Source organism: Polistes fuscatus, unplaced genomic scaffold (genome assembly GCF_010416935.1).
Source record: "Polistes fuscatus isolate 324 unplaced genomic scaffold, CU_Pfus_HIC Scaffold15, whole genome shotgun sequence".
In the NCBI taxonomy this organism is placed as follows: domain Eukaryota; kingdom Metazoa; phylum Arthropoda; class Insecta; order Hymenoptera; family Vespidae; genus Polistes; species Polistes fuscatus.
The window spans coordinates 801592-1025349 of record NW_025113053.1 but is presented as its reverse complement, the minus strand read 5'-3'; the positions used below and the strand labels follow the sequence as shown (position 1 = coordinate 1025349).

The 223758-nt window shown below is 31.2% G+C and overlaps 27 protein-coding genes and 2 long non-coding RNA genes across 61 annotated transcripts; 11 read left to right on the top strand and 18 right to left on the bottom strand.

The window, feature by feature from the left end:
• The first annotated feature begins 10121 nt into the window (after positions 1-10121).
• Positions 10122-10833, top strand: LOC122514460. Its single transcript, XR_006303057.1, has 2 exons — positions 10122-10268; positions 10497-10833. It is a non-coding gene; the product is annotated as an uncharacterized LOC122514460 (long non-coding RNA).
• A 3176-nt stretch (positions 10834-14009) lies between these two features.
• Positions 14010-17805, top strand: LOC122514498 (fatty acid synthase-like). The gene is made up of 6 exons (XM_043631374.1): positions 14010-14059; positions 14187-15192; positions 16012-16195; positions 16282-16484; positions 16578-17235; positions 17315-17805. The coding sequence occupies exons 3-5, from the start codon at positions 16048-16050 to the stop codon at positions 16704-16706; spliced, it is 480 nt and encodes a 159-aa protein (XP_043487309.1). The 5' UTR covers positions 14010-14059; positions 14187-15192; positions 16012-16047; the 3' UTR covers positions 16707-17235; positions 17315-17805.
• An 18523-nt stretch (positions 17806-36328) lies between these two features.
• Positions 36329-40589, bottom strand: LOC122514646 (putative gustatory receptor 2a). Its single transcript, XM_043631581.1, has 6 exons — positions 40459-40589; positions 40222-40338; positions 37661-37825; positions 36853-37099; positions 36509-36598; positions 36329-36418 (listed from the first exon to the last, which is right to left on the bottom strand). Exons 1-6 carry the CDS (start codon positions 40587-40589, stop codon positions 36329-36331), a joined length of 840 nt encoding a protein of 279 aa, XP_043487516.1.
• A 7729-nt stretch (positions 40590-48318) lies between these two features.
• Positions 48319-55502, bottom strand: LOC122514645 (gustatory and pheromone receptor 32a-like). Its single transcript, XM_043631580.1, has 5 exons — positions 55372-55502; positions 49236-49424; positions 48870-49116; positions 48507-48596; positions 48319-48429 (listed from the first exon to the last, which is right to left on the bottom strand). The coding sequence occupies exons 1-5, from the start codon at positions 55500-55502 to the stop codon at positions 48319-48321; spliced, it is 768 nt and encodes a 255-aa protein (XP_043487515.1).
• Positions 55503-59900: 4398 nt separating this feature from the next.
• Positions 59901-69916, bottom strand: LOC122514634. Its single transcript, XM_043631569.1, has 6 exons — positions 69734-69916; positions 61344-61534; positions 60831-61007; positions 60461-60707; positions 60099-60188; positions 59901-60002 (listed from the first exon to the last, which is right to left on the bottom strand). Exons 1-6 carry the CDS (start codon positions 69914-69916, stop codon positions 59901-59903), a joined length of 990 nt encoding a protein of 329 aa, XP_043487504.1.
• Positions 69917-82415: 12499 nt separating this feature from the next.
• On the bottom strand, positions 82416-82798 carry LOC122514668. The gene is made up of 3 exons (XR_006303100.1): positions 82732-82798; positions 82581-82670; positions 82416-82500 (listed from the first exon to the last, which is right to left on the bottom strand). It is a non-coding gene; the product is annotated as an uncharacterized LOC122514668 (long non-coding RNA).
• Positions 82799-100593: 17795 nt separating this feature from the next.
• On the bottom strand, positions 100594-103156 carry LOC122514442 (pro-resilin). Its single transcript, XM_043631283.1, has 4 exons — positions 102982-103156; positions 101817-102734; positions 101360-101690; positions 100594-100941 (listed from the first exon to the last, which is right to left on the bottom strand). Exons 1-4 carry the CDS (start codon positions 102988-102990, stop codon positions 100751-100753), a joined length of 1449 nt encoding a protein of 482 aa, XP_043487218.1. The 5' UTR covers positions 102991-103156; the 3' UTR covers positions 100594-100750.
• A 2382-nt stretch (positions 103157-105538) lies between these two features.
• Positions 105539-114343, bottom strand: LOC122514687 (general transcription factor 3C polypeptide 1). Of its 4 annotated transcripts, none has more exons than XM_043631643.1 (12): positions 114058-114343; positions 113779-113982; positions 113509-113702; positions 112808-113437; positions 111416-112534; positions 110931-111290; positions 110574-110814; positions 107207-110478; positions 106599-107122; positions 106299-106491; positions 106090-106177; positions 105539-106005 (listed from the first exon to the last, which is right to left on the bottom strand). In XM_043631643.1, the coding sequence occupies exons 2-12, from the start codon at positions 113855-113857 to the stop codon at positions 105887-105889; spliced, it is 6819 nt and encodes a 2272-aa protein (XP_043487578.1). In that variant the 5' UTR covers positions 113858-113982; positions 114058-114343; the 3' UTR covers positions 105539-105886. The 4 variants fall into 4 exon arrangements, with proteins under 4 accessions (XP_043487578.1, XP_043487577.1, XP_043487579.1 ...); XM_043631642.1 differs by having other exon boundaries at positions 113779-113958; XM_043631644.1 differs by having other exon boundaries at positions 113779-113958; positions 114184-114343.
• Positions 114344-114429: 86 nt separating this feature from the next.
• Positions 114430-120981, top strand: LOC122514633. Its single transcript, XM_043631568.1, has 13 exons — positions 114430-114776; positions 114917-115256; positions 115360-116202; positions 116305-116855; positions 116953-117345; positions 117418-117558; positions 117704-117746; positions 118111-118254; positions 118370-119117; positions 119229-119569; positions 119653-120045; positions 120132-120481; positions 120567-120981. Exons 1-13 carry the CDS (start codon positions 114736-114738, stop codon positions 120958-120960), a joined length of 4722 nt encoding a protein of 1573 aa, XP_043487503.1. The 5' UTR covers positions 114430-114735; the 3' UTR covers positions 120961-120981.
• A 1031-nt stretch (positions 120982-122012) lies between these two features.
• On the bottom strand, positions 122013-132433 carry LOC122514691 (protein singed). 5 transcript variants are annotated; one of them, XM_043631657.1, is made up of 12 exons: positions 130827-132433; positions 130254-130694; positions 130027-130186; positions 129802-129950; positions 129015-129472; positions 125293-125472; positions 124940-125183; positions 124720-124853; positions 124343-124641; positions 124076-124236; positions 123387-123854; positions 122013-123301 (listed from the first exon to the last, which is right to left on the bottom strand). In XM_043631657.1, exons 6-12 carry the CDS (start codon positions 125353-125355, stop codon positions 123096-123098), a joined length of 1575 nt encoding a protein of 524 aa, XP_043487592.1. In that variant the 5' UTR covers positions 125356-125472; positions 129015-129472; positions 129802-129950; positions 130027-130186; positions 130254-130694; positions 130827-132433; the 3' UTR covers positions 122013-123095. The 5 variants fall into 5 exon arrangements, with proteins under 5 accessions (XP_043487592.1, XP_043487590.1, XP_043487591.1 ...); XM_043631655.1 differs by having other exon boundaries at positions 129802-130186; positions 130827-130954; positions 131027-132433; XM_043631656.1 differs by lacking the exon at positions 129015-129472 and having other exon boundaries at positions 129802-130186.
• Positions 132434-133983: 1550 nt separating this feature from the next.
• LOC122514694 (rho GDP-dissociation inhibitor 2) lies at positions 133984-135556 on the bottom strand. Of its 3 annotated transcripts, none has more exons than XM_043631661.1 (5): positions 135412-135556; positions 134714-134899; positions 134412-134636; positions 134303-134311; positions 133984-134220 (listed from the first exon to the last, which is right to left on the bottom strand). In XM_043631661.1, the coding sequence occupies exons 2-5, from the start codon at positions 134895-134897 to the stop codon at positions 134021-134023; spliced, it is 618 nt and encodes a 205-aa protein (XP_043487596.1). In that variant the 5' UTR covers positions 134898-134899; positions 135412-135556; the 3' UTR covers positions 133984-134020. The 3 variants fall into 3 exon arrangements, with proteins under 3 accessions (XP_043487596.1, XP_043487597.1, XP_043487598.1); XM_043631662.1 differs by lacking the exon at positions 135412-135556 and adding an exon at positions 135184-135270; XM_043631663.1 differs by lacking the exon at positions 134303-134311.
• Positions 135557-135872: 316 nt separating this feature from the next.
• On the bottom strand, positions 135873-139155 carry LOC122514689 (dynein axonemal assembly factor 5). Its single transcript, XM_043631652.1, has 6 exons — positions 138192-139155; positions 137865-138104; positions 137596-137791; positions 137219-137525; positions 136134-137136; positions 135873-136056 (listed from the first exon to the last, which is right to left on the bottom strand). Exons 1-6 carry the CDS (start codon positions 138910-138912, stop codon positions 135920-135922), a joined length of 2604 nt encoding a protein of 867 aa, XP_043487587.1. The 5' UTR covers positions 138913-139155; the 3' UTR covers positions 135873-135919.
• A 337-nt stretch (positions 139156-139492) lies between these two features.
• On the bottom strand, positions 139493-141915 carry LOC122514692 (phosphoribosyl pyrophosphate synthase-associated protein 2). Of its 2 annotated transcripts, none has more exons than XM_043631660.1 (6): positions 141805-141915; positions 141386-141588; positions 140742-141150; positions 140350-140622; positions 140111-140257; positions 139493-140008 (listed from the first exon to the last, which is right to left on the bottom strand). In XM_043631660.1, exons 2-6 carry the CDS (start codon positions 141460-141462, stop codon positions 139850-139852), a joined length of 1065 nt encoding a protein of 354 aa, XP_043487595.1. In that variant the 5' UTR covers positions 141463-141588; positions 141805-141915; the 3' UTR covers positions 139493-139849. The 2 variants fall into 2 exon arrangements, with proteins under 2 accessions (XP_043487595.1, XP_043487594.1); XM_043631659.1 differs by having other exon boundaries at positions 141386-141585; positions 141805-141901.
• Positions 141916-142240: 325 nt separating this feature from the next.
• LOC122514697 (cytochrome c oxidase subunit 5B, mitochondrial-like) lies at positions 142241-143076 on the top strand. The gene is made up of 3 exons (XM_043631667.1): positions 142241-142413; positions 142564-142637; positions 142817-143076. The coding sequence occupies exons 1-3, from the start codon at positions 142332-142334 to the stop codon at positions 143021-143023; spliced, it is 363 nt and encodes a 120-aa protein (XP_043487602.1). The 5' UTR covers positions 142241-142331; the 3' UTR covers positions 143024-143076.
• Positions 143077-143347: 271 nt separating this feature from the next.
• Positions 143348-144258, bottom strand: LOC122514698 (cyclin-dependent kinases regulatory subunit 1-like). Of its 2 annotated transcripts, none has more exons than XM_043631668.1 (4): positions 144194-144258; positions 143995-144082; positions 143783-143910; positions 143348-143685 (listed from the first exon to the last, which is right to left on the bottom strand). In XM_043631668.1, the coding sequence occupies exons 2-4, from the start codon at positions 144060-144062 to the stop codon at positions 143627-143629; spliced, it is 255 nt and encodes an 84-aa protein (XP_043487603.1). In that variant the 5' UTR covers positions 144063-144082; positions 144194-144258; the 3' UTR covers positions 143348-143626. The 2 variants fall into 2 exon arrangements, with proteins under 2 accessions (XP_043487603.1, XP_043487604.1); XM_043631669.1 differs by having other exon boundaries at positions 144001-144082.
• Positions 144259-145659: 1401 nt separating this feature from the next.
• Positions 145660-149442, bottom strand: LOC122514690 (P protein). Its single transcript, XM_043631653.1, has 15 exons — positions 149218-149442; positions 148996-149149; positions 148844-148915; positions 148634-148766; positions 148481-148553; positions 148188-148378; positions 147837-148100; positions 147655-147726; positions 147447-147578; positions 147101-147355; positions 146894-147028; positions 146622-146816; positions 146305-146538; positions 145959-146217; positions 145660-145873 (listed from the first exon to the last, which is right to left on the bottom strand). Exons 1-15 carry the CDS (start codon positions 149306-149308, stop codon positions 145776-145778), a joined length of 2358 nt encoding a protein of 785 aa, XP_043487588.1. The 5' UTR covers positions 149309-149442; the 3' UTR covers positions 145660-145775.
• A 60-nt stretch (positions 149443-149502) lies between these two features.
• LOC122514696 (cytochrome c oxidase assembly protein COX20, mitochondrial) lies at positions 149503-150678 on the bottom strand. Of its 2 annotated transcripts, none has more exons than XM_043631666.1 (2): positions 150522-150613; positions 149503-150416 (listed from the first exon to the last, which is right to left on the bottom strand). In XM_043631666.1, exon 2 carries the CDS (start codon positions 150279-150281, stop codon positions 149898-149900), a length of 384 nt encoding a protein of 127 aa, XP_043487601.1. In that variant the 5' UTR covers positions 150282-150416; positions 150522-150613; the 3' UTR covers positions 149503-149897. The 2 variants fall into 2 exon arrangements, 1 of the variants encoding a protein (XP_043487601.1); XR_006303103.1 differs by having other exon boundaries at positions 150335-150416; positions 150495-150678.
• A 146-nt stretch (positions 150679-150824) lies between these two features.
• On the top strand, positions 150825-172793 carry LOC122514688 (serine-rich adhesin for platelets). 7 transcript variants are annotated; one of them, XM_043631646.1, is made up of 14 exons: positions 150825-151094; positions 152594-152728; positions 156785-157252; positions 157331-158696; positions 158773-158941; positions 159043-159252; positions 167056-167173; positions 167273-167404; positions 167782-167817; positions 168116-168280; positions 168365-168484; positions 168556-168629; positions 169921-169929; positions 170047-172793. In XM_043631646.1, the coding sequence occupies exons 2-14, from the start codon at positions 152624-152626 to the stop codon at positions 170231-170233; spliced, it is 3159 nt and encodes a 1052-aa protein (XP_043487581.1). In that variant the 5' UTR covers positions 150825-151094; positions 152594-152623; the 3' UTR covers positions 170234-172793. The 7 variants fall into 7 exon arrangements, 6 of the variants coding, with proteins under 6 accessions (XP_043487581.1, XP_043487585.1, XP_043487580.1 ...); XM_043631645.1 differs by lacking the exon at positions 150825-151094 and adding an exon at positions 155092-155966 and having other exon boundaries at positions 152714-152728; XM_043631649.1 differs by lacking the exons at positions 150825-151094; positions 152594-152728 and adding exons at positions 155097-155966; positions 169357-169372 and having other exon boundaries at positions 170047-170221.
• A 20-nt stretch (positions 172794-172813) lies between these two features.
• On the top strand, positions 172814-173598 carry LOC122514695 (COMM domain-containing protein 3-like). Its single transcript, XM_043631665.1, has 3 exons — positions 172814-172957; positions 173035-173312; positions 173377-173598. Exons 1-3 carry the CDS (start codon positions 172828-172830, stop codon positions 173545-173547), a joined length of 579 nt encoding a protein of 192 aa, XP_043487600.1. The 5' UTR covers positions 172814-172827; the 3' UTR covers positions 173548-173598.
• Positions 173599-176750: 3152 nt separating this feature from the next.
• Positions 176751-183415, bottom strand: LOC122514684 (flocculation protein FLO11-like). Its single transcript, XM_043631634.1, has 5 exons — positions 183114-183415; positions 182327-182448; positions 182087-182239; positions 181623-181993; positions 176751-181517 (listed from the first exon to the last, which is right to left on the bottom strand). The coding sequence occupies exons 1-5, from the start codon at positions 183134-183136 to the stop codon at positions 177723-177725; spliced, it is 4464 nt and encodes a 1487-aa protein (XP_043487569.1). The 5' UTR covers positions 183137-183415; the 3' UTR covers positions 176751-177722.
• On the top strand, positions 183155-186200 carry LOC122514685 (charged multivesicular body protein 2a). Of its 5 annotated transcripts, XM_043631635.1 has the most exons (7): positions 183795-183941; positions 184016-184066; positions 184672-184766; positions 184852-185021; positions 185105-185280; positions 185370-185504; positions 185642-186200. In XM_043631635.1, the coding sequence occupies exons 4-7, from the start codon at positions 184854-184856 to the stop codon at positions 185841-185843; spliced, it is 681 nt and encodes a 226-aa protein (XP_043487570.1). In that variant the 5' UTR covers positions 183795-183941; positions 184016-184066; positions 184672-184766; positions 184852-184853; the 3' UTR covers positions 185844-186200. The 5 variants fall into 5 exon arrangements, with proteins under 5 accessions (XP_043487574.1, XP_043487570.1, XP_043487572.1 ...); XM_043631639.1 differs by lacking the exons at positions 183795-183941; positions 184016-184066 and adding an exon at positions 183155-183224; XM_043631637.1 differs by lacking the exon at positions 184016-184066.
• Positions 186201-188632: 2432 nt separating this feature from the next.
• LOC122514683 (transcriptional repressor CTCFL-like) lies at positions 188633-194490 on the bottom strand. Of its 9 annotated transcripts, none has more exons than XM_043631625.1 (14): positions 193420-193539; positions 192464-192548; positions 192109-192281; positions 191793-192016; positions 191341-191705; positions 191069-191238; positions 190843-190979; positions 190598-190748; positions 190320-190461; positions 189968-190240; positions 189733-189869; positions 189284-189426; positions 188975-189217; positions 188633-188858 (listed from the first exon to the last, which is right to left on the bottom strand). In XM_043631625.1, exons 3-14 carry the CDS (start codon positions 192242-192244, stop codon positions 188799-188801), a joined length of 2181 nt encoding a protein of 726 aa, XP_043487560.1. In that variant the 5' UTR covers positions 192245-192281; positions 192464-192548; positions 193420-193539; the 3' UTR covers positions 188633-188798. The 9 variants fall into 9 exon arrangements, with proteins under 9 accessions (XP_043487560.1, XP_043487563.1, XP_043487566.1 ...); XM_043631628.1 differs by lacking the exon at positions 193420-193539 and adding an exon at positions 193014-193203; XM_043631631.1 differs by lacking the exons at positions 192464-192548; positions 193420-193539 and adding an exon at positions 193782-194490 and having other exon boundaries at positions 188975-189214.
• A 296-nt stretch (positions 194491-194786) lies between these two features.
• On the bottom strand, positions 194787-197969 carry LOC122514676 (motile sperm domain-containing protein 2-like). Of its 2 annotated transcripts, XM_043631618.1 has the most exons (10): positions 197035-197121; positions 196889-196959; positions 196618-196764; positions 196361-196538; positions 195927-196296; positions 195763-195838; positions 195581-195687; positions 195311-195511; positions 195084-195221; positions 194787-195005 (listed from the first exon to the last, which is right to left on the bottom strand). In XM_043631618.1, exons 3-10 carry the CDS (start codon positions 196661-196663, stop codon positions 194838-194840), a joined length of 1284 nt encoding a protein of 427 aa, XP_043487553.1. In that variant the 5' UTR covers positions 196664-196764; positions 196889-196959; positions 197035-197121; the 3' UTR covers positions 194787-194837. The 2 variants fall into 2 exon arrangements, with proteins under 2 accessions (XP_043487553.1, XP_043487552.1); XM_043631617.1 differs by lacking the exon at positions 196889-196959 and having other exon boundaries at positions 197035-197969.
• A 105-nt stretch (positions 197970-198074) lies between these two features.
• LOC122514674 (histone-lysine N-methyltransferase SETD1) lies at positions 198075-205753 on the bottom strand. The gene is made up of 9 exons (XM_043631612.1): positions 205537-205753; positions 201937-203711; positions 201587-201862; positions 201208-201522; positions 200864-201127; positions 199500-200783; positions 199171-199392; positions 198831-199088; positions 198075-198733 (listed from the first exon to the last, which is right to left on the bottom strand). Exons 2-9 carry the CDS (start codon positions 203677-203679, stop codon positions 198560-198562), a joined length of 4536 nt encoding a protein of 1511 aa, XP_043487547.1. The 5' UTR covers positions 203680-203711; positions 205537-205753; the 3' UTR covers positions 198075-198559.
• A 482-nt stretch (positions 205754-206235) lies between these two features.
• LOC122514682 (cytochrome b-c1 complex subunit 6, mitochondrial-like) lies at positions 206236-207059 on the top strand. The gene is made up of 2 exons (XM_043631623.1): positions 206236-206447; positions 206770-207059. The coding sequence occupies exons 1-2, from the start codon at positions 206352-206354 to the stop codon at positions 206938-206940; spliced, it is 267 nt and encodes an 88-aa protein (XP_043487558.1). The 5' UTR covers positions 206236-206351; the 3' UTR covers positions 206941-207059.
• Positions 207060-207579: 520 nt separating this feature from the next.
• LOC122514675 (rabankyrin-5) lies at positions 207580-214767 on the bottom strand. 2 transcript variants are annotated; one of them, XM_043631616.1, is made up of 14 exons: positions 214718-214767; positions 213996-214081; positions 213726-213915; positions 213510-213619; positions 213189-213448; positions 212957-213106; positions 210440-210843; positions 209623-210336; positions 209283-209555; positions 208747-209188; positions 208480-208677; positions 208152-208392; positions 207824-208079; positions 207580-207744 (listed from the first exon to the last, which is right to left on the bottom strand). In XM_043631616.1, the coding sequence occupies exons 2-14, from the start codon at positions 213997-213999 to the stop codon at positions 207615-207617; spliced, it is 3372 nt and encodes a 1123-aa protein (XP_043487551.1). In that variant the 5' UTR covers positions 214000-214081; positions 214718-214767; the 3' UTR covers positions 207580-207614. The 2 variants fall into 2 exon arrangements, with proteins under 2 accessions (XP_043487551.1, XP_043487550.1); XM_043631615.1 differs by lacking the exon at positions 214718-214767 and adding an exon at positions 214195-214290.
• On the top strand, positions 211150-212955 carry LOC122514680. The gene is made up of 3 exons (XM_043631622.1): positions 211150-211804; positions 211908-212081; positions 212161-212955. Exons 1-3 carry the CDS (start codon positions 211759-211761, stop codon positions 212445-212447), a joined length of 507 nt encoding a protein of 168 aa, XP_043487557.1. The 5' UTR covers positions 211150-211758; the 3' UTR covers positions 212448-212955.
• On the top strand, positions 214663-215996 carry LOC122514678 (UMP-CMP kinase 2). The gene is made up of 2 exons (XM_043631620.1): positions 214663-215111; positions 215203-215996. The coding sequence occupies exons 1-2, from the start codon at positions 214752-214754 to the stop codon at positions 215479-215481; spliced, it is 639 nt and encodes a 212-aa protein (XP_043487555.1). The 5' UTR covers positions 214663-214751; the 3' UTR covers positions 215482-215996.
• Positions 215997-217444: 1448 nt separating this feature from the next.
• LOC122514632 (nose resistant to fluoxetine protein 6-like) lies at positions 217445-222783 on the top strand. Its single transcript, XM_043631567.1, has 11 exons — positions 217445-217688; positions 219065-219276; positions 219657-219877; positions 219969-220060; positions 220160-220353; positions 220419-220585; positions 220666-220834; positions 220913-221245; positions 221330-221519; positions 221610-221752; positions 221917-222783. The coding sequence occupies exons 1-11, from the start codon at positions 217445-217447 to the stop codon at positions 222379-222381; spliced, it is 2430 nt and encodes an 809-aa protein (XP_043487502.1). The 3' UTR covers positions 222382-222783.
• Positions 222784-223758: the final 975 nt, after the last annotated feature.

Below are 223758 nucleotides of genomic sequence, written 5' to 3'. Positions count from 1 at the left end.
AAGCTCGTTAAGATCTGTAGGGGTCACAGTGTAAGGTCCCCTTGTAAATGTAACTTGACGACGCTGGAATCGAATAGTGCTAATTTTTTTGCGATAAAGTATCTGTTTTTTTTAGAAGAAGGGTAAAAAAAGGGTATAATGGCCTTATCTTAGAATTTAGGCATTTAATCGATAAAATTTCAAACAAAAATTATAGAAGATTGAAAATATATAAAAAATGTTCTAAGGTTTAATCTTCGTATTTGCAAAGTAAGCGAGAAGAGTGGTAAAAGTATTGTAAGAGGGGGAAGCAAGTCCCGCCTTCAGTCGGCTTTTACACACGAGCGGGATGGTGTGCGTGCGAGCGTCCGTGTTACTTATCTCTAAACGAAGGATCTTGGGCAATCTTCGGACTCTCGGTCTTGAATGAAAGTGCGAGTGAGAGAACAAACCAATATTCTCTCTTTTTATTTATCATGCGATACGAGTATTATTGTCCTTGGCCATCGATTGTTGAGCGTTCTGATATTTCTCTTTTTATATTTTTTCTTTCGTGTAGCAAGAATTTTACGTCTTGGCCATCGAGCGAGCGTTTTGTATACGAGTGCGAGTGAGAAAGAAAACCGATATTTCTCTTTTTCTATTTTTTCATTTGGTAGCAAGCATTTTTCGTTTTAGCCATCGAGTTTCGAGCGTTCTGTATATCTATATATATCGGCGTATAAGCGCATCGATCTTAAATCGAATCTTAATGCGTATGGCACGCCGTTTTTTTATTTATTGTCAAAAATAGTGAACCATGAATAAAAGGAAAACAATAATTTATTTTAACAGAAACTATTATTATTTAGTCGAAAGTAAAAATAATGAATTATTTTATGTCTCGACACATAAAATTAATTAGTATATTTAATTGATATAAATTTTTTGCCTTCACAAGATTTTATTTGTATATCATATTGAATACGTATTCTTTTTAAGACGAAACTTAAAATTTAAATATTTTTCCTAATAAATTATTTATTTTATAAAATTTTAAATTACTGGTCTTTTGTTTTGTAAAAATTTATTTGTGTATTAAATTGAATACATAGTGTAGTAGTGTAATGGCTACAGTGACTACAGTGTGTGTGTGTGTTTTTCACATCGTCGATACCTATATCTTATCTTGACAGCGCTAACAGGTATTTTTAACTTTCTTTCTTTCTTTTTCTCTTCGTTCTTTTTCTTTGCTTTCTTTTTCTCTTCGTTTTTTTTCTTTGCTTTCTTATTTCCTTTTTTGTTATTGTGAAGTAATCTTAATTAATTTTTTTTTCTATTTTTTCAATAGTATTTTATAATCATTTTATAGGAAATATAATTTTAAAAAAATGCATTTGTATTATAGGAAGTATTATAGGAAGGAAATTTATTTTTGGCTAACGATATAAATTTTATTAAAAAAAATTTAGAATATTATATAAATATTAAGAAAAAAAACACATCCAAGAAAAAGACTCCACTACAGCATCGGATCTATGCATATAAATTTCATTTTCAATGGTTAACGATATAAAGATTTCTTTCAACTAATGTCTCCTCTGTAAAGAGTCTATGTGAATTATTATACGAATAAAATGCAACTGCAGTTACAAGGAACAAGCAAGACATGTGTCTGTAAAAAGGTAAAAATAAAAATTTTTCTTTAGAAAAAAACAAATATTATAATTTTCTTGAAAAATATTTATTTATAGCAATAATAAACTTATTCTTTCTTCATAGGTTTTCAATTAATTTACTGGAAAAGAGAGTATATAACTTTCCACAATGATAAGAAAAAGCTGACAACACTGCAATCATGATAGATTTTGGAAGATACCGCCTTCTTTTTACGTATAATAGTAGAAAATCAAATTTATTAATATTCTACCAAAGGAAGTGAAGAAAGAATGCATCTTAGTTATTATAAATTTGAAAAACTAATAGCAAATACAATATATTAAGAAAATTATTTATATAATCATGATAACCGAGACGTAAAGGCGACAATTAACGGTGAGAGATATTATTTCTATTTCTTTCAACTGGATTGCCCATCCGGGTTAATCGTGACGAGAATTAGATCATGGACACGGTCCGTGATCCATCGTCGTCCATTGTATTTGATACCAACCAGGGTATTTATGCCGCAAGGCTTTTCCCTCACGAGCCAATAAAGCATTGCACTTATTGGCTCAACCAAGTGTTTTATTTATTTTAATTCACCTTTTCACCCTCCTCATAATTAGCTTAATCCAATCGCCGGAGGACTCCGAGTTGGAGGAATTTTGGCATATACATTTTGGTGCCTTCTGTGAGAAGTGAATTTCTGATTTCTGGTTTGAGTGAAGCTGCGTATTCGGAATCGTCACTGAGAAAGTCTAGTTCCTGAACATAGACGCTGCCACGGCGAGCTAGTCATCACAAAGGATTCAGATAGGAGATAAGTAGATTGCATCATTTGTGTGTACGATTATGCGTATCCATTTTTAAATATTATTAAATATTCTATAGGAAATTGCGTCTTCGAACTCCGTAGAAGTTCGCAATTTCTAATATAACTTTCATTCTTTTCTCTCATCTTTCTTACTAAATTGTTGTATTAAAATCGGAAACGACTTTTCGATTCCATTTCAAAATTTAACCAAAGTAGCGTATATTAGTAGAATTTGAAAACCGCTTTGTTCTCGGACAAAGGGCGATAACAGTTTCGACGGTTACATCGCTTAGCAACGATACATTCCTTCAAATATAAGACTAGGCAACAAAGAAATCGTGACGTCAGTAGGGCCGATAGATAAGGGACCCCACGTTCGGTAAACAGTATAACCCCCTTTACCAATTCACAGCTCAGGACCGTAACCGCGTGATGGGAAACCCGACGCATTATAATAAAAATTATTCATATATTGAAATCTTCACATTCAACATAATTTAAATTAATCCGCTTACGAAGAGTAAGATAATTAAAACCGGTAGACGATGGAACCAAAAGAACGTTTGAATCGGTTACAAAAGACATTAAAAATGCAACTGTCAATTCTTGAACAAGTGCTTGCCAGGGACAAATTAGATGAAACAACATTAGTAGGTCGATTTAAGAAAATCACGAATCACTTAGCAGCATACGAACAGGCACAACTAGAGTGTGATGATGAGGATTTAGGGGAAGAAGTACAAGAAGTAACGCTAATATTAGACCGGTACCATGCAATAGAAACGAGAATTGAACCAAATCCAACACCCGCGGCTAACATCACGAACGATAGCAGCATAACTTCAAACCAGACTAGTACGACCGAACGGCAGATTAAATTAAAACGTATCGAGACACCTAGATTCGATGGAAAGCTAGAAGAATGGTTGGAATTTAAGAAAGGTTTTTTTAACTCTGATAGACGCGCGGACCGACATATCCGATTTAGAAAAACACGCGTACCTTCGAGATGCATTGTATGGCCATGCGCTCGAAGTGATTAAACTATATTCCGTGGACAGGTCGAATTACAAACTCGCGTGGGAAACATTACTAGAAAAATATGATAAAAAACGCGTACCTCTGGCAAGACTTCTCGACGCGATTCTGGATTTAAAACGTTCCGAGGACAATTCGGCAAGAGGGATTCAGAAACTCATAAGAGATACGGAGGCATATCTCAATATGATTGATTCATTTAACGAGCCTCATGTCCCACAAGTGTGCATCATCGAGCGCCTTTTACCTCATAACGTTCGGGAAGAATGGGATCAACAACTCAATTCGGACGATTACCCTACCCGTAAGGAACTTTACAAATTTTTAAAAGAAATAGACCACCGATACAGTGCATCAGAGAAGCTGACTACGGATATTAAGGACGAACCCCGCGAAAAACGTAAACATATCCAAACGAACACATTACAATCGCGAAAACGGCAGGACACTTATCTTACGCATTCGGTTCCCATTAATACATCGCCTAACTGCGTCCTTTGCGAACGAATCGAACACCCGTTGTACCGCTGTCCTAAATATAACGACATGACGATAGTCAGCAAATGGGAGGTAATTCGAAATTATAAAATATGTCAAAACTGTTTGCGAAAGCATCAAGGTGCATGCAGATCATCGAATTGTCGAATATGCCATCAACCACATCACACATCCTTATACTGAACCGATAATGAGAACGTACCTTCGACGCGCGATCTCACATCTCCAAAACGGGAAACACTCGCGTCAACATTCCAACAAACCTCGAATCCACATAACTAACTCCTATATTCTGTCTCTCTCTCCACGTCGTCACGCTAAATACACCGAATCAACTACTTATAATCGCGACGTACCGCATTAGAAGAGGTGATAGAACTTTGAGACAATAGATATAAACGGAATCTTTCTTAATAGTACATTACTAGTCGGGTACACGATACAGGATACATTGGTACAGCATTTATTACGACCTCATAATGGACGGATTCATACATTGAACTCAACTTGGTCACATTCGGTATAGTATCAGTATCTTTTATCACCATCCGGAACTTAAAACAGCTCGCGAAAGACGAAAGCGCCAATCACCCGTTCTGAGCCGAAATTCTAACTAGAGATTTGTACATAAATAACTTTATCACGAACATCTAACCTATTCAATCGTGCCGATATATTTTCGCGAAAGAGTTACGAAACATCATATTCTATCGGAAATCGCGAGGTAGAGTCGGAGAGCGTATTTCTGCAGTTATTAACTATACGCGACTATTGAAAACTATAACACGGTGCAGAGGATGGATTGACCCTTTGAGTACAGAATACTTTCTCGCGCAGTATGGATCTTGTCTGCGGTGAATAACACATTATAATATAGAATACCATCTAGTTAATATTTCTTTGTCTATTCTACATTGAATGAAACATTTTTTATTTTCAATATATACTTCTTCTTCTTCTTCTTTCTTTAGTTTAGGCAAATTGCCTGTTCCTTAACGACGTTTTTCTGCCTATTGCACTGTTAAATTGTCGCACCATCGTTTTCGTGGGCGTCCCGTGCTTCTGCGGCCTGCCGGTGACTTATCCCGTGCAATTCTGACAATTCTTCTGTTGTCCATTCTACTGATGTGCTCGTTCCATTCTTTTTTCCTTTTTAGTATCCATTCGTTGATATTTTCCACTTTGCATGTTCTTCTTATATCTTCGCTTCTCTCTCGATCCAGCAGTGTTTTTCCAACTATTCTGCGAAGCACTCTCATTTCGGTTGTCTCTAGTAACTGTTTCGTTTTCGCCGTGTCTGGTCGAGTTTCTGCGGTATATGACATAATAGGTCTTACCATTGCCTTGTAAATTCTTGCTTTGGTCTCTATGTCAATGTTTTTGTTTCGCCATATTGTGTCATTCAAACAACCCGCTATTCTGGATGCCTTCGTTGTCTGTTCTCTTACCTCTGCTTCGACATCACCATATCCTGAGATTTCTATTCCTAGGTATTTAAATCTCATTTCCTGCTGAATAACCTTCCCTTCAATTTCCAGTTTGCATCTTAACGGTGTCTTTGATGTTGTCATGCATTTTGTTTTCTGGGCCGATATTTTCATGTTGAATGATTTGGCTATGCAGTTAAATCGGTGTAGTAAACGTTGTAGATCATCCTCATTTTCGGCCACTAATACAGCGTCATCAGCATAGCATAGGATGGTTATTTCTTCGCTGCCCATTTTATATCCTTTTAGCAGTCTTACGTTTCTTATTATTTCGTCCATGATGATGTTAAAAAGCAGGGGACTTAGGGAATCCCCTTGTCGGATACCACGACCTGCATCAATCGGTTCAGTCAAGGCACCATTTATCCTTGCTTGGATCTTGTTGTTTCTATAGATGTTCTCTATGGTCTTAATAAGATTATTCGGAATTTGTCGGTTATAAAGGAGGTGAATAACATCCTTTAATTGCACCCGGTCAAATGCTTTTTCCAGATCAATGAAACACATATATGCTGGTCTGTTGTATTCAATTGATTTTTCTGTTATCTGTCTTATGATGAAAACCGCGTCTGTGCATGATCTACCTGATCTGAATCCCTGTTGTTCGTCTTCTAGATTCGTTAAGCTGTTAATTTTATTCGTTATGACTTTTGTTGTTAGTTTCAATGAAGTATTTAAAAGATTTATTCCCCTGTAATTTGTAGGTAGTTTTTTGTCTCCTTTTTTAAACATAACTATAGTTGTGCTGGTTCGCCATTCATCAGGTATTTTGTGTTGGCATAGTATTTTTTGGATTAGGAATGTTAACTGTTGTGTGAGACGTTGGCCACCATATTTTAGTAATTCGTTTGGGATGCCATCTTGCCCTGAGCTCTTCCTATTCTTTAGTTTTCGAATAGCTGTTTCTACATCACTGGACTCAATTTGTATGTCGTTTTTAGTTACTATTTCTGGCGTATTTAGTTCCACTTGAGGTTCTTCTGATTTATAGAGTTCTGTTAAGTAACTAATCCAGGTTTCTCTTGTGATCTGATTTGTTTCGATCATTTCGTTGACCTCCTTTCTTTGATTTCTAATAAATCGCCAGATTTGTTTTTGTAGTCCATAGAAGTCACTCTCCATTCTCTTCGAAAAAATCTCCCAATGATGTTGTTTTGTTTGCCTTACTAATGTCGCTGCTTGATTCCGGATTCGTCTATACATTTCGTATGATTCAGGTGTTCGTAATGTCCTATAGTTAAGGTATGCCATTTTCTTTTTTTTGCATATTTCCTTAATCTCTGGGCGGAACCAAGGAGTCTTGATCATTCTAGCCCGGTTTTTTACAGTTCGTGTTCCCAGGGCTTCGTATGCAGCTTCTAAAATGTTGGTTCTTAGTTTCTTCCAGGCTATGTTTATGTTATCTTCTTCTTTTATTGGGTCTTTTTCGATTTTTTCTTTCAACCTGTTCTCGTATAGTTGTTTGGTTGGTAAGTTCCATAGTGACTCGATGTTTATTTTCGATTCTTGAGTTGCTCGTGCAAGATTCCTTTGGGGTTTAAACTTCATTCTTATTTTTGCTAATAGCAGGCTATGATCGCTTCCTACATTCGCGGAGTTTAATGTCCTAACATCTAGTATTTGGTTTGGTTGGACGTATCTGTTAGTAACAATGTAATCAATTGTAGACCTGAAGCCTCTGGTGTTGCTGTATGTAAATTTATATTGTTCCTTATGATTGTAAAATGTGTTATTAATCCTTAGCTCGTTAAATGTGCATAGTTGTGTCATTAGTTCTCCATTGTCATTTAACACGTTTTCGTTGAACCTTTGTTTTATTCCAGGTATTATTTCATTTCCGATGCGAGCGTTGAAATCTCCAAGGATTATCATTTGTTGGTTACTTGGTAATGATCCGACTAAATTTTGTAGTTGGTCGTAGAAGGCTTCTCTTTCTTCTTTTGGTTTGTTATCTTCAGGTGCATATATTGACACTACATTTAGTTTTTGGCTTTCCGCCTCCATTTTTATTAACAAGATTCGTGAAGATATGTATATGCATTCTTTTATGTTGTTTTGATACTTTTTTGATATTGCGATGGCTACCCCTTCTTTTGCCCTGGTTTGTTTTTCGACTCCACTATATATCACCAGGTAGTCGTCATATTGTATTTGCCCTTTGCCTTTCTTTTTTGTTTCTTGTAAGGCGCAAATATCAATATTGTTGTCTTTTAGTTCCTTCAGGGTCTCCTGGTCTTTGTTGTTCAATGATTTTATATTCCAGGTAGCCAAGCGCAATATATGTTTTTTCTTCCATTCTTTATTCCTTTTACTTGCATGGGTCGTCATCGTTAAATCCGTCCTTTTTCGAGGCATAATTTTGTCCTTTTGAGCAGATTTCCTTTTTTACGTTGGGTAGGGAGCTAGCCTGACCCAACAACCTTCCTCCTTTTCCCGGGCTTAGGACCGGCAACATGATCGCTGATTTCGATGTTCCATCGATCATGCAGGCAGAGTTCAATATATACTTGTAGGAAATTAATATTTAACACATTGATATTTAAGAAAACAATAGTAAAACTAATAACTCATTTGCGTACGATAAATCTCAAACAAATATTAACACACAATCCGATATCATATTTTTTACGTTCATATGGTGCATCATTCCTTCTTTGCCGTCTTCTACAGACAACACAATAGAAATAATTGTCGAAGATATACGTTCGACTATAGCACTCAAAGGGTTAAGACGCATTTGTATCGAAGAGAAAGTTTGACCGTGGAAATAATAGACACGGAACGACGTGTATTAAAATTAGTCCAAGAAGAACAACTTCGCGCCGAAAGGGAAAGATTAACCGATTCGGGGGGAGCAGTTATCGATGAAGTAGACTTGATTCGAGTTGGGGACCGATTAAGAAACGCGAAATTAACTTTCCAGAAGAAATGTCTGACATATTTACCATTTCGCAACCTCATCACCAATCTCATCATTCAAAATACCCACACAGATATTCGGATCACTATTTATACCATATGATAACGATATCAATTTCGTTGGAACAAGCTATATAATAAAGGATTTGTAGACTTTGATCAACTCTGTTGAATGCAAACGAAAATATACAACTTCATAATAGGTAGGAGATATACCTGACATATCAATCTTCCGTTTTCCTCCCAGCTAGGATGGTTGCGGGAACCATCGTTCATATATCAAACTCCATCCCAAATAAGTCGCATAAGAACTTTGTTCACTCATAAAGAATTAATTACACGAACGATTGAAATCAAGACAATATCAAACTTACAACCTCCACGATTCCATAACACTAACTCAAACTTATTTTTTAGTGGCAAACCATTTTCGATGATACTTAAAGTGAGACGACAGTGGGAATGTATCCTGGATACACACCCTACCACCGATAAGGAAGTTCGAATCGAAACGGTAAAAGCCGTCCGAGAAAAATAATCAAGCGCAGCGATTGTTTATACTTTATCCAATAATTTTAAATGTACTACATTATATATGCTAACTGCGAAACATCGACACGTCAGATAAACTCATAACTATCATTCTTGTAGTCCAGTCAACGCGGGCCGTTTCCTTCATATCTCAGGAAAGAAGGTGGAAACTTGATATAAGGGTAAATAGACGACGCTGAATCGAATGGTGCTAATTTTTTTGAGGTGGAAAGTGCTGTTTTTGAGAAAAAGGGTAAAAAAGGGTCAAAAATACCTTTATCTTAGAATCTAGGCATTAAATCGAAAAAAGTTTCAAACAAAAGTTGTAGAGAATTGAAAAATACTAAAAAAATGTTCTATGAGTTATCTTCGTATTTTCAAAAATAAGCGAATAAAATTGGATTGAAGATGGGAAAAAAATTGTAAGAGTGGGAGAAAGCAAGCTTATCCCTCCGTCGCGTTTTACACGCGAGCGAGCTAGTGTGCGTGCGAGCGTCCGTGTGCACTAAAACACAAACGAAGGATCTTCGGCAATCTTCGGGACTCTCGGTTTTGAATGAAAGTGCGAGTGAGAGAACAAACCAATATTTCTCTCTTTTTATTTATCATGCGATAACGAGTATTATTGTCCTCGGCCATCAATTGTTGAGCGTTCTGATATTTCTCTTTTTATATTTTTTCTTTCGGTAGCAAGAATTTGACGTCTTGGCCATCGAGCGTCGAGCGTTTTGCATACGATTGCGAGTGAGAAAGAAAACCGATATTTCTCTCTTTCTATTTTAGAAAACTTATAAAAAAATTTTTTAGAAAAACTTATAAAAAAAATAATTCCCCCGCGAAGAATCGAACGTTAATAAACCAGCGCGAGAAGCGAAGACGTTACTACTTACGCTAACGCACCAATTGGATAATTGCTCAATATTTTTCGTACAATTCTTAAGACTTCGAAGATGAATCGGAATGCATTACTGTTTTCTTATAACATAATAAAAATGAATTAAAATTATGTATAGACAAAAAATAAATTCCACGTTTTTAGAATATCCTTTCATATTGTTCGGCGATATTTACGTTGTTAGAATAATTTATATTGCGCGCGGAATAGGATAGGCGGCGTATGCGTTAATTAAGTTGCGAGGGCGCGCAAGGGCTGTCGAGATGCGTGCGGACACGCCTTACCATGCAAGAAGCAGGGGAGAGCGTCTTGAGGTGTGCGGGGGGAATAGGATGCGTGGGGCCGTGTGCACGCACGAGTCTCATTCTGTTGTTCACTCTGGTTTGAGCTACCAACAGTGTTTGTTCTCATCTGGAGCTTTTCATTATCTTGGCCTTTTGTTCTAGGCAACGTGAATAGAGCGTGTGTGAGTGAGTGAGGAGTGTGTGGAGTTTTTTGGTTTTTGTTCCCAACAGGCTCTCCACGTGGGCTTCTAGTCGGGCAGTTGTTACGGATAGCTACAACCTGTCTCCAGGCTCCCCACGTGGGCGTCTAGCTGGCCAGGTGTAGCGATTTGCCTGCAACCTGCCGTCCGGCTCCTCACGTGGGCTTCTAGTCGGAGCGTTGTACCGTTTTATCCACAACTTGTCTCCAGGCTCCCCACGTGGGCTTGTGGCGGATTGTCTGCAACCGGTCACCAGGCTACCAACGCGAGATAAGGTTCTGGCCAGACAGGCCATCGTTAAGTACGATAAGAAACCGCGTGCGTTCGATTGTCGTCTTGCGTCGGAAGCGAACGGTAAGAGAGCTCTCTAGCGTGCGACCAAAAGGTACCTCGCGTCGTTTATTCTATTAATTTATTTTCTTTCAGCGTTTTGTTTGTAATTGTATGCTTCATCAGCTTATTGAATAAATTGTTCTCTTGCCCCGGCTTTTCTCTCAATTCCGTGAGAGTTTTTATGCCGAGGCAAGTAGCTTTGTGCCGTGTAAAAGTGTTTTGCTCATTTATCTATCCCGTCCTATCTCACTCATTCCAGCGTTAAACTGTTTAATAGAACTCATTGGGAGGGATTCGACCATTTTCTGGTCACATATATAATTGCTAGAAACACATATATATCTTGAATTAATTTTATGTGTGGATATAAAATTCTTCTTTTTCAAATATGTATTTAATTTGATACACTAATAAATTTTTACGAGACAAAAAGTCAGTAATTTAAAATTTTATAAAATACATAATTTAATAGGAAAAATATTTAAATTTTAAATTTCGTCTTAAAGAGAATACGTATTCAATTTGATATACAAATAAATTTTTGTGAGGCAAAGAATTTATATCAATTAATTATTCTAATTAATTTTATGGCGAGACACAACATTAATTTATTATTTTTACTCTCAACTAAATAATAATAGTTTCTGTTAAAATTAATTATTTTTTTTTTACTCAAGGTTCATTATTTTTGACAATAAATAAAGAAACGGCGTGCCATAAGCATCAAGATTCGATTTAAAAGTGCCGCGCTTATACGCCGATATATATAGATATATAGAACGCTCGACGCACGATGGCCAAAACGAAAAATTCTCGCTACCGAAAGAAAAAATAGAAAGAGAGAAATATCAGAACGCTCAACAATCGATGGCCAAGGACAATAATACTCGTTATCGCATGATAAATAAAAAGAGAGAAGTATTGGTTTGTTCTCTCACTCGCACTTTCATTCAAGACCGAGAGTCCCGAAGATTGCCGAAGATCCTTCGTTTGTGTATTAGTGCACACGGACGCTCGCACGCACACTAGCTCGCTCGCGTGTAAAACACGACGGAGGGATAAGCTTGCTTTCTCCCACTCTTACAATTTTTTTCCCATCTTCAATCCAATTTTATTCGCTTATTTTTGAAAATACGAAGATAACTCATAGAACATTTTTTATGTATATTTTAATTCTCTACAACTTTTGTTTGAAACTTTTTTCGATTAAATGCCTAGATTCTAAGATAAAGATATTTTTGACCCTTTTTTACCCTTTTTCTCAAAAACGGCACTTTTCACCTCAAAAAAATTAGCACCATTCGATTCAGCGTCGTCTATTTACCCTTATATCAAGTTTCCACCTTCTTTCCTGAGATATGAAGGAAACGGCCCGCGTTGACTGGACTATTGTACGTACAAGACGAATAAATCGCCTGGCCAGCGATATGCAATTATATCAAACAATCTACGACCAAACTTTGTAAACTTTAGCGTAAGACATCACGATACACTTACCCCGAAAGAGAATGTTATTGATCGGTACCCTCTCAACGGGGGGAGTATGTACGATCGGAATTAATCGTAACCAAAATCGATATTCATAATACGCGCCCTAGTCGATAGAGAGTTACTAGACACTAGCGTCCATATCCCCACCACTCGACCCTCGAGTGCGTGCACACTGCAGGGCCATTACCAAAGACATTCGGGCTATTCTATCGCTGGACGCCTACGAGGATAATTGGAGATAACGAGCGAGAGCATTATTAGAAGGGCAAAGAATTCACATACTAGACAGAGGCGATAATTAACGGTGAGAGATATTATTTCTATTTCTTTCAACTGGATTGCCCATCCGGGTTAATCGTGACGAGAATTAAATCACGGACGTAGTCCGTGATCCATCGTCGTCCATTGTATTTGATACCAACCAGAGATTTTATGCCGCAAGGCTTTTCCCTGACGAGCCAATAAAGCATTGCACTTATTGGCTCAATCAAGTGTTTTATTTATTTTAATTCACCTTTTCACCCTCCTCATAATTAGCTTAATCCAATCGCCAGAGGACTCCATGTTAGAGGAATTTTGACATAAACAAATTGAGTTGTCTCGATTTTTAAGAAATTTTTAATTTTTTTTTTAATTTATGATTTTTGAAGTTATACTTTTTTTAATTTTTGATTTCTTAATAATTAAATCGTCTTTCATAGATATTTCGTGTACAAAATAGTTTCGTTGTCTCACGTTTGCCAGGCGTCCCGCGACGGCCTTAGCGTTTTTTTATTTTTCATACATAGACTATTTTCTTAAATAATTTTAGATAAGTATGCAGTTCTACACTTTTTATTCCATATACAAAAACTGTAAAACATCCAAGAAAAAGACTCCACTACAGCATCGGATTTATGCATATAAATTTCATTTTCAATGGTTCACGATATAAAGATTTCTTTCAACTAATGTTTCCTCCGTAAAGAGTCTATGTGAATTATTATGCGAATAAAAAATGTAGCTGCAGTTACAAGGAATAATCAATACCAGAATCTGTTAAAAAAGGTAAACATTATATAATTCTCCTAAAAAATAATTATTTATAGCATTATTAAATTTATTCTTTCTTCATATGTTTTCAATTATTTTACTGGAAGAGAAAGCGTATAACTTTCAACAACAATGAGAAGAAGCTAACAACACTGCAATCATGATAGATTTTGGAAGATACCGCCTTCTTTTTATGTATAATGGGAGAAAATCAAATCTATTAATATTCTATCAAAGGAAGTGAAGAAAGAATGCATCTTAGTTATTATAAATTTGAAAAACTAATAGCAAATACAATATATTAAGAAAATCTATACTTGTGCGTAATGTTTCTCCAAGCGTCATACCAGGTATTGAAAGAGATATTATTGCTTATTAACTTGCAAGAAAATATTGTAGACTTGCATCAACTAATGTCTTCTTCATAGAGATTCCATTTAAATTTTTATGCCAATAGAATGCAGCTGCAGTTACAAGGAACAAGCAAGACATGTGTCTGTTAAAAGGTAAAAATAAAAATTTTGCTTCTGAAAAAAACAAATATTATAATTTTCTTGAAAAATATTTATTTATAGCAATAATAAACTTATTCTTTCTTCATAGGTTTTCAATTATTTTACTGGAAAAGAGAGCATATAACTTTCCACAACGATAAGAAAAAGCTGACAACACTGCAATCATGAAAGATTTTGGAAGACACCATCTTCTTTTTACCACACTGCAAAGAAACCATGTGCATTTATTTTCTATTGAAAAAATTGAAGAAGGAATGCATCCTAGTTATTACAAATTTAAAATATAAATAGGAAATATTTTATTGGAAGATTCTTTAATTCGCAGAGGTTTCATGTGAATTATTATGTGTATAGAATGCATCTACAGCGACAAAAATAATTTTAACAAGAATCTATTAATAGGTAAAAATAGAAATATTGTTTAAGAAAAGAGAGAGAGAGAAACAAATATTATAATAATGTTAAAAATTATTTATTTAAAACATTGTAAAATTTATTTTTATTGCATTAACTTTCATTCTTTTTACAGGAAGAGATTGCGTAATCTTTATTTTATTATCGACAAGTCGCGATACCACATCTCTGCGGATCCAGCTGATACCAATGGAGAATGTTGTTAGGCGGATAGGCTGCGAAAAAAAATGATAGCACAAGTATACCAATTGACTGCGAATGAAATTTTATGTACTCCATCAACTTCGAATTTACTAATGACTTCTGCACCATCGCCTCAGCCTGTGATTATTGGTACAAAAATTGTTATGAATTTAGCGGATAGCAACTATCATCAATTTGATACTTTCCATTATCAAAGTCAGTGGGCTCACTCCGATGAACTGCTGATTGATTCAATTATACAAAAATCTCAAATTTTAATGTTGAGGAAAATTTAGTTATATGATTATGAGTCCTTTAATATACCAAATTGCAATTGTTTAATTCAATACAAATGATTAAATGTTTGAGCTGGAGGTATTGCTATCTATCACAATGCGAATGATATAACTAACATTGTGACCACTACCATTGACATGACTGTGAGGGTTCTGTAACATTTCAACCAACGACGTTTCAACCGCGACTGTTAAACCGCGACATTTCAACTGACGACTTTTCAACCGGATGATAATTAATGTGATTATATTGTATTTTACCATTAAGATTTTCAGTATCAATATGTACTATTGCAGGACAAAGTAGCGTTGAGTGATATGAAACACACCATCATGTAATATTGTCTTTGTTTATAGTTTTCTTGTTATATAAATAACCTTTATTTCCATGCACAACATTTAATTCCATGGCATTACTTTCATGTACAACAATTGGAGGGGCATATATAAGTATAGGGGAGGGAGGAAAGTTACTAAGGATTTTAAGTGAAAATTTTAATGTTATTTTCAACTCAGAAAATTCTGATGTACTCATCAACTTTTAACGTGAAGACTTAAATCTTTCAATAAATAATGACTAAGCAGTTTTTACAACATAATATGGTGGTCCTACAACTAATGCTGTATTTATACGACATTTAGGTAATGTTTCTACTAGACAATTTGTATCATATTTTAGCTACATTAAGCCTCTTGCAACTCACATGCCTATTGTATCACAACCGAATTTCAAAGATTCAGCATCCATGCTTTCAATTTTATATAAACTAGTTAATATTTTCCCTCTTTCGTTATCTAATAAGTGTCCTGGATATTTCTAATGCAACATTTTTCTTACCAACTAATTTAATTTTTATTAAAGTTACGTATGCGTGTAATATTAACAACCAGAAATATTTTTCCATATATCGCTATTTCGTGATATTAATAGTTCGTATAACGCTTTCAAAAGAATTTTAATTAAAATGTTAAATAAAAAAATTTTACTTTTTATTGAAGTCCTAATTATATTATCTATTGATAGTTTTCCGTAACATTTAAGTACTTTGATCCAGCATTAGGAGTGTTCAAAAAGTATTTCCAAAAAACTATGTTATATTTGAAGTATATTGCTATTTACGTCTGTTCGACGGATTTATTATTTTTGGATAACATTTTCATATCAAGCTAGTATTAAATGTTTTTGAATTTAATAGAATTAAGTTTTTCGAATCGTTTACCCTATAGATCATACATAAATATCTTTTTTCTATAAAAAGAATTAGAAATCAAAAGTCATTGGTAGTCCAGGGAAAGATTTCTTTTATACAATCATGCATTGACAACGCAGCATAATCCATAGTAAACACATTTAAATTGCAAAACTATTAGGCATAATTAACAATTTAAATTGGACTTATTCGATGGGCTATATAAACAGCGATTTCAATGAATAGCTTTATTTGTCATACGAATTTGTAGCTGATAGTTCGTCGCGTGTTGCTACATTTAGCAAATATGGAAGTAGAAGGCTTAGATGAAAATGCAGTGGTTATCTCTGGAATATTGGGAAAATTTCCAAAGAGTGATAATATCAATGATTTAATGGCAAATCTATTAAATGGAGAAGATTGCGTATCTGAGGATAATACAAGTTGGAAATTAGGTAAGAATATGTTCAATTTATTTTTATATAAAAATTAAGTGGAATAATGTGCGTTATTTTTGTTTCATTAAATTATTATTTTTTAGGTCATTCGTCTAAAATATCATCGCGTTTAGGACGCATTTCTAATTTAACGAAATTCGATAACTTTTTTTTTGGAATTAGTGCAATTCAGGCAAAATTTCTATCGCCAGAAATAAGAATGGCAATGGAAGTTACGTTTGAAGCGATCATTGATGCCGGAATAAATCCTGTAGAGTTACGGAACAAGAAAACCAATGTTTACGGGGTATTGAGTTTATATGAGTCAGATAGTTATCTACTGAAAGATAAAACTCAAGTAAGTAAATAGAATGATCTAATGGATTTCTTGATCTTCCAGATTTTACTTGGATTATTCCAGACAGTTAGAGCTTCGAAGATGCTTCAACAATTCCCCAAACCTATTTGGCAGCTTTCTGCATTTTGCATTCGGATACTTGGAGGTTTAAACGAATTAAAACTGTATTAGTACATTATGGTGCTAGCGACGTAGGACAGGCTCTCATAAATTTATCCTTATCTTATAATTTTGATGTTTACACTACTTACGAAACGGAAGCAGAAAAACGAGTGATCGAGTCGATGCGACCACGTTTACCACAGTCTAATATTATCAAAGTTAAAGACTATAGAATTAATATTATGAATATTACGAAAGGCAAAGGTTTTGATTTTGTAGTTGCAAACTATTCCATCTTAGACGATATGGAAGATTGTTTGGACATTGTTAAAAATTTAAAACATTTGGTAATAATTTACGATTCTAAAGGGCCTAATTATAATCCATTACCACTATCTAATTTTATGCGGCTCATAAGTGTATATAGCTACTGTTTACAAGACCTTATTAAGTTACCACAAAAAAAAAGAGGAAATCAGCGGAATTGATGAGAAAAGCTCTACAGGCGGGTATAATAAAACCAATTATATCACGAAGAATTACAATTCAGGGAGCAATAGAAGAAAGAAAAATTGAGGCTTGTGAACGTTTCGGAAAGGTAATAAATTATATATAAAGTTTATGGAATAATACGTTCGATTTGTTGAAAATTATTATACGAGTGTATTTTTTTACAGGTTTTGGTCAACTTGCAAGAAGAAAAAATATTCTCTAACTTAATTCCTCAACTTTTCTTTCATAGCGATAAATGCTACCTCGTTATTGGCGGTTTAATATCTTTGGAAAAGTACTGATCGAATGGATGATCGAACAAGGAGCTAGAAAATTTATCATTGTTTCTAATATGTCAAATCGAGGTAGCGAAAACTTGGTCCTTAAATGGCGCGAATATGGAGCAACGATCATTGTTCGACAAGAGGTTGACTTGAGCAAAGCCACAAGCTTTGACAAAATATTTAAAGAAGCTTTAACTATAGCTCAACTCGATGGTATATTCGATTTACAGAGAACGAAGATAGATTCATCAATTTCTTCGTTAAAGTATTTTAAAGTTATTGAAATACTCGATAAATATAGCAGAAAGCACTGTCCATCACACGTAAAATTCTTCATTTTCTCCTCGCTCAACTTGGACGAAGATAGCTTAGGAGACACTAATGTGGAAAAATTATGCAAAAAAAGAAAAGAATCTTCCCTTCATGGGTTATTTATATTATTGCCTAATTTTGTGGGAAATACACTAACTGAGACTAAATTTCAAAATTTATGTAACACGAAAATGTCATGGTTCCTAAAACGACTAAATGCTATACTTTGCGCAGACTCTTCAGTAATCGCTGTTCGTCAAATATTAACAGATAATTCCCCAAATGACGACGAGAAAAATATCTTCGTTGGGGAGACCGACGATGAGGTAATTCATTTTATTTTTATGTCAATAATGACATTATCTATTTTTTGTTTCGATTAACTCTTTTACGATAGTATTATTATTATAATTATTATAATTATTACTGCGTTATTATAATTATATATTACTATTATTATTATATGTAAGATTTATATCTCATTAATTTTGACTGTGTTTAAAATTATTTAGCAACGAATTGATGAAGGGAATCCACAAGACGAGGAAATACGGCAGTTCGAACAATATCTCTATAACTATGATTAAAAAATTATGTAAAATTATACAAGAATTATGTAAGTTTCGTCAAGTATACGTTTACCTACTTTTAATCAGTCTTCTCGTTGTTTTCTCTTTATATACGCAAATTTTGTAACTTATTTTAGAAAAAGATAATAATGATATCGTATATGAAACGAAATATGAAATGAAATGTATTGAAATATAAAAAGTTAAAAGTGTACTTTAAAGATTAAACGAGTAAAATTACATTGTTTCTCGACGTTTATTGCTCTTTTCGCCTCTTTTTGACTTAAGTTATTCACTTGTTTCACGAAACACATTTTCCACTAACGTATACGTATATACACATAGTTTTGTCCAAAAACACATGAGTTTTCAGCGACTGATTACTCTCGAAATGCAGAAGGGACAATTCAGTCATGCGTCATAATGCTATGAAGGGATTTCCTTAAAAATTAATCTAAAACTATAGTTTATTATATCTATAATGTAATATATATATTATATATTATTATATCTAAACTATAGGTTATTTGATCTTCTCAAGCTTTCTTGAAACTCTAATATTGTTTCGTCTAAAGACATTTTTTTTATTCGCTACACTTAATATTTTCCTCATCAAATAGTCACGTAATCAAGGTAAGGTTCATTATTAACACAGAAAAACCAAAAAAGAAACACGGATATGTGTATTTATGTACGCGCGGAAGAAGTTATACTCCTATGGTGTAACAAAACATAATAACAAATAATTATATTTAAAAAATTTAAGAAATACTCAGTATTCAATGTGAATATAAATAGTATAGAAAATTAAAGGTTTTATTTAAGCAGATAGCAGACATATTTAAAATGAAAAATATTCATATTAAAAACATAATTTTATAAATCGTTGAAACACGCACGTGTTTGAAATTCTCCTATCTAAATACGAGCCTGATTTAAATTAAATTTTTTGTTAGGTTATTAAAATTTTTCATAGGTTTGGAAATCCGCCTAGTTTATACCTAGCTGGTCAAAAGCCCAGACTATATATATATATATAAGGAGGAGGATCCGAGCGTGAGGCTAGAAACCTACCCTCGGTAAAAAAAAACAAAACGCTCTTAAAAGAATTAAAATTGTAGCCTCGTATAGGACGGAAAATAATGATGACGATATAGCAAGGAAAAAAAGGAATACGCAAGAAATGTTAAATAAAAAAGTTTAAAATAGGATACTGGAATGTAACTTCCATAGACAATAAACACCAGGAAGTACTAGGGGAAATAGAAAAACACAGACTAGATATCTGTGCTCCTCCCAAAACCAAAAAAAACATCAAATATGGAAAGTAGATCCTGTTCAATAGCAAAAAAAACAGAAATGAAAGAGCCACCTCAGGAGTGGGTCTACTGGTACACGAGAGATACGAAAATAACGTATTAGAGACCAAATATATCAGCGGCAGGATACTACAGGTAACGCTACAGCTCAAAAAGAAGACACGGATACACATAACTAGTGTATATGCTCCAGATGTTACCAAACCACAATAAGAGAAAGAGGACCATATGAACTGATGCAAGCGCACCTAGACAACATACCTAGGCAAGATGTGACTGTAATACTCGGAGACTTCAATGCAAGGATCCGTAATAAGATAGTTAATGGGATAAAAAACTGTTTTAATGAGGATACCACTAATGACAATGGGGACAGGCTAATTAACTTCTGTGCCATGAACAAACTACGCATTAACAACACATTCTACTCCCATAAACCGCAACACAAATTAACCTACGAAAACACGAGAGGATAGAAATCGATAATAGACTACATATTATCGTGCGTAATAAAAATATCTGCAGTGAATAGGATTTATAAAATATGATCCAGTATATACTTCCCTACAGAACACCAGCTTCAATGTTAAATGCGTTTGAATAAGAGTCTGGGACTTTTACAAAAAATGATCTTTCTTCCAAATAAGATTGAAATAGTTGGTACTAAGATAGAAAAAAATATTGTTCAATTTTAGATAGGAGGTCTTCGTGGCACACTTTGTCAAATGCTTTCTGTGTGTCTAGTGCAGTGCAGTATTCCTTACTCTAGATAGCCGATGTTTTTGTGTTAGTCATTTTCATTAGAATTTGTTCGATCGTAGCAAATTTGCTTCTAAAGCCAAATTGTTAAAGAGGTATTACCTTATTTTCGTTGATTATTAATTTTATTTCGGGTAAGTTTATCTTTTCTAAAAGTTTCGACATTAGAGGAAGAAGTGAAATGGGCCTATATGTAAGATTTTTATTTCTTTATTTAAGAAAGAAGTTTGATTTATTTATTTAATAACGTTTAACAGTAATTATTAAACGATTTAAGAATATAATGATATCTCATTATATCTCATATATCAGCGGTAAGCATCTATAATCTAAATTCATAATTAGGGAAGGACACGCCGTACTCGACTCATCGTCGCCTATCGTCGTCTTTCGTGTCCCTTCGCCGTCCACCGTTGTCTTCCATCTTCCTCGTTTTCTTTCACACCCAGCACTCATCGTATTAGGCCAGTCAAAAAGGGCCAAACTTCCTTAATTTTAGCTAAAGACCTGATTCTTTGATCTAAGGGTAAGTCGACGTAGCTGAATCGAATAGTGCTACTTTTATTAATATCTGATACTGGATTTTTGAGAAAAAAGGTAAAAAAGGGTAAAAAAGGGTAAAATATGGCCTTATCTTAAAATCTAGGCATTTAATCGAAAAAAGTTTCAAACAAAAGTTTTGGAGAATTGAAAAATACATAAAAAATAATCTAAGGTTTATCTTCGTATCTGCAAAAATAAGCGAGAAGAAATATTGAAAAAAAATAATTGTAGAGTGGGCCGCAAAGTCCCGCCTATCCGTCGACTTTTACACGCGAGCGGGCTAGTGTGCGTGCGAGCGTCCGTGTGTACTAATTACACAACGAAGGATCTTCGGCAATCTTCGGGACTCTCGGTCTTGAATGCAAGTGCGAGTGAGAGAAGAAACCGATATTTCTCTCTTTCTATTTTTTCATGCGATAGCGAGTATTTTTGCTTGGCGATCCATTGTTGAGCGTTCCGTATACGAGTGCGAGTGAGACAAGAAACCGATATTTCTCTCTTTCTATTTTTTCATTCTCGGTAGCGAGCATTTTACGTTTTGGCCATCAAGTTCGAGCGTTCTATATAAATATATATATCGGCGTATAAGAGTGGCGTTTTTAAATCGAATCTTGATGCTTATGGCACGCCGTTTTTTTATTTATTGTCAAAAATAGTGAACCATGAATAAAAGAAAAACAATAATTCATTTTAACAGAAACAATTATTATTTAGTCGAGGGTAAAAATAATAAATTAATTTTGTGTCTCGACATAAAATTAATTAGAATAATTATTAGGAAGCGAACTACCACAATGATGATTCCTGTCATGAATACTAAGAGTTCAGCGCCTGACAATTTGTTGTTCCATTGTTCGTATGCAAGTTTCCAATTGCACGATGAAATGTTTTATTTTCTATACGAAAGATAACGCAACGCACATGTAAAATAACTTTTTTTAATACAATTTTTATTGATGAAATAAATAAACAAAAAAAAAGAAAAGAAGAAACTAAACGAAGAGAAAAAAGATTTGTACCTTTCTTCTGAGAATTCCAGCGAGAATGGTGACAATTTGAAATATGTAATAGCTATAAACGTATAACTTATATTTTAATTGTATTATAAACGATTGATTAACTTGAAGTTTTTTCGATGGAAATGAAATAACGTTAGCCGTAATAACGTAAATGATAGTAGAAATGAAACCATAGATCATTCCTATAGCGTTTATTTTATTATTGGTAAAATATTCTATAAGACCGGTAGCCAAAATCAAATTAATTATTATCAAAGGTTTGATACTTCGACGAAATTCAATTGACAATGACATATTTCTCGTCAAATTCGAAATATATTACTTGAGAAAATAATTTTATTTTGTTTCTTTTTTTTTTATATCTAATTTTATTTCACATGAATTATTTCAACGTTACGTACGTACGTACGTACGTACCCCCCCCCCCACACACACACACACACACACACACACGCACGCACGCACGCACGCACGCACGCACGCACACACACACACACACGCACGCACGCACGCACGCACGCTCGTAATATTTTAATATTATATATTAAAAAAAAAATGTGTTAGTAAAAACTAATCGAATTATAGAACATTCTTTGTGAACGTTTGCTATGAAACTAAGACGATAATTCACAATTTTCATTGCTTGCATTATTATCCTATATATTACATTTGTATTGGTTATCAACAAATTGACCTACGTTCGTGTTAAAAGGAATGAAAATTTACTTTTCTTTTTACTTGGTATTACGATCGTTAGATGCAATTGACTTTAGGTACAGGTATTACTTCGTTAAATTAATATGAAATTATTTATTGTGTACTGATATTATCTTTTCTCGTTATTATTATCTATTATCATTCTGTGTTTATCTTTATTTTTGTCTATTTTTTCTTTTATTAAGAAAGAAAAGGTCGGATAGGTGTAATAAAGAACGTCGTTAGATAAATTAATTTAATAAATTATTATTAGTATTGTTGAATAATTGATTAGGTTTATCTCCAACTTGAATAAGTATAACGAGATAGGTTGTAATCGAACCGATCGTCTAAAATAAATTATTACATTTATTGAAATTTAATAAACTAATTTAATTAATTAAGCCAATTATTCATTTATTATCATAAGTGTTGCGAAATAAAAATCAATAAGATATTATTTTGTAAGATAAACATTGTTATATTTGCCATTGTCATTTTTATATTACACAAAAGAATTCTTATATGAAAATTTGTAATGATGTTATTTAATTAGTTACATCGTTTGTTTTTATTATACATTTGACAAGAAAAAAAAGAAAATATTATCATCTCATTTTTGATTCTGACTTTACCGAATTACTTACTTGAATTAGAATAACCATGTACGTTGCTATGATACCTATACACTAAAAACAAAAAGAATAAAAATAAAATAAAAATTGTTGACACTTTTAATTCGTATTTTTATCATAACGTAATTAATACCATAATTGTACCAACCGAATAAATGTACTTGCAATTAAGATTGTATAAACCTAATGGGGAATATTTGGTACGACATTGCATCATTTGCAAAGAAAATATTTCCACCTGTAAATAAAAAACCATAGATTTTATTAATAAGAAATATTGGAATATTTCGTAAAAAAATACTAAAAAAAAAAAGAAAAAAACAAAAACCTCTTCCTGTATATTTAAATCCATATTCTGTCCGTAAAACGTGTGAAGAATTTCTCCGGTACGTTCGGCCTAATGGAAACACCATGAAATCGTTAAAATACAAAAAATAAAATATAAAAAAATAAGAAAAAACGATCGAATATGACTTTGTCGTACCTCTTTCGTTGTTTTGTCGCATACGTAATTAATGAAAAATATCTTTAATAAATATTGTAAAATAAACATGCTCATTAAAACGAACGGAAAAATCAATTTGTTAATGTTGCCAACTACTTCTTGATATTTTGAATAAAATATATAGGAAACGTATGTGTTAAACATAATGCACATTGCCATTTCTAAGGAAATTTGTGTGCCGTACGTGTTTCCAAAACTTTTCGATATTCTGTATAATTCCAAATGAATCTGTCTGAAAGGATACAATTTTGTGACTTTATTTGATAATATTAATAATAATTATTTATATTATATAAATAATAATATAAATTATATTATATTATATAAATTATAATATGTAATAAATATATTATATATAAAATATATTTATAATTATTGTTGTGTTCCAGTCTTACCTGATTGTTCGTAACAATTTTTTACTTCTATTTATTTTCTGATTTGCAATTTGTAGTCGCGACTGCGTTCGGGATATAAATAATTTTTTTGAATTAACGGGAAGATATCGTTCGATAGATAACGAACCATCACTTTCTTTATATTTAATTAATTCCGAAGCCATAGAAGAAATTGGTAAAACGTTTAAGTCGCTGAGTAATTCGTTAACTTGAAGAAATTCCGATTTTATTCATCTAACATAATTATTATATATATTATAACATATAAAAATTTATGTGTTATATTTTTATAATATATAATATAAATGAATATCTCCATATAAACTTTGACATACCTCACAATTGTTAAAAATTCGATCACCATAATAAATTTAACCATGAAACTATATAAATAGCATGGATACAATATGTAAATTATTAAAAAAGATTGATCAGTCTCTTGTTTTTCGTAAAAATGTCTCAATGTTGATATTATTGTGAAAATTGTCCAATAAAAAATACCAAATATTATGTATCTTATTGTTGTTTTGTAAATATTGTTAAAATATGTCGCCTGTCTTAACGTTTGAAGGGTCTTGTCAATTTCGTTCATCTTTTTAGCATGTAATTTCTTTGCCTGGGTATTCGACAATTATTTATTCATTTATCATTCAAAATTGTTAATATTAAAAAGTATTTATTTTGTTAAACTCACCTCAGTTTGATATAATCCTGTTATAACTAAAATAAATATCAGTATGTGATTAATTAAATATGTTATGTTGTATAAACTTTCGTTTAATTTAAACATTTTAGATTTGAAAAATCCTGATTCACAGTAATACCATCCGAGATTGTACAAAGTATTAATTATCATCGAATAAATGAAACTTATTAATGGTCTTGTATGGCCTTGAGGAAATTCAATAACACGTGATCCAAAGATCATGCTTATAATATTGATCGGACGTAAAATATTATTTATATTTTTCAATGGTATTTCGTTAATATTATAGATAAATTTTTTTTTATCTTTTTTCGAGAATTTCTTTTTCACATTTTCCATTGCTATTATATTAGCATAAATGTTTTTTTACCTAATTCGAAACGAATCAAAAATCACGTTTATATATATTTATATTAAATTACTATATTTATAATACTATTTATATAATTACTCTATATATATTATTTATATTTATGAATAAATTAATAAGAAAAAATATTTTTATTTTGATATAAATATATTATATATTTCACAAGATATTCATTGCAGTTCTCTTTATATTCTCAAACGCGAACGAAGTACGACTAAATACTGTCGATGGGATAATTATGGTAAAACACGTGAGTTTGTTTAACGTGACCTTGTGAAGTTTATCAAGTTGATAAGACATTTTATTTAATATTTATTTTATTTTCTAAGAAATATATACATTTATATGAAAAAGAACTTTCCTATTCCCTTTTATCGTTCATTTTTCACTCATTCCTACTTCAATGTCACTTTTTTCAATTATTTTTATTAGACTAATAGCATTTCATATTATTTTATTCATTTATTATTATTATATATATATATATAATATTTATTGCATTTAAATTGTTACGAAGGTTACAAAAAAAAATTAAGAAAAATTATAACGCATTATATAAATAAATATATTTTTTTTCAATTCCATAAGATTGGCTTAAGTATTGTGTATAAAAATGAAATAATGCGAATATGCCGAACAACACACACATTGAAATTTCTAAAGATATCTGTATACCGTACAACTTATTAAGTTCTTTTGACAATTTGAATAATTCCAGATGAACTTGTCTAAACAAACAAACAAACAAACAAACAAACAAACAAACAAAAGAAAAATTTAATTTTCATATTAATTGTACATGCAATTAATTTATCGATTAGACCAATCTGATCGTTCGTAACACCGTTCTACTTTTATTTTGTTTCTTATTAACAGTTTAAATTTGTGACTGGGTTCGATGTAATGACGACGGTATAGTGATAAGTAATTTTTTCGAATCGATAGGAAATAATCGTTTGTTAATCAAGAAATCGTTCATTTTCGTGCTTTCATCATTTAATTCCCAAGCTATGGAAGAAATTGGCAAAATTTCTACTTCACCGAGTAACTCGTTTGCTCTTTGAAAACTTGATTTGATGTATCTGCAATTATTTTTTTTCTTTTTTATTTTTTTTTTTTATGTGTAATAGAAAATATATGATATAATATTTTACATACTACATAATATACATGTAACATATAAATATACAATTTTTATTCTACGATAAAAATAAATAAATATTTCGAATAATTATACGTACCTGACAATAGTAACAAATTCGAGCACCATTAAATTTTCTATAGAAAAACTGTACGCGTGTATAATTAATGACAACCAAAATATGTAGAAATTGTATTCTACATTATGTGTCAGAGTCATTCCTAAGAAAACAATTATTAAGAATAGAATGAAATAAGATATAGCGATTGTTAAATCTCTTATTGTTGTTTTGTAAATGCTGTTAAAATATGACGTTGAGCCTAACGCTTTAAGCGTTTTGTCAATCTCGTTTATCCTTTTAACTAATAATTTCGATTCCTGTAAATTGTTTATTTAAGAAAAATTATTGAATTATTTCGTACCATAAACAGGGATTTAAAAATGAGATAATAAATTTGTTCAATTAGTTGTAACTTTTTTTTATTATTTAAAGATATATATTGTTGTTAAGTATTGGGAATTATTAATTTGAAAAAATTCATTATAATTTATTATATGTTTTTAATAACTATAAAACAATCAACAGATGTTCAGGAAAAATCAATTTACAAATTTAGATTTGAATATTAAAAATAATATATAAATAAATATAAAAATATAATATATATATAAAATAAAATATATAAATAAATATAATTAATGTTGGTATATTCATATATCATTTTTTATAAAATTATGATCGAAACTTTTTAAATATTTTATTAATATTTGAATATTACGATAAAAGTATTTGATTTCTAAACAATTCTGAGATTTTACATACCTTACTTTGACATAATCCAAAAAGTATTATTAAAAATATCACCATGTGATCAATTACATACATAACTCGTGCTACAATTCCGTCAACGTTAAAAACCTTGTGTATTGGTAAGAAGATATTTCATGATAAACTCAAGCAACAAAATACAGAAAACAAAGTAACATAGAATACAAAAAACTCAGTATCGGTCTCGATTGATCTCGTGGAAATTCGAAAACGCGTAATCCAAAAATAATACTCAAAATACGAATCGGTTTTAAAACGTCACTAACACTTTTCAATTTTTCATAATTTTTCGTTTTATTTCGCAAAATATTTCGAAATTGTTCTTTTATCGTCAAATCGTTTAATAAATTTTTCATTTTTTTTTTATTTTATAAATATATTTTATCAAAATAAACAAAACAAAACAATTGAATCACTTTTAATCGAATAATCGATTAATTTTATTAACAATAATCTTTAATTCATAATTTTTCATTATACTTGACCCCTTACTTGTATTACACTTGTTTTTATATTTAAACCGCGAACACATCTAACATCATCGATGGATATTATAGATATGAGTCAAAGTTTCTTGAAAGTGGCGCTGTAAAACGCGAATAAATAATAAATAATCGAACAAATAATGTTGATAATGTGACCATAATTATGAAAGTGGTCTAACTCATATATTTTTTATTTCGAGATATTTAAAAAGGATTACATTTGAACATTAACACTTTATTGATCGCTCGTAGTTGACGCTGCCACTCACCAAGTACCGGCTTAGTCGCGTGCGCATTTACTCCCAGTACCGGCTAATTTTCCAACTGTAGGAAAACCGTCGATAGCTAAAAGCCGATTAATAGGCTAGCGATCGATAAGCGTTAGCAATGAAAAAGCCGATTAATAGGCTAGCAATCGATAAAGTGTTACATACATTCTATATAATATTGAAATAACAAACTAATGTTTATTATTTCAACGGTTCTATCTATCTAACGGTTCATTTTTTACAATATCGTGAAAATTGTATTGAATTTATTTAGTTTCAAATAATGTGCTGTGAAATAACTAATAAACTAATTTTTTGTTCATTTTGACTTCATTCATTCATTCATTCATTCATTCATTCATTCGTCATTACTTTCATTTATAAAGACATTTTTCATTACGTGTTATACAATTAATAAATAAAAGAACATTATTATTAATAATTTGTTACATCACTAATGTTGAATTAGCATTCGTATTGTTAAACAATATTTTAGGTTTATTTATAAATTGAATAATTATAACGACATATGTTGTAATTGAACCGACAACCTATAAAAAAGTATAGATGTATTATAATTCATATAAAAAAAATATAAGAAAATATATGAATCAATAATAATAATGATAATTTAACTTACACTGTATATATACGTATGATCCAAATTGAAAAATCCGCATATGGTAAAATTTAAACGATTGTAAATTAGTTGAAACGCAAATTGACGAATCTAAAGAAACAAAAAAAAATGTTACATTTAAAATATTTATTTTAATATTAATAATTAATTCATTTATAATAGTTTCTCTTACTTCGTCGCGAAATTTCTTGCTCGTCGAAGGTTCGTATAATTCGAAAATAATTTCTCTAGCATTGGCGGCATATAAGGGGGGGGAATAAAACCAACAAAATGTAGAACAATTTTAATAAAAATTTAATTTAATAAATATATATTAATGGTTCCCAAAAATTTGTTCAATTTTCCGGATTCTATATATCCAAAGTATTTCTGTTTAATTCTAACAAATAAATTTTCCGAAATATAATTCATAATTTGTTACAATTTATTAATAAATAAAATATAAATTAAACTATCCTCTTATTTTTTTTCCTTTGTGTTGAATTTTCGTATTTGTATTTGAATACAAATAACAAATTCGGAATTATAAATAGAAATAATTCAAATAATATATTTAAGTAATAAAATAATATTTAAAATACACCTATCATAAAACACACCGAGTTGCACAATTTCGAGAACCATTGATATTAATAAATACTTAGAAAAAAAAAAAAGAAAAAAAAATATGAAAAAAGTAAGATATAATTGTTAAAAAACACATACTTCTTTCTTCGTGGCCTCGCATACGATATTTATCGATAGGAGTCTCAACAAATGATAAAAAATCCAAAATGTTAATATATAACATTCTCCAATCCAATAGTCATGTATCGTTCGAAATAAAGCAATGTATATATTGCACAGCAACATAGTTATAATGATCATGGATGTTAACAGGAACAATAGAATTTGTAACGAATAAATCTCGTTTATATTTTCGGCACATTTGATTAATTCCAAATGGATTTGTCTTTAATTTCAAAAAGAAAAAGAAAACAAAAAATAATAAGAAAATAATTATGAAAAAAAATCCTCAAAAATAAGAAGGAATTTTATCTCGGATCAATGACTTACTTGATTTTTTTTAATGTCATAAAATTCTCATTAGCTTTGTACGTTCCATAAATATTAGATAACGAAGAATCATTTTCCCAATTATCTTTCATTCTAAAAACTCTTTTATGTTGAGGTGAATCGACAGTTGTTGTCAGCATACTTTTCAATGCAACATTTAATTGACCAAATTTGATCTTTATATATCTATTTAAGATTACTTATTATTATTATTATTATTAATATTTAAAATACTAAATAAAATTAAATAAAATAATAAATAAAATTATTATTATTATTATTAATAATAATAATAATTATAAATAATATAATAATAATATATAATAATAAATATAATAATAAATATAATAATTATTAATAATAATAATAATTTGGTTAAGAAATAAATCGATTTACTTACAGTATCCAGAAAATAAAAGTAAACTCGATAACTAGCATTACAATGTAAGGATAATTATCAAAATACAAGAACTGTGATGCTAAAAACTTGTAATTTATGAATGTTCTAATATATGGAAACCATGTAATATCGGTTAAGATTACTCCTAATAACATAATAATTAAAATCACGCTTGAAAAATAAAGAAATTTCATGAGAGACGAATCATTATTCGTTACGTTCGTTATTTCATCGATTTTTCGTGTACAAGTTTCCAATCGTTCTACGAATAATTTCATTCGCTGTAAGAAATAGAAAAAAAAAGAAAAAAGAAAATTTACATAATGAATTTATTTGTTATACCTTTATATTAATAAATCATTCTTAAAATATTACGTTTGAAATTATATTACCTTACTTTTAATGATACCAACAAATATTGACGTGAAATAAATAAAAGTGTTAACGATTAATTGAAATTCGGATATAATTTGTGACACTTTCGATTCGTTATCGTGAGCAAAAATAAATAACTGATCTTTAAACGTAAAAAATAAAAATGTGTAATACGCCGAATAACAAATGATATAAATTGAACCGACTGTTCGAAATTTTTTATCAACGAAGTATTCTAAAAAGCCTGTATTCACGATCGAATTAACTATGATAAATGGCATAAACGAACGACGAAGTTCTTTCGAACGAAACATTGTGTGTTTAAATTATTTTTTTTTATAAGCTTTTTAAAATTGTTTTATCAACAAAATTATTTATTTATATTTTAACGTGGATCTTAAAGAAACGATTACCACAGTTAGAGTTTACGAACAATACTAATTCTTACTATGAATTTTTAGTTATCATTTTATTCCGAGTTTTCTCGTTTATAAATATTCAATAATATGACTGACGTATTTTTTCATTAACTTAAAGTAGAAAATTATTATTATCATTATTTCTATTTATCCAACGTCTTTTAATCAATTTTAATTTTCCTTTCTAAACCCAACCTCCTTTTTTCTAATTTGTCTTATCGATTACGTGCGTCGTTTGACGCATTTTAACATTATCTCTTTATTAAACGAAAATCAATATAAAAAATTATTTATTAGAAAACGCGGATCGTTAAATTGACAGTTAAGTTTTATTACAAGTAAAAAGTAGGCTACAAATAGGGAAACGTTCATTTACTTGTTTTTTTCTCTTTTTTCTTCTTTTTTCTTTCTTTTCTTTTTTTTTTTAAAATTCACTAATCTTTTTTTTTATTATTTTCGTGATACATCTATGCGTTACATATTATTTTTAAATATTAGATTTCTTTTTTTTATTTTCTACACAGAAATTGTAGTAACGTGAAAAACATTATATAATAATTGTGATACATTTATCGAATAAAAAAAAAAGAAAAAGAGTAATTTTTTTATTCGTTATTTGCCTCCAAGGTTGAATTAGAATTCGTAAAGTTAATAAATAATTTAGGTTGATCTCCGACTTGAATAAGAATCACGAGATACGTAGAAATCAAACCGATTACCTTAAACGGTTATAAACAATATTATTATGTTATTATTAATATGAAAAATTGAAACAAAATCAATAATCATATTTTTACTTACATCGTATATATATATGCATGATCTAAATCGAAGAATCCGGAAGCGGTAAACGTCAAAGGGTTTTAGACTAGTTGAAAAGTAAAATCACGAATCTGAAGAAAATAATAATTATCAATTTAATATACGGGGTGTTTCGTAATATATGGGACTTCACTTCAAAGGGCTCAATTAACAAAAACAACAAAATGTTCACATAAAAAGGTGTCCAATTTGATCTTGTTTTCAAGTTTTTGTTCTTTGAATGGAAAATTTCAAATCGTTGTCAATCATTGTCAAAGAACGTATACAGGGTGTAAGAAAAAAAATATGAAATATTATTGGGATGGTTCAGATGATTAAGTTCCTTCAAACATATAGTAAATTAGAGTTTTGATTAAGTGTATGCACTTGCATTCGCTATTTATTTAAATATTTAATCATAGCAATTTAATATTCATAGATAATAATCATACCTATATATATTATTATTATTATTATTATAATATTAATATTAAAAATATTTAAAACATATTTAAAAAATAATATTAAAAATAAATAAAAATAAATAGTATTAATAATTTATATATTATATAAAAATTAAATATTAAAAATTAATAATAATATTATAATAATATTTTTTTTCTTATTTTAACGTGTTGAAATCATTCCTATAGTATTTCCCACTCATTCTGTTACACCATGATGAACTTGATATTAATATAGGAACACATAAATGAACTTTTCCACTACTGAAGTAAGTCCAACATATTAGGAGACACCCGGTATATTTCTAAATCATGAATAAATCAACAAAAATTCTTACTTACTTCGTCGCGAAATTTTTGGCTTGTCGATGGTTCGTATAATTCGAAAAGTATGTCACCCGTGGTTATGGTCTTTTGGAAAATATAAGAAAAAACGAATTGTTATACGTGCACACTTCAATCTCTACTTTTTTTCACATTTAATTAATATGAAATAAATTATGCAGGAGAGCAAAAAAAAAGAAAGAAAAAACACAGAAGAGAATTATAATAATAGTTAAAAAAAATAAAATACCTCTTTCTTCGTTTTTTCGCATATGGTATTTACTGCAATAATTTTGGCTAAATGAAAAAATCCCCATAGGAATAACGATGAAGTTCCTTTAACCAAATATTCATATCCGTATAAAAATGCTATGAAATATATATTATACGTCAATGAAACAAAAGATATTACGGATGTTAACATGGATAACACTAATTGTAATCCGTAAGCGTCGTTTATAATTGTAGCACATTTAATTAATTCCAAATGTGTTTGTCTTTAATGAAAAAGAATAAATGAAAATTATTATAAAATCTAATAATAATAATGTTAATAATTAATATTTTTCAGAAGAATTTCTTTTTTTTCGAAAATGACTAACCTAATTATTTTTAATTTTATATAATTTTCATTAGCTTTGTAGGTATGATAAATAGTAGATAACAATGAATCATCTTCCCAATTATCTTTCATTCGAAGTACTCTTTTATGTTGAGGAATATCATTAGTTGATGTCAACATGTTTTCCAATATGTTGTTCAATTGACTAAATTTTATCTTTGTAAGTCTAATTAAAATACATTCGTTTATAATTTCAATAATTATTGATTTAAAAAAAAAAAAATATATATATATATATATATATATATATATATATATATATAATTATAAATATATATAATATATATATAAATATAATATTATTATTATTATTTCGTATAAGAGAGAAAATTAGTCACGTACATTTCCTTTCAAACATTTTTCTTTTTTTTGCCTTTTATTATTTTATTCGAAGATAAATAATTGAAAAAATGTAATAATCAAATATAATTATGCAATTAATGTGTTAAGTATGGAAAAAATATAATAAATGTAAAATGCATTTTTTGGTGTTGCCAATTAATTTTTATTTTATCGTTGCATGTTCGATGTTGAATTATTGTTTATACGGTTAAACAATACTTTAGGATTATCTCCAACCTGTATAAAAATTATAAGATAGGTCGTAATCGAACCGATTGCCTGAGACAGGTTTTACAACAATTATTACATTTTTTTATAAAATAAACAATAAAACGAATAGGTGATTTGATTTGATTTGATTTAATTTGATTTGATTTTTCTTACATTGTATATATATGCATGATTTAGATCAAAGAATCCACATGCGGTAAACGTCAAACGATTTTTCATTAATTGAAATATAAAATTTCGAATCTAAAGAAAAGTATTATATTATTCATTTCAAACCGTACAAGTTTTTTTGGATATTAATTAATTGAGTAATTATAATACGTTTCTTACTTCATCGCGAAATTTCTTGCTGGTTAAAGGCTCATACAATTCGAAAAGTATGTCACCGGTGTTTGAAACATAAAGAAGAACAAAATACAAATCATTATACGGTTATATTAATATTTTTTGAATTATAAGCAAATTAAAATATTATATAAATATTTTAATATAATAATATAATAATAATTTAAATAAACATATATACTTCTGGCACATGCAGTTTATTGCCAATAATTTAATGAAAAAAAGTAAAGCCCAATATAATAGGGCATTGAACTGCATTATCCATTTATCAATTTTACTTATAAACATTATAGTATAAATGTTGTAAAATAATTCAATGATAAATGAAACGGATAAGAGCAATGATATAAGAATTTGTAATTCATAAGCTTCGTTGATAATTCTGGCACATTTGATTAATTCCAAATGGATTTGTCTTTAATTCCAAAAAGAAGAAGAAAAAAAAGAAATGAAAAGAAAAAATTTATGAAAAAAAAAATCATCAAAAATAAGAAGGAATTTAATCTCGGATCAATGGCTTACTTGATTTTTTTTAATTTCATAAGATTCTCATTAGCTTTGTAAGTTCCATAAATATTAGATAACGAAGAATCATTTTCCCAATTATCTTTCATTCGAAGTACTCGTTTATGTTGCGGTGAATCAATAGTTGTCGTAAGCATACTTTTAAGTACGCCATTTAATTGATTTAATTTATTTTTAATATACCTGTTTAAACAACAAATTGTTAATAATAATAGGAATAACATTATTGTAATACATAAAATAAAAAAAAAAAAAGGAAAAATCTTACCTGGTCCAAAATATAAAAGTAAATTCAGTGACTATATATATGATGGTTGAATAATTGTCGAAAAAATATACTTGAATCTTTGCGCTATAATCGAATCGTAAATTGATATGAATGAACCAATAATTGTCGGCTATAATTAAACTTAATATTATTAAAATTTCGAAGAAATTTCGGAAGAATAATTTCGGGAAATATTCAACTCGTCCATCTGTTGTTTACAATTTTCCAATTGTTTCAAGAATAATGTTATTCGCTGTAAATGAAAAATAAAAAATAAAACTATCAATATCCACTTACGTATAACTCGCATAATATTAATCTTATGAAAATATTTAACCGTATGTTATATTATTATATTAACAAAATTGTTTTTTACCTTTTTTCTGATCAAACCATTGAAAATTGCTACGACGTATAACATGACGTTACTACTGAATTGTAATTTAGAAATAATTCCAGTGACCTTGGTTTCTTGTTGACCCTTAAGAAGACTGTACAAATTGTTAAACTTCCATGCTAACATAAAATAATAAATTGCGCAACAAATGAAATAAACAAAACAAATTCTACGGATTTTTTTATCAACGAAGTATTCCAAAAGGCCGGTTAAAACGATACAATTCGTTATAATTAACGGCATAACCGAACGTTGAAATTCTTTTGATTGGAACATTTGGAAAAAGTTTCTTTTTTCTTTTTTTTTTCACTTTTAATTATGTTTTCTTTTTTTTTTCTTCTTCTTTTCGACAAATATCACTTTTCGTATATTGAACTGTTAAATTGAAAGATAGTTTTTGTTTGTTTTCTTTTTAATTTTCTTATTTTCGAGTTTAACCCCCGTTGACGAAGTCTTCGAACAATACTAATACTTTCTATCGGTCTTTCCATTTTATTATACTTCAATGTTTTTCTAATAGACATTATTATTCAGGTAATTATATTACCTGGTAATGGTATATAGTTCAGGTATAGTTTAGATAAAAGCTGTAATTTTTTCTCACCCTCATTTTTTTTTTCTTCATAAATATTTAATATTTTTTCTTTGTTGTTATTCCGATAAATGCTTTTTCTTTATTTCCATTTATTTTTTCTCGTTATTAAATAAAAATCGATAATAAGGTCATTATTTAAAAAAGAACTTTATATTGATGTACGTTTCAATTTTTCTATAACGAATAGAAGAATTTTTATTTATTTAATATAAATATCTTATTTTTATTTTATTTTTTTTTTAATGTAAATTATAAATTCATTCGGACAAGTATTGTTTCGTATAATTAATTACTCATTTTATTTAATTAATCATTAATCAAGGGTGGGGGGGACAGGCTTCTTTATCAACTATATTCTATGTAAAACAAAAATTAATAATAATAACAATAATAATAATTATTATTATTATTTATTTTTCTTTGAAGTTTTTGTTTTAAGTTATTTTTGAGGTTATTGAGGTTATATTCGTTTTGGTACGCCAAAGAAGTATAACTTCTTACGTGCGTACATAAGTACACACACTAGTTTTTTTTTAAAATAACTCTGCAAATAATTTTTCTAAAGAATCGAATTTTCACTAAAAACTTGCGGTGGTATGTTTCCAAATTGTATTAAAATAACGAGATAAGTTGTTACCGAAACGATTACCTGAAAATAATTTAGCGTAATTAATTTTAAAAAATAATCTAATAATTTGTTGTTCTATATATATACACAAAATAATGATTTTGAGCTTACGTTGCGTATCAATGTATGATTGATATGAAAAAATCCACAGCTCGTAAATGTCAATGGATTTTGAATAAGTTGCAAAGTAAAATCGCTCAACTAAAATTATTTACAAACGTATTTTGTATTCGTTAAAATAAAAAATAAAATTGTGAATAATTTATTCATTTTTATTACCTCGGCACGAAATTCCTTGCTAGTTGTTGGCATGTATAATTCGCAAATGATATCTCCGATATTTGACGCATGTTTCAAACAAAAATAAATACAAAATTAATGATATAATATTAAGAATTTTTAAACAATATTCGTTTTATAATAGAAAAAAGAAAACAAAAAAAGAAATAACATACCTCAGCAGAAGTTGTTGCACATAGATGACTCATTATAATGGTCTTGGTCACATAGAATAACATCCAATAAGTTAAACTAATTACTGCATTCATATTTTTTCGGTTTATTCCAGTAATTACGTTATTATACAAATTGTAAGACATAATAGTTATTAAAATGGTAGATGTTGATACGGATAATAAAATATGTAAGCCGTACGCGTCGTTAATATTTTTAGCACATTTCATTAATTCCATGTGTAGCTTTCTACGATAATAAAATCAAAAGTATAGTCAATTATAACATAAACTTTTACATTATATTGGATTACATATAAAAAAGTTATATATATATAGTTAAAGTATAGTAATAATTGCGTGTGTGTGTGTGTTAAATATTTATAAATATAAAAAAAATATAATAAAATATAATAAAATATATAATAATTTTATTATATTATATATTTATATTATATTTTTATTATATTGGATTACATATAAAAAAAGTTATATAGGTGGGCCCTGGATAGCTCAATTGGTTAAAGATCAGTCGCCCGGAAAGCGGAAGATCCGGGTTCGAGTCCCGGTCCAGTCTGTCCAACGGCCCAATTTTTTCACGAATCCTACATATATATATATATATATAACTTTTATATTTATATTTATATTAATTTACATACATTAATATATTATTTTAATATATTATTATTTTACTTTAATATTTTATAAAAGTTAAAAAAAAAAACATCATCAAATACGTATAATACTTTTCAGGTAAATTAATATAAAAATTTTCCTTTCAACAATAATTGTTTTATATAATAATTACTTAGCCATTTTAATCTTGACAACATCCTCATTTGATTCATACGTTCGATGAATATCAGCTGAAGCAGAATCATTCTTCCAATTATTCCTCATATTAATGATTCTTTTATGTTGCGGCGAATCAATAGTAGTTGTTAGCATACTTTTTAATAGTTCATTCAATTGGCTAAATTTCATTTTGACAAATCTGTATTTATCAGAGAATACGTTGAAATTAATTAATTAATTAATAAATATTATTTTTTTCTATGGTATATATAAATGAAATAATTTACCTTATCCAAAATATAAAAGTAATTTCGGTGATTAATAATAAAAATACAGGATAACGTTCGTTATAATACATTTTTAAAAACTGCGAATAATTACGCACAAATATTATTAACCAATTCATATCGATCATTAATAAAAATATGAAAAATAAAATTATAAATAATATATGATAATACTGTAACCGATAACATTTCGACAAATTCGATGGTATTTTCAATTGATCCATTGTACGAATACAAGTTTCCATTTGATACATAAAACCTTTCACTTTCTGGAAACAAATATTTAAAAAGGAATGAAATGTTTCAAATAAAAAAAATTATATAATAATATAATATTATTTAAAAAATAATAATATATAAAATATAAATAATATATTATACATATATTATATATTAATTATAATATTATTATATATTTATATGAATTTTTATACATTTTTATATTATTTTATCTTAAAAAGTTATTTTTATAAATTAAAAAAGAAAAAAACACGCCGAATACGATTTAATAATAATAATAATAATAATAATAATAATATTATTATATATTAATTTATTGTTATTATTATATAACGAAATATATATTTAATTTACCTTTCTTCGAAGAAGTCCAACGATTATGGTGATAATATAATATAAGTAATTGCAATAAATGGATAATTCAAATGTTAATAATATAAGGAATGGTTGGCCTTCTTCAAAAATTTTGCTAATAAATCTAAATCGATAAGTCATGTAAATGTAAAAAAGTATCGTTGAACAAGCATAAATCCAACCAATCACGTTGATCTTATAATCGACAAAATATTCCACCAATCCGGTGTTAAATATTGAATTAATTATTATCAACGGTTTGATACTACGACGAAATTCGTCAGATTGAAACATATTTTTTCACGCGCGAGATAACAATCTTTTTTTATTATTATTATTTTTAAAAACACAACGATTACAAATTTATTCTACAAGTATTATATAATAGAAACAATTGTAGAACATTCTCCGTTGAGTTTTGCAATTACACTAAGACACTTTTATAACACGGTTACCTTTCTTGCATCTTATTACGTTTTATATCGAATATTATTATGACCTTAATTCACGTTTTTTGTTTCGATTATTCGATGAATTCCAACTAAAAGGTTACTTTACTTTATTACATCTATCAAATTAGAAGAAATGATTCATTGCAAGTATATTATCTTTTCTTTCTTTTCTATCCTACGTTTGTTTTTTTTAAGTTTAATTTAATTTATTTATTTATTATTGATAGAAAAAAAAGTTCGAGTGACACGATGAACAATAAAATATGATATTGATTATTAAATAGATATATTATTCTAATATAATTTGTCATGTGAAATTAATATTTCAATTTTATTAATGTTAAATCGCGTTACGCGCTGAATAATATTTCAAATTTTTAAAATAAAAAAAATTTATATATAAATGTTATTTATTATTACTTACACTGTAAATAACACATGTATTATTTAGATCACAAATAATTAACAATTAAATAATCGTTCTTGAATATGTTATACTTAAATTTATATATATTTACTCGTTAATCAAATGAAAATCTGTTAACAATTAATTATTAAGTGGAACAGTAGAATTTTCAAAAATATTTATTGACGGTGTATCAACCATTTGAATAAGAATCACGAGGTAAGTTGTGACGCTTCCGATTAACTAAAAAATATCAAAAAATATGCAATATTTTAATGATCTACCATACAACTGTGAATCTAAAAAATCAATACAATAAGAATTACATTTCGATACGTACACAATAAATCATTCTATTGTTGAAATCGAAAAAACAACAACCGGTAAATGACAATGGATTTTGAACGAATTGTAAGGTGTAGTTGTAAACCTTAAATAAAAAAAAAACGTATTGTAAGCTATTCAAATTGATTTCACGTAAAATATACGATAATTATTTATTACCTCTTCACGAAATTCAATGCTGGTTTACGGTTCGTGCAATTCGCAGAGAATGTCTCCCGTATTCGTCGCATGTAAAAAAGAAAAAAAAACGATATAAAAATAATCATTTCGTTTAGCATTTCATTCGTAAAACTTTGAGATCAAATGTTTATTATAAATCAAAAACGTAAGAAGAAAATAAGGAATATTTAAGTAACATACCTCGGTTGCAGCAGATGCGCATACGTAACATTTTATGAAAATCTTCAATGCATGATAAATAATCCAATAGGGAAAAAAGAAACACATAAAGAGATTCTGACAGTAGTCAATAGATTTTATAAAACTATACTCAACGTAAGAAGATGCTGTGATTACTATACATGCTGCTGATACTGACATTAAAATATGCAAACCATAAGCATCGTTTATATTCTCTGCACACTTTATTAATTCCATATGTATTTCCCTTGAACAAAAAATATATTTAATTTACATTTATATCAAATAATCCTTTCTAAAAATCATATTACTCAGGTGCTTCCCGAATATTTGAATCTTAAGAACAATTGTTTCATAGGATAATTACCTAATTTTCCTTATTTTTGTAATATTTTTGTTCGATTTACACGTTCCATCAACCTCAGATGCAGGAAAATCATTATTCCAAATTTGAAAAACTCTTTTATGTTGTGGCAAATCGATAGTGGTATTTAGCATACTTTTTAATAATACATTCAATTGATTAAATTTTATTTTGATATAACTGTTGAATAGTATATGGATAATTAAAGAATATAACATTTATTTATTATTTTTGTGTAATATATTTCATAATTTTCTTGCCTCATCCAGAATAGAAACAAAGTATCTTTAATTAATAATAGCAAAAAAGGAATTCTTCGAAGGTAAACGTAAATTAAAGTTTGCACGTAATTAAAATTTAAATATTGTAAAGATCGAATACTCGTAAATAACATAGAAATTGATATAAAAGTTATTAATATCACAATGTAACACTGTTGTTTAAAACATTTAGACAAATTCATCGGTATATTCAATTTATTCACATTTTTATTACAAGTGTCCATTTGTAACACAATACGTCTTGTTTTCTACAAAAGAAAAAGAAAAATCATTCGAATCTATATAAAAGAAATGCTTTAAAATAAAGGCGAAATCTTATCTTTCTTCTTAAAATCCCAGCGGTATTCGTAAATAAGAAATATGTGCATTCGATATATTTGTAAATTTCATACGTAGATTTAACAAAATTCGATGTGCTTAATTTAAAAAAAACCGAAGAATAAAATGGAAATTGTAATAATATCAATATATACAAAGTGTTCGAAAATAAAGCATAAATTATACCAATCGCATTTATTTTATTATCGAAGTAATATTCCGTTAAACCGGTCGCAAAAATTGAATTTAATATTACCAATGGTTTAATGCTATGTCTAAATTCTTTAGATATAATCATTTCTACAATAAATTCTTCGATAAAATAACATTTTTTTTTTGTTTAGTCGAAGACACCAATTATTTGCAACCACTCCACTGATCGTTGATCGAAGTTCGAACGTTGCATTGAAAATTTAAACTTGCTGTTTAAAACCTTAATTTGTTAATAATAAATACGAATATGGTTTTATAGGTTCGTTTAGAATAAAGGGAATATACGAATATTCTGTGGGAAGTTTTGCAATGACACTACTAATGATCAACTTATTGCTCGCATTATATTTACCTTAGTATAAAATATTTTTTGTTAATCATGCTAGCGTAGAAAGTGAATAGAATTATACTTTATTCATTTGTTTTCTCTCTAGTTAGGACGTACTAAAGGGAATTGAGTTTTTTTCGGATAGAAATTATATACAAATTTTTTATTAGAAAAGTATTATCTTTTGCCTTTCCCTTCTCACCTCTTTTATTCTCTCTTTCTTCAATATTTTTTTTTTTTCTGTTAAAATGCATTAAGTAGAAAGATATAAAGAAAAACGTAGCATAAAGTTATTCGATGCATTGTCTGTTTCGTTCGTTTCGTTTATTCTTTGTTTATTAAAAAATTTGTCTATTTGTATCGTATAATGAATTATATATATTATTTATTTTTTTATTTAATGTTATTATTTGGATAAAAATGTATTTATTCTTAAACTTTCAGGTAACGTCATTTAGAAATAAAAATCAATAAGAAAAATTAATGACAGGTAACGCATTTTATTCAATAAGTATTAAAGTAGAATATTATTTAAATCAAATATATTTTCTTTTCGAAGTATTTTACATAATAAAGTTGATTAATGAAAGTTAATATAACTTGTTTATATAATTGTTAATATTGAAAGTTTATATAATTATGTTTGTATAATTTGTTTAGTCAATTTTTTAAGAATAAAGAAGTACTATACCAATTTATGATTCATTTTAAATTGAATCAGCTACTTGTATCAATATTACCAGGTATGTCGTTATAACACCAAGACACTAAGGATTAAATAAATAAATTATTATTCATTTTTCTTATGCTACATGATTCAACATATGTCATTGTACCAACCGAACTAATTTGTTTGCAATCAAAATTATGTAAACCGAATGCGGAATACACGTTTGGAAACTGCATCATTTGCATAGAAAATATTTCTACCTACAAACAATATAGTAATAATTAGTATTAATTAAACAGTATTAATTAAATTAATCTTGAAAATATTAAACAATAATGTTAACCTCTTTTTTTATTTCTTCGTCCATACTTTTTCCATAAAACGTGTGAATGATTTCATTAGTACGTTTAGCCTAAACAAGAAATAAAATCATCAAATAATTAAATAAATAATAATAATAGGAAGAATAGAGAGAATACTTTTTTCTTACCTCATTCGTCGCACTATTGCAGACGTAATTAACCATACAGATTCTCGTAGAAAATTGAAAAATGCATAAAATCATTGCAACAAATTCAAAAGTATTGTTCATTAGGCCAGATACTCCTTTGGTGTATTTTTCATAAAACTCGTATAAGGTAAATGTAGCACTCAAAACGCATATTGCAATTTCTAATGATATCTGTATACCGAACATTTTACTAAAATGATTAGAAATTCTGTATAATTCCAGATTTACCTGTCTAGAAACGAGAGAGAAAAAAAAATTTCATCGATTATATAAATAATATTTATTTAAAATATATATATATATATATATATTTTATATATTGCAAAGTATTTATATTATAATTTATAAATATTATTTTTATTATAAGTCTCACCTGATCGTTCGTAAAAGTATTTTACTTCTCTTTAATTTATAATTAGCAACTTGCAACTTGGACTGCGTTCGATGTTTTGACGAAAATACGGATGTAAATAATTTTTTCGAATTTGCAGGAAGAGATCGTTCAATATATAAAGAACCATCGTCGGTTTCTTTGCGATCAATTATTTCCGATGCGATAGATGAAATCGGTAAAACGCTAACGTCGCTTAGAAGTTCGTTTCCACTTTGAAATTCCGATTTAATGCACCTATGCGTTTCGAATATTTTTTATTCATAACATAAGGAATTACTTTTATAATACTTACGATCATTACGTACCTCACAACAGTAATAAAATCAATCATCGGTATATATTGCACCAAAGAACTATACACATATAAAAATACACAAGAACATATGAAAATAATATTGGCAGTATTAAAGGTGGCTTGCAAAATTATTCCTGCGACCATTATTATGCTCAATATAAATGTGTAAATGAAATCGATCGTAATATCAAATATCGTTCTTTTATGAATGTTGTTGAAATATGGCGATGATCCTAACGTTTGAAGCGTCTTATCGATCTCGTTTATTCTTTTTTCACATACTTTCGATGACTGTATATATTTCAGTTCCCCCAAAAAAATTAAAGAATTAATTTCATTAAAAAAATTTTAATAATAATAATTTATTATAAATTTATCTTTATGTTAGACTTACGTTACTGTAGTACAATCCAAATAAAAGTTGAATAAGTACGACAATTGAATTAACAATCAAAAAAATGTAACCTAAAAATTCATCTATATTATTCCTATTTGTTAATATCATTTTGTTTTCACGATAAAACCAACAAAAATGATATAGAACAAATAATGACATCGAATAAATCAAACTAAATATTGGTCTCGAATGATTTCGTGGAAATTCGAACACACGTAATCCAAACATAGTACTTAAAATGTAAATCGGTCGTAATACGTCGTTTACACTTTTCGATGGAATTTTCTCGATTTTAGATGTTCCATTAACTTTTCCTTTTTTTATAAACATTTCTATTAAATTTATTATTGCAACTTTGCCGTCTTTGCGGATTCCCGGCGACCGAAACACGTATTTTGTGTTTTATCGATATGTACAAATGAAAATACCGTTAGTTCTGTCTTTCTTATTGTTCTTTTATGCAATAAAAAACACAAAGGAAGTTTGACGGGACGTCTTCGAAGGATATTTTCGTAATGTGCAGGTGTTTCTCGAATGCGACGCTAAAAGACTTGTGGAATTGATTACTTTTTGCGTTTGATCAATATCTACCGTTTTATCGAATAATTTATAACTTCGCAAATATAGTCAAAAGGATAAATAAACGTATACACTATAATTTGTTCATATATGGTAAATATCCTACTTGAAAACCATATTAAAAGAAGCGTGCGTTATAGATACGTTAGTAAGATTAAAAATACATTCCGTGCTATCGAAAAATTGTGTAAGCAAAAATAAGGAACTATAGTTATTTCAGAAAAATGTTTAAATGATGAAATCTAAATAAAAATGTGGAGGTACATAAATGTGTATAATAACCTGTATTTTATGTACAAAATAAGCTTAATTAATATTTTCAATTATTGGTCTAATATTAATAAAAAAAAAATCAGATCATAACTGTAGGCAAAATCAGTAGTAAAAATAATTAAAAGGATTAGAAAGACAACTATAAGACTAATAATTCACTTTTACAATTAAATTTGAAGTAAAAATTCGTACAATATATTTTTTAATATTAATATATTTATCATTTATACAACTTACGCTAGTGAACAGTTTTATTGCGTACAATGATAAAAACAATAGTGCACTTAGTATAAAGAAAAATAAAGGTTTTGCATATTGCCGAGACTATTTGACTGTAACGAATTAAAATTCTTAGACGTCTTATATAATAATCATTAATTAGTTGATTCCGTAGAATTGGTATAGAAAATTTTGATTGGACTGCCACTGATTTGAATGAGAATAACGAGATAAATTATGACGGTACTGATTACCTATAAAATCCAAAAATTTGCAATACTTTAATGATCTACTATCTAAATGTGAATATAACAAATCAATAGAATACGTACACCATAAATAAGTCTGTTGTTAAGATCAAAAAAACCACAAGCGGTAAATGACAATGGATTCTGAACGAGATGCAATGTGAAGTTGTAAACCTTGAATAAAAAAAAAAGTATCGTAAGCTATTTCAATCAATTTCACGTAACATATGCGATAATTATTTATTACCTCTGGATGAAATACAATGCTTGTTGACGGTTCGTGCAATTCGCAGAGAATATCTCCCGTATTCGTTCCATGTAAAAATGAAAAAAAAAAATATAAAAATAATCATTTCGTTTACCATTTCTTTCGTAAAACTTTGAGATAAAATGTTTATTATAAATCAAAAACGTAAGAAGAAAACAACGAAAATGTAAGTAACGTACCTCGGTTGCAGTTGATGAGCATACGTAGCATATTATGAAAACTCTGAGTACATGATATAAATTCCAATACGTATAAAGCAAAGATATATAGAGATACTCATAAAAGCTCATGGATTTTACATAATAGTACTCATTGAAAGACGATGCTGTGATTACTATAAATGCTGTTGATATTGACATTATAATATGCAAACCATAAGCATCGTTTATATTTTTTGCACATTTTATTAATTCCAGATGAATTTCCCTTGAAAACACGAAAAATATAATATTTAATTTACATTTATTTCAAATAATCTTTTCATAAAATCATATTACTCAGGTGCTTCCCGAATATTTTATTCTTAAGGACAATTTTTTTATAGAATAATTACCTAATTTTTCTTATTTTTGAAATATTTTTGTCCGATTTACACGTTCCATGAACATCCGTTGCAGGAAAATCATTATTTCAAATTTGAAAAACTCTTTTATGTTGTAGCAAATTGATAGTGGTATTTAGCATACATTTTAATAATACATTCACTTGATTAAATTTTATTTTGATGTAACTGTTGAATAGTATATGGATAATTAAAGAATATAACATTTATTTATTATTTTTGTGTAATATATTTCATAATTTTCTTGCCTTATCCAGAATAGAAACGAAGTATCTTTAATTAATAATAGGAAAAAAGGAATTCTTCGAAGGTAAACGTAAATTAAAGTCTGCACGTAATTATAATTTAAATATTGTAAAGATCGAATACTCGTAAATAACATAGAAATTGATATAAAAGTTATTAATATAACAATGTAGCACTGTTGTTTAAAACATTTAGACAAATTCATCGGTATATTCAATTTATTCATATTTTTATTACAAGTGTCCACTTGCAACATAAAACGTTTTGTTTTCTACAAAAGAAAAAGAAAAATCATTCTAATCTATATAAATAAAATATTTTAAAATAATGACATAACCTCACCTTTCTTCTCAAAATCCCAACGGTATTCGTAAATAAGAAATATATGCATTCAATATATTTGAATATTTCATAGGAAGAATGAACAAAACTCGGTTTGCCCACTTGAGCAACAACCGAAGAATTTGAAGGAAATTGTAAGAATATCAATACATACATAGTGTTAGAAAATAAAGCATGAATTATACCAATCGCATTTATATTATCATCGAAGTAATATTCCGCTAAACCGGTCGTAAAAATTGAATTTAATATTACCAATGGTTTAATGCTACGTCGAAATTCTTTCGATATAAACATTTTAACAATAAATTCTTCGATAAAATAACTTTTACTTTTTTTTTGTTTAGTCGAAGACACCAATTATTTGCAACAACTCCACTAATCGTTGATCGAAGCTCGAACGTTGAATGGAAAATTTAAACTTGATGTTTAAAACTTTAATTTGTTAATAATAAATACGAACATTGTTTTATAGGTTTGTTTAAAAAGTAGGGAATGTAGGAATATTCTGTGCGAAGCTTTGCAGTGACACTACTAATGTTCGACATACTGCTTGCATTATATTTACGTTAGTATAGAATAATGTTTTTTAATCAAGCTAGCGTAGAAAGTGAATAGAATTATACTTTATTCATTTGTTTTTTCTCTAGTTGAGATGTAGTAAAGGGAATTGAGTTTTTTCCGTATAGAAATTATATACAAATTTTTTATTAGAAAAGTATTATCTTTTGCCTTTCCCTTCCCACATCTTTTATTCTCTCTTTCTTCCATATTTTTTTTTTCTTTCTGTTAAAATGCATTAAGTTGAAAGATATATAGAAAAACGTAGCATAAAATTATTCGATGCATTGTCTGTATCGTTCGTTTCGTTTATTCTTTGTTTATAATGTATAATTTTCTTACGAAGAAAATTTTACATTAAAAAATTTATCTATAAAAATCAATAAGAAAAATTAATGACAGGTAATGCATTTTATTCAATCGGTATTAAAGTAGAATATTATTTAAATCAAATATATTTTCTTTTCGAAGTATTTTACATAATAAAGTTGATTAATGAAAGTTAATATAACTTGTTTATATAATTGTTAATATTGAAAGTTTATATAATTATGTTTGTATAATTTGTTTAGTCAATTTTTTAAGAATAAAGAAGTACTATACCAATTTATTATTCATTCTAAATTGAATCAGCTACTTGTATCAATATTACCAGGTATGTCGTTATAACACCAAGACACTAAGGAATAAATAAATAAATTATTATTCATTTTTCCTATGCTAACGTGATTCAACATAAGTCATTCTACCAACTGAACTAATTATTATTTGTAACATAATTTTATTATTATTATTTATAACATAATTTTACGTACATAATAAGCTAATTCAATAGTTTCCCATAATTTGTCTAATATTATATTAAAAAAAAAACCGAATAAGAAAATGAAAGTAGATAATAGATGTTAAAAAAATAATTAAAAAGATTGGAAACACAATGATGAAACCATTAATTCACTTTTACAATTAAATTTCAAGTTACAACTCGTACAATATATTTTTTAATAGTAACATATTTATCATTTATACAATTAACGATAGTGAATAATGTCATGGTGCACAATAATAAAAAAGCATGGTGCACTTGGTATAAAAAGCAATACAGGTGTTGCATATTACCATAAATATTTGACTGTAACGAACTAAAACTTTTAAACGTCAATAATTAGTTGATTCCGTAGAATTGGTATTGGTATTCCATAGAATTTGATTTGGTGTTCCACCGATTTGAATGAGAATAACGAGATAAGTTGTGACGCCACCGATTACCTATAAAATATAAAAAATATATTCAATACTTTAATGATCTATAATCAATAGAATAAGAATTTCACTTCGACACTTACACTATAAATCAGTCTATTGTTGAGGTCGAAAAAACCACAAGCGGTAAATGACAATGGATTTTGAACGAGTTGCAATGTGAAGTTGTAAACCTTAAAAAGAAAAAACGTATCGTAAGCTATTCAATTTGATTTCACGTAGAATATGCGAAAATTATTTATTACCTCATCACGAAATTCAATGCTGGTTGACGGTTCGTGCAATTCGCAGAGAATATCTCCCGTATTCGTCGCATGTTAAAAAGAAAAAAAAAGGATACAAAAATAATAATTTCGTTTACCATTTCGTTCGTAAGACTTTGAGATAAAATGTTTATTATAAATAAAAAACGTAAGAACAAAATAACAAATATTTAAGTAACGTACTTCGGTTGCAGTTGATGCACATACGTAGCATATTATGAAAATTCTGGCTACATGATGAAGAATCCAATAGGAATAAAGCAAAGATATATAGGGATGCTGATGGTAGTTCATGGATTTTACATAATAGTACTGATTGTAGCATGATACCGTGATTATAATAAAACTTAATGATACTGACATTAAATTATGCAAACCATAAGCATCGTTTATATTCTTTGCACACTTTATTAATTCCAGATGTATTTCCCTTAAACATAAAATATATTTAATTTATATTTATTAAAAATAATCCTTTCATAAAATCATGTTACTCAAGGGCTTCCCAAATACTGTAATTTATAGGACATTGTTTTATAGTATAATTACCTAACTTTTTTTATATTTGCAATATTTTTGTCCGATTTACACGTTCCATGAACATCGGATGCGCGAGAACCATTATTCTTTTCAATATTCCAAATTTCAAAGTTTCTTCTATGTTGTGGCAAATCGATTGTGGTATTTAGCATACTTTTTAATAGTACATTCAATTGACTTAATTTTATTCTGATATATCTATCAAATAGTATATGGTTCATTAAAAGATTTGACAAATATTTAATAATTTTTTGTAATATATTTAACAATTCTCTTGCCTTATCCAGAATATAAAAGTGGCATCTGTAATTAATAATAGGAGGAAAGGAATTCTTCGAAGGTAAATGTAAATTGAAATTCGCCTAAAATTATAATTTAAATATTGTAATGATAGAATGGTCGTAACTATCATAGAAATTGATATAGAACCCAATAATATCACTATGTAACACTGTTGTTTGAAACATTTAGGCCAATTCATTGGTATATTCAATTTATTCATATTTTTATTACAAGTGTCTACTTGTAACATAATACGTCTTGTTTCCTACAAAAGAAAAAGAAAAATCATTCTAATTTATATCAATAAAATATTTTAAAATAATGATAAATCTCACCTTTCTTCTTAAAATCCCAACGGTATTCGTAAATATGTAATACATGCACTCGATATATTTGTACATTTCATACGAACATTTAACAAAACTCGATACGTTCAGTTTAGCAACAACCGAAGAATGAGGAGGAAATTGTAAGAATATCAATACATAAATAGTGTTAAAAAATAAAACATAAATTATACCAATCGCATTTATTTTATTATCGAAGTAATATTCCGTTAAACCGGTCGCAAAAATTGAATTTAATATTACCAATGGTTTAATGCTACGTCGAAATTCTTTCGATATAAACATTTCTACAATAAATTCTTCGATGAAATAACTTTTCTTTTTTTTCTTTTAGTCGAAGACACCAATTATTTGCAACCACTCCACTGATCGTTGATCGAAGTTCGAGCGTTGCATTGAAAATTCAAACTTGCTGTTTAAAACTTTAATTTGTTAATAATAAATACGAACTTGGTTTTATAGGTTCGTTTAGAAAGAAGGAAATATAGGAATATTCTCTGCGAAGTTTTGCAGTGACACTACTAATGATCAACTTATTGCTCGCATTATATTTACCTTACTATAAAATATTTTTTGTTAATCATGCTAGCGTAGAAAGTGAATAGAATTATCTTTTATTCATTTGTTTTTTCTCTAGTTGAAACCTACTAAAGGGAATTAAGTTTTTTCCAGATAGAAATTAATAACAAATTATTCATTAGCAAAGTATTATCTTTTGTCTCCTCCTTTCCACCTCTTTTATTCTCTCTTTCTTTCGTATATTTGTTTCTTTTTTCTGTTATCATGCAATAAGTAGAAATATATATATATATATATATATATTGAATTCCTTTTGCGTCAACGACCATGGCGCGATGATAGCATTAGTTCCCGCTCGAACATTTAAGTCAGCAGCGCTGAGTATGATTAGTACTTGGATGGGTTACCCGCTTGAGAAAAAAAGAAAGGAAGGAAGATGAAGAGAAGAAAAGACAACTTCATGCCGTAAATTTGAAATCGCTTTGCCGCCCATCGTAAATACCCGAGAAACTTCGAGGTGTCGGTTTTTCCATGTCACTCTTAAAAAAGTCTTTCCCATCACATTTTCCCAAACGCACCAAAAGTATAACTTCAAAAATTTGTCTATTTGTATCATATAATGAATTATTATATATTATATATATTTTTATTTAATATTATTATTTCGACAGAAAAACGTTTATTTTTAGGCATTCATATGACGACATTGAGAAATAAAAATCAATAAGAAAAATTACTGACAGGTTGTGCATTATGTTCAATCGCTATTAAAGTAAAATAAGTATTAAATCAAACATATTTTCTATTCGAAGTATTTTACATAATAAAGTTGATTAATGAAAGTATATATAATTCGTTTATATAATTGTTTATATTGAAGGTTTATATATTTTGCTTATTCAATTTATAGGAATAAAGAAGCACTATACCAATTTATGATTTATGTTTAATTGAATCAGCTACTTGTATCAATATTACCAGGTATGTCGTTATAATACCAAGACACTGAGGAGTAAATAAATAAATTATTATTCATTTTTCTTATGCTAACATGATTCAACATATGTAATTGTACCAACCGAACAAATTTGTTTGCAATCAAAGGTATGTAAACCGAATGCGGAATACGCGTTTCGAAACTGCATCATTTGCATAGAAAATATTTCTACCTGTAAACAATATAATAATAATTAGTATTGATTAAATAGAAAACATTAAATTATTCTTGAAAATATTAAACAATAATGTTAACCTCTTTTTTTATTTCTTCGTTCATACTTTTTCCATAAAACGTGTGAATAATTTCATTAGTACGTTTAGCCTAAACAAGAAAAAAGATCATGAAATAATTAAATAAATAATAATAATAGGAAGAATAGAGAAAATACTTGTTTCTCACCTCATTCGTCGTAATATTACCGACGTAATTAACCATATAGATTCTCGTAGAATATTTAAAAAAATATAAAATCATTACAACAAAGTAAAAAGTCAGGCTCATCACGCTAGATATTTCTTGGATGTATTTTTCATAATAATCGTATAAGATATATACAGTACTTGAAACGCATATTGCAATTTCTAATGATATTTGTATACCGTACATATTACTAAAATTTTTAGAAATTCTGTATAATTCTAGATGTACCTGTCTAAAAACGAAACAATATTTAATGGATTATATAAATAAATTTTTTTTTTATTTATATATAATTTTATATGTAAATTTATATTATATATATAATGTATAAATATATATATATATATATATATGTATAAATTAATTATATATATTTTATATATTGTAGTATTTATATAATTTATAAATAATATTTTTATTTTTAGTCTTACCTGATCGTTCGTAAAAGTATTTTACTTCTCCTTAATTTATAATTAGCAACTTGCAGTTTGGACTGCGTTTGACGTTTTGACGAATATACGGACGTAAATAATTTTTTTGAATTTACAGGAAGCGATCGTTCAATGTATAACGAACCATCGTCGGTTTCTTTGCGATCAATTATTTCCGATGCGATAGATGAAATCGGTAAAACGCTAACGTTGCTTAGAAGTTCGTTACAACGTTGAAATTCCGATTTAATGCACCTATGCGTTTCGAAGATTTTTCATTCATAAGGAAAAAAAATTGCTATTATAATTCTTACGATCATTACTTACCTTACAATAGTAATAAAATTAATTATCGGTACATATTGTACAAAAGAACCATACAAAGATAAAATTATACTGGAACTTATAAAAAATATATCGATTTTATTAAAGGTAGTACATAAAATTACTTCAGCGGCAACTACTGTGTTTAATATAAATATGTAAATGAAAAAAATCGTAATTTCATATATCGTTGTTTTATGAATGTTGTTGAAATATGACGATGATCCTAGCGTTTGAAGCGTCTCGTCGATCTCATTTATTCTTTTTCCACATATTTTGGTGACTGCATATTTATCAGTTCAAAAAAAATTAATTTATTAATTTCATTAAAAAATTTTAATAATATTAATTTATTATAAATTTATCTTTATTTTAGACTTACGTTACTGTAGTACAATCCAAATAAATGTTGAATAAGTACGACAATTGAATTAACAATCAAAAAAATGCAATTTATAAGTCCATCAATATTACTCCTATTTATTATTATTATTCGGTTTTCACGAAAAAACCAACAAGAATGAGACAGAGCAAATAATGACATCGAATAAATGAAACTAAGTATCGGTCGCGAATGATTACGTGGAAATTCGAATACACGTAATCCAAAGATAGTACTTACAATGTAAATCGGCCGTAATACGTTGTTTACACTTTTCAATGGAATTTTCTCGATGTTAGATTTTCCATTAACTTTTCCTTTTTTTATAAACATTTCTATTAAATTTATCATTGCAACTTTGCCGTTTTTGCGGATTCCCCGCGATCGAAACACGTATTTTTTTTTTATCGATATTGCAATTGAAAATACCACAGCTTTCGTTAGTTCTGCCTTTCTTCTTGTTCTTTCATGCAATAAAAAACACAAAGGAAGTTCGATGAGACCTCTTCTTCTTCTTCTTCATTCTTTAGTTTAGGCAAGTTGCCTGTTTCGTAACGACGTTTTTCTGCCTATTGCACTGTTAAATCGTCGCACCATCTTTTTTGTGGGCGCCCCGTACTTCTGCGGCCAATCGGTGACTTATCCCGTGAAATTCTGACGATTCTTCTGTTGTCCATTCTGCTAATATTTTCGTTCCATTCTATTTTTTTTTACTTATTCCGAGGCAGAGTGTCGTTTCTATGAGCCGCATGAGACTTCTTCGAAGGATATTATTGTTATGTGCAGGAGTTTCTCGAATGCGATGCTAAATGACTTGTGTAGTTGATTACTTTTTGCGTCTGATCAATATCTACCACTATATCGAATAATTTATAGCATCGCAAATACAATCAAAAGGATAAATAAGCGAAACGACTCGGACACAATGCAAATTCCCTATAAAGACTGAAATACAAAATCAGATAATAAGAGTGTTAAATTAATGAGGAAAAATATCTTATAATATGAGTGGTAAAAGTTTAATAAATCTATATATTATATCTATTACAAGTTCTTCCGTGCCACGTGCTATTACTTTTATTTTAACTATTTAATTCTTCTAACAGAGAGAGCCCTATACAACTAGTCGCTGTCCCTTATATACTAATCTTACATGAAGTAAAGTAGGGAGACTTACATGTGTGTGTCTCTCTCACGAACAGTAGTACACAAACACATGCTCTTGCGCTACAGCACATACATTTAACTTTACAATAGAAATGTACACATCTCAACAAAGAGTAAGCAATATATTAGTAATAAAATATTTAAGGAGATTGAAAAAACAAATATAAAACTATTATTATAACTTCTAAAATTAAATTACAAATAAAAATTCGTTCAATATATTTTTTAATAGTAATATATTTATCATTAATACAATTTACGATAGTGAACAGTTTCATTGCGTACAATGATAAAAACAATAATGAACTTGGTATAAAGAAAAATACAGGTGTTGCATATTACCATAAATATTTGACTGTAATGAACTACAACTTTTAAACGTCAGTGATTTGTTCATTTCGTAGAATTAGTATAATAAATTTGAATTGGTGTGCCACCGATTTGAATGAGAATAACGAGATAAGTTATGACGCTACCGATTACCTATAAAATACAAAAAAATATGCAATACTTTAATGATCTACCATCTAAATGTGAATCTAAAAAATCAATACAATAAGAATTACATTTCGATACGTACACCATAAATTAGTCTATTGTTGAGATCGAGGAAACCACAAGCGGTAAATGACAATGGATTTTGAACGAGTTGCAATGTGAAGTTGTAAACCTTAAAAAACAAAACGTATCGTAAGCTATTCCAATCAATTTCAAGTAAAATATGCGATAATTATATATTACCTCTTCACGAAATTCAATGCTGGTTGATGGTTCGTGCAATTCGCAGAGAATATCTCCCGTATTCGTTGCATGTAAAAAAGAAAAAAAAAAACGATACAAAAATAATCATTTCGTTTAGCATTTCTTTCGTGAAACTTTAAGATAAAATGTTTATCATAAATAAAATAAGGTGAGAATTAAATAACAAATATTTAAATAACATACCTCGGTTGCAGTTGATGCACATACGTAGCATACAATGAAAATTCTGAATACATGATAAAGAGTCCAATACCAATAAACCAAAGATATATAGAGATTATGATGATAGTTCATGGATTTTACATAATAGTACTGATTGTAGCACGATACTATGATTAAAATAAAACTTAGTGATACTGACATTAAAATATACAAACCATAAGCATCGTTTATATTCTTTGCACACTTTATTAATTCCAAATGTATTTCCCTTGAACACACACATATTCTTATTACACAGGGTTTTCAAAATAATGTAATTTTTAGGACAATCGTGTTATAGTATAATTACCTAATTTTTCTTATTTTTGAAATATTTCTGTCCGAATTACACGTTCCATGAACATCAGTTGCAGGTAAATCATTATTCCAAATTTGAAAAACTCTTTTATGTTGTGGCAAATCGATAGTGGAATTTAGCATACTTTTTAATAGTTCATTTAATTGACTAGATTTTTTTTTGATATATCTATGAAATAGTATATGGTTCATTAAAAGATTTGACAATAATTTAATTATTTTGTGTAATAAATTTAATAATTTTCTTGCCTTATCCAGAATAGAAACGAAGTATCTGTAATTAATAATAAGATAAAAGGAATTCTTCGAAGGTAAACGTAAATTGAAAGTGTCCAAAAATTGTAATCTATATATTCTAGCGATCGAAAACTCATAAGTATCTTAGAAATTGATATAAAAGCAAATAATATCACTAAGTAACACTGTTGTTTATAACATTCAGAAAAATTCATTGGTATATTTAATTTATTCATATTTTTATTACAAGTGTCCACTTGTAACATAATACGTTTTGTTTTCTACAAAAGATTAAATAAAAATCATTCTCATCTATATAAATGAAATATTTTAAAATAATGATAAAATCTTACCTTTCTTCTTAGTATCCCAGCAATACTCGTAAATAAATAAAATATGCATTCAATGTATCTGTAGATTTTATACATTGTTTTCGCGAAAGTCGGTATGTTTTGTTTAAGATAATAAGAATTATAAAAAGGAAATAATAGGAACATCAGTATATACATAATGTTAGAAAATAAAGCATAAATTATACCAATCGCATTTATTTTATTATCGAAGTAATATTCCGTTAAACCGGTCGCAAAAATTGAATTTAATATTACCAATGGTTTAATGCTACGTCGAAATTCTTTCGATATAAACATTTCTACAATAAATTCTTCGATGAAATAACTTTTATTTTTTTTCTTTTAGTCGAAGACACCAATTATTTTCAACAACTCCACTGATCGTTGATCGAAGTTCGAGCGTTGCATTGAAAATTTAAACTTGCTGTTTAAAACTTTAATTTGTTAATAATAAATACGAATTTGGTTTTATAGGTTCGTTTAGAAAGAAGGAAATATAGGAATATTCTCTGCGAAGTTTTGCAGTGACACTACTAATGTTCAACTTATTGCTCGCATTATATTTACCTTAGTATAGAATATTTTTTGTTAATCATGCTAGCGTAGAATGTGAATAGAATATTCCTTTATTCTTTTGTTTTTTTTTTCTAGTTGAAACCTACTAAAGGGAATTGAGTTTTTTCCGGATAGAAATTAAAAACGAATTATTCATTAGAAAAGTATTATCTTTTGCCTTTCCCTTCCCACCTCTTTTATTCTCTCTTTCTTTTATATTTTTTTCTTTCTGTTATAATGCAATAAGTTAAAAAATATAATGAAAAATGTAGCACATAAAATTATTTGATGTTTTATCGATATCGTTCGTTTCGTTTATTCTTCGTTTTTAATGTATAAATTTCTTTTTAAGAAAATTCTTCAAAGAAGAATACGAATTAAATCAAATATATTTTTTTTTCAAAGTATTTTACAAAATAAAGTTGATTAATGAAAGTTTATATAATTCGTTTATATAATTACTTATATTGAAGGTTTATGTAATTATGTTTATATTAATTGTTTATTCAATTTATAAGAATAAAGAAGCACTATACCGATTTATGATTTATGTCTAATTGAATCAGCTACTTGTATCAATATTACCAGGTATGTCGTTATAATACCTAGACACTGAGGAGTAAATAAATAAATTATTATTCATTTTTCTTATGCTAACATGATTCAACATATGTAATTGTACCAACCGAACAAATTTGTTTGCAATCAAAGTTATGTAAACCGAATGCGGAATACGCGTTTCGAAACTGCATCATTTGCATAGAAAATATTTCTACCTGTAAACAATATAGTAATTAATAGTATTGATTAAATAGTATACATTAAATTATTCTTGAAAATACTTAACAATAATGTTAACCTCTTTTTTTATTTCTTCGTCCATACTTTTTCCATAAAACGTGTGAATAATTTCATTTGTACGTTTAGCCTCAACAAGAAAAAAGATCATAAAATAATTAAATAAATAATATTAATAAAAAGAATAGAGAGAATACTTTTTTCTTACCTCATTCGTCGTACTATTGCAGACATAATTAACCATACAGATTCTCATAGAATAATGAGCAAAACTTATAATCATTATAACAAATTCAACAGTCAGACTCGTAATGCCAGATATTTCCTGGATGTAATTTTCATAGAAATTGTATAAGGTATGGGTAGAATACAAAACGCATATTGCAATTTCTAAAGATATCTGTATACCGTACATTTTACTAAAATTCTTAGAAATTCTGTATAATTCCAGATGTACCTGTCTAAAAACGAGGGAGAGAAACAATATTTAATTGATATATATATATAAAAATATATTATATTAATATTAATAATGTATATATAAATAATAATAATATATATATTATATAATTAAATTTATTATATATATATATATATAATATTGTAGTATCTATATAATTTATAAATAATATTTTATTATTAATTTCACCTGATCGTTCGTAAAAGTATTTTACTTCTCTTTAATTTATAATTAGCAACTTGCAACTTGGACTGCGTTTGACGTTTTGACGAAAATACGGATGTAAATAATTTTTTCGAATTTGCAGGAAGTGATCGTTCAATATATAAAGAACCATCGTCGTTTTCTTTGCGATCAATTATTTCCGATGCGATAGATGAAATCGGTAAAACGCTAACGTCGCTTAGAAGTTCGTTACAACGTTGAAATTCCGATTTAATGCACCTATTCGTTTCGAAGACTTTTCATTCATAACATAAGAAATTACTATTATAATACTTACGATCATTACGTACCTTACAATACTAATAAAATTAATTATCGGTACATATTGTACAAAAGAACCATACAACGATAAAATAATACAGGAACTTATGAAAAAAATATTAACTTTATTAAAGGTGGCGCGTAAAATCATTCCAGAAGCGAATACTATGTTTAATATAAATGTGTAAGTAAAAACAAACGTAATTTCATATTTCGTTGTTTTATGAATGTTGTTGAAATATGACGATGATCCTAACGTTTGAAGCGTCTCGTCGATCTCATTTATTCTTTTTTCACATATTTTCGATGACTGCATATTTATCAGTTCAAAAAAAATTAATTTATTAATTTCATTAAAATAATTTTAGTAATAATCATTTTTTATAAATATATTTTTATGTTAGACTTACGTTACTGTGGTACAATCCAAATAAAAGTTGAATAAGTAACACAACGGAACGAACAATCGTAAAAATGTATCTTAAATATCCATCGATATTATTGTTTCTAAGTAGTATCATTTGGTTTTCACGAGTGGACCAAGAAAAATGACACAGAGCAAATAATGACATCGAATAAATAAAACTAAGTATCGGTCGCGAATGATTACGTGGAAATTCGAATACTCGTAATCCAAAGATAGTACTTAAAATGTAAATTGGCCGTAATACGTCGTTTACACTTTTCGATGGAATTTTCTGGATTTTAGATGTTTCATTAACTTTTTTTTTTCTTAGAAACATTTCTATTAAATTTATCATTGCAACTTTGCCGTCTTTGCGGATTCTCCAACACCGGAACAAGTATTTTGTTTTATCGATATGTGCAATTGAAAATACCCCTGCTTTCGTTAGTTCTGCCTTTCTTCTTGTTTTTTTATACAATAAAAAACACAAAAGTAGTTCGATGAGACCTCTTAGAAGGATATTATTGTAATGTCCAGGTGTTTCTCGAATACGACGCTAAAAGACCTGTGTAGTTGATTACTTTTTGCGTTTGATCAATATCTACCACTACATCGAATAATTTATAGCATCGCAAATACAATCGAAAGGATAAATAAGCGTATACACAATAATTTGTTCATATATGGTGAATATCCTACTTGAAAACATATTAAAAGAAGCGTGTATTATAGATACGTTAGCAGGATAAAAATTACATTCCGTGCTATTGAAAAGTAAGCAAAAATAAGGAGCTATAGTTATTTCAAAAATTGATGTAAAGGTAGAAGTCTAAATTAAAATGTTAAGGTACTTAACTGTGTATAATAATATGTATTTTAAGTATAAAATAAGCTAATTTAATAGTTTTTAATAATTTGTCAAATATTTATTAAAAAAAACAGAATCAAATCTTAAAAGAAGGCAATAGCAGTAATTAAAATAATTAAAGAGATTGGAAAGGCAAGGACGAAACTATTAATTCAATTTTACAATTAAATATCTAAAAAAATTGGCTCAATATATCTTTTAATAGTAATTTATTTATCATTTATACAATTTACGATAGTGAACAGTGTCATAATAAAAAACAATAGTGCATTTGGTATAAAAACAAATACAGGTGTTGCATATTACAATGAATATTTGACTATAATGAACTAATATTCTTAGACGTCTTGTATAATAATCAATAATAAGTTGATTCCGAAGAATTGGGATAGGAAATTAGGATTGGTGTTCCACCGATTTGTATGAGAATAACGAGATAAGTTGTGACGCCACCGATTACCTATAAAATACAAAAAATATGCAATACTGTAATGATCTACCATCTAAATGTGAATCTAAAAAATCAATACAATAATAATTACATTTCGATACGTACACTATAAAACAGTCTATTGTTGAGATCGAAAAATCCACAAGCGGTAAATGACAATGGATTTTGAATGAGTTGCAATGTGAAGTTGTAAACCTTAAAAAGAAAAAACGTATCGTAAGCTATTTCAATTTGATTTCACGTAAAATATGCGATAATTATTTATTACCTCTTCACGAAACTCAATGCTGGTTGACGGTTCGTGCAATTCGCAGAGAATATCTGCCGTATTCGTTGCATGTAAAAAAAAAAAAAATAATATAAAAATAATCATTTCGTTTACCATTTCTTCGTGAAACTTTGAGATAAAATGTTTATTATACATAAATAAACGTAAGAACAAAATAACAAATATTTAAATAACATACCTCGGTGGCAGTTAATTCACATACGTAGCATGCTATGAAAACCCTGAATAAATAATAAAGAGTCAAATACGAATAAACCAAAGTTATATAGAGATGCTGACGATAGTCCATGGATTTAACATAATAGTACTGATTATAGGTCGTTGCTGTGATTAAAATAAAACCTGCTGATACTGACATTAAATTATGTAAACCATAAGTATCGTTTATATGCCTCGCACACTTTATTAATTCCAGATGTATTTCCCTTGAAAACACAATAAATATATTTAATTTATATTTATTTAAAATAATCCTTTCATAAAATTATATTTCTTGGGGGCTTCCTGAATATTTCAATCTTTAGAACAGTTGTTTTTAGTATAATTACCTAATTTTTCTTAGTTTCGCAATATTTTTGTTCGATTTACACGTTCTATGAACCCCAGATGCAAGAAAATCATTATTCCAAATTTGAAAAACTCTTTTATGTTGTGGCAAATCGATAGTTGTATTTAGCATACTTTTTAATAGTACATTTAATTGACTAGATTTTTTTTTGATATATCTATGAAATAGTATATGGTTCATTAAAAGATTTGACAATTATTTAATTATTTTGTGTAATATATGTGGGATGCGAGCACCTCCAAGCCAAACACTTAAGTAGGCGTTCGTGAGGAGATTGGACGGTAGGCCCTGGATAGCTTAATTGGTTAAAGAGCAGTTGCCCGGAAAGTGGAAGATCCGGGTTCGAGTCCTGGTCCAGTCTGTCCAACGGCCCAATTTTTTCACGAATCCTACATATATTTAATAATTTTCTTGCCTTATCCAGAATATAAAGGATGTATCTGTAATTAATAGTAAAATAAAAGGAAATCTTCGAAGGTAAACGTAAATTAACATTTTCCAAAAATTAAAATTCAAATATTCTAATGATCGAAAACTCATAAGTATCATAGAAATTGATATAAAAGACAATAATATCACTATGTAACACTGTTGTTTATAACATTTAGGCCAATTCATTGGTATATTCAATTTATTCATATTTTTATTACAAGTGTCCACTTGTAACATAATACGTCTTGTTTTCTACAAAATACAAAATAAAAATCATTCTAATCTATATAAATGAAATATTTTAAAATAATGATAAAATCTTACCTTTCTTCTGAGAATCCCAGCAATACTCGTAAATAAATAAGATATGAATTCGACGTATCTGTAGATTTGATACATTGTATTCGCAAAAGTCGGTATGTCTTGTTTAAAATAATACGAATAATGAAATGGATATTGTAAGAATATCAGTACATACATAGTATTAGAAAATAAAGCATAAATTATACCAATCGCATTTATTTTATTATCGAAGAAATATTCCGCTAAACCGGTCGTAAAAATTGAATTTAATATTACCAATGGTTTAATGCTACGTCGAAATTCTTTCGATATAAACATTTTTACAATAAATTCTTCGATAAAATAACCTTTATTTTTTTTCTTTTAGTCGAGGACACCAATTATTTTCAACAACTCCACTGATCGTTGATCGAAGTTCGAACGTTGCATTGAAAATTCAAACTTGCTGTTTAAAACTTTAATTTGTTAATAATAAATACGAACTTGGTTTTATAGGTTCGTTTAGAATGAAGGAAATATAGGAATATTCTCTGCGAAGTTTTGCAGTGGCACTACTAATGTTCAACTTATTGGTCGCATTATATTTACCTTAGTATAGAATATTTTTTGTTAATCATGCTAGCGTAGAAAGTGAATAGAATTGTCCTTTATTCTTTTGTTTTTTTTTCTAGTTGAAACCTACTAAAGGGAATTGAGTTTTTTTCGGATAGAATCTAATAATAAATTATTCATTTGAAAAGTATTATCTTCTGTCTCTACCCTAACTTCTCTCTTATTCTGTATTTCTTTCTTATTTTTATTATTTTTTTCTGGTTATACTCAATAAGTTGAAAAATACAATGAAAAACGTAGCTTAATATTATTTGATGCATTGTCTATAAAATTCGTTTCATTTATTCTTTATTTATAATATCTAATTTTTTTTATGAAAAAGAAGAAACTTTTTATAAAATTCAAAAGTTCTCTCGTTTCTTTTCGAATATTGCTGTTATTTATGCAAATGAATTATTTAAATATGTAAATTTTGTAGTCATTTATACAGTTTTGTTCCTTTTTTTGGTAAGTTTGAAATGTATAATAATATCTATTAACGGAACACATGTATTTAAGTACAAAATAAACTAATTAAATAGTTTTCAATAATTTGTCTAATATTAATTTAAAAAAAAAACAAAATTAAATCACAAGAATAGCATTAATAACAATACTTAAAAGAATAAAAATGAATAAAGCTTGTACAATGAGAGATTTCAAGTAAAAATTTACTTAATATATTTTTTAATAGTAATACATTTGTGTGGGGTTTGGAATTATTTAAGAAATATATATATGAATGTGTATAATGGTATGAGTGTGAGAATGATTGAAAGGAATGAAAGAATGCATCGGTCGAGGATAAAAAAAGGGATCGTTGCGTTAGATAAGGATGTTTGTTTAGGTTTAGGGTTACACCGTCTGGACTTTGTGTCCTTTAAGTGGCCACGTCGAAGCCTCTCGAGCGTTCTCGATTTTAAAGTGCAGAAATAGGCCAGTGAAAAATGGCTAAAATGCCTTAATTTTATGCATACTCTGGCAAACTTGATATAAAGGTAATTTGACGACACTGAATCGAATGGTGCTATTTTTTTGCAGTTTGATTTCAGCGTCTTAAAAAAGGGTAATAAATAGCCTTATCTTAGAATCTAGGCATTTAATCGAAAAAAGCTTCAAACAAAAGTTGTAGAGAATTGAAAAATACATAAAAAATGTTCTAAGGTTTATCTTCGTATCTGCAAAAATAAGCGAGAAAAAATATTGAAAAAAAATAATTGTAGAGTGGGCCGCAAAGTCCCGCCTATCCGTCGACTTTTACACGCGAGCGGGCTAGTGTGCGTGCGAGCGTCCGTGTGTACTAATTACACAACGAAGGATCTTCGGCAATCTTCGGGACTCTCGGTCTTGAATGCAAGTGCGAGTGAGAGAAGAAACCGATATTTCTCTCTTTCTATTTTTTCATGCGATAGCGAGTATTTTTGGTCCTGGCCATCGATAGTTGAGTGTTCTATATAAGATTTTTTCTTTCGGTAGCAAGCATTTTTCGTTTTGGCCATCGAGTGTCGAGCGTTCTGTATATCTATATATATCGGCGTGTAAGTGCGGCGTTTTTAAATCGAATCTTGATGCGTATGGCACGCCGTTTTTTTATTTATTGTCAAAAATAGTGAACCATGAATAAAAGAAAAACAATAATTCTTTCTTAATAAAATTTATAATAAATTTTTTTTTCCTTTTAATTTTTTTTTCTTAATAAATTTTTCCTAATAAAATTTTTATAACAACGGGTGACGATGGAGGGGATGTTGAGTATAAGTAGGCGACGGAAAGGACTGGTGGGTGCGTTATGTAATTGTTTTTTGGTTGAGACGACGAGTGTGAAGTGTAACAAAGAAAATACGGAAGACAACGGGGGACGGCGAAGGAACAAAAGACGATGATAGGCGACGACGAGTCGGGTTCGGGTGTTCCTTGCTAATTAAGACTGTTGTTTTCGGACGTAAAGGGTTACACCTAGTATATCGTAGCATTAGATTATTAGTTTAGAATATAGATACCTACTATTCTATCTCATAAAAACATTATACCTTATTATTTATTAATAAATAAATACTACCATTATAAATATAAATCTTACACATTTATCATTTATATAATTTACAGGAATGAAAAGTATCATTGTGATTTAGGATTATTTTCTTAACGAATTACTTTCTTGTACCATGATAACCGCGTATGTCGTGACGACCCCAATACACTGAAGAATACAACGCAAAATATAATTATGATTTGTAATTATTATTCGTATATTTTTTAATTTACTTTATAGGTAAATAAATTTTACCAACCGAACAAATGTATTTGCGACCAAAATTAAATAAACCGAATGCGGAATAGGAAGATTGACATTGCATCATTTGCAATGAAAATATTTCCACCTTTGTAAACAAATTAATTATTATTAATTAAATTAATCTTCAAATATTTCATAATATATTATTAACCTATCTTTTTATTTCGAAATCCGTATTATTTGCATAAAATAACTACTATTATAGAACCATTATACTTTTATTTATTATTTACTATTTTCTTTTTACATTTATCTACTTACTGTGCGTTACTACTAATATAATGATAAGTTTAATAATAATTACATAATTTTAATTTCTGTTTTGTTTTATCTATACATTACATTGTACTATACTGTAATTAATGGCCTTTAGGGAGCCTAGGCTCTAGGGTCAATAAAATATTATTAAATAAATAAATAAATAAAATGTATGAATAACTCCGCCTGCATGATCGCAGATCAGCGATCATGTTGCCGGTCCTAAGCCCGGGAAAAGGAGGAAGGTTGTTGGATCAGGTTAGCTCCCTACCCAACGTAAAAAAAAAAGAAAATTGCTCATAGAAAAGAGTTTTGGCCTCGGAACAGGACGGAAATACAGATGACGACACACGCAAGAAAATGGACAAAGAAATGGAAGAAAGAACACATAATGCGACTGGCTACATGGAACATCAAGTCATTCAATAATAAAGATCAAGAGACCCTGAAAGAACTGAAGGATAATAACATCGATATTTGCGCCTTACAAGAGACCAAAAAGAAAGGCAAAGGGCAAATACAGTACGAAGACTACTTAGTGATATATAGTGGGGTAGAACAACAAATCAGGGCAAAAGAAGGGGTAGCCATCGCAGTGTCTAAGAAGTATCAAAACAACATACAAGAATGTAGATACGTATCTTCACGAATCTTGGTTGTAAAAATGGAAGCGGATGACAAAAAGTTAAATATAGTGTCAATTTATGCACCCGAAGATAACAAATCGAAGGAAGAAAGAGAAGCCTTCTACGACCAACTACAAAATTTAGTCGGATCATTACCAAGTAACCAACAAATAATAATCCTTGGAGATTTTAACGCCCGCATCGGAAACGAAATAATACCTGGAATTAAACAAAGGTTCAACGAAAATGTGTTAAATGATAATGGAGAACTTATGACACAATTGTGCACATTTAACGAGCTAAGGATTAACAATACATTTTATAACCACAAAGAGCACTACAAATTCACATATAGCAACACCAGAGGCTTCAGGTCTACAATTGATTACATTGTTACTAACAGATACGTCCAACCAAACCAAATACTAGATGTTAGGACATTAAACTCCGCGAATGTAGGAAGCGATCATAGCCTGCTATTAGCAAAAATAAGAATGAAGTTTAAACCCCAAAGGAATCTTGCACGAGCAACTCAAGAATCGAAAATAAACATCGAGTCACTATGGAACTTACCAACCAAACAACTATACGAGAACAGGTTGAAAGAAAAAATCGAAAAAGACCCAATAAAAGAAGAAGATAACATAAACATAGCCTGGAAGAAACTAAGAACCAACATCTTAGAAGCTGCATACGAAGCCCTGGGAACACGAACTGTAAAAAACCGGGCTAGAATGATCAAGACTCCTTGGTTCCGCCCAGAGATTAAGGAAATATGCAAAAAAAAGAAAATGGCATACCTTAACTATAGGACATTACGAACACCTGAATCATACGAAATGTATAGACGAATCCGGAATCAAGCACGACATTAGTAAGGCAAACAAAACAACATCATTGGGAGATTTTTTCGAAGAGAATGGAGAGTGACTTCTATGGACTACAAAAACAAATCTGGCGATTTATTAGAAATCAAAGAAAGGAGGTCAACGAAATGATCGAAACAAATCAGATCACAAGAGAAACCTGGATTAGTTACTTAACAGAACTCTATAAATCAGAAGAACCTCAAGTGGAACTAAATACGCCAGAAATAGTAACTAAAAACGACATACAAATTGAGTCCAGTGATGTAGAAACAGCTATTCGAAACTAAAGAATAGGAAGAGCTCAGGGCAAGATGGCATCCCAAACGAATTACTAAAATATGGTGGCCAACGTCTCACACAACAGTTAACATTCCTAATCCAAAAAATACTATGCCAACACAAAATACCTGATGAATGGCGAACCAGCACAACTATAGTTATGTTTAAAAAAGGAGACAAAAAACTACCTACAAATTACAGGGGAATAAATCTTTTAAATACTTCATTGAAACTAACAACAAAAGTCATAACGAATAAAATTAACAGCTTAACGAATCTAGAAGACGAACAACAGGGATTCAGATCAGGTAGATCATGCACAGACGCGGTTTTCATCATAAGACAGATAACAGAAAAATCAATTGAATACAACAGACCAGCATATATGTGTTTCATTGATCTGGAAAAAGCATTGACCGGGTGCAATTAAAGGATGTTATTCACCTCCTTTATAACCGACAAATTCCGAATAATCTTATTAAGACCATAGAGAACATCTATAGAAACAACAAGATCCAAGCAAGATAAATGGTGCCTTGACTGAACCGATTGATGCAGGTCGTGGTATCCGACAAGGGGATTCCCTAAGTCCCCTGCTTTTTAACATCATCATGGACGAAATAATAAGAAACGTAAGACTGCTAAAAGGATATAAAATGGGCAGCGAAGAAATAACCATCCTATGCTATGCTGATGACGCTGTATTAGTGGCCGAAAATGAGGATGATCTACAACGTCTACTACACCGATTTAACTGCATAGCCAAATCATTCAACATGAAAATATCGGCCCAGAAAACTAAATGCATGACAACATCAAAGACGCCGTTAAGATGCAAACTGGAAATTGAAGGGAAGGTTATTCAGCAGGAAATGAGATTTAAGTACCTAGGAATAGAAATCTCAGGATATGGTGATGTTGAAGCAGAGGTAAGAGAACAGACAATGAAGGCATCCAGAATAGCGGGTTGTTTGAATGACACAATATGGCGAAACAAAAACATTGACATAGAGACCAAAGCAAGAATCTACAAGGCAATGGTAAGACCTATTATGTCACATACCGCAGAAACTCGACCAGACACGGCGAAAACGAAACAGTTACTAGAGACAACCGAAATGAGAATTCTTCGCAGAATAGCTGGGAAAACACTACTGGATCGAGAGAGAAGTGAAGATATAAGAAGAACATGCAAAGTGGAAAACATCAACGAATGGATACTAAAAAGAAAAAAAGAATGGAACGAACATATTAACAGAATGGACAACGGAAGAATTGTCAGAATTGCACGGGATAAGTCACCTGTAGGCCGCAGAAGCACGGGACGCCCACGAAAACGATGGTGCGACAATTTAACAGTGCAATAGGCAGAAAAACGTCGTTACGAAACAGGCAATTTGCCTAAACTAAAGAAAGAAGAAGAAGAAGAAGAAAATGTATGAATAATTTCTTTGGTACGCTCAGCCAGAAAAAACAATCACGATTATTATGAAATAAAAGTAATAATTAATAATAAATTTTTAATACCATACTTCTTCCTTTTTTTTGTCGCATATGTAATTAATTACAAAGATTTTGATCGAATATGTTAAACAGACTAAAATCGCAGAAACAAATTGAATATTAATATCAACGTTTTTATTTGTTTCGTTCGAATATTGTTTATAAATAACGTATATTATATTTATGTTACACGAAATATATGTTACTATTTGCAATGACATTTGTATACCGTACATATTACCAAAACTTGCCGATATTCTGCATAATTCCAAATGAATTTGTCTACAAAATAGAAACATTTGAATTTGAGATAATTCGAAATAATTATATTTATAAAATGTAATATTAACCTGATAGCTCGTAATAATTTTTTTCTTCTTCTTCTTCTTCATTCTTTAGTTTAGGCAAGTTGCCTGTTTCGTAACGACGTTTTTCTGCCTATTGCACTGTTAAATCGTCGCACCATCTTTTTTGTGGGCGCCCCGTACTTCTGCGGCCAATCGGTGACTTATCCCGTGCAATTCTGACGATTCTTCTGTTGTCCATTCTGCTAATATGTTCGTTGCATTCTTTTTTTTTACTTATTCCGAGGCAGAGTGTCGTTTCTATGAGCCGAAATTTTTTTTTTTTACGTTGGGTAGGGGGCTAACCTGATCCAACAACCTTCCTCCTTTTCCCGGGCTTAGGACCGGTAACATGATCGCTGATCTCGATCCGCCCAGCGATCATGCAGGCGGAGTTAATAATTTTCTACTACGATTTAATTTGTAACTTTTAACTTGCAATCGTGAATGCATTCTATTTAATGACGATTGAATGTTAAAAATCTTACTGGAATCAATGGTAAAAAAATTTTTCTGTTAATTCCAATGCAATAGAAGAAATTGGTAAAATATTTATGTCACTTAATAAATCGTTTGATCTTTTGAATTCCGATTTGACGGACCTATTGTTTCAAATTTGATTAGTAATAATAATAAAGAATAAATATTTCATATTGTTACATACCTAAACATCGTGCAGAATTCAAAAAGTAGTAAAAATTCGACAATAAATACGTAAGTATATTGACAAAATGATAAATAAAATTCTAACGGTAGAAAATCCATTGAATGTAGCGATTTCTGCTCAAAGGTATACGAAGTGAGAAGAATTACATTAAGTAATATAAAAGCTATTGCTTCGATGATAGTTTTTTTATAAATTTGATCGAACGATGATAACGAACCTAATGCCTTCAATGTTTTGTCGATTTCGTGCATTTTTTTTACGCATAATTGTAATGACTGCATGGAATTCATTTGAAAAAGAAAAAAAAAGAATTATTGATTAATTTCATATAGAATTAATTAAATAATTAAAAATAAATTAATATAATAAATAAATATATAAATTTAATTAATATAAATAATAAATATATAAAATAAATAATTAATTAAAATATATAGTAGAATATAATTTATTTAATAAATTATTAGATTTAATAACATAATATTAAATAATAATAAAATATTTGTTATATTTTAATAAAAATTTAATATTTATTAAAATAATATTATATTATATTTAATTTATATTTATATTATATTTAATAAATTTAATATTTATTATAAAATAATGTATATATTTTAACTAATATTTAATTAACATATATATAACATTATATAAAAAATTATATCACGTATATTAAATAATTATTAATTATCATAATTTTTGTCAAACTTACCTCGGTCTGTTGTAATCCTTTCATAGCTATAGTAAACAAGACGATCAAATTTGTAAAATATATCAAATTATCTACAGTCTCGTCGAATTTAAATACACCAAAGTGTTCTGAATTTTTATCGAGATAACTCCAAATGCCATAATTTAGGGCCAACAATGATATAGAATAAATCAAACTGAGCATCTGTCTAAAATATTTTCATGGTATTTCGAACACTCGTAATCCAAATATAATACTTAATACGTTGATCGGTCATAAAACATCGTACAATGTTTTCGATCGTGTTTTGTCATTTGTAAAGATACCATGAACTTTGATTTTTTTTATAAATATTTCTATTAAACTTTTCATTGCAATTTGGTAGGTTTCTTTTATTTTTTTCTTTAAATCCAATCACATACTATTGTACAGTAAAAAAAAACAACAAAATTTAATTTCAGCCGATCGATAATGTTTAATAGTTTCTTTATGTTTTTTCTTTTTTCTTTTTTCTTTTTTTTTATTTGATTAAACACGAACTGTTTATATACGATGAGATGTCTTCGAAGGGCGCAAAGGTTATGCGAATAAATTTTCTCGAACGCGGCGCTGTTTATTTTATCGAGCCAATAATATACGTTCTGTTTAGTTGACATGTATTAATAATCCTTATCATATTTGATCTAATTTATAAAACATTTGTCGGAAATGAAAATTCGTATGATAATACAACGTTGATTGAATTAGTTCACAATACTTTATTCAATTATTTTCTATGTAAAATATACAGTAGATGTTAAGATTAACATAAATCTAATTGTTTAAATAATAAATCAAATTTATAAAACGCCTAATTAATTTTAAAAATAACTGCGTAAGATCAAATAAAAAATAATTCCAATTAATCTAAACGCTGTCGTATTTTTCATTAAAAATTTGTTAATTTTTATTGAATATAATTTTTATTAATATTAATAATAATATAATTAATAATAATAAAATTATTATATTAATATTAATTTCCTGTGACACTTTTATTAATTATTATTAACATTATAAAATTCATTTTTATTATATTTTCATAATATTATATAATTTCATTGTTTTAATCATTTCATTATACTTTTATCATTTATACAATTTACTGGACGAATAAGTGTTATTCTGATTTATGATTCTTTTCTTATTGAATCAGATACTTGTATCAATATAACCAAGTATGTCGTTATAACACCGATGCACTGAGGAATTAAACAATTAATTAAATTTTGTATTTTTTCTCTCGTGATTTAAACTAAACAAAATAAAATTAAATATACTAACCGAGCCAATTCGTTTGCAATCAAGATTATAAAAACCGAATGCTGTAAATGCTGTACGGCATTGCATCATTTGCAATGAAAATATTTCCACCTGTGTTAACAAAATTATTAGTATTAATTAAATGAATCTTCTTAAATATTTCGTAATATTTTATTAACCTCTCTTTGTATTTCGTAGTCCGTATTATTTGCATAAAATGTATGAATAATTTCTTTAGTACGGTCAGCCTAAAAAACAAAAAAAAAACAAAAACAAAATCATCAAATTAATAAATAAATAAATAAATAAATAAATAATAATAATAATAATAATAATAATAATAATAATAATAATAATAATAATGATAATATAATAAGAATATAATATACTTTTTTTCATACCTCTTTCGTAGTTCTATCACAGATGACAGTAATAAAAAAGATTCTTGTCAAGAATGGTAAAACGGATAGAATCGTAGTAATGAATAACAAAATAAGACCGTATGATTTTTTACTTTCCTCCGAATAAGTTGCATAAAAATTGTATAACCAATATGTGTTACATAAAATACACATTACCATTTCTAGGGATATTTGTATACCATATATCATACTAAAACATTTCGATAATTTGCATAATTCCAAATGAACCTGTCTAAATCATATAAATATTAATATAAATATCAAATTATTATATAACGTATAATATTTTAATATTAAATTAATATTAAATTAAATTAAAATATAATATTCATCGTAATTACTCACCTGATCGTACGTAATAATTTTTTACTTCTATTTAATTTATGACTCGCCACTTGCAATCTCGAGTGCATCTTATGCAACGACGATGAAATGTCAAATAATTTGTTGGAATCAACGAAAAACGATCTTTCAATTAATTCCGATGCGATAGAATTAATTGGTAAAATATTTACGTCGCTTAGTAAATCGTTTGCTCTTTTAAATTCCGATTTGACGCATCTGCAATATTTTTCAAGATTGTTTTTTTTTCTATTTTCAAATTTACTAATTATTTAATATACTTAATACGAAATTTGGATTTGACAAATTAATAAAAAAATATATTTTTTTGTCGTTTAATTTCTAATTTCTTACACAACTATACGTACCTCACTATTGCAAAGAACTCAAAAACCAGCAAATATTCGATCATGAAACTATATATATATTTAATCGCAAATAAATACAACGATATTGATTTATAAAACTCCTTATTCGTTAAAACCATTCCTGAGATAACTGATGCGAAGAACAGGAATATAAAGAGCCCCGGCATCGTAAGGCTAATTATTATTCTTTTGTAAATTTTATCGAAAGATGACGACGAACCTAACGCACGTAGCGTTACGTCGATCTCGTGTATTTTTTTTTCACATAATTTGACGGACTATATACATATTTATAACGTTAGTATCGAAAGAAAAATTATTAATTAATTTCATAGGAAAAAGAAAAACAAAAAAAAACAAATACATATTCATTTATCATAAATAATATTTCCAAAAAAAAAAGAAAAAAGAACAACTTACCTCGCTTTGATACAATCCCATAGCAACAATGACAAATATCACGACATAATTCGAAAACCATATTGAATTGTTAACAGTATCGTTAAAAATAAGTACCTTTGTGTTATTCATATTCTTTGGACGATACATAAAATTGCCAGAATTAAAACCGTACAACAATAACGAGTATAACCAACTGAGTAACGGTCTAGAATGATCTCGTGGTATTTCGAAAATGCGTAATCCAAATATAATGTTTAATATTTTGATCGGTCTTAAAACGTCGTAAATAGTTTTAGATGATATTTTATCGATACGACTAATTTCACGAGGTTTTTTTTTCTTATTCGTTAATAGATCAATGAAATTATCCATTATCACTATAAGGCGTTGTCAGTTTTATATTTAACGATGAAAAAAGATAATCGAAAAATAATATTCCTATAAATAAATAATTGAATTCGAAAACGATTCGAATACACAACACTTCTCCTCGTAATTGTCCCTATTTTTTTCTTTTTCCTGTTTTTTCTTTTTTTTCCTCCCGTTTATTTCTTATTTTTAGAAACACTGTAATAACGGAGTACGATGAAATGTCTATGAAGGGTATTAAAGTAATGCTTATGAGTTTCTCCAATGCGGTGTTGTGAAACTCACCTTAGTCAATAATGCTGTCTATTTCATTGATAACCATCACTTTCCTGATTAATTTCTAATAATGGCAAAGATGATTAAAAGATAATACGATAATTTATTAACATAATATATATATGTACAAACTTACTATCTGTTTTTCTTTATACATTATCTTTATATATAACACTAGTTTACAAAATTTAACTTATTATCTATTAACGACAATTTTATTAATGATAATGTTAAATTGTGATCCTGTTTTTGTCAAATCTAACCTCAAAAATTTCTCTATACCTCGAGTTAATTTTGTTTTTGATTTTCATCATTTATGCGTATTTAAACAAAACGATTATTTTTATTTAAAAAATATGACCGAATTATAATTTCGTCTATCAATAAACAGACTTTTATGATGACCACGTTAGTCTCATGTGAAGTAATACTTAAAATTAAAAAGCAAATCTAATTCCGATTAGTTTTGTTATCAATCAGTAAGATCATTATAACAATGCTATAAAATTTGCATTTGAAATGTAATTCTAATGATAATTATTAACAAATATTACCATAATCGGTATATAAAAAAAAAATAGAAAATGTCGCTTATTGCCATAAATATTTGACGTGTAACGAATTAAAATTTTAAAACGTCAATAATTATTTGATTCCGTAGAATTGGAATAGAAAATTTGGATTGGTGTGCCACCGATTTGAATGAGAATAACGAGATAAGTAGTGACGCCACCGATTATCTATAAAATACAAAAAATATGCAATATTTTAATGATCTACCATAAAACTGTGAATCTAAAAAATCAATACAATAAGAATTACATTTCGATACGTACACCATAAATTAGTCTATTGTTGAGATCGAGGAAACCACAAGCGATAAATGACAATGGATTTTGAACGAGTTGCAATGTGAAGTTGTAAACCTTAAAAAAACACAAAACGTATCGTAAGCTATTAAAATTAATTTCACGTAAAATATACGATAATTATTTATTACCTCATCACGAAATTCAATGCTTGTTGACGGTTCGTGCAATTCGCAAAGAATATCTCCCGTATTCGTTGCATGTAAAAAAGAAATAAAAAAAAACGATATAAAAATAACCATTTCGTTTACAATTTTTTTCGTAAAACTTTTAGATAAAATGTTTATTATAAATAAATAAACGTAAGAAGGAAAAAAAAAAAATAACGAATATTTAAGTAACATACTTCGGTTGCAGTTGATGCACATAGTGGCATACTATGAAAATCTTGAATCCATTGTGAAAATTCCAATAGAAGAAAGAACATAATCGAAAGAAATGCTCATGGTAATTTGTAGTTTTTATAAAATAATACTGATTGTAAGACACTGCTATGATTAAAATAAAACTTGTTGATATTGACATTAAAATATGCAATCCGTACGCATCGTTTATGTTCATTGCACACTTTATTAATTCCAGATGTAATTCCCTTTCGATTAAAAAAAATCAATTAAATTTATATTAAAACACGAAGTAATAATTATTAACAAAATTTCATTGTACAGAGTGTCCCAAAAATCGTTTCATTGATATAGACAAATTATAGGATTTATTTTTTAGAAAAATATTTAAAGTTGGCCAGGTATAATTATATTTGAAAATTAGAAATTCATATTTTGTAATGAATGCAACAAAATATTGATTCCTAGTTTCGAATTATCTTTTTTTTCTTCTGAATAAAGTGAGTTTTGGGACAATAATTGTTTTTTAGTATTATTACCTAATTTTTTTTAATTTTATAATATTTTTATCCGATTTATATGTTCCATGAATATCAGATACACGAGAATCATTATTCCAAAATTGAAAGATTCTTTTATGTTGTGGCAAATCGATAGTGGTATTTAGCATACTTTTTAATAATACATTCAATTGACTAAATTTGATTTTAATATACCTATCGAATATACAATAATTCGTTAATAGATTTGACTAATTATTTATTAATTTTGATGGAATATATAATTTATCAAAAAAAACAATTTACTTACCTTATCCAAAATATAAAAGTAATATCCGTAACAAACACCATGAAGAAAGGATAACGTTCAAGATAAATAAAAATGAAAATTTCTTGAATATTAATATCCGGTTGCAGTAACCATCGATAACTCGTTATTATTATAAGAAATACAATTGCACAAGAAAATAACACTAGTAAACATTGTTGTCGAAAACATTTAGAAAAATTCATCGGTACATTTAATTGATTCATATTACGAACACACGTCTCCAGTTGTAACATGAAACGTTTCACCTTCTATTAAAAAAAAAAAAAGAACAAGAAAAAATAGTATGAAAATAGAATATAATACCGAAAAATAATTGTATAAAATAAAATAAAAAAACGATATTTCACCTTTCTTCTAAGAATCCCAGCGATAATGGTAACAATTACAAATATAATCTCATTAACATTGTACATTTGATATGACAGTTTCAATAGATATGGTAATACTTTTTTAAAATATTTCCAAGAAAATGAAAATAATGATATCATAGATAAATACGAAACAAGACTAAATAATCCATAAATTAGACCAATCGTATTGATTTTATCGTCGAAGTAATATTCCAATAAACCGGTCGTAAAAATGGAATTTAATAATACCAATGGTTTAATGCTACGTCGAATTTCTTTCGATAGAAACATTTTTTATAATATTCTTTTGTTTTTGGTTTCTTTTCTTTTCCTAGATGACAAATTATTTATTTAATAAATCGATTATTATTCGAAAGAATAATTTAAAACTTGTTCCGTACTAAAATAAAATCTCGATAATGAAAAATGTTAATTTAATATTACAAAAATTGAAACATGATGTATTAAACAAATAAAATAACCGAATGGATAGAACTATTACGTGCGTTATGGTTTACTGTAACACTACGAATGTTCCCAACTCGTCGTTTGCATTTATATGTTATTACATTAGTACCGAATATTATTATGATAATCCACGATAGCGTTAGAAAGTGTTAGGTATTTCTTTCGTTTAGTTTTGTCATTCATTCCTTTGAAACCTACTTACGGGTATTACGTTTTTATTAAATAAAAATGAATAAAATATTACTCGCTTAGGGCAAATGCTATCTTTCTATCGTTCTTATCTAGTGAATTTTGTTATCTTTTACTTTCTTATTTTCTTCTTATATACAAGTAGCAATAATGAAATGAATTTGATGTTTAGCATTAAATATTAAAAATGTAAGGAATTAAATTTCCTGTGTTCTCGTTTTAAATTCATTGCTTGTCAAAATCGTCGATTTGTTTTATAATAAAAAAAAGACAACAAATGTGTCAACACTGATATAAATAATGTTCGGGGAAAGTACCTATTTTTAAAGTGATGACAAAACTTTTTACTCGAATATGTTAACCATATTATTAAATTTATTTAAACTTATTACAATTTATTATTTAATATGCGTATAACATTTTCATATTAAATGTCTGACGAGTTATTAATCGATAACGTCGAATTTTGACTGAAAATATTTGATGGTAGGTTCTCGATTTGTATCAGAATAACGAAATAAGTAATCATGATGGTAATTATCTAAAAAGAAATATAATTAATATCAGTTTCTTTTTTTTTAATTATTTATAAAATAGAATATTTTTAACTTACGTTACGTATCAATGTATAATCGAGATCGAAAAAGCCACAGCTGGTAAATGACAATGGGTTTTGTAGTAGTTGTAGAGTAAAATCATATATCTAAAATTTCATTATAAATCGTTAAATGTTTATTATAATTTCTTTTATATAAAAATAATCAATTACCTCTAAACGAAATTCCTTACTGTTTGACGGTTCGTACAATTCGCAAAGAATATCTCCGGTATTCATCGCATGTAAAAAAAAAAAAGAAAAAATGAATAATTATTTCATTAAAAAATAATATAAAATAAAAATTCTAATATCGAACAAATATATTATAATAATTAAGTATTAATACTTCTGTTATAGTGGTTGAAAAAACATCACTTATGATGATCAATTTTAATCCGAATAAAGTTACCCAGTAAATGTATAAACTAAGCAGACCATAATCCTCCGCTAAAATGTTCTTGTACGAGTAGTATGCCGATGTAATAAATATTATAAAGGTCGTTGTAACAGATAACAAAATATGGAATCCGTATGCGTCGTTTATATGTCTAGCACATTTAATTAATTCCAAGTGTATTTCCCTTTGATTTAAGCAAAAGAAAATAACATATATTTGTAATATTATATTTACGTATTAACAAATAAATTCTAACAACAAATCGTTCCATACTATTATACTAAATCATAATTACCTTATTTTTTGAATCTTCAGAACCATTTCGTTAGATTTATCCGATTGATTAGTATCATTCTTATTATTATTTGTCATTCGAAATACTCTTTTATGTTGCGGCGAATTAATAGTACTCTTTAACATACTTTTTAATAATGCGTTCAATTCTTTAAATTTTATCTTTATATATCTGTTTAAAATAAAAAGATGATTGGAATTCCTCGAATAATTTTTTTTGATAAATATTTTCAATCGTTCATGTGTAACAATTCAAATTATTGATAATTACCTCATCCAAAATATAACCGTAAAATCAATGATTAACAAAACGATAAATGGATAACGTTCGATGTAATATGAAATAGCAATTATCCAATAATCATTACTAATTAATATTAACCACGAATAATCAAAAACTATCATTATTATTAACAATATAATCAAGAGTAAAATGATATAACATTGTTGCCAAAAATATTTCGATAAATTCATCGGTACGTTTAATTCATCCATTGCACGGACACAATTTTCTATTTGCAATAATAAATGTCTTACTTTCTGTAATCAACAACAACAAAATCACGCATAAAATAATGATAAATATAAATATAAATAAAAAATAATTATAAAGATTTTACCTTTCTTCTAAAAATCCCAGCAACAATTGAACCAATGTGATTAAAAAGATCGCTATAAACGTATACGTAAAGTGTTACTTGTTTAATAAACGGTTCCTTCCAAACAGAAGATATCGAAGGAAAGGAATATATGTAAATCATCAAAATGTAAAATGTAATAGAAAAAAAAGCGTGAATCGAACCGATCAAATTTATTTTATCATTTACGTGATATTCCATCAAACCGGTAGTGAAAATTGAATTAATTATTATTAAAGGGTTTATACTACGTCGAAATTCAGACGATATGAACATTCTGGTTTTCAAATATTCTCGGTTAAAAGGAAAAATAATTTCTATGTTATTTTATTTCTTTATCGTCAATAAACAATAACAATAAAATTGTTTATTTTTCAATACACCGATAGGAAAACTTGTTTCTTATAATAGTTCGTGTGCAAAATATATATTCAAATTGAGAACATTCACTGGTGAGGTTAGATGTTACACTAAGGACATTTCATTATATAACTTGCACATTAGGTCTCATTACGTTAGTAGCAAATGACATTATGAATTATGCTTGCATTCCGAGGTGTCGGAACAATATTTTTCTTGTGTTCCGTTCTTTTTTTTTATTTACTCGTTCGATAAAAAGCTTCTTATCGAATATAAATTAATATTATAAATGTATTTTTCAAACAAATGTTATCTTATTGCGTAATATTCTTTATTATTTTCTTCTTTTTATTTTTTACTTGTTCTTTTTTTCTATTTTCTTTTACCCCTTCAATGACGCAGAAAAAAAAAGTAGAAAGGTATGACATTATAAGTAAATACTGTATCATTCCAATAAAAATTTAAACTATAATACAATTTGATATTTGTTAATTTCAAGAAATACAAATATAGATATAATCTAAAAGTTATATTAGTAATAAAAAATTACTTTTCATTTGAATTTCATTATTATTATTAACTATCGATAAATAATCATTCTCAGTTTTGACAACAAACGTCCTATCAAAAATCTGAACAATCATCATTAATAATAATATTTAATTGTTGAGAAAAGATTAATAAAAATTCTCGTCGCCGTGTATAGTAAGCAGATGAATTTACGTGCATAACATTGATTTTATAGAAATTTCCAAAAATCATTATTCTACATTAGTAAAATTTTGGATCGAATCTTCTAATGGTATCCTTTCAAATTGCATGAGAATAATGACATAAGTTGCAATAGTACCAATTATCTACAAATAATAATAATGATAATAGTAAAATATTATTTAGTAATTAAACAACATTTTAAATGAAATTTATTGTATAATATTAAGTTAATATCGTATTTATAGGATTAAAACTTATTCGTTTCTTTTTCATCAGTCATTGTTTTTTTTTCTTTTTAAAACATCACAATGTTGAATTATTGTTTTTATTCTCGAAACTAATTTTAGGTTTCTCACCAACTTGAATGAGAATAACGAGATATGTTGCAATTGAACCGATCGCCTAGAATTAACGATAAAATTTTTATAAAATTAAAATTATCAAAAAAGAAAAAAAAAATATATTAAATTAATGTTAATATTTTCTACTTACACTATATACAAATGTATGATTCAAATTGTAAAATCGGCAAGAGGTAAAAGTCAAACGATTATTGACGAGTTGAAATAGAAAATTAAGAATCTGTGAAAGAAAAAAATGATATATTTCATATTTATATATTATAAATAAAATATTTGATATGCGAAATAGTTATTCTCACTTCGTCACGAAATTTTTTACTCGTCGAAGGTTCGTACAATTCGCAAAGAATGTCTCCGGTTTTCACGGCATATAGAAAAATAAAAAAAACAACAAATTAGTATATATATATACATTTAATAAAATTCATAAAAATAATTAGAAAGAAAACAAAAACTCAATTGCATATAAAAACATACTTCTGTAATCGTAGTCTCGCATACGTTATTTATTGCACAAATCTTGATGAAAAAATACAATATCCAATAAAAATGTGTACCGAATTCTTATAAATAATTGTCTGGTTTTTTAATAATTACTGTAACATAAAAAGTGTATAACATCGATATAACAAATACCACCGACGAAGAAACGGATATTAATATTTGTAATCCGTAAGCATCGTTCAATATTCTTGCACATTTGATCAATTCTAAATATATTCGTCTGCAAACAAAAGAAATAAAAAGAAATAGAATCAAATGTATAATAATCAAAGAAGGAATAATAATAAATATAATATAATCAATGACTTACTTAATTTTTCTTATTTTTATATAATTTTCATTAGATTTGTGTACGTTCGATAAATAATAGATAACGAAGAATCATCTTCCCAATAATCTTTCATTCGAAGTACTCTTTTATGTTGCGGTGAATCGACAATTGTTGTTAGCATGCTTTGTAGTATAACATTTAATTAAATAATTTTCATCTTTATATACCTTAATAAAATTATTTAATGTTTTAAATGTGAGTGAATATCAACTTATTTAATAAATAAATTATTTGTATATATATGTTAAGCAAAAAATTGCAATAATTAGTGAAACTTATTATTCATTTCTAATACATCATATATATGTAATCTTACATTTATATATTAATATATATACATAAATATTTGAATAGATTTCTTGTAACTTACCGAATCCAAAAGAAAAAAGTAAAATCAACGATATTCGTTACAATGAGAGGATAATTATTGAAAAAATAGAATAATATTTTCCAACTTTGATCTATTTTCGCAGAATTAACCCAAAAAACATGGACTAAAGTGAAACCGACTAACATTAACATTAAAAGCACACTGGCGATGCATGTGTCAAATTCTTCCATTTTTAATGTACAAATTTCCAATTGTTTCAAAAATAATTTCATCCACTGTCAAACACGAATATTTATAAGATCAATTTTAATTTGTCACATTATTCGTATCAAGTATATGAAGCATTATTATTAATAATTAGAATAAATAAAATAGTAGAAGAAAACACAATTGATCAACTAATTTAAGAAAAAACAATTTACCTTTTTTCTCATTAAACCAGCTATTATTGCTAGGACACAGGAAAAAGTGTTATAAATTATCTGATAATTTACGATTATTGTCGCCACTGTTCTAAAACCAACCACAATAATAAGATCCATTTTATTATTGAACGTATAAATTAAAACGCTATAACAAAGTAAGCAACAAATTGCATAAATAAAACCGATAGTGCAAGTAGTTCGATCAACGAAGTATTCGATTAGACCAGTGCCCACAATCGAAGTAGCAATAATTAATGGCATAATTGTACGTTGAAATTCTTTCGATTGGAACATGTTTTTTCTCTTCTTTTTTTTTTTTTTAATTTATTATAAAAACAAATTCTTATTTTTTTAATTTGACGAAAAAGTATCACTTATCATTTGGAATTAACAAACATTCAAGATTATTTATTAAATATCATAGCGACTAAGAAGTCGCTTTGATATTTAATAAATATATTTAATAAATTATATAAATATATAATGATATTTAATAAATACTGAATTAGTATCAAACGATACTAATTCATAATACCGGTATACCTGTTCTTAATAAACTTGAGTGTTTTCGTGATATTATTATGACTTGTATTTATCTCGAATTAATAAGCACCATTTTATTGTTTCCCCCTACATTATGCATTCCCCCTTACATTCCCCCTTTATCATGTCAAATATCTTAATTGTCCTTAACCGTTCGATTAAAGAAATATTGTAATAGTATTCGTATACGTTGGTTCTTCATTCGATGAAAAATCAATAAAGAGTTATGCACGAAACCCGTACGATCATTTATAATATTAACAATCAATTTATTTATTCGACATATGTTTTTAAATACAGTGTGATCATATTTTATCATTTAAACAATATTATTAAAAATATAAACATTATTAAGAAATTATTCATTTTTAATAAGTATAGTTTGATACTTGGTGAAAAAATCAATAATACGATTTATTCTAATCATTCTTACCAAGCCTTATAATGTGCTCATTTTTTATTCATTTAGTTTGAAATCATGTTATTTAACAATTACATATACATTTATATGGGCTACATAAATAAAGCATATCTATTGTAAATAAAAAAATAACTACACCGTATGAATAATGAAAACATTATTACGAATATTTCGAGACTCTTAATATAATTAGAGAATAATGATTTTAATTTCACGTAACAATGATTTGATATTTTTCAAAAATCAATTGTTGATAACGTAGAATTTGGATAGAATTGCGCTGGTTTGTCTCCAACTTGAATGAGAATAACGAGATAAGTTGTAACAGTACTGATTACCTACAAATAATAAACATTGGTTTATTGTAATTAATATAAGTCAATTATTAAATCAATTAGTAAATATTATTGCCACGTACGTTACTTATCAATGTATAATCGAGATTAAAAAAACCACAGGTTGTTAATAAAAGTGGATTTTGTATAAGTTGTATAATAAAATCACGGATCTACGATGATTAACAAAGATTAATAATAATCTTTATAATATATATTTATTAATTAAAATACCTCAGCACGTAATTCCTTACTAATTGACGGTTCGTACAATTCGCATAGAATATCTCCGGTATTTTTTGCATGTAAACAAAAATGATACGAAATGAATACAAATGTTGTTAAATATTTTTTTTTGTAATAAAATTTTTTCAATAAAAAAAAAGAAATATTTAATATTTTCGAAACATACTTCGGTGATAATTTTCGTACATATATAACTAATTAAAATGATCTTGAAGGAAAAAAAAATAATCCAATGATAAATCGTAAATGCCTCATAAATATTTGAACGATACTTTCCAATAATTATATGAAAGTACAGATTGTATGCGACAATAGTTATTAAAAAGAATATCGTTGATATGGACATTAAAATATGTATTCCATATGCGTCATTTGCGTTTCTGGCACATTTGATTAATTCTAAATGTATTTTCCTTTAATATAAACAAATATTAGAAATTATTTTAATGAATGTACATAAAGAAATAATACGATGAAATAAAAGTGCAAATATATAAAATAAAATATATAAGAAATATATTTAAATTGTATATATATAATAATTACCGAATTTTTTTCATCTTAACAGCTTCCTCGTTAGATTTATACGTTCGATAAATACCAGATGATACTAAATCATTATTATTATTATTACCTTTATTATTTATTCTAAGTACTTTATATTATGTTGCGGCGAATCGATACTCGTAGTTAACATACTTTTTAATAATTCGTTCAATTCATTTAATTTCGTTTTTATATACCTATTTAACATTTGAAATTAATCGAAATTTCTTAATATATAAATTGCATTTTTTTTGTTTTTTAAATAAATAAAACTACTTGCCTCATCCAAAATACATAAGTAAGATCGTTGATCAACAATACGAGGGACGGATAACGTTCTAAATAAAAACAAATGCACAATTTCCAATAACTTTTTACGGTTAAGTTTATAAAAGGAAAATCTATGATAAACATAATTATTATAAAACACTGTTGTCGAAAACTTTTTGACAAATTCATCGGTATATTAAGTTTATCCATTGATCTAGTACAAGTTTCTATTTGTATTGTTAAACGTCTTATTTCCTGTAAAAAATATAACACAAGTTATCACGTAACCAAATTTTTTTTACGAATAAATTTCTACCTTTCATCTTAGAACACCTGCCGTAATTGCAACAATATAAAAAACGAAATTAATAATAATGTATGATTTATACAACCACCGTACAAGTATCTGTTGCGTACCCTCGATCATCATAAAATAAAAACTAAATACATATGACAGGATAACGTATAAAATAATACCAATTGTAACGTAAATCAAACCGATCACGTTTATTTTATAATCGATAAAATATTCTATCAAACCGGTCGAAAATATCGAATTAATTGTTATTAATGGTTTAAAACTTAGTCGGAAATCTTTCGATCTAAACATTTTGACAATTATTCTTTCGTAATGTCCGCTTTATTTAATATTTTTTGTTCTTTTCTTTCTTCTTTTTTCTTATCTAAGTTGAGACACTAATTAATTTTAACTCACCAGAATATATTTTTTTGTTGTGAAATAATTCGTAGATACAAAACAAAACGTAGAACATTCCTCGTACAGTGTTGATACCATACTACCCTACTTGCTTTGCCATAACTCATACGTACATTGTATTTTATCACACCTTCCTATTAGATATTATTCTTATACCTAAGAGCGTTTGCATTAGTATTAGTGAAGAATGACCCCCTTTTTCCTGCGATCGTTGATGAGAACCCACTTACGAGTATTAATTTCTTACCCGTTATATATACTATTCATAGATTGTTTATATAATGAAGATATTTATCTTTTTTTCCTTATTTCCTTATTATTTTTTTCTTCATATATTCTTCTCATGTCTTTTCTTTTTATTTATTCGTACAGAAGTTTAAATATAATAGCAATAAGAACAAATGAAAAAAATGTATAAAATTATTTATCTATATTAATTATTGTAAGATTTACGTATAGTGATGAGATATATTTATAATGGAACAGTAAAGTATTTATTTATTAAAAATAAATATAACAAGGTATAATGTTTGTAAGAAATATAATGGTAAGTATCTATAATCTAACGATCTAATGCTAACAATAAGTGTAACCCCCTACGTCCGAAAACAACCGCAAGGAACACCCGAATCCGACTCGTAGTCGCCTATCGTAATCCTTCGCCGTTTCCCGTTGTCTTCCGTACTCCCCGTTACACTTATTACTCGTCAATTATTATTGAACTCTCAGAAAAACGCAACCACCACCAGTCCTTCCCGTCGCCTACTTATACCCAACCCCTCCATCGTCTCCCGTTGTTTCTCGTCATCTCCCTGGAAAATTCCCGATTAGGCCAGTCAACGCGGGCCTAACTTCCAGATTCTTAGGCAAACGCGTGCATCTTTGTCCTAAGGGTAAGTTGACGACGCTGAATCGAATGGTGCTAATTTTATTTAAATTTGATTCCGAGGTTTTGAGAAAAAGGGTAAAAAAGGGTAAAAAATGGCCTTATCTTAGAATCTAGGCATTTAATCGAAAAAAGTTTCAAACAAAAGTTGTAGAGAATTGAAAAATACTAAAAAAATGTTCTATGAGTTATCTTCGTATTTTCAAAAATAAGCGAATAAAATTGGATTGAAGATGGGAACAAAATTGTAAGAGTGGGAGAAAGCAAGCTTATCCCTCCGTCGCGTTTTACACGCGAGCGAGCTAGTATGCGTGCGAGCGTCCGTGTGCACTAATACACAAACGAAGGATCTTCGGCAATCTTCGGGACTCTCGGTCTTGAATGAAAGTGCGAGTGAGAGAACAAACCAATACTTCTCTCTTTTTATTTATCATGCGATAACGAGTATTATTGTCCTTGGCCATCGATTGTTGAGCCTTCTGATATTTCTCTTTTTATATTTTTTCTTTCGGTAGCGAGAATTTTACGTCTTGGCCATCGAGCGTCGAGCCTTTTGTATACGAGTGCGAGTGAGAAAGAAAACCGATATTTCTCTCTTTCTATTTTTTCTTTCGGTAGCGAGAATTTTTCGTTTTGGCCATCGTGCGTCGAGCGTTCTATATATCTATATATATCGGCGTATAAGCGCGGCACTTTTAAATCGAATCTTGATGCTTATGCACGCCGTTTCTTTATTTATTGTCAAAAATAATGAACCTTGAGTAAAAAAAATAATAATTCATTTTAACAGAAACTATTATTATTTAGTTGAGAGTAAAAATAATGAATTAATTTTGTGTCTCGCCATAAAATTAATTAGAATAATTAATTGATATAAATTCTTTGCCTCACAAAAATTTATTTGTATATCAAATTGAATACGTATTCTCTTTAAGACGAAATTTAAAATTTAAATATTTTTCCTATTAAATTATGTATTTTATAAAATTTTAAATTACTGACTTTTTGTCTCGTAAAAATTTATTAGTTATCAAATTAAATACATATTTGAAAAAGAAGAATTTTATAACCACACATAATTAATATATATGAAAGGATATTCTAAAAACGTGGAATTTATTTTTTGTCTATACATATTTTAATTCATTTTTATTATGTTATAAGAAAATAGTAATGCATTCTGATTTATCTTCGAAGTCTTAAGAATTGTATGAAATAAATTGAGCTATTATCAAGTGGTGCGTTAGCGTAAGTAGTAACGTCTTCGCTTCTCGCGCTGGGTATTTAACGTTCGATTCTTCGTGGGGGAATTATTTTTTTTATACGTTTTTCTATCCTTAGGTTATATAAATTGTTTTTACGTTTCCTAATTTCTAATTATATATAGAAAAAAATTAAAATTATTACAAAAAAATTAAAAGCAATAAATTTTTTTACATCTTGCACAAATAAAGGAAGATTTATTACTTAAATTACAAATTCATCCTGTAAATATCCTAAAAAATGTCTCGCTTCGGCACGTTAAAAATTAATTTTTGTTATTTATTGGATATTATTTAATTTATAATTAGTAACTTTATTACTCACGTAATAATGTTGATTTCTTAATAAATTTTTTATCGTTAGTGCAAAATTTGAAAAAATCTGAGGTGGGACTCACTGACCGTCTCCTTGTTAAGGATAGAAAAACTTAGAAAAAAATAATTCCCCCACAAAGAATCGAACGTTAAATACCCAGCGCGAGAAGCGAAGACGTTACTCCTTACGCTAACGCACCACTTGATAATTGTTCAATTTATTTCGTACAATTCTTAAGACTTCGAAGATGAATCGGAATGCATTACTGTTTTCTTATAACATAATAAAAATGAATTAAAAATATGTATAGACAAAAAATAAATTCCACGTTTTTAGAATATCCTTTCATATATATCTTGAATTAATTTTATGTGTGGATATAAAATTCTTCTTTTTCAAATATGTATTTAATTTGATACACTAATAAATTTTTACGAGACAAAAAGTCAGTAATTTAGAATTTTATAAAATAAATAATTTAATAGGAAAAATATTTAAATTTTAAATTTCGTCTTAAAAAGAATACGTATTCAATTTGATATACAAATAAATTTTTGTGAGACAAAGAATTTACATCAATTAATTATTCTAATTAATTTTATGGCGAGACACAAAATTAATTCATTATTTTTACTCTCAACTAAATAATAATAGTTTCTGTTAAATAAATTATTATTTTTTTTACTCAAGGTTCATTATTTTTGACAATAAATAAAGAATGCGTGCAATAAGCATCAAGATTCGATTTAAAAGTGCCGCGCTTATACGCCGATATATATAGATATATAGAACGCTCGACGCACGATGGCCAAACGAAAAATTCTCGCTACCGAAAGAAAAAATAGAAAGAGAGAAATATCGGTTTTCTTTCTCACTCGCACTCGTATACAAAAGGCTCGACGCTCGATGGCCAAGACGTAAAATTCTCGCTACCGAAAGAAAAAATATAAAAAGAGAAATATCAGAAGGCTCAACAATCGATGGCCAAGGACAATAATACTCGTTATCGCATGATAAATAAAAAGAGAGAAGTATTGGTTTGTTCTCTCACTCGCACTTTCATTCAAGACCGAGAGTCCCGAAGATTGCCGAAGATCCTTCGTTTGTGTATTAGTGCACACGGACGCTCGCACGCATACTAGCTCGCTCGCGTGTAAAACGCGACGGAGGGATAAGCTTACCTTCTCCCACTCTTAAAATTTTTTTCCCATCTTCAATCCAATTTTATGCGCTTATTTTTGAAAATACGAAGATAACTCATAGAACATTTTTTATGTATATTTTAATTCTCTACAACTTTTGTTTGAAACTTTTTTCGATTAAATGCCTAGATTCTAAGATAAGGCTATATTTTACCCTTTTTTACCCTTTTTCCCCAAGATGCCGGTTGCTGATTTTATTATAATTAGCACCATTCGATTCAGCGTCGTCAACTTACCCTTAGGTCAAATTTTGAAGCATAAACAAGAAAAGTTCCGGGTTTGGCCCGCGTTGACTGGCCTATTTGTTTTATGAAAAAAAAATAAAACCAATTTTTAATTTATTCAACTTAGATTGTTAGATGTTGAATTATAATTCGTATTGTTATAAATTATATAGGTTCATCGCCAACTTGAATAAGTATAACGAGATATGTTGTGATAGAACCGATTACCTAAAAAATTCATAAAAATTTTAATATTTCACTAATGTGTTTGAAAAAATATTTAAACGAGATATAATTTTATAACAAACTTACGCTGTATAAAAATGTATGATCCAGATCGAAAAATCCGCGTAAAAAATGTAGTAAACGTCAAACGATTTTGTAATAATTGAAACATAAAATTTCGAATCTGAAATTAAAAACAAATTGCAAGATCTTCAAAAAAGTTTTTTCTTTTCTATTATAAAATTATTTATAATAAATTATATACGAATTTGATAATATAATATAAATCTTAATATCTGTTTATTATTACTATCAAAAATTTAATTATAATAAAATTACCAAATTCGTATAATCCAATAATTATAAAAATGATTTGCATTCGATAAACTTTTCACCATAAAGAAGGGAAAACTATACGTTTTCGTCTACGTTTAAAATGCAGTCAAAAGTTTGTTTTCTTTTTTTTTTTTTTTTTAATATTGTCACCCATTTTTGTTTCTTACTTGTTCGCGAAATTTCTTGCTTGTCGAAGGCTCGTATAATTCGCAAAGAATATTTCCAGTGTTCCCGGCATATAGAAATAGAAAAAATAATTTATAAATACAACTATAAAAGATATCTATCAAAAATAAAATTTCCAACACCCATAATAAAAACGGTATATAGAAAAACACAAAGAAAATTTATGTATACTATCATTAATATCTTTAAAAATGATATTTATAAGAAATTTGATAAAAATCATGTTATTGATTAAAAAATAAATCACCCCCCACCCCCACCACCACAACCATCAAGAAATAATAATTATTAAAAATAACATACTTCCGTTTTAGCTGTTTCACATATGTTGCTTATTAGAAAAATCTTGAAAGTATAAACAAAAATCCAATAAAAATGTGCATACAAATCCCATATCAAATTGTTTAATTTGTTTAATATTATCAGATTGTATAAATCGTAAAACATAGTAATGGTAAATGATGCTGCTTCAATAATGGATATAAAAATTGGCAATCCATAAGCCTCGTTTATAATTTACTTGATTTCATCAATTCCAAATGGATTTGTCTTCGATTGTCACAATGCGAATGATGTAACTAACACTGTGACCACTACCATTGACATGACTGTGAGGGTTCTGTAACATTTCAACCAACGAGACATTTCAACCGCGACTGTTCACCGCGACATTTCAACTGACGACTTTTCAACCGGATGACAATTCAACCGACGACTTTTTAATCGCGACTATTCAACCTTATAACAATTAGGATGGGATTGAGAATAATTACTTCTTTGGCAGTGGAACATAATAAATTGAACAATTACCGATATTTTACTTTAATCTTGGTATTATCAATAATAACTGAAAAATTAATGGATAAAAAAATTATAATGACAATACAGCAGCAATATCATGAAGAAACTGTAACTTTTTAGCTAGATCATAATCAGTTACAATATTTTTAAGCCGTAAATCAACGTCCACGTAAATCCTCCTCTTTTTAGCAGCAACCGTCATCCTAGTATTCATTTGCACTAATAAACATTCAGTAATGGACTGCTCACACTTCAGGACACTAATATACTTGGACAATGATGCATGATTAACACGAACTTTACCGTTAAATGAGTTGTGCCAACCCTCGAGTGAATTGTTTGTCCTCATTAGGTCTTGAAGTACAACATCATGACAATTCCATAGCCCAAACGAAAAATATAGCTTCAATCGTCGCTTACTGCTATGTGAAGAAACACCAATCCACGTAACTAAAGTAACTAACTAAAAAAAAAAAAGGCTCCAAAACCACTTCATTTTCTTCATAATATTTACACCGGACCAGTTCATCAAACGCAGCACATACATCATGTTTAGGCACAAAAGCAATAGCCATTAACATCTGCACATTCAGCGCAAACCTAACATCGTTATTGTACTGTTTTTACAACCGTAAACTTTGCACTTTACGGCAAACGCACTGCGAAAAATGGAAAAAACATCCGGATACATCAACACCTTTGCGTAATTGGGGGTTTTCCACAGCTTCCACATTGACTTTACGAGCACGTTGAACATCACGAGTGAGAGAAACCATTTTCGGCAGCCTCGCTATTATAGGCGATGACACAGTAGCAAGTGCTGACCCAATAACAGCTCCAGGATTGCCATCAGATTTATCAGCACGCTTTTTTAGTTTCCCTAATACGACTCTAGCACCCATGGATGATGCATCGGCGGCATAATTGTGTTCAGAAGCCTCATCAAGTACATTGCCTAAAATCGCATAAAAATATAAATACAACTAATGTTACGTATCTTCACGAATCTTGGTTGTAAAAATGAAAGCGGAAGATCAAAAATTAAATATAGTGTCAATTTATGCACCCGAAGATAATAAACCAAAAGAAGAAATAGAAGCCTTCTACGACCAACTACAAAATATAGTCGGATCATTACCAAGTAACCAACAAATAATAATCCTTGGAGATTTTAACGCCAGCATCGGAAATGAAATAATACCTGGAATTAAACAAAGGTTCAACGAAGATGTGTTAAATGATAATGGAGAACTTATGACACAGTTATGCACATTTAACGAGCTAAGGATTAATAATACATTTTATAACCATAAAGAGCACTATAAATTCACATACAGCAACACCAGAGACTTCGTCCACAATTGATTATATTGTTACCAATAGATACATTCAACCACACCAAATACTAGACATCAGGACGTTAAATTCCGCGGATGAAGGAAGCGATCATAGCCTGCTACTCGCAAAAATAAGAATGAAGTTTAAACCCCAAAGCAACCTTGCTCGAGCAACTCAAGAATCGAAAATAAACATCGAATCACTATGGAACTTACCAACTAAACAACTATATGAGAACAGATTGAAGGATAAAATCGAAATAAACCCAATAAAAAAAGGGGATAATATAAATACAACCTGGGAGAAACTGAAAACCAACATTTTAGAAGCTGCATATGAAGCCCTGGGAACACGAGCTGTAAAAAACCGGGCTAGAATGATCAAAACTCCTTGGTTCCGCCCAGAGATTAAGGAAATATGCAAACAAAAGAAAATAGCGTACCTCAACTATAGAACATTACGAACACCTGAATCATACTAAATGTATAGACAAAGCCGGAATCAAACAACGACATTAGTAAGGCAAACAAAACACCATTATTGGGAGATTTTTTCGAAGAGAATGGAGAGTGACTTTTATGGATTCCAAAAACAAATCTGGCGCTTTATTAGAAATCAAAGAAAAGAGGTCAATGAAATGGTCGAAACAAATCAGATCACAAGAGAAACCTGGGTTAGTTATTTAACAGAACTCTATAAATCAGAAGAACTCACAGTGGAACTAAATACACCAGAAATAGTAACTAAAAACGACGTACAAATTGAGACCAGTGATGTAGAAACAGCTATCCGAGAACTAAAGAATAGGAAGAGCTCAGGGCAAGATGGCATTCCAAACGAATTACTAAAATATGGTGGCCAACGTCTTACACAACAGTTAACATTTCTAATTCAAAAATTCCTATACCAACACAGAATACCCGATGAATGGCGAACTAGCACAACTATAGCTATGTTCAAAAAAGGAGACAAAAAATTGCAATATGTAATCTTTTTTTTCCTTTTTTAGGTACCGAGCATTAGGAGAGCCCAGCAGGAATACATATATTCAGTCTAACAATTGTGTTTACTCTTTTTTATCTTCATATTCATCGAGGTAAGCGTTATTCTTGTTTTTAAACCATACAGAAATGTATACAAAGAGTGAGAACGAAAGTTAGAGAGAGAGAGAGAGAAAATAAGAAAACAAAATATTCTATCTACGGGCAATAACGAATGTGTACGTATATTCCAGAAATTTCTCGAAGTGAGAACAGAAGAAACGAAGACAGCCGAAAACAAAACAAAGACAGCCGAACGTTCGACATGAAGGACGCGGTTACGTGTTCATTCCTGATCAATCCTTCAACGAGCTAAGATCTAACGAAAGTGACGTATTAAACTATTATATATATATAACGTTATCGATTTTTATTAACAATTTTTACTGATATTAAATACTTTATATGTAATTCTATACAAGTAATGAGATAAAGGCAATTAATATTGCTTGAATTTATATTGATTCTTTATGATAAAATATGTTTAAAAGTGTGCAATGCCTTCAGGAATGATTCACAGGATATATTGTTCTATAATCTTTTTAGTATGTTTCAGCTTTTCAGAGTTTTATTTAATTTTATTTTATTCATCGTCATCCTAAGGGTAGGATACCCATCCTGCAGTCATCAATGAAGACTAAAAGTAAGTATATTTTCCTATTAAACGTTTCTATGATAACTTTAATGGTTTTTTATTATAACGATATTAATTGTTCTTTTTCTTTTTCTGTTTCAGAACATCATTGCAATCGAGCGCGTAGGCAATGAGGTACTCGTGTGTTGCATCGTAAAAATAAAATATAAAAGAATCGGAAAGTAGAATCAGTGTTGTACGCCGTATGTAAAAGTTTCGTTTTTTCGGGTAAAGAAACTCCGTAAGTTTCTTCTATTCGGTTTAAACGTGTGCTCATCGTCATCCTAAGGGTAGGATACCCATCGTGCATTCATCACTGAAGAATAAACGTAAGTCAATTTTTATTTTAAACACTTTCTCAATAATTATAATAATTTTTTTATTTACAACAATGATATTTATAATTTTGTTTTTATTTTTGTTTCAGATCATCATGGGAATATATCAGTGTTGGAAGTGTTTGTGAATTGTGTTTGTGAAGTGTTGCAAGTGTTCGTGCATTGCTATCGTGCGCGAAGCAATATACGGGAGTGTTGTATCGTTAAATATAATTAAAATCACGGATTAGAAGCACGTTCGTTCGTTTTCATTTCAATTTCGTCGCGTTCGCGAACTATTTTTGAAATGTATATATTAAATTAACTGCGACCAATGCAGTAATTGCATTAGAGTTTGCTCGAGTAAAGTTGTATTTTTATCTTTAAACAGTCGCACAGACTGTTCGCGTATTAGAGCCATTGCATCAATGAAGATTTTTCTACTTGCATTGACTGTGTGCAAAGCAGTCTTTGAATTAGTTGTGTAGAATCAGTGATCGGGCGTAAAACAAATTAAAATCAAACGCGAATTAGAATCAGTGTTGTTCGTCGTATAATAAAATTTCGGTTTCATCCCATTGGAATGCATTGTAAGTATCTATTTTTATTTACATTTTATTCGATTTTATTTTATATGATTTTGGATTATATTGCAAATAACTTATCGTTTTGTTCTATTTTATTTTACAGATATGACGACGGACTTTCTACCTTATCAAAGATGTGGAATGAATTCTTCGATGGATCTTCGATGGATCTTCGATGGATCTTCGGTGGATCTTCGATGGATCTTCGGTGGATCTTCGATGGATCTTCGATGGATCTTCGATGGATCTTCGATGGATCTTCGGTGGATCTTCGATGGATCTTCGATACTCGCATTCTACAATACTTGCTGCGAAGTAGGAGTGTTTTGGAGCCATCATAGAACTTCTTATGCCGTGAGTTAAAATTTAAAGTCCCTCCGGTGCTCAATCATGTCGAGGATGAAAGGTCCTAATCGGCACGAGTTACTGGTTGTAATTATTTAAATAAATTAGTGACGAGCACATGAGTAATTCCTTTCTAGGAGTTACTCATGAAAATTGTATATTATATTGTATATTGTATTGTATATTTTATATTAGTTCAGGATAGGTTTTCTTGTCTCACCGGTTAAATTCATTTAATTAATAATGCAATTAATAAATGCACTTTCTTTTTATTACGTGTTTTGTTCGTGGTTAGTAGTGGTGAAATCGAGCATTTATTTACTCGTTTTTGTCCAGAAAAGCATGTAATAAATGTCTTACATGCATTGCTTCGTACTTAGTTTATCTAATCGCGATTAATTGTAATATATCGATACTTCGATATTATAAATAAATGAGCAAGAAGACAAACTCATTCGCGACGGATAGATTCTAGCAGTTAAGTGGTGGCTCAAAGCCCAGTTCTTTTATTAGAACAGCCAACTTAATGAAAGGAGTCGTCCGAGGTTGTTTATATATATTTATTTTTCTCTTTTAAAATTCTTAAATATTAAAAAATTAAATTTAACAATTTTTGCATAATCAAAAAGTCAAATCCAAATGGCTTGTAGAGTCTTAGCCCGCTTAAATGAAATAAAATGTTTTGATATATGTTATAAAATAAAATGTTTTTATGTGTTCATATATATATATATATATATATATATATATATATATATATGTTAATCATGTTTTTTAGATCAGGATTTTCAGCTTCTAATATACTAATCTCCCGTTTCTCCCCCCTATACTTTCTGCGTTCTCATCTATGCCTATGCCCAGGTGCTACTCGTATAGGTGAGAAACAATTAGTATAGGTTTAGTTTTAAGCTTTTCCCCCTATTGGCGGCTGTCATTGTGCTAGTGATTGCACGGTGTACGTTGCACCTGTGTGTGCGTTTAGGTGTGTGCATTGTACATCGTTTCGCGACACGTAATACCGCGCTTATTATTTTTTAAAGTTATTGAATAAAAATAACTTGTAGAGTCACGTGTACGATACGAACTTTTTTTTTTTTTAACAATCGTTTTGCATAGTAGAGTTACCGCATTTATTTGTGGAAACTTTGATATACTCGTATATTACTAGTATGCATATATACTAGTGTATACTTGTATTTTTGCTGTAGTTTTTTATGGAATAATCACTAGCCTTGGCAGACGATTACAGCAATCAGTACGTATACCCTTTAGCATATAAGTTTAGAAAACGTGGTTGAACTAAGGTGTCGGAGGTGCCCCGGGGCATGCTCTCTAGTTTAGGCTTTTGCTCTTTTTAAATTTTGGTAATTGGCAGACAGGTAGCATACTTCTTTGAACGAATGTGAAAACTTTAATTTTAAGTAGGTAGGACCCAGGAAAGGCACTAGGCTTACTTTCACTCCGGAGTGGAAATTCCGCCTCCTGGTTTATACAGAATTGTTGCAAAATTTTATCATCTCATTCTATTATGCTTGTTTTGTTAATTTATTTTGTGACTCTTCTGTAATCTTGAGTATGTATCATAATTTATAGAGGTATTTGCAACCACTTGGAAGATTCATTTCTTTTTCGATTCTATCTCGAACGAGATAGAGTCGAATCAAATTGGCAAAGCCTTTGATGAATTTGATACTTAGTTTTAAGTATTATGAGATTAGCACTTCGCACAATAACTCTCTTCTTTCTCTTATAATGAAAAATATTTGATATAGTTCAATATAACAAATGAATAAAATGAAAATATTGCAAGAAAATGCATTACATTTGTTGCATTATTTAATTTCAATTGAATTTTGTTATTTGATATTAAAAGTGCGACGTGTTATTAGGTCATCGATTGTAATTATCTGCTTGGACGTTTGATTAAATGTGCTCGTGTAATATTATGCAATGAACTCTAAGTTCATCCATAGTTATACGAGCTTGAATATAATTAACATTAAATATAAATTAATTTTTTTATAATTCCATATTAGAATCATAACGAAATAAAAGTTAATTTGCAAAAAAAGATATGAGATATCTTATCTTTCTTGCACGTTGAAAATGTCCAATGCAGTTTTCAGGGATGAAGAAAGAAGAGGCTAAGGCCGAAGAGGCCCCCACTTAATTGTGGCTGAAGAGGGCAACTACATAGACTATTGAGTTATTTTCAAAGGTTCAACAGCAAGTTAGAACTTTTCGAAAATAGCTTTCTAGTCATATTTTATATTTTATTATATTACATTCTTGCTCGTCATTAATTTATAGTTGTAATTGGAGATGATGGACCATTCCATCTCCTTGACACATCAAATCTGTGTGCTATATCGTCCAAAAGATGCATATGTATTTAGTTAGAGTCAGAAATATTACAATTTTTGTATTATTAAATTTTTAAGCTTAAATAACGTTCGGTAAATATTACAGTAATTTCTCTTTTCTTGTTTCGTCTTTCAAATTTTTCACTTTGATCCTATATTATTAAATTTGCAATTTTTTTCTTTTTTTTTATAATGCAGTTTAAAAGTATTTCGTAATAATTAATAGATATTATTTTTTTTAGTAACTTAGTATTCTTATTTTTCCTGTTTCTTTATATTTTTATTTACTTTATATAAATGTAAAATCAAGCGTTGAAATTTAATTTTATTGCAACGGTAATTAGAGATTTGATAAAAAGTAAATAAAGGATTCAATTGAAAAGTGCATCTGCGAATTGGACCACTTATATGTCAGGCTATTGTATCACTTGATTGTATGATTAATATAGTTTTCTTCTTGTTACAGGTGATCATCGTTGGATTTAACATCAAACCTTTTGGATTCTTTTTTATTTGAGTGTCTTAAATTGCTTCATTTTAAAATATATATATAAATGCATTTCTGAAGGCACACACATGTTTATATATTAAAAATTAAATATAATTATATAAAATTCTATATTACAATATAACTATACTATATATATTATCAAAGTATATGTCATATATTATCATATACTATCATATAATATCAAAGAATATTGCATTATTTTATAGTATTGTACCGCCATCGCATTAAGTACCTACTATCGCCCATTGATGGTCAGATTAGTAACTAAAAAGGGGACCTTACACTTACAAGGGGACCTTACACTTAGTCCGACACGGATTTTAACGAGCTTTGGTATATTAGTAGTATACTTTGAGGTTGTTACCGTGGTAAAGTATTTTGTCCTAACGCTCAACCATTTTTGAGAAAAAAGCTTTTGAAGTTTTGGTTTTTGTTGTATACATGTTTATATTATCTTAAATTCGTCCGTCTTTCAAGCATTGCGCTAACGTATTTAGTAGCGTTCTCGCTTTTCGTGCCGCTAGTTAGTGTTCGATCCTTCATAGAGGAAATTTTTTTTAATAATTTTTCTCTTTCTGTTTTCTAATTTTTTTTTCATATTTTTTATTTTTTAAATATATACAGGAAAGAAAAAATTATTTATTACAAAAAAATTAGAAATAATAAATTTTTTCACATCTTGCGATAATAATAAAGGAAAATTTAATTCTTGAATTACAATTAACATTTTATTTTTAACAGGTATATGAAAATAGACAAATAAAGATTTATCTCTCGTGAAGATTGTATCAAGATACAATCAATAGTCAATCATCAATTGTCATCAAAAATTTTTCAAAAAATGATTCGATATGCATGGTACGCTTTGAAATTATTAAAACCAAATGAAAGAGAAATATTTTTAAATGTTAATCAAGTTTGTTTTTCAACAATTCTTTTAAAAAATCGTTGTTCATGTAACAAGTCATCTTTTATTAATTGCGCGAGAAAAAATTAATTGTTTTGAATGCTTTTACGAGAACTATCACTCTGGAACCTGCGTTTAATAAATAATAATAAATGTACAATAAATGTTAAAAAAAACACATAGATATAAAAAAATTATACATGAAATTGTTAATGATTAGAATATATACGATTGTTATTTGTTAGTATATTGAAGATTTATCTATTTTTATATACCTGTTAAAAATAAAATATTAACTGTAATTCAAGGATAAACTTTTCCTTTATTATTTTCGCAAGATGTGAAAAAATTTATTGTTTCTAATTTTTTTATAATAAATAATTTTTTCTTTCCTGTATATATTTAAAAATTAAAAAATATGAAAAAATAATTTGAAAACAGACAGAAAAAAATTATTAAAAAAAACTTGCCCCATGAAGGATCGAACACTAACTAGCGACACGAAAAGCGAGAACGCTACTAGATACGCTAGCGCGCCATTTAAAATACGGTAGAATTTAAGGTAATATAAATATGTATACAACAAAAACCAAAACTTCAAAAGCTTTTTTCTCAAAAATGGTTGAGCGTTAGGACAAAATACTTTACCACGGTAACAACCTCAAAGTATATTACTAATATACCAAAGCTCGTTAAAATCCGTGTCGGACTAAGTGTAAGGTCCCCTTGTAAGTGTAAGGTCCCTTTGTAAGATGAATGTGATTACGCGAAAAGTGGACTTGTGAGCTTCTATGTTTAAATAATGATTTTTAATTTTTTAATTTCTAAATTTAAATAATGATTTTTTCTATAACTTTTTTTTTTTAAATTGTCTCTTATTACATTATTCCAAGGAGTCTATAAAATTCGCCAAACATTTAAATGTTTTAAATTCATTAATGATAGTTAAATTAATTATATTCTACTTTACGTATATGTAAATAAAATATGCTAATACACAAATATTTTTAGAAAATATACATTTATTAATAATATTAAATGTACAATCGTAGTAGGAAATTGTCTTAAAAATTACAATGAATTTGTTACATTATTGAGCTATTAAAACACTTATCTGTGCTTTAAATTATAGATATATGTAGTAAATAATTCGTTTCATATCTTCACTTACAAAATCACTCCCGGTATCAAATATATGAACATATTATTTCAAAGAAGATTTATGTAGCAATCGTTAAACGAAATAACAAATACATTTTATATTATTTAATGCCGCCCAATGTATAATAATGTGATATATTTCTTCATTATAATACAGTTTTCTTCTTTTCTACCCAGATCTTGTGCTATTAGAATATTCCTTTAATTTTTCTTTCTTTTACGAAATTGCACAAAAAACACTACAAAGGAAATGAAATTATTAGTTTGTTCCACTATCTCATGTAAAATTGAAAAACCTATAGTTTGTTCTCTTTAGTATATATTAGAAAAGATACTAGAAATGAAAATAGTTAATCGCAGACAAGCACTGTGACATTGGATTTTTATATATGTTTCTGTCCAAGTAGGAAATCCGAGATTCACCGAAATGCCTAGGCATTGTTGACAACGTCAAAAAAAAAAACCGACAATGTAGAAAATTCTCATTCTTCACATTTCTCACATTTCCAAGATATTCTGTAGAATAACAAATGAAAAATCGGTAAAATAAGAGAGCAGATATGAAACATTTCGTTCTAAACGTGCTTATCTTCCCCCCCCCCCGCTTTCATTTATTATTTCTCTATTTCTACACACACAAAATATTTTTAACTTTTAAATATTTTTATAATGTCTTAACGGTAGACGTGTATTCATTTTTAATCTTTTATGAATTATGTTGAAACAAGTATCAAGTTCAATTAATTTAGGATCGATTCATTATAATCTTTAACTTTTTGCATTTTCTATATCACATTTTATTTATATAATTTGTAGAACAAATACATATACGTATGTATATAGTAATAGTAATATATAATTTCTATTTAATAGCATTTGAGTATTATATTTATTTAATACAACAGGTATATATGAGTGAAGAGTAGAACACACGTTTGACTTGCCGCACAGAGTATATTTATGCGGATATTCTCTTTCCTATAACTACACATTTAAATATATAAAAATTCTGTGCAAGAGTAAATATATTAAGTACGTAAATATTAAATATATATTAGTAAATATATAAAGTATCGCGCTGAGATAGCTTACACAATGATCGTGATACTTTGTACTCCGTAAAAGGAGACATCTTAACCTTACCTGAAAGATAATTGATAAAAGATGAAGAAGCGTGTTTACTATTATTCCCTCATATATATGTGTGTATATCTATACATATATGTTTATGCGTATATACGCACATACACTTATGTATATAAAAAACTGAAATACTTTATCATATAAGTTTTATAAACTAAAGCGTGTCCTTAATATCTTTGAAAGCCGATATATAAATCGTATATATTATTTTATATATTATATTTGAAAATGAAATCTCGACTTTCTCTAATAATTAATCCCGGGGTTAAATGTATGTATATGTACTGCGTTCATTACGTAAAAGGTTGCCTTTTTAATCTAGAACGTACGAATCGATACGACATCAATAAGGAGCTAGCAGATTATCTGCCCTGATAAATGAAAGAAGGTTCCTTTCAATTAGATTACATAATGGCAGCTCGTTACTCAATGCCGCGTACGTTCGATTATCTCTTATTGTTCGAATTTAGATCACGCGTGGGCAAAATGTACTCATCTTTCCGACACGCTATTCCATTCACTTCCTCTTTCCTTTCTCTTATTCGTCTTAGAGTACGTCATTTCGTACGTTATTGGTCCTACTTATAACATATCAAATTGAAACAAACTTTACGTACTAAACGCGCATTTTGCTTAAAACTTGTATTATTTTCCCTATAAGTATAATACGAGATTATTTAACTATTCGTTTAATATTGATATCCACCATTAGCAGCAGCATCACCGCCGCTGCCAGAAGGATATCCACCGTTACCACCGCCACCACCAAATCCATTTAATGAATAACCACCATTACCGCCGTTCCCACCGCCGTTTCCACCGCCGTTTCCACCGCCGTTTCCACCGCCGTTTCCACCGCCATTGAATCGTCCAAAGCCTCCTATATAATAATAAAAAGTCGTCCATTATAATCCAACAGCGATTGATTTTAAAAAGATAAACTATTTATTAAATAACCTTTAAATGAATATATATACTAGGTAGCGGGTAGATACTCAACTATGAACCCGATAGTTGACAGATCTACTTCAGGGACGCGCCCCTGCCTACGCGAGCCTTGGTTTATCTCCCAAGACCATACGGGTGAAACCATTGTCCTATCCCTGACTCTCCTTTCAAACCCACAAATTCTCCTTTCTTAATATCCCCTATAATTTTATACTCGCCAACCCGTATGGCCAGCGTGGCGAGTTATGACCAAAAAACCCTTAACATGCGTTAAGGGAATCCTACGCTCAATACTGGGCGCAAACGGGCTAAAGAAGAAGAAGAAGAAACGAATATATAGAAAATGTTACCATTTCCACCTATTCCTCCATTATCGCCAGGTCCGCCGGAAGAGTAGCCGCCGTTACCACCATTACCACCAGGTCCACCAGAAGGATATCCGTCGTTGCCGCCAGGACCACCGCTTGAATATCCTCCGGCGTTTGCTTCTCCTTCGTACCTAATTTGCGGCTTAAAGCCTTCTTGATCCGCTTCGTATTCAACTATTTGTTTTCTACCATCGGGAAGCAAAACGTTGAATTCGCCTTGGGCACGATCGCCATCTCTGCTTTCTTTATGACCAAAATCAGCTCCAGATTGATCGTCTTTTACTTCATAAGAGAACTCGTATTTGGCGGGTTCCTAAAGTAAAATATAATCTATATATAACCAATATATACCAATATATTGTGACTTTGACTTATGATTCAAGCTAAATCAATGATTGTACATTCGATTATTCTTCTTCTCTTAAAACTCTAAGCTTACATTATTTTCATCCTGTGCTCCATTTCCATAACCTCCTCCAGGTGCACCGTAAGATGAACTTGGCTGTCCTCCACCGAATCCGTTCCCACCTACGGGAGCTCCGTAACTGTTAGAAGGACTTCCGTTTCCGAATCCTCCGCCATTTCCAGCGCCGTTTCCACCCCCGTGTCCACCCCCGTTTCCACCAGCTCCAGGTGCTCCATAGCTACTCGATGGCCTTCCGTTACCGTTGCCTCCACCACCAGGTGCTCCGTAACTATTCGATGGTCTCCCGTTACCGTTGCCTCCAACGAATCCGTTTCCGTTAGATCCCGGAGCTCCATAATTGCTAGAAGGCTTTCCGTTTCCACCAGCTCCAGGTGCTCCATAGCTACTCGATGGCCTTCCGTTACCGTTGCCTCCACCACCAGGTGCTCCGTAACTATTCGATGGCCTTCCATTGCCATTGCCTCCACCGAATCCGTTTCCAGCTCCAGGAGCCCCATAACTGTTGGAAGGTCTTCCGTTTCCTGACCCTCCGCCAAATCCATTTCCACCAGTTCCAGGTGCTCCATAACTACTCGATGGTCTACCATTGCCGTTGCCTCCGCCAAATCCATTTCCACCTCCTGAACCTCCCCCAAACCCGTTGTCAGGAGCTCCAGCAGCGCCGCCATTTCCACCTCCGTTGCGTCCACCTCCTGAACCAAATCCTGGTGCACCATAGTTATTGCTCGGTGCTCTTCCGTTTCCCCTTCCGTTCCCACCACTAAATCCTGGTGGACCGTATTCGCTGGAAGGCCCACCAAAACCACCACCACCACCACCACTACCACCACCACCACCTTGACCACCGTTTGCACCGGGAGGCAAATATGAATTTACTGGAGGTTCTGGCCGTGCCAAAGCCAGACCTATGATGATGGTAGCTACTGCAAACTACAAAATATATAATAGCATACTTAATTAGTTACTTATTTGCAATAAGAGAAAATACAAAAAAAACGAGAGTGTGACCACATAAGAATGATTCAAATAATACACGTATATAACATAAACATCTCATTTTGAAAAATCTTACAAAATCGACACGACGATGTAAACAGCTATAATTATCTTTAAGATCATTTCAATTTGCATTAATTGCAATTTGCATAATACAAATATTTTACAGACAATCGCTCACCTTGAACATCCTGACGTTAACTTACGGATCTTAATTGAATTGGAAAACGAATTCAATGGAATCTCTTTCGTTTTCCCCTTTTTTGAGGAAAACGATTTAGCCTTTTTATGAGTTTTTACTTTTCCAAGAATGTTTTAGCACGTCAATACTCTTAAGGCTCTCCTCGAGAGTCTCTATCAAGATGGGATAACGATGAGTGAATGACAAACTTTGGTCTCTAATCCGGTTTATATATACCGAGACCCATCCGCATTTGTGGATCATGGTTTGGTGCAAGCGGCAAGATTTACAAGGAGAATCAGTATAACTATGTCACGGTGGGGTGTATCGGTGCTCGGTGACGGTAAAGAGGAGTGGGACTAAAGATGCGAACTAGGCAAGCAACCTATGTCCTATATCTTATGGATTACGAATCCCGTATCGTATCGTTACCAATCGATCTTACATATTACGTCTACACCAAGATCGCTTCGTTTTATTCGGATAATCAAGCATTCTAATGCATCGAACGTTTCAAATAAAACCATCCATCTTCAAAATTTCGACTCGTAATAGAAATAAATGAAGGCACAAATTTTTTTCATATATTATACATTGCATATAAAAAATGCATATAACTATTTATAATGTTAAGATTATTATTTCATTAAATGGATATTAAGTTATGGAATATCTCTTGTGTAAAAAAAACGCTAAATTCGTAATCACATGAAATCGTGAAACTTTTTGAAAAGGAGAAATATGTATTTAATTTACGCGATGACAAACTCACGCGAGAGGAATCATAAAAGAAATTGAGGAGAGAAAGCGCGACATCATGTTTATGTACTCCGAAATATTGCACCACATTTAGATATCCCGATTACGGAAGTAATTATTAATACATCGATCGTATACTCTCATTTTACTTTGTACGATCCTGTTAAATTATCCTTCGGTCCTTTGTACAAGAGCTTTTATTCATTTCTTTTTTTGAAGTTATTTTTCTATGATTTATAAAAGAAAATTACAATAAATTGTGCGCGCGATATTTCATAATAACAACGTCCATTTAAAAACGCACATACATACATACACACACTTATGTATGTAAACGTTTCTTTTATAATGTCTTGATCTAAATATAAGACAAAGATTTATTTGCTTCATTAAAGCTTCATTAAATTCAAAATCCGGAATGATCTGCTAAGATCTTCGTCGTCGTACGCTTACGCAAAAAATCGTTTAAGGGCTAAATCATTTTTGCCAGCGAAGAAGGTCTTCCTTGTGTCGTAAAGGAATATTTCGAATAAAATGATGGCCTTTAACTTTATGATCCATACGCAAGGATTCACTTTCATAAAATAGATGTACGCACACAATTGAAATGGTTCGACTGTTAACTTTTAAGATCCAAGTCACCTACTTTCGTTTGAAGAGATCATTACAGAAGAAGAGGACGAGCTTGATGCGTGTCGAATGCGGGAACAGAAGCGAAACATCGATGCCCGCGATGTGCTAACAAGCAAGATTTCTTCTTCGTTTTCTTATTTTTCTTCCGTTTTCTTCGATTATTATAAATCAGATCGATTCGAGTGTTATCGTTGTCGAGACGTCGTTCTCAAGCTTGTATCTATGTCCGTCCTATCTTTATGTGCAATGTTTTTGTGCAATCAACTCTCATGGTTGGTGGCAACGTAGAGGATGCTGCACGAGATAGGGATACATTATGCAAACTTGCGTCATAGATTTATTGTAACAGTACTTTCATCGATTCGAGAAGCATAGAATAGTAGGATTCATTGGTTTTTGTATAATCGGTTTAAATTAATATTTTCTTATCTACAATATATCATTATTTTTATCTATAGAAATAATTTGTTATATTACCATTTTTCACTCTAATTACAATATAATACTCAATTAGAAAAAATTCAATCGAAAAATTCTCTTTGGAAGAAATCATTTATATCTTTCCAGAATATGTTGATCAATTATTTCCTTGCAATAATTATATGCATGCAAGAGTCATATTCAAGGACCGCGCTAATCGTTATTCAAAGATCCGTTTTCTACCAGTCAAAATGCGGAATTCATTGGTTAAATTTACCCGCATGTCCAAAGCGTTTCACCACTTCTACTTGATGTGTGAAAGTGTTGCGGGACTTGCGTCGAAAGATGTGCGCTCATAGTATACAGTTAGGCAATACTCTCTTCACCTGATCCAATTTACTGCCCCTACATCGATCTACAGCTGCCTCGAAGAATTGCAACATCTCGTGACGCTGACGATGCAATGCGCTTATACGATGTATATCTGTATTATGAGATGACGTATTGTTTGTTGGAATAATTTTTTAATATATATAGTGAATTACATCATTTAAACCATGATCGACCAGATTGTGTAAATACGAATTTATTTACAATAGAATTTACAAAAACTAATATATAATAATTCACTCAAGTATACACTATTATAATTACATTTATAATCACAAACGTAAAGAACATTTATTAAATTATGATCACAGACATTTGTATAAAAAAGAACTAACAGAAGATTCATTAATGAGACTTTGATTAACGTACTTTTTTATTATTATCAATATACGAAGATACCTATACAATACCTGAGTGCGTAGCGATATTAGATTATTGTTACATGTAATTTTCGATATTAATAGTATGAAAATATAATATGTAAATATGACATAGAGAAAGAGAGAGAGAGAGAGAGAGAGAGAGAGAGAGAGAGATTTGAAATATTTTTATGAACGAATAATTATTATCAGGCACACTAGCACTTGCTTCCTCGTCTGTTGACTAGTAAGGCTGTTTCCTATACAAATCGAAACGCGACATCGAAATAACTCGTTTAGCTCGCAATAAGATGCTTATTATCTTAGTAATATTTATATTATCATTATGAAATATAATCCGAGTTGTACATCTTCGTACTTAAAAATATACTAAATTTTATGATCGCTCCCATTAAAGGCTCTATAAATATTTCTTCTTCGCTCACCCATTCCTCGACCGTATCTAATTATAACAAAAATATAAGGTGTTAAAACCACAAAGAAAAGATTATTTCAATGATCAATTTTAATGGATGATAATACTTACTTGGTTTAACAGGTGCAGGCTTTGAAAACAAAGTCACATGTTGTTTAATCAATATCTTCTTCTCTAAACAGCCTAACTTAATCAGTATCTATAAAAATAAAATAAAATAATCATTTAATATAATGTTATAATATATTAATACAAATGAATTTACTAAATGAAAATTACTTGAATCACTTAAAATAAGTGATTCAAATAAATATTCAAACCTCGATCAATTCACGAGTGTGGAACGGTTGTAAAGCTGGACTAAATCTATTTTGTACTTTGACTAGTGTAACACCAGGATGTGTTAAACAATATGTTAAAACAGCTCCCAACATACGATCTAATACTCTACGATTCAAAACACCATCTATGCGAATCCATGGTTTCATGACTACCCTTATTTCCTCAGCAGTACTGAAATTATGAACGAATTTAACATCCAAATGAATATATTATATTTTGTGAATGTGCAATTAAATGTACAAATAATTCATAATATATTGTATGTTATACTTTCTTACGTTAAATCTAATCTTTTAGCAGATGTAAATATATCCTTTTGCGGAAGCAAAGATATTCTCTTCCTTTGTAATCTTTTTATAGAACATACATTTGCTTCCTTTTCATTTTCACCAGAGTTACTTATAATCGTAGCATTTTCTTGTTCTTCGGTAACATTATCAATTAAAGGCATCGTATCTTTATTTTTTATCTTTTCTTCATTATCAATCATCTTTGTGTCTTCGCATATTGATGATTCCAATGAATTTTTATTATGATCAATATCATTATCTTCTTTAATATCATCAATATTAATATCGGTATTAGTTTGATTTTCTGTCAAGTATATGCTATCTTTAGGTATTGGTAAAAGTGACTCTCTTTCTAAACGAAAGATCTTGTAAGAATGTATCAACCAAGGATTTACGTAAAGGTGATGTATATATCGGGGCGTAGTTACACCAGAACGTAAAAACAAATAATTTTCAATTAAAAGAGAAACTATATCGTAAAGCTCTCTTCCAAAGTCTTTTCGAAATTTTTGCTGAAATCATTAGAAATGATGAATTATTGGATTATCATATGTAATTATTATACCCCATAATCTTGTATTAATAAATATTCTTACCATCAGTTCCTCCGAACTAGCTCCTATTTCTTTCTTTTCTCTTACAAATCTGTATATAGCATCAATTTTCATCCAGTTATATAATACCTTTCCATTCATAGTTTTCTTAAAATTCGCATATGAGGTATTATTTTTTGGAAAAATTGCAAATTTATTTAATTCGTTTATAATTTCGGAAACAGTCTTTAATTTCAAAGGTAATATACCAGATGGTACCGCATAACTTTTAAACTCTTCATAATCCTCATCACAATGTTGTGATGAGGATGATTCTAAGTAATAAAAAATTTTAAACATATTAACAACAAAATATTCGTGAGCATGATGACTATCAGATATGGAAAATTCATTTAGCTCCTCCCTTATTTTCAAAAGAGCTAATCTTGTAAATCGTTTTTGAACGTCATTCGTGTCATCGACTTTGGCGTATGAATTTCCATAACTTGTATCTTTAGATTTACTACATATTATACTACTTATACGAGTAAATGCATTATCATTTGTCTTTTTATATTCATCATTACTTTGGCTTTCGATTTTTTCTATTATATTTTCATCATCTGCAAATTTCGAACTTTCAACTGAATTGTCATCCAAAAGCCTTGACTGTAATGAAATTTCAGCGTTATCCATTTTTTCATCAAAATCAATTAGGCACTTATTTAAATGTGTTGGAATATTACTTTGTGCAGTATCATTAGATGAATTTAATATGCTACATTTACTATCATCATCCATTTTAGCTTTCTTCGAGGTTGATTCCGTAGAATCTATTTCACAATTATCAATGCATTTTCTTTTTAAATGATTCCCTTGTAATTGTTCTTTATCCATAAGCACATCAGATGAAGAGTTTGTTAAATTATTAATATATGTATCAAAATTTGTATTTAACTTTTTATCATCGGTTTTGTTTAACACGGTTTTAGTTTCGTCTTGAACATTAATTGAATTATTTTCTTCGATAAGTTGTAATCTAAAGTTGTGATCAGGCTTATCAACTTTTCTTGCCTTTATAGAACCAGGCTCATCGCCAACGTCATTATCTCTCACTTCTTCAAAAATAGATGACCCATTATTAGTGCGATGATCACCAACAAATGTCTCTTTTTTAAATATTGAGATTTTATTGTTTTCTATAAAATTCATCTTCTTATCCGAATTGTCTTTAAAATAATCTAAACCATCTAAAATATCTTTGTATCTTTGTGCAATTCTGAAGTAAGTTTCATTTTTTTCTTTTAAACTTTGATCTAATGTAATTACTTGATCGGGTATCGCAATATCAAAATCTAGCTTATCCATTGGCATAAAATCATGTATCATGGCAACTATCCCACCAGTAACTGGAATAATTTCAATACCATCGGAAGAAACATTATTTGTCAACGGATTACTTTTTGTTGATGTAAAATACCATTGAATAAGTTTGAAAAAAGCATTGTATGATTCCATATATAAATCATATGGCCATCTATTTTGAAATTTGCAAATGTAATTGGTACTAAACTGATATTGCGCACTACTCATTGGCATATAATTGGCATACTTCTTTGTTACGTGCATATCATTTTTTTTTATTGTAACCAATTGATCGGACCTAATTTTGGCCATAGCGTTTTTCAAAAGAACCTCAGGATACTGTTGATATACTCTAAATAATTGATATGCCCAAGATTTTTTATCTTTCCCAGAACACATTGAACTATGAATAACAGAATTAATAGTAGCAGAATGTATATCGTTAATACAACGAATATCCTCGAAAAAACTTGGATTAAGTGATTTAGTAGGATATATCATTTCATAAAAAATATTAAACTCTTGTACTGTTTTGGGCACAATGATAGGTTCATTTGATCCCATTTCTGAAATACCGTAATACTTTTTAGCAACGCGATTAACAAGATCTTTAAATACTTCAGCTATGCGTATTTCACATGCGCTATTATTCGGACATTCTTGTTTAGTCTTTTCTATTATATCACCAAATCGTTTATTAAGAAAGAAATTTTGCTTTATTTCTTCTACTCCTAAATTTACGCTATTAAGTGTTTGTGGATGTCTAAGCATATATAAAAGTCTTCTTTGACAAGCTCGAGAAGTTTTATTCTTAGAAGTACCTGAATAAGAGTTTAAAACATCTCTGACCATATTAAATGATACTGCATGTTTGTGATGATTTGAACACAAATACTTCATGGCAACTTTACATATAAGTAATATATTATCTTCGTGTGGTTTCCAATCGACGCGCAATTTATCCATTTTTTGAAGCGCACAATAATCAATTTCATCATATTTTACACGTGATTTTTTCCCCCCCTTTTTAGGTAAAACTCGTCTAATAAATGATTTCTGTTTAGGCCGATGAAATTTCGTATATGTTTCATGTTTAATAGACTTATTAGTAACTTCACCAACTTTGTTCGATTGGTACTTTGTTTTCACATCTGTAGCATTTACAATAGTAGGTCCTGATACTTTTTTTAATCCAGAAAATTCAGTAAATTTGACAGGTGCCGCTTTTATTGTTGACAAATAAGCATCTCTCTTACATGCCGTAATTTTATTTCCTAGATCTTTTTTTAGTTGATTACGCATCGTAAAATTATTATTCCAATTCCAATTACGTTTCAAGTGTGCAAAAAATGCGGAATCGATACCAGCTGCACCTTTACGATCTCCAGGTACTTTGCCAGTATCTAATTTTATAGCTTCCTCTGCAGTACGAGCTTTTATTGTTTTTATCATGTCACTTTTTTTAGATAAATCCTCTAATAATATATCTTTACCCTGAACTGCAAGCCTACCCCCTAAAGGAGTATTAACACATATATTCCACATATCGTACCAATATTTTTCAACAATATACATCTCATTAAAATTATATTTCGTTATGGGGTATATTTTATCTTCAATTTTATGATATCCAGGTGCAGATGAAGTTGTATCCATTAATTCACTATGACGATTTACGTAAAGAAATACTTGATCTTTTTCTTTTAATTTCTGTGGTCCAAATTGGACCAGACCGATATAACATAATCTAGTAACAGTTTCATGAATATCAAATATATACTTTCTTCCATGTAGTAAAGTACTCTGAATATTCATTGGAAGATCTTTTACTAAATAATGTTTCCTAATAGGATGATTTGTATAATATTCCAAGCCTGATATAATAAATGGGACACTGTGGACTTTTAAAAATATTGATAGAGGAATGCGCAACAAAAGGTCACACATTAAAGTCCAACCCTTTGGCCAACCTAATACATAAAGAAGGAACAATAGTAGTATATACGTATATCTTGCTTAAGATCTCAAAGAAACATGTGTAAATACAATTGCACTTTTTTTTTACCATTATGTTGCGGTAAAGATGGCAAAAACATCTTCCATCCTACTTTCGTGGTATAAATTTTACTCATTTCTTGAGCTAAACTATCATTGATGCTAAAATCATTGGCACGTAACAATTGTATTTGTTCATTCTTGGAAAGCGTGTCTTCTCCGGGATGTTCATAAACTAAATAATATAAAAGAATATGAAGTGTTTGCATACGAACGAATTTGGGACTATATCCAAGTTTTCGAGCTGCTTTCTAAATGTACAAAATGAAACATAAATTATATATTTATAAAGTACATATCTATATTGCATTATGTTTTATTATTACATATATAAATGGGTTAACTTTGTCAAATTGTCTATACGTACTGGATCATATTTGGAAGTAGTTGGTATTGCCGATAGCCTTCCAGGCTTTTTATTTGTGTTATCTGCCGCATTAGTACGAGTCTTATCTGTATTATTTTTTGGATTCGTTTTAGATTTTGATGATCCCAATAAACAAAATTTAACTTTTGCTTGCTCTACAGCTGACTTTATTACCGTATGATCTGTATCAATATTGGGATCACATACGAAAGTCAAATGTTTTTCTTTGCCATTAGCGCTAAGAGTTAACTTGATATTTTTTACCAAACTATCTTTGGCTAATTTCTGTAATAATCTGAGCAAAGATTTTTTATCTATCTTCACATCGTAACCTTCCTTATCCTCTTCGTCATTTATCATCTGAAATGAAAATGAATTAGGCTTAACTTTTGATCTTAAAATGCATGCCATTGATATGAAATTACTTTAATTTAAATGTTCTTCAATTATAGTTTAATATAAAATGATTCACTGTTACGATTTACCTTCATTAACTTGGTTATATCATCGATAACTTGATGCTCCTTAACAGACTCGATGATCATATTTGCTCGCTTTAATAATCTATAAGTAATATTAGATACACTTTTTTTCTTACTATTTTCAACATCCTCCATGAAACCAAATATTTCATTAATCGGTTTTCCACCGCGTATCGGATTTTGGATAATCAAATTTGTTTCTATACTCTTATACATTGATACATTTTTAATATTATCTGAAATTGTAGATGTAACTGTGGAAACTTCGAAACTATCACTAGTCTTTCCTATGTTCCTTTCATTTTGTATTGATTTTTCTTTTTGTCTTTCGTTAGTTAACAATTTTAAGTTCACTATTTTTCTCGACACGTTCAAGAAGGTACATTTGTATCTAGTTCGTGACTTTGTTATACGATATTTCCAAAATATTTTACTGACAACGCGAAATACCGATCTTAATTCGTCGGTATTAATAAATGGTTCTTGCTCTCCAACGTCAGAATGTTTCTTTGTTTTATTATCAATAATTTCATGATAATTTAGTTGTTCTATAGTTTTAATTAAATGCGTATAAACATCGCTATCTCCGCTACTTTCTTTTTTCTGTAAATCCTCTTGTTTTGGTATAACTTCATTTTTCTTATTTGATATCTGCTTCGTAAGCTCTTTAATTCTATCCATTTCTTTTTGAAATTGCTTACTCATCGTGCTATATTCCTCAAACTTTTTAGATACATATTTTGTTACTCTTTGCCTACCTGCATCATTCATGTATGTCGCTACGATATTCATTTTCACTAGATTACGTAATATAGTTCTACATTGTAATTTCGTTAAACCCATATCTTTAGATAAGCTCCCTTGAGAAACACCATTAATACTGCTTCTTTCAATCATATTATTAGCTTCTTTGAGGTCAGAATAATCGAATTTATGATTGTAAATATCTAAATCTAATTGCTCTTCATCCTCGTGTATTTCATCTTTGTTCAATAGTTCAGCAATATCAACATCAGGAGTTATCAGTTGTATTACCCTTATTACTTTTTCCTTCGATGGATCATTCTTCCGTTGCCACTCTTTAGGTTCTGCATTTGGATATAAAGTTCTATACGGTACTTTCTATCAATTAAAAATAAAATTTTGTTAAACATTTGAATAAACCTTTACTTTGTAAACAATTTATTATATAAAAAGTCTACAAATATGTTACTGTGAAAGATCAAAATTGGATAATGTCAAGATTCCATACTAAATACGTCGATGAAAGATCAAATATTTTATTATACATTAATATTTCGGACATATATGAAGCGACCATATGAATCTTGACATTATTCAATTTCGGTCTTTCACGATAATATATACATAATATATTATATAGGTCTCACTTACCAGATCTGTTTTTACTGCCTTTTGAAAAAAGGATGTTTTAACTAATTTTTGAATAGAATTTTCAATTTGCAATTTCTTTTTTACTTCTTCATACTCAGCAATATAATCTTTTTTCGTTTTAAGTATCTCGATGACTTGTTCGGCCAAGAACATCATTTTTGGTTTCCTTTTTACAAAGAATCGTGGTAGATGTAATAAGCTACCGGTACAACTATGGCCTCCTGTTTTTTGATGATGCGTCTGCTTTGTGATCAATTTGTGACGAAGTAAAAACTTTCTATGATAAAACAATGTTCTAGGATCTTCTTTCAACAAACTAAGACTAATTTTTCCCTGCGTTACTTCACCATGATAACGCGATCTTCCAACTCTTTCAAGGAAACAATAATGCATAATACTTAATTTCAATATAAAAGATGTGTTATCGCCCAATAATGCGAACTCTCTTGCAGCTTGAGATGCAACAATGACTAATCTTTGACCATATTCTTTCGTTGCTTCCTCTAAAGTATAACTTCTGATATCAACATTAATAACTTTACGAGTCTTATAAGTCGAACAAGAACCCTTAACTCCTACAATTGGATCATTTATAGGAAAAAAAGGATAAATATCTTCTGGAATATTATCCTGAAAGAGAAATTAGATACAAGATTAAATATGATTTTATATATAATGGTTACATGTTTAGATTCACTTACTGGTTCAAGTATAATACCAAGATCTGGATCTACAAACTCATAACGATCATATATTACAAGTGGATTTCTTGGCACTTCTAATTTATAAAATGTAAGTTCCTTAAGATTTACACATATAGACCATACTTCGTTCATAAAATCTTGTGAACATTGTAAAGGATTATTAAATCTATGTGCCAAACGTAACCATAAAGCTGAAACAAAAAATATATAATGATATATCAACATGAAAAGTACGTAAGGATATGTGTAGAAGAAATATTAACTCACCTTGTAAAGTAATACCATCCAAACCTTCCAATGCTATTTCATCTAATACAGAAATTGCTAATTTATTAGATAACGTCATATCGATTATGGTAGAAATTTGTTTGAATTAATGAAAATTACGTAAATCTTTCAAAATTGCTATTTAACAATTAAAATCGCTACTGTCTTTGACATCAGTCTCTGAAATTATCATTCAAATATGTACTGCGATTTGAATGGTTCGATTAAAAGTAGAGACAAAAATTTGTCTTTAAAAGTAGAAAATAGGATGATGGTTACGTTTGTTAAAAGATGTCTCTTACGAATATAATTATTTATTTCCGTTAATTAATAATATGATACTTAAATAAAGGATTGACGAATATGCACGTGGCAAAGTTTTTTAGATACATAAAATATATTCACCCAGTAGCATATTTCCATTTAATTAAAATTTCATCAAATTTTTTCGAAAATCAGTATCTGTTTTACGTTCTATTGGCTATTTGTTTACATGTGTAGTAGGAGGCACGTGCATATTTAGATCATAACGTAATACTCATTAACGCGATATTATGGAGAGTTTCAACGACCAAATTGTAAATAACCTTAAATATCATAATTCGATCGTTAAGTCACAAGTTGCATAGTCTATGCTTTACAACTATGCTCACTTAAGTGGCGCCATGTTCTTTTTCATACGACTTTATAGTTGGTTACAATTTAAATCTAGATAATAAAACAAATGCGATGTATATTTTTATATTATATACATACATTATTATACTGATCTAATTGAGTATATTATTTTTTTTATGTTGAATCATAACATAAGAAGAAGTCCTATATTTTCTTTTCTGCTCTATCTAGTTCTGTTTTCTTTTTCTTTATTTAACGTTTTGAATAACGTTTACAATGTAATTGAAAATTATTACGCGTTATCAGTTTCCACAATCGATCCGTGTTAAATGAATAAAAATGAATAAAAAAGAAGAAATATTATCTGGAAATACTTTAACGTAAGTTTCTAGGATATAAGTGAAATTATATTTGATAAAACAAACACGTTCTCTTACGTTATCTTAACCTATGTATTTTTCTTCAGCCAATATTTGTAAGATCAAGTATTTCATTTTTTGAAAAATCTGTTATTTTAAAGGGCAGATCAACTTATTCAAAATAAAGGTATTAAGTACAAAACTTATGCAGAATGGGAGGAATCGAAAAAAGTATTACCCAAATTTGGACAAAAAGAATATGAACCAAATAACTCTTGGTTGGAAAATGTTCAAATAGAAAAGAATTTGAAAAATTGTAAAGACTTGTTGAATATCGAAAGGGTAGAACGTATTTCTCAATTAGCAGTTGCAGAATGGCTACCTCAGACAAGAAAGGCACGGGTTATTAAAAAATCTGGCCAGGATTGGGGCAATTTTGGTATTGAAGTTAATAAAACATTACTTTTGCTTCCAGAAGAATCGTTACTTCTTCTAGAGATGGTATATAATAGAGCTTTTTTTTTTTGTTTTTTAATCAATTAATTCATCATTTGTATGTGAAATATATGTGTGAAATATAATTATGAAACTGATTATATTTCAGAACTGTTTGGAACTTACATGGAATGGCGTAGCATTATCTATTCAACAAGCATATGAAATTTTAATAGATAATAAAGAATGTACTTTAGAAGAATACAGAGTTTATAGTCAATTAACTCGCTATGGTTACCACATACAACGATTTTATTACGAACATTCAGTCAAAAATGCGATTCCCGATGAATCTGTTTCTTTAAAAATAAAAGTTATCGGAGAACCTGAGAAAGGTTTGCGTATGAGAGACTCGGAACGAAAAGAGGCTCGTGATGCAAGCAATCAACTCAAAATATTTGATAATGCTAAAGAAGAATTAAATGTACTGGAAAGTACTAATCATTTACAAACTGACAAATCTGCCAAGTTTTCAAGTAATACGGTCGAAAAAGATGTACAAAGTATTATTGAAAACATGAAAAGTGCGATAGAATGTAAAAATGATGATTCCTCATCGCTTATATCCAAATATAATAATAACAAATTAGAAAATGATCAATCGAAATTAAATTCAATAAAAGAGGAAGAAACAATAAACAAAGGAGAAAAAGTTGACAATAGTGAAAACAATACGAATTCTCAAACAAGAATTATTAGCGAGGAGACCCTGTCTGATAAAAACAAAGTTATGACGAAGAATGGTAATTTTGTAACAAAATGGTCAGATTCCCGTATACAGCGTAATATCAAATTACTCCCAAAAAGGATAGAAACCAGTTACTCTAGAAACCAATTACCAGTTAATAATAAATCTGAATCGAAAAATTTAGAAGGAAATAGTTTTCTCAAGAGAAAAGAACCACCACTATCTTGTGGAAGTCAATCGGACAATAAGAAATCCAAATTAGAGGTAACGATGCACGGTATACTTAATTCAATAAATTATATTAAACTCCATTAAAGCGCGTTTTAATCATGTTCAAATCATACGATGAGTTTTTTCTTTAAATAGGTGATTGATCTTTCCGATGATGAAATTCAGATAGTTGTTCCTACTTTAACGAGAATGGAGATGCTCGAGTTACTACCAAATATTGCTTCTCGATCAGTCATTGTACTACAGATTTCACGTAATTATATACCTCATACAATAAAGCTTCGTAAAGATATATATCAATACGAAACAAAAAGATTAAGAAGTTTATCAGAAATCGACAGTAAAATGCGTTTGCAAAATTCTAAACAAAATATACAAGAAATACGACGTAGCTCCTCTAGTTCCAATTTGCAGGCTAATAACAGAATAGTCTATAATCAAAGCACACATCATACGAACGTCTACGATTTTGCTTGGCGTGCATTGTTTACCATGCAGTCAGTACAATATTCAAGATTTGGATTTTTCCAGTCACCCAATAATAGATTTCCATTTTACCATCAAACATACTGGCAGAATAGAGGTACATTTATTCAAGAAAACTTAAATCACAATAATTCCCATGCTTACATGTTTGGAAATTCAGGACACTTTAGATCTTTTAGAAATACTGTACAACAAACCAGGTACTTATTTTTTTTTTTTTTTTTTTCATTATTGTCGACATATTTTATAATGTAATTTTTAATGATTATATTGCTTGATTACATCGTTTCGATATAGATTACCCAATGTATCTACGGGAAATATCAAAAGTGACAAAAATGAGTATCAATCATCGTTCAAAGTTTTACCAAATGTAACTTCGTGGAAAGAGTTAAAAGATAAATGGCACGATGAGAAAACCATTATTATAGATGACGAAGACTGTACTAATAACTCTGAAATTACCGAAGTAGAGATAGTTAAGGAACATATTCCTCCTCTTGTTGGACCAAAAAGTGTGTCGAGTCTTGCTGAGATTTATAATAAGCTTAGGATAATCAAAAATGCACCAGACAAAATTGTTAGAAAGAAAAGAAACGAATTGAAAATTTCGTATAATGTTTATTCAAATACTCAGCATTACAGAAAAGGCAATCCAGGTGAACCACTTTATCGACTGGTTGTCATAAGGTATAAACATTTATTTTCAACATTCGCTAAACATATTATATATAAATGATAATAAATAGTCATTTGTTTTAGCAATAAGGATAGTCCGCTTTTACAACCAATCGAATTAAATCGTTTGCAACAAGATTCCAAGGGCACCGCGATAATGTTTGCCATCGTATCAATGTCGATATCATATATTCAACCAGGAATTGTTTCAATACCACTTTTATCGTAATTTTTAATATGCGCTGTACTTATATAATGTTAGATGAAGTTCATTATGTAGGAAATGTCAATAAATAATGAAGATCATCATTGTCGCGCAATTTGTTCTTCGTAATAACATATCTTTCTCGTAAGATGGCGTCGTGTGTAGAAGAAAACAAAATTGGTGGTTACCAATCATCTATCTTGTAGAAGTGAGGTTATTAAGTAGAATAGAGAAGAAATGAAGAAAGATCAAAATTAATTAATATAACAAATAAAATATAATTACGAAATTGATGACATAAGTATACACATGTAATATTTTTCTACAAAAAAATTGGTTTCCTCTCTCTCTCTCTCCCCCTCCCCCCTCCCTCCCTCTCTCTGATATGTAAATTTGGCTTAAGGCTGCTTTGAAGTTTCATGGAAATATTACTAAAGTGCAAATTGTCGACTTTAGATTTTAGGTTATGACGAGTTTGTGTTGCAATCATTATTCGTAAGAAATTTATTAAATTGGATAGAAATATATATTTTAATATGAAAAACGTTCAATGATAATAATAATAAAAATAAATGTTGGTTGTAAAAAATATAACGAGAAATATTGTGAGAAAATGCCGTTCGCGGTTTTTTACTACGGAAATAAGTAACACGCTGCAAGTTGATGCTAAACACGCCATGCCATTGAATGGTACTCCAGCAGAAGTGCGCCTGCAGGTCTATTGATAATTATTCTTTTTATTTACAACTGGAATTATTATTTGATTTGATTTGATTTGATTTGATTTGATTTGATTACATTTTAACGAAAATGATTCTACAACCTTTATAGGTTCTAGGCTGTGGATCTAGAGCAGGAAGCACTTCTTTAATCTTAATCACAGATCGTAAAAGGTACATGTTTAATTGTGGAGAAGGAACACAAAGATTAACCACTGAACACAAAACTAAATTGGCCAAAATAGAACGTATATTTATTACGTCTGGAATCTGGAAAAATTTAGGTGGGTTGCCAGGAGTAATATTTACAATACAAGGTTTTCCCGATGAAATGAAAGATGACTGCTATGTCAATGTTACAAATGTAACTGCACCTAGAAGAACCAAACAAATGTTACAAACATTGAAAGATTCTAACATTATGAAAAAATTGTACGTTAAGTTTGACGAACCCGAGACATTTAAACAGTATGATGATAATGTGATGACTGTTTCATGCATACCAATATATTCAAATGTGAACGATATATCTTCTAAATGTATCTCCGAGGCAATAATAAATAACAGCGCAGACAATGGTAACATATATACCAATACCGATGGGAAAAGAAAAACTAACGAAATTAGAACCGATAAAAGAATAAAGTTAAATACAAATGATCCACCTGTGTTGTGCTATATTTGCAAATTAAAGGACAAGCCAGGTACTTTATCTTTAGAAAAGTGTATTGCCAAAGGCATTAAACCTGGTCCTATCTTAGGACTTCTCAAAAATGGGGAAAATGTCACTTTAGATGATGGAACCATCGTAAGAAACGATGAAGTTTGTTCTCCAAAGAAAAAAGGCTCAACGTTTGTAGGTAATCATAAATTTTTATTTGTGTCTCTCAATATTATTTTATTTATATTTAATATCTTATTATTTAATACTCCTTTTTAATAATAATTAATATCGAGTATTTTGTTTATAGTTGTTGATTGTCCGAATGAGAAATACTTGGAATCATTTGTAAATGAAGCTGCTTTTGTAAAACACCAAAAAAATGCCTCTGATGAGAATGACAAACCATATTGTATAATACATTTTACACCACAGGAGATAATTGATAATCCCAAATATAAAGAATGGATGAATAATTTCGATTCAAATACTTATCATCTAATAATAAATGAAAGCAATACTTGCTTGGGTAGCGAAGCAGTATACAAGCAGCAACATATGTTAAATTTATTAAATCCTAAAATATTTCCTTTCTTGGAGTCAAAATGTTTTCAAAATGAATCAAATGTAAACGATGAGAATCTTAATAGAGTAAGTAACAATTTGAAATGATTTAATAAATAAGTGATCATTTTTCTATGAATAATAGTAATTAAATATTTATATGTGCATAGGATAATAATCAACGAATACATTATGCTAAAACACTACAAACTATTGAATTTAGACCTGAAAAAAAATTCGATACAGACACTAAGATCTCTATTGATCGAAAAATGTATACAAATGAATTATTGGAAATTGAATATTTTTCTACAATCCTGGAAGAACTTCGCTCTAATATCGATGAACAAACAAGTATGGTACTTGATACAGAAGAATATCCGAAATTTGTGATGTTGGGTACTGGTTCTAGTATACCTAGTAAAGTTAGAAATACAAGTGCTATTCTCGTGAGAATAAATGAAACTAGTAGTATATTATTAGATTGTAGTGAAGGAACATTGTCTCAAATAGCACGTGTTTATGGTCTGACTAAACTCAATCATATTCTATCTACAATCAAGGTACATTAAATATATCTATTTTTTACTTGGTTTTCTTTTTTAAATAATTTCTATTGATAATAAAAAAGAGTTGATTTTTGTTTTAGGCAATATATGTTTCTCATATGCATGCGGATCATCATTTGGGTTTAATAGGGATTATATTAGCTAGAGCAAAAGTCACAAAAGAACCCATTTTTTTACTAATGCCAGACACTCTTAAATCATGGATGAAGTATTGTTATGAACGCTTTGATCCCATTAACAAATATGTTAAATATATATCAAACGGAGATCTTTTGGCTCACAAAATGATGCGACAACATATTATATCGATGAAACAAGATCTGTGTGAGAAATTGAGCATTAAGAAACTTGAAACTACCTTAGTAAGGCATTGCAATTTGTCATATGGGATTGCTTTGACTTTTGAAAATGATAAAAAAGTTGTCTACAGGTAATAAGAATGCTTAAAATAAAAAAAATATACTTAGTTTTAATATTAATAACACAGATTAAGAATTATTCATTTGATGCTCTAGCGGTGATACCATGCCTTGTAATAGTATAATACAACTAGGTATGAATTGTGATTTATTGATTCATGAAGCAACTCTACAGGATGAATTAATAAAGGAAGCAGAAAAGAAAAAACATTCGACCGTATCAGCTGCCATTAGTGCTGGCGAGAAAATGCAATCAGGTTTTACTCTATTAACGCATTTTAGTCAAAGAAATGCGAAAATGCCCGTTATTCCCGAGAAGAGTAAACTTGACCTAAGCAAAGTTGGCATAGCATTTGACTATATGCACTTTACTCTATCACAAATGAAATATTTACCTATTTTATATCCATATCTAAAGACTATATATCAGGAAAAGTTGACATTAGCGGAAGAACGTTTATTAAAAAAATTACAGAATGAATTCAGTTAAAATAAATAAATTAAATGTGAATATCTCTTCCTTTTAAAGATCCCATATTGTCCTTATTATTACTAATAATCTCTTTGACGTACAGCTGCTCGAGTAATTTTAACTTCTCAGATGCAACATCAGTTTAATAACATACTAATTCAAGTTTGATATTATCGAAAACATTTTCTCTTATAACAAAGAACAATTTGAGGAAAACAATATGTAAAATAAAAAAATGAAATTAACAATTTCCACGACATAATTTTAAAGTAGATATCATTTTTTCGCCATATACTTAAAAACCTATTGTCCAGATTGTTGCCTAATGGAAGGCTCATAGTTTGGAAAGAATTAAAGCATATAATATATTCACATTTATTGTATATGTTACCGCGTGAAAGACAGAAATTGAATAATGTCAAGATTCACATGGTCAACAACAACAACAACACATACAAAATACGTAGGTGAAAGACTGAATATTTGGGTTTATTTTTATACATTAATATTTCTGACATACATCATGACCATGCGCACAATGAATCTTGACATTATCCAATTTCGATCCTTCACGGTATATATTAAAAAAATCAAAAGAAACATATTAAAACAACAGGGCTTTATATTATAAAAAACTATTTTCAGTCAATATAAAATTGTTTATTACATTCTTGTTAATAATCCTTAATAAAATTATTAATTGTATATAAGATTTTAGTTTGAAATATCGAGAGTTGCGTACGGTATTTAATAAAGAAAAAAAAAAAAAAAAGAAAAGAAAAAAAAACAAATCCACACAGTTTTGTAAAAATTGTACATAATTAATAGCAAAAATAGACAAAAACTTTTATATTGCGCAATGCATAGACGATTAAAAATACATGCCTATGCAATATATTGATTTGTAATAGATTTAAATTGATGACCAATGACGATAAGTAAGTTCTACATGTTACTACATTTTATACTCATTTTCCGCTCAAGCGTACTCATCGAATTTAATTTCAATGTATTGCTATATAATAATATATCGATATTATACTTGTTACCTTTAATAAAAAAATTCCAAATGTAATAGTATACTTTAATGAAAGCTACAGAAATTTGTGCACAAGTAAATAGTTGCAGAAAATCATGGATTGATTATTTTTAACACTTATTGTTAGAGAGGAATAATTCTCATGTTTCATATATAAAAAATGAGAAACATTATAAATTTATTTATAAAACATTAAATTACTTTTGGTCAATGTTGATATTAACTTTGAACTTACTTGATACTTAAATAGATCAGTCCTTAGTTTGAGTTTAAAAATATGTGAATAAAAACAAAAGAAATAATTCTTTCCAATATATTCGTTTTTGTTTAATAAGAACTGACAGTGTTTTAAAACAATAAGTATTATGAATGTAAAGTATTCGTGTATTATATAAAACACATCACATATTAGTGTTGCAAACAACTATAAAATATTTTCAATTTGAAATTTGCAATTTTTGAAAAAGCACTTATCAAGAAAGGGATATAATTTAGTACTCGTATATGCTTTTGGTAGAGAACAGTAGTAGAACAGTAGTAGAACAAAGATTAGTCTATGACCAATGTACGCGCGCGTCTATACTGCTGTTATATTCCCCTTAATTTAAATTATGAGTAGTAATCTATGCGTATATGTTATTAAAAATGGAAAGCTTTATTAAAGATATCTCATAAATGACCCACAAAGAACATCCTCACTTTTAATACACAATTTTATCAAATATCAAATACGTATTGTCAATGTGTCTTGACGTCATTGAAATGATTTACTTTATGAAGCTTATTGCGCTACAAATTGATTGTATAGTTTATATAAAATGAAGCATTGCGTATAAAAAAGCTCGTGATAATGATTGGCTCTTAATTCACAGTTAATATAGCTGTGTCAGTCTTTGATTTATGCAAATTTACGATATCTTTTTTTGTAGCCCCATAAAGATAATTCACCATCGATATGTCGTAAATTCGTTTGACGGTGAAGTTTATAAAACTGTTCTTGGTTAAGTACATCATAGTAGGAACAAAGTTTTTGTTCTTACGTTCCCATGTAAAAAATACGATGAGATATAATCACATCTGATGGATTATGTTTTTCCAAAAGCAGCCACCCACATTAGAATTCCCATTTTGTGGCAGAATCATAATCTGTTTCTCCTAAACGCAAAACACCATTTTTACCTGCAGTAAGATATCGACCATCAGTAGATTTAATGCATAGGCGAGATGGTTCACGCATTTCCAAGTAAAAGCCATCAGATGGTATATCAGAATCAACAGTTACTCCCTCGCTATCTGCATGCCAATATTTTCCATTTTGTCCTAGATACACAGAAACACACACACACAAAATAAGAAAAGAAGAAAATATTGGAATTCAAATAAGACAAAAAAATCAAAGTATTACCTTTAAATCTTACAATGTCGCGTTCACATCGTTCAACGCGAATTGTCTCATAACTAGCTTTATTGCACTCAAGCTTGGGGCTAGTTGTACTTTTAGGACCTACGAAGCCTTGCTCACATCGAAGTACTAAAACTGGTCTGTTTATCAAATAGAAATAATATTTACAAGCATCCGAATCACTTCCATTAGTAAGTTCAGCATTTGCATAAAGGTGGCCAGAACGTTTAGTTGCTATGAATTTGCCATTGTTAGCGCGCAATGCCACCGTACCATCCTCTTGCCAAACAAGATCAAATAGAGCATTCGAAGACTTTTTGTGATCAGCAGCTTGGATGCCGCCACCAGCTTCCAAACTCCAATAACGATCCTGCATTGTACGTACGTACCATCGTTTTGTGACACGATCGAATTCTAATTGAAATGTTTCATGACCGGAAATTTCATCTTGATTTGCAGTTACATCCACTCCTGAAATATTCGCAAATAAATAATATTCGATACATAGAAATTATGCATATGGTAGAGGGGGGGGAGGTATATTTAAAAACAACAAATTTAGAAAAATTCTCAGAGAGGTTTCCAATGGGGTAGAAAATGGTAAAAAAGTTTCAGCCAAAAGTGGAATGGCCCCCCTCTATAAATATGTTGTTGCTTTTAAACTATTCAAATATCTTCTAATTGTAATATACCTTGCTTTACAGAAACATATCGCTGATTAAGCGCAGCAACAAAGGAGGCCTGTGGAAGAGATTCTTCCAAAGAAAAGAGTTCGTCGCGCGTTACGGTTGTGGATCTAGATTTTAATACAGCCTTGCTTCCAATCGGTGCTAAATATGCGCCATTGATATCTCTATAATTAATTATTAATATTCCATTGAAATATTACCACATTATATTATAGATCATATTAGAGATATCTATAATAATATAAAATATATCTATATAATAATAAAAACCTCAGTGCAAGTAGTCCTGCATGAAATTCAGCCGCAAAAAGACAGTCTCTGGTGCAACTATCTAACAATTTACCATCGCGTGCAAGGTACTTATTATTACAAGTATGAAGAGCGTAATGTCCACCCTCTGATTTCACGTGATCCCCATGATCATCATCGTGATCTGCCATGGCTGCGGGACGAAATTCTAAAGTAAATAAAGTATCCTCGCCCCATGGTACTGGTGCATCAACATGAATTTCATCCTGTGCTGCACTTAAGTGAGCAAAACGTTTTCTTCCGGCAGATCTAAGATTTACCTAGAGTCAAATATTCAATGAATAGAAATATTTGTATTTTTGGAAAACTAACAAATAAATCAAAGATACAATTTATACCTGTGGCCTGGCAGCAAGATGTACAAGCCAATATTCTGCTTCGCCCGGAGCTTTAGCTATACATTTTAACTCATCTTGACTAGAGCCTAGAAAATAGCCTCTCTGCGTGTTCTTTAAAGCCCAACGACCGCTTCCTAAAATTAATAATAAACATTTCAGAAAATGTTCACGTGAGATATTCATTATAGACTATATTGAAAAAAAAAAAAAATGAATCTACCATCAGAGGCCAGCTGTATTTGAAAAGCACAGCCAGGATCATTAACATCTTCCGTTTCGCAAGTCACGTTTCCAAACTGATCTACAGCCAAGTACCGATCCAAATGAGAACGAAGAAATACTTGCTGATCGCTTCCTTCCAGAGTCCATAATTGTTTCTTTTTCAAGCTCGATCCATTAGCATTGATTTTGAAGCCAAAAGTTTCAGCCGTAAGATATTTGTATTTTCCATTAATCAATCCAACCTGATTGGAAAAAAAGACAAATATATTAATCGATCCTATAAAACGATTATTCTATTATTATTCAAGATAATAATAAGACAACAAATTATATCGGAGTAATAATGCCTACTGTCCATCCAGATTTTTCAACACCATTTTCGGGTCCCATATTCTCCGAACCGTTGCTCTGCATTGCTTTTAAAATCAGCCAAAGTTTTAATTACTCGCTTCTTCTCGTATGAAATTCTCCCTTTTACTAAAGCCGTAAAGCTTTCCAAGCAAAGGAGTAATCTTAAATCCGAGATTAATCCTAAAAACATCAAATTTTATTATTAATATTAAATGTAATATAAATATTGTAAATTTTATATATAAGACTTAAAGACTCTATAGAAGTTTTGCTTAATTTTCTATTCTTCGAGAAAAGCCATTTATTTCATTGATGCAAATTTCAATCTTTATCGAGAATATGAAAGATAATAAAAAAAGAATAAAAAAAGAATAAAAAAAGAATAAAAAAAGAATAAAAAGAGAATAAAAAGAGAATAAAAAGAGAATAAAAAAAGAATAAAGAATCTTGTAAACCGGTAGCGGAACGTTATCGACATATTATCTCACAATGAGATATGCTTCCTCTGCGAAGTAACTCGATGAAATCTCGCATTTGCACATCCCATTTAAAATTGCGTGTGACATTGAAAAGTCGAGAAATTCGATAAATGAATTATAAATTGTGCGTTTGTAGAAATTTTTCTTTTAATTATGTGTATTTGGTCAGTCTTCATATTTATATAATTAATCGAAGAATTCCATAATTATCCGAATTCTTAGACAGTAGGCGAGAATTAACAAGGCGTATAAAGTTTCTAAAAGAAGTTTTAGCGAAAACGGGACTTTGAAGCGAGGTGAGTGAACTGGACGCAGAACGAAGTATCCTGTGCGACCACCTGTGTACTCTGGTTTCTCGTCTATTATGACTACGTAGGTAAACCCTATACCAGAACCAGTCTTTGCCGGCAGTAAGTTGTCGAAAAATAAAATACACCGAGTATATACCGCAAAAGAGAAAATAACGTATTATCTAGGTAGGTATGCCAATTTGGTGTGTTTGGGTTATGGAAAAAACAAACAATGAAAATAATAATACGTCGAATCGGAATGTCCCTGACGAGTAAATTATACAGTTGTATGTTGCATTACTTGCTTCGTCGTATACAAATTTGCAATTGAAAATATAAAATAAAAGGATAAAAAGAAAGAAGAAAAGAAAGAAGGAAAGAAAGAAGCACGAAACTCGAATAATGCGCAAAAGGAAACAAGGAAGGATCCCCGCCCTGCCCTATCCCTTCCTTGTATATGGCAGGGCGTACATGGCAGGGCGTACAGCCAGCAGGTATTGATCCTACCCATTCGACAGGACTCTGCTATTCCAATTCGTTCATCAATAGTTTCTATACAAATATATATGTATATACAATGAAAATATACAAGTAAAATCGTTCATATTAAAACGTTAAATTAATCTATAGAGTAAAAACACGTAGTACCGTTTAGTTGATTCGAATGGTAATGTCATTATGATTATTGCGGTTCCCTGAGTTACAACATCTATTACGGTCATTAACCGATTTCAACGTGCCGTTGTTCTACGCGTTACCGTTGATCAAGAGTAGGTTAACGTACGCATTTTACATTATGACCGCGTTAAATAACATTTCCTCCTTCGACACTCGAGTTCATACATGAATACATATGCGCATATGCAGCATCTGCTTCGGAGCAATGATGCGCAAAGAGGAATCATCGAACGGTAGTTTCTCCGATTTACCATTTACTGTTAATCTTACAATATATACGATGTATTCGTAGCCATGTATAACAGCGTAAAGCCACGATGTTCTCTTAATTAAATTAACAGAATCGGATCGGAGAGATTCAACCGATCGAGACACTTTTTATATCGATTGTTCGCTGGCCGTTCATTCGATTAAATTCGATTCAATTTAAATCTTGATTATTATACAATCCTCAATGTTCTCTTCCAGCCACAACGATACTTTGACAATAGCATTTGTTTTTTTTTTTTTCTTTTGAGAATTTGATATATTATATATAAAGAACTGTCAAAATACAACGCGCGTCATTAGTTATAACTAATCAGAAGAAGTCAATTTCAGAAGTCAATTCTATCATCTATCTTATTTCAAGTAAAATATAATATTCCATTGCAAAGCGGAAAGAGAAAGAAGACCGCGCCGATAGGTACGCACAGAGTTTACCGGGACGTGAAAAAAAGACGCCAATCGCGTGTTCGCATTAATGTTGAATATTTAACAAATATACAAAAGGCTATAAATTCGAAAATCTAAGAAGGAAATAGTGCTAATATTTTATAAATATTATTCGCAATAGCGGTTACGTTCGCACGCAGCTTTGATTTTCCCATTATCACGACGATACGATCGAATTTATGAAGCACGAGACGCTATATCAGAAAAGACCATAACATGCTACGTCAACATAATTATTATGGTTAGTGCGAGGACTAATATATACACATCGCATTACGAGAGTTTCCTTGTATTTTTTCTTTTCTCCTCCTTTGAAATTTATCGAGCAACGATAAGTTGTGAACATTATTTATTGTTATTTATTATTTTTCTTCGCGATATTAAACCCTTTGCCCCGATCAAAATGACATATTATTAAATTTAGCTTACATTGTCGATAAACATTTGACAATGTGCGAGGAGAATAAGATATCGTACAAAAGCAAAGAGTTAGGAAGATAGGAAGGCAGGAAGGCAGGAAGGCAGGAAGGCAGGAAGGCAGGAAGGCAGGAAGGCAGGACTTCCGCCGGCCGGCCGGACGGCCGGACGGCCCCACCCAGGTCCCAAGATTCGAGGAAACGAGAAATGAGTCACTGAGAAGTCACTACCCCCGATTATCCTCGAAATATAAAACAGCCCTCCTCGTGTCATCCCTCCTGCAAAGCACCCAATGGCTATATCAGCTAAATATAGATTGCAATGGATGTCTTGGTTAAACGCCAAGTGCCGAGACCTTCGATTTTCGTGCGTGCATGACCGCGTGTCTCTGTGTCTCTTCTTCGAAAGACCGACGACCCTGACCTCGAAACGTTCGACGAACTCTCGATGCCGTCGTCGTACCTAACCGTTCGTCTATAATCGTTCTTCAAGTATAAAAAGAAAGAAGAAGAGAGGAAAGGAAAATCTTCCACCCTTCTCTACCTCCAGTATACTACCATATCCAGTACTACCCATAAGCAAGCAAAGATGGTCGTGTGGGGGGGGGGGCGTCCTTTAAACTCTCGTTCTTCGTAAAAGGACGACGACGACGTTTGTAACGTCAAAGAGTTCTTCACTTTGTACTTTTGATTACTCACCACTCTTCTCTCTTTCTCTTTCTCTCCCGTGAAATGTATGCTCTTTCGAGATGACGTATGTAGGTAGTATATACTCGAGCTTCGCGCGTGAAATAGCACGAGAAGAAGAGAGAATAGAATAGGAGAGAAAAAGAGACAGATTGAAAAAAGCCGACTTGGTAGATGTATTTCGTACTCGTGAAAAGTGGAAATAACAGAAGAAAAACAGCACACGCGACTCGACGCTCGTCGCGCTACTGAGGGCCGACGAGCGTCGGTTCCGTACGCCAGGATACTCGGCTATTGCCGTACGCTGCTAGAGTGGGGGAGACAACGAGGGGTTCGTCGTTCGTCGTTCGTTCCTTCCTTCCTTTTGCCTTGACGCCGGAGGGAGAGAGAAAGAGTGGCCGCGCGAACGCGCATCCGACTGTTTTCTTTCTTCCTCTTTTTTCTACCTCCCTCCTTACCTCTTACCCTCTTCCTCGCTGGAAACTGGTGAACTATGAAGCTGCGTTGGATCTACGATCACGCGCGATTTTCACGGAGCTCGCGCTCCTCTCGACGGTGTGCGCTCCCTCCACCGAAAGCTCCACCACAGTACGGATCGATACGGACGAGAGCTGTCTCGTTACACCTACTCGTTATTAGTAGTCGTCGTCGTCGTCGTCGTCGTCGTCGTCGTCGTCGTCGTCGTCGTCGTCGTCGTCCCTTCTTTTGTTTTCTTCTAGCAACATTTCAAATACGCTACAACGATATTTATTCTCCCGCGTGATCGATCGATGAACGATGAACCAGGAAACCTGATGATACAAGTCGACGACCGCCGCGCGATTACTTTCTTCGCTTTCTTTGCTTCGCTAAATCGTTATTAAGCGTTCTTCTATCATTTCCATGATTATTTGCGGTTCGTGTGAATAACGTCGATCTAAAATTAATATCATATTTTTCATTTTAAAAATATCCACTTTTCAATGATACAGGCTTACAAAATAATAATAGTATAATAAAATAGATTCGAACGTACATAAAGGATTTATTTATATGGTATGTCGTGTCCAATTAAGGAATGATCGCTAATTAGGCTAAATAACTTTGTAATTTAATTTGATTTAGCTCGCGGGAAGCGAATGAAACTTTTCGAGCGTGTCTAATGAGCGCCGCCGCCTTCTCTCGACTCAAGGAGGAAACAGTGCGTTTTCGAAATTTGCACGAATTTATTTTGTTCGTGATTTAGTTGAAACTATTTACAGTTACCTTTTTCTATCCGACCGCACAGCAGATCGTGCGATAATTCGACACGATTCCTGATTGTTTCCGTTTGCTTCCCTTACTTTGAACTCCTCTATCTTTATCAATCTTACACATCAATCACGAGCAACGCCGGTGGATTCTCCGTTGATATGCTATTATAAAACGAATCACGTTTATAAAAGAAAATTCCTAAAGCTAAACGGACGCAATGAATTTAGTCGTCTCTACATTGTCTCCTCTTTACTAGGAAGATGAAAGTTTACTCTTTGAGAACTTGGTGTCATTATACATTTGTATCCACAGGAAATGCTCGAGTTTCCATGAGCTCTGCAAATGCAACAACAACGCTCGTTGCTCGCGTATCGCGTGCTAATACTTTCCAGTATTCCTGAAAAATAAATACAATGTTTAACATACTGTTAACAAACTGTAATATACTTTTCCGAATATCCCACCGTCCGTAGAGTTTCTCGTATTCGGAGCAAGATAAATCATCGACCGTATTTTGATGCGAACCGCAACGATGACGGATGAATTGATAAAACGAATTAATTGTCTTTTATATTCTCGTTGATAGACGTTGCCAGATACTCGCATACTCGCATACTCGCGCATACTCGTCGTCGTGTTTAGCCAAGCATTTTCTGAGAAATAAGTACACGCTCAATTTTTAAACGAGATTAAATGAAATCAATGAAATTTCGTTCGAAGCTTTTTTGCTTCGATCTCTCGATGTAACATAACTCTTTGTTCTTCTCCCTATGTTCAATTTGAAAGATTAACCATTCCAATCACTTTTTCCAATCACCCGTGGACCCTTCGAAAGAGTTTTCTTCGCTTACGTAATAAACATTACATGATATGACGCATAACTCGAAAGATGCTTCAATTTTTCTCTTCAATTGGAACATAAGAATGCATGAAAAGAAAAAATACGATCATAAATTTCATTTATTTACAATTAGTAATGACCATAAAAGTGATAACGACGCATTGGTGTGATATCTCGTTATAACTTTATTGTATACCTCTTTTCAAATAATCGCGCAATCCGTCGATTGTTCCTCGGCGATAATCGGATTGTTTCTCCTTGACGTATCTTGCGATATTAATTTCGTCCTACCTCCGGTTTCTTCATTTTCCTTTTCCTGAATATCTTTACGAAAGATTTCAAATCTTCCATTCTCTTAATTCTAGGAAATGTAAGATCGATTATGAGCAAAATTACCTTCTCGATGATTACCGTCTATAGAAAAACTTTCCTCCTTCACTCCTCCTTCACTCCTCCTTCACTCGTTTTAGATATCTTCGTGACATCACTGTCACTGTCTTCCGAAGATTCGATTTTCAAAATTGGCAAGGAAAATCGACCGTTTCGAGATAGTATTCTCATATTCGTATCCATTCTAGTATCGTTCAGGTAATCCTTATCTTTTTGACCAACATATTTTGTAATTTTCGTTGTTCGAGGTTCTATACATCGACTTGGAATATTCATTTTGAAATCTTCAACTCTAAAATCCTGTAAAAGATCTACTCTTTCCTTACTCGCGCTAAACGATTTTGAATTTGAATTTTCTCGATTTGGCGCATCAATCGTTACATTTGAATTTATGCTATCGTTTTTTACACAAGTAGTACATCTTTTCAATTTGCGAAGCGCCAAATTTTCAAGGCACACTTGAATCTTTCTATAAACTTGTTCGCTCGATTTTACGTTTCTCTCCATTTCTTTTTCTCTTTTTTTTTTCAGAGAAAAAGAGAAAATCCAAAATTTTACAAATCTTCAATGTCACGTGTCGTCGTTACGTGCGATCGATTGGATCACAATGGAATGAAGTTATATTATTAGCAAAAAAACGCATGACTTTTATACGAGCATATTTTAAATTAAAATTATCAAGATATATGATTTTCAAACAGAGATCGAAAGACGTGGAGCTTCTTGTGACGATATCTTGACTTCCTCCATGATTGAAAAACATCGAACGATGATCGTTGTAATCGATAGTTCGATGACGAAACGATTATCGATAATACCGTATCGAAATCGATTACGAGTAGCGCGATATTTAAATGATCTTACGCCTGACATATGCATGCATGTCTATGGCATTCAATCAAATTTGGTTAATCAATTGTTACTTTTGTTTTGTTTTTTATGTGTTGTTTTACATGTGTTCGTCGTTATTATTTTTTGTAGATTTCTTTTAAAAATTGCGCACAATGGTTCGGTAAATTTCGTTGCATCGACGAGACGATTCTGTGAGAAACGGAACATTTGAAATTGTACACTATATTTGCAACGGACATACATTTTAACAGCTTACTGACTCGTCTAAGAATAGGCGACTATAGAATATTTGAGTGGAGGATATTCACGACCGTGACCGTGATCGTGACCGTGACCGTGACCGTGACCATGACCGTGACTAAGCCAAGTTATCCATGCGGTCAGTGTCATCCGTGATCTTTGTCAGATATTTCATCGAGTGGTATGATATTTTTATTATTAATTGCGATACTTTAACAAATAAATTGTATTCCCGCGGCGACAAATGTCAGCAGCTAGCGCGTTTTACAAAACAAATAATGATTAGCAAGAAAAGTAATAAAACCGTTATTTTGGTTTAATTCTAAGGATAATTGTTAGGTTAAGCTAGTTTGAAAAGATGTCTGGAAGAGAAAGGTATAAAATGTATATTTAATATACAGCAACTATATTAACGATTACAATATATAATGCACCGCGTAATACAAATAAATACACATAATACACATGAGAGACAACAAGCTACTAGACTCTGCAATCATAATTTGCAAATCTTGCGACGTACTGTAAGACAATACATTCAAAAATGATTATTAATATATAAAAGACTAAAGAAAGTAATAGTGTGCAAATAGATCATACGATAGCATTTTTACAATGAAAAATATATATTACGAAATAATAGTTAACAAGATATCAGATATAACAGAGGTTTCTTTCCGATCACATATTTCTGGGAACGCCTCTTAGATTTTGAACGTTCATAAATTTGTATCTATTGCAGCATTAGCAACTATGATTTTGTTGTGAGGTATAAAAGGTCTATTCTACATTGTTGATAATTATGTTACATTAGGTTACGAATAATCTTAGCATATACAAAGATATTATTTAAAATGCTGCACAGTCTGTACTGAATGATCCATTGGATATTATCATTTTTACAATTACTAATGTCTGTAATGTGCGCTATCCCCTTGCGATGTCAACATTCTAATATCCCTTTGTATTAATGAACCTATTAATGAACCTATTAATGAACCTATTAATGAATCGCCAAAGCTACTCCAATTTAATGGGGGCCTTATAATAATAAAGATTATCATTTTCTATGGAAGCTCACAAACAGAAAATTTTATAATATCAATGTATTTAATCGTATTTAGCTGTGATGCGTTTTGTTTAATTGTGACAAATATACACATACTTTAGTAAGGTACTTGTGTACTCTTACAAATGATCGCACTATAAAAGCAATATAAAGCAATATAATAAACTCTTTGATAAACACAATTAATATATTAATTTAGAGTTTATATACTTTTTATAATGCCACTCGATTTAATCTTTCATCTTAATGGAAGTAGAAATTTTATTTTTATGCTATATGATATCCAATTATTAAATTCAAATATTATGTATGTGTATATTTGAACGCCCTAAAGATCGTGCTGCTATCCAAAATCTTTATAATTTCTTGTTGTTTTTATTTCTCCTTTATTTTCAATAGATAAATATCACCGGATCATTATTGTATATCATTTAAATTATTCATTCACAAATTATATAATACTTTCCACTTTTAAATACTCCAACATTTGACACTTGTAGATTAATTCTAATCTACAATGCGGTACATTTTTCTACCGACCGTTCATTATAAACACAATGAATTCTACTTTGCGAGTCAAACATTTGTGAATAGTTGATTATAATGATAAGTGAATGCTAAATAAATACCAATATATGTCACTCTCTTCTCTTATTATTTAGTATGTATAATTAATTCTTATGGTATCACCAACCACAACTCAAAATCATTCGAAACTCATCAAAGTATATCTACGGTGGTATTTCTTATCCTTATATTTATAATTGCGAATGATTGTAAGGTTAAAAATCGTTCTCTCATATTTTCTTTTCGTTCTTTAATGGAATGACAGCATAGATTTATTCTTTCCAATCTTTTTTAATTTCAAAAGACCATTCCCATTTCAGATGTTCGTGTTTATCATCGTCAGTGAATAAAGAACTAACACTGTACGAACCTCGTGCCATAACTCCTGCGGGTGCATCTTCTGCAGGAGTGGTATACGATTGTACTTCAGTTTTTGGAGGATATGACCCAACCATATGTGCCATTTTGTCCACTATAATAAAAAAATATATGATATTGTCAAATATTATTAACTTTATATGCATAAACACACAGCTTTCCACCAATTAGTTTACCTGTGACTCCTATCAGAGAAAGCATATACAAATGAAAATAATACTATATATATAGAGCGTGACGATATGATGTATTTTTAATAAGTTAACAAAATAAGAGGAAACGCACCTGGTACACCTAGGCGATAAGTTTTCTGGACGTATTTTAATCCATGTACAATTTCACGCTGCACGATAAAATCAATTCTAATTCTGTAACTAACTCCTTCTTTGATAACAAAAGTTTGTTTCTTTAATTGCGATAAATCACCAGACAAATCCAATTCCATATCAGGACGGTCGGCTACGCATAGTGCTAATTTCTTAACTATTACTTTTCTAGGATCATTGGGATCTACGAAAATATATCATTAACATATTACGTACCTCTAAGATACCGTTCTTAAGCTACATATAGATAGAGATACGTACCAACAATCACACCACCAGCTTTTGCCTCTCCCAACAGCGTTTCTTTATATTTTCTTAAACTTTCATCTTCCTTATCCGCTTCTAAAATTTGTTCAATCGTCTTCTCTGGAGGAGGTTTATAATTTGATTCGACTTCCAATTCATCCTCCACGGCATCCACGTGATCAGTAGTAGCATCGGACATTTCTAAAATTACAATACGCACAATATATAATATATTAGAATAGAAGATTTTTCATTTTTGAAATCTTTGTACTAATAGTGCCCTCATTAAAAGGAACGATACTATTACTATAAAAAGATTCATGAATTTAAGTAATATATATTTGCATGTACATGCGTGTACGCATAGACGAAATATATATTATGGAATCATCGAATATTTTTAGAATGCTTAAATTCGATCTTAACGAACTAAGAAAGAAAGTATGTATATCGTTCAACTTATCATATGCTGACGACGATCGTACCAATATGTAATAATCATTGAAATGAGAAGAACCGGACAACTATATAATTAAATAACAATCGCTTTCAAATATCTACATTAATATTATACTGATAAAAAAGAAAAAAATAATGATGAAGAAAAAATGCAAATCAACTGTTTTGCTCGATTGATAAGCGTATACTCAATGGCTCAATATAGTTTTCCTGGAGAAAAGTATGTTCGACCTAATTCAATTATTCATACTTACCGAATAGTTTGATTGTTGAACAAATGAATAACACTATGATTGATTCGTTTCCAAAAAAAAAAACGCTATTTGGTATTAGCGACGAATATTAATCTTATTTGTTCTACCCCTCTTCTCGCTGCTTTGGTCTTTGGCAAGCGGAAGATACGAACAACATGGCGACAACTAACAGGGTGGGTACTTCCTGTTATCTCTTGGAAAGAGGTTATTTTTCTCTTCCAACAATATCAGATTCAATAAGATAATCACGTAAATTTACTTGCAAATAAAATCTTTTTTAAATAATAAGTGATATAATATATAAAAGCAACACTCTTTTAATATATGTGATAAATCAAAATGTATGTGTGTGTGTACGTAAATTTTGTCGGATTTTTTTTTTTATTTTATTGAATTTCTTTTTTCTTTCTATTTAAGTGACACAAATTTTGTTATTCCGAATAAATTACACGTACTTTTTAAACATTATTCCACGGTCCAAGTTTATAAAGTATTCAGTACATGTCTATTAATTGTTTTTTAACAATTCGTAACAATGACTTAAAAGTATTTCTATACCAGTTTGGTTTCTAAAGTTTGTTTGACAATTTTTTAACTTTTCAACCAATAATTTAGGATAAATCCTTGCCAAGTGTATCAATACATCTGAAAAAGATATAATATTAATTATTTTCTTTTTAAATAAAAATATATTAGAAGATTTTATAAAGCGGAATATTTACCTAATACAAAATCTTGAAACTTTGGTTCTGGGTCGTCTAGATGTATCAATACCGTTGTGTAAAGGGAATCTATATAACTTTTACAACAAATTATATTGTAATCTTTCGGAATAGTAAACCATATTTCTACAAGAGCTTCTAGAGCTGCCCATCGTATTTCATCGCAACCATCATCTAATCTTTTCAATACGCTCGCGCATACTCTATGAATATGATCTTCTTTTATGCAAGACAACTTGTGTCCAATTGACATCATATAATAAATAGCACGCAAAGAATAAAGCCTAGTTTTTTTCATATTATCATCGACAAGAGTAATCAAAATAGGAATAATTCTATCGAAGATGGATAAATAATTTTCTATGGTAGAAAATATTGTGATTTTACATTCACTCGTTTTTTTGTCTATTCCTTCATTAACAATAGCAATAGAATCTTTGACGCGATAGAATCTTTGCGTGGAATGAATATCATTTTGTAAAAGAGCGCACAAACATGAAATAGAAGCTGTACGTAATGCTTCGGATATTCTACCCGCTGACCAAATGAGATTAGGAATAATGCATATTTCTAAAATTTCATTTACAAATTTAGGAAAATCTATGATGCAACGGAGAGATTGCTTGTTGCATAACAAATATTCAGATAGTAATATTAAATATAACAATCGCAATTCCATGTCTGTATTTTTGCTCATAATATCCTGTAGTATCGGTAGCACAATATCTATATAATTAGCAGCAGCGATCGAAGTACGTATTAAACATGTTCGAAATATTTCATGTTCTGGACTATGCGTTGTCCATGAATCACAATTATTACAAATAGACATTAGCATTGCTCTCATATGACGAAGAAACAGATCATCTGTATTTTTCAACGATTCTATGCTTGCGAGCACATCAAATAATCGATCTGCTTCTTTGGAAATAAACTTCTCTGTACTCATAGCCAGACAAGTAAATGTGACGGTAAATAAATTCTGGGAAATAAGGACGCATTCCTGAAACATTGGTTTTCTATGATTTTTTTTTTATAGAATTTAATAGAAATAAATAAGTTTAACGATAAGAGAAAAGCCAAACCTTGTCGCATACTGTTAAAAGAGAATCGCAGCAAGATAAAAGTTGTTGCTGATAAATACTTTTTTTGCTACGGCTAATATGTGATTGTTGTAAAAAATTGCTAATTTTTTCTATATGAGGTAGAAGAATATTTTTTTCTGTACATCTTATAATAGCAGAAAATGCTCTTAGATGACCTGCTGTAGGTGAGTTTTCCAACATTGGCAATACTAAATGACAATAAATTTGTGGAGGTACAAAGTATCCTAAATATTCTGCTGCAATTTCTATATTATCCACAACTCTTTTATCTTCATCGTTGCAAGCTCTGTTAGAAAAAAAAAAAAAAATAGTAAAAAGTAAATAAACAATAATATATAAGAAAATGTTTTATATACCTATAAATTGCTGGTAATAATTTTTCTATATGTTGAGTTACGTATTCTTCTGCGTTTAGTATTAAAACGCTAAGTAATTGTGCTGAACGAAGTCTTATATCAGCCATCCAATCATCAAGTTCACGTGTTATTCCATTTACAAGTTTACATAGATTTTCTTGAACTATAGTACGACATCCTAAATTTGGTCTGGTAACTGAAAAAAACAATGTTTCAATGAATATTATGTTACATTATCGTATACCGCGTATGTGTAATTGAAAATGTACTATTAGGTGGATAATGTTTTGGTTTCTCTACGAGAAAGTCCATTTTATCTTTAAACTTTTCGTCACTTTGATTTTCTTTTATATACAATTGACCTGCTTCGTCCCACATTTTTACTGCCGAAATACGTATCATTTCTATTTCATCATGAAGACCCGTTAAAATAAGTGGAAGAATTTTATGCCACCAACTGTATCTATCTCTTAACTCCACAAGCCAATGTCCTGCTACTTCTACAACAGCTTTATACGATCATTAATTATGATGTATTATTGTCGAAAGAAATTGTTATTAATTGCGCGTATGTGCGTAATATATTAAGACGTTACCTGCTCTAACAACTCCGCTTTGATCGAAGAGTCTTTCGGCTAAAGGTGTTGCAATTTCTTCTATAGATTTGCTATTACCGTATTGAATAGCATCACCAATTGTTTTAACGGAAGCTACTCTGACTCTATAATGTTGATGACTAAAATTACTTAATATTGGTTTTATTAGAGTTTCAGAATAGGTATAAAAATGCCTAGGTACAGTTTTTCCTAATTCTGATATACATTCACAACTTTCCCTTTTAGCGTTGGGATATTTATCCCTAACAGTTCTTGCAAGAATTCCTGTTATCTCATCCATATATACAGAAATATGGTCTTTATATTTTAAAATAATAACTTTTAAGAGAGTAATACATTTTAGCCTTACTTCTTCGGATGGTTCTATATATTCTTCTGGACTCAAGCGTCTTGACAATACTGGAATCACATAAATAATATGTTTGTCATGAGGATGCAATGAATTCAAAAACTTCTTTAACAGTTCTACGGCACGATCTCGACAAACTTCTGCTTGGTCATTTAACAATCTAATCAATGGTCTATTTAATTTTTCCCATATTTTTAATAGATTATCAGTATCCAGGATTTCTTTTCTTTCAAATATTGCTTTTAGAATTTCGTTCAAAACATGCTTTCTTCTTTCCTTATTCTCAGCTTGTAATGACAAACAAATTCTATTTAAACCAGCTTCAGTTTCAGTTTCAATTTCCAATGACATTTCTCTTTCAGTAATATTCTTTTATTTCTAATATTTTCTTATTAGCTTTTAATATTAGACACTTTTGCTTATATCCAGCTTCAAACTATATTTAAAAAATAGTTATCAAATGAAGGAAGATATATACGATAAATATAATCTCGTAGGACATCAATTATTACCATGGTTACAGGCGTATGTATTGAACTAGTGATTTCTCTACCACCATCCATATACACACATCGCGACATGCATCAATTATTTACGTTGTTACACGGATAATATATGTTAAACCCAGAATCTTCATTCAATAATAGACATTTATTCATTTTGGATAATAAAATACATAATATATTATTTAAGAATGTAAAATGAATAACATTATTAACATAAGCGTGATATGGCAAACATAAAAATACTTTCATGTTTTACACAAGTCAATAATTATGTCATTTTTGTTAACACGATTTTTAAACAACATTTATACCAAATTAGTTTTTGAAAATTATATCTGATTAAATGAAATATATTCTGACTTTATGGGTAAAACTATATAATAATTCCGCGTTCATGGATGGTAAATAATAAATTAGAAATTCGCTCAGGTTGAGTGATTAAATTAAAAAATGTAAATTACATTATACAGAGCATACATTTTACCTCGTTTATCGAATTTATAATTCTTGAACTTTTACAATATTTTATCAAATTTTAGAAATGTCAAGTGTAAGAAATAAACTTACATCTGTTGGTAATTAAAATATTTCATCCTTTTTAAGAAATAATTTGTGAGTTATAAAAATAGTATGCACAATTAAGACGTAGATATGTTGTTTTACATTATCCCAATATTGAATAATATGAAGTATTCAGCCATTTAATTGAAATTGAATTTTATGTTTTTGCTAAATTTTAGATTTTTACTGTAAATTATACAAATATCTACACATTTTGTTGTTCAATCTTCTAATGTAACGTTTTTAAACAAATAAGACATTGATTCTTTGTTATGAATGCGCCGAATAGCTTCGGCTAGTAAAATGCTTATGTCAACAGTTTTGATTTTTGGACACTGCATTTTTTGTACGTCGTGAGGTACAGTATTGGTCACAACAACCTGAGAAAAATATTAAAATCCAACTAATTTGTCACAGTAAATGTTTCTTATACTATTAAAAAATTCGACTTTGCTAAAACGAAATTTAGAAGAATTCATTACCTCGTCAATTGGTGACTCTTCGATAAGTCTAGGTGCATCGGAACTGAGCAAACCGTGAGTGGCTAACACATAGATTTTATATGCACCTCTTTCTTTAAGTACTTCAGCCGCAGCCACATAAGATTGTACATCATCTATCATATCATCCTAAAATCAAATGAAAATAATTATAAATTATAAATAATTATAAGAAGAGTTAAGTATGCGTACGTATTAATTTTTGTAGAATATCTTCTTACCACCATAATGGCAATGCGTCCTCCCACATCTCCTACAACATTGATCGGAGGCTTTTCTTTAGCAGGATGCATAGGTACACCCACGCCTACCTCCATCGTTCTTGAAGCTAGCGCTGGTGGAGAATAACGTCCATCGTTCATATCTGATTCGGCTTCTCTTTGTTCTCCGTGTATAACTGCTATTCCTAGACGCAATCTTTCTGCATAGCTAGTTGCTTTTTTTGCGCTTCCTGGATTTCTTGCAACGATTACAGAATTGTGATAATCAGGTATCTAACAATGGCAGGAATATAGAATATGAAGTAATAGATATCCCATAATTATTGATCCAACGTAAAGTAGAAGAATATAGCTATGGAAGTAATATTTAAATTAACAGAAATCGTACTTACAGATTCTTGAATATATTGTAATAAAAATGGACTGGCTCTTAAATTATCTACAGGAACATCAAAAAAGCCTTGGATTTCTTTTTGATGCAAGTCCATAGTAATTATATGCGTTAATCCGCTTTTGCATAACATCTTTGCTAAGAGTTTGGAAACTATACAACCACGCTTACGCATTTTGCATTGTTTAGAATAAGGTAAATACGGAATCACTCCGACGATATTTTTTGCCGATGATGTTTTACAAGCGTATGCCATGATCAGGAGCTCCATTATATTATTATTAACATCTTTTGTACCAGTTTGAATTATATATAGATCTTTACCTCGCACAGAATCACTTATTTCAACCATAGTTTCACGATTCGATTTATGGTATACGGAACATCCACCATGCTTTACGCCAAGACGACTTAAAGATATAAAAAAAAAAAAAAGGAAAAACGAAAAATACTTTAATGTAAGAATTTTGTGTTTATCAAATTGTAAACATAAGTATTTTATATGATAAGTAATTTTTGGAATATATCCAACTATCGATAAATATTCATTAGGCAATATGATAAAGTAATGTAGTTAATCAAAAGAACATAATTATCTCTTACGTAAAAAGATGGAAATGTAAAAAAGATTAAAATATAACTTACTTGGCGATTAGATTAGCCAACTCTGGATGTGAATTACCCGCTATTAAAACGATATCCGACGAAACTGGTTTATCCATTTTAAAAGAAATAATTTCTTCTTCTTCTTCTTCTTCTTCTCTTTCTCAAAATTCAGGCAAAAGTATTAAATATCCTCTTATTAAGGTCCTTTAAGAGATGTTCTATCGTAGAAGATTGTAGTGCTACTTGCAAGAATTGAAAATTGATTAAACATCTATAATAATATTATCTTAAATCGTTTTATAGAACTACGCGTAAGTTTCCATTGAACGTAATCTCGCATGCTATTTGATATTTGCTATTGAGATCTGATTAATGTAATTATCGTGGGTCTATTATTATATTAAATAAGAATGAAAGCTTGTAAACACAGAGTTAATTGTTTTAATTAGCCTTTTTACCAATCGTCCGAAGAGCCGCTCACCCGTCGCTCACTGGCGCAAGTTACGTAGAACTATAGTTGGTAGATCGGTCTTTCATGTGACAGAAGGGTAAAGCTCTGTAAATAATATGCGATAGAACATCTAACTAATAGGAAGAACAGCGTATTTTCCATCGCTTCCATTCAAATACTAAATTATATTAATAAATATCTCTTAAAATATTTATTTTCTTTCGAGATTTAACGAACGTTTCCATGGGTAAAGAACGCCATTATTTTTCCCGCGTTTGTAACGCAACGAATTTTCAATTTCAAATTTCAAATTGGCGCCCTTTTTTAACACGTGAGCTTGTAATGGTTAGTTTACAACGGATCAAGCGTAGTACAATCTTCCTACCACTATAAATGGCGCTAATGTCGGTGGTCATCCTATGGCGTATAAAGTTGCTAATCTTTTTTCATTACATAGTTGGGTCAGGTCGTTCATTTTCGGTCCAAGGCGTAAAAGAGGAAAGTATACGGTAGGATTTAATAGAGGTTTGCAAAATGGCATGTTCTTATGGGCGTGCGATTTTACTTACATGTCGACGTTCGATATCTTACAGTGCACCAAGATATATAAAACGAGGTAATTCATTTAAGTCTACTTTCCAATATTAAACCGATTATATTTTCTCCACTTTAGATATTTCTTAATTACGTAATGTATTGATAGTTCTCAAAGTATAAGGCTTTACTGTCTTGTCTTGTCTTGTCTTGTCTTGTCTTGTCTTTATAGAGTGTGCTGATCCATTGGAACATGCAACGGGAATAGAAAAACGAGAAAAACTTGCTATAGCCGCCGGCGACGAAGTAAGTTTTTGTCATTTACGTCAATATATATGATTTCAAATATGATCTCTATTATTTCATTGATCTATTACATACTTGCATGAATATTATTTGACGTTGTTATCTATTAAAATTGTATTGATTATTTTTTGTATATTCTCCTGAAAATACACTTAGTAGGCCATTTGTCATATTCTCAGGATCCTTTTAACTTGAACGTTACAAAACGTGGACCTGGCACAAAAGAATGTCCAAATCTGGTACCGAGTGCATTTGACAGTCGTTTGGTTGGATGTATCTGCGAAGAAGATCATTCGCATATAAACTGGATGTGGTTACACGAAGGAACTCCACGACGTTGTGAATGTGGATATTGGTTTAAGCTCGTTGAAAAAGCTCCTGTTTAATAAAACATGAGAATAAACTAGTGAACTGTTTAAAATATATAGAATTAACATTATATTAGATAAGTAGAAAAATAACAATTATTTATTGCCTATCCATATTTAATTTTTCCTACTTTCGCCATGCAAACTTTTGTTAACAATGTTGTACGATATGAGTAGTAGATTGCATATTATTGTACTCATATATCATCTATGAATACGTGTATCAACTATGTGCGATCACTTTACCTAAAATTATAGTAAATATGAAATATATAATATACACATTCATAAGTGAAGATGTTAATATAAAAATTTAATAAAAATTATGGAAAGTACTCGGAGTACATTGAAATTTAAATATATTTGTAAGCAAAATACTTGGATAATTAACAAATCGTTATCACCATAATATACAAAGACATCTTAATTTATATTTATAACAAATTAATGTTTATGATTATTTGTTTAAAAATTTACATATAAACTACTTATTTTTACACACGATATGTACACGCACACATATATATATATATATGCTGCAAGTAGTATATATAAATGTACTTTTCTTCTTCTTCAAAAAAGTGCATCAATTACACATTTTTATATACAAAGATTCATTTGTCACACTATACGTTTTCCTCTCTGATTTCTTGGCCGACGAAAAAGCAAGACATGTGGTTCTGCAAACGCACAATAGTTCTTAAAATTCATGAAAATGATTTACAAATAATATAATATTTAAAATTAATATTTGTAACAAATACCCAAATAACATACCTGGACTGTGCATCATATAATGAACCCACCTAGGACTTTGTTGAACCCCTAAATTACGCCATTCGGTTTCCGACATTAAGTGTGTTTTAGGTACATGTATCGCTATATCCATAGGAAGAATGACGTGCCTACAAATCAGGTGGAATTTTAAATCTTTTAAACTAATAAAATTCTAATTATAATAAAATTCTCATTAAATCAACAAATTTAACCTATACTCGTAATTATCATCGGTGTATCTTTCGGAATACTGAATTTGATCGACAGGCATGTTGATCATATGAGTCGCTCAACTTTTGACTGCAAATATCAATTATTATAAAATTGTACTGATTTTCTATTACTTAATCAACATTAAAACAAAACAAAAATGCAGATAGGAATTTCATGCATATACTCTGCTTTGTTTACCATATGAGATTGACAATCGAATGAACTTGCCGATGATTCGAGCTTATGGCGCGTTTCTATGCAATCTTATATATGTGCATAATGCATATATATATATATATATATATATAATATGTGTGGCGTCTCAGCTAACTTCCGCTAGTAACGTCAGATGGCAGCTTGATCGACGTATTGCAGCGGAAGGAACCAGGAACTTGAATTCTATTGGTTCAAACACTGATCGCCACTACTATTTTTACGTAACATTTATTTATTCATAACTATTACAAAACAAAAACGGATAACAAAAATGCGTTGTTGATCGAGCACGTGTAACTTCTTAATTCATTTCTTTATTTATAAAAACAGAAGAAGAAAGTCTTTGTAACTATGGAAACATTAACGTTCCCATAGAAACGTTGTTAGCCGTGATAGAGTGCTAGCGCTAAAGTAGCTTGGCCAAAGAATCAGCGGTGAGGATGGCAGCGCCAATCGTCGCATAGGATAAGGTAGAAATCTGCTTATCGACAGCAGGCCGCTACAGTATATGTAGCGTTTTTTAACAATATTCAAAAATAATTAATTCACTAGGGAAATATATTATTAGAATATTTTATATTTTAAACGTATCAAAAAAGACTTACAAAAATATATATTACAAACTTAACAAATATAACAAAGAAAAACGGAAGTAGTGACTAGTGTTCAGTCTTTTGTCGCTGCTAGTAAAACGCGTGTGTCTTGCTCAGTGGTTGGAACGGAATAGAGCGAATAGCAGTGGTTATTCATATACGTGGGGTTTTTTAAGTTGTCAGTTTTCGCCACCAGAGGCGTGACGGTAAGAGTGCCGGTGGCGCCAAGCTTTGGCGTGACGGCCACATATAGGTGGTGGTACAACTACTAGAGGAAACGGGCGCTATTTTCGCTCGGCCAGTCTTCCTTCTTCCGCTCAGTTAGTTATTGGCCGTAACAGGAGAAATCCTAAATATGGAAATACAAATTTGTCTTCGTAATAGTTACTGATTTCTTATGTTTAATTTATTCTATCGCTCTTTATATACTCGAAACACGTTTACGAATCGGTATTAAACTTATGCTCGAATATAATTATGCGTTTTTATTGTGCAATAATTAACCCCAACGTTGGTCAACCTCGTGCATAATAATAAGGTTAACAAAAATCAAATATTCTTTGAAATAATAATTTTTATCAATATATAAAATATATTTATTTTCTTTAGAAAATTACTTAATTTTATTAAATATGTTCATATAATATGTTTATATATGAATTTTTTTATATCATTAATAATATTTTAATACTATAAATGTTTGTTACAAAAAATTGTTACTTATACACTTATTTATTTGTAAATAAGTAGTGTAGTTTGAAGAGTTACTTCATTATTAGTTCGCAAAGAATATATTCACATTCCATTCCAAGCAAAAATAACATGAGAGATCATCAAGTACATAGTTACTGTCATAGTGCTTGTGATCATCACGGGAAAGCCAACCCTGAAAGAAAAAAAAAAGAAAAGAAAAAGAAACATTAAAAAGTCTCAGAATAACATAATAAGGAAAAAACTAATAAAGAAAAAGATTACTTTAAAAATTGAATAAAAGTGAATTTATATCCGTGTTGCTCTGCTACTCCTGCACAAACAACATTTGCAGTAGCTCCAATTAAAGTTCCATTTCCTGTAAATACCAGAACCGTCCATTCAACCACATAAATACTGGTAATATAAAGATTAAGACAATCCGTAATTAAAAATCCACTTACCTCCCATGCAAGCGCCAAAAGCTAATGCCCAAATTAAAGGTTGCAAAGGTAATCTAAGTTCATGATTTTTAGCTAAATTTATTGCTATTCTTACCATCATTGTGCTCAAAGGTACATTATCAACGAATGCGCTTGCAAATGCAGATACCCACAAGATTAAAAGTATGGCTACAGCCAAACGGGATTCTTCATTAACGGATAAAATAATTCTTTCGGTTTGCTTTCCTATCCAAGCAATAAGACCCAAACGAGATAAGGCCTGTTATTATATCAACGTTAGTTACATGTCGAACAAAATAATGCTTAGTAGTATTATGTAATGTAATTTTTGTCTCTCCATTCTTACTTCCATAAGTATAAACAATGATGCAAAGAATAACAAAGTGCTCCATTCGACTCTAGCCATTAGTCCATCCAAATCTTCGCTATCTGCTAATATTAGTAATAAAAGTACACCTAGTAATGCGGTCCAGCCTAATGATAAATTCATCCCAGGTACGCTATGAAGAAAGAATAGTGTAATAACAAACACTAATGTAAATCCTGATTTCACTAGCAACCATTTGTCTCTTATGGGATACTGAAAATATACAAATGTTATTAATTCAAAAATGATCATTTAATATCTCTACTCGTCGTGTAAAACGATATACATTTAAATACCTTTTCTTCTAGTTCTTCGAGCGTAGTTTTATATTTTTCAAAAGCAACGCTACCGGTCACTAGTTTTTTTTTAAGTTGCGATAGTAAGCGTTGTACTTTCTTTAACAGAGTTTCTCTTACTAAATTTTCATCTTTACTATAACTCGACAGACTTGCCGCGGCTCTTTGCCAGATTGCTATCTCATGTCTCAGTTCCTAGAAAAATATACTCTGTGTATTGAAAGATCAAAGAATTTATATAAATTTCTTATAATATAAAAGATCACGCTTACTTGTACCTCTCGTGGTTCATCAAAACTTAAAACTGCCTTATCACGAAAAATGAAACGCATCTGAGCATATACGACAATCAATACTAGTATTACACCAATGCTCATATGCAATGTAAATGTACTAAAATCTACTCCCTAATAAAAAAATTCAATGATATATTACTATGCTTATATCGCAGTATAACATGTTATGGTAGTAATACTTACAGCGTCAATAACATCACGATTAGAGGCAATGATAACATTTGGTGGATCACCTACTGGTGTAATGGCACCACCTATATTGGAATAAACTACCATTGCTGTTAATATAGGTACAGGATTTAATTCCATTACTTCGCAGAGTCTAATGGTAACTGGAGTCATTAATAGTACCGTTGTAACATTATCCAAAAATGATGAGATAAATGTGGTAAAGAAACATAAAGTATTCACTAATGGCCATAATTTTCCTCCAGTTATCTAAAGATTATATTATTGATTATAGAAATATACAGAAAAAATATATTTTTTAATATAATTTATGTTATTATTATATATATATATATTGTACCCTGTAAGCGTAAACAGCTAACCAATCGAATATTCCTGTTTCTGCCACAATAGCGACAAGAACCATCATGGAAAATAATAACAGTAACGTATCTATGTCAATCCATGAAATTAATTCTGCCATATTTGGTCTCTAGCAATATTAGAAAAAAATCGAATAAACAATTGAATTAAAGAAAGTTGTTTAAATAGATAAGTATAAGGAATACCTCATTAAATGCAGCTAATATTGCCACAGACATAGTCGATGCTAGCATTGCAGCCAAAGCTCTGTGGACAATCTAAAAATATAAAATAGATGCAATTAGTCCTTTTAGATATTTGTAGTAATGTATTAATAATATTTCACGTGTGTAATATATATATATATATGTATATGTTTTTTTTTCACCTCAAATACAATTAATACATATAGACCAAATAAAACAACTGCAGCATATGGTATACCATCATCTGTATTTATCGAGGATAAATCGTAAGCAATTGAAAGTGGAAAACTATGTTCTAAGTCTGTGCATAAATTTATAGATATTGTATTTTCTGTCAATTTTTCATCGATGTTATCCAATTCAAAGATTTTTTGATGTTTTTGATCGGGAAATATATCCATTAAATTTTCTGGAAGTAGAGGTAAAATCCAATATTTGCTTATATTCTGAAAATTATTTTAATACGCTATACTTTTGCAAATACTTATATTTCATATCTCGTCTTTAATGACATACTCAGACATAAGAATTACCTTTGAATGCACATTATATTCATACGGACTAGTAGTTGAATCATTATATTCATTGATTAATAAACTTAACCATATTTTTAAATGATGACTTGATAAATTAAAATTAATATCTTGTTTAAGTGGAGGCAATAATGAACCTTCTACCGTAATGCTGAGCCTTTTACTTTCAATCGAACCTTGCAATATGTAATCTGATTGTAAATAAATTTAAAGAAAGTTATAGCATTATAAATGATCTATGAAAGAATTTTTATAAAGATGGAATGTAAGTTTATTGTGGCGAAAAAGGATACGTCGAATTTCATTGCTGGAAATAGAAATCTGATGCATTTTTTCCACTTTCTCGGTCTTCACCATTAATATCACCTATTATAACGTATATATATATATATATATGAATGTATATGTCATAAATATAATAATAAGTACACGCTTAAAATGCTTACGGTAAATATCAGCCAACAACAAGAGAGAGCTATTAACTTGCAGTAACGATAAAATGGTCTTTGTTTTTCATGAACTTGTTCTTGGTCATGTATATCTTGTATCGTATCTTCTTCGCCAATATTTTGGTGCGTTCTGATTGAAAGAAAATGTTGAAATTATCTCGATGTTTGTAATAAATTAAAATACAAATATAAAATAAATACAAATACCTTACGGGTGGTGCTGGTTGCGTGCCAAGAGACATATTTACTACTAAACAATCTCTCTTTGTATCGGAGTATCTAAAACCATGCGATAAATGAATAAAAATATGAAATAGAATTGCTTTAATATATTTAAATGCATCGAGTTAAATATATACCTTCTGTCGGTTTGATGAATCCTATCATATTCTTTTTGAAAAATTGCTAAACTAGGATCTAAACGAATTGCTTCAGGTAATTGGCTCCAAACACGAAGAACTTCATCCGGTATTGGACCAAATATAATGGAACTTGAAATAGAAGATGGTGTGCCTAAATGAAATAGTAAGAACAATTGTGCAAAGATCGTTTTACAATGATATTTTTGTATAATTATATACCTGGTGTACCACGACTACATTTGGATGCTTTCCTAAGGAACATCGGAGTTTGTAGATCTGTCTCATCTTCGCTCGTATCATTCTGCGACATTATTTTAGTTGAGAATTCTTAATATATTTCACTTAATAATTTTTATATGATCAATTATATGCTTTGGTTTTTGGCTATTCTAATGGAATAACTTTCTCCTTCTCGAAGAAGAAGAAGAAGAAGAAGCAGAAGATGATGATGATGATGATGATGATGATGATGATGATGATTAAGAATAAGAAGAAGAATGAGAATTTATTTCATATTCTTTAATGTTATTGTTAAAGGTCCTTCTTAGGTCATAATTACAAAATATGTTTGTACACTTACAAGAGAAAAATATGTTTACAGATGTTAATACATTATTACATAATGTACAATAGACAATAACATCATATTTACATTTGTTTAAGAGTATATCGAAAATATATAAATTAGTAGAAAGTATTGTATAAATTATGATAGCGGATTAAAAATCTGTAATTGTAAATATTCTATTTTATATTCACGCATCATATATACAGAATTTGTCATACATATCGTGTATACATAAATATGTATTTACGCATAGTTGCGCTAAGTAATTATGGATATATTAGCGCATAAATTGATTATATTTAACTAATATTTACAGAATTGGAGGAAAGTTCTAGACATCGACCAGTTCCTTATCTACAATAATTTGAGGACTGTCATCGGTACCTTCCATCGTAGCAGCCCTTTGAAATATTTCTTGCATTCTCGAAGCATTAAATTGATCCACAGCTCTATTGTAACGACAATAGAACCAATAAGCAATCGTTACATTGAAATATGTACCCATTGCGCAATGCATAGCAAATTTAGGTCGGCTAGTAAATAAAAAGCCTAATAATCCACCTCCTATACCACTAGAGATACCGTATAAAAAACTATTTCTAAAGCAAGGAATTTCTAGAATATTGCGCCCAAAAAGAATGATTTCTTTTCGGTCTTCTTCTCTTTGAACGATCGCAGAGGGAATTGTTGATTTTTCTTCCATATTCTGGTCCATAATCGATAAGTTACTCGCTAATTGTGTCAAAGTATTAAATTAATCTTATATTTATAAATATTATTCGCACCGATTAAATTGACCGATATTATTGAGATGCATGAGAAAAAGGCCGATGTTGGAATTTGATATAGTCTGAAAAAGATGTTCGATATAAAATAAAACAACACATATTAGTTGAAATATAATGTTAAAGATTTAAATATTTATAACCATAAAAAATGTATTGTTCCAACGTACACGCGGATCATATAATCGTAGTATTAATCAAGGTAAATAACCTTTCGAGTAATCGATTAGAAGTAATAGTTAAGAAATCGATCGCTAGGTGGTGTTACGATAGCAAAACGAGATCGTAGCTCTATCTAGCGTCGATAGGACGTATTACACTTTCGGAGAATTTCGGTGACGACGGCAAGTCTTGCCGAGCTTTATCGAATGAAGCCGAGCAGAGTCGAATCGGAACGAGCGCGAGTGACATCACGACGCATGTCCCATACTATCGAATATATCCAAATGACAGGTGGTGTTCGGTCGAGTCTCGAGGATACGCGGTACCTAACGCGATACCCAACGCGATACCTAACGCGATACCTAACGCGAAACGACCGAGTGCGATAAATCCTTTCGATTTGAACGGATCAAGGAGTCTGACATTACGTTCGACAGGATCGAAATTCAAGGATCCATGGTGTAGTGACATGTTGACGGGATCGGTGCGTCCTTTGTAGCTGTCCTCGCGTCAGAGTTTTATGATGCATACCACGAGTTCATACGGATCGCTACCCGGGAGATTCAATTGCGCGAGAAGAGGTAAGTTGACTTATTTATCGCTGATCTTTACGTTGATATTTTTACATTTCGATATTTTAACATTCGCGAGTGTTTTCGTCGATCGAAAATAATATGCTCGCTTGCACCTTGAGTACTCTGCCAAATTTTTGGAGCATTGTCGAAAGAAAGAAGTGGAAAAGGAGGAGAAGGACGAGCAAGAAAGCTTTATTTTCTCGAAAATGTAATGTAAGGAAGAGCACACCGATGGGGGACGATATTCGCGTACTCGAGGAATGCTCTTGAACGAAGAGGAAACGCGTGAAATCTTAAGCACTCCTTACGAACTAACGCAAACACGCAAATGTTTTTATTCTTTACAGCATTTTTCAAAGAATTCTTCATCAGCCGAGAGATCGAACAACAACACGGAGTTTCTTTTGCGTGAGTAAGGAAATACGAATTTGGTGTGTGACACCGTGTATAATAATGCAGAACATGATGTAGGTGTGATCGCAGAAATCTACATAATCTCTCTTTCCTTTTCTAATCGTACATGGTACATTTAAGGTGCATGTCTACAAGGATTTGGAAATTCATTTCTTCTCACTTTCCTCTTTATATCGCATAGTACACAGATGTACTTTTATTCTCTTCCTTCTTCTTCTTCTTCTTTCTATTATTCGTTACTTTCGCTTTTCGAATTGCAGGGAGTGAATTTTCCACACGAGTACGATATAGCACACACACACACACACACACACACACAGTTTTATTTGCTTGCACATATTATGTACGAAGGATGTATAAGCGGAACAGTCACGAATTCGAAATCGACTTTTAACTCACCATTAATTGTCATTTTCTCTCTTACATACCATATCTGATATATTATTTATAAATGTATATAAAAACGTAGCAGCAATAACAAATATCCAAATGATTCTTTCTTTTTTTTCTTTTTTTTTTTTTTTTTTGTGGAAATTCCTATTGCATTAGATTATTGATTACGTTGCACTATAGATACTTTTATACAAGCACGTATATACATACGTATATCGATTAAATGTTTCCGCTGATGCTAGTTAAACGAAAGTATACAATCGGATTGGCCAAAATTGAAGAAAGAAAGAAAGGTAGGCAGGCAGGCAGGCAAAGTTAAATTAAAATTTGATTTCCGGAATGATATCGAAACCGCAATCTGATTAATGATAAATTGCGATATTATCCCTTAATTATTGAACTTAATATTGTACTTGGCACGTTTTATTTTGGTCGTTTATAGACGAATGGTGATGGGTCCTAGTTTTGGTGGATTAATCGCGCTTTCGTCATTTTTAGCATAACATCTTTTTACAGCTTGGCATTCATCGATTATAACATCTCCAATATCGACGATTCAAAATGGTAGCATAGTTTTTTTTTTTAACTCGATACTCTTGGCTATAAATTAACATATAATATGTAATAATACTAAGGGACGACGATGCTTATATACGATAAGATTTATTTGTAATTTAGAATATTTATTGTACATTTAGAGTGTGCTGGCTCGAAGTTGGGGATCTTACATGGGGCAATGCGTGTCGCGTAAGGCGGGCGCCGTCATCGCAGCATCCGGCCATCATCACGATTCCCCCTCTTATAAAATTATGGACAAATCCGCCAAAATTCAGGTAAAAAGATCCAACGTAAATTAATTTTACCTTTATTTTATTTATCTTTAGCTATTTTGATAAACCTATTTCATGTGTTTCATTCAAATATTACATGCAATAGTAGGAATTTTCAATTGAAATTGCAAATTGCTAAATCTAGGATTAATAATTGTTCCCTATTTCCTAGTAGAGTCCTTTCTACGATCACACGATATCGCATACTTTTTCGTTCCCATTCACAATTTCTTTGCCTATTGTTTTTCTCTCTCTCTCTCTCTCTCTCTATCATTTCGTTGACCTCAAATTGCGTTCGTCGACTCCACGCGCGAGGATTTCTCATACATTGCTTTCGCACGTTCCGCTCGCGATCGGTAAAAGGATCTTTTTATTGAACGTATCGCTTCTTCGTACCGGTACTTTCACGTGTACCGAACTAAGCTTTGGCGTTGCCGCCGCCGCCGCCGCCGCTTAAATAACATCGATCGCGAGGTATTCTCGCTTTGAAAATCATCCAACGATTATTTTTCGCGAAAGTTATAGAAAAATAAGTCCTTATGCGAAGACTACGCGGCGGCGGGGTCTTTCATTTCTACAAATATTCTCCAAATATAAGATAGGAGTGAGACTATACGCGTGCTCCCACATACTTCCCAGTTATATTCCATTCAGTAATTCTAAACATTGGCGTAAACGCATCGGGCAGCTTACCTTACGAGCGCACAATCGAGCTCACTTTTTTACGACAATTAGAAAGCCATTTTGTACGAGTTTTAACGTCGAAAGACAAGTCCGACGTTTGATTTTATTATTCTCTCTTCGGTTGGTTTCGATTCTCAACCGTGAGAAACTTTCGTCATATTGGTATAATGATATTTGATGACGTTGAAAAAAAAATCAAAAAAGTCTCGCAAAAGTGGCGTTGTTTTTCTAAATTTAATACTACATCGGTTCGACGCACGTCCGTAGGAGGTCCATTTCGCTATTACGACGTACTACAATCGCAACGTAGGATATAACTAGGTATACCATAAATTCCAGTTATTACGAGTTACGTTAATGTTACGCCACTGGAATCCGGGAGTATGCGTGCTCGCTTAGAATCTTTAAGACCGTGCACGGTACGCGTGTCTTGATCTCTCTTGTAAATGATTGTCCAGAAAAAAAAAGCTATTTTCTTGTTTCGTTCTTGTTTCGCGTTAAATTCCTTATTTAAAAGTAGTCGAAAGAAAATTGACGCGACGCTTATAAACGGTCGAAATACCGATTCGCTTATTAAGAAGACGTAGTTGAACGAGACTCGAATTTATAAGGTATTATGCTATTCGCGCCTAGCCCCAACGCCATTTAACTTTGCAGCCCTTCTCGAGTTCCAAACGCGCAAAACCATCGCGTCTCGCGGTCTCGCGGTTTCGCGTCGTGCGTTGTGTCATGCGTGCCATCGAGCATATCTCTGGTTTTATACTTGTGTACCGTGAAAAACACTTATGCGATGATTAATCGCATTAGGTCATTTTATTCTTATCGCGTTGGATCCTTGTCGAGAAAAAGACGATTGCGCGTCTTCTTATCTCGCGAATTTTTGTCTTCTTCTTCTTATTATTATTATTATTATTATTATTATTAAAGATTAGTCTACACGCGTTTCTTACTTTATCGCAAAAGCAAATAACGAAAGTTTGATTAAAAGAGTTCCCGTAAATATTATAATTTGTCGAGCGCGTAGCAGGATGGCACTTCTTCGCCGTATACTTTCCATTATGTTCCCTGCCGGAAGCTGTAGAGAGAAAGGGAGAGAAACATAGTGGTGCTTGGGTTCGTCGCTCTCGAGCAAGGTGCGCGCAAAACGATCGGTATACCTACCTACGTCATTGATCGGGCTTTTTTCGATTGAAAAATCTCGACGAATACGCAATTATATCGATAAGAGAAGAGAATTTCAATAGGCAAGACAGCTTTTTGTTCGAAGATCATCGAAGAAGTTACCCTTGACCTCGTACTTTCATCTTAACAACCGTAAAACAAAGAACTCGAGCGTGAAAAGTGCAGCGAGGTCGACGATGTTCTATCGGAAAAGAAAGAAAGACAAAAAATATATTAGTAGCGCAAATTGCTTCGGAATGAAAAGACCATGTAAAAATGTAACTATTAAGGTAGGGTAGTAAGTTGATTTGGGCTGAAAATAAAGAAATAAAGAAAATAAACGGGGCTAAAATATGCTATTATATCTGGTATAAAAGAGCATTTAGGGGAAGAGGTACTAAAAAAACAAATTTGTAGGAAAAATTGTTTAGAATGCGGCGTTCCTCGTGAAAAAAAGGGTGGAGGGGTGGGCGCCGAGAATAGAAATAGGCTGCTAGAGATACTCTAAACGATCGTTACAGAGAGAAACAAGTGTCACTTCGGCGGCCACCGTAAGATTTGAGATTCGAGAAGTCGAGAAAATAAGAGGTACGCGTTCGCACGTGCGAGTCCTAAGTATAGCTACTCGAATCCTCGAGGGAGAGGGTAAAAGAAGAACCAGAGGGACAGGAGGAGGAAAAATAGATAGAGGAGAGACGACGAAGACGGGCACACCCGCAAAATCGAGCGTGCTCGACGCGTTCTCCACGCAGTGGGAAAGAAGACACCGCCGTGTGTGCAGTGGCGTCGCGACGCCGGCGCAGTTTACCGGATCGATCCGGCGCGGCGTCTCTCTCTCTTAAACTCGAGTGCGAGCTCGGCTACGTCGAACGGAACGAAAACGGAACGAAAACGGAACGACCAAGTGACAAAATGTACGACGACGGTAAGAATAATCATACCAATAACGACGATGACGAGGAAGAGAAACGTCTCCGGCGTGCGACGTGATGCGTTCGCGAAGATCTAACGAGAAAGAGAGAACATTCGATTAAGGGTAGTCAACGAGAAATAGAAATAGAAATACAAATAGAAAGAGAGAGAGAGAGGAAGGAAAGAATTAATCACCTCTCTTAGAAGCCAACTTTTCTTCTCGACTCTAACCGGTTAAAAATATTTTCGACTCCATTGGCGTGGAATTGCGCGATTGCTGTTCTAGGAAAAGACGAGTAAGAAATAGACAAAAAAAAAAACTAGAGAGAGACGTTATACGGTGCATCGATCGATCTTTGGAAAATTTGTCGGAAAGATGGATTATCGGTGCGCCACCGGCACGAGATACGACGATGACGTCCTGGAGAACGAGAAAGGGTTGTTCGGTGCCACTGCGGTAAGGAGAACCGCTCTTTCTATCGGCGTGCGTGTCTTGAACAAATTATTTCAAAAACAAAAATAAACTTAACACGTTTTACGAGTGACGTCGTCTACGTTGGTCGTTATTGTTATGGTTGTTGTTGTTGTTGTTGTTGTTGCGAATGCGATAACGACGAAAATAAGGGAAAATATCTTAATAAATATCTTATTTTATCTTTTGTCGTTCACCGAGAAATCGCTTAATCGCGCTTAGCACGCATGCGCGACACATCGCAATTTTTAATTGTTACGCGCACATCCTACACGAGCATCCAAGGTGACCGGTTCCTCCTAATATCAATTCTTTTTTAATTCGCAACCCTGACGCAACTCTAACGCAAAAACATATGTTTCGATGAGTTACCTAATTGTGGAAAGGATAAGAGCCGCTACGCAGTTCCCGTTTAAATCAATAGTTCGAATGCGACGACGTTTTTCGCGATGGAGGAGTCGTTTCGGATTTTCGATTACGATTACGCTACGCCGCGCAATTGCTAGGAGAACTCGACGAACATTTTCTCGTCTCTGGTTCGTCGAAACGGAGTCCCGAAGAATGGTTACATTCTATTTCTGGAGTTTCCACGAGGGCGAAATTCACTCGTTTATGCGTGACACGATTTTGTTTGTTTTAATTGCCTACTAAACATTTGGATAAAACGAACTAACGGTACCCCCCCGAAGCTTTATCGATTGGAATGTGCACGCATATTTAATGCGAAGCTCTAACGTTACGTTTGCATTTTGTTTTGTTTTTATTTTCCCATTAGATAAGTATGTATGAGAAATTTGAATAGGAAGGATGATCAAACGCTTCATTTTCAGAATGACAATAAGGGTGCATCGAAACGTGGCGCTCCGTGCACGCGAGGTACCGCAATGTCGTTCGGCTTTCGTAGAAGACCCGCCACGGGAATCCCGGTACCGATAACAAATTATGCAACGGATCTAACGTTCTTACACCCGAGATCAAAGTCAGCCGGTCCGGAGCAAACTCGTAGACGAGACGACGATGTTACTTACCAGGCCGTTCAAAATTCATCTTCCGGAAGATCAACGCCACGGCTGGCACCACCGAAAAAGGAAGCCACCGGGGTATCGACGAGAACCAATCGTTTTGGATACAGGCAAGCGCAGGGCAGATACACGAACAAAGTCGGCGACATTTGCAACTGTCACAGCGTTAGCCATTACAATCAAGAAAGGCTTCAACAGCATCAACAGCAACAGCATCAGCATCAGCATCAGCAGCACGAGAGTCACGTTCCTAAACAACAGAACAGAGTTGTACAGGTTCGAATCGTTTGATTTTTGTTCAGAGGAGAGAGATTGTTCGATTAGTTTAACCAAAGATATTATTTTTGTTGAAAGGTTTATAACGTAACTACGGGATCGAAGCTACGAGCATCCTCGGCAAACGCGCCGTCAGCGCACAACGGCAGCGGCAGCGGCAGCAACAATGGCGGTGGTGGCAACAATAACGTCGCCAACAACGATACCAATCGAAGAGTATCCGGCATTCCCGAATCGGTAACCAGATACACGTTACACGCAAGCCATCTACCGCTACCCCAATACGCCGTAAGAATGAACGATACCAATTCGAAAATCGCAAAGACGGTTGCGAATCAAAGTAGAAAGATTTCTACCGGTTCGAAGAGCAGCTCGGCTAGCTCGAAGGAAGGTTCGGGTACGGAGGATTCCGGGGTTAGCAGTCACCAGAGTTGTCCGGGCGAAAGCGAAAGGAACGAAGGTTACGATTATTTGGTGGACGGTTCTACGACGACGACGACGACGACGACGACGACGACGACGGGTTCTACGACGGGTAGAAGGGCATTCGGTCGCGGTAGAAATTTAAAAATGGTAGTCAGTGGAAAGAGTTTCGACGTTCGAGATGTCGGGGAGGACGACAGCACCGTCACCGAAATATCCGTAATACCGTTGCCAAAGTGCTTCGCGAGCCCTAATTTAAATACCGGGCTGGTGCGCGAGAGAGCGACACAGTATCAAAGAATCGTTAACAAGGACAACAGGTACACGAGTTCCATAACATCGATGTCGACTACTTCTTCGGAGGGATACGACGAGGGTTTGGGCGAAGAGAAAGTTTACAAAGACAGGTCTCGCACCGAGAAAATACCTTCGATCAAGTCCGACTTTAGTTTGCCCAGCTCGGACGATCCCGAGTACGGGCACGGGGAAGCGATGGCGGACGAGTACTCGCTTAGCTCGAGCGACGAGTGTCAACGTTCGCATTCTAACTCTGCGCAGCACGTAATTAAGGAGGACGCTGCCAAGAATGCCGCCAAAAATGGGAATCTACCGAAAAGTACTCTCCGTTCCGTCCTTCTGACCATCGAGGATCCCGCATTTGCAGCGGCTGCTGCTACCTCTACCGCCTTGATAGACGACGAGACCTCGCCGGTCGACAGTCTCTTCGACAGTCCTACGGCCAGTATCACGCAATCCGACGACAAAGCGTCCAAGAAGGAATGCGTCATGGAACGATCTGGGAATACTATAGACGATGACAGTCCTGGCACGCCTACCAACGCCTCTAATTCGCTCAGTTTGTCGGAGGGAAAAGAATTTTTTGACGACGAAATCGCCGATCAGCCTGGATTAATATTCGACGATAATTCGGTAGTCGCGGTTGAAACTCAATCCGTGCCGATTAATAATCAGGTGGTCACGGAAAACAGTCATACGTTGGTCGAATCTATCGCTAAATCAAGTAAGATTCTCCAATTATCGCGATCTAGGTCACGAGAGTCGTCCTTAACGAACAATCTTATTTTTATTTTTAACAGATATGCAACAACCTGGCAAAAATTCAGGCATCAGTCCCTTTCATGGAAAACGAATGAGTCGAGCGGGAAGCGTCGATACCTTATCGCCTTGCGAATCGATCGCTTCGGACGATTTGATGTTAGATTACGAACGCAGCGATGCGAGTTCCACAGAGGATACGCATAATCGGTTAGCGATAACAGTCGGCGTTGTTATATATCAATCAAATTCGAATATTTGTTTATATCATTTCTATCGATCTAAATCTATCTTGCAATGGTTTTCCTTAGATTGGATTCTAATCCCGCGTTGCACGAACTGGACGATGCGACCATACTTTCCGAACTGGAGGCGCAAGGCGAAGAAGTGATGAGACAATGGACCTCGTTATTGGGCACGACTCAACCTACGCAACAGCAAACTTCTAATTCTAATACTGTAAACAATAATATCAACAACAGCATCTCTAACAACAACAATCACTCCTCTACGGAATCTGGGTGTGTATTTGCACCATTTTCGTTGGCTTCTTAGTTGGACATTTTTAAGTGTTTAAACTTTCTTTGGCCTACTTTTCCTTTCTTTTCGATAGTGTCCCGTTTATCGATGTATGAATTGTTATTGTTGTTGGAGATGGGGCAGAGTAATTGCATCTGTAAGTAACACACGTTACGTTGATCCTGGGCTCGTATCTTTTCCGATAATGATTCGCGATTCGCTAAAAACAAATGATCGAATTTCTTTCCTTATTTATTTATTTATTGTTTTTTTTTCTTTTTTCTTTTTTCTTTTTTCTTTTTTCAAACGCCAAATACATAATATAACACGTGATTCACCGTTTCAATTAATAAGTGCACAGCACTTTGTATAGAATCGATTGCTTTGCTTAACGCGATCGATCGTCATCCTATGTGCGTGTGTTTTTCCGCTTTCGTCCTTTCGCAAAGCGTTAGGTTGATTATACGCGATGGGCTTTTAAAACGTAGCCTTCTCATCAAAGTCTTGTAACTATCGTCGAGATTCATGGTACCTTATTGCAGGGGAATCTTATAGCTTCGCAAAAAGAAACATTTATCAAAGTGCAAAATTACTTTGTTCTTCCACGAGAAAATAGAAGAAATATTTTCTGACTTTTAACGAGCATTCTTTTCGTATTTCAATCGATTAAGATTTTCTACGTGCATCCACATTCTTCCATGTACAGACTATTTAAATGCGCAAAACATTTTTTCCCCGGCTAATTTTATTCGTGTCGCTAGAAAGAAGAAGCACTCGAAGGGAAATTGAAGCTTTTCGTTACAGTAGTCATTATGTATCGTTATTCATAGATGGTAGAAATCTTGAAACATATATTGTCTATACACCCACACACACACACACACACACACACAAATATCTATATATTTATATATAGCGTTGATCGAAAATGTTTGCTATTCGTAATGAAATTGTGTATCGTTAATTTGTAGTCCACCTAGTCACGTCTCTGCGAAAATCGACGTGACGTTGTACGCAGTAATAAACGAGCAACCCAAGAACGCTAAAAAGAAATAATAAAAGACAAATAAAGAGCGGCATGAATGCGATAGAATTGGAAAGACGAGCCAAAGGGGGTGAATTTCAGCGATAGTATTTTGTGTTCTAGCGCACTAGTAAAACGAGCGAAGCAATTACAAATCCCCGATGAGGACTCCGCTGGTGGGGACTACTACCAGCTGACGTATCCCAACTAGCAACCGGAGTTCGCCGGGCCTCCTCTCTCGACACCTAACACGATTGATCTAAACCGGAAAGATACGGCCTGAGAACGCGCGGAGGCTGGAATGCATATTGCGTCGATGAATGTTTGGAATAAAAAGAGAGAAAGAGAGAGAGAGAGAGAGAAAAGTCGGGAGAGGAACAAAAATTAGAACGAAACAGAGGTGTCGAGTAAAACGAGAAAGGAGACAAGGAAAAAATAGATAGGGATGAACGGAAGGAAAAAGATTAAGTGTCCTAAGCAAATTCGTACAAAGATACTAACAGTATACTAATTCTTACACTATCGCTGATCAACTAACTGCACGAGATACGATGATTATAATAGTTTACGAGCGCATTGCCACGAATACGCGAAGAACGCTGAGAAGAAATTTCATAAATTTTGTAGAAATATTTTCGTAACAAACGAAATGATCTCTCTCTATTTGCCCCCAACGGCCTCGTAAATTGTCCCTTTTCGATATCGCGTAATTACATACCGTAATTGTGTAGAAAACATTTTGCAGATATTAATGACATTTGCGATTAATCGAGCACGTCAAACTCTCGTTCGAATTCATTTCTCATCTCTGTCTTTAACGAATCTTTCTTGCTTACTTACCTTTTTTATTGGATTAGTTACCTAAAAAATTGAACGTAAACAAAATTGTATAGATCTTATTTGAACCGTTTCGAATTGGTTTGGTTTGACAATTCGTTTAATCGTTTCATGCGTTTGCGACGTGCCTGAAACGAATAAAATACGTACGCGATATATTGCCTTCCCTCGAGCGTTCTCATTACGTGGCAATTGGCTTAACACAGGTTACGGATAAAATTAAAAGGAGAATAAGGTAGAGATTATTTTTCCAATTTCATACGTCCTATTTGCCACGTCCGATAATTACTCGTCTTTTTTCGAGATCTCGAATGATTGGGCTAATCGTAAGATATATACACACACTCACACGATACAATACACATATATGTAGTGTTTTCTTTCTAATCGATCGATGAAAAATAATGTACGTAGCGTGTAGTTCCTACTTACAATTAGTCGTCATCGTATCGTTATAATTGCTCTTGCTCGTGTATTAATCCTAGCGCCTATAATTGTATGCATACATATATATGAAGTACTTATGTACCAAGTGTGATCGTTGGATCTTTATATTATCGTCAAACTATATCGATATAAATTAGGAAACGATCGTCGATTGGAAAATCTTTAAGAAAATCTTGATTTATATCACGGTGCCTCTTTTTCGTTTCGCGAATCAAAATCTAATTCAATGAAGGACAAAAAATCACGATTAACTTGAAATTCTCGTTATTGTCAATTATATATTCGCAAAGATATTCATTATTTTGATTTTTCGAAAGAAAAGTAAAAGTTATTTCTTTATTTTTTTTCTTTTTTTTTTTTCTCTTTCCTCGAACCAATCGGATTCGCAAAGATCGAATTTAATCGAATAATAATTACATATATACGACGTAATAAATATATAAATATTATTTATTAATATATTGCTGCTATAAAACCGCTGATGCAACGCCAAAGGACCTCGCAATGATCGTGATTCGAAGAAAATAATAAACGGTCTTCTAAAAATTGTTCGTCCTAAACATTGCGAAATCTAGTCTTCGTATTAGAATTTAGAAAGCAAGTGCCATAATAGGAAGCGTTAAAAAGCGTAACCTCTGAAAAAAATCAGAGTTTGAGAGAGAGAGAGAGAGAGAGAGAGAGATAAATATACATACGTTTCCTTCGTGTTCCTAAACGATATTAAAGGAAACGTTTAAACTATATCTCCTCGCAATCGATGTCCATGCTACTGAAATCTCTCTATTATCTCTACAAAAATGATCTCTATGTAATACAGCTTTTATTGTCCCGCTATAATAAAATATCGTGTCGTTCGCTCGAAAGAAATTTCGTTTTACGTGGGAATCGTTGGGGGAGAAGGAAATCGAAGAGCCCGAAGAAACAAAAAAAAATCAAAAAAAGAAGAAGAGAAAATAGTTGGAAGAAATGAAATCCCAAATGGAAAGGGGCGAAGAAAACGATGGGAGGGAGTTGCGATTAGTCGCTACGAACAATCAACGAATAATAAATAATTGGAAAAACTTGGGAGAAGGGAAAGAAGAAAAATAGAAGGATGGAAAGAATGGAAGAAAAGAAAGTTGCGAATTTACGTTGCGAAACGACGCTGCGAAACGACGCTGCGAAACGACGTTGCGAAATGACGGAAGGAGAAGAAAGAAACCCGAGAAGAATTACTGTATGAAATCTATTGGACAAAAGTTCGAGAAGAATTTGAAGACGAGCGGAAGGGACTGACCTTTCCTCCCTCCTGCTTTTCCTCTCGTTGAAGGAAGGAAACTCGATCATCTGCGAAGAACACGGGTAAATAATTTCTCATCAGCTACATATCTCTCTTCTGCATTCGCCTCCTTCGTAAAGAGTAATGACTATATATATATATATATATGTATATATATATATATGAATGTGATTTGTGCATTGTCCGGAAAGTCTTCTATTCTTCCTCGTCTGTTAAACGAAATAGAAAAAACAAAAAAAAGATTTCTCGTTCGTTGCACCAATCGTGTGGATTTTGCCCGCAAAATGAATATATTAAATATACCTATACATATTTGTATATGTATATTTCGAATTCGTATATTTCCAGGATAATTGACGGAGAGTAAAGGGACGATTCCAAAGAAAAAAAAAAAAAGAAAATGATTGAATTTTGGAGCGATCGTCTACGACGACAATCGATTAATCGTTGTCTTAATAATTCGTTACGTACGCGCGCGCAAAGTTTTTCATTTTTCGTCGTTTAACGAAGTTAATACGATAAAGAATACTCCGAAAAAGTTAGGTAAAGATTATTCGTCGAGAAATACGAGAAAGATGAGATCAAAGTATGCACGTTGCTCTGCGATTCTTCCTTTTTCTCGAGCACGGAACTTCCTTTTTCTCTCCGCTTTTATCTGGTTTTTGACACGACGCTTATAGCATGTAGTAATAATAGTAATAATTTAGTTCGAGTTTTACCTTACTATCGTAAAAAAAGAAAAAAAACATCGTTGCGGTAACTCGCTTCCCATAGTTGATTTTGGTGTGCTCATTTTTGTATATTCCGTAAAGATAAACGTCGAAATTGATATAAAATAAAAGTAGAGGTAAAGTGAACTAGATCCTTTGGTATTTTTTGTTTTTTTTTTATTTGTCGTTGTTCGAGCAGCGATTATAACACTTTAAAAGCATGAGATCTTCCTATAATTATTCTTTTCCTTGAATGTTGCCCTTAATATATAATATATATTGCATTTGTTAATCCCATTGACACGATTTAACAAATTTTTAGTTTTCAATTGTAATTTTGTATGCAACCAGAATGCTAGTATTACTTATATTCACCTGCAACTGCGATGACTTAAAAAACAAAACAAAAAACCGCATCGCGTCAATTTTCTCGTCGATGTTTTCTATAATTACAATTTCTGTTTGTTATTCCGACAAATTGTACGCATCTACATTCGCCCTAACGAAGAAAACGTTCGTTACGAACCGGTTTCTTCTTACGTTCGCGGACTTGTTATTTTTATTCTTCTTTTCAAGAGTATAATAATCTACTATGAAAACAAAAATTAAGGACGCATATATGATTATAATAATACTTTGCGAGCATTTAGTTTACGGTATCACTTTGAACCTTCGTCAGTTCGCGGTCGACGATTTTTCTTATCAATTATATACCCGCTGATCTGTTATTAATTAAACCGCGCAACGATAGCGAATATATATCTTTAATAAACCCGATTAAATTAGTTTGAAAAAGAGCGTTCGTTCGACGAATTTTGACATTTTTTTCCCCTCATTTTGATTACGTTCGAAACGTTATTCATCGTTATGAAAAAGGCTGCGTACTTTCATTTAGCAAAGAAATGATTATAATATTACTTTATATAATATATTGCTATTGGTTACCCTGCAATAAGTGTACAACGTATAACTCGTATCGTTTAAAAGTACGAAACGATTCGTTTAAGTGACTTTGCTTGCTGCGAGAAAGGATAAGATAAATGAAACTTTCCCCTTCGTCGTTTCGTTTCGTCGTTTCCATTTTGAAATATATATTCGAGCTCGTTCCTTTTTTCAATTTGCGAAACTCTATATCATCGACGAAGGAAAATCGAAATAACGGAAGTTACCGAAATGGGTAAGCATCGTAAAGACGGTTGCTTACCTCCTATCTAGTTCTTTCATTACCAATCAGAGCGTTACCAGTTAGCGAACTCCGATCTCTTTCTATCTTCTTCGGAAATAATTGACCCGTTTCCGTATGGTCTTTCCATGATATCACGGAAAATCAAATTTTTGTCGAATGTTTTCGATCGAATTAAGTTTCGATTAATCGTTGGCCTACAAAATTGATTACTACATTTTCTTTGACGATAAAAATACTACAGGGGCACGCTTTCTTAGGTATAGAAAGAATAAAATATATAAAAATGTAATCGATGGTTCTCGGTCTAGCTCCAGCTTGGTTAACCCTTTGCACGCGACTAGCTTGCCCTTCGGTTTGCCCTCTCTCCTCGACGAAAAAAGAGAGGGGGCGATCGTTCCCTTTCTCTCGCGTTGACTAGCACCAAGCACGCACAAACTCCCTGGATATCGAGCGAAACGGTGTATTTTGTCGGAACGCATGCGCCATTTTACGACGCGCAATCCTCTTCCTCTTGGTCTCTCGTTCCTCCTGGCGTGTTCGAACTTAAATCGCGCGTCGTCGGTGTTCTAACGGTCGACTTTTGTTTTGCCGATCGTTCGGGAACGTCTTCTTCTCGATCGCGTTTGCCTACTTTTTTCTCCACGTTATTTCGCGACATTTGTTGCACGCGTTTTCGCGCCTCTCGCGCGTGCATGTGTCCATTTTTTTCCCCGTACACGCGTGCCCCTTCCCCACCCCCCACCTCATATTATCTCGCAAATTTATCGCGCTTGCGAATGCCAAACTGTGATTCATTTTTCTCTTAGAAACTCTAACGAAAGAAAATGATCGCGAGCAAGTACGTTTCGTCATCGGAAGATTGTTACGGAGTTACGCATCATCGTCGTTCGCTGCTATACAATGTCTACAACGAGAACAACATTTCTAAATGTATAATATCGATTTGTTAGACGTTCGATGTATTTCTCTCTCTCTCTCTCTCTCTCTTTCTCTCTCTCGCTCTTATTCTCAAAATAACTTGTCAGGGGGTAGAATAATTTTCGTTCTTTTCTAAATGATTGCTTTCATTCTAATAACAAAAAATTCCACGATGTTTTCAATTTAGTATCAAAGTAACGGCTATATGTTTTAATTGAAAAGTTACACCGGTGGTGATCCAACCAGTTTTTGTAGATCGTTTGATAGAACGGACGCAAACGCGATACCCTATGCCGCGCGTAAACCGCAAAAAAAGAAAAAGAGGATATCTTTTTTTCTGGATCTTGTTTTACGCGTTTCTCACGCTCGCGAGAGCCAATTTAAAGAAATAATCGCGTCGAGGAAGAGATTCGTACGCGATAAAATATAAAGTTATTATAAAGTTTGACTGGGAGAAGTTGGAGGAACGACGAGATGGCCTCTTCTCGGGTCTCGTCGGGTGCCAAGAAACGAACGGTACCGTCTACGAGAATACGCGATAACGATATCGGTGGTGGAGAAATCCCAAATGGAAATAATACCGAGGATGCTCGTGATTCCGGCTTGTCTTCGGAGTGTTCGACGCCAACGGGAGGTTCTCCGCCTCCTAGGCAACCAAAATCGAGTGATAACGTTATCGGCATTACTAATACCACCACCACCACCACCACCACCACGACCACCACCATCGCAACTACCCCCTCCGTACTTGCCCCGGTATCACGTGCTAAGTCAGAGTACGGCAGGTAGCTTTTTCTCCTACCAACAAAACGCATATTCGATTCAACGCAACGGATATTCGATTCTCCTTAATTCATATCTCTTAATTTATCTCCGATCCGACTTTTGTTTTAGCATGTAACGGCATGTAATAAAACGTCCACGCGGATCTATTATTATTATTCGTATTTTCAAGGCTGCTTTTGCGAATTTTTGAGCACTCTTATTTCTTTATTTTTAATTTCAATTTTGTTTAACGGGTATTATCTTTTTTTTATCATGCTAATTATCGAAGTTTAAAATGCGAAGTAGCGAAGGGAGATAAAAATATCGTTCCAACGTATTATCCAACGTATTATCCAACGTATTATCCAACGTCTGCATGTTGCAAAGGCATATCAATTGCACGGACATCGATATGAAAATAAATGAAATTGGTCGGAAAAATGAACTCTCGCGAGATCTTTTACTTACGTTAGAAGACTTGGTTCTTCTAAGCTTTTCATAGAGGATCTTTCTCTCCCAATTTGAATTTTATGAAATATAATAATTTCACGTTTCAACGTTAAATAATGCAACGTACAAAATATAATATCTCCGATGGGAGTATTATAAAATGATCGTTTATTTTATCATTGATTTCAGAATCATAAATGGCAGAAATTCGAGATTATTGCGAAGCAGGTCCGGTGCAGAATCACCGCGTTCGTTAGACAGCGTTCGTAGTCGTCAAATACCGAGTCCTCTAAGAACACCGAGAAGTGTGAGTGTTTTCGAACGAAAGAAATAATAAGTCAAAACTTACGTTATTTGGTTACATTTATTTACATATTAATACTACATATTACATATTTCCTCGTAGATTCCATCTCCCAGTTTCGATTCGAGCGACGACACGACCATCAGGATCGATCGTGCAACCTTCCAGTACATGTTTCAAGACATTGTCTCCCTTAAGACTATGCTCTTAAAACTAAAACGAGTACTTCAGGAGGTACGCTAATTAATATTGCTTTATAATTTGTTCATATTTTTCTAGGATATTTTCTAGGATATGTAAGATTATGCATGATTTTGTATTTCTTTGTGTTTCTCAATGTCTTTTTATTTGTATACTTATGTTTTTCTTTTCTTTGTTTTTTCGATTAACATTCCTTTTTTATTTTTCATTATTGTACGGTCATCCTTCATTTTACGTTTCAAGTCAGGAGAGAACAGTTTGACGAGGGTACGTTGCATTCGTTGCTTTTGTTTTCCTTTTTTTTCTTTTTTCAAATCGATTTCCTATTTTTTTATCACGTATATTTATTTTAAATGCGATATTACAGTTGGCCTCGAGCAATACATAACGTCACGCAATTTATTTTTCAGCCAGAAGCTCTCAACCCATTCGATAATACTGTGAAGGTCTGTAAAATATACACATATATACACATATATACATATATATATATATGTATGTATGTATGTATGTATGTATGTATGTATATTAATATTGTCGATTATCCAATAATATTGTAGTTCATTGTAAAATTTACCGTAAATATCTTTACATATTCTTTTTTATCTGCTACTTTTATTATTTGTATTTTTGTTTGTACTAAAGGGTTTATCCCATATAAACAAACAAATATACAATTAATAACGATTGGAAAGAAGAGCATGCGCTATTGATAAGTGATTTCCATTTCGTTATATTATTTAGAATGGTCTCTTCTACGCCCTGAGCGAAGGTGGTACAGCGGATGTCAGCACGTCTCCGGGAAGCGGAGGAAGTAGTATAGCCGACGAGCTGACGGATTTACGTAGGCAAGTGGTCTTTTTACAAGGCCAAGTAGAAGATAAAGATCGAACTATACAAATACTTCAGGTATATTTAATATTACCCGATCAAAAGTATATAAATATAATCGAAAATATGTTCTACCGATTGTGGATTTATAATACGTTTCAGTTTCAAATGACAAAATTAAAAGCTTCTAATGGCACAGACGTGGAAAATAATACGCCGTCGGCAAATTGTAGTAAATCTTTGCTCGTGGACATGTGCAATGCTGCCACGCAGACCGAAAAGGTATTATTTATTCCTATTCGGCTATTCCAAATAAAATAATATCACGAATAAAATTCATTGCTTTGACATAGATACGACCAGTGTCGGCAGGACCTTCGCTTCTGCAATCACTTCCCCAAGATAGCACAATAGGGCCTCTCGTCAGGTAAGATGGTATTTTTATTTTCTTCCTGTGCGGGTGTCATTCATTATTTATATATTACCAATATATGTATTTATAGCAACCAACAAGATTTTGTTCTTAACTTCGATATGTTGTAAAAGAGATCAAAATAATATTTAATATCGCAGCATTTCCCTAATGAATTAGTTCATCGACTAATTATTTCTGTATTACGTACCATTTACATTCGGCATATCGTAATTCGAATTTTCGTAATTCGAAACCTACTTATCTTCGGATCGATGCGCAAAAACGTAAGCATTCGCGTGTGCTATATCGTATCTCTTTTACTTGATATATCTTGATTAAAAAACAAATCAAGTTGGTTACGCGCTGTAGAATCAAACGTATTTTAAGAAATGTTGTAACTAATAATCAACAATAATGAAACAGCAATTTCTTATCAATTTTATAAAATTCAATCATTGGAGAGATTAAACTTATTACGTTATTCTTGTCTAACATTATTATGCAAAATCTATTAGACCACAAATTAATAGAGCTTTGGTATTAGAGACAATGTTAAATAGAGATTGACAATATTAATAGAAATATAATATTAAGAGCATATAGAATAATGGCAACCTACAAAGGATGTTCAAAGTAACGCGCATACCTTTCATGTGTCCCTGCATTAAATGCATCATAAATAACATGTTATTATTGCTGCTCTGGTCACAACCTCATGCGGATGATTTCATACGAACAGCTTCAGGATTGGGAAGGTAGAGTGCACCAGTCTATGTGATTTATTATTGGGATATTTACTTCTTTCTGCACTTAATGCCTTTATATTTGTGCATCTTTTCTATCGAAAAGATATTTATTTGATCACATAGCAATAATATTTCAGTTCATGCTGCATGAAGATCCAATCTTACTTGCGATCTACATATATGTATATGTACATTTTTCTTTACGCGTAATCGATCATTTTTTAATATTTCAAAATCAATAATATATATATATACAGGGTCTATTTTTATATACAGGGTCTATTTTTTTTCCTTATCATTTCTATCGTCAAATGCGCGATTACGGATGTTACAAAATTGATAGATAAATTCTTATTTTTCTATAAATACAATTTTATTTGATGTGAAAATAATAAGTGCAACTCTCTTAATTGTTAAATTAATGGTATAATAACTACAGCATGTATTATAAATGACACATACATTAAATATATGTATTAGATAATTGTTCTTCTATTTATATATATTTCGATTGTAATGGATTTACAATTAATGATCTTTCATGCTGCAACGAATAGCCTTGCGCGGTAAGTGCGAGAAGGATATTATTCCTTTTCTAATTTCGCATATCTTTTATTCTGAAATTTTAATTTTCTTTTTTCTTCGATCCAAATGTAGAATTAAAAAGATTGTATTCTGTGCAGTTGGAGTGATTCGAGGAATTGCCAACGTCCCTCATCGCTAGGAGAGCTTAACCATTTTAGGAACCTACATAGATCGACCGACAATTCGCAACACATATTGAGACAGCGGCAGTCACAAAGTCAAATTGTTAAAACAAATATGCGGAGAAATATCATAAGGAAATCCCTTGAACAAGAAAATAGTTAAGAATCCAACGTCTAATCATTTTTTCGAGCCGAATGACACAACATACACGTGCGGTAAAAGCAAAACGATGATGCGACATCCACTTTATTTACCATAAGTAGCATGCTTATCAATTATATACGAAACTCTTTCAATGAATAGAAATAATATCAAAAGAGATAGGATTTATAATTATTTGATCGTTCCTATATTAATTCTTTCTGCTTTTACCTCACGCTCATACGTACTAATTTAAGTTTGATAATGCGAATCAATGCAAATGGTCCCATCTATTATCCCATCTATATTATCAGGTAAATAGATGCATAAATACGTACAATAAATTGGCGTCCATTTCATGAATCATTGTTCTATTCGCGCTAAACTCTCATCATATTTATATTATATTTCAAATCTTCGATTAGAAAGTACGTAGCGGAAAGAACTGTTTTACTACTTCTACAAAAATCTTGCCTAATTTCGCTTCATCCGATTTGTTAAAGTTCGAGTACCACATACAGAGCGATCAATGTAATGCGATCTCAAACAGTATGCGTAACGTAATTAATACAAAGATTGTATCCATTCAAAAATATATTATTTGAAAATTCTCATTACATTATCGCAATACTTTTCTCTCTTACCGATTGAACTAAACTATACGTTATGCAACTGTTCTTTATAATGTACAATTTCTGGCAAGAAATATTCATTTTATACGATTATACAGTCAGGGTATTACGTAAGTTTAAAAAATCTATTGTTTTAATTTATTTCGTCCGATTAAAACAATTCTTGGTGCTATTTAACTGTATCAAATTATCAAGACGTTTCTTTAGGTTTTATAAAAGTCTCAAGTTGTAGAGTAAAGTATAATAATTAACGTAAGATTCTTTTGTCGTGAAAAAGATATAAATTGATATTCATTTCTAACATCTCAAACATCGTCATAATGCTACTTTGATCTATAAAGTTATGACTTGATTTTTATGACTTTAAATAAGTCAACCAGTTTGCCCGTTATACATTCGAAATAATTTATATAATATATAGTAGAGCAATTTTTACAGATTTCATGCTAAGTACAGTGAAAATAGAAAAAAAAGAAAAGCAAACGAGCTATTGGTAATCGAGGGAAATTTATTAATAACGTATTCGTAAATATCTGTATGCATAAACCTATATCTCTTAAAATATGTGTGTACAAGAGAAACAAATTCAACCTAATCATTGCAGAAAATTATTTTCATGTAAATGTATTACATTTAGATTTATTATTAGATAAATTGCAAAATTTGCTTACCGAAATAAAAGTATATATACATATATACTGAGTATTATCAAAACCGTCTTATTATATTGGATGAATTTTAATTAAGGTGAATCATTCCTACTCTAACAACTTTAACTTCAAAGAAATATTTTATGCGTGTTCTAATAATAATTTTGCGACGATAATAAAATCAGAATAACTTCGATATCTGGAAGTTCAAAGCGTTCTTAAATCTTAATTGTTCTTAAAGTCTTGAATATACAATACAACCATAACGTTCCATTGGTTTTACGTCAAAATCTATAATAGTTACACGCATATGACAATTCTAAGTTTTCTGCGATCTAATTTTGCCACATAAATATTTTAATTTATACCCATAATCTTTATTTGAAACTATTTTATATCTATTTCTTTTTTTTTTTGTAAATTCTATTTTCAAAAAATGTATAACATCTTCAAGAGAAACCCCAATAATTTGTAAAAATAAAATATATTGTATACGCGCTCTATATGTTTAGAATGATGATCTTTTCTTAAATTTTCATGATTCAATTTCATACAAAGTGGATATAAGCTAATAATAATAAAGAATCCTACTACTCCTCTGTAGATGAACGCATCAATGTAATCATTTAACGCGTGAAAAATTACTTTCACTTTGAAATCTCTGAGAGTATCTTCCGCATCTTTTGCATCTGCTACATCTAGATGCATGTATTTTAACTGTGCAATTAAATTTTCCCTAAAGTAACCAAAACATAATCTAACCAATTCTTTTTCGGTAATATTTATACAATTGCAAATCATATAAATCATATTCTGTAGAATTTGCAATTATATTTGTGATACCAGCAGTCATCCTTTTAAAGATGATATATAAAATAATTTATTACCTTTAAAATCTCGTATATTGTGCGCGTGCTGTCTGCAACGGAATTTTTTCGTTTTATATATAGAATACATCGAAGTTGCATATTATGCACACTAGACTATATTTTACGCGCGCTCTAGTGATATTTTTAGGAAGCTCCTTCGACCAGTGCCGTATCAAAGAATTCTCCCTTATGGTTACCGTGTCCATGAGCAAACGATTTCGATTAAAGTTGTTAAATTTAGAAAAAACATCGCCAAAATTGTAATAATGCTATTCAAATTGTTCGTAACTTAAGTAAATGTAATAAAAAGAATATAAAAAAATTAAACACTTAACGTACACGCGTATAGAATTGATTGTGTGTGACATTGCATTTCAGGGGATGTGCACTGTAATTTAACTAATAAAATAGTATAAATATTCCCCTCTTATAACCTAGAGTTTGTTGTCATTTTTAAATTTAAAATGGAATTGTCGGAAAAAGTAATGACTATTAGAAATATTACAAATTTAAATACATTACCCGAAGATATTTTCGTGCAAATGTTAGAAGCTGTAATTTTGTATTTATGTAAAACCCCCGTAGACCCGAAAGGTAAAAAATATAGAAAAATAATATTGACTTAACAATAAACTTCCATTACACTGTGTAAATTTATGTTAACACGATAGATCAGCACAACGTCAAAAGCAACGGTACCAAATGTGACATTGCCAAGAATGCATTTGTCGACTTGAGTTGTCTTTTAGTAGAAGCTGCTAGACATGATTTTGACAAAGAAACTTTAAAAAAGCTTTTAAATACCTCATTAATCGTTGATCACAGAGTAGACAAATTATGCCATAGCTATGCTAACAATAAACAAGAGATTCAAATGCAGTTGCAATTGATTGGAAATAATTTAGGCCATATAGTAGACACCGACTGGCGTTTAAGTCACTGTATCAAGGTATATTATCGTTTCAAATTTTATTTATTCAACGTTTATGAGTTAATATTTTGTTCATTTACAGTATGGATTTCAAAGTTCTATCGAGTCCTTTCAGTATCATGTACGTTTCACCACTAAGGAATATGCAGAAATAAAATATGTCACATTTACATGTACATTGCAACAATTGCAGGAATTACTTGGTAAAATTAAAGATGCTATAAGGCATTTAGAAAAAATTCCTACCAATTAGTTGCAATTATTGTAATAAACATTGTTTTCTTTTGAATTAATCTATTTTGTATTATATAATTTATATATCTGTTGTTAAGAAAAAAATTATATTAAAGTCAATGATTTGTATTAAATTTACTACGCTAAATTTTTTGTTTGTATAAATATGTAACCAAAATTTGTGTACACAGAGATTCAATTGACGTTGGAAAAAGAAAATGAATTTTCGAAATAGATCTTTCTTTTATCGAGCTATACGTTTCTTATACTCTGCTTTATACCCTGTATAATGAAATCAAAAAATGCTATACTAATGTTTTTTTTTATGAATGAGATATATAGAATATATTCTAAACTATTTAGAGTAGAGGTTCAAGGATGTGTTATACAAATTACTGAAAAGAGATATATATATATATTATATATATATAGAGGTGCGTTTAATTATATTTTCATATGAATAAGAAGAAAGTCTCCTAATCCATAAAGTTTAACTAATTAAAAATACATTATTCTCCGTTCTGTAGCCAAATATTTGTCTAAAAATTGATATTTTTTTTTGGACAAAAAAAATACTATCATTACATTCTTACTTGTTAAATATATAATTATATTAATAATTAATATATTTTTCCACTATCATATAATATATAACTTTTTAATCATAATACAATATGTACAAATAAAACAGGGTATAACCCTGATCTAAAAAAAAGTGATCTTTCATTATTAAATTTCATTTGTAAACTTTGTCACCGTGCACTTTCATCTCTTTTTGACATTCCTCCAATTTAATTTAATATTATATTATAAATGTGATCTTTTTTTTCAACTATTTTTGCAAAAAGGAGGAGGGTAGTAAGAGAGTACGATTTATATGTAATAAATTTTCTGAAAGCATGGAAAAGCTTCCTTTTATAACGATATGGAGTTCCCTTTGTGTTAAAATGTTATAAAGATCACAGTATATCATTGCAATCTAGTTTTTTTTTTCTTTTTCTTTTTCTTTTTCTTTTCTTTTTACAACTGTCACATTTCTCTCTAATCATTTTTATTGTTCCATATCCGTTACTCAATATGAGATATGATAAGGCCTCAGACATTTCACTACATCTGCCAGTCTTCGAATATTTTTAAAACCTTCCTCACACACACACACACCATACGAATATTTATAAATATAATTCTTTGAAAGATAGAATTAGGAAAACAAAACAATCATTGCATCGTGTTGTGTAATTAATCTCATTAGACTCCAGATATTATTAATTACTATTGATATCAATTTGTACTTTCATGAAGTACGTCAATTCTTAATAAAGTTATTTTCTTTGGTCAATTATGTGTTCATTAATGTTTTCATTCTTATGAGAATAGCATGTTTAGAAGAATCGATTTAAAAATATTCGATGCTGTCAATTACATAAATTTGTCAACCTATGATATAAAAATGCATTCTTTAGATAACATTATATTAGTTTAATCAAGTATATCTAACATTTCTATATTAATTATTTAATAGTCGCGTATATGTGAGCTCGTCGCATCTAATTATCTGTGCGCATACCATTATCATCTATTTTTCACAATTATTCATTATCTTTGACTCTTCCCATATTTTACTGGTAGTCATAATCATCATTTGCATTTTTAATTAAGTCACTAATATCTACAATGTGTCAAATAATGCACAAATGTATGGTATATAATAATGTAGATCCACCACCAAATCAACATGAACAATGTGTACTGAAATATAAACAAAATACATTATAACATAGATCTTTAATAAAATATCTCTTCAACTACATTATTTATGATTTTTGCATACTACATGAATATTATGTAAATTGCTCCCCTTAGCAAGTGAAAAATTATACAAAATATTATGAATAAATGTGTGAAACAAATCAAAAAAATTCATTAATTTTGACTTCAACTTTTGCTGTATATCTGCCATAAGATAAAATTGTGTGTACAGCAATAGGCGAGGCTAAAGAACGGTAACGTGTGTTGAACAATATATTCGAGTTTAGCTGTTCTTATATGTCTACTTCGCTATGCACAACTGCTATGCGTGCATGGCTCCTGCATAACTGCTTTACAACCGATGACGACAATGATGATAATGATGATGATGACAATAATAATAATAATAATAATAATAATAATAATAATAATAATAATAAAAATAATAATCAAAATGAAAATGATTGTGATGCTAATGATAATTATTGTATACTAACGCTCTGTTACATACGAGCAGGTAAATGGTCAATAATTTGCGAACAGAAAGAAAAATAATAATAATAATAATAATAATAATAGTAATAATAATAATAATAATAGTTATAATAATAATAATAATAACAACAATAATAATACATACTATTCTCATCATTATTATTATTATTTATTTATCTATAATATTATTTTTATTATTAACACATCCCCCTTCCGTCTCTATATACAAATATATACAAATGCCACATAGGCCTTAACGTTTTACAAAGATTATGTTACTGTGCAAATGGCGATAGCAGGTGCTTACTGTTTATATATATATATATAAATTGAAAAATGATAATCATTCAAGCAATTAAAAAGAAAGAAAAAAAAGTCTTACCTGTACAGCACAGAATTTGTAATTAACAACGTGTTATATAATAAGTGATATTTAATTATTAATTGATAAATAGAACTTTATTTCTACAGAAAATAAAAATAATAATTTTGTTTATATATTTCCATATGACTAAATATAGAGATATATGGACAAGTATAAGAATTATATCTACAATTCTATCTATATTTTCAAATATATATGTATATATATATTTGCTTTAATATCCTTAAAATATAGATTTTTGTACATATACAAATTAAAATAGTTCAAGTATTAGTAATATTGTTAGAAAATTACAAAATAAAACAATATACTTTTTACGTCGTAATCTTATGTGCTGTGCAGATAATATACTCAAGTATTCTTAATATACGCGTTTATAGCTACGAATAAAATAATAATAAAAATAAAAGCATTAAAGCGCGTGTACATAAAAACTTACAATTTACATTACTTTAATACAATCTATTAAATACGAAACATTAGCAAATTTTAAAAATTCACCAACATTAAAAAGTGCATCTGCTTTCGCGCAATTCTATTAGCCAGTATAGATATACTTATTCACTTCTTCTCGTTTATCCAATAATGTCAACTTGTGTAAAATAATTTAATTTTGTATATGAATCTTTATACATTATCTTTTCTGAAGCAATATAATTACATGCTAATAATCAAAACAAAATATAAGCCATACACATTGTTACATATTTATCAAAATTCTTTTACAAGCTTTAACTTTTATTTTAAGAATGCATTGGAACAGCAAATTTAACACTCCATGATTAAACAACCCTTCAAATTTTTACTATGAATGAATATTTGTTTCAATTTGAATAGCAACTATAAAAATCTGAATTGCAAAAATTTAAAATATAATCTACATTTTACATCTTGTAAATATATATATATATATAAGTCTCATAATCATAATGAAACGATTATGTACACATTGTGATAATATAATTATTATCTTGCAAAATCACTCATAACAATTAATGACAAATATTAAAATTAATCAAATTATACTGAAACAATATTTTGATCATATTTAGTATAAAGCTAACAATATAGCAAGAACGAAATATATCTTGTCAAGTAATATAGATTTTCAATAATATAAACAAGTGTATGCTATTGTACTGCACCATTGACAATAACGTGAAGTATGGCTTACGAGTGATGATATTAAATTGAGAATTATTTCTATGAACAACTGGCTAGATTATTTATAACAAATAATATTTCTTATTAATACAAGTAGAGAAAAACTGCAACAAATGATTACCTCTTTTCAACAGGCCTTGCAAATCCATGCAGTACCATCATTGAGTACTTGTCGAATATATTACGCTTCCACACAAATGGTTATAAAATAAAGAATAAGAATATAATCAAATAAGTTTACCGTCTAATTAAATAAAGTTGTATCTATGCTTAGAGCATTATTAAAATTTCTAATGAAACTTGCCAAAAAATAATCTTTCCAACTATTATATTCTATCCAACTGTTCATAGACATTAATTAATAAATTTCATTTGATAATATCAGAATCCCTGTGTCACCCTTATGACTCAATTTTATTTTTTTGCACATCCAAATTATTTTTTTGCACTTGTTCGTTTACTTTTTCAAGATCATCTGTCTTTGATTCATTGTTTTCTGCTTTTTTAGTTTTCTCAGTAGATACATTACCTTGCAAAACACACTTGGACGTATCATTTTCTTCTTTAGATACATTTGCATCAGTCTGATTAGTAGATTCCTTAATTTTCTTACCATCTACCACGTGTTCATTAACTTTGTTTGCATTCTCAAAATGATCAACCATAATATCACCATTGAGTTTAATGTTTGTTTCTTGTTTTTCCATCTGTTTGCATATATCGGTTTGTTCTGTAGTACTTCTACAGTCCACGTTCGGATAGTGAATACTTTCTTTTTGATTTAGAGGCGCATCCATCTGATTATTTCCATCTTGATTCTTTTGCTCGACAGTATCATCGATGTTTCTCGTTTCTAATATTTGCTGCGATTTTCCTTTTGTAACGCTATTCATAATATTCTGTTTACTTGGAGTTGTCGATGTGGTACAACTAGACGTCACCATAGAATTTTGTTTACAATTTTGCGAATCTATTCCGTCCACTCCACACGTTTTCGTAGAATTAGAAGAATTGCTTCTCAAAGTACCACTTTTAGATAAATTAAAGGCATTGTGATCTTGTTGCGTTACGTTTTTAGGAAAAAGCGATGCTACATTATCAACCGATGCAGTTACAGAGGTTTGGGTATTTTCAGTTTTGCTCGGATTAAAGGAACTCGATATGATACTGGGGGAGGAAGTTTTTGGTGATTTTGGTGACGACGAGTGAGTACTCGGAGGAATTCTTTGCACCGTTGGAGGTTGCGACACAGACGAATAGCCAGTCGTTTGCGGTATATAACTTGTACGCTGGTAAAGTTTATTTATAGTAGGCGGTAAACTACTGTGAAAAGCACTAGGAGGAGGAATGCCAATAGGTGATCTTATCAATGGATTTGGAAAGCCGCTTGCATCTGGAAAAGGTGGAGGGAAATGCGAATATATTAGCCTTGGATTAGTATTTGGAGTGGGAGATGGTATAAATGGATTAGTCGAGAGCATATTAACAGGCGAATTTCTTGGAGATATAGGTGAATTTGTATTTCTACACATCTCTCTCGAAAATGGAGTATTCTGATAACTACGTGCATTAGGCGAATAAGGTGGCGGAGACACGATGGGAGAATTGGACGTCGAAACAATCGGCGATAACGTTTTAGGATCAATTTTCATCATGTTCAAGCTAGTGCCTTTCGAGCTTGTCTGTTCTTTCTCTTTAGTTTCATTTGTAATACCATACATTGGTTTTACGCCTGACGCTGGATTACCTAAATACCGTGGCATATTTTTCATTTTAAAAATTTTAGCAGGCTTGGATGGAATGTGTTTACTTGTTCCTTCTGAGGCAGTACTTTGAGTACTTTGCATTTCTTTAGTCTGATTTTTAACCGCAACATAATTATTTTTTGATAATGTAGGATTCCAAGATTTTGGCGGATCTCGTAACGTCTTGTATCCAGTCGATTGATTGTGTTTTTTAAGAGAAGAAATCTTTTGCGATCCGTGAGACGTTGGCACTGACGTGGATGTCGATGTTATTGGAGCAGCGTTAGTATTGTCCTTAACGGCGACGTGAGTATTCTTATTTTCTGCGGGTATATTGGTATTAGGACTAAATATTGGTACATTAGGAATATTTGGTATGTGTTTTACTGTTGATTCGGAAACAGTTGCTGTTCCTTTCTTTGCTATTTTAAGTAAATCTGGAATATCTGATTTATTGCGCCCTTCAGCCTTATTCTTTTCTTTGGAATTCTCTCCAATTTTTGCACAAATATCATTTATTTTAGAACCCGATGTACCAATCTTAGCGCAAATTTCATTCAAGTTTGTGCCCTTTGCTATAACTTCATGCTTGCGTACAAATGGTTTCATTAGCGATATTGGTATAGCATCCGGGCAAGGTGGTACCGAATAAACCCCGCTTATTTCAAAATTAGGTTTCGATAATTCTTGCCTAGCCATTGTCGTAGTTGTTGTACTTTGAGTAACATTAGAATAGCTATTCTTTAATGTACTGGGTATGGAATAAATACTCATAGATGGAGCTTGCATACTTATGTGTGGTATAGAACATAGTGAATTATCCGACGCCGATGTGCAAGATATATTCATACTTTCGCTACTTACAGGTAAAGACGTTACTTTTTGAGCGGAACAAACATTAGAGTTCTTTTGTGGACTTTTTAACATCGTAGTATTCACTATATCCTGGACTGTGTATGGAAACGTTAAAGTTGTTTGACTCGTTGCGGGTGTTGTTATGTTATGATTAAGACATGCAGGGATTTCATTTAATAATGTGTTGTTGTTGTTACGTACTTGTTGTTGTACTTTCGCGTTCGCGCTTACGCTCGCGCTTGCGCTCACGTTCGCGCTCGCGTTCGCGCTGCTGGCATTCGAATTTGTTAGTTGACTTACTTCTACAGTAGACTCTATGGAAGACCGTTCCGAAGTATTTATCCTTTGGTCGAGTAAATTTAAAGCTTGTTGTACAGTGACGGCTACATTTTGACTACTCTGCGTCGAAGTATCCTTCTCAGATGTTTCTTGCACATTAGAAACTGCACAAGAGGAAATCAATGAATTTGTATGTTGCGTCGTTGACAATCCAGTTTGATTTTGTTGCACTACAGTATTCGACGAAGTTGTCACTTTCGCTACGGATGCTGTAGTATTTGTTGGTGTTTTTGTACTGTGGTTATCTAGCAAATTCTTCATATCTATAGACTGTACTCGTTCCGATTGTTTAATATCTAATTTTTTGTCATTATGCAAATGTACCTTCTTCTCTTTCTTCTCTTTTTTTGAATACGTATTATTAATATGACTTATTTTTGGTTGATATTGTAGTTTAGCGCTTAATGCATCGATCTTTGATCCTGTATTTATTACCGTTTTGATATCACTTTTTACATGATATTTATCACTTTCAGGCTTTGTTCCTGTACTAATATTATTATTAATATTAGTTACTGGCAATTCTTTGTCTTCCGCATTAACGGTATTAACACGATCCGTTTCATTGTTTGGACTTTCCTCTACCGAGTTAGATATTTTCTGAACGTGCGCCGGACTTTTTTGTCCTTGCGAAGGCGACGTATGTACGTTATTATTAAATGCAGCATCATCTATTTCTTGTGCACTTTTGGCGTTTGTATTAATATCTTGTGCATTTTTAAGAGATTTCATTTCTGTGTTAACCCTTTGCGAATTATTTATGGGAGCACAAGCAGCATTTAAAGAACTCGTCGAATCCGTTTCTAAAATAAGGTCACTTGCTGCGGTAGATGGAGAGTTTTTCAAATTCAAAAAAATATTGGAACTCTTTATAACACGCATGTCGTTTCCTAGCATAGCTTGCGTTGTATCTTCGATAGCCTTATTACAATTTAGATTTGTCATTAAAGTATCTGATTTCTGTGCAGTTTCAACAGTCGATATAATTCCTTCCAGACCTACTTGATCTCTCACTTCTTCTATTCTTGTACTTCTCTTTAACCCTGAATTAGATATATCGGTAATACTCATCACACCTGTTTCAGATATTTTTAATTGGACTTCTTTCCATTCACGATTTAATTGTTGATTCTCTGCTTCTACGCATTCTATTCCAGAGTTAACTAATGACTTTTTAAAATTAATATTATCCTCTGATAATTTTATTCGTTTCGGAGAAGACTCAAATATCCTGTAACTTAGATGTAACGGCACTTTCTGAAATAAATACATATATGCAATATCTTTATTTTATTTATCATCATATTGCATCCTACAGATCGTTTAAATCCAAATCATCGGAATGATTAAACGATAACTTACCCGCCTCCAATGAAAAATGTACATGATATCCATCAACGTGTAACTTTCATTTAACGCTTCCTCTTTAAACATAACGTCAACTCTATGCACATCGCGGAGTCCATATTTAGCTCTTATTAATTTCTGCAAATGAAATACTGTTACTGCCGCTGGACAACGAAAATATCTTCGTTGTAAAAATTTGGCTTCCTTTGTTAGATTCGCATCAGTGTTATCTTTTGACTGTGGATCAAAATATTGCAACGAAAGATTGATAGATTCGTCTTGCGTATATATGTGCGAATCTATAGGTTCTCCTCGCGCTTCGGGAGAAACTTTGCTTTGTTCCTCTGGATGATTTAAATAAAAATCTCTTCTAACACGCATTTCGTCTAAAATAAATAATATAATATTTACAAATGTATCTAATTAATTGACTATACAAACTTTGTTTATATTTTCATGCAAGTAATTAATAATCTTACTTTGATAGCAACCAGGTACAACCTTATAAACAATATTCTGCAATGTGTAATCTGGTCTAATATTCAACAAAGGTTTACTTTTATGGACCTGAACTTCACAAATTGGACAATATTTGCTTTTTTCCAAATATTTAACTATGCAACTCCTACAAACTAAAACAAATACATGATGCACAAATATGTCATTCTAATTGCATAATTGAGAAATAAATCTATATGTTTATAAACAAAATTACTTACACGAATGCAAACATTCAATGATGGTGGTAGCATCTATGAAGTAACCACTGCATAATTTACATGTCAATTGTTCGTTTAGTTTAAACAAACATATTTTCTTTCCACCGCTCTGCCCTGACATTCTAAAACATACAAGCGTATTTTAGAGTTAATCATTATTAACAGGTTATTAACAATTATTTTTTAACACATCTGCAAGAATAGTAGATATATAGTAATATTTTATATTTTCTTGCAAGTTATATGCATGTATGTATGTATATATACACATATATATATATATAGATATACGATAACCTAAATATAATTTTGTCGTACAACAAATTGTAAAAAGTATAAAGAATCAACGCGAATATATGTAGGAAATAGATTTCATATATATATATGACACAAATAAAGACAAAATACCTACACAAAGGTTAACTTTAGAAATTTTGTATATCCCTGAAGAACATTCAGTGTTATGATCTACATCATGATATGATAGAAAAGCGTTAGCAATGTTAAGATAGCCTATATCGTATTTTCTTAAAGATAATCAATATACAATTATACCTTTAATTATGGTCGTAAATTAAGATAATATCGAAAAAGATCTAAGAACATTTAATAAAAATCAAGTCTAACATAGACTACGTTTTAATTTAAACCAATAGCTGTGTCGATATTAAGTATCACGATTCAAATGATCTTTGAGGTCGCTAATGTAGAGAAACATTAATACGGATTCAATAGATATAATTTGTTCTATTTTGACATTAACAAGTGGTATTTGTTGTAAACTTACTTGACAAATGGGGCGAAAATCATCCGTTTTATTTGGTAATCGCCATTTGGCCTCAAAAGTCAGGAAAGCTGGGTCAAAAGACGGGGCACCTTCTCACGGATTGTCATTATGGTATCGCCCCAATAATATTATTTTCACATTATACAAATAACACGTTTTTTTTTTGTAAGATCAGAAAATACAAGGGTACCAAACCCAATTCGATCAAGTTTAATGACATAAATTCATATTAAAGCAAGCCACAATGCCACTAAAAACTGCGCGTACGGCAGTAAAACAAAATGGCGGATAAACAATCATGTAAATGACATTTCTAAAAACATCGCAGTTATTGTCCAATTTAGTCGAAACTTTAAAATGGCTGTCGACATTTCGTTATTACAATAAATGCCTTTTCTTTTCTTTAAACTTAAAATATAATCGTGCATCTTGTAATCGATTTTAACCAAGGGATTTGATTGACGATCAATTCGAGCCTCGATAAACGCGTAAAAAATTTCTATTTCCGATTGGCGACCATTTTATGGCGACTTTTCATAGACCAATTAAAATCCGGGCAATTCTTGCGTTTTTATTGGTAGTTTTACAAAACAGCGTCAATTAAATTGACGATAACAATTGATATAAGTGCTCGTTAATTGGTTTTTGCTTGCGACCACCTAGAGATTCTTATTTTATCATTGGTCGATCTCAAGATCATTTTCGTCTTAAGAAATTTTCCGATTTTCACAGCAAAGAATTTAATTACATTAATACTAATATGCAATATCCGAGCGCGTACGTGTGTTCTACTTATCTGCTACTTTGAGATATGCGTCATTCGTTGTGGTATGTTTCTTCTCTACAAGAGAACCCGGCTATTCCTTTTAATAACTTGAATATCAAGTTATTGTCTTTTTTAGGGTGTTTTTTAATGACAATTCAATTGTTATTTACAAAAACGTTGTGCTATAGTAAGTGTAACATATGTTAATATCAAATAAATCTGATCATCCAAATAGATTGAAAAACGTAAGGGAAAAGATATTACAGGGAATTTCACAGGTTTACCTCCCTGACGGGTATGGTTGTCAAATCGTTATTATCGTATATTCAATTTTTCCCTTTTTTTTTGTCTTTTTTCGTGTCAACATGGATAGTATTTTATCATCATGAAAAGCAGTGAAAACTTTGATTGTTGTTCCTTGATTTTCATTCAATGAAAAAGATCGAAAATCATTTTGCAATTTCAATTTATTACACCAATTAATTGATAGTCATCTTCGTAATCTTATTTTCATCCATTCATTCATTCAATATGTCAAAGCTAATTATCTATTTGGATATTTTTATTCTATTTTATGGTAATTAACTATATAAGTATACACCACCTGTGCTACTTTTCCATTTGCATTTAAAAATCATCTTGAGACAATGATCCATAACGCGTGATACAATTTGTAAGTAAACAAATTCATATAAAAAGAACATACAATTTCTAAGAAGAAAATTGTCATTTTAAGTTAAATTTAGTATAGAACGCGAATAAATTCATTTATTATATATTATATGTTTGCAGAAAAGTTCCAAGAGCGAATAACGCTTATTTTCTCTTCCATAACTTGACAATCTTGCTAGTCGATTAATCAAATAAAATAATAAAAATATTGACAAGTACGTATATAAGATACAACCTATTACAACGTTACATATTAACATATTTATCGACAAAGATTTTACTTATGAAATATTTCTTTAGATATGGAGTGGTTATTTGGAAAGCGTATAACTCCTGAAGAAATGCTCAGGAAAAATCAACGAGCATTAAATAAAGCGATGCGTGATCTTGACAGAGAAAGAATGAGGATGGAACAACAAGAAAAAAAGATTATAGCAGATATAAAAAAACTTGCAAAGGATGGACAAATGGTTAGAATACGATGAAAACTTTTAAAATAAATAAATAAATAAATTCATTAGCGCTATATAATTATTAAACTTAATGCTCATAGGATGCTGTTAAAATTATGGCCAAGGATCTTGTTAGAACTAGGCGATATGTCAAGAAATTCATGTTAATGAAAGCGAATATACAGGCAGTTTCTTTGAAAATTCAAACGTTACGTTCTCAAAATACTATGGCTCAAGCGATGAAAGGTGTTACAAAAGCGATGCAAAATATGAATAAGTAATGATATATCTCCATTTTGGCTAATGTGCTGGTTTTATTATTTAAAAGAGACTCTAGAAAAAAAAATGATTATCGTTTATTTTCAGACAATTAAATTTACCTCAAATACAAAAAATTTTGCAAGAATTTGAGAAACAATCTGAAATAATGGATATGAAGGAAGAAATTATGAATGATGCGATAGACGATGCTATGGAAGATGAAGGAGATGAGGAAGAAAGGTAATATCAAATAGAATTATTTTTCGTTAGAATTAAACATGAAAATAAATTGAACGTTAGACGTTAATAATATTGTTTGCGATTATAAATATAAACTTTATACATATAAACTTCGATTTATTAACATCGTATTACAGTGATGCTGTCGTATCTCAAGTACTAGATGAGTTGGGCTTACAATTAACAGATCAATTATCCGGACTTCCTCAAGCTTCCGGTTCTTTAAGTATAGCAGGATCAAAACAACCGGTCGCAGCTGCCGCAGGAAACGACGACGGAAGTCTCGCAGATGCCGATGCAGATCTTCAAGCAAGACTTGAAAATCTTCGTCGCGAATAAAAAAGGAAAGACAAATAATATTTATATGTATAGGATTATTTTTAATTAGATATCAAAATCGGATATATTTGATTGATGCTTCTTCGAGTTGTGCTTGAAATAAATGTCAAATTTGTATTCGTTTGAAAAAATGACATATTTTGTAAAGCTCCTCAGTAATTAGTTATACTTTGCATAAAAACAATTTTATTTTTACGCGATTGTTTGTATAAACGTTGTGACCTCAACACCAACTAAAGTAGTGATATAATAAAAGATACGTTATTTTAAAGATAGAGATTGTTAATTACTGTTAATGTAATCGGATGGTTGAATTTCTATTTACAATCGATAATAAATAATATCTACTAAATGAAACATTATTCGGGGAAATGAGATTTGATAATAGAAATAATGATGAAAATCAACATTTGTATTATATACTCTTGCACAAATGATTATATTTAATAGGAATAGTATTAAAAAAGTATTTTTTGAGGAAAATATTATATTATTTACTACCTCTTACTTACCATTATAAACCACATACCCATTTTATAAGAAAGATTTTTATTGATTATTCTCAAAACAGACATATTCGCATAAATATTGCAAATTTGTACAAATGTGTAATGTCCAGGGGAGAAATATTTTTCTGATAATTGTTCGTTATATTTTTGTTATTGTTTTGTTTACATTTTCTCCTTAAACGTATCGTGAAATAAATATAAAACATTAAATGAATTGACTAAAAAATGTTATCGACGTCATAACGTTTATTATAGAGAAAATGCTACACTGCGTTTCTTTGGAATAATGTAAGAAAGTGCATAATATTGAACAGCGTAAAAGTGATGATATCCGTTACTAGATTACAATTGTACAGTTCGTATGTAAAAAAAATTATACATAGTTTTTACATTTTTCGTATATTTTACCTCGGAGGTATGAAGAAAGCAAGTTGTGGGCAACAATATACGAACAACGAACTACAACATCGCATTCTTTAAACGAGTGCAAATTCGCATTTTGTCCAATTACTTATTTAAGACAGAATTTTATATTGACATAATGCAAAGTATTATTATATATATAATCGTAATCGTAAACATAAATTATATGAAAAAAATCTAAGTAATAATTCTAAAATACAATGAAATAGTATTATAAATATCAAATGGTAGGACTTATATTGTCCAAACATAAATATATGTTAAGGTGATTACCCTAAAATTTAAAATAACATTATGTATTTATATATATTTCATATGCCTGCTCTGCCAAGTTAACCTGGAAGCAATACTATACAATATTTAGCATTTTTATTATTTAATGTAATATAATATATATATATAAGAGAGATAGTGTGTGTGAGACGGAAGAACAAAAAATCACTTATAATTGAGAATATACAAATAATTATTAAATAATTATAAAAAATTGATAGCGAAACGAAACTCGTATTATTTATTGCTAATATAATTTCTACCTCGGATGGTATTGTGTTTCTATTTATTATAGACATTATATTTTCTAAGCGTAATAATATTGAACAATCAAATTAAATGATACACCACAGATAGAAAGAACAATTCGTATTTCCTAATACATTACGTCAGTTCATTATACTAGAATCTTTTCTATAGATTTCAATAGTATTATTCATCGGACCTTGTATCTATTATAAACAGAGATTACACAATACCGACCAAGGATTATTGTTTTGTTGTTAGAGAAAAGTGTTATTATGCGTGCATTTGTAAGAGAGAAATTGTTTTTTCATATATTTGTATTTAAAGTAACGGTTTGCCTATGTACTATTATAATCATCATTAATAATATTAATAATGACTCAAGCCATTATACTATAGTACTAATTTTCTGATAGTATCAAACAAGGTACATTGAAAATATCAACTCAATGTCTTCCAGGTTAACCAAGGACTATTAACTACATTTGAAACTTCCAAAGTGTCATCATTTGTAACTAAATCTTTCACACTTTAAGAACATGCTCATATTAATCATTCAGCCTGTCTATATAGACAAGACTCAATCAGCACTTCATTCATATTTTATACTACTTATTCTAATACTTCATATTTGTCTTTGAAACAATGTGACAGTAAGCAGTATTTACAAAGTAACATCACACGACTCTTCTTGATATAAGTTATTTTCACGGCAGTTGACAAAATTCTGCCTTCTTCAGAGTTGCCGTCGTGATATTGTCTTGAAGTCTTAAATAATTTCTTTAAAAATATTGTGCTAAACTAGAATTACTAGTATAATTCTTTATATTATTGACACACGTTGTTCTTAATTCGATAATGTCATTTTCAATTTTAAAGGAGTTAGTAAATCTCATTGACAATAAAATATTTTACATTATTATAATTGTACATTCTCATGATATTTCGCTAAACCACAAAACTACTGTATTTTCATAAATTATTACATACATCTAATGCACTAGTGGCAAAAGAAGATTCTTGTACCATACATATGCCGTATGTGGACCGCAATAGTTCCAGAAAACTTTTCTTGGAACTTAGTATAGTTGTTACCGTTGAGGTGTATAATTCAGGCTATCCTTTAAGTGTAACTAGGTAATATATGTGAATTCACACTAAAGATGAGTAATTAAAATATCAAATTAAAATTTGATCACGACATGATCGAACTATCATCATGATATTTCATGATATTTCATGATTTTAATGACTCTCCTTTCGTGAATTCTTATATATTACCTAGTTTTAACTGTACATATTTTAGTATATATTTAGTATGTATATTGTTGATTATTTCATGAAATAACGAGTTTCATGTTTTAACGGTAACGGTTGTGTTTAAAAATGATAATACATTTAATTTGCAGTCTCCGCATTCAATACATCACTGTGTAAACACTGTGCAAAAGAAGATCGATCGGACTATTATTTAAATAGGTACATCATTCTGTTCTTCCTCTTATTACGAAATATTTTGTAAAATGTTTATATTACTACTTCCTTCTTCTTCCTCTTCTTCTTCCTAAAATAGCACAAAGATCGATATAACTTTATTGTATTAATGATAGTAATATTACTATGTTATAGATATCTGAAGCGATATAAAAGATCGATTAGATATTTAATAAAATAACTTACTTCATCGAAACCAAAACACGTCTCCATCTCTTTTTGCAATTTTGGATCGCTTTGCGTACTTTGAGATGTAGATTTGTTTGCGTTACAAGACGTTACAGATTCAATTTTTAAATCCTGCATATCGCTGTCATCCTCTTCGACTTCGCAACCATCTTCTCCCGTTCCATCTACCATACTATTTTCTTGACTCAAGGGATCTTGCATCACCAAATCTCCATCTTCGCTAGCTACCACAGCCATCTGCTACATATGTAAATGTATTAATAATAATACAGATCATAGCATTTTCTTAAATTTTAAGCTATTCACCTGATCGGTGCTTTGATTGTCAGCTAATTGAATTACTTCTAATACAACATATTGTTGTCCATCGCTTCCTTCTACCGCCATCATATCATCTTCATCTTCTTCCTCTTCTTCTTCATAACCTTTAAGTTTAGAAGCTAAATCACCTGTTATCACAACATATATCCATGGATATTAGTCAATGATGTGTGTCTACATCATATCGTAAGTTTCCTTGCAAAATAATGAACATATACATATAATATATTCGTAATAACCTTTCGCGCTCGCACACAAATTTATTATGAAATTTTCTATAATTTCTAGAAAATGAATATCATTACGTGTTATTTTATCCATCAATCGCGTGTTATTCTATGATCATGAAATTACATATGCATATGCTCGTAAACTATTAAATATGAAATAAATGTAAAGATCAAACAATAAATATGAACACCAGAATATCATACCAGTCAAAACCTCGACTCTTTGCCCATCGATTATTTGAATTTTCTTTTGTCTACCCATCTTCAGGGCTTGCTGTTTTTCTTGCAAAGATGATTCTGGATCATGAACAGCCATGTGTCGAATAAGGTTTCCTTTGTGTCTGATAAAACAAATAATTGTTTCACTCTCTTTCTTTTGATTGTATTATAATGTTAATTATAAATGCAAAAAATAATATATCTTAGAAAAAAAACATACCTGAAAGGTCTTTCGCACTCGGGACACTGATGAGTTTTTTCTTGCGGCGGTGGAGGAACATAAGATGGATTATGATAAAGATTACAATGACGTTTAAGCAATTGCTTTTGTCTGAAAGACTGAAAACAATGATCGCATTGATATGGCTTTTGATCTGTGTGGATCAGCATATGACTTTCCAAGTGACGTGCAGAAATTGATGCATACGGACATAGGTCACATTTGTAACATTTTTCTCCTTCGTGTGTTTTACTATGTAACTTATAGCTATACCTAAAATATAAAAACAAAATGTCTAAGCGCGATTGCTGATATAATAAATATTAAATATATTTATTATTTTATTTATTACCTGTCAGGGAATGTTTTTCCACATCTTTTACATTTTAATGGTTTGTCCGAGGTATGCAATTTCTGCACGTGAATTCTAAGATCGGTTTTTCTTCCGCACGTCGCGGGGCATAACTCACATTGAAAAACAGGTTTGTCACCTACTACGAAATGTATGATGTTACTTCTGTACACGAATAGTATGTTCAAATATAATAGAGAAGTAATATGAAATGAAAACGATTAAAGAACGAACAGTCAGATTATTATTATTAAGAAAACATTAATTAACGTATTTACCATTATGTATTAATTTGTGTGCTTTTAAACTATTTGATTGTGTAAACCTCGCTTGGCAAAAATCACATTCATATGGCTTTTCGCCTGTATGTATACGAAGATGACGTTTTAATTTAAAGGTATCTGGACTTGCGTATGTACAATGTGGACACTAAAAATAATAAAAGATAATCATTATAAAAAGAGATTTTTGTAAAAGGATCCAATTTAAGAAAGTAACAAAAAGGAGACTGCATAGAAAGTACCTGATAAGGACGTTCTCCCGTATGACATCTTATATGTCGTTTTAATTTAGACAATTCAACCGAAGCATAATCACATTCTTGACATTTATGTGGTTTTTCGTGAGTATGCCTGTATCTTACATGTCTCACAAGTTCACCTTAAAAAAGACCAGTCATTCAATTGATATTCAATATTGGATATTCAATATAGAAATTGAAGAAAAATCATTTAAAAAATGCTACATACCGGATGTAGTAAACGCGCTATCACAAAATTTGCAATGGTGAGGTTTGGTCCCGGTATGCGTATTGACATGATTTTGAAGGGAAGCCAAAGTTTTAAATCCCCTCTCGCAGACGCTGCACTTATGTGGTCTTTCTTCCGAATGAGATTTCATATGTCGCGAAAGCAAGTACCTGAATATATTAAATCGCTTTTCAGTTTACATATATATACATATATAAATATATATATATATATATATATAGAATGAAACAAATGATTTTAATTCAACATACCGTTTGGGACTGGTGTAGTTACAGTAATTACACATATGCGCTTGAGTTACAGTTTGTGATTTCTTTGGAAGAAACTTAATTATTTTAGTTTTGTCATCTTCAGCTTCTGATTCTACCGGAGCTTCGTTATCCTCGTTATCTTCAAAATCATAAACAGTTAAATCTTGTTCGCCTTCTGCTTCTTCTACCTCTCCGCTTTCACCTTCGGTAGGTCTACTATCTTTGTCCTCGGATTCTGGTTGTTGTACTATCAAAACGTAACTCACTTCGCCAGGATTAGTGTCAGATGGTACTATAGTAACTGTCTGATACGCGTCCCCAGAGTTAATTACAACTTGATTGTTTCCGTTGTTTGAAACTTGACCCTAAAGATACGTCAACAAATAACTCGTAATAACAACATTTAGCCATAAAATGTAAAAGTAAAATCAAGTAAAGATCATATCTCTTACGTCTTCATCCCCATCGACATTTTCCAATTCTTCTATCTCATGATATTGCTCTTCTTGAGTTACTTCGCCTTCTTGATGAACGTCGCCTTCTTCGACTTCTTGAATTTGTACTTGCGTCATTACAGGGGTTTCATCGCTATTAGCCTGATAATAATATTGACCAGTTTGATCGATAAAGTAGGTACCACCTTCTTCTCCTCCCGATAATCCTTCCACTTGATGCACTATAATTACAAATGCATACGTATATCTATATAGTTCCTTTGACATATTTATGATTGTCGAATGGTAATATAATTGAACTATATTAACTAACATTCGACATGTTGCGGTTGCTCTACTTGTCCGACTTCTATTTCCTTGTTAAATGTTTCAAGATAGGTTTGAATCTCTCTTACAGATTCCTGTCCCTCTTCCAATTTTATTGTTGCGACGTTGCTCGTCATGATCATTCCATTAATTCATGCGATAGTTTGTTTTCTTACAAGTCTGCAACATTAATATAGAGATATCTATTATGCTGTCGCTTGTAAATTACAAACCATTAAAAAGTAGATGGAGTTGCTATAAGAATGGTTCAAATTAAAAAAATTATTACAATATCATCTTTGTATACGAGTATAATGATGACTTTAATCGGTATTAATTTTCTATAGGATTTGGGGCCTCACCAAACTTAATGTATATAATGCGGCGATCGGAAAACAGGCGAAAGGCAATAGGCAATTTTTCCCAGGTGCATCGGACCCCAATTTTCTATAGTAAATATATATATATATATAATAGGAAATAAAATAAAAGATTAATTGCATATTCGATAAGAAAAAAATCAATAAAGAAACATATATTGTATAATTGGAAGTGATGTTTATCTTAGACGTATCGTTTATCGTAAACGGTTTATCTTAAGAATAATGCTTTTCAATCATACGAATCTACAAGTGGATCGCGCGAAATGCGAGAGAAAACATATTTTGTTGCTTTACATCCCGCGATTCTCATCCCCATGTGATCTTAAGGGATGCATACACGAGGGAAGCACATGCATCTACGAATGCATCTACGAATGCATCTACAAATCAAGGAAGATAATAATCGATCACAAGACAAAAATAATGTAAGAACGTAAAACATAACAAGGGCAAATACCGCGATTACATATGTGTGAATGAAGCGAATGGAATTATGTCCTAAGGAAAAAGCAAACGGGGAAAAATATACCGGAAATAATAAGAATGACGCCGATAAGACGATGCGATAAAACGCGAAAATCGTAACGGTATTTTAAAATTAAAGGAAAATCAATAATCATGATAAGAAAAGAAGAAGGCGATTCGCGTAGAAGTGAGGACGGGGGGAAAGGGGAGGGGCCGATTGAATACTACATAATTTCGAAAGGTTCGCTCATTTGCAAGGACAAAAAATAGGTGCATCGAGGAAACGTACATAAAGGAAAATCGAAGAGCGGGAGGAGGAAAAGAAGGACGCCATGGAGCAGCCATGAAGGAACCATGGAGGAGCCATGGAGGAGCTCCAGAGGTAGAGCCGACCAGGAGTCGACCAAGCCCCCCCCGGAAGAGGGAAAAGTTGCGCTCGATAGAGGAAAGAAATGCGGTCGAGGATGGACCTGGGGGGAGTCCGTGATCGCGTCTTTTCGACGTCGAGGATTCCGATGTCGCGCATTCTGTCGGGGAGCTTTTAAGACAACGCGGTTGCTTTCGATTTCAGGACACAGGGGGCATTAACGACAAAAATTTCACAAAATTATCACCGTCGGCGCTGTCATCAATATGGAGGACGCGACCGAGAGGAATACCTTCCGTACTGCTACGCGCTTACAACACTTATTTCCCGCGTTTCTTTCAGTATCGGTGAACGTCGTTGCTCACGACCGTAATCTTGAATGTTCGAATAAAGGAATAAATGATCTCGTCGAACGCACGAAGCGTGCTCATCCACGATAGCTTAAATATCGAAATATTCCCTTACCTCGTAAACTCGCGATCGTTCGTGTGAGGGCGTTGTGTAAGATCCAGAAGGCAATATGGCTGATCGAACTACAAAGTGGTAAGGAAGGTTCAAATGCTGCGTGTTGGCAGCTGCGCGGTAGAACGCGTCATTCGTCGTGTTTACACCGGACGACTGCTGCCACCATTGCCACTAGTAATGTCACCATCCTCCCTGTTTCCGCTATTTCCGGCCATCGAAGCATTTTCAAATCACCTTTAGTTTTACGGAACCTAATCGCCTAAATTATACCTTCTTATCCAACGAATTCTTTCGATTGCAAATATTCGTTGGATGTGCGCCTTGAATAATCGATTTAAATAAGATCGAGCCTTCGATATCGACGCACGGAAGAAAAAGCGGGAAGTGCACTTATTAGATTCTTCTATATCCAATCGCAAACCTTCTTTTTACGATACATTTATAAACGTTATTCTTCCAAGCGGGAACTTACAAAATTCGATTTTATTTGTAGATATTCTTTTGAAATATTTTTTATCCATCAAATTATATTGCATTACAAGTATATAAATATAAAACATTCGCCACATGATAAAGAATTCCAAGATCTTTAAATAGGGGTTAAACAAAATAATAAAATTAATTACTATAAATCCACAATAAATAAATACAAAATTATATATCTATACATTGCCATTTCCAAATGGATAATACTACCATTATACAATTTACATATTATATATATATATGTATGTATATATATAAATTTTATCTTTACTCTCTGTTTTCTCTAAATTTGTTGTCTGTATTTTATAACAAAGCTCATAATACTTATTATTTAACGTGAAAATTAATAAATAGGAAAAGAAAACATATTAGACATAGTAGAAATTTGAAATAAATATAATTCTATAATAGTAAAATCTTTTTTCTTTTTCTTTTTTTGTCCCATAATAATCTAAAAAGAATAAGAACTTAGCAAAACCTATCCATGCCTAAATGCTTGAATCCTATAAAGAAATCATATCGAGAAATTGTCTCATATATTTTAAGCTAAATTTCATAAATTAGCATATTTTATATACCACGATGAATATGGCAGTTTTCAAGATCAGTATTTTGTATAGCACTTCTTAAGATATATATAATTGCAACTGCCATAACGATTGTTAATATTATAGAGAATATTTGCAAATATTTTAATTCCTTGTATAACTTGTTGCAATTTTCTTCCAAATGAATTACCTAAAATACAACATTTGATATATGATTTAATGGAAATATGTATCCAGGATGTAATATGTTTATTTTGATTTCATATACCTTAGAACAAAGTGCGTCCATCGTACGATTTTCTTCCGTAGAACCGGATGATAATATAGAATACGTTTTCTGTATTTCATTATTTTCGTTTGCTCCATCATAACATCTTAATCTGTGTTGCTCGGCAGGTTTACCAGACTATACGTTGAATGAATAATTATTACAACAAATTATACGACGTTATATTTTATGCCATATAATAATTTTCCAATATATTTAAACAATACCTTCCATATCGCCATTAATTCTTGCGCAGTTGCAGTAGAATTTTTAACAGGAAGACACATTACCAAAAATCTATCATTGTTCGAGAGACCGCGTAGACTGTATCCTGGTTGAAAAACAACTGTAACGCTGCACCGTTCGGAAGGAGATATAATACCTGAACTAGGTCTTACCCTGAATTTCTGCGGCGATGTAGTTTTAATCTAAAATACATATTTTTTAAATTAATAATTATTAATATACACGAGACAAACAATTGCATTAAATTGCACCTTGTAAGACAAATGCTTGTCTGTAGTGACATTTTTTAATATAATCCTAGCAATGATTTCATTCCCTTCCTTGTTAAACGTAACTGCTTCTGGTTCGATCGAGAGAACTGGAAAAAGGAGTCAGAAGAAAAAAAAACTCGTCGATTCCTTTATCTATATCTATAAATCTCATGCGTACTTACATTGTTCTTCGCTTACTTGATCTCCAAATCCACTCGGAGGTTGTTCCGTCAAGGGAGAATTTTCTACAAAATGTACCTGCGTAATTTAATCATTATAAATAAATGATACAACAAAATTGACTTAAAATTATACCGTTCACGACATTCGAATAAAAGATAGATACCTTCTTGTTATCGAGTTTGTCATTTATCGCATTTTCCGTGCTTGTTTGTTCTTCTGGGACAAAAACGAAGGTATAATCGTTTGTACCACCCCAACATCTAAGTATATCATTTGGATCAACGAAATCCTTTAAATTAGATTTGTTAACAAACTTTATCTTTGGTATTGCCTTGGCAGGTAACCATGATTTTATTATCTTAAAAGCTGCATTTAATACCCATGGCATTTCAAATATTATAATATAATTTAAAAAATTTGGATAATAACATTTGAATAAACCAATCAGGTACTTAGTGAATTCCATATCTAAATTAGAAAGTCCAGTCTCTGCCATATCAAAAAATATTGATATTTGATTTCCATTTCCTTCTCTGCAAACATAGACAATATAGATTAATTAATAAATGCATTTGTTAGAGATAAGAAAAACTTTACCTTTCTAATCTTTCAAACCAATAAACGATGCATTTCTGAATTTCACTAAAATCCCTTGCTCCCTTTACATGTTGCTTGGATTTAATGATAAGGAGACTTTTGCCATCTTTATCTTTACCATAATTAAAAATCACTCCGTCTTCTAAATAGTCTCTTTTCACATTATCCTCTGAAATATCTAAATATACAGATCGAAAGATAATATTGATAAGTTATTATGTTTCATTCATTTAAGTTAATATGCGTGATACACTTGCCATTTACACCATTTTTTCTTCTCCAAGCACAAGTTTCCCAAAGCATAGACAGAGATTCTTCTAAATCATTTTCATTATGTTCTAAAAATCTTTTTAACCAATCATCACTATGTTTTATTCTAACGATATCAGCTGGATGGAAACCTCCTATAATATATTCAAAATGAACAAATATATTCAATATATTATTATATAATTAATATTTCAACGTAAACTCTAAAGTCACGAAGACTATTTCAACGTTTCATAAATATATTAAATACGTATATACACTTATCAACTTGTCCACGCATAATCAATTATTATGAATTATTTCCAATTAGAAGAATAATAGAAGCACTTCTATATGTATGACAGAAATAATACAAAGTTTAGAAATAATTAGTTTGTAAAGAAGAAGAATGTCGATAAACATACTAGGATCAGATGGTGTTTCTTCCTCCAATTTTTTAAAGAATTTTTCCCGAAGTTCAGCAATAAGTTCGACACGCGTTTCCATCTTTGATTAAACTTTGACCGGTTCCAAGTTATGATGAGATTGGCAAATTAGTTTATTATTTATTCATACGTTCGATATTCCCGTTTAAAAATCTACTAGAATCCCTTTTCGTAATACTACTTTTATTTAAACTCTTTTAAAATACATATATAGATTATTTATATTAAATGCCACTCGTATCAAATGATAAGATTGCAAAATTACTAAAAAAAATGAAGCAAACGATATACAATATTCAACGTTAATCCATTGAATGGGACGTTAAATAGACATATCTCGCAAACCGGTTTTAAATAAGACATCATATCGAATTAATAACTATCGTTTCTTTTCACCAAAAATGTTGATTCTTTAATTATCATTAAAGATCGCACGTGTAATTTCTACTGTAAACAAATATTCTGATTAGTTACAATAATCTGTCCATCCAATCGGAAACTCGTATCGTATAGTAACATTTAATGAAATATTCATTTTACTTTCTTATGGCGTTCATATTCTGATTGGTCAATGAAAAGTTTTCTTTAGGTATCTTAGAGCGCGCCACATTAACTATCTTTACGGTTACATTGAGGAATTCATTTGAAAAGTAGATAAAAGTAACCGATATAATAATTCAGATTTATTTTCGTCCTAGACTAGCAGATTTTTAATAAATAGAAGAATAGGAAAAATTAGTATCGTTCGTATTCACCAATTGCTATTTTCATTGGTTATGCAAATGAAATTATTAGCATAAGGAAAATTAGTAACCATCGAATTACTTAGGCTTGGAAAAAGTACAAAGAAAGCCATTGGCTTTCAACATTTTTTAAATGACAAAATATTTGAAAATTTGGACAATGTCCGCAATGCCATTTCCAGATACTTCGCTGAAAATCAATTGTGATTTTTATTGATCCGGCATTGAAAATTTGCATACTAGATGGCAAAAGGTTATTGATAATGAAGATAAAGATTAAAGATAAAGATTTATCTGTTTTCGAATGTAGTATAATAAAACGACATTATTTTCCGTTCCACCTCGATAGTTACTCGAATAGAATGGTCATTAAAAGTATAAACAATAAATATATTTGTAGCAAAGACGTTGTCGAAGATACTCTTCTTCTTATGTAGATAATCGACACAAGTAAAAAACGATGAAAATCTGTGCATTATAACCCATATAAAATAAACAATTTTAACTCAGTAATAAAGAATTTGGCAACTTAGTAGTTTATAAATTACAACGACTCGCGTACTATCTTATCTCGTTGACTTAAGAATCATTTATATAAAGAATGATCTTTAAGAAAAGTCTCACAAGTATAATTTAGTATTTTTCGATAGCATTTTTATAAAATGTTTACATGAAGAAGTATTTACAAAAATATGAGAGCGGGAGATGGTGAAATGTAGAAGATAGGAAATAGGGACGAACAATGTAGCTCGATGAACTTTTTAATTGAGAGTACCCCGACACTGCGGAGCTCCACAAAGGCAGGGTATTTTGTCATCCTCCAATGGAAATTTGTAATCGTAAGTTATTTCTTCGTTGACTCCTATCGGTTGTTTACTGTAGATTACAATTTTCTTTTGGCTTTCTATAGTAATTACTTTTGCATAACAGTTTGGCTAAAAAAATGTTGAAAAATGCGTTAGCGATATAAAAAGAATTAAAAGTCAAAAGTCAAAGTTCATTGGAATGAAAGAAGCCTGGGGAAATACTCACGTTGCAACTGTGATTAATGAATCTTGCTAGATTGCCGCATTTAGTTGCATCAATGATCGTATCCAAATCAATACGGAATAGGTAAGAACTACCGATGCCTGTAGCTTCGTATTGAGACTCCCTTAAATCTGCAACAACTGGCCTAACCATTTGCCCTACATATTCTATAACCATTTCGTCTGCTGCAATTGGTTCCATAGCGAATAAACCCCAATCGTGAATGCCAGACTTGGCAAATTTCAATTGTTTTTTTCTGAACTGCAATGTAATAATATAACACGATGATAACATAAACATTTATTTGCATAAAAAATAATAATAGGATAATGTTACCATATACCTTTAATTGATTAAACTTAAGGAGATCGCTGTCCGTGTCTATTCCAAATGCGGTTAAAAGGCGACGTTGATTACTTCGCGCTTCTCGCGACAAAGCTTGCATCTTACCAGTCAATGCTTTCGTATTACCCTTTGGACCGTTTATTATGCCATCGCCTCCTGTATAAGTACCATTACTCTCTTCTACGTCGTTGGAACGTTGTATACTTTGCGCATAATGATGCTGTCGAGAATGAAAACATTGTGAATTTAATTATAATTTCAATTATTTAGAGAGATCGATATGAAAACGTAGTAAGAAAAAAAAAGTAAGAAAAATGAACTACTTACTTTATGCTTTGCTTTCTCCCTTAGATCTACTTTGTAATATCCCTCGGTTCTAGCGCTTCCAGTTGCATGTAATCTTAATTCGTCTCGTTTTCTTCTCTTAGCTGGACTTGGTATGTCTGTCGCAGGATGATCAACCCAATGAGTATCGTTTAACCAATATCCTTGAGCGTCATCCGCTAGCAAAGCTTCGTAACTTTTTCTTAAATATTCAACATCTTCCGCATCTATACCCCTGGTCAAGAATTCGTACAAAATACCCATTTCTGACATTAAATCCCTTTCCTTATATACTACTGGCGGTTCTTGAATATTCCTAACATATCTTTCATAAACATAGTCATTTTGAATATTTTCCTTCTCTCCTTCGTGTTTCTGAAGATCATGTATTTTCGGATATTTATTTAACTTTCGTTTTTCGACCTTATGCACTTTATCTTTTCCTTTAGTTAATTTGACAACCTTCGAACCTTTTATCTTTATCGGTGGTGCATTCATACGAACAACGGGTTGTTCCACGGGTTCCGGAGGCGCTGGTGGTAAGGAATACGAATGTTCCATAAAAACCTGAGATGCCTGTGAACCAGGCGAGCTTGGGCTTTGTTGACCATTTAATCGTAGATCGACTTCTGCTTGGAATTTTAATCTTCTAATTTCGAGGTTTTCCTCTTCCGAATCTGTAGTAGGAATTTCACTAAACATATCAATTTTCTCTGATTCCTTAAGAATAGGTTCGTCGTTAATGTATTTGGCAGACAATGTTTGAAGAGTTCTAATGATATTAGGTTCGATAGGCCCTGGGCTTCTGTGCCGTATAATATTATCCTGGCCAGCTAATGTAATCAATGCTTCCGCAGCTGAGCTTTCCATTTTCTTCATATCTTGTTGAATCTCTTCTTTCTGCGGTAACTTGGCAATATACGTATTAAGTTTTTGCTGTACATCATTTTCTAATCTCGGTTTGTTCGCATTAACATCTATAGGCTTTAACGTTTCCAATTGTTGTTCCTCTATTTTATTTTGATAATTTTCATTTAATCTGTCATTCGTTTCCTTATCATTTTCATATTTTCCTGGAGAAAGTGGTAATGGACTCTCGCTGTTATCCATTTCAGGGAACTCATCTGAATTTAGATCTATTATTTTTATATCTGGCAGCGGAGTCTCTCTACCGGTTGGAGTAAGACAATCCAAAGATCTTTGAATAGCCAGTTCCATTAATATATCTGGATCTTCGCTGTTACAAGCCAAGGGACGATGATCGGACATGCGACTATCCGTGTCTTGCTATAAATAAGATAAAGAAACAAATGAATCAAGATTTTATGGATATTGGTTTAATAATACTCGAGACATTTCACACGTACCTCATCTTCAGAATTCTCTTCGTCCGAACTCTCGCTCGAACTACTAGAAGATTCGCTGGAACTAGCTTCGTCGCTAGAACTTTCGGTGGATGAAGATGAAGACGAGGATGAAGAGCCGCTCGGAAGAGAAGAAACTGGTCTTTTAACTTTCTGTACCGGTGGTAGATCCAAATCGCTATCGCTTTCTATGATTTCCGTATCAATGCGATCGGATTGATGACTATCTTCGTCTTGAGGTAAAGGACTCGGAGCTTTAATTTTACGCTGTTCAACAAAATATAAATATTATATATTGTATTTGATGTGATAGACTTTTGGGAAAATATTTTTATCTCGTTGCTTACCCTAAATGAAGGCATCTTTGGCATACTAGCTCTGATACCCAAACCAAATCCATCGTAATTGAGACCCAATGGCGTTCCTTGTTCCAAAAGTAATGAAAGTCCTTGTGGTTTTGAATTTTCTTCTTTATTAGTACTATTAATAACAGCGATGTCTCCCCCTTGAGTTTGATGATTCTTTTCGGATTTTTTCTCATCCCACCAAACTTCAAATAATTTGTATGCAGTATTTTCTACCATTTTCTTATTAAAATCTTTTTTTAAAATTTGTTTCAGTTCATTTACAACTCTGTTTAATACACCATTGATGGTAGGACCCTAAATATAATACAATTTGATATAAAATTATCAATAAAGAGAAGAACTAAATAATAACACTTACCTGCGGATTATCTTTAGTAATATTATGATTTGCCATCGCCTGCAAGCGAGATTGGAAAGACGAATAATAACTTGTCCCTTGATGACTCCCAACTGTTCCCGATAAAGACGCTGTGGTAGGTTGGTAATGGCTTTGCAAATAGGTCGTTCCATAAGGATAAGGATATTGGGTTGGTCTAGGCCAACTATAAACGTCTCCGGATGGATAATGACTTATATGGCCAGGATAACCAGGTCCTGGATATAAGTGACTCGAGGGCTCGGGTTGGGCGATAACCTGTTGTCAAATTGTTGTTGTTTTTTTGTCAACTTCATAATTATCGTTACCTTATTTTACAAAAATATTTTTACCTCTTCTATTTTTTCATCTCCCGAACTCAATGGACTCAAAGACATTCTGTCATCGTCGGGTGGCGGAGGAGGTGGTGGCTCTTTAGGTGGTTCTGGTTCAATTTCATCCGGCGCTGGGCTGTAACTTCCCAACAAGGCTTCATCTTCGCTAGAACTGATAACGCTGCCTAATTCTTCATCGACGGAAAACTGATTTAGATTGTTCTCACGAATTTTCCATCTTTCCTTATTTTTTTCCCTCATTTTTTCGAAACAAGATTTGTATGCTTCCTGAGATATAAACGGACTCGGAGGATCCGAAAGCATTTCGTTATCGCCGTGTTGTGATTTTTTATCATCTTCGGAATCACTACCAAATTGTAAAAAAGGAGGGGCCATTCCACCTGCCTTATCTTTCAATAACATTGCTATTCTCGTATCTAAATCTAAAGTCTTACGAGTTTCAACGGGAGAATCTCTAGATGTTGAATTTTTGATAGCGCTTTGATTATCCTTTTCCTTTTTGGTAGCGTGATGTTGTTGACTCTTACTCGCCGAGTCGACGACTCTTTTATTAGTAGACGCCGTATTAGAACTTGGATTTTCCAGATTAGTTCCATGTTGAGCGGGCCAAACGGACGCAGACGGATACCCAGCAGTTCCAGAGTTATTACTCCACCACACGTTTGAATTTGGTTGCATAGAAAGATTTTGGGATACATTTTGTGGTATATTAGTTAAATAGCTGTTAGGTGGTTGATGGTGATAACCGCTATAGTAAAAATCATAATTGGTAGCCGGAGTAGAATTTTGAGAATAGTTGCTAGAATAATTTAATTCGCTAGGTGCTGTGCCATAGCCTAAATCACTGCCAGTACTTCCACTAGGCGTAGGATAATCCCTATACTTATTGTATCTCGAATTTTCAACATACGGATCTCTAACTTTGTCTACACTAGCAATTGTCTTCTTAGTACTTCTATAATCGTCCCTTTCTTCAGGCACAACTTTATCGATCGGTGTTTGCTTTTCCGGTTCAACGTCGCACTTTATTTCCTTTTCGATTTTTCTCTCTGGTTTCTTTTCTATGGTTAACTCTTCGTAAATCTTTTTACATTCCTCTCCGAAAGCATCGAGAAACACTCTTAAAACCCTACCCATCACAGATGTATTGTTCAATTTTTCTACACAAGCTTTGGATGCTTTAGTAGTTTCAAAAACTACTCTGGCTATTCCAAGATGTTTATTAGTTATTGGATGGTAATATATAGTAAGTTCTTCTACGGCACCAAACTTCTGAACCATGTCTGTTAAAAATGTTTTATCGATATTGTCATTAAGGTGACAAAATGTTACCTCCAGCGGAGGAGGTTCCCCGCAATAATTAGAATCTATTTTAAATCTAGGTACAGGTAAGTCAAGTTGTTCTAATCGAGTCCATATTCTTGTTAACTGAGATCTAGGATCTCGTGGCTGGACCACAGGATACGTCGGATCTCCTGGAACAATTCCATCGTATCTATACAATTTGGTAGCTCCTTTTACCAAGAACGGATCCACCAATAATTTATAGTTCCTTGGCTTCTGTGCCACTTGTGGCGTAGATGGTTCTTTCTGAGAATGAGTTACGTGACTATGGCTATGTTTGGACGATGGATTTGAATTCTGCGACGCGCTCTGCGAATTGCCATGAGAATGGCGATGACGATGTGAGTGTGCATGCGAGTGTCCATGTCCATGTCCATGTCTCTCCATTCCGTTCATTGCCTCCAAGCATCATCCATTCGTGTGAACCACTATCGCAAACGTTTAAGCAAATTTTCGTGATAGAGAGTATTTCATATATTTCAAAAAATTTCATAGATTAAAGGGAGAAACAGTGTCCATTAGTATTATTTGTCAAACTATTTGAGAAACTTATATATACAATTTCCACTACAAATTTTTTTAACCACAATAAATATATCATGCACCCTTGCTGGAAGAGAACATAACGTCGTTCCAATTGTTACATTTAAAGGTTTACTCCAAATTTAACATTAACTGGTATCACTTGAAAGTATTCAAATTGATCGTAAATAACGATCAGTGACACAATCACAAAATGCATCCACTTATCAACAATATAAAACTTGACTTTTATATTTATTTCATTCAAAAACTCTTGGAGCTCCCCGTGTATCTAACACAATTGCAATGCTTGCAAGATCTGCACTAATTTTAAAAGATACGACAACGTCTTTTTATTTAAAAAATAAAAAAAAAATAGGAAAACAAAGACAATGATCGGTGCTCGGTTAACATTTAATATGTATCTTGCAGAAAAGTATAGCGATGATATCAGCGAAGTTCGAACGATTTTTCTTATTTTTTCCAAGGGGAGAACGTACAGGTTACTAACATTCACGATGACACAAGACTTATTTATCTCTTGCAAATATGCATCCACTTTTTTTACGTTTTTTTTCATCAAACGTAGAGTCTTAAAATCCAAGTTGGTTATTCTTGTACGTATCTCGGAAACACATAACCTCCAAAATTGTCCAAGTATTTACTCGGGCGATCGTTCTGTTGACGAGCAGAGTGTCAAATGATTGCGAATCTTCCTAGGACACGTTAACTTTCCGATACGATTATTTCCATCGTTATTTACTCCAATATTATAAGATTGCACGAGTGAAGGAAAAAAAAAAAGAAAATAAAAAATTAGTCGACTTGAGAAGAAACAAGAAAATCCTTCGAGGCTTATCGCGATCTACTATCGTTCACTTATTTTCTTGGATCGCAAGAAATAATAATTCGCAAGCTCCGTGATGTTTCTTTCCTCGGATTATTATAGAGCAAAATATATTTTGAACGTGTATGATTGCGTTAGATCACGATATCGATATCCTCTACCTCTTTCTTTCTTCCTCTCTTTCTTTTTCTCTCTCTCTCTCTTTCTCTCTGTCTCTTTCTCTCTCTCTCTCTCTCTTCCTTATTTAACTTACCCGTCAACTTTCTTCTCGAAAAAACATACAAGTTTATTGATACCTGCCCGACGAGCACGCACGCACGCACGCACGCAGACGCACGCACGCACGCACCAACGCGAAAATACCGAACAAGAACGTCCGTGTCAAGACTATTCACCGATGTAAAGCACCATCAAGTATCCCACTAAACTAGTCTCTTCGACCGACCTTTCGTTGATCCTTCGATAAATTAATACTTTTTTTCCTCGGTCGTTGAATTTCTATATTTCATCCCTGAGACTCGAAAATGGATGACTCTTGAAAAAGAAAAATAATCTCCTCGGGCGCTAAAGAAACAAGCCTATAACGTCCGATAAAGCCGATCGCGATGCACTTTTCAGTGACGCCATCCTTGTCACTTAAGAATCATTACATTAGTAACTACGAGTACATTATATTTCGATAATCCCGATCAAAGTTATTTCACGAAGAACTTATCGATAATGACATTATTTCTCCCTTGATATCGTCCGTCTTAATAAAATCTTAAACGCCCATCGACCCACGGTATACACTACGTGAACCGAGAACGAGCACCCAAAGCTTTTTTTCCCCAATTTTTCCAAAATTCCATTATCATGAAATTTTTAATCGTGGAGAATAATACCTGAGAATTCCGTGTATGGCTGGCATTTTGTTAATTTGCCAGGAGTCTGCATAGGTAATTAAAATCTGGCGCTGAATAATTGCTGAAAAACTTGTTGCCCGATGATGTGTGGCATTTAATCCACGCATTGGTCAATTTCCAAACCGAGAAAGATATTGCGGAAGTATTAACTATCCTATTGGCAAATCAGCTAACGCGCTTAAAAAGAAAATAGCGCGTTTTCATGCGCATTTTCATGCGCGTTCGTCCCATCCCACCCATTTTATCTACTACATGCAAAAGTCCACGTGGATCTTTTGTCAAATGCACTTAAGCCTCTATACTTTTATCTAATAGAGAGGGAGATTAAAAACCAGTTACAATATTTGTTTCTTTTTTAAACCCAACACACGACCGGCCAAATTGTACTTCTTTTTCAATGAAATATTTAAATACTAACTATACGCGTGTGTGTTTGCCTTGTATAACTATACCATCGAATAAAGAATTATTCGATTACATATATGACAGTTGCTCGTGTATTTAAGCCAATATTCATTATTTTATAAATATATTACTCGCGTATTTTATTCGTTATTAATCATTAAATGTCAACCAATAGCAATGAGAATCCTTCCATAGGGATGTTTCTTGAAACTTTGGCTTGAAACTTGAAACTTTTCTTTAGAATAAACCCTAACGAATACGAGTCAATTTCATAGCATACAGATAAAAAAAAAAACCGATAGGTTTGAACATAGTCACTGGATCATCCTATGATAGTCTAGTACGGTCTCTGTTTCCTTTAAAGTTTGATAAATATATCTCTTCTTAAAATGTCTTTCATTCAGAATTTAATTAAAAATTTTGTACCAAAAGTTAAGGCAAATGACGAAGAGGAAGAGCTAGTTGATCCTCAAACAGTTCTTCGTGTAAGTTTTTTATTATGTAATACTATCAACTTTAACATGTCAACTAATTTAAAGAACTGATTTAAAAGTTTAAAAACCTTTTAGCGTATAATCCTATATTCTTGTTTTATTTTAAATAACTTTTTAACAAGAGTTTATTTCATCAAATTATTCTTAATTATATCTTCATTAATGTTCAATGCTCTTTACCTTGAAGTAATATAATTATCTCAAATATATCAAATTAATTCTTATAAGGCGTAAGAGTAAATCTATTTGATCTGTATATTTATAAATATTATTGTTTCATTATTGTACTCTAATAAAATTATATATTTTATAGGAAAAATGCTCAGCGAAACACTGTGAAAAATTCAAAGAAATATTGAGCACGTGTAATGATCGTGTTAATTCAAAAAAACAAACGGAAGAAACGTGCCTCGAAGAATTGATAGACTATGTGGAATGTGTAGATCATTGCGTAGCTGAAACTCTTTTCAGCAAATTGAAATGAACGAAGTTAGATCCTTATAAGAACTTTACATGGTTGTCGTTGCAAATGTCATAGACTAATTCATGTATGCATTGTATATATATGATCCAGTAATAGAAATAAAATGTAACTTATAGGGAGTGTGCGTGACATTACCATTGCCTAGCATTCACCACTTATCAGGGCCTGTCAAATATTTGCGGTATAAGAATAATGACATAAGAAATAAAAAATATTGATAGCAATAAGTTTTATTAAGAATCCGATAGAATTTTAATCTTTGCATAATTTTAACTACGTTGCTTTACTAAGAAATAAAAAAGAAAATTTCACATTTTCAATTATCAATAACTAATTAAATAATTAATTGAAAGAGTTAGCAATTAAATGCATATATTCATTCTTTTCAGTTCTTGAGGTTCTATGCCAACTTTTTTGCGCTTGTACTTTGCACGAACCCTATATAGGACGATGTATGCATAATGAAATCATTATTTTTCTTTTTTGTATTTATAATTTGGAAATTGTTTTTAACAAATTTTTTCTATTAATAAAGTAGTACAGTAAAAAGTATATATTATTAATGACATAGAATTACACAGACTTTTAGTTTTAATAACATCTGTACTTTAAAAGGCAGATGGAATGACACTTGGTTCGTTTGCATGATAATTTTGATTTATTATGATCCTTACTCATTCTGCACCTATTTGCAATACATCAAAGCATACAGCGCATACGCGTACCGGCCTGTTATATCCAAATTTTAAAATGGGAACATCCTGACCTGAACATTTACTGCATAAGATTCTTCCGCAGTGCCGACTTTAATAAAGAAAGCAATAATAAGGTAAAGATAAGAATACTTTAATGTAAATTTTGTCTAAAGTAAGACAGTTCTTACCAATGATGTTTACGCATGGTTATAGAAAACTTTGTGCCGCATTCCAAACATAGGTCTTTGTCCGCCCAAGGTGCTTCTTGCGTTAAAGAATCTAATAATCTGTATAACAATTGCTTAGTCGCAACTTGATAATTAAAAATTGTTATACCATCCTTATTCATTGAACCGAGACAAGCCCCAGAGCGTACTAGTGTTCGACACAAGTTACCATTACCTTTCATGTAGGCTATTAACAATGGGGTATTACCATCTAAGTCTGAAATAGAAATAATAATGCTATGCGGGTGAAGCTTCAAATATTCATCGATATCAAATTAATTATTTTTACCAGCATTGTTCACCGGATATTGCGACATGCATTCTAAAAAGAGTTCGCATATAGTTGCAGCATTATCTCTTCCGCATCTGGCTAATTCGTGTAGAGGATTTCTGCCTTTAAGATTTACTGCTTCCGCATCTAAAGTACATTCTGTTAATAACGTTCTTACAACAGATACGTGACCTTCTCTAACTGCTACGTGTAATGCGTTATCGCCATCCGCATTTACTGCATCAAAATTAATATTGTTCTACGAGAAAAATTAATATATATATGTCTATGTGTATATATCAATAATATTCCAATAACATCATGAAATATTAATGATATTATTTACATGCAATAACGCGGACACGACTGTAGCGTGGCCAGCTTTCGCTGCTGCGTGTAGCGCAGTATTTCTATTCGCATCTGTATCATTGACGCGTGCTTCGGCTAAAATCAAACTTCGTACCAACATTTCATTTCCAGATATGGCAGCGAGATGTAAGGGGGGCGTCTGCGTAACGTCGTGTACTCTAGAATTTACGTCTACCTATAAAAATGATTTTTATCAATTAATCGTAGATATAATGGCTTTGTCCATAAATAAAATCTTATATACCTGTATAGAAAGTAGAAACAAAATGCTCTCCATGTCTCCTTTTTGTATAGCAGTGTGTAAAAAGTTTCTTCCCTTATTGTCGTATTGCTCTGCAGCTTTGGGTAATCTTTCCAGTATCGCCTGCGCTGCTTTATTGTTACGAACAGTTAAAGCTGCCGCGAATGGCGTTAACCCTTTTTTGTCTCTCTTATTTAAATCTATATTAGGATGACATAATAACAATGATATTATTTGCGAATGTTGATTTTGTATTGCTACATGAACAGGAGTTTTTCCTTCCGCGTCACGAGCATTCACATCTGCTCCATGCTCGATAAGAGTTTGAACAACTTGTTCGAGACCCCATTGACAACACAAATGTAGCGGAGTACATTCATCCTTCGACTCGTCGCCTCCTGTGCCATTTGGTCCTGGACGTCTAGGAGCGTTTAAATCGCATCCGCTGTAAGAATGAATATTTAAAACTAACAAGTAAGAGGAACTATGTCTCTTAATGTTCTCATTTGACAAAGAACATTCTTATATTCGCGATATACCTTCTTATGAGGAATTGCGCAATGTCTTCTTTATTTTCATCGATTGCTCTGTGTAATAAAGTTTGTAAACATCCATCTGGACCGGGACCCCAGCAATCGGCATCCGCACCATGTTTAACTAAAATAGAAGCTGTATCTTCTTGATCCGAATCCAATGCATCCCACAATGGGCATCCTACCGAAGTATCTACCCCTCGTCTACAAAGAGCTTCTACCACCTCGCTAAGTCTGCAGTGCACGCCAAGTTGCAATGGTGTCTCTCCGTTAGCTGTCCTGTTAATATATATCCTTTAGTAAATATAAACACATTCTTCATTAATCTATTACCAATGCTATTTACTTTGCATTCATTTCTGCACCATTTTCTAACAAAAAAATGGCCGTTGCCGAATCTTCTTTTAATATAGATTGATGTAGCAACGTTAGTCCTTCTTCGTTGCATTGATTTACATTTGCTCCAGCTTTTATCAAAGCCAAAACAATATCCTTGCCTTTTTTAAATGGAGCTTTTATCGCCAAGCTTAAAGGTGTTTCTTTAGCTTTGTTTTTCAAATTTAATTGTAAATTTGCATCCTTAGCATTCAGTAATTCTTCTACGATATCTAAATAAAAATGTGAAACTGCAATATGTATGGGTGCATCTTCCGTAGTAAGCGTGACCAAGTTTGTTGGAATGCCATATTGTAAAAGAACTTTTGTTAATCGTTTCGAACCGACTTTGCAAGCTTCGTGTAAAATAGTGTAGCCGTCATTGTTTGCTTTCGTTAAGCTATCTTTGCAATATTCAGTTAAAAACAAGGCAGCTTCTTCTTTATTTTCTCTAGTTAAAACGTGTAGAAGAGTGTCCCCTGTTTCCTCGTATTCAGGATTAGGTATTGCTCCTCTGAGTAAAAGTTCCTTAGCGAAAAATGATTGGAATGGTTCTATTTTCATTGCTAAACATAACGGAGTATCGTCTTTATTAGTTCTAGCATCCAAATTTATATTTTTGGATTCAACTAATAAATTAAATATCGGCTTGTTTTTCTCCGAAATACAATTATGCAAAGCAATCCTAAAAGAGACGAAGTAAATAAATTAAATGATTATAAATATAATATTTAATAATCTCCAATAGAGTAAATACATTATACGTAATATAGATTATTATTAATTACCATCCTCTGTGATCTTGTAAATTAGGATCTATACCAGCTTGTAATAATTTAGAAGCAACAGCTACGATATTTTCAGTGTCATGTTTTGTTACTAGATGCAACACAGTGCATCCTTCTAATTCTTTGTAATTATCCAGATTGTTCGCATTATCGGTAAATTTAATAGGTTCGCATAATTTCTGGCTACTTCCATTGTTTTCCAATTGTTCAATGATGAATTGAGCTGAATACGAGTCACCCCTTAAAATAGCATTCTGAAGTAAAGAAAGACCTTTTGAATCTTTGGCGGTAAGATTTGCCCCATGTTCAACCAAGATTTGTGCTAACGAGGGTTGTCGTGCTTTTAGAGCTACCTCCAATGCAGTTTCTCCTTTTTGATCAATTACGTTGACTGCTTTGGGAAGCTGCACAGAGAGACATAGAAAATATATTATTTCATTTTCTTTTAATACGTAGAATTATTTGTGTCTATTTTTTAAGAATGATAATTCATACTAAAGAGAAATAGGAAATAAGGAAAAAAGAATATGAAAATATATATTTCAGGACAATGAATCATTCGATTGTTAATCATTAACTCAAATAAGTAATTAATTTAATTAACGTTGCAGTCGTTGTAAAGATGTTATGATTGTGATATATAATATCATAATGTGATATTATCGATAATTACAATGGACAATGAAATATTTCTATTTTAATTATCAATTGTGTTAATCGAATTAGCAAAAGGAATAAAAGAAGGCAATATATTTTGTAAAAGTTTGAGAACCACTGTTGGAGAGTTAGTCATACAGGAATGCAGAATTGGTCACGGAGGAAGCGTAGAGATTATTTTCCGATATGAATACGCTACGATATACGGGCGAATCGAAAAGAATACGGAGATGATATAGTAGTCGATGATACCGTTGCTTAACCACTTGTTAATATAATACTCTGTATGCGCAAACTTACTTAATTTTCAAGATAAACATGTATAGGAAATATATAACCTTACGATTTGCAAGAAATTAAGAAAATAAATCAAGTAAATATATCGATCTAGTGTATCTCGTGACAAGTATGCATCGTTCATTTCCCTCCTTTTAAATAATTTTCAATAGTTTTCAATTAGCAAACGTACAAAGTGCAGTTTTCAAGTGCATCGATGCAATATCAACATAACCATAAAATAAGAGGCAATATTTGAAATTGGTATTGAGAAAAGACACATTGAAACATATTCTTATGTTTATTCGTTTTAGCAAATAATCATTATTTGCAACTGTGAATGATTTTTTTTTTTAATAATAATCTAGTTAAAAAATTATCTAAAGATGCGAGTAGAAAGCTTACTAATTCAATTTGTCACAATATTTTTATGTAAGTAAAAATTTCATCTATATATTCTTGACTTGTATTTATTTTAATTGCAAAGATATAATTCTTAAGAGACATAATTCTCAAGAGACTCTGCATTTTATAGATATCTTAAAAACAAAAGCAGAAGGTATTATGTGCTACCGTTGCGTGTCAACATTTTCAGGACACGACGCATCCGAAAAACTTTGTTCTCAATTCGATGGGAATAAAACATTTCAAGTTTTTTGTCCTATGTCAACATTTTGCGTAATCAAAACTATCTATTATAAATCCCAAAGTATGTGGAGCTTTTAAAAGTGCAATTAGGAAATGCGCTCAAGAATTATGATTAATGTTGTCGTTTGATGCTGTTTCAGCGTCCATGGTTAAAATAGTTGAAAGAGGCTGCGCTACTCAAAGGTATTCATCTAAGATTTATAATAATAGAACAAGAGAGTGGTACGATAAGGAAGAAGTAATAAAAGCTTTTGAAGAAGGCTGTACTACCGGCGAGGACAGAGGAGCAACTGGTAGACCACCCGAATATTGTTACTGCAATTCTGATTTATGTAATTTTTCTCCTTCCATTAAGATGGCAAATGTGACTACTACTGTCTTTCTATCGGCGCTATCTTTATTATTTGTTAAATTTTTACACGTTTAAGAAGTTAACGTAAATATTTGAATGTATAAATTTTATAGCCTCTAAATTAAAATATTGTTACCTCGAAGGAGTAAGTTTAGAGAAAAATATTTGAGAAATTCAATGCATTTCTTAAGGTGCAACGATATTGGATACAACGAATGCTTAGGTTTGATAATGTACTTCTAATATTGTGTATTGTATTTTTATAAATTTACACCAATTAATTAGTTAGGTATTAATACTTTTGTGATATCATTACGTTAAGAAAAAAATGTAATCTCTATTAAGGATACCATTTTATTTACAATTTGATAATTATTTAATATATTACGCGATATATTCCATCGATAAGAATAATCTTTTATTTTAGAATTTAATCCGTTCTATGGCCAATAGATGAATATTTTTAATGCTCACCTACTTTATTATAGCATACATTTCCTAATTTGCTATACGATACACATATTAGTTTCCTTATTTTGAAATAATGAAAAGTAATTAAATAAAAAAAAAAAAAGGTTCCTTACCTCTGCATTATTTTCAATTAAATACAAAAATACAACGTCCTCCCTTATTAAACGAACTGCCGAATGTAAAGGGTATGTGCTTTTAGCTTGTAATAATTTGTACAGTAAAGAACCAGGCATCTCTTTAAAATCTTCTCCCGTTAGGTCTTCCTGTAAATCAAATCTTTAATTTAATCATTGTTCGATGCGTTAACAAATACTTTATACGAATTAGGCGAGTAACTTTACCTACCCAGTGTGCGGATATCAAAGAACTACAATGATCTCGGAGATTTTGTATACCCAATTCTTCAGCAGCAACGTACAATTGAACGCAATCTTTAAGACCGGCAATGCCGACCAAATATTTTTCGCATTGATCGATCAATTCTGTTAATTGAAAAGATGAAGCAGCTCTCATTAAATCTAACGTTAAATTTTCTTGGGAAACCTTTCCCGTGTAAATCCATTTTAATAAAACTAATCCTACGTGTGTATCTAGACTGCTCCAGTCTGTAAAAAATTTTTATTCTAGAATAATTCTTAGGAGATTGATTTAAAGCAAAGGCATTACCTAGTACCGGAGTACCGGCAAGGACAGATTCACCAAAGAAGTCGCTACGAGCGGTCAGGACAAATCTGTGAGCTGGTACTTCTTGATCCGCTAATTTAATGGTAATGTCACTAAAAATAACAAACGCCATGGTTCATGCACTTTTAGCATCTACGTAGTCAAAGAATTATTAAGATTTTATAAATGCGTCGCATGATATTTACAACGTTCGTATACCTGTAATTATGTTGATTGTATAAAGATGCTACCGTTGTTAAAAGTCGACCAACAAATCCATTTTCACGTTTATCCGCAGTTGCAATAGCATATTCGCGTTGCAGTTCTGCATTTGCATTATACAAATTGACATACTGTTCCCGCAATAAACACAAACGTTGTTGCCACTTTTGTGCTTCTGTAGTATCTTCTAAAATGCAAATGAAATATCTCTAGCATGTGGACATAGATTTGTAATACTATTTGAAAAAAATATTTTGATAAACCTACCCATAATCTCGCGTGTAATTTTTTTAAAATGATCTTAAACGTAGGGTGAATATCTCTCGAGTGACAGCATCCACAGGCCGCTATCTCTGTATAGGTTAGATTTTATAATGAATATATAAAAAATGATAAAACTTACTTAGGTAAGAGTGAAACTTGAAAAAGACGTGAGAAAATGAGAATTTATTAAATATCCGCCCACACTATTTATTGCATCTGTCAATTGCTTTCATCATCAGTGCAATTCTTTGATAAATCTAATGCCACACGACTGATGGAAAAAGTTCCTATGTTTACTCTTTCCGATAATGATAAATGACGTCGATGTCTAGGATGTCGATTTAGAATCTATCTATCGATAAATGCGACTTTCGCGAGAATATTTCATAAAAGAGAGAATATGTTGTCGACAAAATGTGTGCGTGGGTGTGTGTTCATTCTCAAGTGATTATTATTTATTCCATCATTATTGTTGCCATCATTATTTAGAATAATCAAAGATTTAAAATGGACCTATTTAATTTGTCGTTAATTTGATAATTTATTTGAAAATAATGCGAAGTAATGAAATAAAGTTGGAATTAAATGGCGGTAATTGTGAATAAATATTTGACGTTTTTTTCGAGCAAGTTTGGAAAAGTTTGAAAGTATCATTTGTAATAATAAGGAAGACGATTTAAAAAATGGCGCTGGTTGATCCCTCCGATATAAGAGATAGTCGATACCTCTTGGTCGTAGCGTCAAGTTCTGTCGTATTTTATGTTGACGGTAGCCGCAGCTGGACTGCGCCGTTTAGCAATGTCCGCGATAGAAAAATTCGAAGTTTTGTTCGTTTTGGGTGGACCCGGTGCAGGTAAAGGTACGCTATGTCGTTTTTTATCCGAAAAGTATGGTTACGTTCACTTGTCGGCCGGTGATCTCTTGAGGGAGGAGAGAATCAAACCCGGTTCGGAATTTGGCGAGCTCATCGAAACGCATATTAAGAATGGCACTATTGTTCCGGTGGAAATTACTTGTTCTTTATTGGAACGTGCCATGCAGACATCTCAGGCTCCTAAAAAAAGATTTCTCATCGATGGTTTCCCACGAAACGAAGATAATTTAACTGGTTGGAACAAGGTAAGGTTATGGTTTAAGTAAAACCCTTTTATAAGTTAAAATATGCTACGCGTATGTAATATTTGTTATTAATATTTATTCTCTACGATAGGTCATGTCGGACAAGGTAGTTTTGAAAGGCGTCTTGTTTTGCGAATGCTCCAAAGAAGTCTGTACTCAAAGATGCCTCAATCGTGGAGCCACGGGTAGTGGACGCAGCGATGACAATGAAGAAACTCTTATAAAGAGGCACGAAACTTATGTACAAAACACGTTGCCTATAATAGAGTATTATGAAAAGCAAGGCCTGGTGTATAAGTTCGATAGTATGAAAACACAGTTGAAAGTATTGGAAGACGTAGAAAAATTTTTACCTAGCATAGGATGGTAAATAGACGACAAACTATTACACGGGAAGAAATAATCTTACGGTCGATATTTTTCTTTCTTTTACCAAGTATCAATCATTGAATGTACAAGCTTTTGTTAGTCGATAGAAATGAGACGCTAGACGTATTGCCAATAACATTATCTTACTTATCTATTTAATATTTTTATCAATTGATATTTTGTCAGAATTATTTTATCCGAATGATTATATACATTATTATAGAACAAAGCATTGACTGTAGAAATTACGAGACCACGTCCATGTAACATTCCTCGATGCGCATTATCGTCAAATTCTATTGGGAAAGAACGACGATAAGATGGTATAGAAATAGCAATTCTTTGATACCGAGTTGTATACAGAAAAAGAAGATGTTTGTAATTAATATGTATATATAATACAGATATAATAGATATACAGATGTCAGGTATGAAATATACCGACGAAACGATGTAATAATGGTATAGCATTAATATTGCTGTGCAAGCAAATAATAAAACTGGACTTGAGAATTATATTACGATGGTTAAAATCATTTTCTAAGATGACAGAATACGACGATTAACGAGTCAAATCTAAATGACATCGTGCGTTATCGCGCGTTACGCACGATAATCGAGCTTATTTTATTTCTTTTTTTTTTATCGATTTTTCAAATGTTAATCGCACGGTGAAAGAAAAGAGAAAAAGATAAGAAGCGAACACCACCGCGTAGACCTCTTACAATTAGCGTCAATTTTAAGCTGGATACATTGTTATTTGCGGAGTTAGAAATGAACGTTTTTCTCTATCCTATATTCAATTATTTATTATAATATTATAATATTATATTCAAATTGAATGAAAACAATTTCTAAAGCACGGAATTGTATCTTTCGATCGGACTTGAACACCTTATTAATCTCACAGCTAAAATATTGTTTTCTATGTCTCCTTGCGAATAGAAAATTGAAACAGGATAATAGATTAATTATATTTTATCGCGAAAGCTGTCGCAATATCTTTAACGCGTTATAGAACTTACCGTATTTGCTTCGTCGAATGCATCGACAAATGCATCAACAGATGCATCGAATCGCGCGCCTCATTAACAGGACGTTGACATTTACTCGAGTAAACATCGTCCTGAATCAACGATAACGTTGTTCCGCCTATCGATTAACGATAATACTTTTGTAATTTTTATCTCATCCGATTAAGATCTCTGTACTCGTTTCTTCGAGTATATAGAAATCAAAGAGTTTTAGCGCATAGAAACGAAATCGAGCAAGAAGAAGAAGAAGAAGAAGAAGAAAAATGTAATTGTTCGAAAAAGAGAGAAAGATAAAGGATCATTTTGGCGAAACAATTGATTGCGAAATATAATACTTTATTTAATTATATCATTTAAAAGGAATTTTGTAAATAGTTTTGATGCGTCGCAAAGCGGGGGTAAGGAATAATCTCTGGTCGAAAGTACAATTAGAAAGAATGATCGAGCGATCGATTTGGAAAGACGGCTATGTTTAGTTTGCTTTTTTCTAATAGGAGAGAGTATCTCGGGAAGATCAAGAGCGAGATCAAGAGAGTAGGAGTAGGAGTAACTAGTTGCCGGTAATAGGTTCGTAGAAGAAGCGTAATCTCTTTGTAACATCGATAAGAGGAGACGCGATGCGGCAGCGGCGGCGGCGGCGGCAACGGCGGCAACTCCCCCGAAGCAGCAACTTGCTCCTCCTCGTTAGCTCTCGTCGTTGTCCAATATATAAGTAAACCGTCGAGATTGCCAGTACACAGTACGGTCTACGTTTTCCCGTCTTTCTCTCCTTCATACGGATTTACCCGCGTTCACTTCGAGAAACGTTCGCGTTCCTTTCTTTTCTTTTTTCATTTCTTTTTCATTTCTTTTTCATTTCTTTTTCATTTCTTTTTCATCGAAGGTCCATCGACTTCGAGATACGCGGAAGCGCCGATTCTAAAACTAAAAATGAGCGTCCTTCGGCCGATTAACAACCCCCCCCGTTTTACTATTTATTTCTACACGTTTATTATATTTTTTTCGGCGATAATTGTCAACGTACAATCAGGTCTCTCGATCAAGCCAGAAACGGTCCTTTCGGATATTTTCACGCGACCGTTTGAACCTACAAAGTGGAGTACGAAAGAATGTCAACGGGATAGCGCCATCTACTTGGAGGAACTCTCGCGTTATACACCATGGGCTTTGAAAAGTAAGTAAATATCCCGTTTTTTTGCTATATCCCCAAATTTGCTTTACAAGAGTACGATCTATCGTAAATGAGAGACATAGAATGATCGATAGTTCAAGTTTGTTTCCAATAATAACGAGGAAGAAAAAGCGAAGTAAATATACTATTTATTATTTACGTTATTAATTATCGTGAAATATCGAGAAAGCGAAGGTTCGCGTTTTCGATATGCGACATACGTATATATAGTATAGTTGAAGCGCACCGCGATTTGCTTTTTCTTTCTTTCTTCATTTTCCGATAGATCCACGAGCAGAGCTTCGCGTTACCGTAAAAACGCTTACGCTGCCACGACCAACTCGGTGCTGGCGGCGAGTTTTATTTTTGACTTAACTTTATTCTTTACCATCTCTCTGGTATCATATTCTCTTGGATTTTTTCGTAAGAATCTCGATCAGTTATAACGGTCGTCCTCACCCGAGAAGTAACTACAAATATCTATACGAAACGGTTGCAATCGGTTTCTGCGTCAGCCCGAGAAACCAAGTGGATCAATATGCAGTAACTATGGTGCCGATGACCGTCCTTGTGTATCAGGGTTTATCCGTTTTACTCGATATAAGATAATCGATCGATTTCCTTTACTCTCTCTCTTTCATTTTCAAACCAACAAACACGACATCGGAGCGTTTAATTGTTTTCTCTATCGAACAATCGGAATTTTGGTTCGATCGCTTTCTTCGACGACGACGACGACGACGACGACGTCGACGACCTTCGATAGTTTCGCAACGTCCAATTGACGCATCCAATATTATTTAAATAAAACGATACTTTTATTTGATTTATTTACGATTATTATTTTTTAACTAGGAACCATGCATTTCACGAATACGTAAATTGTGACGTTAAACAAGGAAGTCATTTTGCCTTATCGATATTTATTTTAGAAATAAGTTTATCGTTCGACCGATATACATAGTATACATATAATTATCATACTTATGTATTTTCTAATCGCTTGGGAAAACTTTATCGGTTCGGTTCGGTTCGGTTCGATTCGGTTCGGTAATGTATCTGGCATTGAATCATCCTTATCGTAGATGCATTTTTATCTATTACATATACATATATATGTAGTTTGCGTTTCTAAAAGTTCTTTGTTTGCATAGGATGTTTTCCCACGATCTATGAGACTAAAGTTTGAACGGTGACGGACGAATATTTAAAGCTTAATAATTTCACTTTTAATTATCGACATTTTAAATTGTAACCGATATTTATATATTTTTCTGCTTTCTCTTTATATCTCGTATATATATATATATATATATATACGAAGGTACTGCGTAAGAACAAACATTTTGTTTTCTTTTCTTAATTTTTTTTTTTTTTAGTGTACGACGCATCGGTAAAAATACCAACCGGTATCATCACTGGAAATTACAAACAGTTGGGCAATTACAACGAATGTCTGCAGGTTAAGAGCGATCGAGGAATTTCTGGTCAATCCTGTAGCGCTACTATACAATTCGAAGTAGCAGAAGATAATAGCACATCCGCGGAATTGAACCTTGCTAATTTGCTGATAAACATCGCTACGGCATCCGTAAGTTTGAATAATTATCCTCTCTTATATTCGAAACTATTGGAAATTTTCATCGGTTTCTCTTTCGAATGATTTTCGTAATCGACTATGAGAGTATTTACGATCACGAGTAAACAGGAATAACGTTGTTTTCATTTCAAATTACGAGTAGATAACCTTTCTCGATCGAGCAATCGATAATGTTTTGATAAATGATCGTTCGCGACCTTGTTAATTAACGAGGAACAAAGGGTTTAACAGGGACGACGATGATTTTCGCATGCTCCGTAATACTATTATTTACAAATTTATCAGAATCGAGATATTTAATCTAATTATATATTTTGAGTAACGATCCGTTGTTCGGTCGCATCATATTTTATTCTTTTCGTTAATCATAGAACGCAACGAAATGGCATTCGGGGAATACGATCGCTTACGAATGGATGTTGTGCGTACCGTCGAGTTGCAATCATACGGAAGTTCAAGAATTTTTGGAAATCCATATGGATCCCTTAAAGGTAGAAGGACGGCTCGATTTCGCGATAAACGTTCCAATAACGTCTTGTCATACTTTGGAAAGCGAACGGACGAGGTTCGATCTATCCGATTGGATTTACATGTAAAAATCAATTATATTATTTATTATATTATTTTATTCGTTGACCTTATCGATCTCAGGTACTATATAGATCAATCGATTCAAATTACAGATCTATTCTTCTTATCTTTTCGTTGATAATTATCGTTAGTACAACTTTCGATATCTTACGTAAAGGACATTCGAGTTCGTCGAACCGAAAAGGTGAGTCTTATCTTATAAAATTATCGTTAATCGTTTTTTTTTTTTTTTTCTATTATACCATCGATCTAGAGCGAAATCTTCACGTATTTCTTTTTCCAGGTAAAAAATATATTTTATTAAAGAGCTTTTCGATTTATACCAATTGCAAGAATCTTTTCGATACCGACAGACGTCAAGGTTGTATCGCTTGTTTGGACGGATTACGATTTATAAGTATATGCTGGATCATTTACGGACATACTTATTACATCGAAGTAATGGGTATTAATATGGATTTGACTCAAGTGCCAAAGGTAAAGTTTACAAGTTAAGAATTTTTAAACGTAATTTCAAATGAAATTCAATTTTGTTCGATTAGTTGCACGAAAATTGGAGTAAGATGTTGGTGTTAAATGGAAACATGGTCACGGATACGTTTCTCTTACTCAGCGGAATACTTCTCGCTTACACCGAAGTCACGAAAAAGGAGAAAAGTAGTCATTGGAAATTGGACGTTATCGGTCTTTACCTTCATCGTTACGCGAGGTACGAGCTAAACGCGAGTATCGACGAAAGCTACGAGTTTAGGAAAAAGTAATAAACCAATTGGAATGCGGTTTTTGTAGATTAACACCAGCGTACGCAATGATGATCGGTTTTTACGCTACTATATATTACAAATTTGGAAGCGGCCCGCATTGGAATACCTGGGTTGGTTCAAATCGAAATTATTGTCGCGAAAATTGGTGGACCAATCTTCTCTACGTCAACAATTACGTCAACGTCGCCGATATGGTATGATCATTTTTTCCAATGGAAATAATCTTTTAGAACGATCCACCTTTCAAACTTTATTCTAAACGCTCATTTCAGTGCATGTCCCAATCGTGGTATCTGGCAGTGGATATGCAATTGATTTGGTTATCCCCGATCTTTCTTTACCCGATGCTCAACTCGATGAGAAGAATATTTTTCTGGATTATCATCGGCGTAGCCTTCGTATTATCGATAATCTTACCCTTCGCCATGACGTTTTTTAATCGATTTACCGCAACTATGTTGTATTACAAGGAACAAAGCGACGTGGCCAACGTGTTCTTATACATTTACACGAGAGTATACACCAGAGCCGGGCCTTACATCGTCGGTATAGCGCTTGGTTATCTATTGGCTAAAAGAAATTCTTACGATATCAAGTTAAGAAAGGTAAACGATCGAACGAACGAACGAACGAACGAACGAACGAACGACACACGTAGGAACGATTTTAACGATGCGAATTTGTTTTAGCTTTACGTAATCGTCGGATGGTTGGTCGCCATTCCGGTAGCATTGTCAGCTGTTCTCGGTGCGCGAGAAATGTATTTCGACGATCATCCTTACAACAGATTGGAGGCTAGTTTTTACGCTGGGATGCACAGACACGCTTTCGCTTTGGTCGTATCTTGGATCGTTTTCTGCTGCGTTCATGGATACGCAGGTAACCGCGTTTATAATTCCAATAATTCATTATATTTCCTATCCGTCTATATGAGAAGAAAAAAGACAATAAGCGAATCGATTTGCACAGGTCTAGTTGGAGAATTTCTTTCTTGGCGAGGCTGGGCACCTCTCAGCAGATTAACTTACAGCGCTTACCTTTGTCATTACGTCTTTATACTATCCCGAGCCGGAAGTGTGCGCACCACTGGCAATTTAACGTCGATGAGCGTGGTAAGCATGTGCGATCTTCTGCGATAATGTTATTAAAGAGAACGAACTTTAACACTTTCTATTATTATACGTATTATAAGTATGCGCGCGGTTGAACGGATTACAAACTAAATAACTCCTTCGAATCCTTCTACGAATGTTTGACGAATGATTATTTTTTCCAGATGTACGCTTTCTTCGGTAATTTGTCTTTTACAATGGCCTTTTCCTTACTCTGGAGTTTATCTTTCGAGATGCCTTTCATAATACTGGATCGTACATTCCTATCCCGCAACAAGGAGAAGTCTTTCTTTCCTTCGAAAAACGATCAAACTAAAAGGGAAGGAGAATATCTTTCTTCGCTGGACTCGAAGAAGGAAATTTACGAAATGGTCGACGATCCTTCCTGGTCGAAGACTTCGGTTAAAAGTAACGAAAATGTCATTGAAATTGCCGCTACATCTGCCGATAATTATGTCAACAACGAAGAAATAACGAACAAAAGGTTTCCTTCGGTTGAAAGAAAAACCGACAATGACAATTGTACCGATTGCATTTACGTTATTAACGATTTCCAATTAGACAACAATAGAAATTCGTTCGTTAGATCGGATTTGGAGGAGGGACGAAGTTGGACCGAACGAAAATGATCTCTCGCAATTTTGTTCGTTATTTTGTTTGTACTCTTGTAAATATTATTGCGTCGATAAAACGATAAAACGGTAGATACATACATACATACATATATATATATATATATAGATATTCGGTAATATCCGGCCAAGGAATGGCCAAGGAATTTCGAGTCGACGACACGCGAGTTTTTAGGCTTGACCTTTAAATCTCTTACTTTCGAACAACAACGATTCCACATTCGGATTAGAAAGTAACTAACGCCGAGCGCTCTATTACGCTCGTTTGGATCTACCTTTCCTCCGTGTTTCGAAACTACCTAATATACGATATATAATTACGTATATGCAGGAACATTGAAAGTATACGCACAGGGGAGATAACAATTAATATCGATTAAACGAAATATTTTTCAATCGTATCTATCGATAACGATGATATTCAAGTGTGTTATCTAAATGTCCCATCCTGTAAATATCTGTACAGTACTAGATAAATATTGTGATATAAATAGATCGCGCGCGTATGTAGGTATTATTATTTACAGATTTATTAGATCTATGTATCTAGAGAAATATGTATATTATTTTATATTACTTTTATAGAAAGAGGAAATCGATCGCATTCTTAAATTATATTTACCAAATACTCTCTTGGGTTCGATTATTTTTTTAAACTAATTGAAATAAAATGAAAGTATTTTTTGTATATCTCTTCTTTTTCTTCTTCTTTAAATGAAATATACGTTAACGAATAACGACTTAAATTTTCTCGAATCGTAGAAAATTCCTCGCGAGCGTATTCCATTACAAATTGAAATGTCGAAACCGTCATCGAGCCTGGTCGTTGTTTATTTAGGCCACCGTTTTCGTGTCTCCCTGTCGTTTCTCCTTCACGCCTTTGCGACTCGCCGTTGACGAGTTTATCCTCTCCTCGGTATAAACCTTTAGGCGAACGGGGATTTGGGATAAAGTAAGTCGAGAAAATGACAATGCGACGCTTGTTCTATTCGCGGTAGTAATCGATACGTCGAGAACATTTTTCAGAAATCATTTTTCATGTTCTTTGGGTTGAATCGTTTGAAAACACCAATCTCATTGTATCTTTCTTGTTTTTTTTTTTCTTTTTCCTATCCCCATTTATTCAAATATATAATCTAACGAATACTTTTCGAGATTACGAGAACAATGGAGTTTATCGCGTCATCCGAGTACGTATTATATCTAATTGTATAGAATTAGAAAAGGATGCAGTAGAGGGGGGTCATTTAACGGAGTCATCAAAATTCGATTGGCTCGTTTTCCAAATGGAAATGTTCGGGCACGCGCGGAAAACACCCTAGGGACTGATGTTTGACTTAGCGGGAAAAAATACTAACATAAGAGCGTCGCGAA

Coding starts and splice junctions, on each gene's coding strand:
- LOC122514684 (XM_043631634.1), bottom strand. CDS start 183,136: ATGATTTTCGCCCCATTTGTCAA. Junction 182,449..183,113: donor ATTTTCGCCCCATTTGTCAA/GTAAGTTTACAA, acceptor TGTATGTTTTAG/AATGTCAGGGCAGAGCGGTG. Junction 181,994..182,086: donor TGTACCTGGTTGCTATCAAA/GTAAGATTATTA, acceptor TATTTATTTTAG/ACGAAATGCGTGTTAGAAGA.
- LOC122514634 (XM_043631569.1), bottom strand. CDS start 69,916: ATGCTCAGTTTGATTTATTCTATATCATTGTTGGCCCTAAATTATGGC. Junction 60,708..60,830: donor GCGAAACTAAGAAAAATTAG/GTAATTATACTA, acceptor TGTGTTTTCAAG/GGAAATACATCTGGAATTAA. Junction 60,003..60,098: donor ACAATAGACTGTTTTATAGT/GTACGTATCGAA, acceptor TGTATTTTATAG/GTAATCGGTGGCGTCACAAC.
- LOC122514688 (XM_043631645.1), top strand. CDS start 155,859: ATGGATTATCGGTGCGCCACCGGCACGAGATACGACGATGACGTCCTG. Junction 167,174..167,272: donor CTCTAAGAACACCGAGAAGT/GTGAGTGTTTTC, acceptor ATTTCCTCGTAG/ATTCCATCTCCCAGTTTCGA. Junction 168,485..168,555: donor CTGCCACGCAGACCGAAAAG/GTATTATTTATT, acceptor GCTTTGACATAG/ATACGACCAGTGTCGGCAGG.
- LOC122514685 (XM_043631639.1), top strand. CDS start 184,854: ATGGAGTGGTTATTTGGAAAGCGTATAACTCCTGAAGAAATGCTCAGG. Junction 185,281..185,369: donor GCGATGCAAAATATGAATAA/GTAATGATATAT, acceptor GTTTATTTTCAG/ACAATTAAATTTACCTCAAA. Junction 185,505..185,641: donor GAAGGAGATGAGGAAGAAAG/GTAATATCAAAT, acceptor ATCGTATTACAG/TGATGCTGTCGTATCTCAAG.
- LOC122514682 (XM_043631623.1), top strand. CDS start 206,352: ATGTCTTTCATTCAGAATTTAATTAAAAATTTTGTACCAAAAGTTAAG. Junction 206,448..206,769: donor ATCCTCAAACAGTTCTTCGT/GTAAGTTTTTTA, acceptor TATATTTTATAG/GAAAAATGCTCAGCGAAACA.
- LOC122514498 (XM_043631374.1), top strand. CDS start 16,048: ATGGAAGTAGAAGGCTTAGATGAAAATGCAGTGGTTATCTCTGGAATA. Junction 16,196..16,281: donor TAATACAAGTTGGAAATTAG/GTAAGAATATGT, acceptor ATTATTTTTTAG/GTCATTCGTCTAAAATATCA. Junction 16,485..16,577: donor AGAAAACCAATGTTTACGGG/GTATTGAGTTTA, acceptor TTGATCTTCCAG/ATTTTACTTGGATTATTCCA.
- LOC122514695 (XM_043631665.1), top strand. CDS start 172,828: ATGGAATTGTCGGAAAAAGTAATGACTATTAGAAATATTACAAATTTA. Junction 172,958..173,034: donor AACCCCCGTAGACCCGAAAG/GTAAAAAATATA, acceptor TTAACACGATAG/ATCAGCACAACGTCAAAAGC. Junction 173,313..173,376: donor GTTTAAGTCACTGTATCAAG/GTATATTATCGT, acceptor GTTCATTTACAG/TATGGATTTCAAAGTTCTAT.
- LOC122514442 (XM_043631283.1), bottom strand. Junction 101,691..101,816: donor GAGCACAGGATGAAAATAAT/GTAAGCTTAGAG, acceptor ATTTTACTTTAG/GAACCCGCCAAATACGAGTT. Junction 100,942..101,359: donor TGGAGGAATAGGTGGAAATG/GTAACATTTTCT, acceptor ATTATTATATAG/GAGGCTTTGGACGATTCAAT.
- LOC122514645 (XM_043631580.1), bottom strand. CDS start 55,502: ATGCTAAATTCCACTATCGATTTGCCACAACATAAAAGAGTTTTTCAA. Junction 49,425..55,371: donor TCAAAAATAAGAAAAATTAG/GTAATTATACTA, acceptor ACTATTTGATAG/ATATATCAGAATAAAATTAA. Junction 48,430..48,506: donor ACAATAGACTGATTTATAGT/GTAAGTGTCGAA, acceptor TATATTTTATAG/GTAATCGGTGGCGTCACAAC.
- LOC122514691 (XM_043631656.1), bottom strand. CDS start 125,355: ATGCAGAGCAACGGTTCGGAGAATATGGGACCCGAAAATGGTGTTGAA. Junction 123,855..124,075: donor ATATGTTTCTGTAAAGCAAG/GTATATTACAAT, acceptor CGAATATTTCAG/GAGTGGATGTAACTGCAAAT. Junction 123,302..123,386: donor CGACATTGTAAGATTTAAAG/GTAATACTTTGA, acceptor CTGTGTATCTAG/GACAAAATGGAAAATATTGG.
- LOC122514696 (XM_043631666.1), bottom strand. CDS start 150,281: ATGGACCAGAATATGGAAGAAAAATCAACAATTCCCTCTGCGATCGTT.
- LOC122514692 (XM_043631660.1), bottom strand. CDS start 141,462: ATGGATAAACCAGTTTCGTCGGATATCGTTTTAATAGCGGGTAATTCA. Junction 141,151..141,385: donor TTGGCTAATCTAATCGCCAA/GTAAGTTATATT, acceptor TATATCTTTAAG/TCGTCTTGGCGTAAAGCATG. Junction 140,258..140,349: donor GACGCATTGCCATTATGGTG/GTAAGAAGATAT, acceptor ATTTGATTTTAG/GATGATATGATAGATGATGT.
- LOC122514646 (XM_043631581.1), bottom strand. CDS start 40,589: ATGCTAAATACCACTATCGATTTGCCACAACATAAAAGAGTTTTTCAA. Junction 40,339..40,458: donor ACAAAAATAAGGAAAATTAG/GTAATTATCCTA, acceptor TTTTTGTTCAAG/GGAAATACATATGGAATTAA. Junction 37,100..37,660: donor GTCAAGATTAAAATGGCTAA/GTAATTATTATA, acceptor TTATTATCGTAG/AAAGCTACACATGGAATTAA.
- LOC122514690 (XM_043631653.1), bottom strand. CDS start 149,308: ATGTCGCAGAATGATACGAGCGAAGATGAGACAGATCTACAAACTCCG. Junction 147,356..147,446: donor TAGCTGTTTACGCTTACAGG/GTACAATATATA, acceptor TATAATCTTTAG/ATAACTGGAGGAAAATTATG. Junction 146,218..146,304: donor CATTGTTTATACTTATGGAA/GTAAGAATGGAG, acceptor ATATAATAACAG/GCCTTATCTCGTTTGGGTCT.
- LOC122514675 (XM_043631616.1), bottom strand. Junction 209,556..209,622: donor GGTGCAGAAATGAATGCAAA/GTAAATAGCATT, acceptor ATATATTAACAG/GACAGCTAACGGAGAGACAC. Junction 209,189..209,282: donor GCGCAATTCCTCATAAGAAG/GTATATCGCGAA, acceptor TCATTCTTACAG/CGGATGCGATTTAAACGCTC.
- LOC122514680 (XM_043631622.1), top strand. CDS start 211,759: ATGCGAGTAGAAAGCTTACTAATTCAATTTGTCACAATATTTTTAT. Junction 211,805..211,907: donor ATTTGTCACAATATTTTTAT/GTAAGTAAAAAT, acceptor TGCATTTTATAG/ATATCTTAAAAACAAAAGCA. Junction 212,082..212,160: donor TATCTATTATAAATCCCAAA/GTATGTGGAGCT, acceptor ATGCTGTTTCAG/CGTCCATGGTTAAAATAGTT.
- LOC122514678 (XM_043631620.1), top strand. CDS start 214,752: ATGTTGACGGTAGCCGCAGCTGGACTGCGCCGTTTAGCAATGTCCGCG. Junction 215,112..215,202: donor ATTTAACTGGTTGGAACAAG/GTAAGGTTATGG, acceptor TCTCTACGATAG/GTCATGTCGGACAAGGTAGT.
- LOC122514694 (XM_043631661.1), bottom strand. CDS start 134,897: ATGTCCGATGCTACTACTGATCACGTGGATGCCGTGGAGGATGAATTG. Junction 134,637..134,713: donor AGCTGGTGGTGTGATTGTTG/GTACGTATCTCT, acceptor ATATTTTCGTAG/ATCCCAATGATCCTAGAAAA.
- LOC122514683 (XM_043631624.1), bottom strand. CDS start 192,244: ATGATCATGACGAGCAACGTCGCAACAATAAAATTGGAAGAGGGACAG. Junction 191,239..191,340: donor AACTACACCAGTCCCAAACG/GTATGTTGAATT, acceptor TAATATATTCAG/GTACTTGCTTTCGCGACATA. Junction 190,749..190,842: donor CGGGAGAACGTCCTTATCAG/GTACTTTCTATG, acceptor TATTATTTTTAG/TGTCCACATTGTACATACGC.
- LOC122514687 (XM_043631640.1), bottom strand. CDS start 113,857: ATGACGTTATCTAATAAATTAGCAATTTCTGTATTAGATGAAATAGCA. Junction 113,438..113,508: donor TTGGTATTATACTTGAACCA/GTAAGTGAATCT, acceptor TTTCTCTTTCAG/GATAATATTCCAGAAGATAT. Junction 106,492..106,598: donor GCTAAAAGATTAGATTTAAC/GTAAGAAAGTAT, acceptor TCATAATTTCAG/TACTGCTGAGGAAATAAGGG.
- LOC122514676 (XM_043631617.1), bottom strand. CDS start 197,116: ATGGAAACGCGTGTCGAACTTATTGCTGAACTTCGGGAAAAATTCTTT. Junction 195,512..195,580: donor ACAAGCATTTGTCTTACAAG/GTGCAATTTAAT, acceptor TATGTATTTTAG/ATTAAAACTACATCGCCGCA. Junction 195,222..195,310: donor AATTAATGGCGATATGGAAG/GTATTGTTTAAA, acceptor TTCAACGTATAG/TCTGGTAAACCTGCCGAGCA.
- LOC122514689 (XM_043631652.1), bottom strand. CDS start 138,912: ATGTCATTGGAAATTGAAACTGAAACTGAAGCTGGTTTAAATAGAATT. Junction 137,792..137,864: donor AAAACATTATCCACCTAATA/GTACATTTTCAA, acceptor TGTTTTTTTCAG/TTACCAGACCAAATTTAGGA. Junction 136,057..136,133: donor GTTTCAAGATTTTGTATTAG/GTAAATATTCCG, acceptor TATCTTTTTCAG/ATGTATTGATACACTTGGCA.
- LOC122514632 (XM_043631567.1), top strand. CDS start 217,445: ATGAGCGTCCTTCGGCCGATTAACAACCCCCCCCGTTTTACTATTTAT. Junction 220,061..220,159: donor GAGTTCGTCGAACCGAAAAG/GTGAGTCTTATC, acceptor TTCTTTTTCCAG/GTAAAAAATATATTTTATTA. Junction 220,586..220,665: donor TACCTTCATCGTTACGCGAG/GTACGAGCTAAA, acceptor CGGTTTTTGTAG/ATTAACACCAGCGTACGCAA.
- LOC122514674 (XM_043631612.1), bottom strand. CDS start 203,679: ATGAACGGAATGGAGAGACATGGACATGGACATGGACACTCGCATGCA. Junction 201,863..201,936: donor GAGATGAAAAAATAGAAGAG/GTAAAAATATTT, acceptor ATTTGACAACAG/GTTATCGCCCAACCCGAGCC. Junction 199,089..199,170: donor TTAAGTTTAATCAATTAAAG/GTATATGGTAAC, acceptor ATTACATTGCAG/TTCAGAAAAAAACAATTGAA.
- LOC122514633 (XM_043631568.1), top strand. CDS start 114,736: ATGAATAAAAAAGAAGAAATATTATCTGGAAATACTTTAAC. Junction 117,346..117,417: donor TATCGACTGGTTGTCATAAG/GTATAAACATTT, acceptor CATTTGTTTTAG/CAATAAGGATAGTCCGCTTT. Junction 120,046..120,131: donor ATATTCTATCTACAATCAAG/GTACATTAAATA, acceptor TTTTTGTTTTAG/GCAATATATGTTTCTCATAT.
- LOC122514697 (XM_043631667.1), top strand. CDS start 142,332: ATGGCATGTTCTTATGGGCGTGCGATTTTACTTACATGTCGACGTTCG. Junction 142,414..142,563: donor ACCAAGATATATAAAACGAG/GTAATTCATTTA, acceptor TTGTCTTTATAG/AGTGTGCTGATCCATTGGAA. Junction 142,638..142,816: donor CTATAGCCGCCGGCGACGAA/GTAAGTTTTTGT, acceptor TCATATTCTCAG/GATCCTTTTAACTTGAACGT.
- LOC122514698 (XM_043631668.1), bottom strand. CDS start 144,062: ATGATCAACATGCCTGTCGATCAAATTCAGTATTCCGAAAGATACACC. Junction 143,911..143,994: donor GATGATAATTACGAGTATAG/GTTAAATTTGTT, acceptor CCTGATTTGTAG/GCACGTCATTCTTCCTATGG. Junction 143,686..143,782: donor TTATATGATGCACAGTCCAG/GTATGTTATTTG, acceptor GTGCGTTTGCAG/AACCACATGTCTTGCTTTTT.